General features: G+C 46.2%; 4 protein-coding genes across 4 annotated transcripts in view; 1 reads left to right on the forward strand and 3 right to left on the reverse strand.

The window, feature by feature from the left end:
- LOC130297988 (zinc finger protein ZFP2-like) overlaps positions 1-18,584 on the forward strand; it is a 23,281-nt gene extending 4,697 nt beyond the window's left edge. Inside the window, exons 2-9 of the mRNA XM_056550862.1 lie at positions 9,023-9,250; positions 9,637-9,816; positions 9,993-10,119; positions 10,214-10,305; positions 10,949-11,027; positions 11,135-11,226; positions 11,356-11,464; positions 16,456-18,584. Of these exons, the coding sequence (XP_056406837.1) occupies positions 9,155-9,250; positions 9,637-9,816; positions 9,993-10,119; positions 10,214-10,305; positions 10,949-11,027; positions 11,135-11,226; positions 11,356-11,464; positions 16,456-17,768 (2,088 nt within the window). The 5' untranslated portion in view covers positions 9,023-9,154 and the 3' untranslated portion in view covers positions 17,769-18,584. The remainder of the gene's footprint in view (positions 1-9,022; positions 9,251-9,636; positions 9,817-9,992; positions 10,120-10,213; positions 10,306-10,948; positions 11,028-11,134; positions 11,227-11,355; positions 11,465-16,455) is intronic.
- Positions 18,585-58,667: 40,083 nt separating this feature from the next.
- Positions 58,668-163,248, reverse strand: LOC130297985 (oocyte zinc finger protein XlCOF7.1-like). Its single transcript, XM_056550860.1, has 14 exons — positions 163,186-163,248; positions 144,601-144,709; positions 144,300-144,503; positions 140,346-142,002; positions 97,524-98,304; positions 69,305-69,322; positions 65,595-65,721; positions 65,406-65,497; positions 64,705-64,783; positions 64,506-64,597; positions 63,723-63,801; positions 63,524-63,615; positions 63,308-63,416; positions 58,668-60,212 (listed from the first exon to the last, which is right to left on the reverse strand). Exons 2-14 carry the CDS (start codon positions 144,632-144,634, stop codon positions 59,323-59,325), a joined length of 4,254 nt encoding a protein of 1,417 aa, XP_056406835.1. The 5' UTR covers positions 144,635-144,709; positions 163,186-163,248; the 3' UTR covers positions 58,668-59,322.
- A 12,053-nt stretch (positions 163,249-175,301) lies between these two features.
- Positions 175,302-197,993, reverse strand: LOC130297992 (zinc finger protein OZF-like). The gene is made up of 4 exons (XM_056550867.1): positions 197,930-197,993; positions 182,856-182,970; positions 182,545-182,748; positions 175,302-177,370 (listed from the first exon to the last, which is right to left on the reverse strand). Exons 2-4 carry the CDS (start codon positions 182,887-182,889, stop codon positions 175,899-175,901), a joined length of 1,710 nt encoding a protein of 569 aa, XP_056406842.1. The 5' UTR covers positions 182,890-182,970; positions 197,930-197,993; the 3' UTR covers positions 175,302-175,898.
- Positions 197,994-205,706: 7,713 nt separating this feature from the next.
- LOC130297986 (uncharacterized) overlaps positions 205,707-227,187 on the reverse strand; it is a 60,517-nt gene continuing 39,036 nt past the window's right edge. The window contains exons 7-10 of the mRNA XM_056550861.1: positions 223,552-223,653; positions 218,229-218,343; positions 217,878-218,078; positions 205,707-208,219 (exon numbers count right to left, since the gene is read on the reverse strand). Of these exons, the coding sequence (XP_056406836.1) occupies positions 206,169-208,219; positions 217,878-218,078; positions 218,229-218,343; positions 223,552-223,653 (2,469 nt within the window). The 3' untranslated portion in view covers positions 205,707-206,168. The remainder of the gene's footprint in view (positions 208,220-217,877; positions 218,079-218,228; positions 218,344-223,551; positions 223,654-227,187) is intronic.

Raw genomic sequence — 227,187 nt, forward strand, 5'->3', positions numbered from 1 at the left:
TAATAAGTGAGGATGTGTATGTGATATATGATGTGATCCCTGTATGATATATATATATAATAAGTGAGGATGTGTATGTGATATATGACGTGATCCCTGTATGATATATATAATAAGTGAGGATGTGTATGTGATATATGACGTGATCCCTGTATGATATATAATAAGTGAGGATGTGTATGTGATATATGATGTGACCCCTGTATGATATATATATAAGTGAGGATGTGTATGTGATATATGATGTGATCCCTGTATGATATATATAATAAGTGAGGATGTGTATGTGATGTATGATATATATATATATAATAAGTGAGGATGTGTATGTGATATATGATGTGGTCCCTGTATGATATATATATAAGTGAGGATGTGTATGTGATATATGATGTGACCCCTGTATGATATATATATATATATAATAAGTGAGGATGTGTATGTGATATATGATGTGGTCCCTGTATGATATATATAATAAGTGAGGATGTGTATGTGATATATGATGTGATCCCTGTATGATATATATAATAAGTGAGGATGTGTATGTGATATATGATGTGACCCCTGTATGATATATATAATAAGTGAGGATGTGTATGTGATATATGATGTGATCCCTGTATGATATATATAATAAGTGAGGATGTGTATGTGATATATGATGTGATCCCTGTATGATATATATATATATATAATAAGTGAGGATGTGTATGTGATATATGATGTGATCCCTGTATGATATATATAATAAGTGAGGATGTGTATGTGATATATGATGTGACCCCTGTATGCTATATATAATAAGTGAGGATGTGTATGTGATATATGATGTGATCCCTGTATGATATATATAATAAGTGAGGATGTGTATGTGATATATGATGTGATCCCTGTATGATATATATATATAATAAGTGAGGATGTGTATGTGATATATGATGTGATCCCTGTATGATATATATATATATATAATAAGTGAGGATGTGTATGTGATATATGATGTGATCCCTGTATGATATATATAATAAGTGAGAATGTGTATGTGATATATGATGTGATCCCTGTATGATATATATATATAATAAGTGAGGATGTGTATGTGATATATGATGTGAACCCTGTATGATATATATATATATATATATAATAAGTGAGGATGTGTATGTGATATATGATGTGATCCCTGTATGATATATATAATAAGTGAGGATGTATATGTGATATATGATGTGATCCCTGTATGATATGTATAATAAGTGAGGATGTGTATGTGATATATGATGTGATCCCTGTATGATATATATATAATAAGTGAGGATGTGTATGTGATATATGATGTGATCCCTGTATGATATATATAATAAGTGAGGATGTGTATGTGATATATGATGGGACCCCTGTATGATATATATAATAAGTGAGGATGTGTATGTGATATATGATGTGATCCCTGTATGATATATATATATATATAATAAGTGAGGATGTGTATGTGATATATGATGTGATCCCTGTATGATATATATATAAGTGAGGATGTGTATGTGATATATGATGTGACCCCTGTATGATATATATATAAGTGAGGATGTGTATGTGATATATGATGTGATCCCTGTATGATATATATATATATAATAAGTGAGGATGTGTATGTGATATATGATGTGATCCCTGTATGATATATATATATATATAAGTGAGGATGTGTATGTGATATATGATGTGGTCCCGGTATGATATATATATAAGTGAGGATGTGTATGTGATATATGATGTGACCCCTGTATGATATATATATATATAATAAGTGAGGATGTGTATGTGATATATGATGTGGTCCCTGTATGATATATATAATAAGTGAGGATGTGTATGTGATATATGATGTGATCCCTGTATGATATATATAATAAGTGAGGATGTGTATGTGATATATGATGTGATCCCTGTATGATATATATAATAAGTGAGGATGTGTATGTGATATATGATGTGATCCCTGTATGATATATATATAATAAGTGAGGATGTGTATGTGATATATGATGTGATCCCTGTATGATATATATATAAGTGAGGATGTGTATGTGATATATGATGTGGTCCCTGTATGATATATATAATAAGTGAGGATGTGTATGTGATATATGATGTGACCCCTGTATGATATATATATAAGTGAGGATGTGTATGTGATATATGATGTGACCTCTGTATGATATATAATAAGTGAGGATGTGTATGTGATATATGATGTGACCCCTGTATGATATATATATAATAAGTGAGGATGTGTATGTAACATATGATGTGATCCCTGTATGATATATATAATAAGTGAGGATGTGTATGTGATATATGATGTGATCCCTGTATGATATATATATAATAAGTGAGGATGTGTATGTGATATATGATGTGACCCCTGTATGATATATATATATATAATAAGTGAAGATGTGTATGTGATGTGATCCCTGTATGATATATATATAATAAGTGAGGATGTGTATGTGATATATGATGTGATCCCTGTATGATATATATATAATAAGTGAGGATGTGTATGTGATATATGATGTGATCCCTGTATGATATATATATAATAAGTGAGGATGTGTATGTGATATATGATATGACCCCTGTATGATATATATATATAATAAGTGAGGATGTGTATGTGATATATGATGTGATCCCTGTATGATATATATAATAAGTGAGGATGTGTATGTGATATATGATGTGATCCCTGTATGATATATATAATAAGTGAGGATGTGTATGTGATATATGATGTGATCCCTGTATGATATATATAATAAGTGAGGATGTGTATGTGATATATGATGTGATCCCTGTATGATATATATAATAAGTGAGGATGTGTATGTGATATATGATGTGATCCCTGTATGATATATATAATAAGTGAGGATGTGTATGTGATATATGATGTGATCCCTGTATGATATATATAATAAGTGAGGATGTGTATGTGATATATGATGTGACCCCTCTATGATATCTATGTATAAATATATATATATGTATATGTCAGCCACCAAATGTACAAGTTCTCCCCCTTATAAAGATGAGGCTGTAATTTTCATCAGAGGTTATAACCTCCACTATGAGAGAATGAGAAAAAAAAATCCATAAAATCACATTGTCTGATTTTTTAGGTATTTATTTGCAAATTATGGTGGAAAATAAGTATTTGCTCAAAAATATTAAGGGAACACTTACACAACACAACGTAACTCCAAGTCACTGTCCACTCAGGAAGAACACTGAATGACAGTCAATTTCACATGGAACAGACAACAGGTGGAAATTATATTATAGGCAATTAGCAAGACACCCCCCAAATAAAGGAGTTGTTCTGCAGGTGGTGACCACAGACCACTTCTCAGTTCCTATGCTTCCTGGCTGATGTTTTGGTCACTTTTGAATGCTAGCGGTGCTTTCACTCTAGTGATATGAGACTGAGTCTACAACCCACACAAGTGGCTCAGGTAGTGCAGCTTATCCAGGATGGCACATCAATGCGAGCTGTGACAAGAAGGTTTGCTGTGTCTGTCAGCGTAGTGTCCAGAGCATGGAGGCGCTATCAGGAGACAGGCCAGTAATCAGGAGATGTGGAGGAGGCCGTAGGAGGGCAACAACCCAGCAGTAGGACCGCTACCTTCGCCTTTGTGCAAGGAGGAGCACTGCCAGAGCCCTGCAAAATGACCTCCCGCAGGCCAAAAATGTGCATGTGTCCACTCAAATGGTCAGAAACAGACTTCATGTGGGTGGTATGAGGGCCCGACGTCCACAGGTTGGGGTTGTGCTTACAGCCCAACACTGTGCAGGACGTTTGGCATTTGCCAGAGAACACTGCCACTGGCGCCCTGTGCTCTTCACAGATGAAAGCAGGTTCTCACTGAGCACATGTGACAGACGTGACAGAATCTGGAGACACCGTGGAGAACAGTCTGCTGCTTGCAACATCCTCCAGTATTACCGGTTTGGCGGTGGGTCAGTAAGGTAAGGGTGTGGGATGGCATTTCTTTGGGGGGGCTGCAAAGCCCTCCATGTGCTTGCTAGAGGTAGCCTGACTGCCATTAGACACTGAGATGAGATACCCAGACCCCTTATGAGACCATATGCTGGTGCGGTTGGGTTCCTCCTTATGCAAGACAATGCTAGACCTCATGTGGCTGGAGTGTGGATTTTGGATTTTTTTCTCACTCTCTCATAGTTGAGGTTATAATCTGTGATGTATTTGACAGCCTCTCATCTTTATAAGTGGAAGAACTTGCACAATTGGTGGCTGACTAAAAACTTTTTCCCCCCAGTGTATGTGTGTATGTAAATGTGTGTGTGTGTGTGTGTGTTCCAGCATCACTTCCAAACGGCTAAAGATATTGACATGGGACTTGGTCACATGTTACTTATATGTCAATTACAAACATAGGATAGGTAATTTAACCCTTACCCACCCCCATTTGCGAGAGTCAGGGTTTTTGTTTAAAGTCCTATACAAGTCTATGAGAAAGTGGGAAATATGACTTACCGATAATTCAGTTTTCATGAGTCCATCACAACAGCAGCACATGAGATTGCTCCCCCTATCTGCATAGGAGCAGGAAGCACAAGAGAGGTTAAAAAGGCCTTTCCCTCTATACTCCCTCAGTGTTTATAAATTACTAAGAGAGCAGTGTTAATATACATGTACAAATACACATTAATAATAAGGGTGGGAATAAATAGGCACTATCGTGATGGACTCATGAAAACTGAATTATCGGTAAGTCATAATTCCCACTTTTCACATCGTCCAGTCACGACAGCACCACATGAGACATACCAGATAAGTGTAGATTTAGGGAGGGACCACAGCCTGCAGCACCTTCCGGTCGGAACCAAGGTCCTGAGAGGAGGCTACATCCAGCTTATAATTTTTGAATAAAGTGTGCGGAGAAGACAAAGTTGCCGCTCTGCATATATGTTCAAGAGAGGCCGAAGCTCTCTCAGCCTAGGAGACTGAAACAGCCCTAGTGGAATGAGCTTTGATGCCTCCGGAACTTCTTGACCCGAAGTAGTATAGGAATGACTGATAGCTGACTTAATCCATCTGGAAATTTCGTTTTTCGATGCTTTCTTTCCTCTGTTTGGTCCTTGATACTAAATAAAGAAGCTAGAATCTTTTCTCCAGGTTCTAGTGATCTCTAGATAGTGTAAGACCACTCTCTGACATCCAGCTTATGGAATTCTTACTGTTTTTGGGACTGGCACAGAAAGAGGGAAGAATTATGTCTTGGGATCTATGAAAATTGGATACAACTTTCGGGAGGAAAGCAGGATTATGTTTTCAAATAATCCTATCTTCGAGTACAATAAGGCAAGGATTGGATTTCACTTACTCTTCTGGCAGATGTTATTGCCCCAAGAAACATGGGTTTTCCAGGTAAGGAACCTGATGGCTGATTCTGACAGGCTCAGAAGGTTCTTTAATTAAGGATGATAATAAAATATTTAAATCCCAAGGGTAAGAAAGATTAGAAATTTTTGGTCTTATTCTGGAAATTGCTGAAAAAAACAGTTTGACCCATTTGTGTTCATCAATGCTAACATCAAAGAAACAGCCAAGGGCTGCCGCCTGGACCTTTAGTATACTCAGAGGTAAACCTAGGTCAAAACCATCCTTCGGGACGTCTAATATTCAGAGGTGTGTGTCTTGTTCCCCCCTGGTGGTTTGATGAAGGCCACTGCTGTAGTGTCGACCGAGTAGACTTTTACATGTAGACCCCCCCCCCCCCACTATATTTTTTAAAGCTTTGAATATCGCTTTTAGTTCTTGATAGTTTAATGGAACAGGTCCTGTTTTCTTGGGACCATGAACCCTGCAGATGAAGATCTTCCACTACGGCTTCCCAGCCCCATAGACTGGCATCTGTTATTATAGAAATAGATGGAAGAGGGATCCATGGCAAACCTATCAGAAGATTTTCCTTCTTTAGCCACCAGATTTCTTTACAAAAGGAGGGATCCTCATCTTTTTTTTCTAGGGATAACTAAGAGCGATCTCAGATCTTCAGTATATGTGACTGAAGAGGTCTGGAGTGACTCTGGCACCAGGGAACAGCCGGAATGCAGGAAGTCATGGACCCCAGTAGGGACATGGCTTCCCTTAGGGTGACAGATTTGGTTCTCAACACCTTTTTTTTTTTTTTTTTTTTATCTTTCGCTGAATAGATGACACTTTTTCTCCTGGAAGAAAGTTTTTTTTTTTTTTTTTTTAACCTCTGAATTCAGGATCATGACTAGGAATCTCTTGGTTCTTGATGGGGAGAGGTCGGATTTCTGAAAGTTTACTATCCAGCCTAGGTTTTGCAAACATGACACTGTCCTCTAGACATGTAAAGACAGTATGTGATGAGAATTTGCAGTGATCAAAAGATCGTCTAGGTAGGGAATGATCGTGATCCCTTCTAGTCTTAGGAAGGCTACAACCTCTACCATGACCTTTGTGAATATCCTTGGAGCTGAGGATATTCCAAAGGGTAGATCTTTGAATTGGAAATGATAAACCTTCTTGTTTAACCGGACTGAAAACCTGAGGTATTTTTGGTGAGGCTTGTAGATTGAAATATGGAAGTAGGTGTATTTTAAAACGATAGTCGCCATCCAGGCGTCAATTTGGATTAATGGAATAGCAGATTTCAGAGTTTCCATTTTGAATCTTTTGTAAATAATGCATTTGTTGAGACCCTTCAAATTTATAATGGTTCTGAAGGAACCATTCGGCGTTGGGACTAGGAATAAGTTGAAGTAATGACCTAGGCCTAGTTCTTGTGGAGGAACTGGAATAATAGCCTCGAGGGATAAGAGATATTTTATACCTGAGCTGAGCCTCATGTTTGCATTTTCTGATCCTAGATCTGTAATGCGATATCTTTGAGGAGGAGGGAAGGCAAACTCGATTCTGAAGCCGAACTCCAGAGAGTTCAGAATAAATAGATTTTTTGAGATGTTCGCCCACTGGGGACAAAATCGAGTGAGTCTCCACCCCCCCACCTGAACACCTGAAGACCGTCATTGTTTTTTGGAAGCGGTGTTTGAGGGAGAGTTGAGCAAAAATTCTCTACTCTTACCTCCCTTTGGGTGACTCCATCTGCCTGTTTTTCCTTTCCCTTTGCATTGTTTGTTTTTGGGAAAGGAACGAAAATTACTTTTTTTGTTTTGGTAAATTTTTCTTCATCAAGAACCATTTTCTTATCCGCGCTTGTTTCAGAATTTTGTCTAAAAGTGGGCCAAATACGGAGTTACCCTGGAAAGGAATACCACAAAGCTTACTCTTTGAGGTAGAGTCCCCCTGCCAGTTTTCAAGCCATAAGGCTCATCTGACTGAGTTGCACAGAACAGCCGGCCTGGAGGACATTCTGACCGACTCAGACGTCAACTAAGAACGCTGTAGCTAGTTTTAACATAGGAACTGATGCTTAAATCTCTTCTCTAGAAGTTTTGCTGGAAAGGTGACTCTCCAGTTGTTCGAGCCAGACAAACAAAGACATTGCTACAGTAGTAGCCACGATATTGGGATTAATCTGAGCAGAAGAAGAGTCCCATAATTTTTTTTTAACAACCCGTCCATCTTATGGTCTATAGGGTCTTTAAGTTGATAACTATACTCATAGGGTAAAGATGTCTTTTTTACCACTTTAGACACTTGCATGTCAACTTTTGGAATTTCATTCCATAACTTGGTATCTTCCTCATTAAAAGGAAATCTAGAACGAAATTCCTTGGAAAGTAACAGCCTTTTCTCAGGTTCTTTCCAATCTTCAAGAATCAAATCTTTAATGCTGTCATGAACCGTGAACACCTGTTGTTTTTTAGGTTTCAAACCCGCAAACATGCGGTCTTGGACCGAAGTAGGTTCAGCAGTTTCAGGAATGTTCATTGCATTTCTAATAGCATTAAGTAAAATTTCAGTGTCCTCAGAGGAGAAATAATATCTCAGAATCAGAGTTTACTAAGATAGTGGTGTTTCGTCTTTTTAACAAAGGAGGATCCGAAAAAGAAGGAAGAGCCGACATATGGAAAGGATACACCGGTGGAGATGGATCAATTATCTGAGCTTTTGGCAGAGCATTAGCAAATATAGATTTAATAATAGAGCGAAGTTCCTCAAAATAAGACGGGGATTCCTGCTGAATTAATTTATCCATAAATGCTTTACATAGGGGCTTAAAGGAGATGTCCGGTGCTCACTTTTCTTATTTTATCCGTTGCGGGCTGAAAAATAAAAGAAAAACATTTTTCTCTTACCTGCCTAGGCTCCCCCGGTGCTTCAGTACAGGTGTTCGGTCCCCGGGCTGTATTCTTCTTACTTCCTGTTAGCCCGGCACGTCACATGGAGCTTCAACCTATCACCGGCCGCAGTGATGTCCCGCCTCGGCCAGTGATAGGCTGAAGCTCCGTGTGACGTGCCGGGCTAACAGGAAGTAAGAAGAATACAGCCCGGAGACCGAACACCTGTACCGGAGCACCGGGGGAGTGTAGGCAGGCAAGAGAAAGCTTATTTTCTTTTTTTTTTTTTTGCAGCCCGGAACGGATACAATAAGAAAAGTGCGCATCGGACATCTCCTTTTAATACATCCTTCAAGCGATATAGTAGAACAAACCTCACATTTTCTAGGTTTAACTTTTTAGATTTTTTATCCTTAGTTTACTTTGGGGCCTCCTTGTCCCACCTGGGGACAGGATATGATCACAGGATATGAGGACGGGATATGAGGACAAGTACTCCCTCTATGTTGCTTTTCCTCCCCCACAAGGGTTAGGTAGGTAAAACTGGGCAATGCCGGGTACTCCAATAGTATATAATAAACAAGGATGTGTATGTGACATGATTTAGAGCCCCTCCTTCTCTAATAAAGGCCCCACAGGACTATCCCCCTCCAGCTGATCGAGTTGTCTCCTCTTCCTCCTCCAGCTGATCGAGTTGTCTCCTCTTCCCCTCCAGCTTATCCAGTTGTCTCCTCTTCCCCTCCAGCTGATCCAGTTGTCTCCTCTACCCCTCCAGCTGATCCGGTTATCTCAGCTGATCCAGTTATTGCCACTTCCCCTCCAGCTGATCCAGTTGTCTCCTCTTCTCATGAATGACCCCCCAAGGATGGACAAGGACAGGAATGAGGTGGCTGAGAGAATATTACACTTCACCTTGGAGATCCTCCACCTGCTGACTGGAGAGGTGAGGTGACCCATCTACATTTCCACCATTGTTGTCCCCCAATCTATATATCCAACCTTGTTGTACCCACATTTACACCATTGTTGTCCCCCCATCTACATTTACACCATTGTTGTCCCCCCATCTACATTTACACCATTGTCGTCCCCCCATCTACATTTACACCATTGTCTTCCCCCCATCTACATTTACACCATTTGTTGTCCCCATCTTTGGAGCCGCTCTATGTTTATAAATGTCTCTTTGTAGGTGAGGTCTCCAGAACTGACCCCACACCAGTATTCCAGATGTGCTCACTAGAGCTCTATACTGGGGGCACAATCTCCTCTTTGTAGTGAGGGAGGAATACTGGGGTCAGTCCCCTCATTGTCTCTCTCCATACACAGGATTACACCATAGTGAAGAAGACATGGGGGGAGTGTGTGGCCCCCAGCAGCCATCTCCATGAGTCAGGAGGACCGAGCAGGGCCCGGGGCCCCATCAAGGAGCCTCCACTTCACTCATTGATAAATGAGCAGAAGATCCTAGAACTCACCCACAGGATCACTGAGCTGCTGACTGGAGAGGTGACACTGCTGGGACATTATACAGTAATGGAGGGGTCTGGTGATGACTTGAGAGGTGACACTGCTGGGACATTATACAGTAATGGAGTGGTCTGGTGATGACTGGAGAGGTGACACTGCTGGGACATTATATAGTAATGGAGGGGTCTGGTGATGACGGTATCATTGTGTGTCAGGTTCCTATAAGGTGTCAGGATGTGGCGGTCTATTTCTCCATGGAGGAGTGGGAGTATGTAGAAGGACACAAGGATCTGTACCAGGACATAGTCATGATGGAGGATCACCGGCCCTTCACGTCACAAGGTAAGAGACATGTATATATATATCACTCTCACTACCTGGTAACATAGAAATCTATCCAGCACTGATGTATTCATTCCCTGTGTGTTCCCTACAGATGGAGTCATTGATAGAAATCCACCCGAGAGGTGTCCCCGTCCTCTGTATTCCCAGGACTGTCCAGAGGGAAATGTCCCAGAGATCAATCAGGTAGATAGTGTTAAAGTTTCCCTAGTATGACTACAAAGTGATTGAACCCATGATCATGGCATCATAGATCCCACCCTAATTAAAGGGGAACTCCATTTGACACAGCCCTCCCCCGCAATCTCTTGCCCGGTGCCTTGGCTCTGCTCATGCAAGAATAAATAAATAATTATGATCAAAATACCAAATCCTCAAACCAAAGTCGTAGTAATAAAATCACAGAACCACAATAAGATATAATAATAGACATGTCCCCCATCACTTCTCGGGTCACTTACCCCTTCTATAAAACATTGTGATGGAAAGGAAAGTGAAATAAAAGGGGGAGGGCGGGGCTTCTTCTAATCTTCCCACAGGTGACTGAGCTGGAGACACCACAGCCCAGTATATAAGGGAAATACTTTTCCCACCAATGGGCCTCCAGCCAATCAGAATGCTGTTGTTGGGCTGGAGCATTGCTGGGCAGAAGATCATGGTTACCGGGCAGAATCTGATCCTCCAATCAGAAGCAGGAATCCATCTCTCAGCAGAACAGCTGTTACCGGGCAGAATAACTGAGGAAAACAACCTGTGGAGATAAAGGCCCAGGTTATGGTGGAATTCGGAGCCCCTTTTATTTTGTTGTGGTTTTTTTTTTGGTCTTTAGGGTGAAGATCTGATGGATATTAAGGTTGAGGTTAAAGTTGAACCAGAAGAGGAGACGGATTTCTGGGCCGATCAGCAGTGTAAGGAGGGGGAGACTTTTATTGGTGGAGGGTCTCCTAGATACTACTACACCCATCATCTGATCATCACATGGAATAATCTATTCATCACTGTGTGTTCCCTACAGATGGAGTCATGGATAGAAATCCACCTGAGAGGTGTCCCCGCCCTCTGTATTCCCAGGACTGTCCAGAGGGAAATGTCCCAGAGAAGCATCAGGTAGATGAGGCTGATCCTATATCTCTATAGGGGAGTCCCGCAGTCATAGATGTGGGGATAGATTTTGGGTGTCTCTGTTGCTCCTCCTGTCTGCTGTATTGTAGTGAATTGTTCTATATGTCACATCAGGGGGGAGATCTGACTAATTATAAAGTGGAGGATGAAGAAGAGAGGATGAGGGGCCATCACCCGTGTATGAGGGAAGTGAAGGAGGAAATTCCAGGAGGTGTTACCCCAGGTATGTAATAATGCCAGGAGGTGTTACCCCAGGTATGTAATAATTCCAGGAGGTGTTACCCCAGGTATGTAATAATTCCAGGAGGTGTTACCCCAGGTATGTAATAATTCCAGGAGGTGTTACCCCAGGTATGTAATAATGCCAGGAGGTGTTACCCCTGGTATGTAATAATTCCAGGAGGTGTTACCCCAGGTATGTAATAATGCCAGGAGGTGTTACCCCTGGTATGTAATAATTCCAGGAGGTGTTACCCCAGGTATGTAATAATACATTTACAGAGGGAATTCTGAGGTTTCTTCAGTTGAGGCTACATTACCGTAACCCGGTGACAGTTCACAGTACAGTTGGATAATAATTCCGGGCTGTGATTCACTATTGCTCAGTAACGCAAACACCACGGGGGAGTCCTGATACCACAACTGGGTCACTCTGTGTTGTCCTGAGATCATGTGATCCGTATGTACCCTCAGAGAAGCCCCCAGAACCATGTGATCATTATGTCTCCTCAGAGAAGACACCAGAACCATGTGATCATTACGTCCCCTCAGAGAAGACACCAGAACCATGTGATCATTATGTCTCCTCAGAGAAGACACCAGAACCATGTGATCCTTATGTCCCTCAGAGAAGACACCAGAACCATGTGATCATTATGTCCCCACAGAGAAGACACCAGAACCATGTGATCATTATGTCCTCTCAGAGAAGACACCAGAACCATGTGATCATTATGTCCCCTCAGAGAAGCCCCCAGAACCATGTGATCATTATGTCCCCACAGAGAAGACACCAGAACCATGTGATCATTATGTCCTCTCAGAGAAGCCCCCAGAACCATGTGATCATTATGTCCCCTCAGAGAAGACACCAGAACCATGTGATCCTTATGTCCCCTCAGAGAAGACACCAGAACCATGTGATCATTATGTCCTCAGAGAAGACCCCAGAACCATGTGATCATTATGTCCCCTCAGAGAAGACACCAGAACCATGTGATCCTTATGTCCTCAGAGAAGACCCCAGAACCATGTGATCATTATGTCCTCAGAGAAGACACCAGAACCATGTGATCATTATGTCCTCAGAGAAGACACCAGAACCATGTGATCATTATGTCCCCTCAGAGAAGACACCAGAACCATGTAATCATTACGTCCTCTCAGAGAAGACACCAGAACCATGTGATCATTATGTCTCCTCAGAGAAGACACCAGAACCATGTGATCATTACGTCCCCTCAGAGAAGACACCAGAACCATGTAATCATTACGTCCTCTCAGAGAAGACACCAGAACCATGTGATCCTTATGTCCCTCAGAGAAGACACCAGAACCATGTGATCATTATGTCCCCACAGAGAAGACACCAGAACCATGTGATCATTATGTCCTCTCAGAGAAGACACCAGAACCATGTGATCATTATGTCCCCTCAGAGAAGCCCCCAGAACCATGTGATCATTATGTCCCCACAGAGAAGACACCAGAACCATGTGATCATTATGTCCTCTCAGAGAAGCCCCCAGAACCATGTGATCATTATGTCCCCTCAGAGAAGACACCAGAACCATGTGATCCTTATGTCCCCTCAGAGAAGACACCAGAACCATGTGATCATTATGTCCTCAGAGAAGACCCCAGAACCATGTGATCATTATATCCCCTCAGAGAAGACACCAGAACCATGTGATCATTATGTCCTCAGAGAAGACCCCAGAACCATGTGATCATTATGTCCTCAGAGAAGACACCAGAACCATGTGATCATTATGTCCTCAGAGAAGACACCAGAACCATGTGATCATTATGTCCCCTCAGAGAAGACACCAGAACCATGTGATCATTATGTCTCCTCAGAGAAGACACCAGAACCATGTGATCATTATGTCCTCTCAGAGAAGACACCAGAACCATGTGATCCATATGTCCCCTCAGAGAAGACACCAGAACCATGTGATCATTATGTCCTCTCAGAGAAGACACCAGAACCATGTGATCATTATGTCCTCTCAGAGAAGACACCAGAACCATGTGATCATTATGTCTCCTCAGAGAAGACACCAGAACCATGTGATCATTATGTCTCCTCAGAGAAGACACCAGAACCATGTGATCATTATGTCCCCTCAGAGAAGACACCAGAACCATGTGATCATTATGTTCCCTCAGAGAAGACCCCCAGAACCATGTGATCATTATGTCCTCTCAGAGAAGACACCAGAACCATGTGATCATTATGTCTCCTCAGAGAAGACACCAGAACCATGTGATCCTTATGTCCTCTCAGAGAAGACACCAGAACCATGTGATCATTATGTTCCCTCAGAGAAGACACCAGAACCATGTGATCATTATGTCCCCTCAGAGAAGACACCAGAACCATGTGATCATTATGTCCCCTCAGAGAAGACACCAGAACCATGTGATCCTTATGTCTCCTCAGAGAAGACACCAGAACCATGTGATCATTATGTCTCCTCAGAGAAGACACCAGAACCATGTGATCATTATGTCCCCTCAGAGAAGACACCAGAACCATGTGATCCTTATGTCCCCTCAGAGAAGACCCCAGAACCATGTGATCCTTATGTCCCCTCAGAGAAGACACCAGAACCATGTGATCATTATGTCCTCTCAGAGAAGACACCAGAACCATGTGATCCTTATGTCCCCTCAGAGAAGACACCAGAACCATGTGATCATTATGTCCCCTCAGAGAAGACATCACTCACCTCTGGTCCATGTGAACTCAGAACATAAACTGATTTATTTATTGAGGTAAATCGGCAGTTTTCATGTCCCCTCCACAAGACATGAGGTAATCAACAGTTTCAAATCCCCCCTCATTCAAGACAAGTCACATGACATTACACATTCCATTGTCCTTATAAGGCTTTTTAGGTAAACAACAGGAAGTGTTTGTCTGTTGCCGGGCAGATTCTCCTCGGGATGGTGGGTACACACAGTTATGGCACAACCATGGTACATGCTCTCCTGATGCCATGTTACAGGAAGATTTATCGCGGCTGCTGTAGGTTAACATTTTTTTTTCCCTTTAATTTGTGTGGTGGTGATGTATACATGCAGGTCATGTGATGAATATGGTTCCGGCAGCCATATTTTTTTTTTTCAGTCCTCCGCTGTGTATGTGCTCCCTGTCCATGGCCAGATTGTAAGACAGGTCTGAGAACGTTTAGAATCCATCACCGCTGCATTAAACTTATTACAAATCTGTGTATAACAACTCAACCTGATTTCTTGTGTAAACCAAAAATCCAAAGAAAAGTCGTAAATTTAACACTGATAAATTAACCCATTTTTACACCCAAACTAGCAGGTAAATCTTCGATAAATTCCATCCCAAGTGTATATAATTTCCTTTTCTCCTGGATCTCACAGACTGGACACATCTGTAATTTCCCAATGGCTCCACCTTCCCTTACATAGCTCCCCCTGGTGGATCAGTCTTCCCTTACATAGCTCCTCCTGGTGGATCAGTCTTCCCTTACATAGCTCCTCCTGGTGGCTCAGTCTTCCCTTACATAGCTCCTCCTTGTGGCTCAGTCTTCCCTTACATATCTCCCCCTGGTGCCTCAGTCTCTCAGTCTCCCCTTACATAGCTCCTCCTGGTGGCTCAGTCTTCCCTTACATAGCTCCTCCTGGTGGATCAGTCTTCCCTTACATAGCTCCTCCTGGTGGATCAGTCTTCTCTTACATAGCTCCTCCTGGTGGATCAGTCTTCTCTTACATAGCTCCCCCTGGTGGATCAGTCTTCCCTTACATAGCTCCTCCTGGTGGCTCAGTCTTCCCTTACATTGCTGCTCCTGGTGGATCAGTCTTCTCTTACATAGCTCCTCCTGGTGGATCAGTCTTCTCTTACATAGCTCCTCCTGGTGGATCAGTCTTCTATTACATAGCTCCCCCTGGTGGATCAGTCTTCCTTTACATAGCTCCTCCTGGTGGCTCAGTCTTCCCTTACATAGCTCCCCCTGGTGGATCAGTCTTCCCTTACATAGCTCCTCCTGGTGGATCAGTCTTCCCTTACATAGCTCCCCCTGGTGGATCAGTCTTCCCTTACATAGCTCCTCCTGGTGGATCAGTCTTCCCTTACATAGCTCCCCCTGGTGTCTCAGTCTTCCCTTACATAGCTCCTCCTGGTGACTCAGTCTTCTCTTACATAGCTCCCCCTGGTGGCTCAGTCTTCTCTTACATAGCTCCTCCCGGTGGCTTAGTCTTCACTTACATAGCTCCCCCTGGTGGCTCAGTCTTTCCTTATATAGCTCCTCCTGGTGACTCAGTCTTCTCTTACATAGCTCCTCCTGGTGGATCAGTCTTCTCTTACATAGCTCCTCCTGGTGACTCAGTCTTCTCTTACATAGCTCCTCCCGGTGGCTTAGTCTTCACTTACATGGCTCCCCCTGGTGGCTCAGTCTTTCCTTACATAGCTCCTCCTGGTGGATCAGCCTTCTATTACATAGCTCCTCCTGGTGGCTCAGTCTTCTCTTACATAGCTCCTCCTGGTGGATCAGTCTTCTCTTACATAGCTCCCCCTGGTGGCTCAGTCTTTCCTTATATAGCTCCTCCTGGTGACTCAGTCTTCTCTTACATAGCTCCCCCTGGTGGCTCAGTCTTCTCTTACATAGCTCCTCCCGGTGGCTCAGCATTGCGTGGAAGGTATATACAGCTCCATAGTTTTTTAATTATAGACAGTCTGGGCATCATTAAAACCCTTCCACCCCCCCCCCCTCCCCTGTACAATGACCTCCAAACAGGTCCCCTCCAGTCTATTGTTTACTATGATCATGGGGGGGGGGGGGACATAGTCAGTGCCTGGAGTGATCCCAAAAAGAGGAAAGTTTTATAAAGGGAGATCATCTTCTCTTCTCTGTATTCTCTTCTGGGGTCAGGTGACCATCAAAACCTGCATCAAAACTTCATGTGTGCTTCCAACCTAATAATAATTTGTCCCATAATCCGTTTTTATCCCAACAGGAAATCCCAGTAAGAATTCTGAGGGAAACTTCATGTTATTCCTGAATGATAGAGGAGATGGAGAGATCATGGAGCGCTCCTCAGGAGAAGACCTCCTTACCCCTAATGTCCATCCATATCTATCATATAATAATCCCCCTGATCATGAGGAATCTTCTCCTGACCAACCACACATTTTTACCACCACAGAGCAGAAAGAGAGTGAAAGTCTTCAATGTGATGAATGTGGGAAACAGTTTACAAGAAGATCAGATCTTGTTATACACAGTGAAAGTCATACAGAAGAGAAGCCGTATGTGTGTTCAGTATCTGAGAAACCATATATAACCCAATCACATCTTCAGTTACATGAGAAGAGTCACACAGAAGAGAAGACATATTTATGTTTAGAATGTGGAAAATGTTTTGTAGATAGATCAAGTCTTGTCATGCATGAGATAATTCACGCAGACGAGAAGCCATATTCATGTTTGGAATGTGGAAAATGTTTTGGAGATAGATCAAGTCTTGTCATGCATGAAAAAAGTCACACAGGTGAGGAGCCATATACATGTTCAGAATGTGGGAAATATTTTGTAGGGAAAACAAGTCTTGCCCTACATGAGAGTAGTCACACTGGAATAAAGGCACATTCCTGTTCAGAATGTGGCAAATGTTTTACACGAAAATCACATCTTGTTAAACATGAGAAAATTCACACAGGAGAGAATCCATATCCATATTCATGTTCAGAATGTGGAAAGTGTTTCAAATGCAAATCCCATCTTCTATCTCATGCGAGAAGTCACCTAGGAGAGAAGCTTCATTCATGCTCAGAATGTGGGAAACGCTTTACAAGAAAAGCAGCTCTTGTTAAACACGAGAGAAGTCACACAGAAGAGAATTCATATTTATGTTTAGAATGTGGAAAATGTTTTATAACTAATGTAGAACTTATTAGACACAAGAGAAGTCACACAGGAGAGAAGCCATATTCTTGTTCAGAATGTGGGAAATGTTTTGCATATAAATCACGTCTTGATATACATGAGAAAGGTCACACTGAAGTGAAGCCGTATTCATGTTCAGAATGTGGGAAATGTTTCAAAGTCAAATCCAGTCTTCTTGCACATGCGAGAAGTCACACAGGAGAGAAGCCATATTCATGCTCAGAATGTGGGAAATGTTTTGCAAGTAAATCATATTGTGTTATGCATGAGAGAAGTCACACAGGAGAGAAGCCGCATTCTTGTTCAGAATGTGGGAGAAGTTTTATATGGAAATCCCAACTTGTTGCACATGAGAGTAGTCACACAGGAGAACGGCCACTTTGATGTTCTGTATGTAGAAAATGTTTTACAAGGAATTTAGGCTTGGAAACTCATCAGAGAATTCACAGAGGAGAAACCCCGACCCCCATTACTGTACCTGATGGGCCTGAATTGTGGCAGAACATGCACCAGAATAATGTTGTGTAGAATTAATTATACATTTATTGTAATGTTTATACCGGGAAGAATAGTTATGTCCCAAATGTTTGTCTTTACTATGTAATAATGACTAAAGCTGACGCTGCTCTTATCCTCCCGTGTATCAAATAGTCATCGATGTCACAAATACATTGTAACATCTGATAATACAACAAACGCCACATCCCCCCCCCCCCCCCCCCCCACAGGGAGTAGTGCCGATCAATTTATGGTCCTCAGCTGTATACACGGCCCTTACTCCACTTAAGAGGTGCCCCTTATAGCACTGGGTACTGCTAGTTACCCCTCACACTATGACAACCCCCTGATAGGTGACTGTGCCCTCTGGGGTATAATAAGGGGGTGTCCTCTGGTAGACCCACTATGGTGTCCGGTGGTGTTCACGCACCGCCTATAGTCCACACAGTGCGCAGAATAGCTTGACGTCACTTATTTGACTTAGACAGGATTTCTATTGTATATTTGTGTTTTTATGTTTGTTGTAAATGTTTTCAATACATCAAGATGTTTTTCCGGAGACACATTGTATCCAATTGATTTCCTTTAATGATCATATTACAGGGAATGTAGACAAGTTGTGGCCTTGTTTATTCTTTATCATTATTTATAATAATTATTTTCCACCGGAGCACCCCTTTAAAGGTGTACTTCCCCCCTCCCCCCTAGACATCTTATCCCCTATCCAAAGGATAGGGGATAAGATGTCTGATCGCGGGGGTCCCGCTGCTGGGGACCACCGCATTATTGAATGCGGCACCCACCTGTGTTCTCACCGGAACCGCTGGAGGGTCTGAGTCCCAACTCCGGGAACGGAAGTCCATGACGTCAGGACTCCGCCCCCTTTGTGACGTCACGCCCGTCCCCTCAATGCAAGTCTATTGGATGGGGCGTGATGGACCCTCCCATAGACTTGCATTGAGGGGACGGGCGTGACGTCACACGGGGCGGAGTCCTGACGTCACGGACTTCCGTTCCCGGGGTCGCAACTCAGACCCTCCAGCGGTTCCGGTGAGAACACAGGTGGGTGCCGCATTCAATAATGTGGGGGGACCCCCGCGATCAGACATCTTATCCCCTATCCTTTGGGAATCAGGTGTCAGCAGAGAGCGCTGTGGACAAGACAAAAAAGACATTCGAAAAGAGAAGAATTTCCTCTAGCATACAGCTGCTAAAAAGTACTGGAAGTGTAAAGATTTTTTTAATAGAAGTAATATACAAATCTTATGTAAAGTAGAAAAAGATAGTGGCAGTGGCTCCTAACGGTAAATAAACAAATGCAAAATATCTATTATAGGGGTCCCACGAATCGCAGACTATAGTGGTAGTCCATGTTCATACTGAATGTCTTGCGTTACAGTGGTGCCAGGACAGAAATATGCGAACTAAACAAAAATAGTAACAAAGAAAAGGGGTCCGGCAACTCGCGGTCTAGACGCTAGCTGCTAATAGGCTTGAAGTCTGTCCATGGGGCAGAGGTAAGTGCGAGAAGCTCAGGAGGCGATTAACCGGTTGATATCGTGCAAAAGCCGGACGAAGTGCTTTTGCACGAAATCAACCGGTTAATCGCCTCCTGAGCTTCCCGCACTTACCTCTGCCCCGTGGACGGACTTCAAGCCTATTAGCAGCTAGCGTCTAGACCGTGAGTTGCCGGACCCCTTTTCTTTGTTACTATTTTAATATACAAATCTGTTTAACTTTCTGGCACCAGTTGATTTAAAAAAAAAAAGTTTTCCATCGAAGTACCCCTTTAACGATAGCGCTGATGTCTGGCTTTAACCCCTCAGATGCTGTGGTCACTAATGGCTGACCAGATCAGCAGCAGCATGACCACTGAGATCCAATCAGCCAAGATGGCTGCCGGAGTTCTCCTTTGCTCTGGTCGTTTGCTCTGGTCTGAGCAGACCAGAGAAGAAGATCGCCAATAATACTGATCAGTGCTATGTCTATAACTGAACAGTATAAGCAATCTAATGATTTCTATTAACCCCTTGGGGACGGAGGGTTTTTCCGTTTTACACTTTCATTTTTTCCTCCTTACAATTTAAAAATCAAAAACCTTTTCAATTTTGCTCCTACAGACCCATATGACTGGCTATATTTATGCACCACCAATTCTACTTTGTAATGACATCAGTCACTTTACCCAAAAATCTACGGCAAAACCCCCCCAAAAAAAAATGTATACACTGAAAGCACAGAAGGAGCGGCGGCACCACTGGGACAAACGGAAGACCACGGTCTGCTAGGATAACTGCACACTGACTGAGTCCCGATGTATGGGGTGCGTAAAACAAAGTCACTAAGGCGAAACTGTGCAAGAAGGATAAAGAAAACGCACTCACCATCCCAGAGACATCAGATGACAGCTTTATTGGAAGGAACTGAAGACATCAGAGTGTGATGGACATACAGCGTTCCTGAGCGGCAAGAATTCAGGTGTGCGGGCGAGTGGAGCACAGGTGAGGGATGTGGGTGCTGGGGCGACGTACTCGTTTCACGTCATTGCTAATGCTTCATCCGACCTGAGCCAGAATGGGAAACCCTGGATTTATATACACGTGCACTAGTGCGGTGACCATTAGCAACAGACATAAATCAGCAAGTGAACTAAACAAAACAAAGCACAATGCTTCATTATGAGATTAAAAACAAATACAGGGAGGAAAACCAAAATCAAGACATGCAACAAAAAAGAGAAAAAACAACAACATTGCTTTATAAAAATTGAGAAAAATCACTACGCTCATTTAGTCCAAGAGCTCCTGTGGCATCCAGCCGGATGATCCACTTGGCCTCTTGCTGTAAGAGATATACATCGCGATCTATACCAGTTTTAGGAAAAACACGTTCAAGTCAGCAGGACTTCTGCCATGACATTCTTTCATATGGGAGATGAACTTCGTAACTCCCTTTTCTGTTCTACAAGAATGGAAATGCTCCTGTATCCGATGAAACAGGGGTCTTTTAGTTTTTCCTACATAAAATTTACCGCATGGGCAAACCATGCAGTAAACAACGTAGGTACTTCTACAAGTGATAAGTTGCTTGACATATCCCCCTATTCGGAAATTACGTTTACCTTAATTATGTTTGCAAAAAGAGCAACTCTTACAAGGAAAATTTCCGTGGGGGATAGTGTCCTGTAGCCAGTTGGCATACTTATGATGAACAAATTGTTTTCTCTTCTTTTTTATGTAATCACCTATTGTTCCTGTTTTTCTGAAAGTGATGACAGGTTTGGATTTAGCCACAGAGCCCAAATCAGTGTCATTTTCAATCATATACCAATGTTTGTATATAGAGTATCTAATGACCTGATTTAAGGGGGTGTTTCTAAATACAAATGAGAACCTTTTGGGTCTATTGTACCCCTTGTATCTCCTACTTTTGCTGATTAACAACGAGTTCCTGTCCAGATTCTTAGCCCTATCTAGGGCCACATCAATAATGGGACCAGGATAACCCCTTTGAAGTAGGCTAATGTCTTCTTGGCCATCCTAGAGAGCAGTGCTGTCTTCTCTAGTGTCAACCCATTCACCAAGCACATCAAGTTATATCTACGTTATATGGATGATGTGCTGGTGATATGGGATGGCACTGGAGAGGAATTTAATGCTTTTGTTGCTTTTCTTAACGAGCATAATGACGTCAATATGCACTTTACCAGTCAGTTTGGTGGAGATCATTTGAATTTCCTTGATGTTAGCATTGATGTCATTGACGGCTGTCTAGTGACATCTGGTTATAGAAAGGATATGGCTAAAAATTCCTTATTGCATTACGATAGCTCACATATAAGGCATGTGAAAAACTCTATCCTTTATAGGTTCGACTCAGAAGATGGTTCGACTCAGAAGAGTAAATAGCGATGTGACCATATTCTTACAACAAGCTGAAAATCTTAAGACCCGCCTACTTCAAAGGGGTTATCCTGGTCCCATTATTGATGCGGCCCTTGATAGGGCTAAGAATCTGGACAGGAACTCGTTGTTAATCAGCAAAAGTAGGAGATACAAGGAGTACAATAGACCCTAAAGGTTCTCATTTGTATTTAGAAACACCCCCTTAAATCAGGTCATTAGGAACTCTATATACAAACATTGGTATATGATTGAAAATGACACTGATTTGGGCTCTGTGGCTAAATCCAAACCTGTCATCACTTTCAGAAAAACAGGAACAATAGGTGATTATATAAAAAAGAAGAGAAAACAATTTGTTCATCATAAGTATGCCAACTGGCTACAGGACACTATCCCCCACGGAAATTTTCCTTGTAAGAGTTGCTCTTTTTGCAAACATAATTAAGGTAAACGTAATTTCCGAATAGGGGGATATGTCAAGCAACTTATCACTTGTAGAAGTACCTACGTTGTTTACTGCATGGTTTGCCCATGCGGTAAATTTTATGTAGGAAAAACTAAAAGACCCCTGTTTCATCGGATACAGGAGCATTTCCATTCTTGTAGAACAGAAAAGGGAGTTACGAAGTTCATCTCCCATATGAAAGAATGTCATGGCAGCAGTCCTGCTGACTTGAACGTGTTTTTCCTAAAACTGGTATAGATCGCGATGTATATCTCTTACAGCAAGAGGCCAAGTGGATCATCCGGCTGGATGCCACAGGAGCTCTTGGACTAAATGAGCGTAGTGATTTTTCTCAATTACTATAAAGCAATGTTGTTGTTTTTTTCTTTTTTGTCAACTTTTTTTGTTGCATGTCTTGATTTTGGTTTTCCTCCCTGTATTTGTTTTTAATCTCATAATGAAGCATTGTGCTTTGCTTTGTATAATACACTTGCTGATTTATGTCTGTTGCTAATGGTCACCGCACTAGTGCACGTGTATATAAATCCAGGGTTTCCCGTTCTGGCTCAGGCCGGATGAAGCGTTAGCAATGACGTGAAACGAGTACGTCGCCCCAGCACCCACGTCCCTCACCTGTGCTCCACTCGCCCGCACACCTGAATTCTTGCCGCTCAGGAACGCAGTATGTCCACCACACTCTGATGTCTTTAGTTCCTTCCAATAAAGCTGTCATCTGATGTCTCTGGGATGGTGAGTGCGTTTTCTGTATCCTTCTTGCACACAGTTTTGCTAAAAAAGAAAAATCATTGTGCAACAAAATTGAAAAAAAATGGCAGTTTTTAAATTTTGGGGCTTCTGTTTCAAATCTTTTTGGTAACAATGACCCCTTCTCTTTATTCTGTAGGTCCATACGGTTAAAATGATCGCCTACTTATATAGGTTTGATTTTGTCGTACTTCTGGAAAAAATCATAACTACATGCAGGAAAATAAATGGGTTTGAAAATGTCATCTTCTGACCCCTATAACTTTTTTATGTTTCCGTATATGGGGATGTATGAGGGCTCATTTATTGCGCCGTGATCTAAAGGTTATATCGGTACAATTATTGTTTTGATCGGACTTTAGATTGCTTTTTATAAACTTTTTTTATGTTTTATGGAATAAAAAGTGACCCAAAAAAAAAAGCTTTTTTGGACTTTGGAATTTTTTTGCAGGTACGACATTTACCGTGCGATTTAATCAATTATATATTTTTATAGTTCAGACATTTACGCACGCGGCAATACCACATATGTTTATATTTATCTTTACATAGTTTTTTTTATGGGAAGGGGGGGAGTGATTCAGACTTTTATTAACCCCTTAAGGACCGAGCCCTTTTTCACCTTGAGGACCACAGCATTTTTTTGAACATCTGACCACTGTCACTTTAAACATTAATAACTCTGATGCTTTTACTTATCAATCTGATTCCGAGATTGTTTTTTCGTGACATATTCTACTTTATGTTAGTGGTAAAATTTTGTGGTAACTTGCATCCTTTCTTGGTGAAAAATCCCAAAATTTGATGAAAAAATTGAGAATTTTGCATTTTTCTAATTTTGAAGCTCTCTGCTTGTAAGGAAAATGGATATTCAAATTCAATTTCTATTTGGTTCACATATACAATATGTCTACTTTATGTTTGCATCATAAAATTGATGAGTTTTTACTTTTGGAGACACCAGAGGGCTTCAAAGTTCAGCAGCAATTTTCCAATTTTTCACAAAATTTTCAAATTCGATATTTTTCAGGGACTAGTTCAGATTTGAAGTGGATTTGAAGGGTCTTCATATTAGAAATACCCCATAAATGACCCCATTATAAAAACTGCACCCCCCCAAAGTATTCAAAATGACATTCAGTAAGTGTTTTAACCCTTTAGATGTTTCACAGGAATAGCAGCAAAGAAAATTCCAAATCTTCATTTTTTACACTTGCATGTTCTTGTAGACCCAATTTTTTAATTTTTGCAAGGGGTAAAAGGAGAAAATGTTTACTTGTATTTGTAACCCAATTTCTCTCGAGTAAGGACATACCTCATATGTCTATGTAAATTGTTGGGCGGGCGCAGTAGAGGGCTCAGAAGGGAAGGAGCGACAAGGGGATTTTGGAGAGAACATTTTTCTGAAATGGTTTTTGGGGGGCATGTCACCTTTAGGAAGCCCCTATGGTGCCAGAACAGCAAAAAAAAAACACATGGCATACCATTTTGGAAACTAGACCCCTTGAGGAACGTAACAAGGAATTAAGTGAGCCTTAACCCCTTAAGGACTGAGCCCTTTTTCACCTTAAGGACTCAGCCATTTTTTGCAAATCTGACCACTGTCACTTTAAACATTAATAACTCTGGAATGCTTTTAGTTATCATTCTGATTCCGAGATTGTTTTTTCGTGACATATTCTACTTTAACTTAGTGGTAAAAATTTTTGGTAACTTGCATCCTTTCTTGGTGAAATATCCCAAAATTTGATGAAAAATTTGAAAATTTTGACTTTTTCTAACTTTGAAGCTCTCTGCTTGTAAGGAAAATGGATATTCCCCAAAAAAAATTTTTGGGATTCACATATACAATATGTCTACTTTATATTTGCATCATAAAATTGATGAGTTTTTACTTTTGGAAGACACCAGAGGGCTTCAAAGTTCCGCAGCAATTTACCAAATTTTCACAAAATTTTGAAACTCGCTTTTTTCAGCGACCAGTTCAGGTTTGAAGTGGATTTGAAGGGTCTTCATATTAGAAATACCCCATAAATGACCCCATTATAAAAACTGCACCCCCCAAAGTATTCAAAATGACATTCAGTAAGCGTTTTAACCCTTTACGGGTTTCACAGGAATAGCAGCAAAGTGAAGGAGAAAATTCACAATCTTCATTTTTTACACTCGCATGTTCTTGTAGACCCAATTTTTGAATTTTTGCAAGGGGTAAAAAGGAGAAAATTTTTACTTGTATTTGAAACCCAATTTCACTCAAGTAAGCACATACCTCATATGTCTATGTAAAGTGTTCGGCGGGCGCAGTAGAGGGCTCAGAAGGGAAGGAGCGTCAAATGGTTTTTGGGGGGCATGTCACCTTTAGGAAGCCCCTATGGTGCCAGAACAGCAAAAAAAACCACATGGCACACCATTTTCGAAACTAGACCCCTTGGGGAACGTAACAAGGGGTAATGTGAACCTTAATACCCCACAGATGATTCACGACTTTTGCATATGTAAAAAAAAAAAAAAATTTTTACCTAAAATGCTTGGTTTCCCTAAAGTTTTACATTTTTAAAAAGGGTAATAGCAGAAAATACCCGCCAAAATTTGAAGCCCAATTTCTCCCGATTCAGAAAACACCCCATATGGCGGTGAAAAGTGCTCTGCTGGCGCACTACAGTTCTCAGAAGAGAAGGAGTCACATTTGGCTTTTTTGAAGGAAATTTTGCTCTGGGGGCATGCCGCATTTAGGAAGCCCCTATGGTGCCAGGACAGCAAAAAAAAAACACATGGCATACCATTTTGGAAACTAGACCCCTCGGGGAACGTAAGAAGGGGTAAAGTGAACCTTAATACCCTACAGGTGTTTCACGACTTTTGCATATGTAAAAAAAAAATAAAAAAATTTACCTAAAATGCTTGGTTTCCCAAAAAATTTACATTTATACAAAGGGTTAAAGCAGAAAATACCCCCCAAAATTTGAAGCCCAATTTCTCCCGATTCAGAAAACACCCCATATGGGGGTGAAAAGTGCTCTGTTGACGCACTACAGGTCTCAGAAGAGAAGGAGTCACATTTGGCTTTTTGAAAGCAAATTTTGCTCTGGGGGCATGCCGCATTTAGGAAGCCCCTATGGTGCCAGGACCGCAAAAAAAAAAAAACATGGCATACCATTTTGGAAACTAGAGCCCTCGGAGAATATAACAAGGGGTTAAGTGAACCTTAATACCCCACAGGCGTTTCACGACTATTGCATATGTAAAAAAAAATTATAATAATTTTTTACCTAAAATGCTTCTTTTCCCAAAAACTTAACATTTTTAAAAAGGGTAAAAGCAGAAAATACCCCCCAAAATTTGAAGCCCAATTTCTCCCGAGTACGGCGATACCCCATATGTGACCCTTAACTGTTGCCTTGAAATACGACAGGGCTCCAAAGTGAGAGCGCCATGCGCATTTGAGGCCTAAATTAGGGATTGCATAGAGGTGGACATAGGGGTATTCTACGCCAGTGTTTCCCAAACAGGGTGCCTCCAGCTGTTGCAAAACTCCCAGCATGCCTGGACAGTCAACGGCTATCTGGCAATACTGGGAGTTGTTGTTTTGCAACAGCTGGAGGCTCCGTTTTGGAAACCGTGGCGTACCAGACGTTTTTCATTTTTATTGGGGAGGGGAGGGGGGCTGTGTAGGGGTATGTGTATATGTAGTGTTTTTTACTTTTTGTTTTATTTTGTGTTAGTGTAGTGTAGTGTTTTTAGGGTACAGTCGCACGGGCGGGGGTTCACAGTAGTTTCTCGCTGGCAGTTTGAGCTGTTGCAGAAAATTTGCTGCAGCTCAAACTTGCAGCCAGATACTTACTGTAAACCTCCGCTCATGTGAGTGTACCCTGTACATTCACATTGGGGGGGGGGACATCCAGCTGTTGCAAAACTACAACTCCCAGCATGTGCTGACAGACTGTACATGCTGAGAGTTTTAGTTTTGCAACAGCTGTAGGCACACTGGTTATGTATCACGGAGTTTGTGACCTTACTCAGTGTTTCAAAACCAGTGTGCCTCCAGCTGTTGCAAAACTACAACTCCCAGCATGTACGGTGCATGGTGTAAGGTGACTGCTGGGAGTTGTAGTTTGCAACAGCTGGAGGCACACCGGTCATGAAACACTGAGTTAGGTAAAAAAAAAAACTCTTAAGTTTCACAACCAGTATGCCTTCAGCTGTTGCAAAACTACAACTCTCAGCAGTCACCGACAGCCAACGGGCATGCTGGGAGTTGTAGTTATGCAACCAGCAGATGCACCACTACAACTTCCAGCATGCACTTTAGCTGTTTGTGCAAGCTGGGAGTTGTAGTTATACAACATCTGAAGGTACACTTTTCCATAGAAAAAATGTGCCTCCAGCTGTTGCAAAACCATAAGTCCCAGCATGCCCATAAGGGAATGCTGGGAGTTGTGGTGGTCTGCCTCCTGCTGTTGCATAACTACAGCTCCCAGCATGCCCTTTTTGCATGCTGGGAGCTGTTGCTAAGCAACAGCAGGAGGCTGTAATTCACCTCCTGCTGCTGCTTCATCACAGGACTGTCCCTCGCCGCCGCCGTCGCTCCTGGGGCCCCGATCCCAACATGGACGCCGAGGATCGGGGTCCCCAGCACCCGGGGTCGTCTTCCCGCTCACGCCCTCCGGAAGAGGGGCGGAGCGGGTGCAGGAGTGACACCCGCAGCAGGCACCCTGATTGGTCGGCCGGTAATCCGGCCGACGAATCAGGGCGATCGTGAGGTGGCACCAGTGCCACCTCACCCCTGCAGGCTCTGGCTGTTCGGGGCCCTCAGAGACGGCCCCGAACAGCCAGTAATTCCGGGTCACCGGGTCACTGGAGACCCGATTGACCCGGAATCGCCGCAGATCGCTGGACTGATATGCCGGGATGCCTGCTGAACGATTTCAGCAGGCATCCGGCTCCGGTCCCCAACCGGCTAGCGGTGGGGACCGGAATTTCCACGGGCGTATGGATACGCCCTGCGTCCTTAAGAGGTTAATACCCCACAGGTGTTTCATGACTTTTGCAAATGTAAAAAAAAAATGTACCTAAAATGCTTGTTTTCCCAAAAATTTTACATTTTTTAAAAGCGTAATAGCAGAAAATACCCCCCAAAATTTGAAGCCCAATTTCTCCCGATTCAGAAAACACCCCATATGGTGGTGAAAAGTGCTCTGCTGGCGCAATACAGGTCTCAGAAGAGGAGTAGTCACATTTGGCTTTTTTGAAGGAAATTTTGCTCTGGGGGCATGCCGCATTTAGGAAGCCCCTATGGTGCCAGGACAGCAAAAAAAAAACCACATGGCATACCATTTTGGAAATTAGACCCCTTGGGGAACGTAACAAGGGGTAAAGTGAACCTTAATACCCTACAGGTGTTTCACAACTTTTGCATATGTAAAAAAAAAAAAAAAAAATTTACCTAAAATATTTGGTTTCCCCAAAAATTTACATTTTTATAAAGCGTTAAAGCAGAAAATACCCCCCAAAATTTGAAGCCCAATTTCTCCCGATTCAGAAAACACCCCATATGGGGGTGAAAAGTGCTCTGCTGGCGCACTACAGGTCTCAGAAGAGGAGGAGTCACATTTGGCTTTTAGAAAGCAAATTTTGCTCTGGGGGCATGCCGCATTTAGGAAGCCCCTATGGTGCCAGGACAGCAAAAAACACATGGCATACCATTTTGGAAACAAGACCCCTCGGGGAACGTAACAAGGGGTAAAGTGAACCTTCATACCCCACAGGTGATTCACGACTTTTGCATATGTTAAAAAAAATAAAAAAAATTTACCTAAAATGCCTGGTTTCCCAAAAATTTTACATTTTTAAAAAGGGTAATAGCAGAAAATACCCCCCAAAATTTGTAACACAATTTCTCCCGAGTACGGCGATACCCCATATGTGACCCTAAACTGTTGCCTTGAAATACGACAGGGCTCCAAAGTGAGAGCGCCATGCGCATTTGAGGACTAAATTAGGGACTTGCATAGGGGTGGACATAGGGGTGCCTCCAGCTGTTGTAAAACTCCCAGCATGCCTGGACAGTCAGTGGCTATCTGGCAATACTGTGAGTAGTTGTTTTGCAACAGCTGGAGGCTCCGTTTTGGTAACCGTGGCGTACCAGACGTTTTTCATTGGGGAGGGGATGGGGGCTGTGTAGGGGTATGTGTATATGTAGTGTTTTTTACTTTTTATTTTGTGTTGGTGTAGTATAGTGTTTTTAGGGTACAGTCACACGGGCGGGGGTTCACAGTAGTTTCTCGCTGGCAGTTTGAGCTGCGGCAGAAAATTTGCCGCAGCTCAAACTTGCAGCCGGATACTTACTGTAAACCTCCGCCCATGTGAGTGTACCCTGTACATTCACATTGGGGGGGAAATACCTCCAGCTGTTGCAAAACTACAACTCCCAGCATGTACGGTCTATCAGTGCATGCTGGGAGTTGTAGTTTTGCAACAGCTGGAGGCACACTGGTTGTGAAACACAGAGTTTGGTAACAAACTCAGTGTTTTGCAACCAGTGCACCTTCAGCTGTTGCAAAAGCTACAACCCCCAGCATATACGGGCAGCGGAAGGGCACGCTGGGACTTGTAGTTATGCAACAGCTGGAGGCATACTACTTTGGCTGGGGATTGTATTTATGCAACAGCTGGAGACACACTGGTTTGCTACTTAACTCAGTGTTTCACAACCGGTGTGCCTTCAGCTGTTGCAAAACTACAACTCTCAGCAGTCACCGAGTCTCATGCTGGGAGTTGTAGTTATGCAACCAGCAGATGCACCACTACAACTCCAAGCATGTACTTTAGCTGATTGTGCAAGCTGGGAGTTGTAGTTATACAACAGCTGAAGGTACACTTTTCAATAGAAAAAATGTGCCTCCAGCTGTTGCAAAACTATAAGTCCCAGTATGCCCATAAGAGTTGTAGTGGTCTGCCTCCTGCTGTTGCATAACTACAGCTCCCAGCATGCCCTTTTTGCATGCTGGGAGCTGTTGCTAAGCAACAGCAGAAGGCTGTCACTCACCTCCAACTGCAGATCCACGCCGCCGCCGCGCAGGTCAGTCCCTCGCCGCCGCCGTCGCTCCTGGGGCCCCGATCCCAAAAGGGACGCAGGGGATCGGGGTCCCCAGCACCCGGGGTCTTCTTCCCGTACCCGCTCACATCCTCCGGAAGAGGGGCGGAGCGGGTTGCGGGAGTGACACCCGCAGCAGGCGCCCTGATTGGTCGGCCGGGAAACCGTCCGACGAATCAGGGCGATCGTGAGGTGGCACCCCAGCTGGCTATGGCTCTTCAGCCAGTAATTCCGGGTCACCGAGTCACTGGAGACTAGTGTTGCTCGCGAATATTCGCAATTCGAATATTATTCGCGAATATAGCGCTATATATTCGTAATTACGAATTTTCTTTTTTTTTTTTATTTATTTTTTTTCTTCACAGTACACATCACAGTGATCGCCCCTCTCTGCTTCCAGCTTGTGTGGTGTAAAGAAGGCTCTAATACTACTGTGTGAGACTGGCGTGCGACAATTCGCATATGCGAAAATTAGCATATGCTACTTTTCGCATATGCGAATTTCGAGTATGCGAATTTCCTATATGCTAATTTTCGTATATGTTAATTTTCGCATACGCGAAATTTCGCATATGCGAAAATATAACGAATATGCGAATATTCGCGAATATATGACGAATATTCGTCCATATATTCGCGAATATTCGCGAATTCGAATATGGCCTATGCCGCTCAACACTACTGGAGACCCGATTGACCCGGAATCCGCCCCAGATCGCTGGACTGAATTGTCCAGCGATCTGCGGCCATCGCCGACATGGGGGGACATAATGACCCCCCTGGGCGATATGCCGCGATGCCTGCTGAACGATTTCAGCAGGCATCCGGCTCCGCTTCAGCTAGCGGCTGGGGCCGGAAATGCGCAGGGCGTATCCATACGCCCTGTGTCCTTAAGGACTTGGAAACGGGGGCATATGGATACGCCCTGTGTCCTTAAGGGGTTAAGGAAGGGGGTAAATCACATTTATTAACTTTTTTTTTTCTGCAATGTTATAGCCCCCATAGATGACTATAACATGCAGTACATTGATTCAGTACACTGATCAATGCCTTTGCATTGCATTGATCAGTGTTATCTGGATTTCAGGCTTGGAGCAATCAATCACTGATCAGACGCACAGGAGGCAGCTAAGGGACCCTCTTGATGCGTCTTAGCTGATCGAGACATCGCGGTTTCACAGCAATGGTCCCTATCAGCTGCCGGCAGTGCTTTTATACAACTTTAGACGTGTGATCAACTCTGAACGCCGTGTCTAAAGGGTAAATTGTGCGCAGCACCGCAATAGGTGACGCATGCTATTAGCCAAGGGAACACTAAGATAACGAGAAAATGAGAGCCATCAGACTGGCCTTATACCATGTTGCACCTCACATTCAAGGGAAGGCGGTAAGAATTAAATCAGACAGCATGACTGCTGTGCTGTACATCAACAAACAGGGAGGCATGAGGTCACAAAGTCTCCTGGGAGAGAGGTGTGATTGTGGATTGGGCAGAGTTGAACCTCACCCATTTGTCGGCCGTTCATATCTAGGGAACTCACAATGCAGGGGTCTTCCAACTGGAGAGTGGTCTCTCCATCAGATTACGCTCAGGTGGGGTATGCCAGAGATCGATCTCATGGCAATGAGGTTCAACGCCAAGGTGGAGAGATTCTGCTCCTTTTGCAGGGCGGTAGACGCTCTCAATCCCGTGGAGGTTCAGGCTGGTCTACATCTTCCCTCCCTTTTCCTTGATTCCGAGGGTATTGATGAAAATCGGGCAGGACCAAGCCTCTGTGATAGCCATCATTCCATACTGGCCCAAAAGAGCTTGGTTCACTCAACTCATCCAAGTGAGTCAAGGTCAATTTTGGAGGCTTCCCCCAGAGCAAGCAATAGTGTCGAGGGACACTCACAGCTGCTTGAACCTACAAATGTTCAACCTGACAGTCCCTTCCACACTTAATAGGACTTTTAGGGGCGGTCTTGAGGACTCTATCGCACTCCAGATCTAAAGCTACTACAAAAGTTTATGGAAGAATTTGGAAAAAATGTTCATTGTGGTGTCGCCCGCGCCAACTATCCTCCAAGTATCCTTTCATCCCTACTATTCTTCATTCTTCAAAGAATTATCATCTTCCACCCTTAAAGTGCAAGTTTCTGCTATTTTGGCCTCCCTGGTCTCCTTCTTAAGATCCCCCTGAAAGGAGCTTCTAGAATTAAGCCTACAATTATCCTCCACCAGGCTTGAGTGCTGGATGAATCCCTATCTGTGCCATTGGTTAGGACGTAAGGGAATCGTTAATTTCTAACAATAATTTGTTTTCCCTTAGTCCTAACAGCAGCACAACAATCCCTCCCTTCTTTTCTCTTTTTATTCTTTTGCTTACGTGCTACTTACAGCCCTTTATATAGGGGACGTGGGAGGGTCTATCCATTCACTTTAGAGATTTTGTCAATAAAATTTCCACCAGTCCTAACTAGTTCCACAGAGGCACAATACCCCATATGTGCCACTGTTAGGACTAAGGGAAAATAAATTATCGTCAGAAATTAACGATTTGGGTGCACAGTGTATGGGGAATATATATATATAAAAGAAAGTTGCAACAGCACTCTAGGTAAAAAAAATGGAGGCTCTTAGCACACATTTTGATCAAAAAGTGCGCTAAGAGCCTCAATTTTTTGACCTAGAGTGCTGTTGCAACTTTCTTTTTTGTACATTTGGTATTTGCCACAGCAGCGGGCACCTGTGTATTAGGTTGTTGTGCTGGCTATTTTTCCTTTTGTTTTTACTATATATATATATATATATATATATATATATATATATATATATGCTGAGTACCCGGCGTTGCCCGGATTTTCCTTCCTCATCCTTTTTTTTTGGGGGAGGAAAATCAACATAGCTTTTGATTTCATATCCCATCCTCATATATTGTTGTCATATCCCAACCCCATATCCCGTCCTCATACCCCGACCTCCTATCCCGTCCTCCTATCTCGACCCCCTATCCCGTCCTTATATCCCGACCTCCTATCCTGACCTTATATCCCGACCTTCTATCCCGTCCTCATATCCCGACCTCCTATCCTGACCTTCTATCCCGTCCTCCAATCCCGGTCTTCCTATCCTGTCCTCACATCCCAAAAATGGGCTGGACACAATTATTGGCACCCTTACAAAATTGTGCGTAAATAAGATTGTTCCAAGCATGTGATGTTCCTTTATACTCATCTGGGGCAAGTAACAGATGTGGGCAATATAAAAATCACACCTGAAAGCAGATAAAAAGGAGAGAAGTTCACTTAGTCTTTGCATTGTGTGTCTGTGTGTGCCACACTAAGCATGGACAACAGAAAGAGGAGAAGAACTGTCTGAGGACTTGGGAACCAAAATTGTGGAAAAATATCAACAATCTCAACATTATCAAGAAGTTTACAACCCATGGCACTGTAGATAATCTCCCTGGGCGTGGACGGAAGAGAAAAATTTATGAAAGGTGTCAACGCAGGATAGTCCGGATGGTGGATAAGCAGCCCCAAACAAGTTCCAAAGATATTCAAGCTGTCCTGCAGGCTCAGGGAGCATCAGTGTCAGCGCAAACTATCCGTCCACATTTAAATGAAATGAAACGCTACGGAGGAGACCTAGGAGGACCCCACTATGGAGGAGACCCAGGAGGACCCCACTATGGAGGAGACCCAGGAGGACCTCACTGTGGAGGAGACCCAGGAGGACCCCACTATGGAGGAGACCCAGGAGGACCTCACTATGGAGAAGACCCAGGAGGACCCCACTATGGAGGAGACCCAGGAGGACCTCACTATGGAGGAGACCCAGGAGGACCCCACTATGGAGGAGACCCAGGAGGACCCCACTATGGAGGAGACCCAGGAGGACCTCACTATGGAGGAGACCAAGGAGGACCCCACTATGGAGGAGACCCGGGTGGACCCCACTATGGAGAAGACCCAGGAGGACCCCACTATGGAGGATATCCAGGAGGACCCCACTATGGAGGAGACCCAGGAGGACCCCACTATGGAGGAGACCCAGGAGGACCCCACTACTGACACAGAGACATAAAAAAAACAAGACTACATTTTGCCAAAATGACCTTGAGTAACCAAAATCCTTCTGGGAAAACGTCTTGTGGTCAGATGAGACCAAGATAGAGCTTTTTGGTAAAGCCCATCATTCTACTGTTTACCGAAAACGGAATGAGGTCTACAAAGAAAAGAACACAGTACCTACAGTGACATATGGGAGAGGTCAGTGATGTTTTGGGTTGTTTTGCTGCCTCTGGCACTGGGGGCCTTGAATGTGTACAAGACATCATGAAATCTGAGGATTACCAATGGATTTTGGGTCGCACTGTACAGCCCAGTGTCAGAAAGCTGGGTTTGTGTCTGAGATCTTGGGTCTTCCAGCAGGACAATGACCCCAAACAGACGTCAAAAAGCCCCAGAAATGGATGACAACAAAGCGCTGGAGAGTTCTGAAGTGTCAGCAATGAGTCCAGATCTAAATCCCATTGATCACCTGTGGTGAGATCTTATCATTACTGTTGGGAAAAGGCGCCTTCCAATAAGAGACCTGGAGCAGTTTGTAAAGGAAGAGTGATCCAACATTCCGGCTGAGAGGTGTAAGAAGCTTATTGATGGTTATAGGAAGAGTGGGCAACATTCCGGCTGAGAGGTGTAAGAATCTTATTGATAGTTATAGGAAGAGTGGGCCAACATTCCGGCTGAGAGGTGTAAGAAGCTTATTGATGCTTATAGGAAGAGTGGGCCAACATTCCGGCTGAGAGGTGTAAGAAGCTTATTGATGCTTATAGGAAGAGTGGTCCAACATTCCGGCTGAGAGGTGTAAGAAGCTTATTGATGGTTATAGGAAGAGTGGTCCAACATTCCGGCTGAGAGGTGTAAGAAGCTTATTGATGGTTATAGGAAGAGTGCTCCAACATTCCGGCTGAGAGGTGTAAGGAGCTTATTGATGGTTATAGGAAGAGTGGTCCAACATTCCGGCTGAGAGGTGTAAGAAGCTTATTGATGGTCATTGTTATCCCATAGGGAGCTATAGCAGTGCACACACTGATCTCTTATGCTGATCATTGTTATCCCATAGGAGACTATAACACTGCACACACTGATCTCTTATACTGATCATTTTTAGCCCATAGGGAGCTATAGCACTGCACACACTGATCTCTTATACTGATCATTGTTATCCCATAGGAGACTATAATACTGATCACACTGATCTCTTATATTGATCATTGTTATCCCATAGGAGACTATAACACTGCACACACTGATCTCTTGTACTGATCATTGTTATCCCATAGGAGACTATAATAATGATCACACTGATTTCTTATACTGATCATTGTTATACCATAAGAGACTATGACACTGCACACACTGATCTCATACTGATCATTGTTATCCCATAGGAGACTATAACACTGCACACACTGATCTCTTATACTGATCATTGTTATCCCATAGGAGACTATAACACTGCACACACTGATCTCTTACACTGATCATTATTATCCCATAGGAGACTATAACACTGCACACACTGATCTCTTATACTGATCATTGTTATCCCATAGGAGACTATAACACTGATTACACTGATCTCTTATACTGATCATTGTTATCCCATAGGAGACTATAATACTGATCAGCAACAGGAGAATACAGCAGCACACTGCTAGCACAAAGATATAGATAAAACATGAGTATATAGATACAACATGAAAAGCTATACAACAATGGTTAAAGAAATGGAAATATAAAATTATGAAGTTATGAAATAGTGAGGTACTTAGTGTCAGGATCCAGATGGGTATACAGCGAGGACACTAGTGGTGGATCCTCTGTGTCCTTGGGGTGATGACGTGGGCCGTACCAGGGGAACGGAATCTAAGGGGTTGCTGGTTTTCACCAGAGCCCGCCGCAAAGCGGGATGGACTTGCAGCGGCAGGTAACCCCCAGGTCGTTCCACCCGATAGCGACTCAACCCCAACTGACGGCTGAGACAGACGCGGTACACAGGGATTAGGCAAGAGCAAGGTCGGACGTAGCAGAAGGTCAGGGCAGGCAGCAAGAGTCGTAGTCAGGGGCAACAGCAGAAGGTCTGGAACACAGGCTTGGGAACACAGAAATGCTTTCACTGGGCACAAGGCAACAAGATCCGGCGATGACAGGAAGGGGAAGTGGGTTTTTATAAGAAGGGCACAGGTGCAGGTACTGATTCGGCCAGGCGCCAATCAAAGGCCCACTGGCCCTTTAAATCTCAGAGAGCCGGCGCGCGCGCGCCCTAGGGAGCAGGGCCGCGCGCGCCAGGACTGAGCAGACGGAGGACGGGGCAGGTGAGGAGATTGGGATGCAAGCCGCGGGCGGGCGCGTTCCGCTACGCAGGTCGCATCCCCGCTGGTGACACTAGTGCAGCGCTCCCGGTCAGCGGGTCTGACCGGGGCGCTGCACGGAGGTGAATGCCGCGAGCGCTCGGCGTAACACTTAGCTTGCAATTTGGCGGCCAAATAGCTTGGACCGTCCCACCACGGTAAGGTGACCTCATTTGGGACGGACCCTACACTATGAATATGCCTCTGTGTGAACAGATCAGCAGGCATTGCAGGATCTGAAACATCCAAGACACCTTATATACAACTGATAGAGGTGGGTGGGGTGCAAGAGCCAACATGGAGGTAGCCACTCCCCCGTATGTGTAATACAACCAAAGGAAAAGTCAGCCAGCACTATTGATTCCAAACTATTATATGGACCCACCCACCTCTATCAGGTGTATATAAGGTGTCTTGGATGTTTCAGATCCTGCAATGCCTGCTGAACTGATCACACAGAGGCATATTCATAGTGTAGGGTCCGTCCTAAATGAGGTCACCTTACCGTGGTGGGACGGTCCAAGCTATTTGGCCGCAAAATTGCAAGCTAAGTACCTCACTATTTCATAACTTCATAGTTTTATATTTCCATTTCTTGCACCATTGCTGTATAGCTTTTCATGTTGTATCTATATACTCATGTTTTATCTATATCTTTGTGCTAGCAGTGTTCTGCTGTATTCTCCTGTTGCTGTATATTTAGCCCAGCAGCCTGCACCTGTAAGCCAGGTCCATATAATAGCTTGGAATCAATAGTACTGGCTGACTTTTCCTTTGGTTATAATACTGATCACACTGATCTCTTATACTGATCATTGTTATCCCATAGGAGACTATAATACTGATCACACTGATCTCTTATACTGATCATTGTTATCCCATAGGAGACTATAATACTGATCACACTGATCTCTTATACTGATCATTGTTATCCCATAGGAGACTCTAACACTGCACACACTGATCTCTTATACTGATCATTATTATCCCATAGGAGACTATAACACTGCACACACTGATCTCTTATACTGATCATTATTATCCCATAGGGGGCTATAGCACTGCACACACTGATCTCTTATACTGATCATTATTATCCCATAGGAGACTATAACACTGCACACACTGATCTCTTATACTGATCATTATTATCCCATAGGAGACTATAACACTGCACACACTGAGCTCTTATACTGATCATTGTTATCCCATAGGGAGCTGCACACACTGATCTCTTATACTGATCATTGTTACCCCATAGGAGACTATAACGCTGCACACATTGATCTCTTATACTGATCATTATTATCCCATAGGAGGCTATAACACTGCACACATTGATCACTTATACTGATCATTATTATCCCATAGGAGACTATAACACTGTACACACTGATCTCTTATACTGATCATTGTTATCCCATACGAGACTATAACACTGTACACACTGATCTCTTATACTGATCATTGTTATCCCACAGGATACTATAACACTTCACACACTGATCTCTTATGCTGATCATTATTATCCCATAGGAGACTATAACACTGCACACACTGATCTCTTATACTGATCATTGTTATCCCATAGGAGACTATAACACTGCACACACTGATCTTTTATACTGGTCGTTGTTATCCCATAGGAGACTATAACACTTTACACACTGATCTCTTATACTGATCATTGTTATTCCATAGGAGACTATAATACTGATAACACTGATCTCTTTTACTGATCATTATTATTCCATAGGAGACTATAACACTGCACACACTGATCTTTTATACTGATCGTTGTTATCCCATAGGAGACTATAACACTGTACACACTGATCTCTTATATGCTTTTATATGTCGAGGCCATCGCATTAACTGCTATCCGACAGCGCAAAATGCTTAAGCTGCTGTCGGATAGAAGTTTAAGCATCCCGGGCAGGTTCGCTTACATTTCCCCGCTGCTCCGGGTCCACTTCGTGATCCTCCGGCGTCTCCTGCATCTTGTCCGGGGTCCGGGCCTCGCTTTCCGGCGTCTTTATTACGTCACTACGCACGCCGTGCGGAGGATCGCGAAGAAGACAGTGGAGCAGCGGGACAGCATCGGGAGCGGTGAGGACCTGGTCCGGAGCGGCGGGGACAGGTGAGTATAGCTTCCTATACTTTACAATGCACGGATCCCTCAACATATGATGGATTCGACAAACGATGGGTCGTTTGGAACGAATTACCATCGTATGTTGAGGGACCACTGTACTAGTCAGACCGCACATGGAATATTGTGTACAGTACTGGTCAGACCACACATGGAATATTGTGTACAGTACTGGTCAGACCACACATGGAATACTGTGTACAGTACTGGTCAGACCACACATGGAATACTGTGTACAGTACTGATCAGACCACACATAGAATACTGTGTACAGTACTGGTCAGACCACACATGGAATACTGTGTACAGTACTGGTCAGACCACACATGGAATATTGTGTACAGTACTGGTCAGACCACACATGGAATACTGTGTACAGTACTGGTCAGACCACACATGGAATACTGTGTACAGTACTGATCAGACCACACATAGAATACTGTGTACAGTACTGGTCAGACCACATATGGAATACTGTGTACAGTACTGGTCAGGCCACACATGGAATACTGTGTACAGTACTGGGCAGACCGCACATGGAATACTGTGCACAGTACTGGTCAGACCGCACATGGAATATTGTGTACAGTACTGGTCAGACCACACATGGAATACTGTGTACAGTACTGGTCAGACCACACATGGAATACTGTGTACAGTACTGATCAGACCACACATAGAATACTGTGTACAGTACTGGTCAGACCACATATGGAATACTGTGTACAGTACTGGTCAGACCACACATGGAATACTGTGTACAGTACTGGTCAGACCACACATGGAATACTGTGTACAGTACTGGTCAGACCACACATGGAATACTGTGTACAGTACTGGTCAGACCACACATGGAATACTGTGTACAGTACTGGTCAGACCACACATGGAATACTGTGTACAGTACTGGTCAGACCACACATGGAATACTGTGTACAGTACTGGTCAGACCACACATGGAATACTGTGTACAGTACTGGTCAGACCACACATGGAATACTGTGTACAGTACTGGTCAGACCACACATGGAATACTGTGTACAGTACTGGTCAGACCACACATGGAATACTGTGTACAGTACTGATCAGACCACACATGGAATACTGTGTACAGTACTGCCAGACCACACATGGAATACTGTGTACAGTACTGCCAGACCACACATAGAATACTGTGTACAGTACTGGTCAGACCACACATTGAATTCTGTGTACAGTACTGGGCAGACCACACACAGAATACTGTGTACAGTACTAGTCAGACCACACACGGAATACTGTGTACAGTACTGGTCAGACCACACATACAATACTGTGTACAGTACTGGTCAGACCACACATTGAATACTGTGTACAGTACTGGTCAGACCACACATAGAATACTGTGTACAGTACTGGTCAGACCACACATAGAATACTGTGAATATCGTGTACAGTACTGGTGAGACCACACATGGAATACCATGTACAGTACAGATCAGACCACACATGGAATACCGTGCACAGTACTGATCAGACCACACATGGAATACCGTGCACATTACTGGTCAGACCACACATGGAATACTGTGTACAGTACTGGTCAGACCACACATGGAATACTGTGTACAGTACTGGTCAGACCACACATGGAATACTGTGTACAGTACTGGTGAGACCACACATGGAATATCGTGTACAGTACTGGTGAGACCACACATGGAATACCATGTACAGTACTGATCAGACCACACATGGAATACCGTGCACAGTACTGATCAGACCACACATGGAATACTGTGCACAGTACTGGTCAGACCACACATGGAATACTGTGTACAGTACTGGTCAGACCACACATGGAATACTGTGTACAGTACTGGTCAGACCACACATGGAATACAGTGTACAGTACTGATCAGACCACACATGGAATACTGTGTACAGTACTGGTCAGACCACACATGGAATACTGTGTACAGTACTGGTCAGACCACACATGGAATACAGTGTACAGTACTGGTCAGACCACACATGGAATACTGTGTACAGTACTGGTCAGACCACACATGGAATACTGTGTACAGTACTGATCAGACCACACATGGAATACTGTGTACAGTACTGGTCAGACCACACATGGAATACTGTGTACAGTACTGGTCAGACCACACATGGAATACTGTGCACAGTACTGGTCAGAGCACACATGGAATACTGTGTACAGTACTGGTCAGAGCACACATGGAATACTGTGTACAGTACTGGTCAGAGCACACATGGAATACTGTGCACAGTACTGGTCAGACCACACATGGAATACTGTGTACAGTACTGGTCAGACCACACATGGAATACTGTGTACAGTACTGGTCAGACCACACATGGAATACTGTGTGCAGTACTGGTCAGACCACACATGGAATACTGTGTACAGTACTGGTCAGACCACACATAGAATACTGTGTACAGTACTGATCAGATCGCACATAGAATACTGTGTACAGTACTGGTCAGACCGCACATGGAATACTGTGTACAGTACTGGTCAGACCGCACATGGAATACTGTGTACAGTACTGGTCAGACCGCACATGGAATACTGTGCACAGTACTGGTCAGACCGCACATGGAATACTGTGCACAGTACTGGTCAGACCGCACATGGAATACTGTGTACAGTACTGGTCAGACCGCACATGGAATACTGTGTACAGTACTGGTCAGACCGCACATGGAATACTGTGTACAGTACTGGTCAGACCGCACATGGAATACTGTGTACAGTACTGGTCAGACCGCACATGGAATACTGTGTACAATACTGGTCAGACCGCACAGGGAATACTGTGTACAGTACTGGTCAGACCGCACAGGGAATACTGTGTACAGTACTGGTCAGACCGCACATGGAATACTGTGTACAGTACTGGTCAGACCGCACATGGAATACTGTGTACAGTACTGGTCAGACCGCACATGGAATACTGTGTACAGTACTGGTCAGACCACACATGGAATACTGTGTACAGTACTGGGCAGACCACACATGGAATACTGTGTACAGTACTGGGCAGACCACACATAGAATACTGTGTACAGTACTGGGCAGACCACACATGGAATACTGTGTACAGTACTGGGCAGACCGCACATGGAATACTGTGTACAGTACTGGTCAGACCACACATGGAATACTGTGTACAGTAATGGGCACCAGTGTACAAAAAGGATATAGTGGAGCTGGAGAGAATTCAAAGACGGGCAATGGGCAAGAGTCATACGGCGAATGGGAGGACTACAGTACCCAGAAAGATTATGAGAATTAGGGTTATTTAGTTTAGAAAAATACGGCTTAGGGGAAACCTAATAACTATGAATAAATAAATCAGGGGCCGTACAGAGATCTCTCCATGATCTATTTATACACAGGACTGTATCTATAACAAGGAGGTGACCTAATAATATATATAATATATCAGGACAGTACAGAGATCTCTCCATGATCTATTTTTACACAGGACTGTATATATAACAAGGAGGTGACCTAATAATATATATAATATATCAGGACTGTACAGAGATCTCTCCATGATCTATTTATACCCAGGACTATATATATAACAAGGAGGTGACCTAATAATATATATATATATATATATATATATATATATATAATATATATCAGGACAGTACAGAGATCTCTCCATGATCTATTTATACCCAGGACTGTATATATAACAAGGGGGTGACCTAATAATATATATATAATATATCAGGACAGTACAGAGATCTCTCCATGATCTATTTATACCCAGGACTGTATATATAACAAGGAGGTGACCTAATAATATATATAATATATCAGGACAGTACAGAGATCTCTCCATGATCTATTTATACCCAGGACTATATATATAACAAGGAGGTGACCTAATAATATATATATATATATATATATATATATATATATATAATATATCAGGACAGTACAGAGATCTCTCCATGATATATGTATACCCAGGACTGTATATATAACAAGGAGGTTGTCACGATTCGGCTGGCTGGAGGTGGATCCTCTGTGCCAGAGAGGGATTGACGTGGACCGTGTTGGTGGACCGGTTCTAAGTTGCTACTGGTATTCACCAGAGCCCGCCGCAAAGCGGGATGGTCTTGCAGCGGCGGTAGCAACCAGGTCATATCCAGCGGCAACGGCTCAACCTCTCTGGCTGCTGAAGATAGGCGCGGTACAAGGGAGTAGACAAGAGCAAGGTCGGACGTAGCAGAAGGTCAGGGCAGGCAGCAAGGATCGTAGTCAGGGGCAACGGCAGGAGGTCTGGAACACAGGCTAGGAACACACAAGGAAACGCTTTCACTGGCACAATGGCAACAAGATCCGGCAAGGGAGTGCAGGGGAAGTGAGGTATAAGTAGGGAGTGCAGGAGCAGTGAGTAGATATAGCCAGGGAGCAGGTGGAAGCTAATTAAGCTAATTGGGCCAGGCACCAATCATTGGTGCACTGGCCCTTTAAGTCTCAGAGAGCTGGCGCGCGCGCGCCCTAGAGAGCGGAGCCGCGCGCGCCAGCACATGACAGCCGGGGACCGGGACGGGTAAGTGACTTGGGATGCGATTCGCGAGCGGGCGCGTCCCGCTGTGCGAATCGCATCCGCGCCGGCAATGTCAGTGCAGCGCTCCCGGTCAGCGGGTCTGACCGGGGCGCTGCAGGGAGAGAGACGCCGTGAGCGCTCCGGGGAGGAGCAGGGACCCGGAGCGCTCGGCGTAACAGAGGTGACCTAATAATATATATAATATATCAGGACAGTACAGAGATCTCTCCATGATCTATTTATACCCAGGACTGTATATATAACAAGGAGGTGACCTAATAATATATATAATATATCAGGACAGTACAGAGATCTCTCCATGATCTATTTATACCCAGGGCTGTATATATAACAAGGAGGTGACCTAATAATATATATAATATATCAGGACAGTACAGAGATCTCTCCATGATCTATTTATACCCAGGACTGTATATATAACAAGGAGGTGACCTAATAATATATATAATATATCAGGACAGTACAGAGATCTCTCCATGATCTATTTATACCCAGGACTGTATATATAACAAGGAGGTGACCTAATAATATATATAATATATCAGGACAGTACAGAGATCTCTCCATGATCTATTTATACCCAGGACTGTATATATAACAAGGAGGTGACCTAATAATATATATAATATATCAGAACAGTACAGAGATCTCTCCATGATCTATTTATATCCAGGACTGACAAAGAAGAAGTCAGCCAGCACTTTAGTTGATACCAAACTATTATATGGACCTGGCCTACAGGTGCACGCTACTAGGCTAGATATACAGCAACAGAAGAATGCAGCAGCACACTGCCAGCACAAAGATATAGATGAAACATGAATATGCAGTTAAAACATGGAGAGCTATACAGCTATGGTGTAATAGATGCAAATGTGAAACTATGAGATAGTGAGGCACTTAGCTCGCAAATTTGTCTCCGCCGGCGGTCAAATAGCTTGGACCGTCCCACCGCGATAAGGTGGCCTCATTGGGACGGACCCTACACTGTGAATATGCCTCTGTGTGAACAGTTCAGTAAGCATGGCAGGGTCTGGAACATCCAAGACACCTTATATACACCTGATAGAGGTGGGTGGGGTGCACGGCCAACATGGAGGTAGCCACTCCCCCGTGTGTGCAATACAGACAAAGAAGAAGTCAGCCAGCACTTTAGTTGATACCAAACTATTATATGGACCTGGACCTGTGTATATAAGGTGTCTTGGATGTGACAGACCCTGCCATGCTTACTGAACTGTTCACACAGAGGCATATTCACAGTGTAGGGTCCGTCCCAATGAGGCCACCTTATCGCGGTGGGACGGTCCAAGCTATTTGACCGCCGGCGGAGACAAATTTGCGAGCTAAGTGCCTCACTATTTCATAGTTTCACATTTGCATCTATTCCACCATAGCTGTATAGCTCTCCATGTTTTATCTGCATTTTCATGTTGCACCTATATCCTTGTGCTGGCAGTGTGCTGCTGTATTCTTCTGTTGCTGCATACCCAGGACTGTATATGTAACAAGGAGGTGACCTAATAATATATATAATATATCAGGATAGTACAGAGATCTCTCCATGATCTATGTATACCCAGGACTGTATATATAACAAGGAGGTGACCTAATAATATATATAATATATCAGGACAGTACAGAGATCTCTCCATGATCTATTTATACCCAGGACTGTATATGTAACAAGGAGGTGATCTAATAATATATATAATATATCAGGATAGTACAGAGATCTCTCCATGATCTATGTATACCCAGGACTGTATATATAACAAGGAGGTGACCTAATAATATATATAATATATCAGGACAGTACAGAGATCTCTCCATGATCTATTTATACCCAGGACTGTATATATAACAAGGAGGTGACCTAATAATATATATAATATATCAGGACAGTACAGAGATCTCTCCATGTCCCACGCCTTCTCAGCAGTCAGCGAGGTTGAGCCGTTGCCGGTGGATACGACCTGGTTGCTACCGCCGCAGCAAGACCATCCCGCTTTGCGGCGGGCTCTGGAGAAAACCAGTAGCAACCTAGAACCGGTCCACCGACATGGTCCACGCCAATCCCTCGCTGACACAGAGGATCCACATCCAGCTAGCCGAATCGTGACAGTAGATCCGGCCATGGATCCCGCTGAGGTGCCGCTGCCAAGTCTCGCTGACCTATCCACGGTGGTCGCCCAGCAATCACAGCAAATTGCCCAACAAGGACAGCAGCTGTCGCAGTTGACCGCCACATTACAGCAACTTCTGCCACTGCTACAGCAGCAACCATCTCCTCCGCCAGCTCCTGCACCTCCTCCGCAGCGAGTGGCCGCTCCTAGCCTCCGCTTGTCCCTGCCAGACAAATTTGATGGGACTCTAGACTCTGCCGTGGCTTCCTGTCTCAATGTTCCCTACATATGGGGATGTTGTCGGACTAATTTCCTACAGAACGGTCTAAGGTGGCGTTCGTAGTGAGTCTTCTGTCTGGAAAGGCCTTGTCTTGGGCCACACCGCTCTGGGACTGCAATGATCCTGCCACAGCCACAGTCCAGTCCTTCTTCGCTGAAGTCCGTAGTGTCTTCGAGGAACCAGCCTGAGCTTCTTCTGCCGAGACTGCCCTGCTGAACCTGGTCCAGGGTAATTCTTCAGTAGGTGAGTACGCCATCCAATTTCGTACTCTCGCATCCGAATTATCTTGGAATAACGAGGCCCTCTGCGCGACCTTTAAAAAAGGCCTATCCAGTAGCATCAAGGATGTGCTGGCCGCACGAGAGATTCCTGCCAACCTGCAAGAACTTATCCATTTGGCCACCCGCATTGACATGCGTTTTTCTGAAAGACATCAGGAGCTCCGCCAGGAAAAAGACCTTGATCTCTGGGCACCTCTCTCCCGGAATCCTTTGCAATCTACCCCTGTGCCTCCCGCCGAGGAGGCTATGCAAGTGGATCGGTCTCGCCTGACCCATGAAGAGAGGACTCGCCGTAGGGATAAAAATGTATGTCTGTACTGCGCTAGTACCGAACATTTCTTGGTGGATTGCCCTATTCGTCCTCCACGTCTGGGAAACGCACGCACGCACCCAGCTCACGTGGGAGTGGCGTCTCTTGGTATGAAGTCTGCTTCTCCATGTCTCACTGTGCCCGTACGGATTTCTCCTTCTGCCAACTCCTCCTTCTCAACCGTGGCCTGCTTGGACTCTGGTTCTTCTGGAAATTTTATTCTGGCCTCTTTGGTGAATAGCTTCTGCATCCCGGTGACCCGTCTCGTCAAGCCGCTCTACATTTCTTCGGTCAACGGAGTGAAGTTGGACTGCACTGTGCGTTACCGCACAGATCCCCTGCTTATGAGCATTGGACTTCATCACGAGAAAATAGAATTTTTCGTCCTGCCCAATTCCTCCTCGGTCTGCCATGGCTCCAGCATCATTCTCCCACCCTTGACTGGACCATCGGGGAGATCAAAAATTGGGGTCCTGCTTGCCGCAAGAAATGCCTCACGTCTGCTCCCAGTCCCGTCTGTCGGGCCTCAGTATCTCCTCCTGTGCCTGGTCTCCCCAAGGCCTATCAGGACTGTGCCGTGCCTCCTCATAGCCCCCGTCCTGGTGACACTCTGCCCCGTGACAAGCTTCACCCTCTGCCCCCCCTCCCCATTCCCACTTCTTCTGGATTACCGGCCGCTGATGTAGCTACCCAGGACTTTTTTTTGTTCCAGAAGGAAACTCAAGAGGCGCCCCCTATGTTCTCTTCTCAGTTAAAGGGACAAGGAGACAAAGAGAGGGGGAGACCTAAGGGGGGGGGGGTACTGTTATGCCGAGCGCTCCGGGTCCCTGCTCCTCCCCGGAGCGCTCGCGGCGTTCTCCTTTCTGTATGAATTTAAATTCAGAATGTACAGTGTGTGGTAGTATTATATTCAGAATGTACAGTGTGTGGCAGTATTATATTCCGTGGGTACAGTGTGTGGTAGTATTATATTCAGGGATACAGTGTGTGGCTGTATTATATTCAGAATGTACAGTGTGTGGTAGTATTATATTCAGAATGTACAGTGTGTGGCAGTATTATATTCAGAATGTACAGTGTGTGGTAGTATTATATTCAGAATGTACAGTGTGTGGCAGTATTATGATCAGAATGTACAGTGTGTGGTAGTATATTCAGAATGTACAGTGTGTCATAGTATTATATTCAGAACATACGGTGTGTGGTAGTATTATATTCCGTGTAGAAAAAGATTGTCCGGCACTGTAAGCACAATGCAAGGATGGTTTATTATAAAATCACACAGCAAACAGCAACAGGGATCATGAAGTGACGCGTTTCAGCCTTAGTCGTACTAAAATATGTCTAGATCTCTCTGCCTCTTATAGTGGTCCGTAAAAAACATTGGTAGATTAGAACACACAAGGAGATTTATTGTACTTCTACATGTTTGTGCTGGTACAGACTGTATTCAGTTATTAAGATTTATTTTGTGCCACTACACTTTTCTTTTTCTCCGATATGATATATATTCTTTTGTATTTCTCTGTATTTCTGTATATATTTTTTGGTCTGCGATTTATACCCATTACTGTGTTCATCTTATCCAATGTGAATACGATTGTAAATCTGCCTCTTTGGTGTGGGGATGCACTGCCCTAGTCCACTCAGGTGCATGCACCTGTTGGGGGGGGGGGGGCAGGGCGGTCCACTATAAGAGGCAGAGAGATCTAGACATATTTTAGTACGACTAAGGTCGCTGAAACGCGTCACTTCATGATCCCTGTAGCTGTTTGCTGTGTGATTTTATAATAAACCATCCTTGCATCGTGCTTACAGTGCTGGACAATCTTTTTCTACTAATGGCTGTGTTCGTGGTGTCTGCACCAGTCCGTGCACTGAGGCAGCGGTAGTGAGCTGAATGACAACCTGTTTTGCATTTATTATATTCCGTGGGTACAGTGTGTGGTAGTATTATAATTCGTGAGTACAGTGTGCGGTAGTATTATATTCAGTGGGTACAGTGTGTGGTAATATTATATTCATAATGTACACTGTGTGGTAGTATTATATTCAGAGGGTACTACCACACACTGTACTCTCTGAATAAATAGGGTAACATTCTGAATCTAAATTTTCTGACGTTCCTGATTGTTGTTGGAGATGTAATGGGGAGGGTTCCCTGTCTCATATCTGGTGGCACTGCCCAGTTATTACACAATTATGGAGGAAGATAGGTAGATTTTTATCGCATATATGTGGTTTCCCGATCATATTGACTCATTATTTAGCCATTCTTAATATAGACATTAATGTATATTCTCACCACCAGAGAACAGTGATTCTTCATACATTATTGGTGGTAAGACAGAAAATTGCACAAAACTGGAACTCACCCAAGATACCGTCTATCAAAGAAATAATTAGAGGTGTCAATAACAACTGTTGGTATGAATATAAAATAGCAGAATCCTTAGAGTGACACACTTCTTGTACAGATGGGATGTCTGGAGGCGAAGTAAATATAATACCGTCCAGCTTTAGACTTTTTTGCATGATACCAAATATGTCCTTTCTTATACTCTCACTTATACCCAGATAACTCCGTGGAGCCTTCTCTCTCTTTCCTTCTTATGTTAGCTGTTGTTTTCTGTCCTGTCCTGTATGTTCTACCTTAAAGTTTTTGCCCGTAATAGGGTAATATTTTACTTACCATGATTGTGCATTTCTATACAATTACTATAATACTTGCAAGCTTTGTGAATTGCATATGTATCTTCGATATGAAAATCTCAATAAAATTCTAAGTTAAAAAAAAAAAAATACTACCACACAATGTACCCACTGAATATAATACTGCCACACACTGTACCCACTGAATATAATACTGTCACACACCCAGTACCCACTGAATATAATATTACCGCACACTGTACCCACTGAATATAATACTACCACACACTGTACCCACTGAATATAATACTGTCACACACCGTACCCACTCTTAGAGTGTTGTACGTGTATCTGCAAATCTCCAAATAAAGTATACCCTTGGAATTCACCTGGATGCTGGATACTTCTTCTTTGTTCCTTGATTGTGCAGCCGGGGGCGGAGCCAGCAGATCCGAGCACGGGTGAAATCAGGCTCGAGGTAAGCTGTCTCCATTTGGATATTCACTGAATATAATACTACCACACACTGTACCCTCTGAATATAATACTGCCACACACTGTACCACCTGAATATAATACTACCACACTGTACCCCTGAATATAATACTGCCACACACTGTACCCCTGAATATAATACTACCACACTGTACCCCTGAATATAATACTGCCACACACTGTACCCTGAATATAATACTACCACACTGTACCCACTGAATTGTCACACACCATACCCACTGAATATAATACTGCCACACACTGTACCCCCTGAATATAACACTACCACACACGTTACCACCTGAATATAATACTGCCCCACACTGTACCCTGAATATGATATTACCACACACTGTACCACCTGAATATACTGCTACCACACACTTTACCCACTAAATATAATACTACCACACACTGCACCCACTGAATATAATACTACCACACACTGTACCCTGAATATAATACTGCCACACACTGTACATTCTGAATATACTACCACACACCGTACCAACTGAATATAATACTACCACACACTGTACCCTCTGAATATAATACTACCACACACTGTACCCTGAATAAAATACTGCCACACACTGTACCACCTGAATATAATACTACCACACACTGTACCCTGAATATAATATTACCACACACTGTACCACCAGAATATACTACCACACACTGTACCCACTGAATATAATACTACCACACACTGTACCCACTGAATATAATACTACCACACACTGTACCCTGAATATAATACTGCCACACACTGTACCACCTGAATATACTACCACACACTGTACCCACTGAATATAATACTACCACACACTGTACCACCTGAATATAATACTGCCCAACACTGTACCCCCTAAATATACTACCACACACTGTACCCACTGAATATACTGCCACACACTGTACCCACTGAATATAATACTGCCACATACTGTACCCCTGAATATTATACTACCACACACTGTACCCACTGAATATAATACTGCCACATACTGTACCCCTGTGTATAATACTACCACACACTGTACGCACTGAATATAATACTACCACACACATACTACCACACACTGTACCCCTGAATATAATACTGCCACACACTGTGCCCCTGAATATAATACTACCACACACTGTACCCTGAATAAATTACTGCCACACACTGTACCCTGAATATAATACTGCCACACACTGTACCCTGAATATAATACTGCCACACACTGTACCCTCTGAATATAATACTACACCACACTGTACCCCTGAATATACTACCACACACTGAACCCCTGAATATAATACTGCCACACACTGTGCCCCTGAATATAATACTGCCACACACTGTGCCCCTGAATATAATACTGCCACACACTGTACCCTGAATATAATACTGCCACACACTGTACCCCTGAATAATACTGCCACACACTGTACCCTAAATATAATACTGCCACACACTGTACCCTGAATATACTACTGCCACACTGTACCCCTGAATATAATACTACCACACACTGTACGCACTGAATATAATACTGCCACACACTGTACCCCTGAATATAATACTGCCACCCACAGCACCCTGAATATAATACTGCCACACACTGTACCCCTGAATATAATACTGCCACACACTGTACCCTGAATATAATACTGCCACACACTGTACCCTAAATATAATACTGCCACACACTGTACCCTCTGAATATAATACTGCCACACACTGTACCCCTGAATATAATACTACCACACACTGTACCCACTGAATATAATACTGCCACACACTGTACCCCACTGAATATAATACTGCCACACACTGTACATCTGAATATAATACTACCACACACTGTACCCACTGAATATAATACTACCACACACTGTACCCACTGAATATAATACTACCACACACTGTACATCTGAATATAATACTACCACACACTGTACCCCTGGATATAATATTGTCACACACCGAACCAACTGAATATAATAAAGGAACAAAGAACGTGTATCTGCAAATCTCCAAATAAAGTATACCCTTGGAATTCACCTGGATGCTGGATACTTCTTCTTTGTTCCTTGCTTGTGCAGCCGGGGGCGGAACCGGCAGATCCGAGCACGGGTGAAATCAGGCTCGAGGTGAGCTGTCTCCATTTGGATATTCACTGAATATAATACTACCACACACTGTACCCTCTGAATATAATACTGCCACATACTGTACCCCTGAATATAATACTACCACACACTGTACCCACTGAATATAATACTGCCACACACTGTACCACCTGAATATAATACTACCACACTGTACCCACTGAATTGTCACACACCATACCCACTGAATATAATACTGCCACACACTGTACCCCCTGAATATAATGCTGCCACATACTGTACCCTCTGAATATAATTATGCCACACCCTGTACCCCTGAATATAATACTGCCACACACTGTACCCCTGAATATAATACTACGACACACTGTACCCCTGAATATAATACTGCCACACACTGTACCCACTGAATATAATACTGCCACACACTGTACCCCTGAATATAATACTGCCACACACTGTACCCCTGAATATAATAATGCCACACACTGTATCCCTGAATATAATACTGCCACACACTGTACCCTCTGAATATAATACTGCCACACACTGTACCCCTGAATATAATGCCGCCACACACTGTACATCTGAATATAATACTGCCACACACTGTACCCCTGAATATAATAATGCCACACACTGTATCCCTGAATATAATACTGCCACACACTGTACCCTCTGAATATAATGCCGCCACACACTGTACATCTGAATATAATACTGCCACACACTGTACCCCTGAATATAATAATGCCACACACTGTATCCCTGAATATAATACTGCCACACACTGTACCCTATGAATATAATACTGCCACACACTGTACCCCTGAATATAATACTACCACACACTGTACCCTCTGAATATAATACTACCGCACACTGTACTCACGAATTATAATACTACCACACAGTGTACATTATGAATATAATATTACCACACACTGTACCCACTGAATAAAATACTACCGCACACTGTACTCACGAATTATAATACTACCACACACTGTACCAACGGAATATAATAAATGCAAAACAGGTTGTCATTCAGCTCACTACCGCTGCCTCAGTGCACGGACTGGTGCAGACACCACGAACACAGCCAATAGTAGAAAAAGATTGTCCAGCACTCTAAGCACGATGCAAGGATGGTTTATTATAAAATCACACAGCAAACAGCTACAGGGATCATGAAGTGACGCGTTTCAGTGACCTCAGTCGTACTAAAATATGTCTAGATCTCTCTGCCTCTTATAGTGGACCGCCCTGCCCCCCCCCCCCCCAACAGGTGCATGCACCTGAGTGGACTAGGGCAGTGCATCCCCACACCAAAGAGGCAGATTTACAATCGTATTCACATTGGATAAGATGAACACAGTAATGGGTATAAATTGCAGACCAAAAAATATATACAGAAATACAAAACAATATATCATATCGGAGACAAAGAAAAGTGTAGTGGCACAAAATAAATCTTAATAACTGAATACAGTCTGTACCAGCACAAACATGTAGAAGTACAATAAATCTCCTTGTGTGTTCTAATCTACCAATGTTTTTTACGGACCACTATAAGAGGCAGAGAGATCTAGACATATTTTAGTACGACTAAGGCTGAAACGCATCACTTCATGATCCCTGTTGCTGTTTGTTGTGTGATTTTAAAATAAACCATCCTTGCATTGTGCTTACAGTGCTGGACAATCTTTTTCTACACGGAATATAATACTACCACACACCGTATGTTCTGAATATAATACTATGACACACTGTACATTCTGAATATACTACCACACACTGTACATTCTGATCATAATACTGCCACACACTGTACATTCTGAATATAATACTGCCACACACTGTACATTCTGAATATAATACTACCACACACTGTACATTCTGAATATAATACTACCACACACTGTACATTCTGAATATAATACAGCCACACACTGTATCCCTGAATATAATACTACCACACACTGTACCCACGGAATATAATACTGCCACACACTGTACATTCTGAATATAATACTACCACACACTGTACATTCTAAATATAATACTACCACACACTGTACATTCTGAATATAATACTGCCACACACTGTACATTCTGAATATAATACTACCACACACTGTACATTCTGAATATAATACTGCCACACACTGTACATTCTGAATATAATACTGCCACACACTGTACATTCTGAATATAATACTGCCACACACTGTACATTCTGAATATAATACTACCACACACTGTACATTCTGAATATAATACTACCACACACTGTACATTCTGAATATAATACAGCCACACACTGTATCCCTGAATATAATACTACCACACACTGTACCCACGGAATATAATACTGCCACACACTGTACATTCTGAATATAATACTACCACACACTGTACATTCTAAATATAATACTACCACACACTGTACATTCTGAATATAATACTGCCACACACTGTACATTCTGAATATAATACTACCACACACTGTACATTCTGAATATAATACTGCCACACACTGTACATTCTGAATATAATACTGCCACACACTGTACATTCTGAATATAATACAGCCACACACTGTATCCCTGAATATAATACTACCCCACACTGTACCCTCTGAATATACTACCACACACTGTACCCACGGAATATAATACTGCCACACACTGTACATTCTGAATATAATACTACCACACACTGTACATTCTGAATATAATACTACCACACACTGTACATTCTGAATATAATACTACCACACACTACATTCTGAATATAATACCAACACACACTGCACTCTCTGAATATAAACCTGCCACACACAATACCCTCTAAATACAATACTACTATACACTGCGCTCTCTGAATATACTACCCCACACTGTACCCTCTGAATATACTACCACAAACTACACCCTCTGATTATAACCTTTCCATAAAGTGTACCCTCTAAATACAATACCACAATAGCAGTAGCACCCCTTATCATCCGTTAGCTGATGCTATTACCACGGGAGAGGAGTGGGGATTGGTGGTGTTGCTGATGGATGATAGGGGTGCTACTGCTGGGGGGAGGTGTTGCTGGTGGATGATGAGGGTCCTACTGCCCCCCCCTTGCAGTAGCACCCCCATCATCCATCGGCAGGATCATCCTGCTGGCAGTAGCACCCTCATCATCCACCAGCAGGATCTGCCGATGGAGGTGCTACTGCTGGGCTGGGGGGGGGGAGTGTTGCTGGTGGATGATGAAGATGCTAGTGCCGTGGGGAAGGGGGGAGCATTAGGTAGGCAGCAGTTCCCCCACATTAGGTAGAAGTTTCCCCACATTAAGTAGCAGGTTCCCCCCATTAGGTAGCAGTTTCCCCACTTTAGATAGCATAGTTTTTTTTCACATTAGGTCTAAGTTTCCCCACATTAGGTAGCAATTTCCCTACATTAGGTAGCATAGTTTCCCCACATTAGGTAGCATAGATTCCCCACATTAGGTGGCATAGTTTTCCACATTAGGTAGCATAGTTTCCCCACATTAGGTTGCACAGATTCCCCACATTAGGTAGCATAGTTTTCCACATTAGGTCGCATAGATTCCCCACATTAGGTAGCAGTTTCCCCACATTAGGAAGCATAGTCCCCCCCCTCAGACACACACACACAGAGACACGCACATAGATAGACACACACACACACACACACTCTCTCTTACCTGGCAGCGCTTCTTCTCTCCAACGGCGGCCTGACAAGTGACATCACTGACGTCCTCCTGCGTGGGTCTGCGGAGGGATGTCACTTGTGCGACATCCCTCATCAGACCCGGGCCGGCCGCCAGAGCAGCTGCAAACGGGGGTTCCGCGGTGCCACAGAGGTAATGGGGTGCTAATGCGCGAGAGCGAGCTGAGAGTGCTGAGAGTGCTGAGAGGCATGGTGTCGCCCGGTGCTGTCCGCACCCCAGCCGCTATGCCACTGCGTGGTGCAGCAGTGGATGGGGGTGACTCCGTCATGGCACCCCCATAGTGAGACAGGCCAGTACATCAGGGGATGTGGAGGAGGCTGTAGGAGGGCAACAACCCAGCAGCAGGACCGCTACCTCTGCCTTTGTGCAGGGAGGAGCACGAGGAGCACTGAGAGAGCCCTGCAAAATTACCATCAGCAGGCCACAAATGTGCATGTGTCCACTCGAATGGTCAGAAACAGACTCCAAGAGGGTGGTATGAGGGCCCGACGTCCACAGGTGGGGGTTGTGCTTTCAGGCCAACACCGTGCAGGACGTTTGGCATTTGCCAGGGAACAGCAAGATTGGCAAATTGGCCACTGGTGCCCTGTGCTCTTCATAAATGAAAGCAGGTTCACATTGAGCACATGTGACAGACGTGACAGAGTCTGGAGACGCCGTGGAGAATGTTCTGCTGCCTGCAACATCCTCCAGCATGACCGTTTTAGTGGTGGGTCAGTAATGGTGTGGGGTGACATTTCTTTGGGGGTCCGCACAGCCCTCCGTGTTCTTGCCAGAGGTAGCCTGACTGCCATTAGGTACCGAGATGAGATCCTCAGACCCCTTGTGAGACCATATGCCGATGCGGTTGGCCCTGGGTTCCTCCTAATACAAGACAATGCTAGACCTCATGTGGCTGGAGTGTGTCAGCAGTTACTACAAGAGGAAGGCATTGATGCTATGGACTGGCCGCCCATTCCCCTGAATCTGATTGAGCACATCTGGGATGTCTCGCTCCATCCACCACAGACTGTCCAGGAGTTGGCGGATGCTTTAGTCCAGGTCTGGGAGGACATCCCTCAGGAGACCATCCTCCACCTCATCAGGAGCATGCCCAGGCGGGGAGGTCATACGGGCACGTGGAGGCCACACACACTACTGAGCCTCATTGGGACTTGTATTAAGGACATTACATAAAGTTGGATCAGCCTGTAGTGGGGTTTTCCACTGTGATTTTGAGGGTGACTCCATATCCAGACCTCCAGGGGTTAATACATTTCATTTCCATTGATAATTTTTGTGATTTTGTTGTCACATTCAACTATGTAAAGACGAAAGTATTTCATACGATTAGTTCATCAGATCTACCATGTGTTATCGCAGGGAGACCTTTAGTTTTTTGAGCAGTGTAGTATATTACTAGATACAAGATGAGATACAGACGGGATACATGGAGGCTCTAGGCTGGATACAAGATGAGATACAGACGGGATACATGGAGGCTCTAGGCTGGATACAAGATGAGATACAGACGGGATACATGGAGGCTCTAGGCTGGATACAAGATGAGATACAGACGGGATACATGGAGGCTCTAGGCTGGATACAAGATGAGATACAGACGGGATACATGGAGGCTCTAGACTGGATACAAGATGAGATACAGACGGGATACATGGAGGCTCTAGGCTGGATACAAGATGAGATACAGACGGGATACATGAAGGCTCTAGGCTGGATACAAGATGAGATACGGATGGGATACATGGAGGCATTAGGCTGGATGCAAGATTAGATACAGACGGGATACATGGAGGCTTTAGGCTGGATACAAGATGAGATACAGACAGGATACATGAAGGCTCTAGGCTGAATACAAGATGAGATACGTATGGGATACATGGAGGCTTTAGGCTGGATACAAGATGAGATACAGACGGGATACATGGAGGCTCTAGGATGGATACAAGATGAGATACAGACGGGATACATGAAGGCTCTAGGCTGGATACAAGATGAGATACGGATGGGATACATGGAGGCTTTAGGCTGGATACAAGATGAGATACAGACGGGATACATGGAGGCTCTAGGCTGGATGCAAGATGAGATACGGATGGGATATGTGGAGGCTCTAGACTGGATACAAGATGAGATAAAGATGGGAAACATGGAGGCTTTAGGCTGGATACAAGATGAAATACAGACTGGATATATGGAGGCTCTAGGCTGGATACAAGATGAGATAAAGATGGGATACATGGAGGCTCTAGGCGGGATACAAGATGAGATACAGACGGGATACATGGAGGCTCTAGGCTGGATACAAGATGAGATACAGACTGGATACATGTAGTCTCTAGGCTGGATACAAGATGAGATACAGACTGGATACATGGAGGCTCTAGGCTGGATACAAGATGAGATACGGATGGGATACATGGAGGCTTTAGGCTGGATACAAGATGAGATACAGACGGGATACATGGAGGCTCTAGCCTAGATACAAGATGAGATACAGACGGGATACATGGAGGCTCTAGGCTGGATACAAGATGAGATACAGACTGGATACATGTAGTCTCTAGGCTGGATACAAGATGAGATACAGACTGGATACATGGAGGCTCTAGGCTGGATACAAGATGAGATACAGATGGGATACATGGAGGCTCAAGGCTGGATACAAGATGAGATACAGACTGGATACATGGAGGCTCTAGGCTGGATACAAGACGAGAAACAGACTGTATATATGGAGGCTCTAGGACCTGTTAGGCACCTCTAGCCTGGATACAAAATGAGATACAGATGGGATACGTGTAATAAGAACATTAAAGCAAATGACAATCCAATATTGGATACACTGTGGCCCCTGAAGCTTCACGTCTACAAACACTTTCTATTATGTCTCCTGGAAAACACTTCAATGTATAGGAAACATTTACAACATAAACATGAAAACACAAATATACAATAGAAATCCTGTGTGAGCCAAATATTATACAAAAAAATAAAATAAAAAAATCCTATATATCTGTACGGCGGACAAATGTAGAACATGTTCCCAGGGGGCGCTATGCAGTCATAAAGTTTGTGTGCAAGGTGAAGTCGGACACGGAGCGTCACAGGATCGGCGCATTTACGAGTAGATCACCGCGTACGGACAATATTTGAGCAATTGTGTAAATTTTATCAGAAGGACGATCATTACTTAAAAATATAAAGATCCAGAGAAGCAGCACAGCCAAAGTGCATAGGTGCAGGTGCCGGCAAAGAGAAAGAGAAGAATTTACAGCACGCCAACAAAATAGTTAAGGTGAAAAAGAATAAAAATGTATTTCATCCAAAATGAATATAGATATAAAAGAAAAAAAATCTAAAATACTAAGTCAAAAACAATATAAAATGTGTCAGGTTCCACCATATAATTCCTAAAGCTGCCGCAATGCATTTATCTAAGGGATTGCCCCGTATGGCGGTAAGATGAGGTCAGGGCAGATATATTAGAAAAGATGAGAGGGGAGACCATGTATGTCTTATATAGATCACATGACCTGATAAGTCATCATAATAAAGGGTTAATTTGTCATTTATATGAAGTCGGGGTTTGGTGTAAGACATATTACAGAAGATAACACTGACGGGGGAAGGAGGAGCAGAAATGATGAGGCGACACATTGTAACAAACACATGTTTAGGAAGGTAGGAGCTAGGCTCCGCCCAAATGGCACCTGACACTGGAGTTCAAGTTTGAGATATAGTCTTCAGAAAGTCACAACAGATACAACATTATGGATTTAATAAAAAAAAAAAAGTTAAGTATCACATGATGTATAAACTTAATAATAAATCTGTAATTCTACACAACATTATTCTGGTGCACGTTCTGCCACAATTCAGGCCCATCAGGAATAGTTATGGGGGCGGGGTTTCATCTTTGATGAGTTTCAAAGTCTAATTTTCATGTAAAACATTTTCTACATATAGAACATTAAAAAGTGTCTTTTCTCCTGTCTAACCAAATGTGAGTTACTTCTGAAACATTTCCCACATTCTGAACAAGAATCTCTCTCAAGGTTTCTCTCCTGTGTGAATTCTCTCATGTATAACAAGATATGCTTTGCTTGTAAAGGATTTTCCACATTCTGAACATGAATATGGCTTCTCTCCTGTGTGAATTCTCTCATGTTTATTAAGACTTGATTTTTGTTTAAAACATTTTCCACATTCTGAACATGAATATGGCCTCTCTCCTGTGTGAATCCTCTCATGTACAACAAGATCTGATCTTTGTTTAAAACATTTCCCACATTCTGAACATGAATAGGGCTTCTCTCCTGTGTGAATTCTCTCATGTCTAACAAGAACTGATTTATCTTTAAAACATCTCCCACATTCTGAACATGAATACGGCTTCTCTCCTGTGTGAATTTTCTCATGTACAACAAGATCCGATCTTTGTTTAAAACATTTCCCACATTCTGAACATGAATAGGGCTTCTCTCCTGTGTGAATTCTCTCATGTCTAACAAGAACTGATTTATCTTTAAAACATCTCCCACATTCTGAACAAGAAAATGGCTTCTCTCCTGTGTGACTTCTCTCATGTAAAACAAGATTTGTTTTACATGTAAAACATTTCCCACATTCTGAACATGAATACGGCTTCTCTCCTGTGTGAATTCTTCTGTGAATAACAAGATCTGATCTTCTGGTAAACCATTTCCCACATTCATCACACTGAAGTCTTTCCCCCCCTTTCTTCTCTGTCCTTGTGGTAACAATGTGTGGTTGGTCAGGAGAAGGTTCCCCATGATCAGGTGGATTATTATATGATAGATCTGGATGGACACTAGGGGTAAGGAGGTCTTCTCCTGAGGAGCGCTCCATGATCTCTCCATCTTCTGCTTTATCATTCAGGAATAACATGACGTTTTCCTCAGAATTCTTACTGGGATTTTCTGTTGGGATAAAAATGGATTATGGGAAATGTGTAAATTATTATTAGGTTGGAAGCACACATGAAGTTTTGATGCAGGTTTTGATGGTCACCTGACCCCAGAAGAGAATACAGAGGAGATGATCCCCACTTTACAGTTTCCTTCTTTTTTGGGTCACTCCAGGCTCTGACTTTATGTCAGAGCCACCAGGGGGAGCTATGTAAGGGAAGACTGAGCCACCAGGAGGAGCTATGTAAGGGAAGACTGAGCCACCAGGAGGAGCTATGTAAGGGAAGACTGAGCCACCAGGAGGAGCTATGTAAGAGAAGACTGATCCACCAGGAGGAGCTATGTGAGGGAAGACTAAGCCACCGGGAGGAGCTATGTAAGGAAAGACTGATCCACCAGGAGGAGCTATGTGAGGGAAGACTGAGCCACCAGGAGGAGCTATGTAAGAGAAGACTGATCCACCAGGAGGAGCTATGTAAGGGAAGACTGAGCCACCAGGGGGAGCTATGTAAGGGAAGACTAAGCCACCAGGAGGAGCTATGTAAGGGAAGACTGAGCCACCAGGAGGAGCTATGTAAGGGAAGACTGAGCCACCAGGGGGAGCTATGTAAGGGAAGACTGATCCACCAGGAGGAGCTATGTAAGGGAAGACTGAGCCACCAGGAGGAGCTATGTAAGGGAAGACTGATCCACCAGGAGGAGCTATGTAAGGGAAGACTGAGCCACCAGGAGGAGCTATGAACGGGAAGACTGAGCCACCAGGAGGAGCTATGTAAGGGAAGGCTGGGCCACCAGGAGGAGCTATGTAACAAAAGACTGAGCCACCAGGGGAGCTATTTAAGGGAAGACTGATCCACCAGGAGGAGCTATGTAAGGGAAGACTGAGCCACCAGGGGGAGCTATGTAAGGGAAGACTGAGCCACCAGGAGGAGTTATGTAAGGGAAGACTGAGCCACCAGGAGGAGCTATGTAAGGGAAGACTGATCTACCAGGAGGAGCTATGTAAGGGAAGACTGAGCCACCAGGAGGATCTATGAAAGGGAAGACTGAGCCACCAGGAGCAGCTATGTAAGGGAACACTGATCTACCAGGAGGAGCTATGTAAGGGAAGACTGAGCCACTAGGAGGAGCTATGAAAGGGAAGACTGAGCCACCAGGAGGAGCTATGTAAGGGAAGACTGAGCCACCAGGAGGAGCTATGTAAGGGAAGACTGATCCACCAGGAGGAGCTATGTAAGGGAAGACTGGTCCACCAGGAGGAGCTATGTAAGAGAAGACTGAGCCACCAGGGGGAGCTATGTAAGGGAAGACTGATCCACCAGGAAGAGCTATGTAAGAGAAGACTGATCCACCAGGAGAAGGTATGTAAGAGAAGACTGATCCACCAAGAGGAGCTATGTAAGGGAAGACTGATCCACCAGGAGGAGCTATGTAAGAGAAGACTGATCCACCAGGAGGAGCTATGTAAGGGAAGACTGATCCACCAGGGGGAGCTATGTAAGGAAAGACTGAGCCACCAGGAGGTGCTATGTAAGGAAAGACTGAGCCACCAGGAGGCGCTATGTAAGGAAAGACTGAGCCACCAGGAGGCGCTATGAAAGGGAAGACTGAGCCACCAGGGGGAGCTATGTAAGAGAAGACTGAGCCACCAGGAGGAGCTATGTAAGGGAAGACTGATCCACCAGGAGGAGCTATGTAAGGTAAGACTGATCCATCAGGAGGAGCTATGTAAGGGAAGACTGAGCCACCAGGAGGAGCTATGTAAGGGAAGACTAAGCCACCAGGAGGAGCTATGTAAGGGAAGACTAAGCCACCAGGAGGAGCTATGTAAGGTAAGACTGATCCACCAGGAGGAGCTATGTAAGGGAAGACTGAGCCACTAGGAGGAGCTATGAAAGGGAAGACTGAGCCACCAGGAGGAGCTATGTAAGGGAAGACTGAGCCACCAGGAGGAGCTATGTAAGGGAAGACTGATCTACCAGGAGGAGCTATTTAAGGGAAGACTGAGCCACTAGGAGGAGCTATGAAAGGGAAGACTGAGCCACCAGGAGGAGCTATGTAAGGGAAGACTGAGCCACCAGGAGGAGCTATGTAAGGGAAGACTGATCCACCAGGAGGAGCTATGTAAGGGAAGACTGGTCCACCAGGAGGAGCTATGTAAGAGAAGACTGAGCCACCAGGGGGAGCTATGTAAGGGAAGACTGATCCACCAGGAAGAGCTATGTAAGAGAAGACTGATCCACCAGGAGAAGGTATGTAAGAGAAGACTGATCCACCAAGAGGAGCTATGTAAGGGAAGACTGATCCACCAGGAGGAGCTATGTAAGAGAAGACTGATCCACCAGGAGGAGCTATGTAAGGGAAGACTGATCCACCAGGGGGAGCTATGTAAGGAAAGACTGAGCCACCAGGAGGCGCTATGTAAGGAAAGACTGAGCCACCAGGAGGCGCTATGTAAGGAAAGACTGAGCCACCAGGAGGCGCTATGAAAGGGAAGACTGAGCCACCAGGAGGCGCTATGTAAGAGAAGACTGAGCCACCAGGAGGAGCTATGTAAGGGAAGACTGATCCACCAGGAGAAGCTATGTAAGGTAAGACTGATCCATCAGGAGGAGCTATGTAAGAGAAGACTGATCCACCAGGGGGAGCTATGTAAGAGAAGACTGAGCCACCAGGGGGAGCTATGTAAGGGAAGACTGAGCCACCAGGAGGAGCTATGTAAGGGAAGACTGATCCACCAGGAGGAGCTATGTAAGGGAAGACTGAGCCACCAGGAGGAGCTATGTAAGGGAAGACTGAGCCACCAGGAGGAGCTATGTAAGGGAAGACTAAGCCACCAGGAGGAGCTATGTAAGGGAAGACTAAGCCACCAGGAGGAGCTATGTAAGGTAAGACTGATCCACCAGGAGGAGCTATGTAAGGGAAAGTGAGGCCCAGTGTTATAATGACCTTGGAGCGTATCTCTATGTGCAGTCACCTCCCTCAGGTCCTGACTATACATAACACAGGGGATCACTGGGGCCTGAAGGGTTAATGTAATGTAGATCTAAGGTGGAGCCTCCCCTGAAGAAACCTCTCAATTCCCTCTGTAATCTATTAATACATACCTGGGGTAACACCTCCTGGAATTTCCTCCTTCACTTCCCTCATACATGGAGGATCGCACCTCAAGATCTTTTCTTCATTCTCCACTTTAATAATAGTCAGGTATTCATCCTGATGAGGAAACATCTAACAGATCAACATAAAAGACCCCCAAAATCTACCCCCACATCTATGACAGCAGGACCCCCCTATAGAGATATAGGATCAGCCTCATCTACCTGATGCTTCTCTGGGACATTTCCCTCTGGACAGTCCTGGGAATACAGAGGGCAGGGACACCTCTCGGGTGGATTTCTATCAATGACTCCATCTGTAGGGAACACACAGTGATGAATAGATTATTCCATGTGATGATCAGATGATGGGTGTAGTAGTATCTAGGAGACCCTCCACCAATAAAAGTCTCCCCCTCCTTACACTGCTGATCGGCCCCCAAATCCGTCTCCTCTTCTGGTTCATCTTTAACCTCAACCTTAATATCCATCAGATCTTCACCCTAAAGAGTAAAAAATAAAATAAAGGGGGCTCCCGAATTCCATTATAACCTGGGGGGCACACGGCCCCATGGTCCCCAGTATACATGTCCCCCCCCCTCCTCCTTATTTTCTTCTTCCTCCTTTATCTCCACAGGTTGTTTTCCTCAGTTATTCTGCCCGGTAACAGCTGTTCTGCTGAGAGATGGATTCCTGCTTCTGATTGGAGGATCAGATTCTGCCCGGTAACCATGATCTTCTGCCCAGCGATGCTCCAGCCCAACAACAGCATTCTGATTGGCTGGAGGCCCATTGGCGGGAAAAGTATTTCCCTTCTATACTGGGCTGTGGTGTCTCCAGCTCAGTCACCTGTGGGAAGATTAGAAGAAGCCCCGCCCTCCCCTTTTATTTCACTTTCCTTTCCATCACAATGTTTTATAGAAGAGGTAAGTGACCCGAGAAGTCATGGGGGACATGTCTATTATTATATCTTATTGTGGTTCTGCTATTTTATTACTACGACTTTGGATTGAGGATTTGGTATTTTGATCATAATTATTTATTTATTCTTGCATAGTTAGAGTTGGGGCACCAGGCAGGAGATCGTGGGGGTCCCTACCCAGATCAAATGGAGTTCCCCTTTAATTAGGGGGGGGGGGTCTATGGTGCCATGATCAGGGATTCAATCACTCTATGGTCATATTTTGGAAACTTTGACACCATCTACCTGATGCTTCTCTGGGACATTTCCCTCTGGACAGTCCTGGGAATACAGAGGGCGGGGACACCTCTCGGGTGAATTTCTATCAATGACTCCATCTGTAGGGAACACACAGTGATGAATAGATTATTCCATGTGATGATCAGATGATGGGTGTAGTAGTATCTAAGAGAACCTCCACCAATAAAAGTCTCCCCCTCCTTACACTGCTGATCGGCCCCGAAATCCGTCTCCTCTTCTGGTTCATCTTTAACCTCAACCTTAATATCCATCAGATCTTCACCCTAAAGAGTAAAAAATAAAACCACAAATAAAAAGGGGCTCCCGAATTCCATTATAACCTGGGGGAGGGGGGCACACGGCCCCATGGTCCCCAGTATACATGTCCCCCTCCTCCTTATTTCCTTCTTCCTCCTTTATCTCCACAGGTTGTTTTCCTCAGTTATTCTGCCCGGTAACAGCTGTTCTGCTGAGAGATGGATTCCTGCTTCTGATTGGAGGATCAGATTCTGCCCGGTAACCATGATCTTCTGCCCAGCGATGCTCCAGCCCAACAACAGCATTCTGATTGGCTGGAGGCCCATTGGCGGGAAAAGTATTTCCCTTCTATACTGGGCTGTGGTGTCTCCAGCTCAGTCACCTGTGGGAAGATTAGAAGAAGCCCCGCCCTCCCCTTTTATTTCACTTTCCTTTCCATCACAATGTTTTATAGAAGAGGTAAGTGACCTGAGAAGTGATGGGGGACATGTCTATCATTATATCTTATTGGGGTTCTGCTATTTTATTACTATGACTTTGGTTTGAGGACTTGGTATTTCATTTAATTAGGGTGGGACCTATGGTGCCATGATCAGGGGGTTCAATCACTTTATCGTCACATTTAGGGGAGACTTTAACACCATCTACCTGATGGATCTCTGAGACATTTCCCACTGGACAGTCCTGGGAATACAGAGGACCGGGACACCTCTCGGGTGGATTTCTATCAATGACTCCATCTGTAGGGAACACACAGGGAATGAATACATCAGTGCTGGATCGATTTTTATGTTACTAGGTAGTGAGAGTGATATCTATATATATGTCTCTTCTTACCTTGTGATGTGAGGGGCCGGTGATCCTCCATCATGACTATGTCCTGGTACAGATCCTTGTGTCCTTCTACATACTCCCACTCCTCCATGGAGAAATAGACCGCCACATCCTGACACCTTATAGGAACCTGACACACAATGATACCGTCATCACCAGACCCCTCCATTACTGTATAATGTCCCAGCAGGGTCACCTCTCTAATCACCAGACCCCTCCATTACTGTATAATGTCCCAACAGTGTCACCTCTCCAGTCATCACCAGACCCCTCCATTACTGTATAATGTCCCAGCAGTGTCACCCCTCTAATCATAAGACCCCTCCATTACTGTATAATGTCCCAGCAGTGTCACCTCTCCAGTCATCACCAGACCCCTCCATTACTGTATAATGTCCCAGCAGTGACACCTCTCAAGTCATCACCAGACCCCTCCATTACTGCATAATTTCCCAGCAGTGTCACCTCTTCTGTCACCAGACCCCTCCATCACTGTATAATGTCTCAGCAGGGTCACCTCTCCAGTCATCACCAGACCCCTCCATTACTGTATATTGTCCCAGCAGGGTCACCGCTCCAGTCATCACCAGACCACTCCGTTACTGTATAATGTCCCAGCAGTGTCACCTCTCTAATCATCACCAGACCCCTCCATTACTGTATAATGTCCCAGCAGGGTCACCGCTCCAGTCATCACCAGACCACTCCATTACTGTATAATGTCCCAGCAGTGTCACCTCTCTAATCATCACCAGACCCCTCCATTACTGTATAATGTCCCAGCAGGGTCACCGCTCCAGTCATCACCAGACCCCGCCATTACTGTATAATGTTCCAGCAGTGTCACCTTTCCAGTCATCACCAGAACCCTCCATTACTGTATAATGTCCAGCAGTGTCACCTCTCTAATCATCACCAGACCCCTCCATTACTGTATAATGTCCCAGCAGTGTCACCTCTCCAGTCATCACCAGACCCCTCCATTACTGTATAATGTCCCAGCAGTGTCACCTCTCCAGTCATCACCAGACCCCTCCATTACTGTATAATGTCCCAGCAGTGTCATCTCTCTAATCATCACCAGACCCCTCCATTACTGTATAATGTCCCAGAAGTGTCACCTTTCCAGTCATCACCAGACCCCTCCATTACTGTATAATGTCCAGCAGTGTCACCTCTCCAGTCATCACCAGACCCCTCCATTACTGTATAATGTCCCAGCAGTGTCACCTCTCTAATCATCACCAGACCCCTCAATTACTGTATAATGTCCCAGCAGTGTCACCTTTCCAGTCATCACCAGACCCCTCCACTACTGTATAATGTCCTCCTTATGTAATCTCCCTACTACTGGGGTGACAAACTGTAACAAACCTCCTCCTCATGTAATCTCCTTACTACTTGGGTGACACACTGTAACAAACCTCCTCGTCATGTAATCTCCTTACTACTGGGGTGACACACTGTAAAAAAAACCTCCTCATGTAATCTCCTTACTACTGGGGTGACACACTGTAACAAACCTCCTCCTCATGTAATCTCCTTACTACTGGGGTGACACACTGTAACAAACCTCCTCCTCATGTAATCTCCTTACTATTGGGGTGACACACTGTAACAAACCTCCTCCTCATGTAATCTCCTTACTACTGGGGTGACACACTGTAACAAACCTCCTCCTCATGTAATCTCCTTACTATTGGGGTGACACACTGTAACAAACCTCCTCCTCATGTAATCTCCTTACTACTGGGATGACACACTGTAACAAACCTCCTCCTCATGTAATCTCCTTACTACTGGGGTGACACACTGTAACAAACCTCTTCCTCATGTAATCTCCTTACTACTGGGGTGACACACTGTAACAAACCTCCTCCTCATGTAATCTCCTTACTACTGGGGTGACACACTGTAACAAACCTCCTCCTCATGTAATCTTACTACTGGGGTGACACACTGTAACAAATCTCCTCCTCATGTAATCTCCTTACTACTGGGGTGACACACTGTAACAAACCTCCTCCCCATGTAATCTCCTTACTACTGGGGTGACACACTGTAACAAACCTCCTCCCCATGTAATCTCCTCACTACTGGGGTGACACACTGTAACAATCCTCCTCCTCATGTAATCCCCATACTACTGGGGTGACACACTGTAACAAACCTCCTCCCCATGTAATCTCCTCACTACTGGGGTGACACACTGTAACAATCCTCCTCCTCATGTAATCCCCATACTACTGGGGTGACACACTGTAACAAACCTCCTCCTCATGTAATCTCCTTACTACTGGGGTGACACACTGTAACAAACCTCCTCCTCATGTAATCTCCTTACTACTGGGGTGACACACTGTAACAAACCTCCTCCTCATGTAATCTCCTTACTACTGGGGTGACACACTGTAACAAACCTCCTCCTCATGTAATCTCCTTACTACTGGGGTGACACACTGTAACAAACCTCCTCCTCATGTAATCTCCTTACTACTGGGGTGACACACTGTAACAAACCTCCTCCTCATGTAATCTCCTTACTACTGGGGTGACACACTGTAACAAACCTCCTCCTCATGTAATCTCCTTAACTACTGGGGTAACACACTGTAACAAACCTCCTCCTCACATAATCTCCTTACTCCTGAGGTGACACACTGTAACAAACCTCCTCCCCATGTAATCTCACTACTGGGGTGACACACTGTAACAAACCCCCTCCTCATGTAATCTCCTTACTACTGGGGTGACACACTGTAACAAACCTCCTCCTCATGTAATCTCCTTACTACTGGGGTGACACAATGTAACAAACCTCCTCCTCATGTAATCTCCTTACTACTGGGGTGACACACTGTAACAAACCTCCTCCTCATGTAATCTCCTTACTACTGGAGTGACACACTGTAACAAACCTCCTCCCCATGTAATCTCCTTACTACTGGGGTGACACACTGTAACAAACCTCCTCCTCATGTAATCTCCTTACTACTGGGGTGACACACTGTAACAAACCTCCTCCTCATGTAATCTCCTTAACTACTGGGGTGACACACTGTAACAAACCTCCTCCTCACATAATCTCCTTACTACTGGGGTGACACACTGTAACAAACCTCCTCCCCATGTAATCTCACTACTGGGGTGACACACTGTAACAAACCCCCTCCTCATGTAATCTCCTTACTACTGGGGTGACACACTGTAACAAACCTCCTCCTCACATAATCTCCTTACTACTGGGGTGACACACTGTAACAAACCTCCTCATGTAATCTCCTTACTACTGGGGTGACACACTGTAACAAACCTCCTCCTCATGTAATCTCCTTACTATTGGGGTGACACACTGTAACAAACCTCCTCCTCATGTAATCTCCTTACTACTGGGGTGACACACTGTAACAAACCTCCTCCTCCTCATGTAATCTCCTTACTACTGGGGTGACACACTGTAACAAACCTCCTCCTCATGTAATCTCCTCACTACTGGGGTGACACACTGTAACAAACCTCCTCCTCATGTAATCTCCTTACTACTGGAGTGACACACTGTAACAATCCTCCTCCTCATGTAATCTTACTACTGGGGTGACACACTGTAACAAACCTCCTCCTCATGTAATCTCCTTACTACTGGGGTGACACACTGTAACAAACCTCCTCCTCATGTAATCTCTTTACTACTGGGGTGACACACTGTAACAAACCTCCTCCTCATGTAATCTCCTGACTACTGGGGTGACACACTGTAACAAACCTCCTCCCCATGTAATCTCCTTACTACTGGGGTGACACACTGTAACAAACCTCCTCCTTATGTAATCTCCTTACTACTGGGGTGACACACTGTAACAATCCTCCTCCTCATGTAATCTCCTTACTACTGGGGTGACATACTGTAACAAACCTCCTCCCCATATAATATCCTTACTACTGGGGTGACACACTGTAACAGACCCCCTCCTCATGTAATCTCCTTACTACTGGGGTGACACACTGTAACAAACCCCCTCTTCATGTAATCTCCTTACTACTGGGGTGACACACTGTAACAAACCTCCTCCTCATGTAATCTCCTTACTACTGGGGTGACACACTGTAACAAACCCCCTCCTCATGTAATCTCCTTACTACTGGGGTGACACACTGTAACAAACACCCTCCTCATGTAATCTCCTTACTACTGGGGTGACACACTGTAACAAACCTCCTCCTCATGTAATCTCCTGACTACTGGGGTGACACACTGTAACAAACCTCCTCCTCATGTAATCTCCTTACTACTGGGGTGACACACTGTAACAAACCTCCTCCTCATGTAATCTCCTTACTACTGTGGTGATACACTGTAACAAACCTCCTCCTCATGTAATCTCCTTACTACTGGGGTGACACACTGTAACAAACCTCCTCCTCATGTAATCTCCTTACTACTGGGGTGACACACTGTAACAAACCTCCTCCTCATGTAATCTCCTTACTACTGGGGTGACACACTGTAACAAACCTCCTCCTCATGTAATCTCCTTACTACTGGGGTGACACACTGTAACAAACCTCCTCCTCGTGTAATCTCCTTACTACTGGGGTGACACACTGTAACAAACCTCCTCCTCATGTAATCTCCTTACTACTGAGGTGACACACTGTAACAAACCTCCTCCTCATGTAATCTCCTGACTACTGGGGTGACACACTGTAACAAACCTCCTCCCCATGTAATCTCCTTACTACTGGGGTGACACACTGTAACAAACCTCCTCCTTATGTAATCTCCTTACTACTGGGGTGACACACTGTAACAATCCTCCTCCTCATGTAATCTCCTTACTACTGGGGTGACATACTGTAACAAACCTCCTCCCCATATAATATCCTTACTACTGGGGTGACACACTGTAACAGACCCCCTCCTCATGTAATCTCCTTACTACTGGGGTGACACACTGTAACAAACCCCCTCTTCATGTAATCTCCTTACTACTGGGGTGACACACTGTAACAAACCTCCTCCTCATGTAATCTCCTTACTACTGGGGTGACACACTGTAACAAACCCCCTCCTCATGTAATCTCCTTACTACTGGGGTGACACACTGTAACAAACACCCTCCTCATGTAATCTCCTTACTACTGGGGTGACACACTGTAACAAACCTCCTCCTCATGTAATCTCCTGACTACTGGGGTGACACACTGTAACAAACCTCCTCCTCATGTAATCTCCTTACTACTGGGGTGACACACTGTAACAAACCTCCTCCTCATGTAATCTCCTTACTACTGTGGTGATACACTGTAACAAACCTCCTCCTCATGTAATCTCCTTACTACTGGGGTGACACACTGTAACAAACCTCCTCCTCATGTAATCTCCTTACTACTGGGGTGACACACTGTAACAAACCTCCTCCTCATGTAATCTCCTTACTACTGGGGTGACACACTGTAACAAACCTCCTCCTCATGTAATCTCCTTACTACTGGGGTGACACACTGTAACAAACCTCCTCCTCGTGTAATCTCCTTACTACTGGGGTGACACACTGTAACAAACCTCCTCCTCATGTAATCTCCTTACTACTGAGGTGACACACTGTAACAAACCTCCTCCTCATGTAATCTCCTTACTACTGGGGTGACACACTGTAACAAACCTCCTCCTCATGTAATCTCCTTACTACTGAGGTGACACACTGTAACAAACCTCCTCCTCATGTAATCTCCTTACTACTGGGGTGATACACTGTAACAAACCTCCTTATTGCTCAACCAGAACCTGCTCCGTACCTACTAGATGGTGAAGGTGTAGGACCTGTGATGATGTCACAGCCATGTGACCAGTACATGTAGGGGCGGAGCAGGATAGAAGCGATTGCGGTGAAGGACCTGTGAGGATGGTCATGTGACAGGAATGGGTGGGGTTTGGTTTATGTAAAGTGATGTACAGTCCGGATGACTGATATAAACTGTTTCTCCTCAGTTCTCAATATGAAAATTAGGGGGCGGGGTTAACTGGAGATGCAGGGCGTGTCATCACGAGTGCTTCCCAGTCACTCCCCACAGTGCTGATTGGCCTTCATCCCTTTAGAGGGGGCGGGATCAGTAGTCAGTGTGGGGAGTGGCTGGGAATTAGTGGTGATGTCACGTCCTGCGCATCTCCGATGGCACCGCCCCCTTCTAATCTATTCTATTGCGCACAGGAGGCGGGACAGTTGGGCGAATTTTAATATTCATGACCTCTTTCCGGAATTCTGCCCCATAATCTATTCCAGTGTTTCCCAACCAGGGTGCCTCCAGCTGTTGCAAAACTACAACTCCCAGCATGCCCGGACAGCCAACGGCTGTCCGGGCATGCTGGGAGTTGTAGTTTTGCAACAGCTGGAGGCACCCTGGTTGGGAAACACAGTCCTATACTGTATATACTACTATATAGTCCAACATGTTCCCACATTTGTGCTTCCTGTGACGTCACGCATATATAATTAATTATGCAAATGAGCCCCTAGCTGGTCAGGTGAGCGTTCAGTTTACCTGCGCTTACTTTACCTGCACAGCGTGAATATTAACCCCTTAAGGACCCCCCGGGGGTTTTTCCGTTTTTTGCATTTTCGTTTTTTCCTCATCACCTTCTAAAAATCGTAACGCTTTCAATTTTGCACCTAAAATTCCATATGATGCTTATTTTTTGCGTCTACGTTTAAAATTGTCATCTTCTGACCCCTATAACTTTTGTATTTTTCCGCGTACGGGGCATCTGATGTTTTTATCGGTATGATTTTTTTTTTGGGATCGCTTTTTATTAATTTTTTAATGGTATAAAATGTGACCAAAATACGCTTTTTTGGACTTTAGAATTTTTTTGCGCGCACGCCATTGACCATACGGTTTAGTTAACGACATATTTTTATAGTTTGGACATTTACGCACGCGGCGATACCACATATGTTTATTTATTTTTATTTTATGGGAAAAGGGGGGTGATTCAAACTTTTATTAGGGAAGAGGTTAACCCCTTAAGGACTCAGACAATTTAATTTTTACGTTTTCATTTTTTCCTCCTCGCCTTCTAAAAATCATAACTCTTTTATATTTTCATCCACAGACTAGTATGAGGGCTTGTTTTTTGCGCGACCAGTTGTCTTTTGTAATGACGTCACTCATTATATCATAAAATGTGCGGCGCAACCAAAAAACACTATTTTTGTGGGGAAATTAAAAAGAAAAACGCAATTTTGCTAATTTTGGAAGGTTTCGTTTTCACGCCGTACAATTTATGGTAAAAATGACGTGTGTTCTTTATTCTGAGGGTCAATACGATTAAAATGGTACCCATTATTACATACTTTTATATTATTGTTGCGCTTAAAAAAAATCACAAACGTTTTAACCAAATTAGTACGTTTATAATCTCTTTAGTTTGATGACCTCTAACTTTTTTATTTTTCCGTATAAGCGGCAGTATGGGGGCTCATTTTTTGCGCCATGATCTGTACTTTTTTTTGATACCACATTTGCACATAAAAAACTTTTAATACATTTTTTATAATTTTTTTATTAATAAAATGTATTAAAAAGGTAGGAATTTTGGACTTTTTTTTTTCGTTCACGCCGTTCACCGTACGGGATCATTAACATTTTATTTTAATAGTTCGGACATTTACGCACGCGGCGATACCAAATATGTCTATAAAATTATTTTTTATGCTTTTTGGGGGTAAAATAGGAAAAAATGGACGTTTTACTTTTTTATTGGGGGAGGGGATTTTTCACTTTTTTTTTACTTTTACATTTTTTTACATTTTTTTTTACACTTGAATAGTCCCCATAGGGGACTATTCATAGCAATACCATGATTGCTAATACTGATCTGTTCTATGTATAGGACATAGAACAGATCAGTATTATCGGCGATCTTCTAGTATTGTCTGCTCGATCACAGACCAGAGCAGGAGACGCCGGGAGCCGCACGGAGGAAGGAGAGGGGACCTCCGTGCGGCGTTATGAATGATCGGATCCCCGCAGCAGCGCTGCGGGCGATCCGATCATTCATTCAAATCGCGCACTGCCGCAGATGCCGGGATCTGTATTGATCCCGGCACCTGAGGGGGTTAATGGCGGACGCCCGCGAGATCGCGGGCGTCGGCCATTGCTGGCAGGTCCCTGGCTGCGATCAGCAGCCGGGATCAGCTCCGATGCCCGCGGTTATGCACAGGACGAAAATGTACGTCCTGGTGCGTTAAGTACCACCTCACCAGGACGTACATTTATGTCCTGCGTCCTTAAGGGGTTAAATGACCTTTTGTTAACTTTTTTTTTCACTTCTTTTTTGCAGTGTTATATATAGGAGACTATAACACTGATCACACTGATCTCTTATACTGATCATTGTTATCCCATAGGAGACTATAACACTGCACACACTGATCTCTTATACTGATCATTATTATCCCATAGGAGACTATAACACTGATCACACTGATCTCTTATACTGATCATTATTATCCCATAGGAGACTATAACACTGCACACACTGATCTCTTATACTGATCATTGTTATCCCATAGGAGATATAACACTGCATACACTGTTCTCTTATACTGATCATTGTTATCCCATAGGGGACTATAGCACTGCACACACTGATCTCTTATACTGATCATTATTATCCAATAGGAGACTATAACACTGCACACACTGATCTCTTATACTGATCATTATTATCCCATAGGAGACTATAACACTGCACACACTGATCTCTTATACTGATCATTGTTATCCCATAGGAGATATAACACTGCATACACTGATCTCTTATACTGATCATTGTTATCCCATAGGGGACTATAGCACTGCACACACTGATCTCTTATACTGATCATTATTATCCCATAGGAGACTATAACACTGCACACACTGATCTCTTATACTGATCATTATTATCCCATAGGAGACTATAACACTGATCACACTGATCTCTTATACTGATCATTATTATCCCATAGGAGAATATAGCACTGCACACACTGATCTCTTATACTGATCATTATTATCCCATAGGGACCTATAACACTGCACACACTGATCTCTTATACTGATCATTATTATCCTATAGGGACCTATAACACTGCACACACTGATCTCTTATACTGATCATTATTATCCCATAGGAGACTATAACACTGTACACACTGATCTCTTATACTGATCATTATTATCCCATAGGAGACTATAACACTGCACACACTGATCTCTTATACTGATCATTATTATCCCATAGGGACCTATAACACTGCACACACTGATCTCTTATACTGATCATTGTTATCCCATAGGGACCTATAACACTGCACACACTGATCTCTTATACTGATCATTATTATCCCATAGGAGAATATAACACTGTACAAACTGATCTCTTATACTGATCATTATTATCCCATAGGAGACTATAACACTGCACACACTGATCTCTTATACTGATCATTATTATCCCATAGGAGACTATAACACTGCACACACTGATCTCTTATACTGATCATTATTATCCCATAGGAGACTATAACACTGCACACACTGATCTCTTATACTGATCATTATTATCCCTTAGGGACCTATAACACTGTGCACACTGATCTCTTATACTGATCATTATTATCCCATAGGGACCTATAACACTGCACACACTGATCTCTTATACTGATCATTGTTATCCCATAGGAGACTCTAACACTGCACACACTGATCTCTTATACTGATCATTATTATCCCATAGGAGACTATAACACTGATCACACTGATCTCTTATACTGATCATTATTATCCCATAGGGACCTATAACACTGCACACACTGATCTCTTATACTGATCATTGTTATCCCATAGGAGACTCTAACACTGCACACACTGATCTCTTATACTGATCATTATTATCCCATAGGAGACTATAACACTGATCACACTGATCTCTTATACTGATCATTATTATCCCATACGAGACTATAACACTGTACACACTGATCTCTTATACTGATCATTATTATCCCATAGGAGACTATAACACTGCACACACTGATCTCTTATACTGATCATTATTATCCCATAGGGACCTATAACACTGCACACACTGATCTCTTATACTGATCATTGTTATCCCATAGGGACCTATAACACTGCACACACTGATCTCTTATACTGATCATTATTATCCCATAGGAGAATATAACACTGCACACACTGATCTCTTATACTGATCATTATTATCCCATAGGAGACTATAACACTGCACACACTGATCTCTTATACTGATCATTATTATCCCATAGGAGACTATAACACTGCACACACTGATCTCTTATACTGATCATTATTATCCCTTAGGGACCTATAACACTGTGCACACTGATCTCTTATACTGATCATTATTATCCCATAGGGACCTATAACACTGCACACACTGATCTCTTATACTGATCATTATTATCCTATAGGGACCTATAACACTGCACACACTGATCTCTTATACTGATCATTATTATCCCATAGGAGACTATAACACTGTACACACTGATCTCTTATACTGATCATTATTATCCCATAGGAGACTATAACACTGCACACACTGATCTCTTATACTGATCATTATTATCCCATAGGGACCTATAACACTGCACACACTGATCTCTTATACTGATCATTGTTATCCCATAGGGACCTATAACACTGCACACACTGATCTCTTATACTGATCATTATTATCCCATAGGAGAATATAACACTGCACACACTGATCTCTTATACTGATCATTATTATCCCATAGGAGACTATAACACTGCACACACTGATCTCTTATACTGATCATTATTATCCCATAGGAGACTATAACACTGCACACACTGATCTCTTATACTGATCATTATTATCCCTTAGGGACCTATAACACTGTGCACACTGATCTCTTATACTGATCATTATTATCCCATAGGGACCTATAACACTGCACACACTGATCTCTTATACTGATCATTGTTATCCCATAGGAGACTCGAACACTGCACACACTGATCTCTTATACTGATCATTATTATCCCATAGGAGACTATAACACTGATCACACTGATCTCTTATACTGATCATTATTATCCCATAGGGACCTATAACACTGCACACACTGATCTCTTATACTGATCATTGTTATCCCATAGGAGACTCTAACACTGCACACACTGATCTCTTATACTGATCATTATTATCCCATAGGAGACTATAACACTGATCACACTGATCTCTTATACTGATCATTATTATCCCATACGAGACTATAACACTGCACACACTGATCTCTTATACTGATCATTATTATCCCATAGGAGACTATAATACTGCACACACTGATATCTTATACTGATCATTATTATCCCATAGGAGACTATAACACTGCACACACTGATCTTTTATACTGATCATTATTATCCCATAGGAGACTATAACACTGCACACACTGATCTCTTATACTGATCATTATTATCCCATAGGAGACTATAACACTGTACACACTGATCTCTTATACTGATCATTATTATCCCATAGGAGACTATAACACTGCACACACTGATCTCTTATACTGATCATTGTTATCCCATAGGAGATATAACACTGCATACACTGATCTCTTATACTGATCATTGTTATCTCATAGGGGACTATAGCACTGCACACACTGATCTCTTATACTGATCATTATTATCCCATAGGAGACTATAACACTGCACACACTGATCTCTTATACTGATCATTATTATCCCATAGGAGACTATAACACTGATCACACTGATCTCTTATACTGATCATTATTATCCCATAGGAGAATATAGCACTGCACACACTGATCTCTTATACTGATCATTATTATCCCATAGGGACCTATAACACTGCACACACTGATCTCTTATACTGATCATTATTATCCTATAGGGACCTATAACACTGCACACACTGATCTCTTATACTGATCATTATTATCCCATAGGAGACTATAACACTGTACACACTGATCTCTTATACTGATCATTATTATCCCATAGGAGACTATAACACTGCACACACTGATCTCTTATACTGATCATTATTATCCCATAGGAGACTATAACACTGCACACACTGATCTCTTATACTGATCATTATTATCCCATAGGAGACTATAACACTGCACACACTGATCTCTTATACTGATCATTATTATCCCATAGGATACTATAACACTGCACACACTGATCTCTTATACTGATCATTATTATCCCTTAGGGACCTATAACACTGTGCACACTGATCTCTTATACTGATCATTATTATCCCATAGGGACCTATAACACTGCACACACTGATCTCTTATACTGATCATTGTTATCCCATAGGAGACTCTAACACTGCACACACTGATCTCTTATACTGATCATTATTATCCCATAGGAGACTATAACACTGATCACACTGATCTCTTATACTGATCATTATTATCCCATACGAGACTATAACACTGCACACACTGATCTCTTATACTGATCATTATTATCCCATAGGAGACTATAATACTGCACACACTGATATCTTATACTGATCATTATTATCCCATAGGAGACTATAACACTGCACACACTGATCTTTTATACTGATCATTATTATCCCATAGGAGACTATAACACTGCACACACTGATCTCTTATACTGATCATTATTATCCCATAGGGACCTATAACACTGCACACACTGATCTCTTATACTGATCATTGTTATCCCATAGGAGACTATAACACTGCAAACACTGATCTCTTATACTGATCATTATTATCCCATAGGAGACTATAACACTGCACACACTGATCTCTTATACTGATCATTGTTATCCCATAAACTATAACACTGCACACACTGATCTCTTATACTGATCATTATTATTCCATAGGAGACTATAACACTGCACACACTGATCTCTTATACTGATCATTGTTATCCCATAGGAGACTATAACACTGCACACACTGATCTCTTATACTGATCATTATTATCCCATAGAAGACTAGAACACTGCACACACTGATCTCTTATACTGATCATTGTTATCCCATAGACTAGAACACTGCACACACTGATCTCTTATACTGATCATTATTATCCCATAGTAGACTATAACACTGATCACACTGATCTCCTATACTGATCATTATTATCCCATAGGAGACTATAACACTGCACACACTGATCTCTTATACTGATCATTGTTATCCCATAGGAGACTATAACACTGCACACACTGATCTCTTATACTGATCATTATTATCCCATAGGAGACTATAACACTGCACACACTGATCTCTTATACTGATCATTATTATCCCATAGGAGACTATAACACTGCACACACTGATCTCTTATACTGATCATTATTATCCCATAGGAGACTATAACACTGATCACACTGATCTCCTATACTGATCATTATTATCCCATAGGAGACTATAACACTGCACACACTGATCTCTTATACTGATCATTATTATCCCATAGGAGACTATAACACTGCACACACTGATCTCTTATACTGATCATTGTTATCCCATAGGAGACTATAACACTGCACACACTGATCTCTTATACTGATCATTGTTATCCCATAGGAGACTATAACACTGCACACACTGATCTCTTATACTGATCATTATCCCATAGGAGACTATAACACTGCACACACTGATCTCTTATACTGATCATTATTATCCCATAGGAGACTATAACACTGTACACACTAATCTCTTATACTGATCATTGTTATCCCACAGGAGACTATAACACTGCACACACTGATCTCTTATATTGATCATTGTTATCCCATAGGAGACTATAACGCTGCACACACTGATCTCTTATACTGATCATTATTATCCCATAGGGACCTATAACACTGCACACACTGATCTCTTATACTGATCATTGTTATCCCATAGGGACCTATAACACTGCACACACTGATCTCTTATACTGATCATTATTATCCCATAGGAGACTATAACACTGCACACACTGATCTCTTATACTGATCATTGTTATCCCATAGGAGACTATAACACTGCACACACTGATCTCTTATACTGATCATTATTATCCCATAGGAGACTATAACACTGCACACACTGATCTCTTATACTGATCATTGTTATCCCTTAGGGACCTATAAGACTGTGCACACTGATCTCTTATACTGATCATTATTATCCCATAGGAGACTATAACACTGCACACACTGATCTCTTATACTGATCATTATTATCCCATAGGAGACTATAACACTGATCACACTGATCTCCTATACTGATCATTATTATCCCATAGGAGACTATAACACTGCACACACTGATCTCTTATACTGATCATTATTATCCCATAGGAGACTATAACACTGCACACACTGATCTCTTATACTGATCATTGTTATCCCATAGGAGACTATAACACTGCACACACTGATCTCTTATACTGATCATTGTTATCCCATAGGAGACTATAACACTGCACACACTGATCTCTTATACTGATCATTATCCCATAGGAGACTATAACACTGCACACACTGATCTCTTATACTGATCATTATTATCCCATAGGAGACTATAACACTGTACACACTAATCTCTTATACTGATCATTGTTATCCCACAGGAGACTATAACACTGCACACACTGATCTCTTATATTGATCATTGTTATCCCATAGGAGACTATAACGCTGCACACACTGATCTCTTATACTGATCATTATTATCCCATAGGGACCTATAACACTGCACACACTGATCTCTTATACTGATCATTGTTATCCCATAGGGACCTATAACACTGCACACACTGATCTCTTATACTGATCATTATTATCCCATAGGAGACTATAACACTGCACACACTGATCTCTTATACTGATCATTGTTATCCCATAGGAGACTATAACACTGCACACACTGATCTCTTATACTGATCATTATTATCCCATAGGAGACTATAACACTGCACACACTGATCTCTTATACTGATCATTGTTATCCCTTAGGGACCTATAAGACTGTGCACACTGATCTCTTATACTGATCATTATTATCCCATAGGGACCTATAACACTGCACACACTGATCTCTTATACTGATCATTGTTATCCCATAGGAGACTCTAACACTGCACACACTGATCTCTTATACTGATCATTATTATCCCATAGGAGACTATAACACTGATCACACTGATCTCTTATACTGATCATTATTATCCCATAGGGACCTATAACACTGCACACACTGACCTCTTATACTGATCATTGTTATCCCATAGGAGACTCTAACACTGCACACACTGATCTCTTATACTGATCATTATTATCCCATAGGAGACTATAACACTGATCACACTGATCTCTTATACTGATCATTATTATCCCATAGGAGACTATAACACTGCACACACTGATCTCTTATACTGATCATTATTATCCCATAGGAGACTATAATACTGCACACACTGATATCTTATACTGATCATTATTATCCCATAGAGACCTATAACACTGCACACACTGATCTCTTATACTGATCATTGTTATCCCATAGGAGACTATAACACTGCACACACTGATCTTATACTGATCATTATTATCCCATAGGAGACTATAACACTGCACACACTGATCTCTTATACTGATCATTGTTATCTCATAGGAGACTATAACACTGCACACACTGATCTCTTATACTGACCATTGTTATCCCATAGGAGACTATAACACTGCACACACTGATCTCTTATACTGATCATTATTATCCCATAGGAGACTATAACACTGCACACACTGATCTCTTATACTGATCATTATTATCCCATAGAAGACTATAACACTGCACACACTGATCTCTTATACTGATCATTGTTATCCCATAGACTATAACACTGCACACACTGATCTCTTATACTGATCATTATTATCCCATAGGAGACTATAACACTGCACACACTGATCTTTTATACTGATCATTATTATCCCATAGGAGACTATAACACTGCACACACTGATCTCTTATACTGATCATTATTATCCCATAGGGACCTATAACACTGCACACACTGATCTCTTATACTGATCATTGTTATCCCATAGGAGACTATAACACTGCAAACACTGATCTCTTATACTGATCATTATTATCCCATAGGAGACTATAACACTGCACACACTGATCTCTTATACTGATCATTGTTATCTCATAGGAGACTATAACACTGCACACACTGATCTCTTATACTGATCATTATTATCCCATAGGAGACTATAACACTGCACACACTGATCTCTTATACTGATCATTGTTATCCCATAGGAGACTATAACACTGCACACACTGATCTCTTATACTGATCATTGTTATCCCATAGGAGACTATAACACTGCACACACTGATCTCTTATACTGATCATTATCCCATAGGAGACTATTACACTGCACACACTGATCTCTTATACTGATCATTATTATCCCATAGGAGACTATAACACTGTACACACTAATCTCTTATACTGATCATTGTTATCCCACAGGAGACTATAACACTGCACACACTGATCTCTTATACTGATCATTGTTATCCCATAGGAGACTATAACGCTGCACACACTGATCTCTTATACTGATCATTATTATCCCATAGGAGACTATAACACTGGACACACTGATCTCTTATACTGATCATTGTTAACCCATTAGAGACTGTAACACTGCACACACTGATCTCTTACACTGATCATTGTTATCCCATAGGAGACTATAACATTGTGCACACTGATCTCTTATACTGATCATTATTATCCCATAAGAGGCTAACACTGCACACACTGATCTCTAATGCTGATCACTGGCGTGTATTAACACTTTCACTTTAGAAGCGGCGGTCAGCTTTGACCGCCGCTTCTAAAGGGTTAATACCGCACATTGCCGCAATCGGCGATGTGTGGTATTAGCCGCGGGTCCCGGCCGTTGATGAGTGCCGGGACCGACGCTTCATATCGCGGGAGTCGGCGCAGGATGTAAATATACGTCCTGCGTTGTTCAGGGGCTAAGAGGTAAAAGTTCACATGGTGGGCCCGCCTCGTGTGCGCAATTCACCGAAAAAAGAGGCGGACCTTTAGAGGGACACTGCTCCTGGCTGCAGGTAGGTATATTAGGCAGGGAACCCGCATGGGGATGATCGTTCACCCGCACTATAAACTATAAACACCCAGTGTTTTGATGGGCGGGTCCTTCGGAGGCTGGATAACTTTATTGCAGTAGGCAGAGCGACGCCCCATCGAGTGTGAGCCCCAGGCGGCTGCCTATTCTGCCTATAGACAGAGCTGACCCTGACTGTGCAGGAAGATCTCTCCATCTAGGATCATGTTACTGGTTCTACAACAGAAACAAATCCTTCACGAATTGCAAATCACTGGATCACATAAGGTTTAAGGCAGATATCAGAACTGGATCACGCAAGAGACAACTAGATCTTCCCCTCCAGCTGATCCAGTTGTCTCCTCTTCCCCTCCAGCTGATCCAGTTGTCTCCTCTTCCCCTCCAGCTGATCCAGTTGTCTCCTCTTCCCCTCCAGCTGATCCAGTTGTCTCCTCTTCTCCTCCAGCTGATCCAGTTGTCTCCTCTTCCCCTCCAGCTGATCCAGTTGTCTCCTCTTCCCCTCCAGCTGATCCAGTTGTCTCCTCTTCCCCTCCAGCTGATCCAGTTGTCTCCTCTTCCCCTCCAGCTGATCCAGTTGTCTCCTCTTCCCCTCCAGCTGATCCAGTTGTCTCCTCTTCCCCTCCAGCTGATCCAGTTGTCTCCTCTTCCCCTCCAGCTGATCCGGTTGTCTCCTCTTCTCCTCCAGCTGATCCGGTTGTCTCCTCTTCCCCTCCAGCTGATCCAGTTGTCTCCTCTTCCCCTCCAGCTGATCCAGTTGTCTCCTCTTCCCCTCCAGCTGATCCAGTTGTCTCCTCTTCCCCTCCAGCTGATCCAGTTGTCTCCTCTTCCCCTCCAGCTGATCCAGTTGTCTCCTCTTTTAATCCAGCTGATCCAGTTGTCTCCTCTTCCCCTCCAGCTGATCCAGTTGTCTCCTCTTCCCCTCCAGCTGATCCAGTTGTCTCCTCTTCTCCTCCAGCTGATCCAGTTGTCTCCTCTTCTCCTCCAGCTCATCCGGTTGTCTCCTCTTCCCCTCCAGCTGATCCAGTTGTCTCCTCTTCCCCTCCAGCTGATCCAGTTGTCTCCTCTTCCCCTCCAGCTGATCCAGTTGTCTCCTCTTCTCCTCCAGCTGATCCGGTTGTCTCCTCTTCCCCTCCAGCTGATCCAGTTGTCTCCTCTTCCCCTCCAGCTCATCCGGTTGTCTCCTCTTCTCCTCCAGCTGATCCGGTTGTCTCCTCTTCTCCTCCAGCTGATCCGGTTGTCTCCTCTTCCCCTCCAGCTTATCCAGTTGTCTCCTCTTTTCCTCCAGCTGATCCAGTTGTCTCTTCTTCCCCTCCAGCTGATCCAGTTGTCTCCTCTTCCCCTCCAGCTGATCCAGTTGTCTCCTCTTCTCCTCCAGCTGATCCAGTTGTCTCCTCTTCCCCTCCAGCTGATCCAGTTGTCTCCTCTTCTCCTCCAGCTGATCCAGTTGTCTCCTCTTCCCCTCCAGCTGATCCAGTTGTCTCCTCTTCCCCTCCAGCTGATCCAGTTGTCTCCTCTTCCCCTCCAGCTGATCCAGTTGTCTCCTCTTCCCCTCCAGCTGATCCGGTTGTCTCCTCTTCTCCTCCAGCTGATCCGGTTGTCTCCTCTTCCCCTCCAGCTGATCCAGTTGTCTCCTCTTCCCCTCCAGCTGATCCAGTTGTCTCCTCTTCCCCTCCAGCTGATCCAGTTGTCTCCTCTTCCCCTCCAGCTGATCCAGTTGTCTCCTCTTCCCCTCCAGCTGATCCAGTTGTCTCCTCTTTTCATCCAGCTGATCCAGTTGTCTCCTCTTCCCCTCCAGCTGATCCAGTTGTCTCCTCTTCCCCTCCAGCTGATCCAGTTGTCTCCTCTTCTCCTCCAGCTGATCCAGTTGTCTCCTCTTCTCCTCCAGCTCATCCGGTTGTCTCCTCTTCCCCTCCAGCTGATCCAGTTGTCTCCTCTTCCCCTCCAGCTGATCCAGTTGTCTCCTCTTCCCCTCCAGCTGATCCAGTTGTCTCCTCTTCTCCTCCAGCTGATCCGGTTGTCTCCTCTTCCCCTCCAGCTGATCCGGTTGTCTCCTCTTCCCCTCCAGCTCATCCGGTTGTCTCCTCTTCTCCTCCAGCTGATCCGGTTGTCTCCTCTTCCCCTCCAGCTGATCCAGTTGTCTCCTCTTCCCCTCCAGCTCATCCGGTTGTCTCCTCTTCTCCTCCAGCTGATCCGGTTGTCTCCTCTTCTCCTCCAGCTGATCCGGTTGTCTCCTCTTCCCCTCCAGCTTATCCAGTTGTCTCCTCTTTTCCTCCAGCTGATCCAGTTGTCTCTTCTTCCCCTCCAGCTGATCCAGTTGTCTCCTCTTCCCCTCCAGCTGATCCAGTTGTCTCCTCTTCTCCTCCAGCTGATCCAGTTGTCTCCTCTTCCCCTCCAGCTGATCCAGTTGTCTCCTCTTCTCCTCCAGCTGATCCAGTTGTCTCCTCTTCCCGTCCAGCTGATCCAGTTGTCTCCTCTTCCCCTCCAGCTGATCCGGTTGTCTCCTCTTCTCCTCCAGCTGCTCCAGTTGTCTCCTATTCTCCTCCAGCTGATCCAGTTGTCTCCTCTTCCCCTCCTGCTCATCCAGTTGTCTCCCCTTCCCCTCCAGCTGATCCAGTTGTCTCCTCTTCCCCTGCAGCTGATCCAGTTGTCTCCTCTTCTCCTCCAGCTGATCCAGTTGTCTCCTCTTCTCTTCCAGCTGATCCAGTTGTCTCCCCTTCCCCTCCAGCTGATCCAGTTGTCTCCTCTTCCCCTCCAGCTGATCCAGTTGTCTCCTCTTCTCCTCCAGCTGATCCAGTTGTCTCCTCTTCTCCTCCAGTTGTCTCCTCTTCTGCTCCAGCTGATCCAGTTGTCTCCGCTTCTCCTCCAGCTGATCCAGTTGTCTCCGCTTCTCCTCCAGCTGATCCAGTTGTCTCCGCTTCTCCTCCAGCTGATCCAGTTGTCTCCTCTTCCCCTCCAGCTGATCCAGTTGTCTCCTCTTCCCCTCCAGCTGATCCAGTTGTCTCCTCTTCCCCTCCAGCTGATCCGGTTGTCTCCTCTTCTCCTCCAGCTCATCCGGTTGTCTCCTCTTCTCCTCCAGCTGATCCAGTTGTCTCCTCTTCCCCTCCAGCTGATCCAGTTGTCTCCTCTTCCCCTCCAGATGATCCAGTTGTCTCCTCTTCCCCTCCAGCTGATCCAGTTGTCTCCTCTTCCCCTCCAGCGGATCCAGTTGTCTCATCTTCGCCTCCAGCTGATCCAGTTGTCTCCTCTTTCTCCTCCAGCTGGGACATTTTACAGTAATGGAGGGGTCTGGTGATGACTGGATAGGTAACACTGCTGGGACATTATACAGTAATGGAGGGGTCTGGTGATGACTGGAGAGGTGACCCTGCTGGGACATTATACAGTAATGGAGGGGTCTGGTGATGACTGGAGAGGTGACACTGCTGGGACATTATACAGTAATGGAGGGGTCTGGTGATGACTGGAGAGGTGACACTGCTGGGAAATTATACAGTAATGGAGGGGTCTGGTCATGACTGGAGAGGTGTCACTGCTGGGACATTATACAGTAATGGAGGGGTCTGGTGATGACTGGAGAGGTGACCCTGCTGGGACATTATACAGGAATAGAAGGATCTGGTGATGACTGGAGAGGTGACACTGCTGGGACATTATACAGTAATGGAGGGGTCTGGTGATGATTAGAGAGGTGACCCTGCTGGGACATTATACAGTAATGGAGGGGTCTGGTGATGACTGGAGAAGTGACACTGCTGGGACATTATACAGTAATGGAGGGGTCTGGTGATGATTAGAGAGGTGACCCTGCTGGGACATTATACAGGAATAGAAGGGTCTGGTGATGACTGGAGAGGTGACACTGCTGGGACATTATACAGTAATGGAGGAGTCTGGTGATGACTGGAGAGGTGACACTGCTGGGACATTATACAGTAATGGAGGGGTCTGGTGTTGACTGGAGAGGTGACACTGCTGGGACATTATACAGTAATGGAGGGGTCTGGTGTTGACTGGAGAGGTGGCACTGCTGGGACATTATACAGTAATGGACGGGTCTGGTGATGACTGGAGAGGTGACACTGCTGGGACATTATATAGTAATGGAGGGGTCTGGTGATGACTGGAGAGGTGACACTGCTGGGACATTATACAGTAATGGAGGGGTCTGGTGATGAATAGAGAGGTGACACTGTTGTGACATTATACATTAATGGAGGGGTCTGGTGATGACTGGAGAGGTGACACTGCTGAGGCATTATGCAGTAATGGAGGGGTCTGGTTATGACTAGAGAGGTGACACTGCTAGGACATTATACAGGAATAGAAGGGGTCTGGTGATGACTGGAGAGGTGACACTGCTGGGACATTATACAGTAATGGAGGGGTCTGGTGATGACTGGAGAGGTGACACTGCTGGGACATAATACAGTAATGGAGGGGCTGGTAATGACTGGAGAGGTGACACTGCTGGAACATTATACAGTAATGGAGGGGTCTGGTGATGATTAGAGAGGTGACACTGCTGGGACATTACACAGTAATGGAGGGGTCTGGTGATGATTAGAGAGGTGACACTGCTGGGACATTATCCAATAATGGAGGGGTCTGGTAATGACTGGGGAGGTGACCCTGCTGGGACATTATACAGTAATGGAGGGGTCTGGTGATGACAGGAGAGGTGACACTGCTGGGAATACTGGGATAATATACAGTAATGGAGGGGTCTGGTGATGACTGGAGAGGTGACACTGCTGGGACATTATACAGTAATGGAGGTGTCTGGTGTTGACTGGAGAGGTGACACTGCTGGGACATTATACAGTAATGGAGGGGTCTGATGATGACTGGAGAGATGACACTGCTGGGACATTATACAGTAATGGAGGGGTCTGGTGATGACTGGAGAGGTGACACTGCTGGGACATTATACAGTAATGGAGGGGTCTGGTGATGACTGGAGAGGTGACACTGCTGGGACATTATACAGTAATGGAGGAGTCTGGTGATGACTGGAGAGGTGACACTGCTGGACATTATACAGTAATGGAGGAGTCTGGTAATGACTGGAGAGGTGACACTGCTGGGACAATATACCGTAATGGAGGGGTCTGGTGATGACTGGAGAGAGGACAACGTTGGGACATTGTACAGTAATGGAGGGGTCTGGTTATGACTAGACAGGTGACACTGCTGGGACATTATACAGTAATGGAGGGGTCTGGTTATGACTAGAGAGGTGACCCTGCTGGAACATTATACAGTAATGGAGGGGTCTGGTGATGACTGGAGAAGTGACACTGTTGGGACATTATACAGTCATTATGTCACTGGCCATTAGATATATGTATAATGTACAAGCAGTGTCACCTCTACATTCATCACCAGACCCCTCCATTACTGAATAATATCCCAGCAGTGTCACCTCTCAAGTCATCACCAGACCCCTCCATGTAATGTCACAGCAGTGCCACCTCTCCAGTCATCACCAGACCCCTTCTATTCCTGTATAATGTCCCAGCAGTGTCACCTCTCCAGTCATCACCAGACCCCTCCATTACTGTATAATGTCCCAGCAGTGTCACCTCTCCAGTCATCACCAGACCCCTCCATTACTGTATAATGTCCCAGCAGGGTCACCTCTCCAGTCATCACCAGATCCCTCCATTACTGTATAATGTCCCAGCAAGGTCAACTCTCCAGTCATCACCAGACCCCTCCATTACTGTATAATGTCCCAGCAGGGTCACCTCTCCAGTCATCACCAGACCCCTCCATTACTGTATTATGTCCCAGCAGTGTCACCTCTCCATTCATCACCAGACCCCTCCATTACTGTATAATGTCCCAGCAGTGTCACCTCTCCAGTCACCACCAGACCCCTCCATTACTGTATAATGTCCCAGCAGTGTCACCTCTCTAATCATCACCAGACCCCTCCATTACTGTATAATGTCCCAGCAGTGTCACCTCTCAAGTCATCACCAGACCCCTCCATGTAATGTCACAGCAGTGCCACCTCTCCAGTCATCACCAGACCCTTCCATTACTGTATAATGTCCCAGCAGGGTCAACTCTCCAGTCATCACCAGACCCCTCCATTACTGTACAATGTCCAGCAGTGTCACCTCTCCAGTCATCACCAGACCCCTCCATTACTGTATAATGTCCCAGCAGTGTCACCTCTCTAATCATCACCAGACCCCTCCATTACTGTATAATGTCCCAGCAGTGTCACCTCTCCAGTCATCACCAGACCCCTCCATTACTGTATAATGTCCCAGCAGTGTCACCTCTCCAGTCACCACCAGACCCCTCCATTACTGTATAATGTCCCAGTAGTGTCACCTCTCCAGTCATCACCAGACCCCTCCATGTAATGTCCCGGCAGTGTCACCTCTCCAGTCATCACCAGACCCCTCCATTACTGTATAATGTCCCAGCAGTGTCACCTCTCTAATCATCACCAGACCCCTCCATTACTATATAATGTCCCAGCAGTGTCGCCTCTCCAGTCATCACCAGACCCCTCCATTACTGTATAATGTCCCAGCAGTGTCACCTCTCCAGTCATCACCAGACCCCTCCATTACTGTATAGTGTCCCAGCAGTGTCACCTCTCAAGTCATCACCAGACCCCTCCATTACTGTATAATTTCCCAGCAGTGTCACCTCTCCAGTCATCACAGACCCCTCCTTTACTGCATAATGTCCCAGCAGTGTCACCTCTCCAGTCATCACCAGACCCCTCCATTACTGTATAATGTCCCAGCAGTGTCACCTCTCTAATCATAACCAGACCCCTCCATTACTGTATAATGTCCCTGCAGTGTCACCTCTCCAGTCATCACCAGACCCCTCCATTACTGTATAATGTCCCAGCAGTGTCACCTCTCATGTCATCACCAGACCCCTCCATTACTGTATAATGTCCCAGCAGTGTCACCTCTCAAGTCATCACCAGACCCCTCCATTACTGTATAATGTCCCAGCAGTGTCACCTCTCAAGTCATCACCAGACCCCTCCATTACTGTATAATGTCCCAGCAGTGTCACCTGTCAAGTCATCACCAGACCCCTCCATTACTGTATAATGTCCCAGCAGTGTCACCTCTCTAATCATCACCAGACCCCTCCATTACTGTATAATGTCCCAGCAGTGTCACCTCTCCAGTCATCACCAGACCCCTCCATTACTGTATAATGTCCCAGCAGTGTCACCTCTCTAATCATCACCAGACCCCTCCATTACTGTATAATGTCCCTGCAGTGTCACCTCTCCAGTCATCACCAGACCCCTCCATTACTGTATAATGTCCCTGCAGTGTCACCTCTCCAGTCATCACCAGACCCCTCCATTACTGTATAATGTCCCAGCAGTGTCACCTCTCATGTCATCACCAGACCCCTCCATTACTGTATAATGTCCCAGCAGTGTCACCTCTCAAGTCATCACCAGACCCCTCCATTACTGTATAATGTCCCAGCAGTGTCACCTCTCAAGTCATCACCAGACCCCTCCATTACTGTATAATGTCCCAGCAGTGTCACCTCTCAAGTCATCACCAGACCCCTCCATTACTGTATAATATTCCAGCAGTGTCACCTCTCAAGTCATCACCAGACCCCTCCATGTAATGTCACAGCAGTGCCACCTCTCCAGTCATCGCCAGACCCCTCCATTACTGTATAATGTCCCAGCAGTGTCACCTCTCCAGTCATCACCAGACCCCTCCATTACTGTATAATGTTCCAGCAGGGTCAACTCTCCAGTCATCACCAGACCCCTCCATTACTGTACAATGTCCCAGCAGTGTCACCTCTCCAGTCATCACCAGACCCCTCCATTACTGTATAATGTCCCAGCAGTGTCACCTCTCCAGTCATCACCAGACCCCTCCATTACTGTATAATGTCCCAGCAGTGTCACCTCTCCAGTCACCACCAGACCCCTCCATTACTGTATAATGTCCCAGTAGTGTCACCTCTCCAGTCATCACCAGACCCCTCCATGTAATGTCCCGGCAGTGTCACCTCTCCAGTCATCACCAGACCCTTCCATTACTGTATAATGTCCCAGCAGTGTCACCTCTCTAATCATCACCAGACCCCTCCATTACTATATAATGTCCCAGCAGTGTCGCCTCTCCAGTCATCACCAGACCCCTCCATTACTGTATAATGTCCCAGCAGTGTCACCTCTCCAGTCATCACCAGACCCCTCCATTACTGTATAGTGTCCCAGCAGTGTCACCTCTCAAGTCATCACCAGACCCCTCCATTACTGTATAATTTCCCAGCAGTGTCACCTCTCCAGTCATCACAGACCCCTCCTTTACTGCATAATGTCCCAGCAGTGTCACCTCTCCAGTCATCACCAGACCCCTCCATTACTGTATAATGTCCCAGCAGTGTCACCTCTCTAATCATCACCAGACCCCTCCATTACTGTATAATGTCCCTGCAGTGTCACCTCTCCAGTCATCACCAGATCCCTCCATTACTGTATAATGTCCCAGCAGTGTCACCTCTCATGTCATCACCAGACCCCTCCATTACTGTATAATGTCCCAGCAGTGTCACCTCTCAAGTCATCACCAGACCCCTCCATTACTGTATAATGTCCCAGCAGTGTCACCTCTCAAGTCATCACCAGACCCCTCCATTACTGTATAATGTCCCAGCAGTGTCACCTCTCAAGTCATCACCAGACCCCTCCATTACTGTATAATATTCCAGCAGTGTCACCTCTCAAGTCATCACCAGACCCCTCCATGTAATGTCACAGCAGTGCCACCTCTCCAGTCATCGCCAGACCCCTCCATTACTGTATAATGTCCCAGCAGTGTCACCTCTCCAGTCATCACCAGACCCCTCCATTACTGTATAATGTTCCAGCAGGGTCAACTCTCCAGTCATCACCAGACCCCTCCATTACTGTACAATGTCCCAGCAGTGTCACCTCTCCAGTCATCACCAGACCCCTCCATTACTGTATAATGTCCCAGCAGTGTCACCTCTCCAGTCATCACCAGACCCCTCCATGTAATGTCCCGGCAGTGTCACCTCTCCAGTCATCACCAGACCCTTCCATTACTGTATAATGTCCCAGCAGTGTCACCTCTCTAATCATCACCAGACCCCTCCATTACTATATAATGTCCCAGCAGTGTCGCCTCTCCAGTCATCACCAGACCCCTCCATTACTGTATAATGTCCCAGCAGTGTCACCTCTCCAGTCATCACCAGACCCCTCCATTACTGTATAGTGTCCCAGCAGTGTCACCTCTCCAGTCATCACCAGACCCCTCCATTACTGTATAATGTCCCAGCAGTGTCACCTCTCTAATAATCACCAGACCCCTCCATTACTGTATAATGTCCCAGCAGTGTCACCTCTCTAATCATCACCAGACCCCTCCATTACTGTATAATGTCCTAGCAGTGTCACCTCTCCAGTCATCACCAGACCCCTCCATTACTGTATAATGTCCCAGCAGTGTCACCTCTCCAGTCATCACCAGACCCCTCCATTACTGTATAATGTCCCAGCAGTGTCACCTCTCCAGTCATCACCAGACCCCTCCATTACTGTATAGTGTCCCAGCAGTGTCACCTCTCCAGTCATCATCAGACCACATTATCTGCACGTCATCTAACTTCTCCTTCCTGTTGCTTCTTTGACCATTTCCTAGCCGCACCTGTTTTACCATACTGACCGGACGCCATTTTTCAAATCTAACCTGCTTGTTTTTTATTCGTACCATTTTTGTCATCCATACTTCATTTTGATAATATTTTTCCATGTTTTGGACCACAATTATTCTTGCGCTTTTCTGTTGTTTATTTTCTTTTTTTTTTTAATGGCATTCACCGTGCGGGATGAATAACATTTTGAACATGACAATACCTATTATATATACTTTTTTTTTTGTAATAATGTAATAATTTGGGCGTTATTGAGAAAGAGACATAATCTATATATTTTTTTTAACTCTTTTTTATTTATGTATTTGTAAACCTTTTGTTTTGATACTTTTTACCTGTTATACTATACTGTACATCTGTACTGCAGCACAACTCTCTGTATTACACCATGGCCACCATCGGGACCCCACAATCGCATCTCTGGGTCACCGATGGGGACAAGTGGAGCTCCCTGCGGCTGTCAATCCAGGATTGGCAAAGCTGGTCATTTATGTGTAGATCATCGGGGACATGAAGTTTATTCATTGTTAATAAAAAATAATAAAAAGTAAAAAATTCAAAAATACGTAAAGAACAATATAAAATGTGTCACATTCCACCATATAATTTATAAAGCTGCGGTGCTGCACGTATCCAAGGGATTGCCCCGTATGGCAGTAAGATGAGGTCAGGGCAGATATATTAGAAAAGATGAGAGGGGAGACCGTGTATCTCTATTATAGATCACATGACTTGATAAGTCATCATAGTAAAGGGTTAATTTGTAATTTTTTATAGATGTAGTCGAGGATTGGTGTAAGACATATTACAGAAGATAACACTGACGGGGGAGGGAGGAGCATAAATGATGAGGCGACACATTGTAACAGATATTTAGAAAACTAGGAGCTAGGCTCCGCCCAAATGGCACCTAGAGTCCAAGATGAAGACTTTCCCCAAAAATTTCAGGACTGATCCCTGAGGAAGAGATACAGTTTTCAGAAACACGTAGGAGCCATGGATGACACAATCCATTATACCCCAGAGGACACCCCCTTATTATACCCCAGGGGACACCCCCTATTTATACCCCAGAGGACACCCCCTTATTATACCCCAGAGGACACCCACTTATTATACCCTAGAAGACACCCCCTCATTATACCTCAGAGGACGCCCCCTTATTATACTCCAGAAGACACTCCCTTATAATACCCCAGAAGATACCCCCATTATTATACCCCAGAAGACACCCCCTTATCACACCCCCGAGGACACCCCCTCATTATACCCCAGAAGACACCCCCTCATTATACCTCAGAGGACGCCCCCTTATAATACCCCAGAAGACACCCCCTTATCACACCCCCGAGGACACCCACTCATTATACCCCAGAAGACACCCCCTCATTATACCTCAGAGGACGCCCCCTTATTTTACTCCAGAAGACACTCCCTTATAATACCCCAGAAGATACCCCCTTTATTATACCCCAGAAGACACCCCCTTATCACACCCCCGAGGACACCCCCTCATTATACCCCAGAAGACACCCCCTCATTATACCTCAGAGGACGCCCCCTTATAATACCCCAGAAGATACCCCCATTATTATACCCCAGAAGACACCCCCTTATTACACCCCAGAGGACACTCCCTTATTATACCCCAGAAGACACCCCCTTTTTACACCCCATAGGACACCCCCTTATTATACCACAGAGAGCACAGTCACCGATCAGGGGATTGTCATAGTGTGAGGGGTAACTAGCGGTACCCAGTGCTATAAGGGGCACCTCTTACCATATAGTGAGGGATATAAGAAGAGTAAGGGCCGTGTATACAGCTGAGGACCATAAATTGATCGGGGGGGGGGGGGGGGGGGGGATGTGGTGTTTGTTGTATTATCAGATGTTACAATGTATTTGTGATTTCGATGACTATTGGACACACGGAAGGATAAGAGCAGCGTCAGCTTTAGTCATTATTACATAATAAAGACAAATAGGGTACTGACAGCAGCGTCCAGATCCCAAGGGGCCGATTATCCCCCCTGTAATATGAGCGCAGATGGATGAGACCCACGGTGGGGGGGGGGGATATAGTCTTCAGAAAGTCACAACAGACACCACATTATGGGTTTAATAAAGAAAAACAAGAATATTCCCAGAAGTTATAAAGTAAAAGTATCACATGATGTATAAACATAATAATAAATCCTGGGTGCGTATCGCGCACGCGGTTTCTCCTCTTTCTTTAGCCGGCCTTCCTTGGACGTGGCCTCCACCCCCACCCTCCTTGTCTCTTCTATCCTTCACTTCTAGGCATACCTTTTCTGCCCTTCGGGGCTCCCTGACTAGTGGGTCCATGTTACCCATCACCCAGATTTCCCCCCTGGCGCCTCGACTCGTGGGTTCTTAGGTGGGGACAAATCAAACCCTCTCCATTTCACACATGTGCTCTCCTCCTCTGACTTACGCCCTGATCTAGTTTCTCGTGTACGGGCGCCTTTTGAATATATACAGCTGCGCCACTTTTATACCACCATAGGGCGCTCTACGCGCTTACACAGACCATTGACACAGTTTGAACAGCTCTGTCTTCAGCCTCCCCTACCACCTCACACCATAGGCTTTCTCTATAGGATACTACTATCCCGCTACTCCACTTCACTGCCTGCTTTTTGTGCTGCCTGGGAGTCGGAACTTAATACACAATTCACACCTGAGCAATGGCGGAAATGCTTCTACCTGTCCCACAAGTCGGTTATTGCTAATAGAACACAAGAAACTAGCTACAAGATCCCCTCCCGGTGGTAACGTACTCCAGAGCAGCTACACCGATGGTTCCCCTATGTTTCTGAGAATTGCTGGCGATGTGACCTCTCAGCTGGCACCGTGTTGCACATTTGGTGGGACTGTCCTTCTCTGCGTACCTTTTGGACTACGGTCCGCCAGATAGTGGGTAGGATCACCGGTGTGGCTGTCCCGGACTCTCCTGAGGCCTCTCTCTTATTTGTTTGATATGTCCTCCTCTGGATATAAGAAATCTCTCTTGCGATATTTACTGCAGGCGACGAAGTCGGTTATTCCTCGTAAGTGGAGATCTCCTGTCTCCCCCACGATGGGTGAATGGATAGCGGAGGGAAACTACTTCCAACGTATGGAGGAACTAATTGCCTTGACCCCTGCAGAGAACGATCGCTATACTAAAACTTGGTTTGACCGGCTGTCTTTCCAGTCTACTCCTGAATATCGTACTCTGCTTTCCCCTCAGAACCCAGTGGCTCCTGTTCCTGGCCCCTCCACCTGACTTCTTATCTCTTTGTTCTCTCCCATCTGTGGACTCCTAATTCTTTTCTCCTTTCCCTTGTCTTGTCCCCTTGTGTTTGTACCCTTGCGCCCTTCTTGTGAACATCTTGTTACCTGGAATTTGTCATCAGTTTCCTTACTCATGTTGCGTACGTATCTGGCTGGACACGATTTGGTTAATGTAATTTGAATTTTCCAGTATTCTATAGAATTTTCCAGTACCGTATATACTCGAGTATAAGCCGACCCGAGTATAAGCCGAGACCCCTAATTTCAACCCAAAATCCCAGGAAAAGTTATTGACTCGAGTATAAGCCTAGGGTGGGAAATACATCATCCCCCCCTGTCATCATCCAGACCCGTCATTAACATCCTCATCACCGCCTGTCATCATCCAGACCCTCATCATCATCACCTGTCATCATCCCACACCCCCCCTTCATCATCCCCTTGTCATCATCCCCACCCCCCTTCATCATCCCCTTGTAATCATCCCACACACCCCCCCCCCTTCATCATCCCCACCCCCCTTCCTCATCCCACACCCCCACTTCATCATCCTCTTATCATCCGCCCTCAGTGGTTTTCAACCTGCGGACCTCCAGAGGTTTCAAAACTACAACTCCCAGCAAGCCCGGGCAGCCATCGGCTGTCCGGGCTTGCTGGGAGTTGTAGTTTTGAAACCTCCGGAGGTCCGCAGGTTGAAGACCACTGCGGCCTTCGACATCATCCAGCCCCCTCTCACCCCCTTTAGTTCTGTACAGTACTCGCCTCCGCTCGGCGCTGGTCCGATGCTGCAGGACTGTCCGGTGAGGAGGTCGTCCGGTGGGATAGTGGTTCCGGGCTGCTATCTTCACCGGGGGCGCCTCTTCTCCGCGCTGCGGGCCCGAAATAGAGGCGTTGCCTGGACGATGGCGCAGAAGTACGTTGGCAAGGCAACGTGACTATTCTGGGGCCGGGTATGAAGCGCTTAGAAGAGGCCTCCCCGGTGAAGATAGCAGCCCGGAACCACTATCCCACCGGACAACCTCCTCACCGGACAGTCCTGCAGCACCGGACCAGCGCCGAGCGGAGGCGAGTACTGTACAGAACTAAAGGGGGGTGAGAGGGGGCTGGATGATGTCGAAGGCCGCAGTGGTCTTCAACCTGCGGACCTCCGGAGGTTTCACAACTACAACTCCCAGCAAGCCCGGACAGCCGATGGCTGCCCGGGCTTGCTGGGAGTTGTAGTTTTGAAACCTCTGGAGGTCCGCAGGTTGAAGACCACTGCGGGTCGAGAGTTCACTCGAGTATAAGCCGAGGGGGGTGTTTTCAGCACGAAAAATCGTGCTGAAAAACTCGGCTTATACTCGAGTATATACGGTGCTTCTCTTTCTCAGTTTGAGGTTTACTGAGATGCTTCATTGTTCCCTGATCGGGAGTTTGGTGTTATGTAACGCCTGAACATAGACTTGTTCTGCACCAATATACTTGTACGGTGATTGCACTTTGTTTGTTTCTTTGATTTTATTTGAAACTGAATAAAACTTTAATTGGAAAAAAAAAAAAAACATAATAATAAATCTGTAATTTATTCTACACAACATTATTCTGGTGTATGTTCTGCCATAATCCAGGCCCATAAGGTATAGTAATGGGGGTAGGGTTTCTTATCTGATGAGTTTTAAAGTCTAATTTCCATGAAAAACATTTTCTACATACACAACATCAAAGTGTCTTTTCTCATGTCTAACAAGATGTGAGTTACTTCTAAAACATTTCCCACATTCTGAACAAGAATATGGCTTTTCTCCTGTGTGTATTCTCTCATGTATAACAAGATCTGATTTTTGTTTAAAACATTTTCCACATTCTGAACATGAATACGGCTTCTCTCCTGTGTGACTTCTCTTATGTGTAATAAAATTTGTTTGCTCTCTGAAACATTTCCCACATTCTGAACAAGAATACGGTTTCTCTCCTGTGTGAATTCTCTCATGTCGAACAAGATCTGATTTTTGTTTAAAACATTTCCCACATTCTGAACATGAAAACGGCTTCTCTCCTGTGTGAATTCTCTCATGTACAATAAGAGCTGATTTATCTGTAAAACATTTTCCACATTCTAAACATGAACACGGCTTCTCTCCTGTGTGAATCCTCTCGTGTGTAACAAGTAATGATTTCTGTTTAAAACATTTTCCACATTCTGAACATGAATATGGCATCTCTCCTGTGTGAATTCTCTGGTGAATAACAAGATACGATTTTTGTTTAAAACATTTTCCACATTCTGAACATGAATACGGCTTCTCTCCTGTGTGAATTCTCTCATGTATAACAAGATGTGATTTTCTTTTAAAACATTTTCCACATTCTGAACATGAATACGGCTTCTCTCCTGTATGAATTCTTTTGTGTGTTAAAAGATGTGATCTTTGTGTAAACAGTTTCCCACATTCATTACATTGAATCCTTTTCCCATGTTTCTGCTGTGTCCATGTGGTAACAATGTGCGGTTGGTCAGGAGAAGGTTCCTCGTGATCTGGAGGATCATTATATGATAGATCTGGATGGACATTAGGGGTAAGGAGGTCTTCTCCTGAGGAGCGCTCCATGATCTCTCCATCTTGTCCTGAGGAGCGCTCCATGATCTCTCCATCTTCTCCTGAGGAGCGCTCCATGATCTCTCCATCTTCTCCTTTATCACTCACAGATAACATGACGTCTTCTATGTTCTTACTGGGATTTCCTGTTGGGATAAAAATGGATTATGGGAAATGTATAAATTATTATTAGGTTGGAAACACACAAGAAGTTTTGATGTTTTGATGCAGTTTTTGATGGTCACCTGACCCCAGAAGAGAATACAGAGGAGAGGAAAGTTTTTTTTTTTTTTTTTTGGGGGGGGGGGTAACTTTGGCCACTGACTCTGCTTATAACAGGTAACTTTGGGGTTAACTTTGGGCAGATTTTTCTGCTTATAACAGCATTTAGAAATATATGAGCCACCGGGAGGAGCTATGTAAGAGAAGACTGAGCCACCAGGAGGAGCTCTGTAAGAGAAGACTGAGCCACCAGGAGGAGCTATGTAAGGGAAGACTGAGCCACCAGGAGGAGCTATGTAAGAGAAGACTGAGCCACCAGGAGGAGCTATGTAAGAGAACACTGAGCCACCAGGAGGAGCTATGTAAGAGAAGACTGAGCCACCAGGAGGAGCTATGTAAGAGAAGGCGGAGCCACCAGGAGGAGCTATGTAAGGGATGATTGAGCCACCGGGAGGAGCTATGTAAGAGAAGACGGAGCCACCAGGGGGAGCTATGTAAGGGAAGACTGAGCCACCAGGAGGAGCTATGTAAGAGAAGACGGAGCCACCAGGAGGAGCTATGTAAGAGAAGACTGAGCCACCAGGGGGAGCTATGTAAGAGAAGACTGAGCCACCAGGAGGAGCTATGTAAGAGAAGACTGAGCCACCAGGAGGAGCTATGTAAGAGAAGACTAATCCACCAGGAGGAGCTATGTAAGAGAAGACTGAGCCACCAGGGGGAGCTATGTAAGAGAAGACTGATCCACCAGGAGGAGCTATGTAAGAGAAGACTGAGCCACCAGGAGGAGCTATGTAAGGGAAGACTGAGCCACCAGGGGGAGCTATGTAAGGGAAGACTGAGCCACCAGGAGGAGCTATGTAAGGGAAGACTGAGCCACCAGGAGGAGCTATGTAAGAGAAGACTGAGCCACAAGGAGGAACTATGTAAGGGAAGACTGAGCCACCAGGGGGAGCTAAGTAAGAGAAGACTGATCCCCCAGAAGGAGCTATGTAAGGGAAGACTGATCCACCAGGAGGAGCTATGTAAGGGAAGACTGAGCCACCAGGAGGCGCTATGTAAGAGAAGACTGATCCACCAGGAGGAGCTATGTGAGGGAAGACTGAGCCACCAGGAGGAGCTATGTAAGAGAAGACTGAGCCACCAGGAGGAGCTATGTAATAGAAGACTGATCCACCAGGAGGAGCTATGTAAGGGAAGACTGATCCACCAGGAGGAGCTATGTAAGGGAAGATTGAGCCACCGGGAGGAGCTATGTAAGAGAAGACGGAGCCACCAGGAGGAGCTATGTAAGAGAAGACTGATCCACCAGGGGGAGCTATGTAAGAGAAGACTGAGCCACCAGGAGGAGCTATGTAAGAGAAGACTGATCCACCAGGAGGAGCTATGTAAGAGAAGACTGAGCCACCAGGAGGAGCTATGTAAGAGAAGACTGAGCCACCAGGAGGAGCTATGTAAGGGAAGATTGAGCCACCGGGAGGAGCTATGTAAGAGAAGACTGAGCCACCAGGAGGAGCTATGTAAGAGAAGACTGATCCACCAGGGGGAGCTATGTAAGGGAAGACTGAGCCACCAGGAGGAGCTATGTAAGGGAAGACTGAGCCACCAGGGGGAGCTATGTAAGAGAAGACTGATCCACCAGGAGGAGCTATGTAAGAGAAGACTGAGCCACCAGGAGGAGCTATGTAAGAGAAGACTGAGCCACCAGGTGGAGCTATGTAAGAGAAGACTGAGCCACCAGGAGGAGCTATGTAAGAGAAGACTGATCCACCAGGAGGAGCTATGTAAGAGAAGACTGAGCCACCAGGTGGAGCTATGTAAGAGAAGACTGAGCCACCAGGAGGAGCTATGTAATAGAAGACTGATCCACCAGGAGGAGCTATGTAAGGGAAGACTGATCCACCAGGAGGAGCTATGTAAGGGAAGATTGAGCAACCAGGAGGAGCTATGTAAGGGAAGATTGAGCCACCGGGAGGAGCTATGTAAGAGAAGACGGAGCCACCAGGAGGAGCTATGTAAGAGAAGACTGATCCACCAGGAGGAGCTATGTAAGAGAAGACTGAGCCACCAGGGGGAGCTATGTAAGAGAAGACTGAGCCACCAGGTGGAGCTATGTAAGAGAAGACTGAGCCACCAGGAGGAGCTATGTAATAGAAGACTAATCCACCAGGAGGAGCTATGTAAGAGAAGACTGAGCCACCAGGGGGAGCTATGTAAGAGAAGACTGATCCACCAGGAGGAGCTATGTAAGGGAAGACTGATCCACCAGGAGGAGCTATGTAAGGGAAGATTGAGCCACCAGGAGGAGCTATGTAAGGGAAGATTGAGCCACCGGGAGGAGCTATGTAAGAGAAGACGGAGCCACCAGGAGGAGCTATGTAAGAGAAGACTGATCCACCAGGAGGAGCTATGTAAGGGAAGATTGAGCCACCAGGAGGAGCTATGTAAGGGATGATTGAGCCACCGGGAGGAGCTATGTAAGAGAAGACGGAGCCACCAGGAGGAGCTATGTAAGAGAAGACTGATCCACCAGGAGGAGCTATGTAAGAGAAGACTGAGCCACCAGGGGGAGCTATGTAAGGGAAGACTGAGCCACCAGGAGGAGCTATGTAAGGGAAGACTGAGCCACCAGGAGGAGCTATGTAAGGGAAGACTGATCCACCAGGAGGAGCTATGTAAGGGAAGACTGAGCCACCAGGAGGAGCTATGTAAGGGAAGACTGAGCCACCAGGAGGAGCTATGTAAGGGAAGACTGATCCACCAGGGGGAGCTATGTAAGAGAAGACGGAGCCACCAGGAGGAGCTATGTAAGAGAAGACTGAGCCACCAGGAGGAGCTATATAAGGGAAGACTGAGCCACCAGGAAGAGCTACGTAAGAGAGGACTGAGCCACCAGGGGGAGCTATGTAAGGGAAGATTGAGCCACCGGGAGGAGCTATGTAAGGGAAGACTGAGCAACCAGGAGGAGCTATGTAAGAGAAGACTGATCCACCAGGAGGAGCTATGTAAGGGAAGACTGATCCACCAGGAGAAGGTATGTAAGAGAAGACTGATCCACCAGGAGGAGCTATGTAAGGGAAGACTGAGCCACCAAGAGGAGCTATGTAAGGTAAGACTGAGCCACCAGGAGGAGCTATGTAAGGGAAGACTGAGCCACCAGGAGGAGCTATGTAAGGGAAGACTGAGCAACCAGGATGAGCTATGTAAGGGAAGACTGAGCCACCAGGAAGAGCTATGTAAGAGAAGACGGAACCACCAGGGGGAGCTATGTAAGGGAAGACTGAGCCACCAGGAGGAGCTATGTAAGGAAAGACTGAGCCACCAGTAGGAGCTATGTAAGAGAAGACGGAGCCACCAGGAGGAGCTATGTAAGAGAAGACTGAGCTACCAGGAGGAGCTATATAAGGGAAGACTGAGCCACCAGGAAGAGCTATGTAAGAGAAGACTGAGCCACCAGGGGGAGCTACGTAAGGGAAGACTGAGACACCAGGAGGAGCTATGTAAGGGAAGACTGAGCAACCAGGAGGAGCTATGTAAGAGAAGACTGATCCACCAGGAGGAGCTATGTAAGGGAAGACTGAGCCACCAGGAGGAGCTATGTAAGGGAAGACTGAGCAACCAGGATGAGCTATGTAAGGGAAGACTGATCCACCAGGAGGAGCTATGTAAGGGAAGACTGAGCCACCAGGGGGAGCTATGTAAGAGAAGACTGATTCACCAGGAGGAGCTATGTAAGGGAAGGCGGAGCCACCAGGAGGAGCTATGTAAGAGAAGACTGAGCCACCAGGAGGAGCTATGTAAGGGAAGACTGATCCACCAGGAGGAGCTATGTGAGGGAAGACTGAGCCACCAGGAGGAGCTATGTGAGGGAAGACTGAGCCACCAGGAGGAGCTATGTGAGGGAAGACTGAGCCACCAGGAGGAGCTATGTAAGGGAAGACTGAGCCACCAGGAGGAGCTATGTAAGGGAAGGCTGAGCCACCAGGAGGAGCTATGTAAGAGAAGACTGAGCCACCAGGGGGAGCTATGTAAGGGAAGACTGAGCCACCAGGAGGAGCTATGTAAGGGAAGACTGATCCACCAGGAGGAGCTATGTAAGGGAAGACTGAGCCACCAGGAGGAGCTATGTGAGGGAAGACTGAGCCACCAGGAGGAGCTATGTAAGGGAAGACTGAGCCACCAGGAGGAGCTATGTGAGGGAAGACTGAGCCACCAGGAGGAGCTATGTAAGGGAAGGCGGAGCCATTGGGAAATGACAGATGTGTCCAGTCTGTGAGATCCAGGAGAAAAGGAAATTATATACACTTGGGATGGAATTTATCAAAGATTTACCTGCTAGTTCGGGTGTACAAAATGGCTTAATTTGTCAGTGTTAAAATTTACGACTTTTCTTTGGATTTTTGGTTTACACAAGAAATCAGGTTGAGTTGTTATACACAGATTTGTAATAAGTTTAATAAAGCGGTGATGGAGTCTACATGGGCTCAGACCAGTCTCTGGGTTCACACTACCTTTTGGACATACATTCCCACCGTATCCGGTTTTCTGACCAGACCTAAAACTGTGGTATACTGCGGCTTTAGGTCCGGTCAGAAAACTGGATATGGGGCAAAAAGGAGCCGAATCTTACTCCGGTCGGCTCATTCAAATGAATAAGATGGGGGCGGGGTCCCCGCATGTCCAAAACGTAGTGTGAACCCTGGCCATGGACAGCGAAGGACTGAAAGATGGTTTCCCCTGCCCGGCAACAGACAAAAAACACTTCATGTTGTTTACCTATAAAGCTTATAAGGACAATGGAATGTGTAATGTCATGTGACCTGCCTAAAGTGGGGGATTTTAAACTGTTGATTACCTCATGTCTTGGGGAGGGGGACATAAAAACTGCTGTTTTACCTCAATAAATCAGTTTATGTTCTGAGTTCACATGGACCAGAGGTGAGTGATGTCTTCTCTGAGGGGACATAATGATCACATGGTTCTGGTGTCTTCTCTGAGGAGACATAAGGATCACATGGTTCTGGTGTCTTCTCTGAGGGGACATAATGATCACATGGTTCTGGGGTCTTCTCTGAGAGGACATAAGGATCACATGGTTCTGGGGTCTTCTCTGAGGGGACATAAGGATCACATGGTTCTGGGGTCTTCTCTGAGAGGACATAATGATCACATGGTTCTGGTGTCTTCTCTGAGGAGACATAAGGATCACATGGTTCTGGTGTCTTCTTTGAGAGGACATAAGGATCACATGGTTCTGGTGTCTTCTCTGAGGAGACATAATGATCACATCGTTCTGGTGTCTTCTCTGAGAGGAAATAATGATCACATGGTTCTGGTGTCTTCTCTGAGGAGACATAAGGATCACATGGTTCTGGTGTCTTCTCTGAGGGGACATAATGATCACATGGTTCTGGTGTCTTCTCTGATGGGACATAAGGATCACATGGTTCTGGTGTCTTCTCTGAAGACATAATGATCACATGGTTCTGGTGTCTTCTCTGAGAGGACATAACGATCACATGGTTCTGGTGTCTTCTCTGAGGACATAATGATCACATGGTTCTGGTGTCTTCTCTGAGGGGACATAATGATCACATGGTTCTGGTGTCTTCTCTGATGTGACATAAGGATCACATGGTTCTGGTGTCTACTCTGAGGACATAATGATCACATGGTTCTGGTGTCTTCTCTGATGTGACATAAGGATCACATGGTTCTGGTGTCTTCTCTGAGGACATAATGATCACATGGTTCTGGTGTCTTCTCTGAGAGGACATAATGATCACATGGTTCTGGTGTCTACTCTGAGGGGACATAATGATCACATGGTTCTGGTGTCTTCTCTGAGGAGACATAATGATCACATGGTTCTGGTGTCTTCACTTAGAGGACATAAGGATCACATGGTTCTGGTGTCTTCTCTGAGGGGACATAAGGATCACATGGTTCTGGTGTCTTCTCTGATGGGACATAAGGATCACATGGTTCTGGTGTCTTCTCTGAGAGGACATAAGGATCACATGGTTCTGGTGTCTTCTCTGAGAGGACATAATGATCACATGGTTCTGGGGTCTTCTCTGAGGGAACGTAATGATCACATGGTTCTGGTGTCTTCTCTGAGGGGACATAATGATCACATGGTTCTGGTGTCTTCTCTGAGGTGACATAAAGATCACATGATTCTGGTGTCTTCTCTGAGGTGACATAAAGATCACATGGTTCTGGTGTCTTCTCTGAGGACATAATGATCACATGGTTCTGGTGTCTTCTCTGAGGACATAATGATCACATGGTTCTGGTGTCTTCTCTGAGAGGACATAATGATCACATGGTTCTGGTGTCTTCTCTGAGGGGACATAAGGATCACATGGTTCTGGTGTCTTCTCTGAGGACTTAATGATCACATGGTTCTGGTGTCTTCTCTGAGGTGACATAAGGATCACATGGTTCTGGTGTCTACTCTGAGGGGACATAATGATCACATGGTTCTGGTGTCTTCTCTGAGGAGACATAATGATCACATGGTTCTGGTGTCTTCACTTAGAGGACATAAGGATCACATGGTTCTGGTGTCTTCTCTGAGGGGACATAATGATCACATGGTTCTGGTGTCTTCTCTGAGGGGACATAAGGATCACATGGTTCTGGTGTCTTATCTGAGGGGACATAATGATCACATGGTTCTGGTGTCTTCTCTGAGGAGACATAATGATCACATGGTTCTGGTGTCTTCTCTGAGGGGACATAAGGATCACATGGTTCTGGTGTCTTCTCTGAGGACATAATGATCACATGGTTCTGGTGTCTTCTCTGAGGACATAAGGATCACATGGTTCTGGTGTCTTCTCTGAGGGGACATAATGATCACATGGTTCTGGGGTCTTCTCTGAGAGGACATAATGATCACATGGTTCTGGTGTCTTCTCTGAGGGGACATAATGATCCCATGGTTCTGGTGTCTTCTCTGAGGGGACATAATGATCACATGGTTCTGATGTCTTCTCTGAGGGGACATAAGGATCACATGGTTCTGGTGTCTTCTCTGAGGACATAATGATCACATGGTTCTGGTGTCTTCTCTGAGGAGACATAATGATCACATGGTTCTGGGGTGTTCTCTGAGAGGACAAAAGGATCACATGGTTCTTGTGTCTTCTCTGAGGGGACATAATGATCACATGGTTCTGGTGTCTTCTCTGAGGGGACATATTGATCACATGGTTCTGGTGTCTTCTCTGAGAGGACATAATGATCACATGGTTCTGGTGTCTTCTCTGAGGAGACATAAGGATCACATGGTTCTGGTGTCTTCCCTGAGGGGACATAATGATCACATGGTTCTGGTGTCTTCTCTGAGGTGACATAAGGATCACATGGTTCTGGTGTCTTCACTGAGGAGACATAAGGATCACATGGTTCTGGTGTCTTCTCTGAGGAGACATAATGATCACATGGTTCTGGTGTCTTCTCTGAGGAGACATAAGGATCACATGGTTCTGGTGTCTTCTCTGAGAGGACGTAATGATTACATGGTTCTGGGGTCTTCTCTGAGGAGACATAAGGATCACATGGTTCTGGTGTCTTCTCTGAGGGGACATAATGATCACATGGTTCTGGGGTCTTCTCTGAGAGGACATAATGATCACATGGTTCTGGTGTCTTCTCTGAGGGGACATAATGATCCCATGGTTCTGGTGTCTTCTCTGAGGAGACATAATAATCACATGGTTCTGGTGTCTTCTCTGAGGGGACATAATGATCACATGGTTCTGGGGTGTTCTCTGAGAGGACAAAAGGATCACATGGTTCTTGTGTCTTCTCTGAGGGGACATAATGATCACATGGTTCTGGTGTCTTCTCTGAGGGGACATATTGATCACATGGTTCTGGTGTCTTCTCTGAGAGGACATAATGATCACATGGTTCTGGTGTCTTCTCTGAGGAGACATAAGGATCACATGGTTCTGGTGTCTTCCCTGAGGGGACATAATGATCACATGGTTCTGGTGTCTTCTCTGAGGTGACATAAGGATCACATGGTTCTGGTGTCTTCACTGAGGAGACATAAGGATCACATGGTTCTGGTGTCTTCTCTGAGGAGACATAAGGATCACATGGTTCTGGTGTCTTCTCTGAGAGGACGTAATGATTACATGGTTCTGGGGTCTTCTCTGAGGAGACATAAGGATCACATGGTTCTGGTGTCTTCTCTGAGGGGACATAAGGATCACATGGTTCTGGTGTCTTCTCTGAGGAGACATAATGATCACATGGTTCTGGTGTCTTCTCTGAGAGGACGTAATGATTACATGGTTCTGGGGTCTTCTCTGAGGAGACATAAGGATCACATGGTTCTGGGGTCTTCTCTGAGGGGACATAATGATCACATGGTTCTGGTGTCTTCTCTGAGGTGACATAATGATCACATGGTTCTGGTGTCTTCTCTGAGGGGACATAATGATCACATGGTTCTGGTGTCTTCTCTGAGGGGACATAATGATCACATGGTTCTGGTGTCTTCTCTGAGGGGACATAACGATCACATGGTTCTGGTGTCTTCTCTGAGGACATAATGATCACATGGTTCTGGTGTCTTCTCTGAGGGGACATAATGATCACATGGTTCTGGTGTCTTCTCTGAGGGGACATAATGATCACATGGTTCTGGTGTCTTCTCTGAGGGGACATAAGGATCACATGGTTCTGGTGTCTTCTCTGAAGGGACATAATGATCACATGGTTCTGGTGTCTTCTCTGAGGGGACATAAGGATCACATGGTTCTGGTGTATTCTCTGAAGGGACATAATGATCACATGGTTCTGGTGTCTTCTCTGAGGGGACATAATGATCACATGGTTCTGGTGTCTTCTCTGAGAGGACATAATGATCACATGGTTCTGGTGTCTTCTCTGAGGACATAAAGATCACATGGTTCTGGTGTCTTCTCTGAGAGGACATAAGGATCACATGGTTCTGGTGTCTTCTCTGAGGGGACATAAGGATCACATGGTTCTGGTGTCTTCTCTGAGGGGACATAATGATCACATGGTTCTGGTGTCTTCTCTGAGAGGACATAAGGATCACATGGTTCTGGTGTCTTCTCTGAGGGGACATAAGGATCACATGGTTCTGGTGTCTTCTCTGAGGGGACATAAGGATCACATGGTTCTGGTGTCTTCTCTGAGGGGACATAAGGATCACATGGTTCTGGTGTCTTCTCTGAGGACATAAAGATCACATGGTTCTGGTGTCTTCTCTGAGAGGACATAAGGATCACATGGTTCTGGTGTCTTCTCTGAGGAGACATAATGATCACATGGTTCTGGTGTCTTCTCTGAGGAGACATAATGATCACATGGTTCTGGGGTCTTCTCTGAGGGGACATAAGGATCACATGGTTCTGGTGTCTTCTCTGAGGGGACATAATGATCACATGGTTCTGGTGTCTTCTCTGAGGAGACATAATGATCACATGGTTCTGGTCTCTTCTCTGAGGAGACATAAGGATCACATGGTTCTGGTGTCTTCTCTGAGGGGACATAATGATCACATGGTTCTGGTGTCTTCTCTGAGGAGACATAAGGATCACATGGTTCTGGTGTCTTCTCTGAGGACATAATGATCACATGGTTCTGGTGTCTTCTCTGAGGGGACATAATGATCACATGGTTCTGGTGTCTTCTCTGAGGGGACATAATGATCACATGGTTCTGGTGTCTTCTCTGAGGGGACATAATGATCACATGGTTCTGGTGTCTTCTCTGAGGGGACATAATGATCACATGGTTCTGGGGGCTTCTCTGAGGGGACATATGGATCACATGATCTCAGGACAACAGAGTGACCCAGTTGTGGTATCAGGACTCCCCCGTGGTGTTTGCGTTACTGAGCAATAGTGAATCACAGCCCGGAATTATTATCCAACTGTACTGTGAACTGTCACCGGGTTACGGTAATGTAGCCTCAACTGAAGAAACCTCAGAATTCCCTCTGTAAATGTATTATTACATACCTGGGGTAACACCTCCTGGAATTATTACATTCCAAGGGTAACACCTCCTGGTATTATTACATACCTGGGGTAACACCTCCTGGAATTATTACATACCTGGGGTAACACCTCCTGGAATTATTACATTCCAAGGGTAACACCTCCTGCAATTATTACATACCTGGGGTAACACCTCCTGGAATTATTACATACCTGGGGTAACACCTCCTGGAATTTCCTCCTTCACTTCCCTCATACATGGGTGATGGTCCCTCATCCTCTCTTCTTCATCCTCCACTTTATTATTAGTCAGATCTCCCCCCTGATGTGACATATAGAACAATTCACTACAATACAGCAGACAGGAGGAGCAACAGAGACCCCCAAAATCTACCCCCACATCTATGACTGCAGGACCCCCCTATAGAGATATAGGATCAGCCTCATCTACCTGATGCTTCTCTGGGACATTTCCCGCTGGACAGTCCTGGGAATACAGAGGACGGGGACACCTCTCGGGTGGATTTCTATCAATGACTCCATCTGTAGGGAACACACAGTGATGAATAGATTATTCCATGTGATGATCAGATGATGGGTGTAGTAGTATCTAGGAGACCCTCCACCAATAAAAGTCTCCCCCTCCTTACACTGCTGATCGGCCCAGAAATCCGTCTCCTCTTCTGCTTCATCTTTAACCTCAACCTTAATATCCATCAGATCTTCACCCTAAAGAAAGAAAAAAAAAAAAAAAAGAAAGTGGCTCCCGAATTCCACCATAACCTGGGGGGCACACGGCCCCATGGTCCCCAGTATACATGTCCCCTCCTCCTCCTTATTTCCTTCTTCCTCCTTTATCTCCACAGGTTGTTTTCCTCAGTTATTCTGCCCGGTAACAGCTGTTCTGCTGAGAGATGGATTCCTGCTTCTGATTGGAGGATCAGATTCTGCCCGGTAACCATGATCTTCTGCCCAGCGATGCTCCAGCCCAACAACAGCATTCTGATTGGCTGGAGGCCCATTGGCGGGAAAAGTATTTCCCTTCTATACTGGGCTGTGGTGTCTCCAGCTCAGTCACCTGTGGGAAGATTAGAAGAAGCCCCGCCCTCCCCCTTTTATTTCACTTTCCTTTCCCTCACAATGTGTAATAGAAGAGGTAAGTGACCCGAGAAGTCATGGGGGACATGTCTATTATTATATATTATTGTGGTTCTGCTATTTTATTACTACGACTTTGGTTTGAGGATTTGGTATTGTCATCATAGATATTTATTTCTTCTTGGGCAGAAGATCGTGGGGGCCCCATCCAGATCTCTTTAATTAGGGTGGGACCTATGGTGCCACCAGCATGGGTTCAATCACTTTATGTTCATATTTAGGGGAGACTTTAACGCCATCTACCTGATGCTTCTCTGGGACATTTCCCTCTGGACAGTCCTGGGAATACAGAGGACGGGGACACCTCTCGGGTGGATTTCTATCAATGACTCCATCTGTAGGGAACACACAGGGAATGAATACATCAGTGCTGGATAGATTTCTATGTTACTAGGTAGTGAGAGTGATATCTATATATATATATATATATCTCTTCTTACCTTGTGATGTGAGGGGCCGGTGATCCTCCATCATGACTATGTCCTGGTACAGATCCTTGTGTCCTTCTACATACTCCCACTCCTCCATGGAGAAATAGACTGCCACATCCTGACACCTTATAGGAACCTGACACACAATGATACCGTCATCACCAGACCCCTCCATTACTGTATAATGTCCCAGCAGTGTCACCTCTCTAATCATCACCAGACCCCTCCATTACTGTATAATGTCCCAGCAGTGTCACCTCTCCAATCATCACCAGACCCCTCCATTACTGTATAATGTCCCAGCAGTGTCACCTCTCCAGTCATCACCAGACCCCTCCATTACAGTATAATGTCCCAGCAGTGTCACCTCTCCAGTCATCACCAGACCCCTCCATTAATGTATAATGTCCCAGCAGTGTCACCTCTCTAATCATCACCAGATCCCTCCATTACTGTATAATGTCCCAGCAGTGTCACCTCTTCAGTCATCACCAGACCCCTCCATTACTGTATAATGTCCCAGCAGTGTCACCTCTCCAGTCATCACCAGACCCCTCCATTACTGTATACTGTCCCAGCAGTGTCACCTCTCTAATCATCACCAGACCCCTCCATTACAGTATAATGTCCCAGCAGTGTCATCTCTCCAGTAATCACCAGACCCCTCCATTACTGTATAATGTCCCAGCAGTGGCACCTCTCAAATCATCATCAGACCCCTCCATTACCGTATAATGTCCTAGCAGTGTCACCTCTTCAGTCATCACCAGACCCCTCCATTACTGTATAATATCCCAGCAAGGTCACCTCTCCAGTCATCACCAGACCCCTCCATTACTGTATAATGCCCCAGCAGTGTCACCTCTCTAATCATCAACAGACCCCTCCATTACTGTATAATGTCCCAGCAGTAATCTCCTTACTACTGAGGTGACACACTGTAATAAACCTCCTCCTCATGTAATCTCCTTACTACTGGGGTGACACACTGCAACAAATCTCCTCCTCATGTAATCTCCATACTACTGGGGTGACACACTATAACAAACCTCCTCATGTAATCTCTATACTACTGTGGTGACACACTGTAACAAACCTCCTCCTTATGTGATCTCCTTACTACGGGGGGGGGGGGGGGGAGGGACACACTGTAACAAACCTCCTCCTCATGTAATCTCCTTACTACTGAGGTGACACACTGTAACAAACCTCCTCCTCATGTAATCTCCTTACTACTGGGGTGACACACTGTAACAAACCTCCTCCTCATGTAATCTCCTTACTACTGGGGTGACACACTGTAACAAACTTCCTCCTCATGTAATCTCCTTACTACTGGGGTGACACACTGTAACAAACCTCCTCATGTAATCTCCTTACTACTGGGGTGACACACTGTAACAAACCTCCTCCTAATGTAATCTCCTTACTACTGGGGTGACACACTGAAACAAACTTCCTCCTCATGTAATCTCCTTACTACTGGGGTGACACACTGTAACAAACCTCCTCCTCATGTAATCTCCTTACTACTGGGGTGACACACTGTAACAAACCTCCTCCTCGTGTAATCTCCTTACTACTGGGGTGACACACTGTAACAAACCTCCTCCTCATGTAATCTCCTTACTACTGGGGTGACACACTGTAACAAACCTCCTCCCCAAGTCATCTCCTTACTACTGGGGTGACACACTGTAACAAACCTCCTCATGTAATCTCCTTACTACTGGGGTGACACTGTAACAAACCTCCTCTTCATGTAATCTCCTTACTACTGGGGTGACACACTGTAACAAACCTCCTCCTCATGTAATCTCCTTACTACTGGGGTGACACACTGTAACAAACCTTCTCCTTATGTAATCTCCTTACTACTGGGATGACACACTGTAACAAACCTCCTCCTCATGTAATCTCCTTACTACTGGGGTGACACACTGTAACAAACCACCTCCTCATGTAAGCTCCTTACTACTGGGGTGACACTGTAACAAACCTCCTAATGTAATCTCCTTACTACTGGGGTGACACACTGTAACAAACTTCCTCCTCATGCATTCTCCTTACTACTGGGGTGACACATTGTAACAAACCTCCTCCTCATGTAATCTCCACACTACTGGGGTGACACACTGTAACAAACCTCCTCCTTTTGTGATCTCCTTACTACTGGGGTGACACACTGTAACAAACCTCCTCCTCATATAATCTCCTTACCACTGGGGTGACACACTGTAACAAACCTCCTCCTCATGTGATCTCCTTACTACGGAGGTGACACACTGTAACAAACCTCCTCCTTATGTGATCTCCTTACTACGGAGGTGACACACTGTAACAAACCTCCTCCTCATTTAATCTCCTTACTACTGGGGTGACATATTGTAACAAACCTCCTCCTCATGTAATCTCCTTACTACTGGGGTGACACACTGTAACAAACCCCCTCCTCATGTAATCTCCATACTACTGGGGTGACACACTGTAACAATTATCCTCCTCATGTAATCTCCTTACTCCTGTGGTGACACACTGTAACAAACCTCCTCCTTATGTAATCTCCTTACTACTGGGGTGACACACTGTAACAAACCTCCTCCCCATGTAATCTCCTTACTACTGGGGTGACACACTGTAACAAACCTCCTCCTCATGCAATCTCCTTACTACTGGGGTGACACACTGTAACAAACCTCCTCCCCATATAATCTCCTTACTACTGGGGTGACACACTGTAACAAACCTCCTCATGTAATCTCCTTACTACTGGGGTGACACACTGTAACAAACCTCCTCCTCATGTAATCTCCTTACTACTGGGGTGACACACTGTAACAAACATTCTCCTCATGTAATCTCCTTACTACTGGGGTGACACACTGTAACAAACCTCCTCATGTAATCTCCTTACTACTGGGGTGACACACTGTAACAAACCTCCTCCCCATATAATCTCCTTACTACTGGGGTGACACACAGTAACAAACCCCATCCTCATGTAATATCCTTACTACTGGGGTGACACACAGTAACAAACCCCATCCTCATGTAATATCCTTACTACTGGGGTGACACACTGTAACAAGCCTCCTCATGTAATCTCCTTACTACTGGGGTGACACACTGTAACAAACCTCCTCCTCATGTAATCTCCTTACTACTGGGGTGACACACTGTAACAAACCTTCTCCTCATGTAATCTCCTTACTACTGGGGTGACACACTGTAACAAACCTCCTCATGTAATCTCCTTACTACTGGGGTGACACACTGTAACAAACCTCATGTAATCTCCTTACTACTGGGGTGACACACTCTAACAAACCTCCTCCTCATGTAATCTCCTTACTACTGGGGTGACACACTGTAACAAACCTCCTCCTCATGTAATCTCCTTACTACTGAGGTGACACACTGTAACAATCCTCCTCCTCATGTAATCTCCATACTACTGGGGTGACACACCGTAACAATCCTCCTCCTCGTGTAATCTCCTTACTACTGGGGTGACACACTGTAACAAACCTCCTCATGTAATCTCCTTACTACTGGGGTGACACACTGTAACAAACCTCCTCCTCATGTAATCTCCTTACTACTGGGGTGACACACTGTAACAAACCTCCTCCTCATGTAATCACCTTACTACTGGGGTGACACACTGTAACAAACCTCCTCCTCATGTAATCTCCTTACTACTGGGGTGACACACTGTAACAAACCTCCTCCTCATGTAATCACCTTACTACTGGGGTGACACACTGTAAAAACCTCCTCCTCATGTAATCTCCTTACTACTGGGGTGAGACACTGTAACAAACCTCCTCCTCATGTAATCTCCTTACTACTGGGGTGACACTGTAACAAACCCCCTCCTCATGTAATCTCCTTACTACTGGGGTGACACACTGTAACAAACCTCCTCATGTAATCTTCTTACTACTGGGGTGACACACTGTAACAAACCTCCTCATGTAATCTTCTTACTACTGGGGTGACACACTGTAACAAACCTCCTCATGTAATCTCCTTACTACTGGGGTGACACACTGTAACAAACCTCCTCCTCATGTAATCTCCTTACTACTGGGGTGACACACTGTAACAAACGTCCTCCTCATGTAATCTCCTCACTACTGGGGTGACACACTGTAACAAACCTCCTCATGTAATATCCTTACTACTGGGGTGACACACTGTAACAAACCTCCTCCTCATGTAATCTTTTTACTACTGGGGTGACACACTGTAACAAACCTCCTCATGTAATCTCCTTACTACTGGGGTGACACACTGGAACAAACCTCCTCCTCATGTAATATCCTTACTACTGGGGTGACACACTGTAACAAACCTCCTCCTCATGTAATCTCCTTACTACTGGGGTGACACACTGTAACAAACCTCCTCCTTATGTAATCTTCTTACTACTGGGGTGACACACTGTAACAAACCTCCTCATGTAATCTCCTTACTACTGGGGTGACACACTGGAACAAACCTCCTCCTTATGTAATCTCCTTACTACTGGGGTGACACACTGGAACAAACCTCCTCCTCATGTAATCTCCTTACTACTGGGGTGACACACTGGAACAAACATCCTCCTCATGTAATCTCCTTACTACTGGGGTGACACTGTAACAAACCTCCTCATGTAATCTCCTTACTACTGGGGTGACACACTGTAACAAACCACCTCCTCATGTAATCTCCTTACTACTGGGGTGACACACTGTAACAAACCACCTCCTCATGTAATCTCCTTACTACTGGGGTGACACACTGTAACAAATCTCCTCCTCATGTAATCTCCTTACTACTGGGGTGACACACTGTAACAAACCTCCTCCTCATGTAATCTCCTTACTACTGGGGTGACACACTGTAACAAACCTCCTCCCCATGTAATCTCCTTACTACTGGGGTGACACACTGTAACAAACCTCCTCCTAATGTAATCTCCTTACTACTGGGGTGACACACTGAAACAAACTTCCTCCTCATGTAATCTCCTTACTACTGGGGTGACACACTGTAACAAACCTCCTCCTCATGTAATCTCCTTACTACTGGGGTGACACACTGTAACAAACCTCCTCCTCATGTAATCTCCTTACTACTGGGGTGACACACTGTAACAAACCTCCTCCTCATGTAATCTCCTTACTACTGGGGTGACACACTGTAACAAACCTCCTCCCCAAGTCATCTCCTTACTACTGGGATGACACACTGTAACAAACCTCCTCATGTAATCTCCTTACTACTGGGGTGACACTGTAACAAACCTCCTCTTCATGTAATCTCCTTACTACTGGGGTGACACACTGTAACAAACCTCCTCCTCATGTAATCTCCTTACTACTGGGGTGACACACTGTAACAAACCTTCTCCTTATGTAATCTCCTTACTACTGGGATGACACACTGTAACAAACCTCCTCCTCATGTAATCTCCTTACTACTGGGGTGACACACTGTAACAAACCACCTCCTCATGTAAGCTCCTTACTACTGGGGTGACACTGTAACAAACCTCCTAATGTAATCTCCTTACTACTGGGGTGACACACTGTAACAAACTTCCTCCTCATGCATTCTCCTTACTACTGGGGTGACACATTGTAACAAACCTCCTCCTCATGTAATCTCCACACTACTGGGGTGACACACTGTAACAAACCTCCTCCTCATGTAATCTCCTTACTACTGGGGTGACACACTGTAACAAACCTCCTCCTTTTGTGATCTCCTTACTACTGGGGTGACACACTGTAACAAACCTCCTCCTCATAATCTCCTTACCACTGGGGTGACACACTGTAACAAACCTCCTCCTCATGTGATCTCCTTACCACGGAGGTGACACACTGTAACAAACCTCCTCCTTATGTGATCTCCTTACTACGGAGGTGACACACTGTAACAAACCTCCTCCTCATTTAATCTCCTTACTACTGGGGTGACATATTGTAACAAACCTCCTCCTCATGTAATCTCCTTACTACTGGGGTGACACACTGTAACAAACCCCCTCCTCATGTAATCTCCATACTACTGGGGTGACACACTGTAACAATTATCCTCCTCATGTAATCTCCTTACTACTGGGGTGACACACTGTAACAAACCTCCTCCCCATATAATCTCCTTACTACTGGGGTGACACACAGTAACAAACCCCATCCTCATGTAATATCCTTACTACTGGGGTGACACACAGTAACAAACCCCATCCTCATGTAATATCCTTACTACTGGGGTGACACACTGTAACAAACCTCCTCATGTAATCTCCTTACTACTGGGGTGACACACTGTAACAAACCTCCTCCTCATGTAATCTCCTCACTACTGGGGTGACAAACTGTAACAAACCTCCTCCTCATGTAATCTCCTTACTACTGTGGTGACACACTGTAACAAACCTTCTCCTCATGTAATCTCCTTACTACTGGGGTGACACACTGTAACAAACCTCCTCATGTAATCTCCTTACTACTGGGGTGACACACTGTAACAAACCTCATGTAATCTCCTTACTACTGGGGTGACACACTCTAACAAACCTCCTCCTCATGTAATCTCCTTACTACTGGGGTGACACACTGTAACAAACCTCCTCCTCATGTAATCTCCTTACTACTGAGGTGACACACTGTAACAAACCTCCTCCTCATGTAATCTCCATACTACTGGGGTGACACACTGTAACAAACCTCCTCCCCATGTAATCTCCTTACTACTGGGGTGACACACTGTAACAAACCTCCTCCTCATGTAATCTCCATACTACTGGGGTGACACACCGTAACAATCCTCCTCCTCGTGTAATCTCCTTACTACTGGGGTGACACACTGTAACAAACCTCCTCATGTAATCTCCTTACTACTGGGGTGACACACTGTAACAAACCTCCTCCTCATGTAATCTCCTTACTACTGGGGTGACACACTGTAACAAACCTCCTCCTCATGTAATCACCTTACTACTGGGGTGACACACTGTAAAAACCTCCTCCTCATGTAATCTCCTTACTACTGGGGTGAGACACTGTAACAAACCTCCTCCTCATGTAATCTCCTTACTACTGGGGTGACACTGTAACAAACCCCCTCCTCATGTAATCTCCTTACTACTGGGGTGACACACTGTAACAAACCTCCTCATGTAATCTCCTTACTACTGGGGTGACACACTGTAACAAACCTCCTCATGTAATCTTCTTACTACTGGGGTGACACACTGTAACAAACCTCCTCATGTAATCTTCTTACTACTGGGGTGACACACTGTAACAAACCTCCTCATGTAATCTCCTTACTACTGGGGTGACACACTGTAACAAACCTCCTCCTCATGTAGTCTCCTTACTACTGGGGTGACACACTGTAACAAACGTCCTCCTCATGTAATCTCCTCACTACTGGGGTGACACACTGTAACAAACCTCCTCATGTAATATCCTTACTACTGGGGTGACACACTGTAACAAACCTCCTCCTCATGTAATCTTTTTACTACTGGGGTGACACACTGTAACAAACCTCCTCATGTAATCTCCTTACTACTGGGGTGACACACTGGAACAAACCTCCTCCTCATGTAATATCCTTACTACTGGGGTGACACACTGTAACAAACCTCCTCCTCATGTAATCTCCTTACTACTGGGGTGACACACTGTAACAAACCTCCTCCTTATGTAATCTTCTTACTACTGGGGTGACACACTGTAACAAACCTCCTCATGTAATCTCCTTACTACTGGGGTGACACACTGTAACAAATCTCCTCCTCATGTAATCTCCTTACTACTGGGGTGACACACTGTAACAAACCTCCTCCTCATGTAATCTCCTTACTACTGGGGTGACACACTGTAACAAACCTCCTCCTCATGTAATCTCCTTACTACAGGGGTGACACACTGTAACAAACCACCTCCTCATATAATTTCCTTACTACTGGGGTGACACACTGTAACAAACCTCCTCCCCATGTAATCTCCTTACTACTGGGGTGACACACTGTAACAAACCTCCTCCTCATGTAATCTCCTTACTACTGGGATAACACACTGTAACAATCCTCCTCCTCATGTAATCTCCTTACTACTGGGGTGACACACTGTAACAAACCTCCTCCTCATGTAATCTCCTTACTACTGGGGTGACACACTGTAACAAACCTCCTCCTCATGTAATCACCTTACTACTGGGGTGACACACTGTAAAAACCTCCTCCTCATGTAATCTCCTTACTACTGGGGTGAGACACTGTAACAAACCTCCTCCTCATGTAATCTCCTTACTACTGGGGTGACACTGTAACAAACCCCCTCCTCATGTAATCTCCTTACTACTGGGGTGACACACTGTAACAAACCTCCTCATGTAATCTCCTTACTACTGGGGTGACACACTGTAACAAACCTCCTCATGTAATCTTCTTACTACTGGGGTGACACACTGTAACAAACCTCCTCATGTAATCTTCTTACTACTGGGGTGACACACTGTAACAAACCTCCTCATGTAATCTCCTTACTACTGGGGTGACACACTGTAACAAACCTCCTCCTCATGTAGTCTCCTTACTACTGGGGTGACACACTGTAACAAACGTCCTCCTCATGTAATCTCCTCACTACTGGGGTGACACACTGTAACAAACCTCCTCATGTAATATCCTTACTACTGGGGTGACACACTGTAACAAACCTCCTCCTCATGTAATCTTTTTACTACTGGGGTGACACACTGTAACAAACCTCCTCATGTAATCTCCTTACTACTGGGGTGACACACTGGAACAAACCTCCTCCTCATGTAATATCCTTACTACTGGGGTGACACACTGTAACAAACCTCCTCCTCATGTAATCTCCTTACTACTGGGGTGACACACTGTAACAAACCTCCTCCTCATGTAATCTCCTTACTACTGGGGTGACACACTGTAACAAACCACCTCCTCATATAATTTCCTTACTACTGGGGTGACACACTGTAACAAACCTCCTCCCCATGTAATCTCCTTACTACTGGGGTGACACACTGTAACAAACCTCCTCCTCATGTAATCTCCTTACTACTGGGATAACACACTGTAACAATCCTCCTCCTCATGTAATCTCCTTACTACTGGGGTGACACACTGTAACAAACCTCCTCCTCATGTAATCTCCTTACTACTGGGGTGACACACTGTAACAAACCTCCTCCTCATGTAATCACCTTACTACTGGGGTGACACACTGTAAAAACCTCCTCCTCATGTAATCTCCTTACTACTGGGGTGAGACACTGTAACAAACCTCCTCCTCATGTAATCTCCTTACTACTGGGGTGACACTGTAACAAACCCCCTCCTCATGTAATCTCCTTACTACTGGGGTGACACACTGTAACAAACCTCCTCATGTAATCTCCTTACTACTGGGGTGACACACTGTAACAAACCTCCTCATGTAATCTTCTTACTACTGGGGTGACACACTGTAACAAACCTCCTCATGTAATCTTCTTACTACTGGGGTGACACACTGTAACAAACCTCCTCATGTAATCTCCTTACTACTGGGGTGACACACTGTAACAAACCTCCTCCTCATGTAGTCTCCTTACTACTGGGGTGACACACTGTAACAAACGTCCTCCTCATGTAATCTCCTCACTACTGGGGTGACACACTGTAACAAACCTCCTCATGTAATATCCTTACTACTGGGGTGACACACTGTAACAAACCTCCTCCTCATGTAATCTTTTTACTACTGGGGTGACACACTGTAACAAACCTCCTCATGTAATCTCCTTACTACTGGGGTGACACACTGGAACAAACCTCCTCCTCATGTAATATCCTTACTACTGGGGTGACACACTGTAACAAACCTCCTCCTCATGTAATCTCCTTACTACTGGGGTGACACACTGTAACAAACCTCCTCCTTATGTAATCTTCTTACTACTGGGGTGACACACTGTAACAAACCTCCTCATGTAATCTCCTTACTACTGGGGTGACACACTGTAACAAACCTCCTCCTCATGTAATCTCCTTACTACTGGGGTGACACACTGTAACAAATCTCCTCCTCATGTAATCTCCTTACTACTGGGGTGACACACTGTAACAAACCTCCTCCTCATGTAATCTCCTTACTACTGGGGTGACACACTGTAACAAACCTCCTCCTCATGTAATCTCCTTACTACTGGGGTGACACACTGTAACAAACCACCTCCTCATATAATTTCCTTACTACTGGGGTGACACACTGTAACAAACCTCCTCCCCATGTAATCTCCTTACTACTGGGGTGACACACTGTAACAAACCTCCTCCTCATGTAATCTCCTTACTACTGGGATAACACACTGTAACAATCCTCCTCCTCATGTAATCTCCTTACTACTGGGGTGACACACTGTAACAAACCTCCTCCTCATGTAATCTCCTTACTACTGGGGTGACACACTGTAACAAACCTCCTCCTCATGTAATCTCCTTACTACTGAGGTGACACACTGTAACAAACCTCCTCCTCATGTAATCTCCTTACTACTGGGGTGACACACTGTAACAAACCTCCTCCTTATGTAATCTTCTTACTACTGGGGTGACACACTGTAACAAACCTCCTCATGTAATCTCCTTACTACTGGGGTGACACACTGTAACAAACCTCCTCCTCATGTAATCTCCTTACTACTGGGGTGACACACTGTAACAAATCTCCTCCTCATGTAATCTCCTTACTACTGGGGTGACACACTGTAACAAACCTCCTCCTCATGTAATCTCCTTACTACTGGGGTGACACACTGTAACAAACCTCCTCCTCATGTAATCTCCTTACTACTGGGGTGACACACTGTAACAAACCACCTCCTCATATAATTTCCTTACTACTGGGGTGACACACTGTAACAAACCTCCTCCCCATGTAATCTCCTTACTACTGGGGTGACACACTGTAACAAACCTCCTCCTCATGTAATCTCCTTACTACTGGGATAACACACTGTAACAATCCTCCTCCTCATGTAATCTCCTTACTACTGGGGTGACACACTGTAACAAACCTCCTCCTCATGTAATCTCCTTACTACTGAGGTGACACACTGTAACAAAACTCCTCCTCATGTAATCTCCTTACTACTGGGATAACACACTGTAACAAACCTCCTCCTCATGTAATCTCCTTACTACTGGGATAACACACTGTAACAAAACTCCTCCTAATGTAAGATTATTTTATACTTTACCTCTCTTCTCAACACTGCCGAGCTCCTGCCCACTTCCGTCACATGACCATCCTCACAGGTCCTTCATCCACAATTTCCTTTTTCCTTCTGAGCTCCGCCCCCACATGTAAAGGTCACATGATTGTGACATCATCACCGGTCGGACACCTCTCACATCTAGCAGATACAGAGCAGGTTCTTTGTTACAAGTTTTTAACCCCAAGAGTAAGCTAAGTTTATTTGAATGCCTGGTGACTAGAGAGGTGACACTACTGGGACATTATACAGTAATGGAGGGGTCTGGTGATGATTAGAGAGGTGACACTGCTGGGACATTATACAGTAATGGAGGGGTCTGGTGATGATTAAAGAGGTGACACTGCTGGGACATTATACAGTAATGGAGGGATCTGGTGATGATTAGAGAGGTGACACTGCTGGGACATTATACAGGGATGGAGGGTCTGGTGATGACTGGAGAGGTGACACTGCTGGGACATTATACAGTAATGGAGGGGTCTGGTGATGATTAGAGAGGTGACCCTGCTGGGACATTATACAGTAATGGAGGGATCTGGTGATGACTGGAGAGGTGACACTGCTGGGACATTATATAGTAATGGAGGGGTCTGGTGATGACTGGAGAGGTGACACTGCTGGGACATTATACAGTAATGGAGGGGTCTGGTGATGACTGGAGAGGTGACACTGCTGGGACATTATACAGTAATGGAGGGGTCTGGTGATGACTGGAGAGGTGACCCTGCTGGGACATTGTACAGTAATGGAGGGGTCTGGTGATGATTAGAGAGGTGACACTGCTGGGACATTATACAGTAATGGAGGGGTCTGGTGATGACTGGAGAGGTGACACTGCTGGGACATTATACAGTAATGGAGGGGTCTGGTGATGACTGGAGAGGTGACACTGCTGGGACATTATACAGTAATGGAGGGGTCTGGTGATGACTGGAGAGGTGACACTGCTGGGACATTATACAGTAATGGAGGGGTCTGGTGATGATTAGAGAGGTGACACTGCTGGGACATTATACAGTAATGGAGGGGTCTGGTGATGACTGGAGAGGTGACACTGCTGGGACATTATACAGTAATGGAGGGGTCTGGTGATGATTAGAGAGGTGACACTGCTGGGACATTATACAGTAATGGAGGGGTCTGGTGATGACTGGAGAGGTGACACTGCTGGGACATTATACAGTAATGGAGGGGTCTGGTGATGACTGCAGAGGTGACACTGCTGGGACATTATACAGTAATGGAGGGGTCTGGTGATGATTAGAGAGGTGACACTGCTGGGACATTATACAGTAATGGAGGGGTCTGGTGATGACTGCAGAGGTGACACTGCTGGGACTTTATACAGTAATGGAGGGGTCTGGTGATGATTAGAGAGGTGACACTGCTGGGACATTATACAGTAATGGAGGGGTCTGGTGATGATTAGAGAGGTGACACTGCTGGGACATTATACAGTAATGGAGGGGTCTGGTGATGACTGGAGAGGTGACACTGCTGGGACATTATGCAGTAATGGAGGGGTCTGGTGATGATTAGAGAGGTGACACTGCTGGGACATTATACAGTAATGGAGGGGTCTGGTGATGACTGGAGAGGTGACACTGCTGGGACATTATACAGTAATGAAGGGGTCTGGTGATGATTAGAGAGGTGACACTGCTGGGACATTATATAGTAATGGAGAGGTCTGGTGATGATTAGAGAGGTGACACTGCTGGGACATTATGCAGTAATGGAGGGGTCTGGTGATGACTGGAGAGGTGACACTGCTGGGACATTATACAGTAATGCAGGGGTCTGGTGATGACTGGAGAGGTGACACTGCTGGGACATTATATAGTAATGGAGGGGTCTGGTGATGACTGGAGAGGTGACACTGCTGGGACATTATGCAGTAATGGAGGGGTCTGGTGATGACTGGAGAGGTGACACTGCTGGGACATTATACAGTAATGGAGGGGTCTGGTGATGATTAGAGAGGTGACACTGCTGGGACATTATGCAATAATGGAGGGGTCTGGTGATGACTGGAGAGGTGAAACTGCTGGGACATTATACAGTAATGGAGGGGTCTGGTGATGACTGGAGAGGTGACACTGCTGGGACATTATACAGTAATGGAGGGGTCTGGTAATGACTGGAGAGGTGACACTGCTGGGACATTATGCAGTAATGGAGGGGTCTGGTGATGACTGGAGAGGTGACACTGCTGGGACATTATACAGTAATGGAGGGGTCTGGTGATGACTGCAGAGGTGACACTGCTGGGACATTATACAGTAATGGAGGGGTCTGGTGATGATTAGAGAGGTGACACTGCTGGGACATTATACAGTAATGGAGGGGTCTGGTGATGACTGGAGAGGTGAAACTGCTGGGACATTATACAGTAATGGAGGGGTCTGGTGATGACTGGAGAGGTGACACTGCTGGGACATTATACAGTAATGGAGGGGTCTAGTGATGACTGGAGAGGTGACACTGCTGGGACATTATGCAGTAATGGAGGGGTCTGGTGATGACTGGAGAGGTGACACTGCTGGGACATTATACAGTAATGGAGGGGTCTGGTGATGACTGCAGAGGTGACACTGCTGGGACATTATACAGTAATGGAGGGGTCTGGTGATGATTAGAGAGGTGACACTGCTGGGACATTATACAGTAATGGAGGGGTCTGGTGATGACTGGAGAGGTGACACTGCTGGGACATTATACAGTAATGGAGGGGTCTGGTGATGATTAGAGAGGTGACACTGCTGGGACATTATACAGTAATGGAGGGGTCTGGTGATGACTGGAGAGGTGACACTGCTGGGACATTATGCAGTAATGGAGGGATCTGGTGATGATTAGAGAGGTGACACTGCTGGGACATTATACAGTAATGGAGGGGTCTGGTGATGACTGGAGAGGTGAAACTGCTGGGACATTATACAGTAATGGAGGGGTCTGGTGATGACTGGAGAGGTGAAACTGCTGGGACATTATACAGTAATGGAGGGGTCTGGTGATGACTGGAGAGGTGACACTGCTGGGACATTATACAGTAATGGAGGGGTCTGGTGATGATTAGAGAGGTGACACTGCTGGGACATTATACAGTAATGGAGGGGTCTGGTGATGACTGGAGAGGTGACACTGCTGGGACATTATACAGTAATGGAGGGGTCTGGTGATGAGAGGTGACACTGCTGGGACATTATACAGCAATGGAGGGGTCCAGTGATGATTAGAGAGGTGACACTGCTGGGACATTATACAGTAATGGAGGGGTCTGGGGATGACTGGAGAGGTGACACTGCTGGGACATTATACAGTAATGGAGGGGTCTGGGGATGACTGGAGAGTTGACACTGCTGGGACATTATACAGTAATGGAGGGGTCTGGGGATGACTGGAGAGGTGACCCTGCTGGGACATTATACAGTAATGGAGAGGTCTGGTGATGACTGGAGAGGTGACACTGCTGGGACATTATACAGTAATGGAGGGGTCTGGTGATGACTGGAGAGGTGACACTGCTGGGACATTATACAGTAATGGAGGGGTCTGGTGATGACTGAAGAGGTGACACTGCTGGGACATTATACAGTAATGGAGGGGTCTGGTGATGACTGCAGAGGTGACACTGCTGGGACATTATACAGTAATAGAGGGGTCTGGTGATGACTGGAGAGGTGACCCTGCTGGGATATTATACAGTAATGGAGGGGTCTGGTGATGACTGCAGAGGTGACACTGCTGGGACATTATACAGTAATGGAGGGGTCTGGTGATGACTGCAGAGGTGACACTGCTGGGACTTTATACAGTAATGGAGGGGTCTGGTGATGATTAGAGAGGTGACACTGCTGGGACATTATGCAGTAATGGAGGGGTCTGGTGATGATTAGAGAGGTGACACTGCTGGGACATTATACAGTAATGGAGGGGTCTGGTGATGACTGGAGAGGTGACACTGCTGGGACATTATACAGTAATGAAGGGGTCTGGTGATGACTGGAGGTGACACTGCTGGGACATTATACAGTAATGGAGGGGTCTGGTGATGATTAGAGAGGTGACACTGCTGGGACATTATACAGTAATGGAGGGGTCTGGTGATGATTAGAGAGGTGACACTGCTGGGACATTATGCAGTAATGGAGGGGTTTGGTGATGACTGGAGAGGTGACACTGCTGGGACATTATACAGTAATGGAGGGATCTGGTGATGACTGGAGAGGTGACACTGCTGGGACATTATACAGTAATGGAGGGGTCTGGTGATGACTGGAGAGGTGACACTGCTGGGACATTATACAGTAATGGAGGGGTCTGGTGATGACTGGAGAGGTGACACTGCAGGGACATTATACAGTAATGGAGGGGTCTGGTGATGACTGGAGAGGTGACACTGCTGGGACATTATACAGTAATGGATGGGTCTGGTGATGACTGGAGAGGTGACACTGCTGGGACATTATACAGTAATGGAGGGGTCTGGTGATGACTGGAGAGGTGACACTGCTGGGACATTATACAGTAATGGAGGGGTCTGGTGATGACTGGAGAGGTGACACTGCTGGGACATTATACAGTAATGGAGGGGTCTGGTGATGATTAGAGAGGTGACACTGCTGGGACATTATACAGTAATGCAGGGGTCTGGTGATGACTGGAGAGGTGACACTGCTGGGACATTATATAGTAATGGAGGGGTCTGGTGATGACTGGAGAGGTGACACTGCTGGGACATTATACAGTAATGGAGGGGTCTGGTGATGATTAGAGAGGTGACACTGCTGGGACATTACACAGTAATGGAGGGGTCTGGTGATGACTGGAGAGGTGACACTGCTGGGACATTATGCAGTAATGGAGGGATCTGGTGATGATTAGAGAGGTGACACTGCTGGGACATTATGCAATAATGGAGGGGTCTGGTGATGACTGGAGAGGTGACACTGCTGGGACATTATACAGTAATGGAGGGGTCTGGTGATGATTAGAGAGGTGACACTGCTGGGACATTATACAGTAATGGAGGGGTCTGGGGATGATTAGAGAGGTGACACTGCTGGGACATTATGCAGTAATGGAGGGGTCTTGTGATGACTGGAGAGGTGACACTGCTGGGACATTATACAGTAATGGAGGGGTCTGGTGATGATTAGAGAGGTGACACTGCTGGGACATTATACAGTAATGGAGGGGTCTGGTGATGACTTTCGTTAAGCAACAGCTGGAGTCTCCCTGTTTGGGAATACACTGCCAGAAAGGCTCTCTTCCTAGTATGCAAAACGCATAATGAGAACAGAGTCATACTTGCCACGCTGGCTCTGTGTAGCTTCTCCCTCTAATGCCACCAATACCAGGGGGCGGAGCTACACAGATCAGGCCAGAGAGGAAGCCAAGGGTGGTAAGTAGACGTCTGCCTACTGTATCCTGTATATACAGTCATCTATAGATGGCTGTATACACAGTATAGCGCACAAATAGTTAACCAATACTGCTCATCAGCAGCGTGGGTTAACTCTTTCTTTGCTGGGCTCCTGTATAGTACTCTATGCAATCCATGTATACTATACAGCAAGCGGAGGGTAAGTAGTGATGCTCTGCACCCTGTTTATGTATATGCTATACATTACTATTCTGTGGGCTGGATAGGGCCAAAGGATGGGGGAGGGGTTAGGGGTTGGTCCCCGAAATATCAATGTTCAGAACACTGGTTTTGGGTGGACGGGGTTGTGACTTCACTCCCCCCTCCATTCATGTCTATGGGAGGGGCGTCACAACCATGGCCTCCCAAAGACGATCTTCTGAACATAAATATGCACATTGCGAACAGGGGGCGGAGTACTCCTTTAAGGGAAAATGTTGGGGACATGGAACAGAGAATAAGTGATCACAACTAGAGATGAGCGAACTCACAGTAAATTTGATTCGTCACGAACTTCTCGGCTCGGCAGTTAATGTCTTTTCCTGCATAAATTAGTTCAGCTTTCCGGTGCTCCGGTGGCTGGAGACTCTTTCCTAGGACTGTATCCACCTTTTCCAGCCCACCGGAGCACCGGAAAGCTGAACTAATTTATGCAGGAAAAGACATCAACTGCCGAGCCGAGAAGTTTGTGACAAATCGAATTTACTGTAAGTTCGCTCATCTCTAATCACAACGGAGAAAATGATCCTCATACATCCGTGTAAGCAGAAAAATAAAAAGTTCTAGACGTCGGATCCGGGCAATGATAATCGTGTCGTTGTTTTAGTTTATTTTTTAAATAAAAGTAAAAATGTTCTTATATTAGTAAATCACGAAATATAACTATACAAATTAGACATCTTTGTAATCGTACGGACCTGAAGAATCACGATAACTCGTCAGCTTGACCGAACGGTGAACAAATACTGCACTTCTGTCTTGGGACGTCCTGATACTGTAAGCGATATTGGCCTCAATAGTGGACGTTTAGACGAGTACTTAATGGGGGGCATTTTACTAATAAGAGGTTCCCTGTCTACCTGGGGGGTATCTACTTACCTACTGAGGGCTTCTACCTAATGTGGGGATTCCCTACCTACCTACTAGGGGCGTCTACTTAATTGGACGGTCCCGTACATGATCTTTCTCCATCAGACGGTCCTGTACATGATCTTTCCCCATCAGACGGTCCCGTACATAATCTTTCTCCATCAGACGGTCCTGTACATGATCTTTCTCCATCAGACGGTCCTGTACATGATCTTTCTCCATCAGACGGTCCTGTACATGATCTTTCTCCATCAGACGGTCCAGTACATGATCTTTCTCCATCAGACGGTCCTGTACATGATCTTTCTCCATCAGACGGTCCGTACATGATCTTTCTCCATCAGACGGTCCTGTACATGATCTTTTTCCATCAGACGGTCCTGTACATGATCTTTCTCCATCAGACGGGCCTGTACATGAGCTTTCTCCATCAGACGGTCCTGTACATGATCTTTCTCCATCAGACGGTCCTGTACATGATCTTTCTCCATCAGACAGTCCTGTACATGATCTTTCTCCATCAGACGGTCCTGTACATGATCTTTCTCCATCAGACGGTCCTGTACATGATCTTTCTCCATCAGACGGTCCTGTACATGATCTTTCTCCATCAGACGGTCCTGTACATGATCTTTCTCCATCAGACAGTCCTGTACATGATCTTTCTCCATCAGACGGTCCCGTACATGATCTTTCTCCATCAGACGGTCCCGTACATGATCTTTCTCCATCAGACAGTCCCGTACATGACCTTTCTCCATCAGGCAGACCCGTACATGATCTTTCTCCATCAGACGGTCCTGTACATGAACTTTCCCCATCAGACGGTCCTGTACATGATCTTTCTCCATCAGACGGTCCTGTACATGATCTTTCTCCATCAGACGGTCCTGTACATGATCTTTCTCCATCAGACGGTCCTGTACATGATCTTTCTCCATCAGACGGTCCTGTACATGATCTTTCTCCATCAGACGGTCCTGTACATGATCTTTCTCCATCAGATGGTCCCGTACATGATCTTTCTCCATCAGACGGTCCCGTACATGATCTTTCTCCATCAGACGGTCCCGTACATGATCTTTCTCCATCAGACGGTCCCGTATATGATCTTTCTCCATCAGACGGTCCCGTATATGAACTTTCTCCATCAGACGGTCCCGTACATGATCTTTCTCCATCAGATGGTCCCGTACATGATCTTTCTCCATCAGACGGTCCTGTACATGATCTTTCTCCATCAGACGGGCCCGTACATGATCTTTCTCCATCAGACGGTCCTGTACATGATCTTTCTCCATCAGACGGTCCTGTACATGATCTTTCTCCATCAGACGGTCCCGTATATGATCTTTCTCCATCAGACGGTCCCGTATATGAACTTTCTCCATCAGACGGTCCCGTACATGATCTTTCTCCATCAGACGGTCCCGTACATGATCTTTCTCCATCAGACGGGCCCGTACATGATCTTTCTCCATCAGACGGTCCTGTACATGATCTTTCTCCATCAGACGGTCCCGTACATGATCTTTCTCCATCAGACGGTCCTGTACATGATCTTTCTCCATCAGACGGTTCCGTACATGATCTTTCTCCATCAGACGGGCCTGTACATGATCTTTCTCCATCAGACGGTCCTGTACATGATCTTTCTCCATCAGACGGTCCCGTACATGATCTTTCTCCATCAGACAGTCCTGTACATGATCTTTCTCCATCAGACGGTCCTGTACATGATCTTTCTCCATCAGACGGTCCTGTACATGATCTTTCTCCATCAGACGGTCCTGTACATGATCTTTCTCTATCAGACGTCCTGTACATGATCTTTCTCCATCAGACGGTCCTGTACATGATCTTTCTCCATCAGACGGTCCCGTACATGATCTTTCTCCATCAGACGGTCCTGTACATGATCTTTCTCCATCAGACGGTCCCGTACATGATCTTTCTCCATCAGACGGTCCCGTACATGATCTTTTTCCATCAGACGGTCCTGTACATGATCTTTCTCCATCAGACGGTCCTGTACATGATCTTTCTCCATCAGACGGTCCTGTACATGATCTTTCTCCATCAGATGGTCCTGTACATGATCTTTCTCCATCAGATGGTCCTGTACATGATCTTTCTCCATCAGACGGTCCTGTACATGACCTTTCTCCATCAGACGGTCCTGCACATGATCTTTCTCCATCAGACGGTCCTGTACATGATCTTTCTCCATCAGACGGTCCTGTACATGATCTTTCTCCATCAGACGGTCCTGTACATGATCTTTCTCCATCAGACGGTCCTGTACATGATCTTTCTCCATCAGATGGTCCTGTACATGATCTTTCTCCATCAGACGGTCCCGTACATGATCTTTCTCCATCAGACGGTCCCGTACATGATCTTTCTCCATCAGATGGTCCTGTACATGATCTTTCTCCATCAGACGGTCCCGTACATGATCTTTCTCCATCAGACGGTCCTGTACATGATCTTTCTCCATCAGACGGTCCCGTACATGATCTTTCTCCATCAGATGGGCCCGTCAGACGGGACTCAGCTCTCCGCTGTTGTTGCCTTTGATGTATACGGAAGATATATACATACTGTATGAAAAATGAGTTTATACCACCACCTTTTTATATGTTTTTAAAAGCAAACATTCATTATTACATAATTAAAAATATTCCCATGGAAGACGCAATATTCCAATTCAAAAATGAAAGCTCAGTACAAAACATAGGAGAACTTGTGGTCTGGTAGCAATATACTGCAGCTATGTCACTACATAATACATTTATATATCATTACAAAAGTGCTCTCAGTATTGGGTAATAGTCCTAGGCATAATCTGACCCCCAAATATAGTCACACAAGTGCATGAACAATAACAGTAGTAATGCTGGGAGCTGCCATAGATCAGGCTTAAAGGAAAACTGTCAGCTTTCTGCCCCCGCGATAATCAGCGGTACTGGCTGGTAGTGTCGGGGACGCTGATCAGTTTGGTCCTTACCATGCCCGGATCCGTTCGGCCGTAATCTTCTATTTTCAGAATATGCAAATGAGGTGTTAACTGACACTCTGACATCAGTGCCGCCCAGCTCATCAATATTCCTCCCCTCCCTCTTCTCCCCGCTCTGTAATGAAGAGAGAGGAATATTGATGAGCTGGGCGGCACTGATGTCAGAGTGTCAGTTAACACCTCATTTGCATATTCTGAAAATAGAAGATTACGGCCGAGCGGATCCGGGCATGGTAAGGACCAAACTGATCAGCGTCCCCCGCACTACCAGCCAGTACCACTGGTTATCGCGGGGGCAGAAAGCTGACAGTTTTCCTTTAAAGGGTAGCTCCCACCATCCTCTTTTTTTTTTCTTCTGTCCCTGCCTATTGCCCATCTATCCCTAACCCCCTCCCTGCCTTTATTTTTTTTTTTTATTATCTTAAAAATGGCATTTTGTGTGCCTGACAGTGTGCTCACTACCAGGCAGACTTCCCCAGCAGGCACCACGTCACTGATGCCTGCTGGGGGACGAGTTCCGCCCATAGTTCTCAGGACAGGGTGCCTCCAGCTGTTTCACCACTACAACTCCCAGCATGCCCTGACATCTATTTGCTGTCAGGGCATGCTGGGAGTTGTAGTGGGGAAACAACTGGAGGCACCCTGTGTTGGAAGACACCCAGCCCCCGACCAATATCGCCCCCCTCCCCCTCACCTGTGCCGGACCATGAGCGGGGGTCCGTAGCAAGCAACAAGTGTATGCCCGGCTTCCTATCATGCCCGTACACTCTGGAAACTGTCTCTATGTTTCTGGAGGATTGAAAGTCCTCCAGAACCATAGAGTTACCAGAGTGTAGGAGCATTACAGGAAGCCGGGCATACACTTGTTGCTCCATATAACGCGCTCCCCGCGGCAATGACAGGACACAGCTGCGAGGAGCAGTGAGGAGGCGGCGTATCCCCACTGGAGCCGCGGCTGTAAGCAGAGGTAAGAGCCACGTGCCTTTCTGCTGCAGGGAGAATATGCAGCAGGGAGGCGGCCATTGTGTGTGAGTCCAGGGAGCCAATGCGCAGCCCTGGATTTCACTGCGCTCGCTCTCGCCTGTTTGATTGACAGGCGGGAGCGAGCACCGCAGTGACTGGAATTTCGACTCATTGCCAGGCTCAAATGAGACGAAATTCTGTAGTGACGTCACTGCCGAATGCATTCGGCCACTAGGAGGGCGACCCCTAGTGGCCGAATTTAAAAGTGATTTTAAACTGGTTTAAAATCACTTTTTTTAATTAAACTATATTAGAGATATGTTGTAGTACTTAAGTACTACAACATATCAATTTTTTTATTTCATGACAGTGCCCATTTAAGGCTGCATCCACACCACGTTTTTGCAATACACTTTTCAATGTGAAAACCGTACGGAACCGTATTGAAAACCGTATGCATTGACTTAACATGAAAAGCATACGCCAAAAGATGCATTAGGTTGTGTCTGTTTTGCATCCTGTACGGTTTTGTCAGTTTTTTTTCCCGTACCCAAAACTGTAGTCTACCACGCCAAAACTGTATTAACCCCTTAAGGACTCAGACAATTTAATTTTTACGTTTTCATTTTTTCCTCCTCGCCTTCTAAAAATCCTAACTCTTTTATATTTTCATCCACAGACTAGTATGAGGGCTTGTTTTTTGCGCGACCAGTTGTCCTTTGTAATGACATCACTCATTATATCATAAAATGTATGGCGCAACCAAAAAACACTATTTTTGTGGGGAAATTAAAACGAAAAACGCAATTTTGCTAATTTTGGAAGGTTTCGTTTTCACGCCGTACAATTTATGGTAAAAATGACGTGTTCTTTATTCTGAGGGTCAATACGATTAAAATGATCCCCATTATTACATACTTTTATATTATTGTTGCGCTTAAAAAAAATCACAAACTTTTTAACCAAATTAGTACGTTTATAATCCCTTTATTTTGATGACCTATAACTTTTTTATTTTTCCGTATAAGCGGCGGTATGAGGGCTCATTTTTTGCGCCATGATCTGTACTTTTTTTTTATACCACATTTGCATATAAAAAACTTTTAATACATTTTTTATAATTTTTTTTTAATATAATGTATTAAAAAAGTAGGAATTTTGGACTTTTTTTATTTTTTTTCGTTCACGCCGTTCATTAACATTTTATTTTAATAGTTCGGACATTTACGCACGCGGCGATACCAAATATGTCTATAAAAAATGTTTTTTACGCTTTTTGGGGGTAAAATAGGAAAAAACGGACGTTTTACTTTTTTATTGGGGGAGGGGATTTGTCACTTTTTTTTTACTGTTACTTTTACATTTTTTTTACACTAGAATAGTCCCCATAGGGGACTATTCATAGCAATACCATGATTGCTAATACTGATCTGTTCTATGTATAGGACATAGAACAGATCAGTATTATCGGCGATCTTCTAGTATTGTCTGCTCGATCACAGACCAGAGCAGGAGACGCCGGGAGCCGCACGGAGGAAGGAGAGGGGACCTTTGTGCGGCGTTATGAATGATCGGATCCCCGCAGCAGCGCTGCGGGCGATCTGATCGTTCATTTTAATCGCGAACTGCCGCAGATGCCGGGATCTGTATTGATCCCGGCACCTGAGGGGTTAATGGCGGACGCCCGCGAGATCGCGGGCGTCGGCCATTGCCGGCGGGTCCCTGGCTGCGATCAGCAGCCGGGATCAGCCGCGCATGACACGGGCATCGCTCCGATGCTCGCGGTTATGCTTAGGACGTAAATGTACGTCCTGGTGCGTTAAGTACCACCTCACCAGGACGTACATTTACGTCCTGCGTCCTTAAGGGGTTAAACCGTATACGTTTTTTTTTAAACATGGGAGTCAATGGGAACCGTACAGAACCGTGTGTGCGTTCGGTTCCATGCACAGTTATTTTTCTTGGAATTTCAATCAAACAAGTGAAACTTTATTCATAATGGAGTGAAAAGTGAAAAACGGATGCAACCGGACATCATTTTTTAGACCGTATACGGGTTAAAATTTGTACACAAGTTTTGATACAGTTTAGTCCGGTTTTGAGGAATCAGTTTTTCATCATAAACCTGATACGGGGAACTGTACTGCAAAAACCCATAGTAACTGCAGGACCACGCTCCTTCACCCCTACGTACGTTTCGATATTTCTTTGTCAAGAAGATCCTCTTGACAAAGAAGTATCGAAACGTACGTAGGTGTGAAGGAGCGTGGGGGGGGTCAGATTATGCCTAGGACTATTACCCAATACAGAGAGCACTTTTGTAATGATATATATATGTATTATGTAGTGACATAGCTGCAGTATATTGCTACCAGACCACAAGTTCTCCTATGTTTTGTACTGAGCTTTCATTTTTGAATTGGAATATTGCGTCTTCCATGGGAATATTTCTAATTATGTAATAATACATTTTGGCTTTTTTTTTTTCTTTCTTACCGTATTTTTCGCCGTATAAGACGCACTTTTTCTTCCCCAAAATTGGGGGGGGGGAGAAGTTGGTGCATCTTATACGGCGAATACACCCCTATCGGGTCGGTCCCTGCGGCCTTCAACGTCCGGGACCCGCGGCTAATACAGGACATCACCGATCGCGGTGATGCCCTGTATTAACCCTTCAGATGCGGCGATCAAAGCTGACCGCCGCGTCTGAAGGGAAAATAACACTAAACCCGGCTGCTCAGTCACGCTGTTCGGGACCGCCGCGGTGAAATCGCGGCATCCCAAACAGCTTACAGGACACCGGGTGGCACCTTACCTGCCTCCTCGGTGTCTGCTCCGTGCTGGGATCCACTGCATGGCCGGCGCTCTCCTTCGACGTCATCACGTCGTCCCGTCATCCAATAGGAGCGGCGTGCGTAGCGACGTGATGACGGCGACGGAGAGCAAGGATACCGGGGAAGAAGACGTCCGGAGCGTCGGGGACACCACAGGGACGCGGCGACAGCGATGGAGGGCGACATCCAGGGCAGCGGTGACGGGTCCGGAGCGGCGCGGACATGTGAGTACTACTCCTATACCAGTGGTCTTCAACCTGCGGACCTCCAGATGTTGCAAATCTACAACTCCCAACATGCCCGGACAGCCAACGGGAGTTGTAGTTTTGCAACATCTGGAGGTCCGCAGGTTGAAGATCACTGTTAGGTGCAGAATCTTTTTTTTTTCTAGATTTTGCACCTTTAAAATTGGGTGCGTCTTATATGCCGGTGCGTCCTATAGGGCGAAAAATACGGTATATGTATACATGCTGTTACATGAGTTTCCCTAGACATATAGGACCAATATTGACAGGTATATACAGGATGTACATTACTAAAAATCGGGTCTTATCTATCATTTTGGAGTGTGGTATTTATGGTATACAGGAGAATATCTTACCACCCTTCTTCTTGGTACGGTCTGATGAAGTCGTCATTAGAGGCGGAGCTACAGAAGACGCCCGAATCAAGAAGAAGGTTGGTAAATATAAGTCTATTTTAAAATGCATAATGAGAAGAGATCCTTTGGAGTCAGTGTGTTCCAAACAAGGAGCCTCCAGCTGTTACTACAACCCCCATCATTCTTAGACAGCCTTTGGCTGCCTGGGAATGTTGGGAGTTGTAGTTTGTCAACAGTGAGCCTCCAGCATTTGCTAAACTGGAGGCTCTTTGTTGCTAAACTACAACTCCTATCATACCCATATAGCCAAAGGCTGTCTAAGAATCATGGGGGTTGTATTTTAGCAACAGCTGGAGGCTCTCAGTTTGAAAACACAATGTTTTATGGGTGCGTTCCCCAGGGGAGAGAGCGCACTACTACTTTCTCATTTCACGCAGAATATTGGTGTATGCAGAAGACCATCGATGACCAGCATTTTTTTTTTAATTAATATAAAATGGTTAACGATGGATTGTGGGGACTGTTTTTTTGTATTATGACTAATGATAGTAATGGACTCAATCTATAAGACAGTTTCCTCTACTAAGCCTTAAACTTAAAAGTAAATTATAAAAACATATAAAAAAAATTATTACAAAAAAACACTCCCATATTTGAAAACAATAAAAGTTAAAAAAATAAAAAAAAACACTCCCGATAAGCCCTCGTTAACTATTATATTTAAATTAAAAAAACGCAGGTCATCGACATAGTCCTCTGCATACGTGGGACTGAAAATAGAAGAAAAACACAAAAAAATGGGTTTAGTACATGTAGGGCGCTCTCTGCTGGGCAGAGCATCCAGACAGTGCCTCCAGCTGTTGCTAAAAACTACATCCATCAGCCTTTGGCTGTCTGGGAATGATTGGAGTTGTAGTTCAGCAACAGAGAGCTCAGAGAGAGAGAGAGAAAGCTTCCGTTTGGCAACAGCTGGAGCCTCGCAGTTGGTAAACTACAACTCCCATCATTCCCAGACAGCCAAGGCTGTCTGGGAATGATGGGGTTGTAGTTTAACAACAGCTGGAGGCAGATGAACTAATGCTAGGTTTCTAGTAGTTGCCATGCCTGCGACTACTATAGGCACAGATATTTTGGAGGGCAGGGGGTCAAGTAAAAAAAAAAAAAAGGACACTTGCTATAATATAACAAATGTCTTTAAGGGCTCGTACACATGAGCAGATCTGATAGTGAACTCAGTGTTTCCCACTGCAAATTTGAATGGGGCGGGCTCTTAATCTTAATTAAAGGGGCAGCTGCAGAAAAAAGTTCAGGGGCTCAAGCCCCCTTTTGAGCCTGTGTGTGCATGTCCCTGACTATAGAGAAGGAGCATCTCTTTCTGGGTCCTACCTACAGGGGACAAACTATCTTTAGGGAGGAGTCTTACTTATGAGGTAAAACTACTGTCAGGGGGCTCCTACCTTCAGGGGGCAAACTACACACCTACAGAGGGTACTACTTACAGGGGTCAAATTACCTAAATGTGGGAAAATTGGCATCGGGGGGTCCTACCAACACTGGGAAAACTACCATGGTGGGGTAGGGGAGGAACTATCTCAGGGGGTCCTACCTACAAGGAGCAGGGGTGAACTACATATAGGGGATCTTTTCTACAAGGGGTTTTGGGGATATGAGTTGTGGCTTGAAGAAATCGTCATGACGGTCTGGGCCAGATGGAGAAAAAAAAAAGGCAAATTAAACGACCCTGATCAGAGAAATCATCACTGGATATTACAGCACCATAATTTACACCTCCACCTCTGTTTAAGGACCCACTTATTTAAAAAAAAAAAATTGGGGTAGCGTATGGTCTTTTTGTTTTGTTCCATTTTCTGGTGGATTTCAGAGGTTTTGCTTATTGATTTCTTTTTTATTTTATTTTTTTTACCTTGTTTCCCTTTGTGTTTGTCTTCTACCATTATTGGTCCCAGACATCTAATAAGGTGTCATTTTGCTCCTGATATTGATGTGAGTTTGTATGATCTCCTCATACAGCTCCTGACTGGTCACCCAATTCTGTCCTACCATAAATCCAGGGCACATCTGAGTACTGGGAGCCATTCCTAGGACCCAGGAAAGGTGACTGGGAACACTGGCCCAGATATAGTAAAATATGTGTATGATCGCAACCAATCGCAGAGAACAATCTGAGAAAGGAAAGCTGAGCCGGGATTGGTGATCTGTCAGACACATTTCTGTCTCAGACTAATTTATAAATCTGAGTAAAGACTAAAAGGATACAAATAACATTCAGTAAAGACTAAAGGATCCAAACTACATCCGGTAAACACGAAGGGATAGAAACTACATCCAGTAAAGGCTGAGGAATACAAACTACATCCAGTAAAGACTAAGGAATACAAACTACATCCAGTAAAGACTAAGGAATACAAACTACATCCGGTAAAGACTGAGGAATACAAACTACATCCGGTAAAGACTGAGGGATACAAACTACATCCAGTAAAGACTGAGGAATACAAACTACATCCGGTAAAGACTGAGGGATACAAACTACATCCGGTAAAGACTGAGGAATACAAACTACATCCGGTAAAGACTGAGGAATACAAACTACATCCGGTAAAGACTGAGGAATACAAACTACATCCGGTAAAGACTGAGGGATACAAACTACATCCAGTAAAGACTAAGGGATACAAACTACATCCGGTAAAGACTGAGGAATACAAACTACATCCGGTAAAGACTGAGGGATACAAACTACATCCAGTAAAGACTGAGGAATACAAACTACATCCGGTAAAGACTGAGGGATACAAACTACATCCAGTAAAGACTGAGGAATACAAACTACATCCGGTAAAGACTGAGGGATACAAACTACATCCGGTAAAGACTGAGGAATACAAACTACATCCGGTAAAGACTGAGGAATACAAACTACATCCGGTAAAGACTGAGGAATACAAACTACATCCGGTAAAGACTGAGGGATACAAACTACATCCAGTAAAGACTAAGGGATACAAACTACATCCGGTAAAGACTGAGAGATACAAACTACATCCGGTAAAGACTGAGGAATACAAACTACATCCGGTAAAGACTGAGAGATACAAACTACATCCAGTAAAGACTGAGGAATACAAACTACATCCAGTAAAGACTGAGGGATACAAACTACATCCGGTAAAGACTGAGGGATACAAACTACATCCGATAAAGACTAAGGAATACAAACTACATCCGGTAAAGACTGAGGGATACAAACTACATCCAGTAAAGACTAAGGGATACAAACTACATCCGGTAAAGACTGAGGGATACAAACTACATCCGGTAAAGACTGAGGGATACAAACTACATCCAGTAAAGACTGAGGGATACAAACTACATCCGATAAAGACTAAGGAATACAAACTACATCCGGTAAAGACTGAGGGATACAAACTACATCCAGTAAAGACTAAGGGATACAAACTACATCCGGTAAAGACTGAGGGATACAAACTACATCCGGTAAAGACTGAGGGATACAAACTACATCCGATAAAGACTGAGGGATACAAACTACATCCGGTAAAGACTGAGGGATACAAACTACATCCGGTAAAGACTGAGGGATACAAACTACATCCGGTAAAGACTGAGGAATACAAACTACATCCGGTAAAGACTGAGGGATTCAAACTACATCCGGTAAAGACTGAGGGATACAAACTACATCCGGTAAAGACTGAGGGATACAAACTACATCCGGTAAAGACTGAGGGATACAAACTACATCCGGTAAAGACTGAGGGATACAAACTACATCCAGTAAAGACTGAGGGATACAAACTACATCCGGTAAAGACTGAGGGATACAAACTACATCCGGTAAAGACTGAGGGATACAAACTACATCCGGTAAAGACTGAGGGATACAAACTACATCCGGTAAAGACTGAGGGATACAAACTACATCCAGTAAAGACTGAGGGATACAAACTACATCCGGTAAAGACTGAGGGATACAAACTACATCCGGTAAAGACTGAGGAATACAAACTACATCCGGTAAAGACTGAGGGATACAAACTACATCCGGTAAAGACTGAGGGATACAAACTACATCCTGTAAAGACTGAGGAATACAAACTACATCCGGTAAAGACTGAGGGATACAAACTACATCCGGTAAAGACTGAGGGATACAAACTACATCCAGTGCCCAGAGTGTAATACATATAACTGACCTTCTGCTAAATTTTTGTAATCATCAAGGGAATCACGAGTAACATGTTAGACTGTGATAGAACGTTGCGAGTCCATTACATCTTTTTACCTTGTTTAAACCCTCATTAAAAACAACGTGAATGAGGCAAAAAGGGGCAGCACCAGGGATTAAATGTAATTTATTTTTTATTTAATTCCCCTGTATCTTTATATACTACATGAATGAAGATCACTTATATATACACATACACATGATTTAAAGGAATCTGTCTGTATACTATTAGCACCAAATAAAGCTGACAGTATTTCTTTAAAAAAAGAAACCACATCCTTACATGGTGTTTTTGTTGACATTATGTCAGTGGTGACCATTTGTTATATACAAAAGAAAAAACTTGCCAAAACGTATCGATAGACCCTAATTACTTCTTTCCTATATACATTTTCTGACTAGTTTCAAAACAATTCCCACATACAGAACATTAAAATGGCTATAGCCCAGTGTGCATTTTCTCATGCTTAACAAGAAACGATTTGTCTGAAAAACATTTGCCACATTCTGAACACAAATATGGCTTCTTCCCTGGGTGACTTCTCTCATGTCTAACAAGAGCTGATTTGCATGCAAAAGATTTCCCACATTCTGGACATGAATACGGCTTCTCTCCTGTGTGACATCTGGCATGTATGGCAAGGCGTGATTTTCGTGTAAAACATTTCCCACATTGTGTACACGAATACGGCCTATCTCCTTTGTGAGTCTTTTCATGTCTACCAAGACTTTGTTTATCTACAAAACATTTCCCACATTCTGAACATGAATACGGCTTCTCTCCTGTGTGAATTCTCTCATGTGCAGCAAGATTTGATCTTTTTGTGAAACATTTCCCACATTCTGAACATGAATATGGCTTCTCTCCTGTGTGAATTCTCTCATGTAAAATAACTTTTGATTGTTCTGTAAAACATTTACCGCATTCTGAACATGAATATGGCTTCTCTCCTGTGTGACTTCTCTGATGTAAAACAAGTTGTGATCGACGTTTGAAGCATTTTCCACATTCTAAACATGAATATGGCTTCTCTCCCTTGTGACTTCTCTCATGTTTAGCAAGAAGTGATTGTTTTGTAAAACCTTTTCCACATGATGAACATGTAAATGACTTCCTTGCCGTGTGAGTTCTTACATGTTTAGTAAGATAGGATTTGCTTAAGAAACATTTTCCACACTCTTTACACAAGTATGGCTTCTCTCCTGTGTGAATTCTCTTATGTATGACAAGATATGAATTATTTGTAAAGCATTGCCCACATTCTGAACATGAATACGGCTTCTCTCCTGTGTGAATTCTCTCATGTATAACAAGATCCGATTTACTCATAAAACATTTTCCACATTCTAAACATGGGTTTGGTTTTTCCATTGTGTGAATTTTCTCGTGCATAGCAAGATATGATTTACTTGAAAAACATTTTTCACATTTTGAACATGAATATGGCTTCTCTCCTGTGTGAATTCTCAAATGTTTAATAAGGTTTGATTTACTTGCAAAACGTTTCACACATTCTGAACATGAATATGGCTTCACTCCTGTGTGACTTCTCTCATGTGAAACAAGATCTGATTTATTTGTAAAACATTTTCCACATTCTGAGCACGAATACGGCTTCTCTCCTGTGTGAAATCTCTCGTGTGTAATAAGGCTAGATTTATATGCAAAACATTTTCCACATTCTGCACATGAAAACAGTTTCTCTCCTGTGTGAATTTTCTGATGGTCCTTGAGCTTGTCTTTAGTAATAAAATATTTCTCACATTCGGAACAAGGAAACGGCTTCTCTCCTGAGTGAGTTCTCGAATGTCTAACAAGATTCGATTTATTTGTAAAACATTTCCCACATTCAGGGCATGAATGCAACCTCTTTCTTGTGTGGTGTCTTCTGTGTGTCAGAAGATCTGATTTTTTTATAAAATGTCTTCCACATTTGTCACAATGAAACATTTTCACCTCTTTCCGATTTGTCCTTGTGGTAACAATGTGGGATTGGTGAGGAGAAGGTTCCCGATGATCAGGAGAGTCATTATATGATAGATCTGGATGGACATTAGTGGTAAGGAGGTCTTCTCCTGAGGAGCGCTCCATGATCTCTCCATCTTCTCCTGAGGAGCGCTCCATGATCTCTCCATCTTCTCCTGAGGAGCGCTCCATGATCTCTCCATCTTCACCTGAGGAGCGCTCCACGATCTCTCCATCTTCTTCTTTATCACTCACAGATAACATGACGTTTCCCTCCGAATTCTTACTGGGATTTCCTGTTCGGATAAAAATGGATTTTGTTAATATATTTTTTCAAACTTGGAGGAACACTATAGGGTTGGGTCACCGGCGAATCTGCAGCGTAAAATACCCTACCCTAAAGGGTTAAAATGTGTCAATGACAAAGTCGAGGATTCTGATCTTCACTCAACAGCAGACTCGATTTAAACATTTGTGAAGCCCTCCCTCGTCTGGCCAACACGTTTTATCTTCCCGTACCAGTTGGTCATCACTTTCATCCCTTCTCTCACATAAACATACAGCCAAACCCAGTGGATGGCACAAGAGCTGTGCCCGGTATGGAGGAGTACCCATAGCCCTGCCCGGTACAGAGGAGTACCCATAGCCATGCTCAGTATAAAGGAGTACTCATAGCCGCGCTCAGTACGAAGGAGTACCCACAGCCGTGCTCAGTACGGAGGAGTACCCACAGCCGTGCTCAGTACGAAGGAGTACCCATAGCCGTGCTCAGTACGAAGGAGTACCCACAGTCGTGCTCAGTACGGAGGAGTACCCACAGCCGTGCTCAGTACGGAGGAGTACCCACAGCCGTGCTCAGTACGGAGGAGTACCCACAGCCGTGCTCAGTACGGAGGAGTACCCACAGCCGTGCTCAGTACGAAGGAGTACCCATAGCCGTGCTCAGTACGAAGGAGTACCCATAGCCGTGCTCAGTACGAAGGAGTACCCATAGCCGTGCTCAGTACGAAGGAGTACCCATAGCCGTGCTCAGTACGAAGGAGTACCCATAGCCGTGCTCAGTACGAAGGAGTACCCATAGCCGTGCTCAGTACGGAGGAGTAACCATGGCCGTGCTCAGTACGGAGGAGTAACCATGGCCGTGCTCAGTACGGAGGAGTAACCATAGCCGTGCTCAGTACGAAGGAGTACCCACAGCCGTGCTCAGTACGGAGGAGTACCCACAGCCGTGCTCAGTACGGAGGAGTACCCACAGCCGTGCTCAGTACGGAGGAGTACCCACAGCCGTGCTCAGTACGGAGGAGTACCCACAGCCGTGCTCAGTACGAAGGAGTACCCATAGCCGTGCTCAGTACGAAGGAGTACCCATAGCCGTGCTCAGTACGAAGGAGTACCCATAGCCGTGCTCAGTACGAAGGAGTACCCATAGCCGTGCTCAGTACGGAGGAGTAACCATGGCCGTGCTCAGTACGGAGGAGTAACCATGGCCGTGCTCAGTACGGAGGAGTAACCATAGCCGTGCTCAGTACGGAGGAGTACCCATAGACGTACTCAGTACGGAGGAGTAACCATAGCTGTGCTCAGTACGGAAGAGTACACATAGCCGTGCTCAGTGCGGAGGAGTACCCATAGCCGAGCTCAGTACGGAGGAGTACACATAGCAGTGTTCAGTACGGAGGAGTACCCATAGCCGTGCCCAGTACGGAGGAGGACCCATAGCCGTGCTCAGTACGGAGGAGTACCTATAGCCGAGCTCAGTACGGAGGAGTACCCATATCCATGCTCAGTATAGAGGAGTACCCATAGCCGTGCTCAGTACGGAGGAGTACCCATAGCCATGCTCAGTACGCAGGAGTACCCATAGCCGTGCTCAGTATAGAGGAGTACCCATAGCCGTGCTCAGTACGGAGGAGTACCCATAGCCATTCTCAGTACGGAGGAGTACCCATAGCCATGCTCAGTACGGAGGAGTACCCATAGCCATGCTCAGTACGGAGGAGTACCCATAGCCGTGCTCAGTATAGAGGAGTACCCATAGTCGTGCTCAGTACGGAGGAGTACCCACAGCCGTGCTCAGTACGGAGGAGTACCCATAGCCGTGCTCAGTACGGAGGAGTACCCACAGCCGTGCTCAGTACGGAGGAGTACCCATAGTCGTGCTCAGTACGGAGGAGTACCCATAGCCGTGCTCAGTAAGGAGGAGTACCCACAGCCGTGCTCATTACGGAGGAGTACCTAGCTGTAATATAGGCTGATCCTGGAGGCTTCACCCCTTAGCATGTAGATGAATACTGTGAGACGTATCACCTACCTAATCATGTTATGGACCCTGGGATCCTCTAATAACAGTGGCCACAGGAACCCCCTCAGAGATCTTGTGGAGTCCAGACCACGATGGGTCAGAGATGTTCTGATGGCACAAGGAGAAACCTACACAAAACTGTGGCTTTATGTTAGGTTTATCAGTCATCTACCTTCCCATCACTCCTCTCTCCATAGACTTCTATGGGCAGCACGTAACCTGATCTAAAGAAGTAGTGAGAACAGGGTTGTGTATTATATCCCCACTCCGTCTAAATCCATTGTTACATACCTGGGGTATCATCATCTGGAGTTTCCTCCTTCACTTCCCTCATACACGGGTGATCCCCCATCATCCTCTCTTCTTCTGAGTCATCCTCCACTTTAATATTAGTCAGATCTCCCCCCAGATGAGACAGGACATTTCCCTCTGGACAGTCCTGGGAATACAGAGGACGAGGACACCTCTCTAGTGGATTTCTATCAATGACTCCATCTGTAGGGAACACACAGAGAATGAATACATCAGTGCTGGATAGATTTCTATGTTACTAGGTAGTGAGAGCGATATCTTTATATATGTCTCTTCTTACCTTGTGATGTGAGGAGCCGGTGATCCTCCATCATGACTATGTCCTGGTACAGATCCTTGTGACAGATAGACAGTGACCTCCTACAGGGCTCAGTTCTGAAGACCCTTACCTACAAAAAGACATTGATTATATAGAGCTGCTCTAAAGATGGGGGACAAAACTGATTTAACCTGTTAACGACCAAGGACGTGTATACACGTCCTTGTGCCATTAACGGGGTATGAGTTGAGTGTCTGTGCCTCTGCGCCGTACCGGCCGGCTCCCAGCTGATTCCTGTAGCTGAGGGCGGGCATTAATAGTCGACATGCAGCGATCGCCGCGTCCAGCTGTTAACCCTTTAGATTGCCACTGTAAAAGTTGACAGCGGCGTCTGAATGAACCTGTAAACACTCCCTGGTGGTTCAGTGGCGTGGATCGCCCCCAACCGTGATCAAAAACTCATCAAAAAGTCCCATCAAAACAAAAATGTTCCAGACCGTCCTGTATATGAAAAAATAAAATACTTATAGGGGTCAGAAGAGGACATTTTTAAACCTACAAATTTTCTAAATTTTTTAACAGAAGTATAACAAAATCAAACTTTTATGAATTGAATATCATTTTAATCGTATGGACCAAAAGAATAAAGATAAAAGGTGTCATTTTAACTCAAAAGTGCGCTGAGTAGAAATGAAAGCCCCCAAATTTACAAAATGCCGTTTTTGTTTTTTTTTCAATTTAGCCTCACAAATATTTTTTTTCTGGTTTCAGTGTAGATTTTGTGGTAACATTTTTGATGTCATTACAAAGTAAAATTGGTGGCGCAAAAAAAATAAATAAAAAAAAGCCCCCATATGGGTCTGTTAGTCGAAAATTTAAAGTGTTATCATTTTTAGAAGGTGAGGAGGAAAAAACAAAAGTTCAAAAAATTTAAAAATCCTTGGTCCTTAAGGGGTTCAGTTCTAAAGAAGAAACTAATCAGGAAAAATATAAACATTGTATGACGATTTTTGGCCTTCAGTCATGGTAGGTTGAGTAGTAGACATAAGATTGTAGGACGGTCTTTGGCCTTCAGTCATGGTAGGTTGAGGATTGGGTATAAGATTGTAAGACGGTCTTTGGCCTTCAGTCATGGTAGGTTGAGGATTGGGTATAAGATTGTAGGACGGTCTTTGGCCTTCAGTCATGGTAGGTTGAGTAGTAGACATAAGATTGTAGGACGGTCTTTGGCCTTCAGTCATGGTAGGTTGAGGATTGGGTATAAGATTGTAGGACAGTCTTTGGCCTTCAGTCATGGTATGTTGCGGATTGGGTATAAGATTGTAGGACGGTCTTTGGCCTTCAGTCATGGTAGGTTGAGGATTGGGTATAAGATTGTAGGACGGTCTTTGGCCTTCAGTCATGGTAGATGAAGGAGTGGATATAGGATTGTAGGACAGTCTTTGGCCTTTAGCCATGGTAGAAGATCACTGGGCATCTCTGGACAAGATGTCTGTTCCACTCTAATCCAACATGGAAGAGGAGACTTTCTGTGCTGTTGTACCTAAGAGTCTAGTCTAGTGGAACAATAATATTTAGATATGTGCGAGAAGCTTAAACCACCGACCACTTTCCCGCAGACAAAACATTCAGAGCTCCTCCACAATGTTTATTTCCTTAGACAAACTTAAGGAGATGTTAATAGATATAAGGTCAGTAGATGGGAGATCTATCAGTACGGAACATAATACAACAATCTATGAGGTCCAGTCATTATGGCAGCCAAAATGTGACCCAACCAGAAGAGATTTAGAGAAGACCAAAGATGTAAATGTCCCTCCAGTCTAAGGTTCATACACTAAACAAGGAGAGCGGTGACATTTTTACCATAGTGTTGAACCTTCTCTTCTTTCCATCAGAGATCAGATGGGGAACGTTAATATCAAGGGTCTTGGATCTATCATGGTACAAAGATCTCCAAAAACTTATCGAGAACTTTATAAACATTAGGTAGAGAAGTTGGAGGAGAAGAGAAGTAGAGAATGTCCAAGGTTTCCATACATACGGCTTTAGTAGAGGCAAATGATAAAGTATTGTTACGATGAAGCCTTGTCCCAACGTGATTGGCAAAAAAGCTACCGCCTCGTCTTCCATGTGATATATAAACCACGGTGACAGTAGTTCTCCAATTCTTATATAGGGAGAGTGTCCTAAGCAAGGCATTTTTAAGGGGGTTCACCATCAATGAGACCCAGTGTCCCCGCCGGAAGTTTGGCATATAAAGTAAAATCTCCCTTAGCGGAAACCTCCCAATAGGGGACACCTCCCAATAGCGGACAGTTTTTTATTCCCCGGCGGAGTCCTATAAGACTTAATGTATTTGCGCCTACTGAATAGGGGACATTCCCAATAGCGGACACGGACACACCCGAAAGGAGACAAACCCCCGATAGAGGGACAAAAACACTCCCGATAGGGGGACAAAAACACTTCCAATAGGAGACAAAACACTCCCAATAGAGGACAAAACACTCCCAATAGGGGACAAAACACTCCCAATAGGGGACAAAACACTCCCAATAGAGGAGACAAATCACTCCCAATAGAGGAGACAAATCACTCCCAATAGGAGACAAAACACTCCCAATAGAGGGACAAAACGCTCCCAATAGAGGGACAAAACGCTCTCGATAGGGGACAAAACACTCCCGATAGGGGACAAAACACTCCCGATAGAGGACAAAACACTCCCGATAGAGGACAAAACACTCCCGATAGAGGACAAAACACTCCCGATAGAGGACAAAACACTCCCGATAGAGGACAAAACACTCCCGATAGAGGACAAAACACTCCCGATAGAGGACAAAACACTCCCGATAGAGGACAAAACACTCCCGATAGAGGACAAAACACTCCCGATAGAGGACAAAACACTCCCGATAGAGGACAAAACACTCCCGATAGAGGACAAAACACTCCCGATAGAGGACAAAACACTCCCGATAGAGGACAAAACACTCCCGATAGAGGACAAAACACTCCCGATAGAGGACAAAACAATCCCAATAGGAGACAAAACACTCCCAATAGGAGACAAAACACTCCCAATAGGGGACAAAACACTCCCAATAGGAGGACAAAACACTCCCAATAGGGGACAAAACACTCCCAATAGGGGACAAAACACTCCCAATAGGGGACAAAACACTCCCAAGTGTACAGCCAATACCACAGTAAGGGGCCCAGGCCCCCACTTCACCCCCCTGCAGAAGCCCCAGCACAGAAGCAGAAGACTGCTATTCAAACAGTACTCTCCCGCTTCTGTACGTCCGCCGGCCACATCATTCACCCCTCTGATCCCTCCAGACGACTTTATTCCGCTGTGACAAAACATCCCCCTTTATTGCCCCCTGAGCCACATAATTTCCTCTTGATCCCCGTGGGCCATTTTATTCCCCCTTTATCCACTTCATAAAGAGGGGGTGATGAATTTACACAGAGGGTAATGATGGGGAATGAAATGGCACGGTGGGGGGGGGGATATAATGGCACAATGTAAGGGGGAATTAGATGGCACAGGGTATAAAGGGGGGGGGGTGAGTACGGGACAGAATTTCGTAATTTAGGAAGAATTCTGAGCCTTTTTCCTAATGAGGGACATCTCTCTATAGGGGACACATTTTTAGTGCCCTCTATTGGGAGATTCTACTATACTTACATTACAGTAGACCCCGCCCTCCAAGCTGGGCCAGCTCTTACCCATCGGGGAAAATCCATCACAAGGGGCTCAGCCTGATGACGTCTCTCCTCTAATGCCGGCCATAATACTACGTCAGTGAGCTCCAGCATCAGGGGAGTGATGTCATCAAGCCGCGCCCCCAGAGCTGAGATGTAGGAGGGTTGTGTAGGTTGGAGAGAAGACGGATCTGATCACAATGTACAGATATATGCACGGACAGGACAGAGATCTTTATAGGGATTTCTTTATACCTAGGCTGGTAACCATGACATCGGGGGCATCCTCACACACAGTGATTCTTTACTGTAAGAGCAGTGACACTATGGAACTTTCCACATGATGTTGTAATGGAGGATTCTTTACTGTAAGCAAGGCCGGAATAACAATGGTGCTCTTAGAGCTCCTGCTCCAGGCACCCAGTCAAACAAGAGGGCGCCCAGGTGTCAGACTGTCAGACATTTTTTTTTTTTTATAAATTTGAAGCTTTGGAGTTCTTTTCACCTCACTACTGTGGTGTCCCAGTATGGGAGGTGTTACCCCGTACCCTTGCTGCCCTATCCAGCAGCCTCCCTTCTGTGTCTCCTGGGCCCCTTGTACTTGTTTCCACCCTGTATATATGTTTTTCTATGTATAATATATAATGTGTTGTTGCTTTAAGAAATGTACCATGTGATTGTTACCCAGGAGGTACCAGTGACCAGGTGATCCCAGGGGTGACCTATGGGCTCCCTACTAGTCTCCCCCATAAGTGTCCTGGGGGGGGGGGGTCAAGTCAGTCAGTGTGGTCTGCATTAAATTGTCCAGTCCTACTATAAGTCCCAGCAAGCCCTTAAAGGGGTACTCTGGCCCTAAGACATCTTATCCCCTATCCGCCGCTGGGGACCCTCACAATCTTGCATTCGGCACCCACCTCTTTGAGCTGCACACCGCACTGCCAACTCACAAACTTCTGGGTGCCGACCACGGGGCCGAAGTATCGTGATGTCACGACTCCGCCCCCGTGTGACGTCACCCCCGCCCCCGCTATGCAAGTCTATGGGAGAGCTTCAGTGATCCGACCACCACTCCTCCGGTCCCAGGACCTACTGCTATGGTCTATAGGCCATAGAAGTAGATCCTGACCCCGGAGCGGTGGTTGGAACACTGAAGTGGGGCAGTAACACTGTATATGGCTGAAGGCTGTATGTCTGTGGGAGAACTGTACTGCCCCTAATGTGGGAGAACTGTACTGCCCCTAATGTGGGGGAACTATACTGCACCTAATGTGGGGAGAACTATACTGCACCTAATGTGGGGAGAACTATACTGCACCTAATGTGGGGAGAACTATACTGCACCTAATGTGGGGAGAACTATACTGCACCTAACGTGGGGGGAACTATACTGCACCTAACGTGGGGGGAACTATACTGCACCTAACGTGGGGGGAACTATACTGCACCTAACGTGGGGGGAACTATACTGCACCTAACGTGGGGGGAACTATACTGCACCTAACGTGGGGGGAACTATACTGCACCTAACGTGGGGGAACTATACTGCACCTAACGTGGGGAGAACTATACTGCACCTAACGTGGGGGAACTATACTGCACCTAACGTGGGGGAACTATACTGCACCTAACGTGGGGAGAACTATACTGCACCTAACGTGGGGGGAACTATACTGCACCTAACGTGGGGGAACTATACTGCACCTAACGTGGGGAGAACTATACTGCACCTAACGTGGGGGAACTATACTGCACCTAACGTGGGGGAACTATACTGCACCTAACGTGGGGGAGAACTATACTGCACCTAACGTGGGGAGAACTATACTGCACCTAACGTGGGGAGAACTATACTGCACCTAACGTGGGGGGAACTATACTGCACCTAACGTGGGGAGAACTATACTGCACCTAACGTGGGGAGAACTATACTGCACCTAACGTGGGGGAACTATACTGCACCTAACGTGGGGGAACTATACTGCACCTAACGTGGGGGAACTATACTGCACCTAACGTGGGGGAACTATACTGCACCTAACGTGGGGGAACTATACTGCACCTAACGTGGGGGAACTATACTGCACCTAACGTGGGGGAACCATACTGCACCTAACGTGGGGGAACCATACTGCACCTAACGTGGGGGTACCATACTGCACCTAACGTGGGGGAACCATACTGCACCTAACGTGGGGGAACTATACTGCACCTAACGTGGGGGAACTATACTGCACCTAACGTGGGGGAACTATACTGCACCTAACGTGGGGGAACTATACTGCACCTAACGTGGGGGAACTATACTGCACCTAACGTGGGGGAACTATACTGCACCTAACGTGGGGGAACTATACTGCACCTAACGTGGGGGAACTATACTGCACCTAACGTGGGGGAACTATACTGCACCTAACGTGGGGGAACTATACTGCACCTAATGTGGGGGAACTATACTGCACCTAATGTGGGGGAACTGCACTTCAACTGATTAACAGGGGCAGCGGACTGATTAAATATTTAAAAAAAATATTTGTTACAAAGATTTTATTCCTCTGTGTACGTTTATGGGTTAATGGGGGGGGGGGGGCGCCACAAGGTTAGCTCACACAGAGCGCCTGAACACCTAAGCCGGCCCTGACAGTACAGAGTTAACACACAGTGATGTCACAGTACAGGGATAATACACAGTGATGTCACAGTACAGGGATAATACACACAGTGATGTCACAGTACAGGGATAATACAGAGAGTGATGTCACAGTACAGGGATAATACACACAGTGATGTCACAGTACAGGGATAATACACACAGTGATGTCACAGTACAGGGATAATACACACAGTGATGTCACAGTACAGGGATAATATACAGTGATGTCACAGTACAGGGATAATACACACAGTGATGTCACAGTACAAGGATAATACACACAGTGATGTCACAGTACAGGGATAATACACAGTGATGTCACAGTACAGAGATAATACACAGTGATGTCACAGTACAGGGATACTACACAGTGATGTCACAGTACAGGGATAATACACAGTGATGTCACAGTACAGGGATAATACACACAGTGATGTCACAGTACAGGGATAATACACAGTGATGTCACAGTACAGGGATAATACACACAGTGATGTCACAGTACAGGGATAATACACACAGTGATGTCACAGTACAGGGATAATACACACAGTGATGTCACAGTACAGGGATAATACAGAGAGTGATGTCACAGTACAGGGATAATACAGAGAGTGATGTCACAGTACAGGGATAATACAGAGAGTGATGTCACAGTACAGGGATAATACAGAGAGTGATGTCACAGTACAGGGATAATACACACAGTGATGTCACAGTACAAGGATAATACACACAGTGATGTCACAGTACAGGGATAATACACAGTGATGTCACAGTACAGGGATAATACACAGTGATGTCACAGTACAGAGATAATACACAGTGATGTCACAGTACAGGGATACTACACAGTGATGTCACAGTACAGGGATAATACACAGTGATGTCACAGTACAGGGATAATACACACAGTGATGTCACAGTACAGGGATAATACACAGTGATGTCACAGTACAGGGATAATACACACAGTGATGTCACAGTACAGGGATAATACACACAGTGATGTCACAGTACAGGGATAATACACACAGTGATGTCACAGTACAGGGATAATACACAGTGATGTCACAGTACAGGGATAATACACAGTGGTGTCACAGTACAGGGATAATACACAGTGGTGTCACAGTACAGGGATAATACACACAGTGATGTCACAGTACAGGGATAATACACAGTGGTGTCACAGTACAGGGATAATACACACAGTGATGTCACAGTACAGGGATAATACACACAGTGATGTCACAGTACAGGGATAATACACAGTGATGTCACAGTACAGGGATAATACACACAGTGATGTCACAGTACAGGGATAATACACACAGTGATGTCACAGTACAGGGATAATACACACAGTGATGTCACAGTACAGGAATAATACACAGTGATGTCACAGTACAGGGATAATACACAGTGATGTCACAGTACAGGGATAATACACAGTGATGTCACAGTACAGGGATAATACACAGAGATGTCACAGTACAGAGATAATACACAGTGATGTCACAGTACAGGGATAATACACAGTGATGTCACAGTACAGGGATAATACACAGTGATGTCACAGTACAGGGATAATACACAGTGATGTCACAGTACAGGGATAATACACACAGTGATGTCACAGTACAGGGATAATACACAGAGATGTCACAGTACAGGGATAATACACAGTGATGTCACAGTACAGGGATAATACACAGTGATGTCACAGTACAGGGATAATACACAGTGATGTCACAGTACAGGGATAATACACAGTGATGTCACAGTACAGGGATAATACACAGAGATGTCACAGTACAGGGATAATACACAGTGATGTCACAGTACAGGGATAATACACAGTGATGTCACAGTACAGGGATAATACACACAGTGATGTCACAGTACAGGGATAATACACACAGTGATGTCACAGTACAGAGATAATACACACAGTGATGTCACAGTACAGGGACAACACTCAGGAAACAGTATGTGGGGAACGGAGTCTAAATAAGGGGGACCAGTGGCGTTGCTAGGGTTGGTGTCACCCGGTGCGGTAGAAAATGGTGTCACCCCCATACGTACCCCCTCCCCCCAGTAAGTTTTTAGCCTGTTGTGACAGACACCACTGTTGTAGCGCATTGTGAGAAATTCCAGTATAATAATCAGATATACCAGTTGTCACAGAATAGGAAAGTGTTAAGGAAGTTTTCACCATTTAAATATACAGCTCCCAGAATTACTTAAAGGGGTACTCCACTGGAAAACATTTACTTTTATATCAACTGGTGCCAGAAAGTTAAACAGATTTTTAAATTACTTCTATTTAAAATCTTAATACTTACAGTACTTATCAGCTGCTGTATGCTCCACAGGAAGTTGTGTAGTTCTTTCCAGTCTGACCACAGTGCTATTTGCTGACACCTCTGTCCATGTCAGGAACTATCCAGAGCAGGATAGGTTTGCTATGGGGATTTGCTCCTACTATGGACAGTTCTTGACATGGACAGAGGTATCAGCACAGAGCACTGTGGTCAGACAGAAAAGAAATTAAAAAGGAAAATAACCTCCTGTGAATCGCTTATACAGCAGCTAATAAGTACTGGAAGGATTAAGATTTTTAAATAGAAGTAATTTACAAATCTGTTTAACTTTGTAGCACCAGCTGATTAAAACTCGTCACAAACTTCTCTGCTCGGCAGTTAATAACTTTTCCTGCATAAATGAGTTCAGCTTTCCGGTGCTCCCGTGGGCTGGAAAAGGTGGATACAGTCCTAGGAGACTCTTTCCTAGGATTGTATCCACCTTTTCCAGCCCACCGGAGCACCTGAAGGCTGAACTAATTTACGCAGAATAAGTTATCAACTGCCGAGCCGAGAAGTTTGTGACGAATCGAATTTACTGTAAGTTCGCTCATCTCTAATAATACAAACTGCGCCCTCTGAATATAATACTACCACAAACTGCGCCCTCTGAATATAATACTACCACAAACTGCGCCCTCTGAATATAATACTACCACAAACTGCGCCCTCTGAATATAATACTACCACAAACTGCGCCCTCTGAATATAATACTACCACAAACTGCGCCCTCTGAATATAATACTACCACAAACTGCGCCCTCTGAATATAATACTACCACAAACTGCGCCCTCTGAATATAATACTACCACAAACTGCGCCCTCTGAATATAATACTACCACAAACGGCGCCCTCTGAATATAACGTTGCCATACAGTGCACCCTCTGAATATAATACCACAACCGCAGTAACACCCCTCAACATCCGTTAGCTGATGCTATTACGATGGGAGGGGGGTATTGGTGGTGTTGCTAGTGGATGATGGGGGTGCTACTACTCGGGGGGTGTTGCTGGAGGATGATGAGGGTGCTACTAGCCATCCCCCCTGGCAGTATCATCCCCATCATCCATCGGCAGGATCATCCTCCTGGCAGGAGCACCGCCATCATCCACCATCAGGATCTGCTGATGGAGGTGCTGTTGGGGGGGGGGTGTTGCTGGTGGATGATGAGGGTGCTACTGCCAGGGGGGGAGCATTAGGTAGGCAGCAGTTCCCCCGCATTAGGTAGGTCGCAGTCTCCCCACATTAGGTAGCATCTATTCCCCACATTAGGCAGCATAGATTCCCCACATTTGGTACCAGTTCCCCCACATTAGGTAGGTACCAGTTACCCCACATTAGGTAGCAATTTCCCCACATTAGGTAGCACAGATTCCCCACATTAGGTAGCAATTTCCCCACATTAGGTAGCACAGATTCCCCACATAAGGTAGCATAGACTCCCCACATAAGGTAGCATAGACTCCCCACATAAGGTAGCATAGACTCCCCACACTTGGTAGTAGTTTCCCCACATTAGGCCGCAGGTTCCCTTGCAGGTTCCCCACAATGGGGTCAAAGTCCCCACAATAGATTGCTGGTTATACCACCACCACCACCCCCCCCCCGCCCCCCCCCACACACACACACAAAAAACACATACAACACAGAGAGAGAGACACACACAAACACACACAGTCAGAGACACACACTCACAGACACACACACACACACACAGAGTCACACAGTCACACACACACAGAGTCTCATACACACACACAGTCACATACACAAACATAGATAGAGACAGACACAAACACACTCACCCATCCAGCGCAGCGCTCCTTCTCACCGGGCGCCGTGCGAGTGACGTAACTGACGTCCTCCTGCGCGGCCATGCGGTGTGACGTCAGGTCGGCGCAGACGTGGGAGCGGAGGCCGGGCACAATGCTGGTGAAGGTGAGGGGGGGGGGTGTGATGATGGACGGGCAAACAGTGCAGGAGAAAGAGGGGGGTTGCTGACGGACGGGCGCACCGCACACACAGCGCGGGGGGGGGGGGGGGGATGGGGGTGCTGACGGATGGGAGGCCGGTCGGGCACAGATGGGGGGGGGTGTCTGTGTAGCTGGGGAGGGGGGGTGGGGCTACGGAGCATCTTGGTGTCACCCCATTAGGTTGGTGTCACCCGGTGCGGGCCGCACCCCCCGCACCCGGGTCGCAACGCCACTGAGGGGGACAGAGGGGTCTGGAGGAGGGGCAGAGATGTGGAAATGGTATGGCCGGACGCCCGGGGGTGACCGCTCCCCCCAACTCTTGTATGAGGCCCCAGCAGACGGGATGAAGGGAATGTTCTGTCCCTGCATGACACGGCTGCTGAAATGCCCTTCCATGTATTTGTGGGATACATGGGGGGGGGGGTGTCTGTCGCTGCGTCATGCGGACAAGCCCCCATTTCTGCCGGGGGCCCCTTACAGAGGATCGTGGGAGGGGTTTCCCGGCGGTCAGGATCAGTTATTTTGCACTGCAGGATTCCATTAATGGGGCGGACTCACTTATCGGGGCCCCTGTCCACCTAATGGGGTGACCGTTCTGCCTATGAAGTATTTATTGATAAAAGATCCGATTTACAGAATATTTGGGTTACAATAATTTTGTACCAGGACAAGTAGATTCTTCTCTGTTTTTTCCCGTAGACAAGTAGTTTTCTTTTTAATTTCCACCCCCCTGAGGGGACACAGATGTCTATGGGGGGGGACAAAGGAGTCTGGAGGAGGACAGTAGGGGGGGTGGGATTCAGCCATAGTGTGTATCAGTATTTTCAGGGGGTTTGGTGTTTGGCAGGGTTATATTCAGGGGGCTCGGTGTTTGGCAGGGTTATATTCAGGGGGCTCGGTGTTTGGAAGGGTTATATTCAGGGGGTTTGGTGTTTGGCAGGGTTATATTCAGGGGGCTCGGTGTTTGGCAGGGTTATATTCAGGGGGCTCGGTGTTTGGCAGGGTTATATTCAGGGGGCTCGGTGTTTGGCAGGGTTATATTCCGGGGGCTCGGTGTTTGGCAGGGTTATATTCCGGGGGCTCGGTGTTTGGCAGGGTTATATTCAGGGGGCTCAGTGTTTGGCAGGGTTATATTCAGGGGGCGCAGTGTTTGGCAGGGTTATATTCAGGGGGTTTGGTGTTTGGCAGGGTTATATTCAGGGGGTTTGGTGTTTGGCAGGGTTATATTCAGGGGGCTTGGTGTTTGGCAGGGTTATATTCAGGGGGCTCGGTGTTTGGCAGGGTTATATTCAGGGGGCTCGGTGTTTGGCAGGGTTATATTCAGGGGGCGCAGTGTTTGGCAGGGTTATATTCAGGGGGCTCGGTGTTTGGCAGGGTTATATTCAGGGGGCGCAGGGTTATATTTAGGGGCTCGGTGTTTGGCAGGATTATATTCAGGGGGTGCAGTGTTTGGCAGGGTTATATTCAGGGGGCGCAGTGTTTGGCAGGGTTATATTCAGGGGGCTTGGTATTTGGCAGGGTTACATTCAGGGGGCTCGGTGTTTGGCAGGATTATATTCAGGGGGCTCGGTGTTTGGCAGGGTTATATTCAGGGGGCTCGGTGTTTGGCAGGGTTATATTCAGGGGGCTCGGTGTTTGGCAGGGTTATATTCAGGGGGATCGGTGTTTGGCAGGGTTATATTCAGGGGGCGCAGTGTTTGGCAGGGTTATATTTAGGGGGCGCAGTGTTTGGCAGGGTTATATTCAGGGGGTTTGGTGTTTGGCAGGATTATATTCAGGGGCTCGGTGTTTGGCAGGGTTATATTCAGGGGGTTTGGTGTTTGGCAGGATTATATTCAGGGGCTCGGTGTTAGGCAGGGTTATATTCAGGGGGTTTGGTGTTTGGCAGGATTATATTCAGGGGGCTCGGTGTTTGGCAGGATTATATTCAGGGGGCTCGGTGTTTGGCAGGGTTATATTCAGGGGGCTCGGTGTTTGGCAGGGTTATATTCAGGGGGCTCGGTGTTTGGCAGGATTATATTCAGGGGGCGCAGTGTTTGGCAGGGTTATATTCAGGGGGCTCGGTGTTTGGCAGGATTATATTCAGGGGGCGCAGTGTTTGGCAGGGTTATATTCAGGGGGCTTGGTGTTTGGCAGGATTATATTCAGGGGGCTCGGTGTTTGGCAGGGTTATATTCAGGGGGCGCAGGGTTATATTCAGGGGGCTCGGTGTTTGGCAGGGTTATATTCAGGGGGCTCGGTGTTTGGCAGGGTTATATTCAGGGGGCTCGGTGTTTGGCAGGGTTATATTCAGGGGGCTCTGTGTTTGGCAGGGTTATATTCAGGGGGCTCGGTGTTTGGCAGGGTTATATTCAGGGGGCTCGGTGATTGGCAGGGTTATATTCAGGGGGCGCAGGGTTATATTCAGGGGGCGCAGGGTTATATTCAGGGGGCTCGGTGTTTGGCATGGTTATATTCAGGGGGCGCAGGATTATATTCAGGGGGCTCAGTGTTTGGCAGGGTTATATTCAGGGGGCTCAGTGTTTGGCAGGGTTATATTCAGGAGGATCGGTGTTTGGCAGGGTTATATTCAGGGGGCTCAGTGTTTGGCAGGGTTATATTCAGGGGGATCGGTGTTTGGCAGGATTATATTCAGGGGGCTCGGTGTTTGGCAGGGTTATATTCAGGGGGCGCAGTGTTTGGCAGGGTTATATTCAGGGGGCTCGGTGTTTGGCAGGGTTATATTCAGGGGGTGCAGGATTATATTCAGGGGGCTCGGTGTTTGGCAGGGTTATATTCAGGGGGCGCAGTGTTTGGCAGGGTTATATTCAGGGGGGTTGGCGGGGCACTGATCACAGGAGGCGGGGGGCGCTGATCATAGGAGGCGGGGCTGCTTCTCATTTTGCCTTATAAGCCGCTGTGAGGTGTTTTTTTGCGCCCCCGTAGATCCATGCGTCCGCTCCTCCCCCAGCTCTCCGAACATTTCCGAAGCTAGAGCTGGGGGAGGGCAGAGCAAGGGGAAGGAGGAGGTTCACGCCCCCTCCCTCATCTCGGCTGGACGCAGATCTTTACGGCCACGCCCCCTCCCTGAGGACATAGATCTCTACGGCAGGTCCCCTCCCCCATCTCCCCGAGCTGAGGACATAGAGCAGTGCTCCAATGAGCTCTATGTGTAAAGGGGACATACTGCACGGGCTAAAGGGGGACATACTGCACGGGCTAAAGGGGGACATACTGCACGGGCTAAAGGGGGACATACTGCACGGGCTAAAGGGGGACATACTGTACGGGCTAAAGGGGGACATACTGCACGGGCTAAAGGGGGACATACTGCACGGGCTAAAGGGGGACATACTGCACGGGCTAAAGGGGGACATACTGCACGGGCTAAAGGGGGACATACTGTACGGGCTAAAGGGGGACATACTGCACGGGCTAAAGGGGGACATACTGCACGGGCTAAAGGGGGACATACTGCACGGGCTAAAGGGGACATACTGTACGGGCTAAAGGGGGACATACTGCACGGGCTAAAGGGGGACATACTGTACGGGCTAAAGGGGGACATACTGTACGGGCTAAAGGGGGACATACTGCACGGGCTAAAGGGGACATACTGCACGGGCTAAAGGGGGACATACTGCACGGGCTAAAGGGGGACATACTGTACGGGCTAAAGGGGGACATACTGTACGGGCTAAAGGGGGACATACTGCACGGGCTAAAGGGGGACATACTGCACGGGCTAAAGGGGGACATACTGCACGGGCTAAAGGGGGACATACTGTACGGGCTAAAGGGGGACATACTGCACGGGCTAAAGGGGGACATACTGCACGGGCTAAAGGGGGACATACTGCACGGGCTAAAGGGGGACATACTGCACGGGCTAAAGGGGGACATACTGTACGGGCTAAAGGGGGACATACTGCACGGGCTAAAGGGGGACATACTGCACGGGCTAAAGGGGGACATACTGCACGGGCTAAAGGGGGACATACTGTACGGGCTAAAGGGGGACATACTGCACGGGCTAAAGGGGGACATACTGTACGGGCTAAAGGGGGACATACTGTACGGGCTAAAGGGGGACATACTGTACGGGCTAAAGGGGGACATACTGCACGGGCTAAAGGGGGACATACTGCACGGGCTAAAGGGGGACATACTGCACGGGCTAAAGGGGGACATACTGTACGGGCTAAAGGGGGACATACTGCACGGGCTAAAGGGGGACATACTGCACGGGCTAAAGGGGGACATACTGCACGGGCTAAAGGGGGACATACTGCACGGGCTAAAGGGGGACATACTGTACGGGCTAAAGGGGGACATACTGCACGGGCTAAAGGGGGACATACTGCACGGGCTAAAGGGGGACATACTGCACGGGCTAAAGGGGGACATACTGTACAGGCTAAAGGGGGACATACTGCACGGGCTAAAGGGGGACATACTGTACGGGCTAAAGGGGGACATACTGTACGGGCTAAAGGGGGACATACTGTACGGGCTAAAGGGGGACATACTGCACGGGCTAAAGGGGGACATACTGCACGGGCTAAAGGGGGACATACTGCACGGGCTAAAGGGGGGACATACTGCACGGGCTAAAGGGGGACATACTGTACGGGCTAAAGGGGGACATACTGCACGGGCTAAAGGGGGACATACTGCACGGGCTAAAGGGGGACATACTGCACGGGCTAAAGGGGGACATACTGTACGGGCTAAAGGGGGACATACTGCACGGGCTAAAGGGGGACATACTGCACGGGCTAAAGGGGGACATACTGTACGGGCTAAAGGGGGACATACTGTACGGGCTAAAGGGGGACATACTGCACGGGCTAAAGGGGGACATACTGCACGGGCTAAAGGGGGACATACTGCACGGGCTAAAGGGGGACATACTGTACGGGCTAAAGGGGGACATACTGCACGGGCTAAAGGGGGACATACTGCACGGGCTAAAGGGGGACATACTGCACGGGCTAAAGGGGGACATACTGCACGGGCTAAAGGGGGACATACTGTACGGGCTAAAGGGGGACATACTGCACGGGCTAAAGAGGGACATACTGCACGGGCTAAAGGGGGACATACTGCACGGGCTAAAGGGGGACATACTGTACAGGCTAAAGGGGGACATACTGCACGGGCTAAAGGGGGACATACTGCACGGGCTAAAGGGGGACATACTGTACGGGCTAAAGGGGGACATACTGTACGGGCTAAAGGGGGACATACTGCACGGGCTAAAGGGGGACATACTGCACGGGCTAAATGGGGACATACTGCACGGGCTAAAGGGGGACATACTGCACGGGCTAAAGGGGGACATACTGTACGGGCTAAAGGGGGACATACTGTACGGGCTAAAGGGGGACATACTGTACGGGCTAAAGGGGGACATACTGCACGGGCTAAAGGGGGACATACTGCACGGGCTAAAGGGGGACATACTGCACGGGCTAAATGTCCCCCTTTAGCCCGTGCAGTATGTCCCCCTTTAGCCTGTGCAGTATGTCCCCCTTTAGCCCGTGCAGTATGTCCCCCTTTAGCCCGTACAGTATGTCCCCCTTTAGCCCGTACAGTATGTCCCCCTTTAGCCCGTGCAGTATGTCCCCCTTTAGCCCGTGCAGTATGTCCCCCTTTAGCCCCTGCAGTATGTCCCCCTTTAGCCCGTGCAGTATGTCCCCCTTTAGCCCGTACAGTATGTCCCCCCTTTAGCCCGTGCAGTATGTCCCCCTTTAGCCCGTGCAGTATGTCCCCCTTTAGCCCGTGCAGTATGTCCCCCTTTAGCCCATGCAGTATGTCCCCCTTTAGCCCGTACAGTATGTCCCCCTTTAGCCCGTGCAGTATGTCCCCCTTTAGCCCGTGCAGTATGTCCCCCTTTAGCCCGTGCAGTATGTCCCCCTTTAGCCCGTGCAGTATGTCCCCCTTTAGCCCGTGCAGTATGTCCCCCTTTAGCCCCTGCAGTATGTCCCCCTTTAGCCCATACAGTATGTCCCCCTTTAGCCCCTGCAGTATGTCCCCCTTTAGCCCGTGCAGTATGTCCCCCTTTAGCCCGTGCAGTATGTCCCCCTTTAGCCCATGCAGTATGTCCCCCTTTAGCCCGTACAGTATGTCCCCCTTTAGCCCGTGCAGTATGTCCCCCTTTAGCCCGTGCAGTATGTCCCCCTTTAGCCCGTGCAGTATGTCCCCCTTTAGCCCCTGCAGTATGTCCCCCTTTAGCCCATACAGTATGTCCCCCTTTAGCCCGTGCAGTATGTCCCCCTTTAGCCCGTGCAGTATGTCCCCCTTTAGCCCGTGCAGTATGTCCCCCTTTAGCCCGTGCAGTATGTCCCCCTTTAGCCCGTGCAGTATGTCCCCCTTTAGCCCGTGCAGTATGTCCCCCTTTAGCCCATACAGTATGTCCCCCTTTAGCCCCTGCAGTATGTCCCCCTTTAGCCCGTGCAGTATGTCCCCCTTTAGCCCGTGCAGTATGTCCCCCTTTAGCCCGTGCAGTATGTCCCCCTTTAGCCCGTGCAGTATGTCCCCCTTTAGCCCCTGCAGTATGTCCCCCTTTAGCCCATACAGTATGTCCCCCTTTAGCCCCTGCAGTATGTCCCCCTTTAGCCCGTACAGTATGTCCCCCTTTACACATAGAGCTCATTGGGAGCACTGCTCTATGTCCTCGGGGAGGGGGCGTGGCCGTAGAGATCTATGTCCTCAGGGAGGGGGCGTGGCCGTAGAGATCTATGTCCTCAGGGAGGGGGCGTGGCCGTAGAGATCTGCGTCCAGCCGAGCTCAGGGAGGGGAGATGAGGGAGGGAGGGGGCGTGAACCTCCTTGCTCTGCCCTCCCCCAGTTCTAGCTTGGGAAATGTTCGGAGAGCTGGGGGAGGAGCGGACGCATGGATCTACGGGGGCGCAAAAAACCACCTCACACCGGCCTCCTGATGATGCGTGCAGCCATCTGTAATCATGTGATGGCGCAGGATGCGTTCACCGCTGGAACAGCAGAAAAGGCTCAAAATAATAATAATAATCCCTAATTCAGAACTTCAGGGGGTGACAAAAAAAAGGGGAAATACTTTAAAGGGGTACTCCGATGGAAAACTATTTTTTTTAAATTAACTGGTGCCAGAAAGTTATACAGATTTGCAAATGACTTCTATTTAAAAAACGTAACCCTTCCAGTACTTATCAGCTGCTGTATGCTCCAGAGGAAGTTGTGTAGTTCTTTCCAGTGTGACCACAGTGCTCTCTGCTGACACCTCTGTCCATGTCAGGAACTGTTCAGAGCAGTAGAGGTTTGCTTTGGGGATTCGCTCCTACTCTGGACAGTTCCTGACATGGACAGAGGTGTCGGCAGAGAGCACTGTGGTCAGACAGAAAAAAATGACACAACTTCCTGTGGAGAATACAGCAGCTGACAAGTACTGGAAGGATTAAGAATAATTGATTTTTATACAGAAGTAAATTACAAATCTTTTTAACTTTCTGGCACCAGTTAATTTTAAAACATTTGTTTTCCACAGGAGTGCCCCTTTAATAAACTGATAAAACAAGAGCCCCCAGTACTGCCCCCCCTCCTTCTTGGTTTAGGCTGGGGACATAGTAAACTGAGTATTGGGATGACTGGCTGCAGTACTCAACACTATCACTAGGTGGCAGAACACTTTACACTTACACAGCAATGACTCTTGTAAACCCAATATGTATATGGGAATGTCCGGTTTAGCAGGTGGTATAAACTATATTAGTTACATTGTCCTCCTCATGTCATGTGACTCTCCCCTATATACAGGAGGGAAGAAGCATTTAGTAGATTGGTGTCATGTGAGTCCATAGAGAGTTATAGGAGGAAGAAGGGAAAGGACACGATGTTACTGATAACACACTGTAACAAACCCTCTCCTCATGTAATTACCTTATTACTGACTGCGCGACCACAATCTCCTCTGAATATCCCGGAGGTGTAGGACCTGTGATGATGTCACAACCATGTGACCTGTACATGTGGGGGCGGAGCTCAGCAGGATAGAAGAGATTGTGGATGAAGGACCTGTGAGGATGATCATGTGACAGGAGTGGGTGGGGCTGCAGACTCCACTCAACACAGGAGTTTTGTTTTTTCAACTTTATTGAAAGTGGAAATATTTTAGCTCTTTCCGTACAACACAGTCTCTGTCCTCTCCCCTCACACCCCCAGCAGTCTCTGTCCTCTCCCCTCACACCCCCAGCAGTCTCTGTCCTCTCCCCGCACACCCCCAGCAGTCTCTGTCCTCTCCCCGCACACCCCCCGCAGTCTCTGTCCTCTCCCCGCACCCCCAGCAGTCTCTGTCCTCTCCCCGCACACCCCCAGCAGTCTCTGTCCTCTCCCCGTACACCCCCAGCAGTCTCTGTCCTCTCCCCGCACCCCCAGCAGACTCTGTCCTCTCCCCGCACACCCCCAGCAGTCTCTGTCCTCTCCCCGCACACCCCCAGCAGCCTCTGTCCTCTCCCCATACACCCCCAGCAGTCTCTGTCCTCTCCCCGCACCCCCAGCAGTCTCTGTCCTCTCCCCGCACACCCCCAGCAGTCTCTGTCCTCTCCCCGCACCCCCAGCAGACTCTGTCCTCTCCCCGCACACCCCCAGCAGTCTCTGTCCTCTCCCCATACACCCCCAGCAGTCTCTGTCCTCTCCCCGCACACCCCCAGCAGTCTCTGTCCTCTCCCCGCACACCCCCAGCAGTCTCTGTCCTCTCCCCGCACACCCCCAGCAGTCTCTGTCCTCTCCCCATACACCCCCAGCAGTCTCTGTCCTCCCCCCCCCCACACCCCCAGCAGTCTCTGTCCTCTCCCCGCACACCCCCAGCAGTCTCTGTCCTCTCCCCGCACACCCCCAGCAGTCTCTGTCCTCTCCCCTCACACCCCCAGCAGCCTCTGTCCTCTCCCCATACACCTCCAGCAGTCTCTGTCCTCTCCCCGCACACCCCCAGCAGCCTCTGTCCTCTCCCCGCACACCCCCAGCAGTCTCTGTCCTCTCCCCTCACACCCCCAGCAGTCTCTGTCCTCTCCCCGCACACCCAGCAGTCTCTGTCCTCTCCCCGCACACCCCCAGCAGCCTCCGTCCTCTCCCCGCACACCCCCAGCAGCCTCCGTCCTCTCCCCGCACCCCCAGCAGCCTCCGTCCTCTCCCCGCACACCCCCAGCAGCCTCCGTCCTCTCGCCGCACACCCCCAGCAGCCTCTGTCCTCTCCCCTCACACCCCCAGCAGCCTCCGTCCTCTCCCCGCACACCCCCAGCAGCCTCTGTCCTCTCCCCGCACACCCCCAGCAGCCTCCGTCCTCTCCCCGCACACCCCCAGCAGCCTCCGTCCTCTCCCCGCACACCCCCAGCAGCCTCCGTCCTCTCCCCGCACACCCCCAGCAGTCTCTGTCCTCTCCCCGCACACCCCCAGCAGTCTCTGTCCTCTCCCCGCACACCCCCAGCAGTCTCTGTCCTCTCCCCGCACACCCCCAGCAGCCTCTGTCCTCTCCCCGCACACCCCCAGCAGTCTCTGTCCTCTCCCCGCACCCCCAGCAGTCTCTGTCCTCTCCCCGCACACCCCCAGCAGTCTCTGTCCTCTCCCCGCACACCCCCAGCAGTCTCTGTCCTCTCCCCGCACACCCCCAGCAGTCTCTGTCCTCTCCCCTCACACCCCCGGCAGCCTCCGTCCTCTCCCCGCACACCCCCGGCAGCCTCCGTCCTCTCCCCGCACACCCCCGGCAGCCTCCGTCCTCTCCCCGCACACCCCCGGCAGCCTCTGTCCTCTCCTCGCACACCCCCGGCAGCCTCGGTCCTCTCCCCGCACACCCCCGGCAGCCTCTGTCCTCTCCCCGCACACACCCAGCAGCCTCTGTCCTCTCCCCGCACACCCCCGGCAGCCTCTGTCCTCTCCCCGCACACCCCCGGCAGCCTCCGTCCTCTCCCCGCACACCCCCGGCAGTCTCCGTCCTCTCCCCGCACACCCCCGGCAGCCTCCGTCCTCTCCCCGCACACCCCCCAGCAGTCTCCGTCCTCTCCCCTCACACCCCCAGCAGCCTCCGTCCTCTCCCCGCACACCCCCAGCAGCCTCTGTCCTCTCCCCTCACACCCCCGGCAGCCTCTGTCCTCTCCCCGCACACCCCCGGCAGCCTCTGTCCTCTCCCCGCACACCCCCAGCAGTCTCTGTCCTCTCCCCGCACACCCCCGGCAGCCTCTGTCCTCTCCCCGCACACCCCCAGCAGCCTCTGTCCTCTCCCCGCACACCCCCGGCAGCCTCTGTCCTCTCCCCGCACACCCCCAGCAGCCTCTGTCCTCTCCCCGCACACCCCCAGCAGCCTCTGTCCTCTCCCCGCACACCCCCAGCAGCCTCTGTCCTCTCCCCGCACACCCCCAGCAGCCTCTGTCCTCTCCCCGCACACCCCCAGCAGCCTCTGTCCTCTCCCCGCACACCCCCAGCAGCCTCTGTCCTCTCCCCGCACACCCCCAGCAGCCTCAGGTTTCCAGGTTGCTTTTGAAGGTGTTGATGATGGGTGAGAGCGGCCGATGACCGTTTCGTCGGTGAAGTCTTGGAGATGGTCATGTGAGGGTCAGATGAGGGGAGAGCACAGGTGAAGGTCTTAGGAGGACTGGAGATCCATTGATCGCACGGTTTAATTTACGATATATTTTTATAGTTCGGACATTTATGCACGCGGCGATACCATATATGATTTTTATTATGTATATATATTTAAGGAAGGGGTTAATGTGTGTGTTTTAAAACTTTTTTTTTTTTTTACACTTTACTAGTCCCCTTAGGGGACTTTTAGGATGAATCATTTGATTCCTCATACTGATCAATGGGATTACATATAATCCCATTGATCTGTAGGGCGATCTACCCCACTGGACCACCAAGGACGGGATACAGGCCCCTTTAGATGCCGCTGTCTAATGGGTTAATAGCCGCATGTCGGCTATTAACGCCGGCCCCCAGCTACAGGAATCGGCTGGGGGCCGGCCGGTATGACGCGTGCTTGAGTCGGGAGCCTGCGTCATACCCCGTTAACGGCCATTGGACAAGCATAGACGTCAATGGTCGTTATCAGGTTAAATAAATTAAAATTAAGTATCACTAACAGGTCTTGATAAAAAAAATGTATCAGTAAGGTCTTAATTTGTGTTTCTTCAATTTTCTAATAATGGCCCCAACTGTTGTAAACTTCTCCCCAGCTCCTTGTCGTTGGTCTTGTACCCATTCCAGCCTTGTGTAGGTCACCATATTGTCCCTAGGAGATAGAGATGGCGCAATATAGTGCCGGGTATGAGCGGAGATTAAACAGAAAGGTAAAGGACCTGCTCACCTTTACAGGCACAACACTGGTAATCGCTTTAGGCAGGTCACTGGTGGGTCGGGGGCAGCTGGCCGTCGGTCCCGTCGAGGACGGTGAAGAATGCAGAGGTTCAGATGTGGAAATCCCGGCAGGGGTTTCCATTACTTCCAGTGAAGATCCGACTGCGGCACTGTAGCGCTACACCGGCGTGTGGACATAGGAGTCAGGTGTAGAGTAGTAGTACATTTTATTAATTGTCATAAAAAGTAACAAAGGGCTGGACTACGTGTTTCAGAGGGGCTCCCTCCTTCCTTAGGTCCAGGTCCTGAACCTAGACCTGAGGAATGAGGGAGTCCCTCTGAAACACGTAGTCCACCCCTGTATGTTACTTTTTATGACTATTAATAAAAAGTACTACTACTCTACACCCGACGCTGGTGTCGCTTTAATAGAGCACTCCTAATCTCAGCTCTTTACCTGTATAAGAGAGTCCTCCTAATCTCAGCTCTTTACCTGTATAAGATAGTCCTCCTAATTTCAGCTCCTTACCAGTATAAGAGAGCACTCCTACTCTCAGCCCCTTACCTGTATAAGAGGGTGCTCCTAATCTCAGCTCTTTACCTGTATAAGAGGGTGCTCCTAATCTCAGATCTTTACCTGTATAAGAGTGCACCTAATCTCAGCTACTTACCTGTATAAGAGGGTGCTCCTAATCTCAGATCTTTACCTGTATAAGAGGGTGCTCCTAATCTCAGCTCTTTACCTGTATAAGAGAGCACTCCTACTCTCAGCCCCTTACCTGTATAAGAGGGTGCTCCTAATCTCAGCTCTTTACCTGTATAAGAGAGCACTCCTACTCTCAGCCCCTTACCTGTATAAGAGGGTGCTCCTAATCTCAGCTACTTACCTGTATAAGAGGGTGATCCTAATCTCAGATCTTTACCTGTATAAGAGTGCACCTAATCTCAGCTACTTACCTGTATAAGAGTGCTCATAATCTCAGCTCTTTACTTGTATAAAAGACACATTTTAGCCAGAAATCTTACTGATTAATAGGGGGTCAAATACTTATTTCAATGAGTAAAATGCAAATAAATGCATAACTTATTTGAAATGTGTTTTTTTAATGGATTTTTTTGTTATTTTGTTTCTCACTGTTCAAATAAACCGACCATTAAATTTATAGACGGATCATTTCTTTGTTTGTGGGCAAAGGTAGAAAATCAGGAGGGGGGCAAATACTTTCCTCCTTTACTGCATTAGGGTAGGGTCACACGTAAAGTATTTGATCACTTATCAGCTGGTGAATGGGCATTTCCTGCCTGCAAGGAACCAGTAGACCAAGGGGAAGACCTTGGGGAAATTGGCCGGACAGGGGAGGGGGGCATGCGTAAGCACACCTGTTTCTTATGATAAAATAAGGCTTGCGCCATGTCTGCGACTACTAGAGGCGAGGAGCGTCTCTTCCTCTGGGATGTGCACAGTGAGTGATGCTCCCGGCCTCTAGTGGCTGCAGGAAAAAGAGTAGATGGTGGTGACCGTGGGGTAGCCAAGAAGATGAGCATGTTTTTTTTTATTGGTGATGGTCTCTTAACTACAGGGCCAACTTTTTTTTATGGGGGGAGGGTTCATACCTACAAGGAGATCTTACCTATGGGGGAAAACTACCTTTAGGGGAGTCCTACCTACAGGGGAAAACTACATACAGGGACTGCTACCTACAAGGAGGTCAAACTACCTGCATGGGGCATACTAGTTTTAGGGGGGTAAACTACAAAAAAAGAGGAACAAACTACCTAGGGGACAAAGTACAGAGAGGAGGTCCTACAAACTGAGAACAACCCACTTATTGCAATAAACTACCTACAGGAGACACCAGTATACTAAGGGAAACTACATACTGGGGGCACCTACCTAGTGGGGAAAACTGACACCTGGAGCAAACTGTCTTCCTAATGGGGGAAACCTACCTATTTCTCCACAACGAACCTATCCACTTTATTGTGTATGACACCAAATGGTGGAATTATAACTGTCTGGGACCCTAATGGTGGGAAAAGAGTATTTTTTTGTAGAAAATTAGAAGGGGTGCTCCAAAGTGGAAAAGATTAGGAAACACTAAAATGGTGGAGAGGAAAAGCTGATCAGTTACCCCTAGCAACCAATCAGATGCTTCTTTAATTTTTAAAAAGGCCTCTGAAAGATAAAAAAAAAAAAGCCATCTGATTTTCATCTTCACAGGTTTTAATAAATGTTCCCACTTGTTCATTAATGGTGTGATCTGGAGCATGGCAGGAGAATTCCATCTGTGTCATCATCTCCTGCTTTTAAATGTGCATTCAGTGTCCGTCATCCATGCCTGGTCTCTGCCTTAGTCTAGAGGTGTTGTCTCCCTTTCCTCAGCCTCTTTAGGGGCCCACTTACTGGTTTTCAGGGATACTAACTACATCCGGTAAAGACTGAGGAATACAAACTACATCCAGTAAAGACTGAGGAATACAAACTACATCCAGTATAGATTAAGGGATACAAACTACATCCGGTAAAGACTGAGGGATACAACCTACATCCGGTAAAGACTGAGGGATACAAACTACATCCGGTAAAGACTGAGGGATACAAACTACATCTGGTAAAGACTGAGGGATACAACCTACATCCGGTAAAGACTGAGAGATACAAACTACATCCAGTAAAGACTGAGGGATACAAACTACATCCGGTAAAGACTAAGGGATACAAACTACATCCGGTAAAGACTAAGGGATACAAACTACATCCAGTAAAGACTGAGGGATACAAACTACATCCAGTAAAGACTAAGGGATACAAACTACATCCGGTAAAGACTAAGGGATACAAACTACATCCGGTAAAGACTAAGGGATACAAACTACATCCAGTAAAGACTAAGGGATACAAACTACATCCGGTAAAGACTGAGAGATACAAACTACATCCGGTAAAGACTGAGGGATACAAACTACATCCGGTAAAGACTAAGGGATACAAACTACATCCAGTAAAGACTGAGGGATACAAACTACATCCAGTAAAGACTGAGGGATACAAACTACATCCAGTAAAGACTGAGGGATACAAACTACATCCGGTAAAGACTGAGGAATACAAACTACATCCGGTAAAGACTGAGGGATACAAACTACATCCGGTAAAGACTGAGGGATACAAACTACATCCAGTAAAGACTGAGGAATACAAACTACATCCAGTAAAGACTGAGGGATACAAACTACATCCGGTAAAGACTGAGGGATACAAACTACATCCGGTAAAGACTGAGGGATACAAACTACATCCAGTAAAGACTAAGGGATACAAACTACATCCAGTAAAGACTGAGAGATACAAACTACATCCGGTAAAGACTGAGGGATACAAACTACATCCGGTAAAGACTGAGAGACACAAACTACATCCGGTAAAGACTGAGGGATACAAACTACATCCAGTAAAGACTGAGGGATACAAACTACATCCAGTAAAGACTAAGGGATACAAACTACATCCTGTAAAGACTGAGGGATACAAACTACATCCAGTAAAGACTGAGAGATACAAACTACATCCTGTAAAGACTGAGGGATACAAACTACATCCTGTAAAGACTGAGGGATACAAACTACATCCGGTAAAGACTAAGGGATACAAACTACATCCGGTAAAGACTGAGGGATACAAACTACATCCGGTAAAGACTGAGGGATACAAACTACATCCAGTAAAGACTAAGGGATACAAACTACATCCTGTAAAGACTGAGGGATACAAACTACATCCGGTAAAGACTGAGGGATACAAACTACATCCGGTAAAGACTGAGGGATACAAACTACATCCAGTAAAGACTGAGGGATACAAACTACATCCAGTAAAGACTAAGGGATACAAACTACATCCTGTAAAGACTGAGGGATACAAACTACATCCAGTAAAGACTGAGGGATACAAACTACATCCAGTAAAGACTGAGGGATACAAACTACATCCAGTAAAGACTGAGGGATACAAACTACATCCAGTAAAGACTGAGGAATACAAACTACATCCAGTGAAGACTGAGGGTTACGAACTACATCCAGTGAAGACTGAGGGATACAAACTACATACAGTAAAGACTGAGGAATACAAACTACATCCAGTAAAGACTGAGGGATACAAACTACATCCAGTAAAGACTGAGGGATACAAACTACATCCAGTAAAGACTGAGGGATACAAACTACATCCAGTAAAGACAGAGGGATACAAACTACATCCAGTAAAGACTAAGGGATACAACTATATATAGCAGTGTATACTGGAAGCCTGTGCTAGCATTTCTCCTGCGGTGTATATAGTAGTATATAGCAGTGTATACAGATACTGGAAGCCTGTGCCAGAATTTCTCCTGCGGGGTATATACTAGTATATAGCAGTGTATACAGATACTGGAAGCCTGTGCTAGCATTTCTCCTGCGGTGTATATAGTAGTATATAGCAGTGTATACGGATACTGGAAGCCTGTGCTAGCATTTTTCCTGCGGTGTATATAGTAGTATATAGCAGTGTATACAGATACTGGAAGCCTGTGCTAGCATTTCTCCTGCGGTGTATATAGTAGTATATAGCAGTGTATACGGATACTGGAGGCCTGTGCTAGCATTTCTCCTGCGGTGTATATAGTAGTATATAGCAGTGTATACGGATACTGGAAGCCTGTGCTAGCATTTCTCCTGCGGTGTATATAGTAGTATATAGCAGTGTATACAGATACTGGAAGCCTGTGCTAGCATTTCTCCTGCGGTGTATATAGTAGTATATAGCAGTGTATACGGATACTGGAAGCCTGTGCTAGCATTTCTCCTGCGGTGTATATAGTAGTATATAGCAGTGTATACAGATACTGGAAGCCTGTGCTAGCATTTCTCCTGCGGTGTATATAGTAGTGTATATAGCAGTGTATACGGATACTGGAAGCCTGTGCTAGCATTTCTCCTGCGGTGTATATAGTAGTGTATATAGCAGTGTATACGGATACTGGAAGCCTGTGCTAGCATTTCTCCTGCGGTGTATATAGTAGTGTATATAGCAGTGTATACGGATACTGGAGGCCTGTGCTAGCATTTCTCCTGCGGTGTATATAGTAGTATATAGCAGTATATACGGATACTGGAAGCCTGTGCTAGCATTTCTCCTGCGGTGTATATAGTAGTATATAGCAGTGTATACGGATACTGGAAGCCTGTGCTAGCATTTCTCCTGCGGTGTATATAGTCGTATATAGCAGTGTATACAGATACTGGAAGCCTGTGCTAGCATTTCTCCTGCGGTGTATATAGTAGTATATAGCAGTGTATACAGATACTGGAAGCCTGTGCTAGCATTTCTCCTGCGGTGTATATAGTAGTATATAGCAGTGTATACGGATACTGGAAGCCTGTGCTAGCATTTCTCCTGCGGTGTATATAGTAGTGTATATAGCAGTGTATACGGATACTGGAGGCCTGTGCTAGCATTTCTCCTGCGGTGTATATAGTAGTATATAGCAGTATATACGGATACTGGAAGCCTGTGCTAGCATTTCTCCTGCGGTGTATATAGTAGTATATAGCAGTGTATACGGATACTGGAAGCCTGTGCTAGCATTTCTCCTGCGGTGTATATAGTCGTATATAGCAGTGTATACAGATACTGGAAGCCTGTGCTAGCATTTCTCCTGCGGTGTATATAGTAGTATATAGCAGTGTATACAGATACTGGAAGCCTGTGCTAGCATTTCTCCTGCGGTGTATATAGTAGTATATAGCAGTATATAGAGAAGAGGGTTGCATTGACAATACAACACAATGGGCAGCACATTGAACACATTTTATAAGTGATCAGAAACTTGTAAATAACTCATGAAGGAATAAAGTTACGGTAAAACCAAGAACATCATTGTTTTTCTTGTGAAATTCCTATTGAAAAAACAAAAGTTGGATTCAAAATGGCCGACTTCAAAATTGTCGCCATGGTCACCACCCATCTTGAAAAGTTTCCCCCCTCACATATACTAATGCGCCACAAACAGGAAGTTATCACCAACCATTCCCATGTTATTAAGGTGTATCCATAGAAATGGCGCACCCTGTATACAATGTCTAGTATATAGTCTAGTCATGCATAGTCAATATGTCATGTTGTGTATAGTTAATTATTATGCATAGTCAAGTCATTAAATGCATATTCATAGTCATCACTAATCCTGTACTACCCTTAGGCCTTGTCAGGTTGAGACCCTCAGTGACCTGTGGGGGGGTCCCCTGCAGGGTCTCCCCCTGTTGTTTCCAGAGTGTTGTGTATACTGCTTTAATGTATAGACAGGATCCTAATGTATAGATAGAGCAGAGGACCTGTGAGATGCTGTGAGTTGTCTCAAGGACCTGTAAGTCTGTCACATGTTATGTTATGCAGTCACATAATTTGTTGTCACATGTTCTGCCAGAGAGCACCAGCTTAACCTATGACTCGCAGCTTGACCAATGGGCCTTAGTCCAGCCCCCACTATATAAAGGGGCGGCCATTACAATTCACTCTCTTTGAGATCAGTCTTTATTGAGACCAGCAAACACCAGAGATCTCAGTGCAAGTTACCAGCTACCTGGAAGGCCAAAAACCTACAGTCATTCCAGTAAGTCTAAAGTCTATGTCTGCTGTCACTACAAATTGTCAAGTCCTGCTTATAGTCAAGTCAAGTCTATTACAAGTATTATTAAAGGGGTACTCCAGTGAAAACCTTTTTTCTTTTAAATCAACTGGTGACAGAAAGTTAAACATATTTGTTAATTACTTCTATTAAAAAATCTTAATCCTTCCAGTACTTATTAGCTGCTGAATGCTACAGAGGAAATTCCTTTCTTTTTGGAACACTGATGACATCACGAGCACAGTGCTCTCTGCTGACATCTCTGTCCATTTTAGCAACCATGCATAGCAGATGTATGCTAAGGGCAGCATGGTGGCTCAGGGGTTAGCACTGCTGCCTTGCAGCGCTGGTGACTTGGGTTCAAGTCCCACTAAGGACAACAATAAATAAAGCGTTATCATTATTATTATAATAACGTCAGCAGAGAGCACTGTGCTCGTGATGTTATCAGAGAGCATTCCAAAAAGAAAAGAATTTCCTCTGTGGTATTCAGCAGCTAATAAGTAAGGGAAGGATTAAGATTTTTTAATAGAAGTAATTTACAAATATGTTTAACTTTCTGCCACTAGTTGATTTAAAAGAAAAAAGGTTTTCACCGGAGTACCCCTTTAATCCCAGAGAGCTGCGAGGTCTTCTGTATTCCTGGCCACCTCTCTGGGATTCTGGTCTAGCTGTGAAGATAATAACCCCGATCTGACCTCATTAAAGCCTCCGTTAAACCATAACTGGTTGTGGACTCTCCATTCACTACTAGCCATTGGAATAGCGGAGATACCGTTCGTGTGGTTCCGGTACCAAAAACCACTCTGGCGTCACGAACACTAGGGGTTAACAACATCTTGCCCCGGGGGTTAATACCATCTGATCCCACTACCTACACCGCTACACCCGTGGTCCCGTCATACAATGGTGGTCCACCACACATGCACTTTAAATAACCCGTTTACACAATAGTGGCTTATTTGTAAGTTCTTATATTGGGTTTCCAGACATCTGGACTAGGACTTCCATTGTTCTTACTCTCCTTGTAAACAAGTTTTAGTATCTTCGCCAAAGAGATAACAGAAAATACGGAGCACTCACCGCGGAATGTAGTGTTGAGGTAACATTATTCCATAATGGACATAACAACACACCATAGGGAGCAAGGTAGACAAACAGACGGAGGAGCGACAATTGTTTCACGCTGTGCAGCGCTTCCTCTGGCTCCAACCGGAGGTTGGAGCCAGAGGAAGCGCCACACAGCGTGAAACAATTGTCGCTACACAGCGTGAAACAATTGTCGCTACACAGCGTGAAACAATTGTCGCTACACAGCGTGAAACAATTGTCGCTTCTCCGTCTGTTTGTGTCTGATCTTTGCTGATGTAAGTTTTAGTATCTGTCTACAGGGGGCAAAAAGGGCGAGGTCAGCATTATAACCGGGCCTGACGGGAAACAGGGAAATTCATGATTTAGGGATTCTATAAGCAAAATAAAGTGATATCTTGATTTATATTTATACGTTTTTATTTATATATTTATATCTGGTTTTAACGTACGAACCCTCATAACAAAAAAAAAAAAAGTGTGAATGAGGCCAAAGGGGCAGCACCAGGGATTAATGCCACAGAACAAAATTATATTTATTTTCTATTTAATTCACCTTTATCTTCTACATGAATGAAGATCATTTATATATTGTGTGTGTGTGTGTATGTGTGTATATATATATATATATATATATATATATATATATATATATAGGGGAATATGCAAATCAGCTCATTACATCACCTTTTCAGGCGATGTTCCCTGTTATCAGCTTAGCTCCAGTTACGGAATATAAAAAGCTAATCGGGATTAATGCCAAGCCAGAACTCTGTACTGACGAGGGGCAAGTACCCCGAAACAGCTGACTGCAGATGGGTGATCTTTCCTTCTGGAGAGAGAGAGCGAGAGTTCTGGCTTGGCATTAATCCCGATAAGCTTTTTATATTCCGTAACTGGAGCTAAGCTGATAACAGGGAACATCGCCTGAAAAGGTGATGTAATGAGCTGATTTGAATATTCCCCTACCCAGAATGCCTGCGGAGTGCTTAGTGGCCCTTGAAAGCTCCGTCACACCAGGAGTGGTGAACTCTCCCTGAGGTAAATACTCATCACGTTTATATATATATATATACACACACACATACACGATTAAGGTGTATACTCTTAGCACCAAATAAAGCTTACCGTACAAAAACAAATCCTTACATGGTGTATCTGTTGTCACTATGTTAGTGGTGACCATTTGTAATATACAGTGGTCCCTCAACATACCATGGTGATTCGTTCCAAATGAACCATCGTTAGTTGAATCCATTGTATGTTGAGGGATCCGTGCAATAGTAACATAGAAATTTATACTCACGTGTCCCAGGCCGCTCCATACCGTCACCGCCCATCGCCGTCAACACGTCGCTGCGCACGCCGCTCCTATTGGATGACGGGACGGCGTACGCGGTAACGACAAAGAAGAGCGACGGCCATGCAGCGGAGCCTGAAGAGGATGTTCAGGAGCGGTGAAATCACTTATTTCCTATGTACATTTTCTGACTAGTTTCAAAATTTTCTTGCAACACATTTGCCACATACAGAACATCAAAATGGCTACACCCCAGTGTGAATTTTCTTATGCTTAACAAAATAGGCTTTGTCTGAATAGAATTTCCCACATTCTGAACAAAAATATGGCTTATCTCTTGTGTGACTTCTCTCATGTTTAACAAGAGTTGATTTCACTGCAAAAGATTTCCCACATTCTGAACATGAATACGGCTTCTCTCCTGTGTGAATTCTCTTATGTAAAACAAGTTGTGGTTGACATCTAAAGCATTTCCCACATTCTGAACACAAATATGGCTTCTCTCCTGTGTGAATTCTCTTATGTCTAACAAGAGCTGATTGGCATGCAAAAGATTTCACACATTCTGAACATGAATATGGCTTCTCTCCTGTGTGAATTCTCTCGTGTGAAATAACTTTAGATTTTTCTGCAAAACATTTACCGCATTCTGAACATGAATATGGCTTCTCTCCTGTGTGACTTCTCTGATGTAAATTAAATTGTGATTGACGTTTGAAGCATTTTTCACATTCTGAACATGAATACGGCTTCTCTCCTGTGTGACATCTCTGATGTACATCAAGGTGTGATTTACGTTTGAAGCATTTTCCACATTCTGAACATGAATACGGCTTCTCTCCTGTGTGACTTCTCTGATGTAGATCAAGGTGTGATTTACGTTTGAAGCATTTTCCACATTCTGAACATGAATATGGCTTCTCTCCCATGTGACTTATCTCATGTTTGGCAAGAAGAGATTGTTTTGTAAAACTCTTTCCACATGTTGAACATGTAAATGGTTTATCTGCCGTGTGAGTTCTTCTTACATGTCTCGTAAGACAGGATTTACTTAAGAAACATCTTCCACACACTTTACACAAGTATGGCTTCTCTCCTGTGTGAATTCTCTTATGTATGACAAGATATGAACTACTTTTAAAACATTGTCCACATTCTGAACATGAATATGACCTCTCTCCTGTGTGAATTCTCTCGTGTATAACAAGTTTGCATTTTTTTGAAAAACATTTCCCACATTCTGGACACGAATGCAACCTCTTTGTTGTGTGGTGTTTACTGTGTGTAAGATGATCTAATTTGTTTGTAAAATGTCTTCCACATTTGTCACAATGAAACATTTTCACTTCTTTCTGATTTTTCCTCGTGGTGACAATGTGGGATTGGTCAGGAGAAGGTTCCTCATGATCAGGTGGATTATTATAGGATAGATCTGGATGGACATTAGGGGTAAGGAGGTCTTCTCCCGAGGAGCGCTCCATGATCTCTCCATCTTGTCCTGAGGAGCGCTCCATGATCCCTCCATCTTGTCCTGAGGAGCGCTCCATGATCTCTCCATCTTCTCCTGAGGAGCGCTCCATGATCTCTCCATCTTCTCCTGAGCAGCGCTCCATGATCTCTCCATCTTCTCCTGAGCAGCGCTCCATGATCTCTCCATCTTCTCCTTTATCAGTCACAGATAACATAACGTTTCCCTCCGAATTCTTACTGGGATTTCCTGTTCGGATAAAAATGGATATCGCTAATATATTTTTTACAAACTGGTGGAACACTATAGGGTTGGGTCACCGGCGAATCTGCAGCATAAAATACCCTACCCTAAAGGGTTAAAATGTGTAATGACAAAGTTGACGATTCTGATCTTCACTCAACGGCCACTTTGTAAAGCTAGACTCAATTCAAAAACCTGAGAGGCCCGCCCTCGTCTGGCCATTGAGCCCATCTCGCCAACACGTTTTTGATCTTCCAGTACCAGTTGGTCATCACTTTCATCCCTTCTATCACATAAACATACAGCTACACCCAGTGGATGGCACAAGAGCCGTGCCCGGTATGGAGGAGTACCCATAGCCATGCCAGGTACGGAGGAGTACCCATAGCCGTGCTCAGTACGAAGGAGTACCCATAGCCGTGCTCAGTACGAAGGAGTAACCATAGCCGTGCTCAGTACGGAGGAGTAACCATAGCCGTGCTCAGTACTGAGGAGTAACCACAGCCGTGCTCAGTACGGAGGAGTACCCACAGCCGTGCTCAGTACTGAGGAGTACTCACAGCCGTGCTCAGTACTGAGGAGTACCCACAGCCGTGCTCAGTACGGAGGAGTACCCACAGCCGTGCTCAGTACGGAGGAGTACCCACAGCCGTGCTCAGTACGGAGGAGTACCCACAGCCGTGCTCAGTACGGAGGAGTACCCACAGCCGTGCTCAGTACGGAGGAGTACCCACAGCCGTGCTCAGTACGGAGGCGTACCCACAGCCGTGCTCAGTACGGAGGCGTACCCACAGCCGTGCTCAGTACGGAGGAGTACCCATAGCCGTGCTCAGTACGGAGGAGTACCCATAGCCGTGCTCAGTACGGAGGAGTACCTAACTGTAATATAGGCTGATCCTGGAGGCTACACCCCTTAGCATGTAGATGAATGTAGATCTAGATGGAAGAGGCTCCACAATTTACCACCACCAGGGTGGGTTCATATCTGTGTTACCAGATAAGGGAGACTGATTTTATAGTGACAATAGTGATAATGAGATAATATATTTGATGTACATATAAAACTTACGTGAAGTCTCCGCCACAACTCTATTTGGAGGGGCCTGGGAGCTGGACATACGTTTGCCCCTGGTTGGACGCCATCTTTTGGCCGTCGTTAGATTTATGTCTAAGTGACTGTATCCGTTAGAGGTGCAGGGTGGCAACAAAGAGGTGTCGCTCGGGGCCCTAATGTTCAATTAGGGTTATATTTGGACTAGAGACAGTGGGCACCCTGAGCTATCAAAGGACACCCTGGTTGAGGGAGCACTGTAACATGGCATCAGGAGAGCATGTACCATGGTTGTGCCATAACTGTGTGTACCCACCATCCCGAGGAGAATCTGCCCGGCAACAGACAAACACTTCCTGTTGTTTACCTAAAAAGCCTTATAAGGACAATGGAATGTGTAATGTCATGTGACTTGTCTTGAGTGAGGGGGGATTTGAAACTGTTGATTACCTCATGTCTTGTGGAGGGGACATGAAAACTGCCGATTTACCTCAATAAATCAGTTTACATTCTGAGTTGACATGGACCAGAGGTGAGTGATGTCTTCTCTGAGGGAACATAATGATCACATGGTTCTGGTGTCTTCTCTGAGGGAACATAATGATCACATGGTTCTGGTGTCTTCTCTGAGGGGACATAATGATCACATGGTTCTGGTGTCTTCTCTGAGGGGACATAATGATCACATGGTTCTGGTGTCTTCTCTGAGGACACATAATGATCACATGGTTCTGGTGTCTTCTCTGAGGGAACGTAATGATCACATGGTTCTTGTGTCTTCTCTGAGGGGACATACTGATCACATGGTTCTGGTGTCTTCTCTGAGGGAACATAATGATCACATGGTTCTGGTGTCTTCTCTGAGGGAACATAATGATCACATGGTTCTGGTGTCTTCTCTGAGGGAACATAATGATCACATGGTTCTGGTGTCTTCTCTGAGGACACATAATGATCACATGGTTCTGGTGTCTTCTCTGAGGGAACATAATGATCACATGGTTCTGGTGTCTTCTCTGAGGGAACATAATGATCACATGGTTCTGGTGTCTTCTCTGAGGGGACATAATGATCACATGGTTCTGGTGTCTTCTCTGAGGGGACATAATGATCACATGGTTCTGGTGTCTTCTCTGAGGACACATAATGATCACATGGTTCTGGTGTCTTCTCTGAGGGAACGTAATGATCACATGGTTCTTGTGTCTTCTCTGAGGGGACATACTGATCACATGGTTCTGGTGTCTTCTCTGAGGGAACATAATGATCACATGGTTCTGGTGTCTTCTCTGAGGGAACATAATGATCACATGGTTCTGGTGTCTTCTCTGAGGGGACATAATGATCACATGGTTCTGGTGTCTTCTCTGAGGACACATAATGATCACATGGTTCTGGTGTCTTCTCTGAGGGGACATAAGAATCACATGGTTCTGGTGTCTTCTCTGAGGGGACATAATGATCACATGGTTCTGGTGTCTTCTCTGAGGAGACATAATGATCACATGGTTCTGGGGTCTTCTCCGAGAGGACATAATGATCACATGGTTCTGGTGTCTTCTCTGAGGGGACATAAGGATCACATGGTTCTGGTGTCTTCTCTGAGGGGACATAAGGATCACATGGTTCTGGTGTCTTCTCTGAGGGGACATAAGGATCACATGGTTCTGGTGTCTTCTCTGAGGAGACATAATGATCACATGGTTCTGGTCTCTTCTCTGAGAGGACATAAGGATCACATGGTTCTGGTGTCTTCTCTGAGGTGACATAATGATCACATGGTTCTGGTGTCTTCTCTGAGAGGACATAAGGGTCACATGGTTCTGGTGTCTTCTCTGATGAGACGTAATGATCATATGGTTCTGGTGTCTTCTCTGAGGAGACATAAGGATCACATGGTTCTGGTGTCTTCTCTTAGAGGACATAATGATCACATGGTTCTGGGGTCTTCTCTGAGAGGACATAAGGGTCACATGGTTCTGGGGTCTTCTCTGAGAGGACATAAGGGTCACATGGTTCTGGGGTCTTCTCTGAGAGGACATAATGATCACATGGTTCTGGTGTCTTCTCTGAGGAGACACAAGGATCACATGGTTCTGGTGTCTTCTCTGAGGAGACACAAGGATCACATGGTTCTGGTGTCTTCTCTGAGGAGACATAAGGATCACATGGTTCTGGTGTCTTCTCTGAGGGGACATAACGATCACATGGTTCTGGTGTCTTCTCTGAGGGGACATAACGATCACATGGTTCTGGTGTCTTCTCTGAGAGGACATAATGATCACATGGTTCTGGTGTCTTCTCTGAGGGGACATAAGGATCACATGGTTCTGGTGTCTTCTCTGAGGACATAATGATCACATGGTTCTGGTGTCTTCTCTGAGGGGACATAATGATCACATGGTTCTGGTGTCTTCTCTGAGGGGACATAACGATCACATGGTTCTGGTGTCTTCTCTGAGGGGACATAACGATCACATGGTTCTGGTGTCTTCTCTGAGAGAACATAATGATCACATGGTTCTGGTGTCTTCTCTGAGGGGACATAAGGATCACATGGTTCTGGTGTCTTCTCTGAGAGGACATAATGATCACATGGTTCTGGTGTCTTCTCTGAGGACATAATGATCACATGGTTCTGGGGTCTTCTCTGAGGGGACATAAGGATCACATGGTTCTGGTGTCTTCTTTGAGAGGACATAATGATCACATGGTTCTGGTGTCTTCTCTGAGGGGACATAATGATCACATGGTTCTGGTGTCTTCTCTGAGAGGACATAATGATCACATGGTTCTGGTGTCTTCTCTGAGGGGACATAATGATCACATGGTTCTGGTGTCTTCTCTGAGGGGACATAATGATCACATGGTTCTGGGGTCTTCTCTGAGAGGACATAATGATCACATGGTTCTGGTGTCTTCTCTGAGAGGACATAATGATCACATGGTTCTGGTGTCTTCTCTGAGGGGACATAATGATCACATGGTTCTGGTGTCTTCTCTGAGAGGACATAATGATCACATGGTTCTGGGGTCTTCTCTGAGGGGACATAATGATCACATGGTTCTGGTCTCTTCTTTGAGTCCAGTTCATAACACACAACCATAGGACATGCTCTCCTGATGCCATATAACTGTGCTCCCTCCTGCTTACTCTTAACCTGGGTTTCCTTTGATAGCTCAAGTGCCGACTGTCTCTAGTCCAAACATAGCATGAGACGTTGGGGCCCCGAGCTACACCTGTTTGTTGCCACCCTGTACAGATACAGGGTCACTTACACATATAGCCAGTGATGGACAAAAGTTGGCATCAAACCAGGGGCAAAAGTATGTCCAGCTCCCAGGCCCCTCCAAATAGAGTCGTGACGGAGCTTACAATGTCGTAACATCACAGCCACGCCCCCTCCATTCATGTCTATGGAAGGGGGGGTGTCCGCCGACACCCCCCCTCCCATAGACATCAACGGAGGGGAGGTGGCGTAACATAATCAGGGGGCGTGGCCGTGATGTCACAATCAGGCCTTTGGCACTGAGCGTTCTGAACAAAATATTCAGAACACTGGAGCTCCGGAGTACCCCTTCAAAGACACAAACACTGTGTGCACACTGCGGGGGTTGGCCATGCCTCTCATTATGTCACGCCACGCACCCTCCCATAGACTTGCATTGAAGGGGCGTGGCGTGATTCCCCACCACTGCTGCCCGTCCACCACCAAAAGTGTCTACAATGGTGATCAGAACTGTTATTAGAGGATCCCGCCCGCATAATGGGGGACTTAGTCCTCCATTATGAGGGCGGGATCCTCTAATAGCAGTGGCCACAGGAACCCCCTCAAAGATCTTGTGGAGTCCAGACCACGATGGGTCAGAGATGTTCTGATGGCACAAGGAGAAACCTACACAAATCTGTGGCTCTATGTTAGGTTTATCACTCATCTACCTTCCCATCACTCCTCTCTCCATAGACTTCTATGGGCAGCACGTAACCGGATCTAAAGATGTAGTAAAAGCAGGGTTGTGTATTATATCCCCACTCCGTCTAAATCCATTATTACATGGGTAATACCTGGGTAACACCTCCTGGCATTATTACATACCTGGGGTAACACCTCCTGGAATTATTACGTACCTGGGGTAACACCTCCTGGAATTTCCTCCTTCACTTTCCTCATACACGGGTGATGGCCCCTCATCCTCTCTTCTTCTGCTTCATCCTCCACTTTAATATTAGTCAGATCTCCCCCCGGATGAGACAGGACATTTCCCTCTGGACAGTCCTGGGTATACAGAGGACAGGGACACCTTTCGGGTGGATTTCTATCAATGACTCCATCTGTGGGGAACACACAGGGAATGAATACATCAGTGCTGGATAGATTTCTATGTTACTAGGTAGTGAGAGTGATATATATATATATATATATACATGTCTCTTCTTACCTTGTGATGTGAGGGGCCGGTGATCCTCCATCATGACTATGTCCTGGTACAGATCCTTGTGTCCTTCTACAGATAAACAGTGACCTCCTACAGGGCTCAGTTCTGAGACCCTCACCTACAAAAAGACATCGATAAAACAGAGCTGGTCCAAAGATGGGGGACAAACTGATTTAAAATCTGAAGAACAAAACTAATCATAAAAAATATCAACATTGTAGGACGGTCTTTGGCCTTCAGCCATGGTAGAGTACTGCTTTAAAACTCCTTAACCCCTTAAGGACCAAGGTCATTTTCACCTTAAGGACCAGAGCATTTTTTGCACATTTGACCACTGTCACTTGAAGCATTAATTACCCTGGGATGCTTTTACTTATGAATCTTATTCGGAGATTGTTTTTTTCGTGACATATTCTACTTTAACATAGTGGTAAATTTTCGGCAATACTTGCATCATTTCTTGGTGAAAAATTCCAAAACGTTATGAACATTTTTTACATTTTGCATTTTTCTAACTTTGATAAATGATATATTGATTCACATATACAATATGTCTACTATATGTTGGCATCATAAAGTTGACATTTTTTTCTTTTTGGAGACATCAGAGGCTTCAAAGTTCATCAGCAATTTTCCAATTTTTCACAAAATTTTTTAAATTGGAATTTTTCAGGAACCAGTTCAGTTTTGAAGTGGATTTGAAGGGTCTTCATCTAAGAAATACCCCATAAATGAGCCCATTATAAAAACTGCACCCCTCAAAGTATTCAAAATGACATTCAGAAAGTTTGTTAACCCTTTAGGTGTTTCACAGGAATAGCAGCAAAGTGTTGGAGAAAATTCAAAATCTTCTTTTTTTACACTCATGTTCTTGTAGACCCAATTTTTTTATTTTTACAAGGGGTAAAAGGAGAGAAATCCCCCCAAAATGTGTAACCCAATTTCTCTCGAGAAAGGAAATACCTCGTATGAGGATGTAAAGTGTTCGGCGGGCGCAGTAGAGGCTCAGAAGGGAAGGAGCGACAATGGTATTTTGGAGAGCAAATTTTTCTGAAATGGTTTTTGGGGGGCATGTCACATTTAGGAAGCCCCTATGGTAGCGATCGACCGATTATCGGTTTGGCCGATATTATCGTCCGACAATCACGATTTTGGGCATTACCGGTATCGGCAATTACCTTGCCGATAATGCCCCGCCCCCACCACACCGCGAGCGCCCCCCCCGACCCGCCGCACCGCGTCGCAACCCCCACCGCTCCGCCCCGGTCCCATTGCCTCCCCCATCCCCGGTTTTATAATTACCTGTTCCCGGGGCCCACGCTACTTCTGGCTCCTGCTGCATCCTGCGTTACGCTGTGCGCAATGACGAGTGACGTGACGTGCGCGACGTGACATCACCGTCAGTGCGCACAGTGACGGCTCAGGAGGACGCCACCGGAACCAGATGTAGAGTGGACCCCGGGAACAGGTAATTATAAAACCGGGGATGGGGGAGGCAATGGGGCTGGGGCGGTGTGGCGGGGCGTGCAACGCTGCGCGGCGGTAGGGGGCGCGGAGCGGCGGTGGGGGGGAGCGGAGCGGTGCAAGGAGCGGTGGCGGTGATAGGACTCGGGACCCCCGGAGAGGCAGGGGGAGAGAAGCGGGCGGCAGTGGTGGTCTATGGCACCGCAAAAGCCACTGCAGTGCATTGATTTAAAGCGCCCGCTTTAAATCAATGATCTGCAGCGGTGTCGAGGGGGGATAAATTGCCGATAACTTATACCGGAATATCGGTATAAGTTATCGGCTATCGGCCCTAACCTCCACCGATTATCGGTATCGGCCCTAAAAAAACGATATCGGTCGATCCCTACCCTATGGTGCCAGAAAAGCAAAAAAAATAAATAAATAACCCACATGGCATAGAATTTTGGAAACTCCACCCCTCAAGCAACGAAACAAAGAGTACAGTGAGCCTTAAAGGGGTACTCCGCCCCTGGCATCTTATCCCCTATCCAAAAGGATAGGGGATAGATGTTAGATCGCCGCAGTGCCGCTGCTGGAGACCCCTGGGTTCGCCGCTGCGGCACCCCGCCATCATTACTGCACGGGCGAATTCGCTCTGTGCGTAATGACGGGCGATACAGGGGCCGGAGCAGCGTGACGTCACGGCTCCGCCCCTCATGACATCACGGCCCATCCCCTTAATGCATGTCTATGGCTGGGGGCGTGATGACCGCCACGCCCCCTTCCCATAGACTTGTATTGACGGGGCGGGCCGTGACATCACGATGCTCCGGCCCCTGTATCGCCCGTCATTACGTGCAGAGCGATCTCGCTCTGTGCAGTAATGATGGCGGGGTGCTGCAGCAGCGATCCCCGGGGCCCCCAGCAGCGGGACCCCGGCGATCTGAAATGTTATCCCCTATCCTTTGGATAGGGGATAAGATGTCTAGGGGCGGAGTACCTACCCCTTTTACACCCCACAGGTGTTTGACAACTTGTCGTTAAAGTTGGATGAGTAAATATTTTATTTTTTTTCCCACTAAAATGCTGGTTTCCCCCAAATGTTACATTATTTAAGGGGTAATAGGAGAAGATACCCCCCAAAATTTGTAACCCCATCTCTTCTGAGTATGGAAATACCCCGTGTGGACGTCAAGTGCTCTGCTGGCGCACTACAATGCTCAGAAGAGGAGGAGTCACATTTGCAAATTTTGCAGAAATGGGGGGGGGGGGGGCATGTAAAATTATAAAAAAGGTTATGTTCCCAGAATGATGACCCAGAGCATAGCCAAAACTAAAAAATATTCCCACCCCAAACCCTATGCTCTGAATCCTCATTCTGGGAATGTGATGTGTGTGGCCGTCCCTAACCTGTCGCCTCAAATGCGCACCCCGCAAAAAGTTCCCAATGATAGAGACCCTTGGCCCATTTATTTTTAAAAGTACCCCCAGAGGTCTTATCAAGTGTTTATTTTTTATTTTTTATAAAAGAGTTTTTTGGGCAATTTAGTGGTTTTATGGGGTTAAAATTTGGAATGTACTCTGGACTTGGGGTCAAATTATGGGAAATAAAAATGAAAAGGGAAAATCCTTAATGCAGAGGCCCGGATGATCGGGGCAAGTGTTACACTGAGTGGTGGTGTTCTTCCATATCCCCCTCCCGTCCTTCCCTGTCCCCCTCCCGTCCTTCCCTGTCCCCCCCTCCCGTCCTTCCCTGTCCCCCCCTCCCGTCCTTCCCTGTCCCCCCCTCCCGTCCTTCCGTGTCCCCCCCTCCCGTCCTTCCGTGTCCCCCTCCTGTCCTTCCGTCTCCCCCTCCTGTCCTTCCGTCTCCCCCTCCTGTCCTTCCGTATCCCCCTCCTGTCCTTCCGTCTCCCCCTCTTGTCCTTCCGTGTCCCCCTCCTGTCCTCCCGTCTCCCCCTCTTGTCCTCCCGTGTCCCCCTCCTGTCCTCCCGTCTCCCCCTCTTGTCCTCCCGTGTCCCCCTCTTGTCCTCCCGTGTCCCCCTCCTGTACTTCCGTGTCCCCCTCTTGTCCTTCCGTCTCCCCCTCTTGTCCTTCCGTGTCCCCCTCTTGTCCTTCCGTGTCCCCCTCCTGTCCTCCCGTGTCCCCCTCCTGTCCTCCCGTGTCCCCCTCTTGTCCTTCCGTATCCCCCTCCTGTCCTTCCGTGTCCCCCTCTTGTCCTTCCGTGTCCCCCTCCTGTCCTCCCGTGTCCCCCTCCTGTCCTTCCGTCTCCCCCTCTTGTCCTCCCGTGTCCCCCTCTTGTCCTTCCGTCTCCCCCTCTTGTCCTCCCGTGTCCCCCTCCTGTCCTCCCGTGTCCCCCTCTTGTCCTTCCGTCTCCCCCTCTTGTCCTCCCGTGTCCCCCTCCTGTCCTCCCGTGTCCCCCTCTTGTCCTCCCGTGTCCCCCTCCTGTACTTCCGTGTCCCCCTCTTGTCCTTCCGTGTCCCCCTCCTGTCCTTCCGTATCCCCCTCTTGTAATACACTCTGCATCTTTTCTGGGATCGTCCCTTCTTACTAGTGCGGGGGACGTCACCTGGAAAGTGTTGGCCGGGGACCATCCTGGCCCCTATAACTTCAGGTCCTTGGAAACTCCGGCCTGCTCTTTCCCAGTCAGCAAAGATCAGGACCTTTAGGACTTCAGGGGGGTGGAAATAAAAAATAAAAAAACTACTTGTCCAAGGGACTAAAGCGGAACACAATCTACTTGTCCCTCAAGAAAACCCACTTGTCCTGGTTGATGAAATAATTTCAACCAAAATAGTCTGATCCCCCCCCACTAGACCACCAGGGATGGATATAAGATCCTTTAGAGGCCGCGGTGATCGCAGTATGTCAGGATATTAGCGGCGGAGAGCTGTAGATAGCCCCCCCCCCATCTGACCCCTATAACCCCAATCTCCCCATATACAGGGATGAGGGTAATATCTTATGTGCCGGGATCTGTAGTTTTTATCGGAACCATTTATTATCAGAACTTTTATTAGGAAAGGGGCTTATTCACATATATACGCACTTCTTATAATATTATAATCACTATTTATCAGTCTTCATAAGGACTTATACATGGAGACTTTTGATTGGATAACAGTGAACGCCGCCGCTGTGTTACTGGGGGGGGGGGGGGTTCTGCTTCTCCAGTTTATATGATGCATTTTATTTACTCTAATTATGTGTCAGAAAATGCTGGAAGTTGCATTTAGTTAGTAGATAACTACAACTCCCAGCATGCCCTGATACAGCCTATGGTTGTGTGGGTGTTGCAGCAGGTTGCACTGTATAGTAGGACAGTTAAGGTTATTGTATAACATGCTGGGAGTTGTAGTTTTGGTTCAGGCGTGTTTGCGTGCATCCGTGGGGCTCTTGGCCGGCGGGTGAGTATGAAGGGGGGATTCTGGAGGTGCAATTCAGTGCGGGGGGCCAGAAGACACTAAAAATAAAAATTAGATGGCACAACTGGCGGCAGCACTTGTCAGTCCACCCCTGTACAAAACATACATGTATACACATCATACATACATACACACATCATACACACATCATACGTACATACACATATCATACGTACATACACATCATACATACATACACATCATACATACATACACATCATACATACATACACATCATACATACATACACATATCATACATACACATCATACATACACACATCATACATACACACATCATACATACACACATCATACATACACACATCATACATACACACATCATACATACACATATACATACATACACATATCATACATACATACACATATACATACATATCATACATACACATATCATACATACACATATCATACACATATCATACATACATACACATATCATACACACACATAACATACACATCATACATACATACACATATACATCATACATACACATCATACATACACACATCATACATACACATATCATACATACATACACATATCATACATACATACACATATCATACATACATATCATACATACACATATCATACATACATACACATATCATACACACACATAACATACATACACATCATACATACACATCATACATACACATATCATACATACACATATACATACACATATACATACACATATCATACATACATACATACACATATCATACATACATACACATCATACATACATATCATACATACACATATCATACATACATACACATATCATACACACACATCATACATACACATCATACATACATACATACACATATCATACATACACATCATACATACACATCATACATACACATATCATACATACACATATACATACACATATCATACATACATACACATATCATACATACACATCATACATACACATCATACATACACATATCATACATACACATATCATACATACATACACATATCATACATACACATATCATACATACACATATCATACATACACATATCATACATACATACACATAACATACATACACATATCAAACATACATACACATATCATACATACATACACATATCATACATACATACACATATCATTCATATATACATACACATATACATACACATATCATACATACACATATCATACATACATACACATATCATACATACATACACATATACATAAATGCATACACATATCATACATACACCGGCCACTGCCCCCTATATCATACATTACATACATACATCATACATACACCCACCGCTGCTTCCCCCCCATCATACATTACACATCATACATACACCTGCCCCCCCCCACATCATACATTACATACACATCACACATATACCATACACACATCATTTATACACATACACTCACACCAAAAATATACACAATACATATGCACACATCATACATACACCTGCCGCTGCTTCCCCCCCCCACATCATACATTACATACACACATCATACATATACTATACACACATCATATATACACAGACACTCACACCATAAATATAGACCATAAATACAAAGAAATAATAACGTAGCACTCCACTTTGCGGTGAAAATAGTGGTAAATTTATTTTTGCAATCCTATATTTTTGGATTGCAAAAATAAATTTACCACTATTTTCACCGCAAAGTGGAGTGCTACGTTATTATTTCTTTGAATCTATATGGGTTGGGACCCTAACAGTGCACCCACGCTTAGACAGAGAGTGCTGTATCTTCTATCAATATAGACCATAAATATGCACACATTATACATACACCTGCTGCTGCCCCTATTTCATACATTACATACACACATCATATATACACATGACACATACACCATACATATGCACACATTATACATACACTCGCCGCTGATACACCCAACATCATACACACATCAGACATACACAATACACACATCATATATACACACATGACACATACATATGCACACATCATACATACACCCGCCGTTGATACACCCCACATCATACACACATCATATATACACATGACACATACACCATACATATGCACACATCATACATACACCCCCCCAATCATACATTACATACATATACAACCACCCTTCCCGCCGCCTGCATGCTCGGCCTCCTCACCTGAGCCAGTGTGAGGTGAAATCCCCAGCCTGTGCAGTGCAGTCTCCTCACACACAGAAATCCCCAGCCTGTGCAGTGCAGTCTCCTCACACACAGAAATCCCCAGCCTGTGCAGTGCAGTCTCCTCACACACAGAAATCCCCAGCATGTGCAGTGCAGTCTCCTCACACACAGAAATCCCCAGCCTGTGCAGTGCAGTCTCCTCACACAAGTCCTCTCCCCGCTCTGTGAATACTTGAAACCTCCCTGTGATAAGTGAGGTCCTGTGTAGACAGAGCGGGGGAGGGAGAGGCTGTGTGTGGGGGAGGGAGAGGCTGTGTATGGGGGAGGGAGAGGCTGTGTGTGGGGGAGGGAGAGGCTGTGTGTGGGGGAGGGAGAGGCTGTGTGTGGGGGAGGGAGAGGCTGTGTGTGGGGGAGGGAGAGGCTGTGTGTGGGGGAGGGAGGGGCTGTGTGGGGGGGAGGGAGGGGCTGTGTGTGGGGGAGGGAGAGGCTGTGGACATCCTCATTCTCCCCCTGTCCTCTTGTATTATACAGAGCTGCGCTCTCCATCCTCCGGGAGGGGGGAGGAGGGGGTGTGGCTTAATCATCTCCTGCAGATGTGCGACCTCGGGCTCTGCCCTCGCTCCTGAGATCCCCTCACCCCGGCTGGGGGGCTCTGAGCAGCGGCCCCCGGCTACTGAAATCAGCTGGGGGCCACCACTGCCCCCTCCATACACTCTGAGCGCCGGTGTGAGGTGCAGACTTGCATCGGCTCCTGAATAAGGGGGACGTCTGTCTGTCCCTGCTCGCCCGATACAGGGATAAATCTATGATCAATTCACCTGCCCGGTGCCCAAAACTACTTGTCCCGGGCGTCGGGCGATAGGATTTCCACATCCCTGGACTTCTTTTTGGAACTGGAGGAATGTCCCTGTGTTGACAGCGTACTGGGACAGAACAGTACATGGCAACCTGTACCAAGTAGACCGCAACTTTCTTGTACCATACCCGTGTTTTCCGCATGGCCATGTATGGCCTGAGGACCTGATCAGAAAGATCGACTCCCCCCATATACCGATTGTAGTCCAGAATACAATCGGGCTTGAGGACCGTTGTTGTGGTACCTCGCACAGGGACAGGGGTGCTGCCGTTACCATGAATAGTGGTCAGCATAAGGACATCCCTCTTATCCTTATACCTGACCAACAACAGGTTTTCATGGGCAAGGGCATGGGACTCACCCTTGGGCATAGGTGTCTGGATTAAATTTAGAGGGAGGCCTCTCTGGTTCTTCCGCACGGTCCCACAAGTGGATGTGGATCTGGCGGCGAGGGATGTGAACAGAGGGATGCTGGTATAAAAGTTATCCGCGTAAAGGTGGTAACCCTTATCCAGCAATGGGTGCACAAGCTCCCAAACGATTTTCCCGCTAACACCGAGAGTGGGGGGGCATTCTGGGGGTTCAATACGGGAATCCCATCCCTCATATACTCTAAACCCCGCGCCCGCTTTGAGGGAATATACTGGCGGAAGATGAGTCTCCCCTTAAAACTTGGTTGGACGTCCGACCAATAGCAGCGCTCCTGGGAGGGTGACGGGATCGCCACCTCCCCCTAGCTACAGGAGGTGATTGGTAGTGTATAGTACACCGCCAATCCCCTAACTCCGGAATCTCTGCAAATCGCCAGTGTGAATTCACCGGTGATCACCAACATGGGGGGGCGGGGGGGGTCCCCCCGTGGGCATTGTCACGGGATGCCTGCTGAATGATTTCAGTAAGCATCCTGGTCCGGTCCCCCCCCCCCCCCCCCTGCAGGTACTGAAATTCCCAGGGCGTACATGTACGCCCATGGTCCCTAAGTGGCTAAACAACATGTCTACCTTGGACTGTCCTCCCACCTCTCATCTAACTTACTCTTAGACCACCTTTAATATGCTGTCAGTCCCCACCACCCTACCAAAACCACCCTAACCAAGGTAGCCAGTGATCTACTGACCTCCAAAGCCTCACGCCAATTCTATACGCTCCTCCTCCTTGACCTTTCCTCGGCTTTTGACACAGTCGATCACTTTCTCCTGCTACAAATTTACCCCTCTGAGTTACAAACCTAACCCTCTCCTAGATCTCATACCTCACCAACCGTACGTTCAGTGTCTCCCACTCCATCTCCCCACCTCACCCTCTCACTGTTGGGGTCCTCCAAGACATTGTTCTGGGGCCCTTCTCTATCCATAGCCTCTTCCCTCTGTCAACCCCTTAACTGGTCACTCGTTGCCTCTTCAGACCTCGGCCTGTGCTCTCCCCTCATCCGCCCCTCACATAATCTCCGATCCTCTTCAGACCTCGGCCTGTGCTCTCCTCTAATCTGCCCCTCACATAATCTCTGATCCTCGACAGACCACAGCCTATGCTCTCCCCTCATCCGCCCCTCACAAAATAATCTCCAATCTTCTCCAGACCTCGGCCTGTGCTCTCCCCTCATCCGCCCCTCACAAAATAATCTCCAATCTTCTCCAGACCTCGGCCTGTGCTCTCCCCTCATCCGCCTCTCACATAGTCTCTGATCCTCTCCAGACCTCGGCCTGTGCTCTCCTCTCATCCGCCCCTCACATAATCTCCGATCCTCTCCAGACCTCGGCCTGTGCTCTCCTCTCATCCGCCCCTCACATAATCTCTGATCCTCTCCAGACCTCGGCCTGTGCTCTCCTCTCATCTGCCCCTCACATAATCTCCGATCCTCTCCAGACCTCGGCCTGTGCTCTCCTCTCATCCGCCCCTCACATAATCTCTGATCCTCTCCAGACCTCGGCCTGTGCTCTCCTCTCATCGGCCCCTCACATAATCTCCGATCCTCTCCAGACCTCAGCCTGTGCTCTCCCCTCATCCGCCCCTCGCATAATCTCTGATCCTCTCCAGACCTCGGCCTGTGCTCTCCCCTCATCCGCCCCTCACATAATCTCTGATCCTCTCCAGACCTCGGCCTGTGCTCTCCCCTCATCCGCCCCTCACATAATCTCTGATCCTCTCCAGACCTCGGCCTGTGCTCTCCTCTCATCGGCCCCTCACATAATCTCCGATCCTCTCCAGACCTCGGCCTGTGCTCTCCCCTCATCCGCCCCTCACATAATCTCCGATCCTCTCCAGACCTCGGCCTGTGCTCTCCTCTCATCCGCCCCTCACATAATCTCTGATCCTCTCCAGACCTCGGCCTGTGCTCTCCTCTCATCGGCCCCTCACATAATCTACGATCCTCTCCAGACCTCGGCCTGTGCTCTCCTCTCATCGGCCCCTCACATAATCTCCGATCCTCTCCAGACCTCGGCCTGTGCTCTCCTCTCATCGGCCCCTCACATAATCTCCGATCCTCTCCAGACCTCGGCCTGTGCTCTCCCCTCATCCGCCCCTCACATAATCTCTGATCCTCTCCAGACCTCGGCCTGTGCTCTCCTCTCATCGGACCCTCACATAATCTCCGATCCTCTCCAGACCTCGGCCTGTGCTCTCCCCTCATCCGCCCCTCACACAAACGTCTAAGACTTCTCCCGAGCTTCCCCCATTCACTGGAACTCGCTACAATGACACACTCTTACAGTAAGAAATCCTCTATCACAACATCATGTGGAGAGAGTTCCATAGTCTCACTGCTCTTACAGTAAATAATTCTCCATCACTGCATCATGTGGAGAGAGCTATGTAGTGTCGCTGCTCTTACAGTAAGGAATCTTCTATCAGTACATCATGTGGCAGAGAGTTCCATAGCCTCACTGCTCTTACAGTAAAGAATCCTCCATCTCAAGATCATGTGGATAGATCTACATAGTGTTACTGCTCTTACAGTAAGGAATCCTCCATCACTACATCATGTGCAGAAAGCTACATATTGTCACTGATCTTACAGAAAGGAATCCTCTATCACAACATCATGTAGAGAGAGTTCCATAGTCTCACTGCTCTTACAGTAAAGAATTCTCCATCACTGCATCATGTGGAGAGAGCTACATAGAAGATTCCTTACTGTAAGAGCAGCTACACTATATAGATCTATCCACATGATGTTGGGATGGAGGATTCTTTACTGTAAGAGCAGTGAGACTATGGAGCTCTTTCCACCTGATGTACCGATAGTGTCGCTGCTCTTACAGTAAGGAATCTTCTATCAGTACATCAGGTGGAAAGAGCTCCATAGTCTCACTGCTCTTACAGTAAAGAATCCTCCATCCCAACATCATGTGGATAGATCTATATAGTGTTGCTGCTCTTACAGTATCAGTACCACTGATCAGTATCACTGTTCTTACAGAAAGGAATCCTCTATAAGCACACCATGTGGCAGAGAGTTCCATAGTCTCACTGCTCTTACAGTAAAGAATCCTCCATCACTACTAGAGATGAGCGAACTTACAGGAAATTCGATTCGTCACGAACTTCTTGGCTCGGCGGTTGCTGACTTTTCCTGCATAAATTAGTTCAGCTTTCCGGTGCTCCGGTGGGCTGGAAAAGGTGGATACAGTCCTAGGAAAGAGTCTCCTAGGACTGTATCCACCTTTTCCAGCCCACCGGAGCACCGGAAAGCTGAACTAATTTATGCAGGAAAACTCATCAACTGCCGAGCCAAGAAGTTCGTGACGAATCGAATTTACTGTAAGTTCGCTCATCTCTAATCACTACATCATGTGGAGAGAGCTCCATAGTCTCACTGCTCTTACAGCAAGGAATCCTTCATCACTACATCATGCTGCAGAGAGTTCCATAGTGTCACTGCTCTTACAGTAAAGAATCCTCCATCACTACATCATGTGGAGAGAGCTACATAGTGTTGCTGCTCTTACAGTAAAACATCCTCCATCACCCATAGTCTCACTGCTCTTACAGTAAAGAATCCTTCATCACTACATCATGTGGAGAGAGTTCCATAGTCTCACTGCTCTTACAGTAAAGAACCCTCCATCACTACATCATGTGGAGAGAGTTCCATAGTGTCACTGCTCTTACAGTAAAGAACCCTCCATCACTACATCATGTGGAGAGAGCTCCATAGTCTCACTGCTCTTACAGTAAAGAATCCTTCATCACTACATCATGTGGAGAGAGTTCCATAGTCTCACTGCTCTTACAGTAAAGAATCCTTCATCACTACATTATGTGGAGAGAGTTTCATAGTCTCACTCCTCTTACAGTAAAGAATCCTTCATCACTACATCATGTGGAGAGTATCATACTCTCACTGCTCTTACAGTAAAGAATCCTTCATCACTACATCATGTGGACAGAGTTTCATAGTCTCACTGCTCTTACAGTAAAGAACCCTCCATCACTACATCATGTGGAGAGAGCTCCATAGTCTCACTGCTCTTACAGTAAAGAATCCTTCATCACTACATCATGTGGAGAGAGTTTCATAGTCTCACTGCTCTTTCAGTAAAGAATCCTTCATCACTACATCATGTGGAGAGAGTTTCATAGTCTCACTCCTCTTACAGTAAAGAATCCTTCATCACTACATCATGTGGAGTGTATCATAGTCTCACTGCTCTTACAGTAAAGAATCCTTCATCACTACATCATGTGGAGAGTTCCATAGTCTCACTGCTCTTACAGTAAAGAATCCTTCATCACTACATCATGTGGAGAGTTTCATAGTCTCACTGCTCTTACAGTAAAGAATCCTTCATCACTACATCATGTGGACAGAGTTTCATAGTCTCACTGCTCTTACAGTAAAGAATCTCTGTCTGTGATGATGGTGAAACCTTTTTTCCTCTAGACGTAGAGGATGCCCCATTGTCATGGTTACCGGCCTTGGTATATAAAGATCTCTCCAACCTACAAAACCCTCTGACATCTCAGCTCTGGGGGCGTGGCTTGATGACATCACTCCCCTGATGCTGGAGCTCACTGACATAGTATTACGGCCGGCATTAGAGGAGACGTCATCAGGCTGAGCCCCTTAAGATTTTTTTAATAGAAGTCATTTACAAATCTGTTTAACTTTTTCTGGAGCCAGTTGATATATATATAAAGTTTTTTCCTGGATAACCCCTTTAAGCTGGGGACATAGTAAATTGTGTATTGGGACGACTGGCTGCAGTACTCAGTACTATCACTAGGTGGCAGAATACTTTATACTTACACAGCAATGACTCTCTTGTAAACCCAATGGGGAGATTTATCAAGGGATTTAGAGCTCTTTTTTGTTTTTGCTTCCAAAAGTCGCATAAGCGCCTAAGCAAATTTTTGTGCGACTTTTGGCCATAAGCAAAAAGCTACAAAAGAGCCTACGAAAGTGAATTTTATTTTTCGATTTGCAGTGGTCAGGGATTTATCAAGTGCGAAAGTCGCACGCCCCGCCCCCTCAATGCACGTCTATGGGAAGGGGGCGTGACATCAGTCACGCCCCCTCCCATAGACTTGCATTGATGGGGTGGGACGTGACTTCATGAGGGGGTGGGGCTATGACATCACAAGCTGCCGACTCCTGCGTTCGGAACAGTTTGTTCCAGACGCTGAGCAGCGGAGTACCCCTTTAAGTTATGGTAGCGGGGTTAGAATCATAAGGAGCCCGGGCGGCTGCAGAGTGATGCCAGCAGGGGCTCCTTTTAAAATACCTTGCCGCCACAGAGTTTTTCCTAGTCCCTACTTTAATTTCACATTTCTCGCTGGGTCCCGTGATTGTCCGGAACCGAGCAGCCAATCACGGGACCCGGCGGGAAATTTGATCTTACAGTAGAACCGAGAAAAACTCTGCGGCTCCGTTATTTGTTAAAAGAAGCCCGGACTGGCATCACAGTAAGGGCATGCTGGGAGTTGTAGTTGTGCGGAGGGGTGGGTGACAAGCTTGTCATCTGCCCCCTGCTGCACAATTATAATTCCCAGCATGTCCTTACAGTAAAGGCATGCTGGGAGTTGTAGGGGGTGAGGCGGGTGACAAACTTGTCACCTGCCCCATGCTGCACAACTACAATTCCCAGCATGTCCTTACAGCAGGGGCATGTTGGGAGTTGTAGTCGTGCACAGCGGGGGGTGTAGGTGACAAGCTTGTCACTCACCGGAACATCTCCTGCACCACATGACTACAACTCCCAGCATGTCCTTACTGTAAGGGCATGCTTGGAGTTGTAGTCGTGCGGCACGATATGCGCGAGCGGCTGACAATAAATGTATTAACCTATTTTTCTTGTTTGTTTGTTTTTTTCCTCATTTCAGATCCATGTATCATGTGAACTACGTCGATGACCAGCGTTTTTTTTTTTTTTCGGTTTAATGTTAATAAAATGGTTAACGAGGGCTTGTGGGGGAGCGTTTTTTTGGAATAAATTTTTTTAAACTTAAATTTTTTTTAAAGCTAAGCCCCGGCTTAGTAATGGACTCCGTCTATAAGATAGCTTACACTACGAAGCCTGTAAAGTAAATAAAATAATAAAATAAAAATAAAAAACACTTCCCCCACAAGCCCTTGTTAACAATTTTATTAACATTAAACCGAAATAAATGCAGGTAATCGTACTCTGAATCTAAACTAATCCACAGGGTACACGGATATGAAGTGAGAAGTAAAAAAACAAAAGTAAGTTAGTACATTTTAGGGGAAAAAACTGGTTACATTTTTTTTAATAAACACGTGTGAATATAGATCACATTTTTTTCAATGCTGCATATTGGTTTTATGTCATTTATCTGTTTTTGCTTATGTGGCCAAATTTATCAACCCCTCTGTGATAGTTTAATAAATATTTCACACATAAACAAAAGTAAAAGAAAAAATAATGCCTCCTGCAGAACTCGCTTACCAAAGCAACGATGATAAATGTCCCCAATATGAATATGGGAATGTCCGGTTTAGCAGGTGGTATAAACTATATTAGTTACATTGTCCTCCTCATGTCATGTGACTTCCCCTATATACAGGAGGGAAGAAGCATTTAGTAGATTGGTGTCATGTGAGTCCATAGAGAGTTATAGGAGGAAGAAGGGAAAGGACACGATGTTACTGATAACACACTGTAACAAACCCTCTCCTCATGTAATTACCTTATTACTGACTGCGCGACCACAATCTCCTCTGAATATCCCGGAGGTGTAGGACCTGTGATGATGTCACAACCATGTGACCTGTACATGTGGGGGCGGAGCTCAGCAGGATAGAAGAGATTGAGGATGAAGGACCTGTGAAGATGGTCATGTGACAGGAAAAGGGGGGGACTGCAGACTGGAGCTCCACTCTAGACAAGAAACATGACCTTTTTTTTTTTTTTAACTTTATTGTAAGTAGAAATATTTCAGCTGTTTCCTTTCGTTCCTCTCCCCGCACACCCCCAGGGGCCGCAATACTCACAAGTAAGTAACACACTGTAACAAACCCCCTCCTTATTTAATTACCTTATTATTGACTGCGCGACCACAATCTCCTCTGAATATCCCGGAGGTGTAGGACCTGTGATGATGTCACAACCATGTGAAAGTACACGTGGGGGCGGAGCTCAAGGAGGATACAAGAGATTGTGGATGAAGGACCTTTGAGGCTGGTCATGTGACAGGAAAAGGTGGGACTGCAGACTGGAGCTCCACTCTTGACAGCTCACATGTGACCTCTTTTTTTTTTCTTTTTATAATCAACTTTATTGTAAGTGGAAATATTACAGCTGTTTCTCTATTGTACAGCCTCTGTCCTCTCCCCGCACACCCCCAGCAGCCCCTTTCCTCTCCCCGCACACCCCCAGCAGACTCTGTCCTCTCCCCGCACACCCCCAGCAGCCTCTGTCCTCTCCCCGCACACCCCCAGCAGCCCCTTTCCTCTCCCCGCACACCCCCAGCAGCCTCCGTCCTCTCCCCGCACACCCCCAGCAGCCTCCGTCCTCTCCCCGCACACCCCCAGCAGCCTCTGTCCTCTCCCCGCACACCCCCAGCAGCCTCTGTCCTCTCCCCGCACACCCCCAGCAGTCTCTGTCCTCTCCCCGCACACCCCCAGCAGTCTCTGTCCTCTCCCCGCACACCCCCAGCAGTCTCTGTCCTCTCCCCGCACACCCCCAGCAGCCTCTGTCCTCTCCCCTCACACCCCCAGCAGCCTCTGTCCTCTCCCCGCACACCCCCAGCAGTCTCTGTCCTCTCCCCCCACACCCCCAGCAGCCTCTGTCCTCTCCCCGCACACCCCCAGCAGTCTCTGTCCTCTCCCCGCACACCCCCAGCAGCCTCTTTCCTCTCCCCGTACACCCCCAGCAGCCTCTGTCCTCTCCCCGCACACCCCCAGCAGCCTCCGTCCTCTCCCCGTACACCCCCAGCAGCCTCCGTCCTCTCCCCGCACACCCCCAGCAGTCTCTGTCCTCTCCCCGTACACCCCCAGCAGCCTCCGTCCTCTCCCCTCACACCCCCAGCAGCCTCTGTCCTCTCCCCGCACACCCCCAGCAGCCTCTGTCCTCTCCCCGCACACCCCCAGCAGTCTCTGTCCTCTCCCCGCACACCCCCAGCAGCCTCTGTCCTCTCCCCGCACACCCCCAGCAGCCTCTGTCCTCTCCCCGCACACCCCCAGCAGCCTCTGTCCTCTCCCCGTACACCCCCAGCAGCCTCTGTCCTCTCCCCTCACACCCCCAGCAGCCTCTGTCCTCTCCCCGCACACCCCCAGCAGCCTCTGTCCTCTCCCCGCACACCCCCAGCAGCCTCTGTCCTCTCCCCGCACACCCCCAGCAGCCTCCGTCCTCTCCCCTCACACCCCCAGCAGTCTCTGTCCTCTCCCCGCACACCCCCAGCAGTCTCTGTCCTCTCCCCGCACACCCCCAGCAGTCTCTGTCCTCTCCCCGCACACCCCCAGCAGCCTCCGTCCTCTCCCCGCACACCCCCAGCAGTCTCTGTCCTCTCCCCGCACACCCCCAGCAGCCTCTGTCCTCTCCCCGCACACCCCCAGCAGCCTCTGTCCTCTCCCCGCACACCCCCAGCAGCCTCTGTCCTCTCCCCGCACACCCCCAGCAGCCTCTGTCCTCTCCCCGCACACCCCCAGCATTCTCAGGTCTTCAGGTTGCTCTTGAAGGTGTTGATGATGGGTGAGAGCGGTCAATGACCGATGTCCGTGTCGGTAGCAAGTTCCAGTATATGGGGGAAGCACAAGAGAAGTCTTGGAGATGGTCATGTGAGGGTCGGATGAGGGGAGAGCACAGGTGGAGGTCTTGGGAGGACTGGAGATCATGTGAGGGGGGTATAGGGAGATCAGTCTTGAGATATATGGGGGGGGGGGCAGGTTGTGGACAGCCTTGTATGTCATGGTGAACAGTTTAATGTGAATTTTTTAGACAATGGGTAACTAGTGAAGGGACTGACAGAGGGGAGAGGAAGAGCAGGAGCAAGGGGAGGGGGTGGATTAGTCGGGCAGCAGATTTAAGGATAAATTGGAGAGGAGCAATGGTGTTAAATTGAGGGCCACAGAGGGGATAATGCAGTAGTCCAAGCAGGAGATGATGAGGACAACTGAGGCGAATTCGAGAAATGTTTTTGAGGTGACAGCGGCAGGAGGTGGTGGGTGTCTGAATGTGTGGTTAAGAAGACTGTGTCGAAGGTGACCCCAACACAGCCAAAAAGAGGGGTGCCATTGACTGTGATTGATAGATTATGGGGGTCATCGGCCTAGAGATTGTACTTGAACCCATAGGACTCTATAATCCCTCCCAGAACAGGAGTACAGATGGCGTAGAGTAGGGGCCCCAGGACAGGGCTCTGGGGGATTCCAACAGTGAAAGGGTGAGGGGCTTCTACCTAATAGGGGGGATTAGCTACCTTCCTACTGGGGCTTCTATCTAAAAAGGGGGATTCCCTGCCTTACTACTGGGTGCTTTTGCCTAATAGGGGGGTTTCCTTCTTCCTAATTGGGGACTACTGGGGACTTTCTTACCTAACTGCTGAGGACTTCTACCCAATACGGGGGATTCCCTACCTAACTCCTGATGGCTTCTACCTAATAGGGGGATTCCCTTCCTAACTACTGAGGACTTCTACCTAATAGGGGGATTCCCTACCTAACTACTGATGGCTTCTACCTAATAGGGGGATTCCCTACCTAACTACTGATGGCTTCTACCTAAAAGGGGGGATTCCCTACCTAACTACTGATGGCTTCTACCTAATAGGTGGATTCCCTACCTAACTACTGATGGCTTCTACCTAAAAGGGGGGATTCCCTACCTAACTACTGATGGCTTCTACCTAATAGGTGGATTCCCTACCTAACTCCTGATGGCTTCTACCTAAAATGGGGGATTCCCTACCTAACTACTGATGGCTTCTACCTAATAGGGGGGATTCCCTACCTATTGGGGGGGATTCCCTACCTAACTAATAGGGACTTCTACCTAATAGGGGGGATTCCCTACCTAACTTCTAGGGACATATCTTAATTATAAGTGTCAGTGAGGGCCTCATGTTCGACTTTCGCCTAATGCTTCACAAAGTCTAGAGCCGCCTCTACTGTCACATGACAATAAATATCAGTAATTGGTCTTGATGAAAAGTATCAGTAGGGTCTTATTTTGTGTAATGAAGAGGGGGTAGTCCGGCACTACAAAACTAAGGCTGCAGTTGGACAGGTGACCGATGTGGATAGCGTAAGGATTCCCAGAATGTGATGTCGGATAAGGCGGTGCCAAAATCCAATAAGGTGCATGAACAATATTGAAAAGAAGACAATGACTGCACTCGCCGCGTTTTATTGATAGTAGTCAGGCATAACGAGCTGGTACAGGAGCGGAGGCAGGGGACATAACCGGTATACCGGCTGGAAGAAGCGTTACTAAACGTGAAACAGTCTGAAACAGGAAAACATTCAGAAGCGGTTCTCAGCACTCTGCCATGTCACGTACAGTGGTGATTGGCAGCCTGAATGGTGGGACGGGGCATCTCCGAATACATGGGGAGATGTGCCAGCAATGGTTGATGCCCTAAAGAGGAACAATAAGTCAGGCGGCAGGATTACATAGTCCAGACACGTGTGCTGTCAAAGTAATCTTGGTAATGAACTAATGCTGAGGTCTCTAGGCCACAGTTAGCGCCATGCCTGCGTCTACTAGAGGCGAGGAGCGTCTCTTCCTCTCGGATGTGCACAGTAAGTGATGCTCTCGGCCTCTAGTGGCTGCAGGAAAAAGAGAAAAAGATGGCGGTGACTGTGGGCGAGGTGAGAAGTTAAGCATATTTTTTTGTTTTGTATTTTTTATCGGTGATTTGCTTCTAACTACAGAGTGCAAACTATATTTGGGGGGGGGGAGTTGGTACCTTTTAAGGAGGTCTTACTTAAGGGGGAAAACTACCTTTAGGGGAGTCCTACATACAGGGTAAAACTACATACAGGGACTGCTACCTACAAAGGGGGTCAAACTACCTACACAATTTTAGGGAGTGGGGTAAACCACAAAAAAAGGCATAAACTACCTGTAGGGGGCAATATACATAGAGGAAGTCCTACTGATTGAGAACAACCCACTTACTGGAATAAACTACCTACAGGAGACACCAGTATACTAAGGGAAACTCCATACTGGGGGCACCTACCTAATGGGGGAAACTGCCGCCTGGAGCAAACTGTCTACCTAATGGGGGAAACCTACCGATTTATCCACAACCAACCGACCCCTCCCCACCAACCTACCTAATCTGTGACACCAAATGGTGGAATTGTAACTGTCTGGGACCCTAATGGTGGGAAGAGGGAAGGAGGGTTTTGGAAAAGTGTGGAGCCTGAGATGCTTTGTCTGGCAGGTTGTGCAGAAATGTTTTTTATTATTATACTTTACATGTATTTTATGTTTTTTTTTATATATATATATTTATTGATCACCATGTATATACACTTTATAAATTATATATTTTTTGAATATATATATTACAGTTATCACTTATACACTTTCATATTATTCATTACATTTAGTGTTATGTACATAGTGTTTACACATATTTATAATTTTTTATATATTTATATATTTTAATTTTATTCACATCACTTCATTAGTTAATATGATTCAAGCATAGGATTTCACGGTATACATGTTATTTTTCGGTTATATCAATTCATATAATTCATCCCTTGTATCCTGTGGGTTAATGGCATTTGCCAATACCCAACATGGCCTGTTGACGCTGTGCGCTTGTGTGCGCATGCGCCCGGATCGCGCTTCCGGGATCCGACCCTTCACCTCTCGCATGACGCTGCTTCCGGCAGCTGACTGCGGGAGGTGACGGGCGGCTTCTGGTGGCGGGACCTGGAGTGACGTGGCAGAGCATGCGCCATATACTTGTGGCGCCATTATTTGTGGTTAGTGATTGGCCGCATAGGGAAGGGTCCTTGTATAAATGCCCCCACACTTCACCCACCTCACTACTCCTAGAGGAAGCATATTGAAACGCGTCGTGTGTGAGGTGGGGGAACATCCGGAGGCATATTTACGTTATTTTTGCGGGTTTGTATTATTTTGGTTACCATTGTGGTGATCTTACTGCCAGCACATACCTAGTTGTTATGTTAATGACCATAGGCTGGACTCTGCTTAGTTAAAGGGGTATTCCGCTGCTCAGCGTTTGGGACAAACTGTTCCGAACGCTGGAGCCGGGAGCTTGTGACGTCATAGCCCCGCCCCCTCAAGATGTAACACCCCACCCCCTCAATGCAAGTCTATGGGAGGGGGCGTGATATCTGCCACGCCCCCTTCCATAGATTTGCATTGAGGGGGTGTGATGTCAAGAGGGGGCGGGGCTATAATGTCTTTATGTGATGTATTACTATATAATTTTGATTTATATACACTATATGTGTTCCATATAGGGCACGGGTCACCTTATTTATATTTATAAGTTCATAATTAATCTGGCTGATTTGTTACATACACCCATACAGCAGTTACCATCTTACATAATTGCTACTATCTTGTATTTATTTGTAGCTATTGGATGTCATGCAGGATGTACCCCCATTAATTTATTTTAATTTGTCTATTGTGTATTTGTTTTTAAACAGGGAGGGTGGGATTTATCAATTGTGCAAAATTAATTTCCAATAAAGCATATTATTTGATTGTACATTATTTTTTGTGGATTTTTTTTATATATAATCGGGCAAGTTTTGTAGGTTTGCCGAAATGAGTTGTGCCTGGAAGAAATCGTCATGACGGTCTGGGCCATATGGAGAACAAATAGAGTGAACGACTCTGATTAGAGAAGACATCACTGGATATAACAGCACTGTAATCTACATAGCCAACAGATATAGACATTGCTTCTTTTTAAGCTGGTCATTGTCTTTTGCAGAAAATTAGAAGGGGTGCTCCATAGTGGAAAAGATTGGGAAACACTAAACTGGAGAAGAAAATCTGACCAGTTACCCCTAGTAACCAATCAGATCGCTTCTTTAATTATTAAAAAGGCCTCTGAAAGATAAAAGAAGCCATCTGATTTTCATCTTCACAGGTTTTGATGATAAATTTCCCCACTTGTTCATTAATGGTGTGATCTGGAGCATGGCAGGAGAATTCCATCTGTGTCATCATCTCCTGCTTTTTAATGTGCATTCAGTTGCCGTCATCCATGCCTGGTCTCTGCCTTAGTCTAGAGGTGTTGTCTCCCCCTTCCTCAGCCCACTTACTGGTTTTCAGGGGTAGTGTATGGTCTTTCTACTGCCATGTGCTGTACATTTGTCCTTTTGTTTTGTTCCATTTTCTGGTGGATTTCAGAGGTTTTGTGCATTGAGTTCTCTGGCCCTGATGCTTTTACCTTGTTTTCCTTTGTGTTTGCCTTCTACCATTATTGCTCCCAGTCATCTAATGGGTGTCATTTTGCTCCTGATGTTGATGGGAGCTTGTAGGATTTCCTCTCATGGTTGCTAACTGGTCACCCAAGAGAACTGGGAGCAATTGTTAGGACCCAGGAACGGTCAGATATAGAGAAAAATGTGTATGAAAGCAACCAATTACAGCTAAGAGGAATACAAACTACATCCGGTAAAGACTGAGGGATACAAACTACATCCGGTAAAGACTGAGGAATACAAACTACATCCAGTGAAGACTGAGGGATACAAACTACATCCGGTAAAGACTGAGGGATACAAACTACATCCGGTAAAGACTGAGGGATACAAACTACATCCAGTAAAGACTGAGGGATACAAACTACATCCAGTAAAGACTGAGGGATACAAACTACATCCAGTAAAGACTGAGGAATACAAACTACATCCAGTAAAGACTGAGGGATACAAACTACATCCTGTAAAGACTGAGGGATACAAACTACATCCAGTAAAGACTGAGGGATACAAACTACATCCAGTAAAGACTGAGGAATACAAACTACATCCTGTAAAGACTGAGGAATACAAACTACATCCGGTAAAGACTGAGGGATACAAACTACATCCGGTAAAGACTGAGGAATACAAACTACATCCGGTAAAGACTGAGGAATACAAACTACATCCGGTAAAGACTGAGGGATACAAACTACATCCGGTAAAGACTGAGGAATACAAACTACATCCGGTAAAGACTGAGGGATACAAACTACATCCGGTAAAGACTGAGGAATACAAACTACATCCGGTAAAGACTGAGGAATACAAACTACATCCGGTAAAGACTGAGGGATACAAACTACATCCGGTAAAGACTGAGGAATACAAACTACATCCGGTAAAGACTGAGGAATACAAACTACATCCGGTAAAGACTGAGGGATACAAACTACATCCTGTAAAGACTGAGGGATACAAACTACATCCAGTAAAGACTGAGGGATACAAACTACATCCAGTAAAGACTGAGGGATACAAACTACATCCGGTAAAGACTGAGGGATACAAACTACATCCTGTAAAGACTGAGGGATACAAATCGTCTTCCACATCCCGGACCTGCTCCTGGTTTTACCGTACAAACACTCATTAAAGAAAAGGTGTGAATGAGGCCAAAGGGGCAGCACCACAGAACAAAATGGAAAATTACATTTTTTATTTTATTCACCTTTTATCTTTATATACTGCATGAATGAAGATCATTTATATACTATATATATATGTATTATACACACACACATACAATTAAATCTGCCGGCTGTATACTCTTAGCACCAAATACAGCTAACCGTATTCCTTAAAAAAATAAATCCTTACATGGTGTATCTGTTGACACTATGTTTAGGTCTGACCATTTGTAATATACATTACCAAATTACTTTTCCTATGTAAATTATCTGACTAACTTCAAAATGTTCTTGAAACACATTTCCCACATACAGAACATCAAAATGGCTACAACCCAGTGTGAATTTTCACATGCTTAAGAAGAAAGGATTTTTCTGAAAAGCATTTCCCACATTCTGAACACAAATATGGCTTCTTTCCTGTGTGAATTCTCTCATGTCTAACAAGAGCTGATTTGCGTGCAAAAGATTTCCCACATTCTGAACATGAATACGGCTTCTCTCCTGTGTGAATTCTCTCATGTTTAGCAAGATCTGATTTTTTTGTGAAACATTTCCCACATTCTGAACATGAAAATGGCTTCTCTCCTGTGTGAATTCTCTCATGTAAAATAACTTTAGATTTTTCTGCAAAGCATTTCCCACATTCTGAACATGAATAAGGCTTCTCTCCTGTGTGAATTCTCTTATGTCGAATAAGTTGTGGTTGACATCTAAAGCATTTACCGCATTCTGAACATGAATATGGCTTCTCTCCTGTGTGAATCCTCTGGTGTAAAACAAGTTGTGATTTACGTGCAAAGCATTTTCCACATTCTGAACACGAATATGGCTTCTCTCCTGTGTGAATTCTCTCATGTTTAGCAAGAAGTGATTGTTCTATAAAACTCTTTCCACATGATGAACATGAAAATGGTTTCCTTGTCGTGTGAGTTCTTACATGTTTCGTAAGATAGGATTTGCTTGAGAAACATTTTCCGCACTCTTTACACAAGTACGGCTTTTCTCCTGTGTGAATTCTCTTATGTATAACAAGATATGAATTACTTGTAAAACATTGTCCACATTCTGAACACGAATATGGCTTCTCTCCTGTGTGAATTCTCTCATGTATAACAAGATCAGCTTTACTTGTAGAACATTTTCCACATTTTGAACAAGAAAATCGCTTTTCTCCAGTGTGAATTCTCAAATGTGTAATGAGGTTTGTTTTACTTGCAAAACATTTCCCACATTCGGAACATGAATACGGCTTCTCTCCTGTGTGAATTCTCTCATGTGAAACAAGATCTGATTTATTTTTAAAACATTTTTCACATTCTGAACACGAATACGGCTTCTCTCCTGTGTGAACTCTCTCGTGTTTAATAAGGTAAGATTTATATATAAAACATTTGCCACATTCTGCACATGTAAACAGGTTTTCTCCTGTGTGCATTTTCTGATGGTCCTTGAGTTTGTCATTAGTGATAAAACTTTTCCCACATTCGGAACATGGAAACGGTTTCTCTCCTGTGTGAGTTCTCTCATGTCTAACAAGATTCGATTGATCCGGAAAACATTTCCCACATTCTGGACAGGAATGCAACCTCTTTGTTGCGTGGTGTCTTCTGTGTGTAAGATGATCCGATTTGTTTGTAAAATGTCTTCCACATTTGTCACAATGAAACATTTTCCCCTCTTTCCTATTTGTCCTTGTGGTAACAATGTGTGGTTGGTCAGGAGAAGGTTCCTCATGATCAGGGGGATTATTATAGGATAGATCTGGATGGACATTAGGGGTAAGGAGGTCTTCTCCTGAGGAGCGCTCCATGATCTCTCCATCTTCTCCTGAGGAGCGCTCCATGATCTCTCCATCTAGTCCTGAGGAGCGCTCCATGATCTCTCCATCTTCTCCTGAGGAGCGCTCCATGATCTCTCCATCTTCTCCTGAGGAGCGCTCCATGATCTCTCCATCTTGTCCTGAGGAGCGCTCCATGATCTCTTCATCTTCTCCTGAGAAGCGCTCCATGATCTCTCCATCTTCTCCTGAGGAGCGCTCCATGATCTCTCCATCTTGTCCTGAGGAGCGCTCCATGTTCTCTCCATCTTGTCCTGAGGAGCGCTCCATGATCTCTCCATCTTGTCCTGAGGAGCGCTCCATGATCTCTCCATCTTGTCCTGAGGAGCGCTCCATGTTCTCTCCATCTTGTCCTGAGGAGCGCTCCATGATCTCTCCATCTTGTCCTGAGGGGCGCTCCATGTTCTCTCCATCTTGTCCTGAGGAGCGCTCCATGATCTCTCCATCTTCTCGTGAAGAGCGCTCCATGATCTCTCCATCTTCTCTTTTATAATTCAGGGATAACGTGATGTTTCGCTTGTGGTTCTCACTGGGATTTTCTGTTTGGATAAAATTATATTGTAAATTTTTTTTTCCAACTGGAAAAGTAAAGCAATGTAAAATATTTCTATGTACCTAAAAATCATATAATGTAAGGGCAGAGTAGATGGACCAGGGGGTCCTTTTGTGACCGTGATTGATGGTAGGGTTACTCATAATGGATCCGCATTGTGTGTTATGCTGCATATCCACTGATGACTCGATCCTATAGTGTGCACCCAGCTGTTCCAGCTGGAGGCACACTATAGGGTCGGGTCACTAGTGGATCTGCAGGGAAAAATACGCTGCCGGTCCATTAGGTGTGACCCTACCCTAACGGGTTAAAATGTTTCAATGACAAAGTTGGGTATTCTGACCACTTTAACGGGCGCTTTTATTTTTTGTAAAGCTAAACTCAATTCCCAACCTTGATAAGCCTGCCCCCTCATCTAGCCATTGAGCCTGCCTCACCAATATGTTTGGTCCTCTAGTACCAGTTGGTCATCAATTTTGTCCCTTAAGGACTCAGGGTTTTTCCAGTTTTTGCACTTTCGTTTTTTCCTCCTTACCTTTTAAAAATCATAACCCTTTCAATTTTCCACCTAAAAATCCATATTATGGCTTATTTTTTGCGTCGCCAATTTTACTTTGCAGGGACATTAGTCATTTTACCAAAAATGCACGGCGAAACGGAAAAAATAATAATTGTGCGACAAAATCGAATAAAAAACGCCATTTTGTAAATTTTGGGGGCTTCCGTTTCTACGCAGTGCATATTTCGGTAAAAATGACACCTTATCATTATTCTGTAGGTCCATACAGTTATAATGATCCCCGACTTATATAGGTGATTTTGTCGCACTTCTGGAAAAAATCATAATTACATGCAGGAAAATTTATACGTTTAAAAATGTCATCTTCTGACCCCTATAACTTTTTTTATTTTTCCACGTACAGGGCGGTATGAGGCTCAAATTTTGCGCCGTGATCTGAAGTTTTTATCGGTATGATTTTTGTTTTGATCGGACTTTTTGATCACTTTTTATTCATTTTCTAATGGTATAAAAAGTGACCAAAAATGCGCTCTTTTGGACTTTGGAATTTTTTTGCGCGTACGCCATTGACCTTGCGGTTTAATTAATGATATATTTTTATAGTTCGGACATTTACGCACGCGGCGATACCACATATGTTTATTTATTTATTTATTTTTTTACACAGTTTAATTTTTTTTCATGGGAAAAGGGGGGTGATTCAAACTTTTATTAGGGAAGGGGTTAAATGACCTTTATTAACACTTTTTTTTTACACTGATCTTCTACACAGATCACAGGCGTGTATTAACACGCCTGTGATCAGTGTTATCGGCGCTTGACTGCTCCTGCCTGGATCTCAGGCACGGAGCAGTCATCCGCTGATCGGACACCGAGGAGGCAGGTAAGAGCCCTCCCGGTGTCCGGTCAGCTGTTCGGGACGCCGCGATTTCACCGCGGCGGTCCCGAACAGCCCGACTGAGCAGCCGGGTCACTTTCACTTTAGAAGCGGAGGTCAGATTTGAACGCCGCTTCTAAAGGGTTAATACCGAACATCGCCGCGATCGTCGTGGTATTAGCCGTTGATGAGCGCCAGGACCGATGCGATATGATGCGGGATCGCGGCGCGATCCCGCTTCATATCATGGGAGCCAGCGCAGGACGTAAATATACGTCCTGCATCGTTAAGGGGTTTAAGAGCACAATAAAAAACCAACAGTCAGAACCCAGCACCCCAGATCAGCCGAGCGCCAGCGCCCCTTCATCTCCAGCAGCGAGATCATCACCTGCTCCAGTAGTCAGGGCTTTGCCATCCCTGCCGGCACTCGGCATCAACAGTGCTGGTGTTCCAGCGTCTGCACCGGTATTCATGGGGAACCCTGTCCTCCCTACCTACAATGGAGACCCCTTTACTTTGAGGTGCAATTGCTCACAGGACAACTACAGGGACCAGAGCTAGAGGAAGTCCGCACCTGGCCAGCCTCAGAGAAGGCGACTGTAGAGCTGTTTCTCTGCAGAATGCCCTAGAGACTGTCCAGAAATTAGATGGTATAACTCCCGAGCAGGGCAAAAAGGTGTTAATGGAAAGCTTTATTGATAGGGCTCATAATAAGTGGGACAAAGCCCAGCTGAGAATGTTAGCGGTCAAAAACCCCAACTTGCAATTCCCTGCTTTCAAAAGACTGGCTATCCAAGTGATTGAGGCCGGGACTGAGTTAGAGGAAGTTTGTACACCCCTTATGCCCATTTCAGAGCCACTAGGGCAGTAGCGAAACCTATAGCCCCTCAGTCACCAGTGTCATCTAGTTTGCCAGTTACCCCAGCCTCAGATTTACAGTGTTAGGCAGGACATTGAACAACTGACTAAGGCTGTGAAGGAGCTTGTCACCTGGGCTGCTCCACCTGATCGTGAACCTCCCCTGCCAAGAAAACCTGCTACTGCTCCCTGCAATCCCAATTACCGTAATCCTCCAACCAATAAATACTCCTCAGGGACTCAAAGACCTTTTTGCACTTATTGTAACAAGTCAGGACATTTGAAAATGCAGTGTTGGGATTTAAACGGATTTCCCCTGAGGTCGAGGATCGGCCCTCAGGAAAACAATCATCAGGTCCAATCCCCGAACGACCTCAGTCAGGACTCTCACTTTATGTCGCCTCCTGCCCCTATGTAAAAGTTATTGTAGAAGGTGTACAGTTGGAGGCGCTGATAGATACAGGGTCACAAGTGTCTACCGTACCTAAAAGTGTTTTCTATCAGCATTAGGATGCTTGTTTATTGTGTGAGCCTGATGATGTCAATTTCAGAATAGTTGCGGGTAACGGGCAACCAGTCCCCAGACATGGATACTGGGAGCCAACCATTCAGTTAGGAGAGCATGTACTAAGCGGGCAGGGAGTGATTGTAACTAATGTGACAGATAACCGGTCAGCTGACTTTATATTGGGGATGAACATTATGAAAAATTGTTTTGCTGAGATAGTAGATGCCTTGCATGCCTCTCTTCCTCATCTGTCCCCTTCAGGCCAGCTTAAAAGTATGCCGTTTGGGCTATGCAATGCCCCTGCTACGTTCCAGCGTCAGATGGAAAGATGCCTGGGTCATCAGAATTTCCAAAGTGTCTTGTTGTACCCGGACAATGTCATCGTGTATTCAAAGTCTTACCAGGAACACCTCAGTCATCTGTCAGACATGTTTCAAGTCCTGATCAAGCATGGACTTAAGATCAAACCATAAAAATGTCACTTTCTTAACCTGTTAAGGACCCAGGGCGTATCTATACGTCCTGAGTCCAGTCCCGTTCTATAACACGTCATAGCGGGTCGGGCCCGGCCTTTAACAATTGTTAGAGGCCGGGACCAGTGGCTTTAGACGCGGTGTTCAAAGTCCGAATTATAAAAATATATTGTTAATTAAACCGGACGGTTAATGGCGTACGCGCCAAAAAATTCCTAAGTCCAAAATAGTGCATTTTTCGTCATTTTTTTATATCATGAAAATAAGTCCTATCAATGCAAAAATGGTACCGCTATAAAATTCAGATCACGGCGCAAAAAATTAGCCCTCATACCGCCCCATACGCGTAAAAATAAAAAAAGTTATAGGGTTCAGAAGATGACAATTTTAATTGTATAAAATTTACTGTAGTTATGATTTTTTCCAGAAGTACGACAAAATCAAACCTACATAAGTAGGGGATCATTTTAATCATATGGACCTACAGAATAAAGAGAAGGTGTAATTTTTTCCGAAAAATGTACCGTGTAGAAACGGAAGCCCCCAAAATTTACAAAAAGGCGTTTTTTTTCAATTTTGTCTCACAATGAATTTTTTTTCCGTTTTGCTGTAGATTTTTGGGTAAAATGACTGATGTCATTACAAAGTAGAATTGGTAGCGCAAAAAATAAGACATCATATGGATTTTTAGGTGCAAAATTTAAAGAGTTATGATTTTTAAAAAGGTAAAATGGAAAAAACGAAAATGCAAAAACGGAAAACCCCTGGATCCTTAAGGGGTTAAACCTCAAGTCCATTACTTGGGTCATGTTGTCAGCACAGAGGGAGTCCAGCCCAATCCTGAACTGGTGGAAGTTGTCAAGAACTGGCCTACCCCATGCACGGTGAAAGATGTCAGGAGCTTCCTGGGATTTACGGGTACTACCGCCACTTCATTCCACACTTTGCCCAAATTGCAGAACCCCTCACAGCTCTCCTACGGCGAAGGAGAACTACAATGGAAGACTGCCTATTGAATGGGACGAAGAGCAGGAGACAGCATTCCGAGCTCTTAAACATCAGCTGACAGAACCACCCATCTTGGCGTATCCAGACTAGTCAGCCGTTCCGGCTATATACTGATGCCAGTTTTAAAGGTCTGGGAGCTGTCCTGTGCAAAATCCAGGAAGGACAAGTGCGAGTCATTGTCTACGCCAGTCGTAACCTGGAGGAGCAGAGAAGAACGATGCTAATTACAGCTCATTCAAGTTGGAACTTCTCGCGCTCGTATGGGCCGTGACGGAAAAGTTCAAAGGACTATTTGGCTGCCACGCCATTTACTGTCTACACGGATGATAACCCATGGGCCCACCTGAACACTGCCAAGTTGGGTGCCATTGAACAGCTTTGGACTTCAAGATTAGCCAATTACAGTTTCACCATCAAGTACAGAAGTGGCAAGTCAAATGTATATGCCATGTACTGTCTCGGATGACCCCCGGCAAAGAATCACCTGTCGAAGCCGTGTGGGAAGACGTGGTGATGCCCCCATTTTATCAACGGTTCGTGAACCTGATTGTTGTGATAGTCCTCATGGACCTATACACCTGGAAGACTCTTCAAGATGAAAGTCGAGTCATGGAAGATCTGTTGGACTACCTTCTGGCAAAAAAAAAAGTACCCACCAGTCTACGCAGGGCACAGTCTGACTACGAGTTGAAACGTCTGTGGCAACAGAGGTAGTGACTGTTTGTGCACAAGTGACTGTTGTACCGAAAATCTTTGAATCCAGTCTCTGGTGATCGACTTAATCAGATTCTGGTTCCCCGAAGAGACGCGGCAGTGGTCCTCAATGCATATCATGATCAGTCGGGACACTTTGGAGTCCACAAGACCGAAGCTACTGTCAGGTAAATATTCTATTGGATCAGAATGCGGAGCGACATTGAGAAATGGTGCAGTGAATGTGCAGTCTGTAACATCACCAAGAATGTGCGCAAGGACGCAAGAGCACCCCTCCATTCCATCCAGAGTGAAAGGCCTAACCAGTTGGTTATGCTAGACCATGTCAAATTATCTCCTACCCCGTCTGGGTATACTTATACTCTCACCATAGTGGATCACTGCTCCAAATGGGTTGCCATAGTACTAGTGAAAGATCTCACAGCCAAAACAGCGGCCCAGATGTTTTACTCCAAATGGGTGCAAACCCTTGGGTGTTCGGAGTCTGTCCTAACTGACCATGGAACGGCCTTCAAGGCCCAACTCTTCCAAGAGATATGGCAATTCCATGCCTGCAAGAAACTGCGGACCACAGCCTACCACCCTCAGGTTAATGGGCAGTGTGGTCTGCATCAATATTGTCCCAGTCCACTACAAGTCCCAGCAAGCCCTAAGGTCTCTGAAGAGTATAGTATAGACTGTTCCATCTGTCACTCAGTAAAGCTACCGTTGTCCGCAACTTGGCGTCGGAGTCATTATTGCCCCCTAGCCCAGGATCCAGCGGTATACCTTCAGGTGGTATAGAGGATAAACCATGCCCTGGCGTCACGAATACAAGGGGTTAATGCCATCTGCCCCTAGGGTAATTCCATCTGCCTTGCATCAAACGCTCTACCACTGACCAGAAAAAAATTTTCACACATGGGAGAGATGGACCAGGAACGATGACATCACAGACACCATCCTAGCAGGTTGGGAAGTGGTACCGTTACAGATATGAATATGACACACAGAGTTAAATGCCCCCTTGTTACAGGAAGGGTTCACTTCAATGTAACATCCTGTCTTTTGTCATAGATATTCTGGGGTCTTCTCTGTGGGGACATAATGATCACATGGTTCTGGTGTCTTCTCTGAGAGGACATAAGGATCACATGGTTCTGGTGTCTAATGATCAAATGGTTCTGGTGTCTTATCAGAGAAGACATAAGGATCACATGGTTCTGGTGTCTTCTCTGAGGGGACGTAATGATCAGATGGTTCTGGGGTCTTCTCTGAGGGGACATAATGATCACATGGTTCTGGTGTCTTCTCTGAGAGGACATAAGGATCACATGGTTCTGGTGTCTAATGATCAAATGGTTCTGGTGTCTTATCAGAGAGGACATAAGGATCACATGGTTCTGGTGTCTTCTCTGAGGACAATGATCACATGGTTCTGGTGTCTTCTCTGAGGGCACATAAGGATCACATGGTTCTGGGGTCTTCTCTGAGGGGACATAAGGATCACATGGTTCTGGTGTCTTCTCTGAGGAGACATAAGGATCACATGGTTCTGGTGTCTTCTCAGAGAGGACATAAGGATCACATGGTTCTGGTGTCTTCTCTGAGGACATAATGATCACATGGTTCTGGTGTCTTCTCTGAGGACATAAGGATCACATGGTTCTGGTGTCTTCTCTGAGAGGACATAATGATCACATGGTTCTGGTGTCTTCTCTGAGAGGACATAATGATCACATGGTTCTGGTGTCTTCTCTGAGGACATAAGGATCACATGGTTCTGGTGTCTGAGGGAACATAATGATCACATGGTTCTGGTGTCTTCTCTGAGGAGACATAAGGATCACATGGTTCTGGTGTCTTCTCTGAGAGGACATAAGGATAACATGGTTCTGGTGTCTTCTCTGAGGGGGCATGAGGATCACATGGTTCTGGTGTCTTCTCTGAGGACATAATGATCACATGGTTCTGGTGTCTTCTCTGAGGGGACATAATGATCACATGGTTCTGGTGTCCTCTCTGAGGGGACATAAGGATCACATGGTTCTGGTGTCCTCTCTGAGGGGACATAAGGATCACATGGTTCTGGTGTCTTCTCTGAGGACATAATGATCACATGGTTCTGGTGTCTTCTCTGAGGGGACATAAGGATCACATGGTTCTGGTGTCTTCTCCGAGAGGACATAATGATCACATGGTTCTGGTGTCTTCTCTGAGGGGACATAATGATCACATGGTTCTGGTGTCTTCTCTGGGAGGACATAATGATCACATGGTTCTGGGGTCTTCTCTGAGAGGACATAAGGATCACATGGTTCTGGTCTCTTCTCTGAGGGGACATAATGATCACATGGTTCTGGTGTCTTCTCTGAGGGGACATAATGATCACATGGTTCTGGTGTCTTCTCTGAGGAGACATAAGAATCACATGGTTCTGGTGTCTTCTCTGAGGACATAATGATCACATGGTTCTGGTGTCTTCTCTGAGGACATAAGGATCACATGGTTCTAGTGTCTTCTCTGAGGACATAAGGGTCACATGGTTCTGGTGTCTTCTCTGAGGACATAAGGGTCACATGGTTCTGGTGTCTGAGGGAACATAATGATCACATGGTTCTGGTGTCTTCTCTGAGGGGACATAATGATCACATGGTTCTGGTGTCTTCTCTGAGGGAACGTAATGATCACATGGTTCTGGTGTCTTCTCTGAGGAGACATAAGGATCACATGGTTCTGGTGTCTTCTCTGAGAGGACATAATGATTGTTACGCCGAGCGCTCCGGGTCCCCGCTCCTCCCCGGAGCGCTCGCTTCACTCTCGCTACTGCAGCGCTCCGGCCAGATCCACTGACCCGGTGCGCTGCGATACCGTCTCCAGCCGGGATGCGATTCGCGATGCGGGTGGCGCCCGCTCGCGATGCGCATCCCGGCTCCCGTACCTGACTCGCTCTCCGTCGGTCCTGTCCCGGCGCGCGCGGCCCCGCTCCCTAGGGCGCGCGCGCGCCGGGTCTCTGCGATTTAAAGGGCCACTGCGCCGCTGATTGGCGCAGTGGTTCTAATTAGTGTGTTCACCTGTGCACTCCCTATTTATACCTCACTTCCCCTGCACTCCCTCGCCGGATCTTGTTGCCATTGTGCCAGTGAAAGCGTTTCCTTGTGTGTTCCTAGCCTGTGTTCCAGACCTCCTGCCGTTGCCCCTGACTACGATCCTTGCTGCCTGCCCCGACCTTCTGCTACGTCCGACCTTGCTTCTGTCTACTCCCTTGTACCGCGCCTATCTTCAGCAGTTAGAGAGGTTGAGCCGTTGCTAGTGGATACGACCTGGTCACTACCGCCGCAGCAAGACCATCCCGCTTTGCGGCGGGCTCTGGTGAAAACCAGTAGTGACTTAGAACCGGTCCACTAGCACGGTCCACGCCAATCCCTCTCTGGCACAGAGGATCCACCTCCTGCCAGCCGGCATCGTGACAATGATCACATGGTTCTGGTGTCTTCTCTGAGGGGACATGAGGATCACATGGTTCTGGTGTCTTCTCTGAGGAGACATAAGGATCACATGGTTCTGGTGTCTTCTCTGAGAGGACATAATGATCACATGGTTCTGGTGTCTTCTCTGAGGACATAATGATCACATGGTTCTGGTGTCTTCTCTGAGGGGACATAATGATCACATGATTCTGGTGTCTTCTCTGAGGACATAATGATCACATGGTTCTGGTGTCTTCTCTGAGGGGACATAAGGATCACATGGTTCTGTATCTTCTCTGAGGGGACATAAGGGTCACATGGTTCTGAGGTTCTAAGGATACTGGAGCTGAGACCCTCAGACACTTCTGTGGTTATATAAATGATCAGTAAGGATCTCAGCCAAGTGTGAGAATAAGTGTCTGTAGTCACATCCGTGAGTCTTTTAACCAGATATCATACGGCAGACAGCGTCCAGCCTAAAGGTCACTAGGGCCTCAGTATTGTTTCATCTAACAGTCTGACAAATATACCAAGAATGTAAGTGAAGTCATTTCTACTGATGGAATAAGAATAAGGCAAATGTGTTTTAAATGACCCAATGGAAGAGCGGACATTGTAAAGACGTTCACGGGCAGCAGAATGAAGTCTGTATAGTCACCAGATCTCAGAATTATAAAGACTCTATAGGGGAGACTTTCAAGGAGAAGATTTTCTGCTGTAACCTGGGAGAGTCCTCATGTGTTCTTGGTAGTAGGAACGTTGAGGTTAAAGGGTCACTCCGCTGCTAAACAACTTAACCCTTATCCAATAGATGTGAAGAAGACAAGATGGGGGGGGGGGGGGGGGGGCAATGTGATGGACAATGTTCTGCTGGAAACCAGATCCTGGTATTTGTGGACGTTACTTTCACACGTATCACCTACCCAATCATGTTATGGACCCTGGGATCCTCTAATAACAGTGGCCACAGTAACCCCCTCAGAGATCTTGTGGAGTCCAGACCACGATGGGTCAGAGATGTTCTGATGGCACAAGCAGAAACCTACACAAAACTGTGGCTCAATGTTAGGTTTATCAGTCATCTCCCTTCTCGTCATTCTTCTCTCCATAGACTTCTATGGGCAGCACGTAACCTGATCTAAAGATGTAGTGAGAGCAGGGTTGTGTATTATATCCCCACTCCGTCTAAATCCATCATTACCTACCTGGGGTAACACCTCCTGGAATTATTACATACCTGGGCTATCATCTTCTGGAATTTCCTCTTTCACTTCCCTACAAGGGTGATGGCCCCCGATCCTCTCTTCTTCTGCATCATCCTCCACTTTAATATTAGTCAGATCTCCACCCGGATGAGACAGGACATTTCCCTCTGGACAGTCCTGGGAATACAGAGGGCGGGGACACCTCTCGGGTGGATTTCTATCAATGACTCCATCTGTAGGGAACACACAGGGAATGAATACATTTCTATGTTACTAGGTAGTGACAGTGATATTTTATATATATATATATATATATACATATATATATATATATATATATATATATATATATATATATATATATATATAATGTCTCTTCTTACCTTGTGATGTGAGGGGCCGGTGATCCTCCACCATGACTATGTCCCGGTACAGATCCTTGTGTCCTTCTGCAGATAGACAGCGACCTCCTACAGGGCTCAGCTCTGGAGACCTCACCTACTAGAAGACATTGATAATATAGAGCGGGTCCAAAGATGGGGGACAAAAATGAATTTAACACCTTAAGGACAAAGGGTATACCTGTACCCCGCGTCATAGCCGGGTGGTCCTGGCAGCTATCAGCCACCAGGACCCGTAACTAATGCCGGACATCACCGATCGTGGTGATGTGGTGAAGGGTTACTTTAGACGCGGTGATCAAACAGCTGTATGGACGGGGGGGTGGGAGCTCACCTTCCTCCATCTCCGTCCAATCAACGCTCTGCTGCTCCATGTCTGAGATCCAGGCTGGAGCAATGGAGCGCCGATAACACTAATCAATGCTATGCTAAGGCACAGAACAGTGTATGCAATCAGAAGATCACATGGTATAGTCTCCTATAGGGACTAAAAAATGGTGTTAAAAAAAAATAAAAATAAAAAAAGTTAATAAATGTGATTCAACCCCTTCCCTAATACAAGTTTGAATCACCCCCTTTTCCTATTTAAAAAAAATAATATATATATATATATATATATATATATATATATATATATATACGTCCAAGGAGGAAGACAGCACTAGTCCCTGCTCTTATGCCCGTGACCATCCGGATAACCAGTCCAGATACAGAACATCCAATTGGTATAGGTCACAGCAAAAAGTATGCAGACTCCCAGTTTCAAAAAGGCTGTGGTCTTTATTTAGGTCATCAGCAATGCAACGTTTCGGCTACGGTGTAGCCTTTGTCAAGCATATATATATGTAAACGTAAATAAACATATTTGGTATCGCCGCGTCCATTAATGTCCGAACTATAAATTATAATGTTAATCAATGGCATATACATAAAAAAAGTCCAAGTCCAACATTTTTGGTCATTTTGTATACCCTAAAAAAAAATGTATAAAAAGCAATAAAAAAGTCAGATCAAAAGAAAAATGGTACCGATAAAAACTTCAGATCACGGCACAATTTTGCCCCACAAATATTTTTTTCTGGTTTCGCCATAGATGTTGTGGTGAAATGATTGATGTCATTACAAAGTACAATTGGTGACGCGAAAAAAAAAAAAAAAAAAACTTATATGGGTCTGTAGGTGGAAAATTGAAAGCGTTATGATTTTTAGAAGGTGAGGAGGAAAACAAAAAAATTATTAAATAAAAAACTAATCAGGAAAAATATATAACATTGTAGGACGGTCTTTGGCCTTCAGTCATGGTAGGTTGAGGATTGGGTATAAGATTGTAGGACGGTCTTTGGCCTTCAGTCATGGTAGGTTGAGTAGTAGACATAAGATTGTAGGATGGTCTTTGGCCTTCAGTCATGGTAGGTTGAGGATTGGGTATAAGATTGTAGGACGGTCTTTGGCCTTCAGTCATGGTAGGTTGCGGATTGGGTATAAGATTGTAGGACGGTCTTTGGCCTTCAGTCATGGTAGGTTGCGGATTGGGTATAAGATTGTAGGACGGTCTTTGGCCTTCAGTCATGGTAGATGAAGGAGTGGATATAGGATTGTAGGACAGTCTTTGGTCTTCAGCCATGGTAGAAGATCACTGGGCATCTCTGGACAAGATGTCTGTTCCACTCTAATCCAACATGGAAGAGGAGACCTTCTGTGCTGTTGTACCTAAGAGTCTAGTCTAGTGGAACAATAATATTTAGATATGTGCGAGAAGCTTAAACCACCGACCACTTTCCCGCAGACAAAACATTCAGAGCTCCTCCACAATGTTTATTTCCTTAGAGAAACTTAAGGAGATGTTAATAGATATAAGGTCAGTAGATGGGAGATCTATCAGTACGGAACATAATACAACAATCTATGAGGTCCAGTCATTATGGCAGCCAAAATGTGACCCAACCAGAAGAGATTTAGAGAAGACCAAAGATGTAAATGTCCCTCCAGTCTTAGACTGCATTCACATTACTGTTGCAGCCTACGGCTGCCGGATCCAGCTGGGTGAGGGGAGAACCGAGCGCTCCCGTACCCCACCCGGACCGGCACCAAAATCCATTCACTTCAATGACCCGACTGGAGTCACTGTTTGGCTCATTTTCTCCCCGTATCCGGTTTTGTGACAGGACCTAAAACTGTAGTATACTACAGTTTTAAGTCTGGTCATAAAACTGGATACGGGACAGAAATTAGCCGACCGGAGTCACTGTTTGAATTGAAGTGAATGGATTTTGGCACCGGTCCAGCTGGGGTACGGGAGCACTCGGTTCTCCCCCAAAACCCCCCCCCCCACAGCCGGAACCACAACCGTAATGTGAATGCACATAGAGAATTTGATACGGTAGAGAGAACGGCCGGCAAATGATAACAGTTTCTTAAGATGAAGCCTTGTCCCAACGTGATTGGCAAAAATGGGGGGCGCGGCTTGATGACATCACTCCTCTAAAGCCGACCCTCATTGACGGTGGGGACAGTACGGGGTCTCATAGGTGGTGACGGACCTCCCATAGACTTGCATTGAGGGGGCGGGGTGTGACGTCACACGGGGCGGAGTAATGACGTCACACTCGTCCGCCATTGTGGTCGGGATCCGAAGCCTTCAGTGTTCCCGGTGTTAGGTGGAAGCCGTCCAGGTGGGTGCTGCAGCCGAGATCCCGGGGGTCCCCAGCAGCGGGACCCAAGTGATCTGGCATCTTATCCAGATGTCTAGGGGTGCAGAGTACCCCTTTAACTTGTACGTGTTGGAGGTCGATCGTCCCCTCTTATGTCTATATGATGTCCCCAGAAGTTCAGCGTTCTCCAGCACTATGGATTGGCATCATTTTAAGCCTTGTCGGACAAAATGTCATAAATCAGCTGGTCACACGAGGCAGGGGCACTGATCACATGAGGCAGGGACGCTGATCACAGGATGTAGGGACACTGACCACAAGGGGCAGGGACACTGGTCACACGAGGCAGGGACGCTAATCACACGAGGCAGGGACGCTGATCACACGAGGCAGGGGCAACTGATCACATGAGGCAGGGGCACTGGTCACACGAGGCAGAGACTCTGATCACACGAGGCAGGGGATGCTGGTCGCACGAGGCAGGGACGTTGATCACACGAGGCAGGGGACGCTTCTCATCTTGCCTTAGAAGCTGCCCGTGTGGCCCATCTGTATGTCCTGCCCTTGCCAGCGTTTAAAAGCATCCCTGCTATCTGCAGACCGCACTGAGATCATGTGACAGCGCAGGATGTGTTCAACGATGGAACTTCAGACAAGGCTTGAAATGATAATAATCCCTAATTCAGAACTTCAGGGGGTGACAACAAAAAAGAGGGGAATACATCAATAAACTGATCAAAAAGAAGAGGCCCCCCCCCCCCCCCCCCCCCCGTACTGCCCCCTCTTCTTCTTGGCTTAAGCTGAGGAAATAGTAAACTGAGTATTGGGATGACTGGCTGCAGTTCTCAGCACTATCACTAGGTGGCAGAACAGCCTCAGCAGCCTCCGACCTCTCCCCGCACACCCCCAGCAGCCTCCGTCCTCTCCCCGCACACCCCCAGCAGCCTCCGTCCTCTCCCCGCACACCCCCAGCAGCCTCCGTCCTCTCGCCGCACACCCCCAGCAGTCTCTGTGCTCTCTCCGCACACCCCCAGCAGCCTCTGTCCTCTCCCCGCACACCCCCAGCAGCCTCTGTCCTCTCCCCGCACACCCCCAGCAGCCTCCGTCCTCTCCCTGCACACCCCCAGCAGCCTCCGTCCTCTCCCCGCACACCCCCAGCAGCCTCCGTCCTCTCGCCGCACACCCCCAGCAGCCTCCGTCCTCTCGCCGCACACCCCCAGCAGCCTCCGTCCTCATCGCCGCACACCCCCAGCAGCCTCCGTCCTCTCCCCGCACACCCCCAGCAGCCTCCGTCCTCCCCCCGCACACACCCCAGCAGCCTCCGTCCTCCCCCCGCACACCCCCAGCAGCCTCCGTCCTCCCCCCGCACACCCCCAGCAGCCTCCGTCCTCTCCCCGCACACCCCCAGCAGCTTCCGTCCTCTCCCCGCACACCCCCAGCTGCCTCCGTCCTCTCCCCTCACACCCCCAGCAGCCTCCGTCCTCTCCCCGCACACCCCCAGCAGCCTCCGTCCTCTCCCCGCACACCCCCAGCAGCCTCCGTCCTCTCCCCGCACACCCCCAGCAGCCTCCGTCCTCTGCCCGCACACCCCCAGCAGCCTCTGTCCTCTGCCCGCACACCCCCAGCAGCCTCTGTCCTCTCCCCGCACTCCCCCAGCAGCCTCTGTCCTCTCCCCGCACACCCCCAGCAGCCTCTGTCCTCTCCCCGCACACCCCCAGCAGCCTCTGTCCTCTCCCCGCACACCCCCAGCAGCCTCTGTCCTCTCCCCGCACACCCCCAGCAGCCTCTGTCCTCTGCCCGCACACCCCCAGCAGCCTCTGTCCTCTCCCTGCACTCCCCCAGCAGCCTCTGTCCTCTCCCCGCACACCCCCAGCAGCCTCTGTCCTCTCCCCGCACACCCCCAGCAGCCTCTTTCCTCTCCCCGCACACCCCCAGCAGCCTCTGTCCTCTCCCCGCACACCCCCAGCAGCCTCTGTCCTCTCCCCATACACCCCCAGCAGCCTCTGTCCTCTCCCCTTACACCCCCAGCAGCCTCTGTCCTCTCCCCTTACACCCCCAGCAGCCTCTGTCCTCTCCCCGCACACCCCCAGCAGCCTCTGTCCTCTCCCCGCACACCCCCAGCAGCCTCTGTCCTCTCCCCGCACACCCCCCAGCAGCCTCTGTCCTCTCCCCGCACACCCCCCAGAAGCGTGCAACACTGGAACAGCAGAAAATGCTCTAAATAATAATAATCCCTAATTCAGAACTTCAGGAGGTGACAAAAAAAAAAGGGGAATACTTTAATAAACTGATAAAACAAGAGCCCCCCAGTACTGCCCCCCTCCTTCTTGGTTTAGGCTGGGGACATAGTAAACTGAGTATTGGGATGACTGGCTGCAGTACTCAGCACTATCACTAGGTGGCAGAACACTTTATACTTACACAGCAATGACTCTTGTAAACCCCAATATGTATATGGGAATGTCCGGTTTAGCAGGTGGTATAAACTATATTAGTTACATTGTCCTCCTCATGTCATGTGACTCTACAAGGAGGGAAGAAGCATTTAGTAGATTGGTGTCATGTGAGTCCATAGAGAGTTATAGGAGGAAGAAGGGAAAGGACACGATGTTACTGATAACACACTGTAACAAACCCTCTCCTCATGTAATTACCTTATTACTGACTGCGCGACCACAATCTCCTCTGAATATCCCGGAGGTGTAGGGACCTGTGATGATGTCACAACCATGTGACCTGTACATGTGGGGGCGGAGCTCAGCAGGTTAGAAGAGATTGAGAATGAAGGACCTGTGAAGATGGTCATGTGACAGGAAAAGGCGGGGCTGCAGGCTGGAGCTCCACTCCATACAGGAAACGTAACTTTTTTTTTAAAATCAACTTTATTGTAAGTGAAAATATTTTCAGCTGTTTCCTTCCAACATAGTTTAAGCCATCTCCCCCGCACACCCCCAGCAGCCTCTGTCCCTCTCCCCCGCACACCCCCAGCAGCCTCTGTCCTCTCCCCGCACACCCCCAGCAGCCTCTGTCCTCTCCCCGCACACCCCCAGCAGCCTCTGTCCTCTCCCCTCACACCCCCAGCAGCCTCTGTCCTCTCCCCTCACACCCCCAGCAGCCTCTGTCCTCTCCCCGCACACCCCCAGCAGCCTCTGTCCTCTCCCCGCACACCCCCCAGCAGTCTCTGTCCTCTCCCCGCACACCCCCAGCAGCCTCTGTCCTCTCCCCGCACACCCCCAGCAGCCTCTGTCCTCTCCCCGCACACCCCCAGCAGCCTCTGTCCTCTCCCCCGCACACCCCCAGCAGCCTCTGTCCTCTCCCCGCACACCCCCCAGCAGCCTCTGTCCTCTCCCCGCACACCCCCAGCAGTCTCTGTCCTCTCCCCGCACACCCCCTAGCAGCCTCTGTCCTCTCCCCGCACACCCCCAGCAGTCTCTGTCCTCTCCCCGCACACACCCCCAGGCAGCCTCTGTCCTCTCCCCGCACACCCCCAGCAGCCTCTGTCCTCTCCCCGCACACCCCCCAGCAGCCCCTTTCCTCTCCCCGCACACCCCCAGCAGCCTCTGTCCTCTCCCCGCACACCCCCCAGCAGCCTCTGTCCTCTCCCCGCACACCCCCAGCAGCCTCTGTCCTCTCCCCGCACACCCCCCAGCAGCCTCTGTCCTCTCCCCGCACACCCCCAGCAGCCTCTGTCCTCTCCCCGCACACCCCCAGCAGCCTCTGTCCTCTCCCCGCACACCCCCCAGCAGTCCTCTGTCCTCTCCCCCGCACACCCCCCCAGCAGCCTCTGTCCTCTCCCCCGCACACCCCCAGCAGTCTCTGTCCTCTCCCCTCACAACCCCCAGCAGTCTCTGTCCTCTCCCCTCACACCCCCAGCAGTCTCTGTCCTCTCCCCGTACACCCCCCAGCAGCCTCTGTCCTCTCCCCGTACACCCCCAGCAGCCTCTGTCCTCTCCCCTCGCACCCCCAGCAGTCTCTGTCCTCTTCCCCCGCACACCCCCAGCAGTCTCTGTCCTCTCGCCCGCACACCCCCAGCAGTCTCTGTCCTCTCCCCGCACTCCCCCAGCAGTCTCTGTCCTCTCCCCGCACACCCCCCAGCAGCCTCTGTCCTCTCCCCGCACACCCCCAGCAGTCTCTGTCCTCTCCCCGCACACCCCCCAGCAGTCTCTGTCCTCTCCCCGCACACCCCCAGCAGTCTCTGTCCTCTGCCCGCACACCCCCAGCAGTCTCTGTCCCTCTCCCCCGCACACACCCCCCAGCAGCCTCTGTCCTCTCCCCGCACACCCCCAGCAGCCTCTGTCCTCTCCCCTCACACCCCCCAGCAGCCTCTGTCCTCTCCCCGCACACCCCCAGCAGCATCCGTCCTCTCCCCGCACACCCCCAGCAGACTCTGTCCTCTCCCCTCACACCCCCCAGCAGTCTCTGTCCTCTCCCCCGCACACCCCCAGCAGCCTCCGTCCTCTCCCCCGCACACCCCCAGCAGCCTCCGTCCTCTCCCCCGCACACCCCCAGCAGCCTCTGTCCTCTCCCCGCACACCCCCAGCAGCCTCTGTCCTCTCCCCGCACACCCCCAGCAGCCCTCCGTCCTCTCCCCGCACACACCCCAGCAGTCTCTGTCCTCGCCCCGCACACCCCCAGCAGTCTCTGTCCTCTCCCCGCACACCCCCCAGCAGCCTCTGTCCTCTCCCCCGCACACCCCCAGCAGCCTCTGTCCTCTCCCCCGCACACCCCAGCAGCCTCTGTCCTCTCCCCGCACACCCCCCAGCAGCCTCCGTCCTCTCCCCGCACACCCCCAGCAGACTCTGTCCTCTCCCCGCACACCCCCAGCAGACTCTGTCCTCTCCCCGCACACCCCCCAGCAGCCTCTGTCCTCTCCCCGCACACCCCCAGCAGCCTCCGTCCTCTCCCCGCACACCCCCAGCAGCCTCTGTCCTCTCTCCCGCACACCCCCAGCAGCCTCCGTCCTCTCCCCGCACACCCCCAGCAGTCTCCGTCCTCTCCCCGCACACCCCCCAGCAGCCTCCGTCCTCTCCCCCGCACACCCCCAGCAGCCTCTGTCCTCTCCCCGCACACCCCCAGCAGTCTCTGTCCTCTCCTCCCGCACACCCCCAGCAGTCTCTGTCCTCTCCCCGCACACCCCCAGCAGCCTCTGTCCTCTCCCCGCACACCCCCAGCAGCCTCTGTCCTCTCCCCCCACACCCCCAGCAGCCTCTGTCCTCTCCCCGCACACCCCCAGCAGCCTCTGTCCTCTCCCCCGCACACCCCCAGCAGCCTCGGTCCTCTCCCCGCACACCCCCCAGCAGCCTCCGTCCTCTCCCCGCACACCCCCAGCAGCCTCTGTCCTCTCCCCGCACACCCCCAGCAGCCTCGGTCCTCTCCCCGCACACCCCCCAGCAGCCTCCGTCCTCTCCCCGCACACCCCCAGCAGTCTCTGTCCTCTCCCCTCACACCCCCAACAGTCTTGGTCCCCCCCCCCCCAGATAGATTAGGTGGGTATCTGTATGTAGGTGTTGGGGGGTCGGGTGATGGAGGATTAATCTGACAGACACTCTGGGATCCTGGATAGGAGGAGGCGACATCTGGACCCAGGGCTGGACTGGGTGAGAAAACCAGCCCTGGAAAAAAATTACATCCCTGCCCCATAGTGTCATTATACAGGCACATCGTCTTTTTCTTGTTCATAAAAGGTAAAATCATGCATTTTAAAGCATATTAGTTTTCCCCCACATTAGGTGCAGTACAGTTCCCCCACATTAGGTGGAGTACAGTTCCCCCACATTAGGTGCAGTACAGTTCCCCCACATTAGGGTGCAGTACAGTTCCCCCACATTAGGTGCAGTACAGTTCCCCCACATTAGGTGCAGTACAGTTCCCCCCACATTAGGTGCAGTACAGTTCCCCCACATTAGGTGCAGTACAGTTCCCCCCACATTAGGTGCAGTACAGTTCCCCCACATTAGGTGCAGTACAGTTCCCCCACATTAGGTGCAGTACAGTTCCCCCACATTAGGGTAGTCAAGGTACAGTTCCCCCACATTAGGTGCAGTACAGTTCCCCCACATTAGGTGCAGTACAGTTCCCCCACATTAGGTGCAGTACAGTTCCCCCCACATTAGGTGCAGTACAGTTCCCCCACATTAGGTGCAGTAACAGTTCCCCCCACATTAGGTGCAGTACAGTTCCCCGCTCCCCACATTAGGTGCAGTATAGTTCCCCCCCCACATTAGGTGCAGTATAGTCCCCCCCCCCACATTAGGTGCAGTTGTCAGGATCCGGGTTGGCGGAGGGTGAGG

Source organism: Hyla sarda, assembly GCF_029499605.1.
Source record: "Hyla sarda isolate aHylSar1 chromosome 1 unlocalized genomic scaffold, aHylSar1.hap1 SUPER_1_unloc_14, whole genome shotgun sequence".
Classification (NCBI taxonomy): domain Eukaryota; kingdom Metazoa; phylum Chordata; class Amphibia; order Anura; family Hylidae; genus Hyla; species Hyla sarda.

What these genes read in the sequence shown, in the direction of transcription:
- LOC130297985 (XM_056550860.1), bottom strand. Translation starts at nt 144,634, where the DNA reads ATGATGGAGGATCACCGGCTCCTCACATCACAAG. An exon ending in CCGGCTCCTCACATCACAAG is followed by an intron (nt 144,504 to 144,600) that starts GTAAGAAGAGAC and finishes TGTTCCCTACAG; the next exon opens with ATGGAGTCATTGATAGAAAT. An exon ending in TGTCACACAGGAGAGAAGCC is followed by an intron (nt 98,305 to 140,345) that starts GTATTCATGTCC and finishes ACATGGGAAAAG; the next exon opens with GATTCAATGTAATGAATGTG.
- LOC130297992 (XM_056550867.1), bottom strand. Translation starts at nt 182,889, where the DNA reads ATGATGGAGGATCACCGGCCCCTCACATCACAAG. An exon ending in CCGGCCCCTCACATCACAAG is followed by an intron (nt 182,749 to 182,855) that starts GTAAGAAGAGAC and finishes TGTTCCCCACAG; the next exon opens with ATGGAGTCATTGATAGAAAT. An exon ending in TCCAGGAGGTGTTACCCCAG is followed by an intron (nt 177,371 to 182,544) that starts GTACGTAATAAT and finishes TTATCCGAACAG; the next exon opens with GAAATCCCAGTAAGAATTCG.